The 284,594-nt window shown below is 48.6% G+C and overlaps 6 protein-coding genes across 10 annotated transcripts in view; all 6 read left to right on the forward strand.

The window, feature by feature from the left end:
* The window catches only part of LOC124519637 (zinc finger protein 300-like), a 9,948-nt gene extending 688 nt beyond the window's left edge, over window positions 1–9,260 (forward strand). Inside the window, exons 2-4 of the mRNA XM_047090022.1 lie at window positions 1,925–2,072; window positions 2,367–2,462; window positions 9,077–9,260. Coding sequence (XP_046945978.1) covers window positions 1,925–2,072; window positions 2,367–2,462; window positions 9,077–9,156 — 324 coding nt within the window. The 3' untranslated portion in view covers window positions 9,157–9,260. The remainder of the gene's footprint in view (window positions 1–1,924; window positions 2,073–2,366; window positions 2,463–9,076) is intronic.
* On the forward strand, window positions 5,143–6,809 carry LOC124519688 (zinc finger protein 883-like). The gene has a single exon (XM_047090119.1). It carries the CDS (start codon window positions 5,143–5,145, stop codon window positions 6,694–6,696), a length of 1,554 nt encoding a protein of 517 aa, XP_046946075.1. The 3' UTR covers window positions 6,697–6,809.
* A 37,610-nt stretch (window positions 9,261–46,870) lies between the features above and the next one.
* On the forward strand, window positions 46,871–65,851 carry TRIM16 (tripartite motif containing 16). The gene is made up of 6 exons (XM_047089861.1): window positions 46,871–47,425; window positions 53,595–53,690; window positions 58,412–58,645; window positions 61,561–61,726; window positions 62,197–62,292; window positions 64,878–65,851. The coding sequence occupies exons 1-6, from the start codon at window positions 46,907–46,909 to the stop codon at window positions 65,459–65,461; spliced, it is 1,695 nt and encodes a 564-aa protein (XP_046945817.1). The 5' UTR covers window positions 46,871–46,906; the 3' UTR covers window positions 65,462–65,851.
* An 11,790-nt stretch (window positions 65,852–77,641) lies between these two features.
* FBXW10B (F-box and WD repeat domain containing 10B) lies at window positions 77,642–111,358 on the forward strand. 3 transcript variants are annotated; one of them, XM_047089969.1, is made up of 15 exons: window positions 77,642–78,146; window positions 80,150–80,323; window positions 80,853–81,050; window positions 81,149–81,276; window positions 82,052–82,174; window positions 84,778–84,887; window positions 86,417–86,617; window positions 91,468–91,589; window positions 95,737–95,885; window positions 96,858–97,000; window positions 99,800–99,958; window positions 101,844–102,112; window positions 103,415–103,486; window positions 108,218–108,264; window positions 110,597–111,358. In XM_047089969.1, the coding sequence occupies exons 1-15, from the start codon at window positions 77,642–77,644 to the stop codon at window positions 111,356–111,358; spliced, it is 3,162 nt and encodes a 1,053-aa protein (XP_046945925.1). The 3 variants fall into 3 exon arrangements, with proteins under 3 accessions (XP_046945925.1, XP_046945927.1, XP_046945926.1); XM_047089971.1 differs by lacking the exon at window positions 99,800–99,958; XM_047089970.1 differs by lacking the exons at window positions 103,415–103,486; window positions 108,218–108,264 and having other exon boundaries at window positions 110,550–111,358.
* Window positions 111,359–114,561: 3,203 nt separating this feature from the next.
* TVP23C (trans-golgi network vesicle protein 23 homolog C) lies at window positions 114,562–170,441 on the forward strand. 3 transcript variants are annotated; one of them, XM_047089706.1, is made up of 7 exons: window positions 114,562–114,650; window positions 120,100–120,182; window positions 121,895–122,039; window positions 128,211–128,300; window positions 129,492–129,623; window positions 151,697–151,860; window positions 169,682–170,441. In XM_047089706.1, exons 1-7 carry the CDS (start codon window positions 114,639–114,641, stop codon window positions 169,716–169,718), a joined length of 663 nt encoding a protein of 220 aa, XP_046945662.1. In that variant the 5' UTR covers window positions 114,562–114,638; the 3' UTR covers window positions 169,719–170,441. The 3 variants fall into 3 exon arrangements, with proteins under 3 accessions (XP_046945662.1, XP_046945663.1, XP_046945664.1); XM_047089707.1 differs by lacking the exon at window positions 169,682–170,441 and adding an exon at window positions 165,701–166,515; XM_047089708.1 differs by lacking the exons at window positions 151,697–151,860; window positions 169,682–170,441 and adding exons at window positions 136,552–136,680; window positions 137,115–138,290.
* A 56,789-nt stretch (window positions 170,442–227,230) lies between these two features.
* On the forward strand, window positions 227,231–231,266 carry CDRT4 (CMT1A duplicated region transcript 4). Its single transcript, XM_047089928.1, has 3 exons — window positions 227,231–227,304; window positions 228,776–229,277; window positions 230,616–231,266. Exons 1-2 carry the CDS (start codon window positions 227,262–227,264, stop codon window positions 229,231–229,233), a joined length of 501 nt encoding a protein of 166 aa, XP_046945884.1. The 5' UTR covers window positions 227,231–227,261; the 3' UTR covers window positions 229,234–229,277; window positions 230,616–231,266.
* Window positions 231,267–284,594: the final 53,328 nt, after the last annotated feature.

Consider the following 284,594-nt stretch of genomic DNA (forward strand, 5'->3'; position numbering starts at 1 on the left):
GAGACGTACTGCTTCCTCTGAGACAGGAAGAAAGGAAGTCCATTGAAATCATGGGTATAAAAACTTAAAGAACTTAAGAAGCTTCTGATCTGTTTGCCATGTACTAATAATCACACCCAAAGTTCTTTCCTAGATTTAATTCTCAAGCTTGGTATACTTCTGTTTCTTACTTACTGTGTCTCTTTTTAAAAAAAAAAATTTTTTTTAATGTTTTTATTTATTTTTGAGAGACAGAGGGTGAGCAGGGGGGAGAGAGAGAGAGAGAGAGAGAGAAATAGAGAAATAGAGAGAGAGAGGGGGAGACACAGAATCCAAAGCAGGCTCCAGACTCTGAGCTGTCATCACAGAGCCCGACACGGGGCTTGAAGTCATGGGCCGGGAGATCATGACCTCATGACCTCATGACCTGAGCCGAAGTCAGACCCTTAACCAGCTGAGCCACCCAAGGGCCCCTACTGTGTCTCTTTCTTAATGAAGATAACCTTAAGGCTTGCTGAACAATAGGCTTGAATGGGAACACCCTATCCTTAACTCAATCTTTTTTATTGGGTTAAGTTACTTTGTTTAGCTGAGAAGTTTTAATGGGCCTTTGTTGCTCAAAGCCTTTCTGAGATTTACTTCCTCTTGTATGAGGTGTAGAAACTGTTTGCTTTTCCAACCATGTGAAGCCCCCAATTTGGGGACTCCATTTTATTTTAGCTTGAAAGTCGGTAAATTCCTTTCAGAGCGCAAGTCTTTGTTTTCTTTGCCAAGTATATCCAGAAGCCTCCTGCACAAGCTAGCATTCTGGCTCTTTGCTACTTCTTCCCCCAGAGCTACAGGCTCAGTGAACTTTTGGTGTTGCTTTCATGGCTCTTAATTACTTTGCCAGTGTGCATCAAGAGTCTACATCATTCCAGCCTTAAATACCCATTTCTTTGAAACTCGCTGCCTTAATGTCAGCCAATGCCCCGGTATATTTGAGGTGTTTGTTATGATACCTTCCGCTTCAAGGTGCTAGTTTCTGAATTAATTAGGATTGGCTAACTTGTAAGTGGTGTCACCAATAGACCCCAAATGTATAAGGGCTGCGGTAAGATAGAAGTTTCTTTCTTGTTCTTGTTTCTTTCATCAGTTTCTTTCATCAACCATGACTGGGTCAGTGGGTTGATAGTGTGGCCATTCGGGGCCATGAGCTGTCTGAAGCTCTGATATCTCTACCACATGGCTCCCAAATTCACTTTTGGGTTCATCACCATACTAGCCAGCCAGAAGGGGAGAACAGCATGGAGGAATGTATGAGTCAGGCCTGCGTGTGGTGCGTTCTCTTGGCTTGAACTCAGTCACGTGGCCCCATCTAACTGCAAAGGAGATTGGGAACGTTTGTCTACGTAGAAAGGTGAGGAGGGGAAGTGTAGTTAGCAGTTTCTGCCACTCTCCTCAGACATTTAGGTTATTTAGAACTATTGTGCTGTCGTAAGTTAAAAATAAGAATCTGTTTATAACCCTTTTGTCATGTCTCTGACCATTTTATTGTAATAGATTTCTTTTTTTTTTTTTTAATGTTTATTTATTTTTGAGAGACAGAGACAGAATGCGAGTGGGTTAGGGGCAGAGAGAGAGGAAGACACAGAATCTGAGGCAAGCTCCAAGCTGTCAGCACAGGCTCTGAGCTGTCAGCACAGAGCCTGATGTGGGGCTCGAACCCACAAGCTGTGAGATCATGCCCTGAGCCGAAGTCGGATGCCCAACCGACTGAGCCACCCAGGCGCCCCTATAATTGATTTCTGGTTATACGATTGGCATGTCAAAAGGGTATATACATTTTTAAGACTCCTTAACCAACAAATCAGTATGCTTTTGGCACTATGAACATGGTTGGATCCATTTCCTCTCCATTTCCGTCAATCTCCCCTAATTCTGCCTTATTCATCCATCCCTTCAGAACCACTTGCCGGTGTTTCAAGACTTTGTGTCATTCAAGGATGTGGCTGTGAACTTCACTGAGGAAGAATGGAGAGAACTAGACCCTGTGCAGAGAGTCTTGTACAGGGATGTAATGCTGGAGAACTACAGGAACCTGGTCTCCTTGGGTAAGGTTGGGTCCTCACCTCAGGTAGGCCTTTTGGGATGCCCTTGCTTTCTAAAGATTCCCTTGCTCCTGTTAGGGGAATATCACAAAGGAGGCTTTGGTTAACTTTTCCCTCCAGTTTCCAGAGCAGATCCTTAAACTGTTTCTCACCCCACTTTGGTTGAAAATATTTAATTGCTTTTGGCAATGAGTTATTTTGTTTTCTGCTCTTAAAAATGCAAGAGTAGGGTTGAAAATGGGGTGGTCCTCGGTCTTTGAAACCAATCATCACATTCCGTTTCTTCTCCTTGAGTAGGATTTCCATTTTCTAAACCTGATATCATCTCCCAGTTGGAACAAGCAGTAAATCCATGGATGCAGGAGGGAGAGGTACTAAGAGGCAGCTGCACACGTAAGTGGAAACAAGGCAGACAGCAGCATTTGAAATATGAGTTAGGGGTTCTTCCCCAAATTCTCCGGCCTATAGAAAATGTTGAGGTCTCCTCAAGTCTCATCTTCATTTGGACATGATCAGAGTCTTGTTAGCCTAACTCTACTTCTTCCCAGACTCAAAGAATGATGTACTTCCTCCTTAAAGTTATAGCCCTGACACTCGATGCAGAGATCACTGTTGTGCCTCACTCCAGGCATTGTATGAGGTCATTCCCTTTTCCTGTCTAGTTGCTGGAGTCTCTCCTTCATTTACTTTGTTTTCATTGCACCTGGTTTTTGTCCTCCCTAAAAAGTATGAAGGGTATGAAGGAGCTTGAATGTAAGTTTAAGGAATGTGATCTTACATCCAATTTTAAGGTTGTAAAATTGATAGAATTTGCTGAGTATATGTGGGAGGTGAGGCAGAAACAGACAAAGGTGATGTCCAGGTTTCTGGCTTGGTGATGTAGGTGGATGGAAGTTCTTTTCCCTGAGATGGAAAACGCATGAGAAATGGCAAGTTTGGGGATGGGCGTGGAAGATAAGTTCTGTTTATTCTGAGTTGTTTGAAGAGTCGATGGTAGGTCTACACCAGTAGTTCTGAAAGACTGGCAGTTTTGCCCCCAGGTGACATGTCTGAAGACTGGGAGGGTGCTATGGGCATCTAGTGAGTAGAGGCCAAAGATGCTTCTAAATATCAAATAATGCACAAGACAACCTCTCACACAAAGACTTGTCTTGCCAAAATGCCGGTAGTGCTGCAGTTGAGAAACTCTGGCCTAAATAGGGGTGTCTGGAAAGTAGATAAATATAAGAAAGAGATGTCAAATGGATTTTGGTGAAGGAAAGAGATCATAACTGGTTGTACAGATTTGAGAATCATCTGAGAATAATAGATGGTAATTGAAGTCGCGGGAGTGGATGAAATACGAAAATAGAGAAATAGAGCATGAAAAGTGAAAGAGAACCTAGAAGCCCAATGAACATACACATTTAAGTATCTGCTATCTGTCTATGTATATATCTATATCACTTGCGTAATTTTTCAAAAATAAACACAGGAGGAAAATGGTATCAAAATAATAAAATGGTAATAATTTTTAATAATGGGTGATGGCAGTAAAGATATACCATACAAATTTTATCAATGTAAATGAAGGAAAGAAAATCTAAAAAGGATACTAAGACAGGGTGGCCAGAGTAGGAGGAAACCAGGTCAGATTTTGTCACTGAAGCCAACAGAAAAGAACATTTCAAGGAGAGGAGGTGCTCATAGCGTTATGCGATCAAGAGAAGAAGACCTGAAGAGTATCCATTGGACTTAATAGGTCTTTCCTTCTTTTCGGCTATTCCGATAGTGGATTAGTCGCCCTGCTACTGTTCTTGTCCCCTGCTTAACTTCCATTGCTTTCTTTTAAGTTTCATTTTCCTACATTATATAAGCCACATACAAGATTACTTTGAAAATGGTCCAGCTTGCAAAACATGTATGCTCTGTTTGACCCTTAGTAAGGTAGAACAAGTACTTACAAGATCCCCAACTACGAAGCCCCAATTTTACAATTAAAATGTATGTCATGTGTAGTTTATAAGGAAGCTGAACTAGTACCAGTAGTAAGCCTAATCCCTGATCCTCCTAAAATTTCTGCGTTCTCCTGAGCTTTGACCCTCTTTGTCTTTGATTGTGTGTGTGTGTGTGTGTGTGTGTGTGTGTGTGTGTGTGTATTTTTGGAGGCCCAGAGAGAAGGAAAAAAGTGAAAGCTAAAGGAGATCTCTGCAAATGGTAACATTCATGGTAGCAAAGGACAATATGGGAAATGATCTTACTGAACCTGATAGCAAGCTCAGACATCATCAAAGAGGGTGGAACTAGACCAGTGGGAACAGAAGATGTAGCACTGAAGAATGACCCTAGCTGTAGTGAACTCCAGATGAGGGGCCTGGGGACTGCTGGTGGTGACAGTAGCAAAAGCAAGGGAAGATTCTAGCAGTTCAGAGGCTAGGGGCAGGTATCATTCCTACACTGATCACCTCACAGTTGAAATCTCCATAACACATTATTTTACAGAGTCATCATTCTTGAAATTATTTGATTAATACCTATCTTCCCCAATAGACTACAAATCTCAAAAGAGATTTGTACTGTGTTCATCACTGAGTCCTAGCCCATAATAGGTATTCAATAAATTATTTTATTTATCTATTTATTTATACATAAAATTCATAATTTTATAAATTTAAAAAAATGTTTAGTTTTGAGAGAGAGAGAGAGAGAGAGAGAGAGAGAGACAGCGTGAGTGGGGGCAGGGCAGAGAGAGAGGGAGACATAGAATCTGGATCAGGCTCCAGGCTCTGAACTGTCAGCACAGAGCCCGACACGGGGCTTGGCTTGAATTCACCAACCTTGAGATCACGGCCTGAGCTGAAGTCGGACGCTTAACCGACTGAGCCACCCAAGTGCCCACCGTAAATTATTTTCTGACTACTAGACTTATATTCGTGACCAATAGTATTTATGCAATTATTACCTCATTCCTGCTGTAGCCATTTCCTTCTTCTAGTACAGGGAACATTTTTACTTTTCCCCTGCAGATTTGGAGACCGGAAAATTAAGCCCAAAGAATGTATTTTCTGAAGAAGAATCATACCAGGGGATAAGTATGGAGAAAAACACAGAGGCTGATGCAAGTTTGAAAGAAGCCTGGGGATATACAGGGTTCAAAGAGGATGCTCAAGATAGACTTTGGAAAGAAGCAACGGTTATCTTCAAGAAAAGAACTTCTGTAGCTGAGAGTAACCCCAAATGTATTGAATCTGGCAGATGTGTTAGTCCAAAGTCAGACTTTGTTACACAATCAAGACATCCTAAAGAAGAGAGACCATATATATGTGACGCTCAGGGAAAGATCTTTAAACAGAATTCAAAATTAGCAAGACATCAGAAAGATAGCACAAATGAGAAAGCTCTTCAGTGTAATGAATGTAGTAAACTACTCAGTGATCGCTCAGTATATGTGCAACATTGTATAGCTCATAGTGGAGAAAAAAATTTGGAATGTAATCAGTATGGGAAGACCTTTGGCCATGGCATACACCACACTGAACATGAGAAAACCAATATTGGAGAGAAGTCTTATGAAGATAGGAAAGGCTATATCTGGGACTCGTACCTTACCAAACATCGTCAGAGTGTTCATGGTGGGAAGGAATATAATGCGCATGAAAGAGCCTTAATTCAGAATGCACCTTTTATTCAGCATCAGAGAACCCAATACGGAGAGAAACCTTATGGATGTAGTGAATGTAGAAAAGCTTTTGGTAATTATTCAGCCCTTACAGTACATCAGAGAATTCATACTGGAGAGAAACCATATGAATGCAATGAATGTGGGAGAGCCTTTAATCATAGTGCCTCTCTTATTCAACATCAGAGAATCCATACTGGAGAGAAGCCCCATGAATGTAATGAATGTGGGAAGGCTTTTATTAAGATAACGCACTTTATTCAACATCAGCGAATTCATACTGGAGAGAAACCTTTTGAATGTAACGAATGTGGTAAAGCCTTCAGTCACAATTCATCCCGTATTGAACATCAGTTTATTCATACTGGAGAGAAGCCCTATGAATGCAGTAAATGTGGGAAAGCCTTTAGCCACAACTCGTCCCTTATCGTCCATCAGTTTATTCACACTGGAGAGAAACCCTACGAATGTAGTGAATGTGGCAAGGTCTTTAGTCAGAGCTCACACCTCTATCAACATCAGAGAACTCACACTGGAGAGAAACCTTACACCTGTAATGTCTGTGGGAAAGCCTTTAGTGATCGATCGGCCCTTATTCGCCATCAGAGAACTCATACTGGAGAAAAACCCTACACGTGTAGGGAATGTGGTAAAGCTTTCAGTCAGAGCTCAACTCTCATAAAACATACAAAAATCCACACAGGAGAGAAACCTTACACCTGTAAAGATTGTGGGAAAGCGTTCAGCCAGAGTTCGTCTCTTACTCAGCATCAGAAGATTCATACTGGAGACAAACCGTTTGATTGTCCTGAGTGTGGGAAAGCCTTCAGCAGAAGTGCCCATCTTACTCAACATCAGAGGATTCACACTGGAGAGAAACCCTGTGAGTGTAATGAATGTGGGAGAGCTTTCAGGTGTAGTTCAGCCCTCATTAGGCATCAAAGACTTCATAGTGGGGAATCACTCTGAACGTGTCATCCAGACTCTTCACTTTGTTAAATACCAAAGAATCATACTCTCATGGGTTATTATAATTGTGATCCTTTTTTTTTTTTTCCAAATGCTGAAAATGCTCCCATTTCCTCCTGCAAAGAATTAGCTGCCGGAATACCACAAATCCACAGGAAGAAACGCTGATCTGAAACCTGGAGTACCCCAAGAGACTCCAACCATCAGACTTTCTGTGTGTGCGTGTATGTGTGTATTTTCATCTGTACCTGAAAATGACTAATGTCACCAGGAAGTGATTTTTTTTTTTCCCCTGGCCCCAGGGATAGGCTGTTCCAACATGCAAAGGAGTTCTAGTTCAGAATTGAGCCCATTGCTCCTCCTTGTACTGACCGGAATACTGCCGTGTCCAAGTTCAATCGACTCATGGTGGATCGTATATTCAGTGACCTTTCTATGAATCTTTGCCTTACTATACAATTATTCCTACCCCTAGTAATACTGTCCTCCCTAAAAGGGCTCCTTTGAACTCTCCCTTCTCACTGACTTTCCTATCCTTCTACTTAAAGTGCTTATATAGTGTTAGCTACAGCTTCAAGTTCAACAGGGCTTGAGTTTCAGAGCTGAAAAGCACAACTGAAGATAGAGAAAAAAAAAGGATTTTTTTCTTCCGAAAATTGTAAGACAAAATACTCTGACGGAATGGTGACATCTGGAAATAATCATTGAAATACATGAATTTTTTAGTACCTTTCAGAAATTCCAGGTGAGGGAAAAGAGTCCTCCATAACAGTATCTGTTATTAGAAACCGGGCCCTTAAAATAATGTTCAATAACCCCTTAGGTAGCAAGGTCCTTTCAAAAGCTTTTCTTTGGAGCCAGTGGTTTGAATTGTGGAGAAACATTTGCCCTACCTCCAGAGGCCTCATCATAGATAATCTGGTTTAGAACAAGTTTATATTGTTAAAACAAATTTATGTGGTTAAAACTACTCATGGTTGACTTACTTGTGTTGAATAAAGGGAAAATGAATATACATGTTATATCTCAAAACTCCTCCAAGAAGCTTGGATAGATTTCACTATTGTGATGAGCTCATTGTATGTTGACTCCAGGTTTGATTTGAGGATCGCGGGACCAGATCTTTGTTGATTAAAGCAGGACTTTCTGCCTTTTCTGAGGAGGCATTACTATTTTTTAGGGTTGTTGTTTTTTTAATCAAGAGGCAGTTGTGGGGCGCTTGGGTGGCTCAGTCGGTTAAGTGTCCGGCTTCGGCTCAGGTCACGATCTCACGGTTTGTGAGTTCAAGCCCCATGTTGGGCTCTGTGCCGACAACTCAGAGCCTGGAGCCTGCTTCAGATTCTGTGTCTCCTCTCTCTCTGCCCCTCCCATGTTCACACTCCGTCTCTCTCTCTCAAAGATAAACATTAAAAAAATAAAAAAAGAGGCAGTTGTTACATTATCACTCTTTAATTTGCAAGTTAGTCTTCTTTAAGACCCAACTTAAAGTGTCACCTTGTCCCTGACCACCACAGTTGAAAATAATCTGCTCTTCTGAAAACCTGTGCCACTCATTATATCCCTCATATATGCCTATAAAATCTATTTTTAGTTCGATCTTCGTATTGGGCTTTCTCTCTGGCTTTAACACAGTTCTCCCTAGGAGGAAAGTAACTATCATGTTAGGTCTTTTGTTGTTGACTTTAAGCAAAATACCTGCACACTTTTTTTTTTTTTAAATTTTTAAGTTTAGAGCATGAGCGCACAAGAACAGGGCAGAGGGACAGAATCTTAAGCAGGCTTCATGCTCTTCACGCTCGGCACGGAGCCCGACACAGGGCTTGATCCCACAGCCCTGGCATCGTGACCTGAGCCAAAGTCAGGAGTAGGGTGCTCAACCAACTGAGCCACCCAGGTGTCCCCACATGGTTTTAAAAATTTATATATTGGGGCGCCTGGGTGGCTCACTCAGTTAAGCGTCCAACTCTTGATTTTGGCTCAGGTCATGATCTCACGGTTTGAGAGTTCGAGCCCCATGTCGGGCTCTGTGCTGACCGCTCGGAGCCTGGAGCCTGCTTCAGATTCTGTGTCTCCCTCTCTCTCTATCCCTCCCCCACTCACGTTCTGTCTCTCTCAAAAAGAAAAAAAACATTAAAAAAAAATCCATTCTTTTCCTTTTACAAGCATAAGGTAAGGTAGAAGTCAATGACCAAACTGCCATTTGTTTTTTGTTTGTATTTAGGTCTCCCCAAACCCCTTTCAGAAGATTTCCCTGGCAGTAATAGCTAATACTTGTGAAGATTTTTTATACTCCGGGCACTCTTCAGGCACCTCTATGCATCAACTCATTCATTTCTCCCAACAGTGCTCTTAGATAGGTACTCTTATCCCTGTTTTCTAGATGAGACAACCACGGCTCAGAAAAGGAAATTCACCGGCCTACTCAGAAGCGGCGTGGAGCTGAGACTTAAACTCAGGTAGTCTGGCTCAAGACTCTTAACCCTTTTGCGATGCTGCCTCTTTGCACGTGTGGGATGTATGTGTGGCCCTGAGATCAGTTGAGGAAGGCTGCTGGGCATGCCAGTCACCGGGGCATGTGGTAACTTAATGGAACTACTTGCTAGGTAAGGATGCGGATGCATAAGTGACTGGATGGGACTACAGATGTCAGAACTTGCTTTTCTCCATGTTACACAACCTGGTAGCCTTAGGGAAGACAAGCTGCCAAGAGTAGAGGGCTTCTATATTGGCTTAGAGGCTAAGCTCTGAGTGAGAGTGCGCTTCACATTAAATACCATCCAGGGACGCCTGGGTGGCTCAGTCGGTTGAGCGTCCGACTTGGGCTCAGGTCGTGATCTCACAGTTCGTGAGTTCGAGCCCTGCGTCGGGCTCTGTGCTGACAGCTCAGAGCCTGGAGCCTCCCTCGGATTCTGTGTCTCCCTCTCTCTCTGCCCTCCCCCACTCATGCTCTGTCTCTCTCTGTCTCAGAAATAAATAAACATTAAAAAAAAAAAAAAGATACCATCCGAAGGGAGCCTCATTGGATGGGACAGTCTTGTCTGGGATTTGTTCCTATCCAGACTCCAAAGGAGAGTGTTCTGGACCAAGGTGCCCTCTCTAATACAATCCAGGTTATGATGCCTACTTAGGCAACTGCTGTAAGTGTAATAAGGTATTAAATAGCATACTGGAAAATCAGAGAGTGGTTTTCCTTGGATAGAACAGCCCAAATTTACTTAACTAGCCCTTTTTAGAGAGGCCAACGTTTTTGACAGCTCCTACATGGTCCTTACGACTCATGACTGTGACAAGGTCAGGGGCCTCTTAAGGGTAGAGGCAGGGGGCTGGGTGGCTTAGTTGGTTAAGCACTGGGCTCTTGATCTCAGCTCAGGTCTTGATCTCAGGATTGTGAGTTCAAGCCCTGCATTTCAAAAAAAAAAAAAAAAGTACTGATTGTTCTTTCTGAAGAGAGCCTTCTGAATCGTGCCCCCAGCCCTCCTTTGTACTTGATGATTGACCTAGCAATAACCACACATGAGAAGGGATTCAGAGGCATCTCTGTGGCGTAAATTCAAGAGGCCAGAGATGAGTTCCAAGAAATTAGGAAAAGAACGCAGAAATCCTTGAGATTTGTTTTCCTTTTATTTCTTATCATTTTAAGAGTATGGCCTGTGCTTCCTGTGATGCTTCGAAATTATTCCTAATCCAGTGTTGTGTGGATTTATGTCATTATCCCCTGCCCATGAGGAGGGGAAAGGTCTCCAACAGAGGAGGAAAAGGCTTGAAAATCACAGATGAGTTAGGGGAGTCCTTTCCTCCAAAGCTGATCCAAGTTGCAGGCAGTGTCTTTTAATGCTTTAGTTCCCCTCCCTCTCACGAAAGGCTCTTTGCTTTCTATGTTTCTATGTTGGCTATAAAGGTTGTCCAACTTCTCTGCTATTTGGGGAGGAGATTTCTTTTTTGTATCCCTTTAGCCCGCTTTCCTTGTGGACCCGGAAAAAGAGTTGCCAGTGATTATTGTTCACTTTTAAAATGTGTCCTCAGGTTTTCTTTCTTGGGAATGCTCACACGCACTTAGTTCACTGGCGTCTTGTTCCTGTTTCTGGACGAACCCAACCTTTCTCACTGTAATCTCTCGTTCACGAACCAGGTAGAGGCGTGAAACCCTTTTCCCCTTAGACAGCCCTACCTGTTTAGGTGATAAAGACAGAAATTAATCACCTTTCTCCTGCCTTTCCTGTTTTGGTGTAGCTGCTCTTTGACATTGACTTGACCGCACGGTGGGGGGGGGGGGCAGGTACTGAGGGACATTTGGGAGTTGTCATCGAGACCAAACGGGGACTAGGAGGGTAGGAGGGGGGCGGGGAGGAAACACTACACCTGCTGATTGGCTAGGAAGCCACACAGTTGCTTCCCGGGTAAATGTCCCCCCATTGCAGAGACGGAGGGAAGGGGCATGGTTCCCCTTCCTCCAAGGGAGGACCCTGTAACAGGCCATTGGGGTGGGAGCACTTGACCGTGGCCACTTTGGGTCCAGCACCCTTTGAAGAACAACCTCCCGGGCAGGAGGGATCCTTACAACACAGGGGAAGGGAACAACACCCCAGAGGGAGCCTGGGTTGTGTCCCACCCCCTGGCAGCGTAGCTCCTTCCTGCTACACACCTTGATAGCTTGGGGTAGGGGTGTTTGGGGACTGGGCTGAACCTATCCCTCTGCAAACCCAGGTATCTGCCTCCTGCCTCAGTTTCCCTCCTCCCAGTGATTAGCCAGGTTGGATCGCCAGGCCCTGTTAGGAGCCTGGCCCACTTCAAAGTGAGTAGTTGGCATAACATGCCATATTTTAGCCATTGTGTGGGCTGCAGGCCTTCAGAGACTGCAGGGATCACCGTGGGCTGGCCCTAGCCAAAAAGACCCTTTCTAGGCCACAGAAATCAACCTAAGATGATGAGCATTGAGGCTACCAATGTTTTGTCTCTTGAAGGCAATCAGCCCCCAAGACAAACAGCCCCTGCACCCCACAATCATGCTGGGTTTGCACAATAACCCAAAGATCTGTCTACCAAGAATGCCAGCTTGGCCTTAAGCCCACGGTGGGCCTCACTCAGGGATGGGTGGGGTCTGGTCTGTAACTTTACAAAACTTTACAGACTAGTTTGTATTGAGTAATGCTTTAAAAAATAACCCTCATTTTTTCCTTCTTTCCTTTTTTTTTTTCTTAAAGTTTATTTTTGAGAGAGAAAGAGTGTGAGTGGGGAAGGACAGAGAGAGAGAGGGAGAGAGAATCCTAGGCAGGTTCTACACGGTGGACAGTGCGTAGCCTGACGTGGGGCTCGAACTCACGAACCCTGAGATCATGACCTGAGCCGAGATCAAGAGTCAGTCATTTAACCAACTGAGCCACCCAGGGGCCCCCCCATTTTTTTCCTTCTTATTTTTTTCCTGGGTGTGTGTGTGGTGAGGAGAAAGATAAGTCAGTATGAGGACCCATGAATAACTTAGTGGTTTGGGTTTAAACACACACACACGTGCACACACACACACAGTATTAACATGGACTTCCCCCAAGTTGACTTGGACAAGTGTTTGGAGGTAAATAGTTAATTGGGAGGTGATCCTAACAAGTATGGTGAGGGACTGGGGAAGTGAAACAGGTAGAAAAGTCTATAAAGGGCAGTTAATGAGATGACCATTGAGGCTCAGTGCCTCTGGGGACCCCCTGAGAGATTGTGTAGAACGCATCTCAGACTTGTCCCAACGAGGGTCCAGGAAGCTGGATATATATTCACCAACTTCCATTCCTCATTGGTTGAGGTTTGCTTTGGGAGTGTTAACTGCCCAGTTCTTCTGTACATCTTTGCGATATAATGGATTGCATCTTTTCATTTTACATGTTTATTTTGAGAGAGAGAAAGAAAGAGCCTGTGTGACACAAGTGGGGGAGGGGCAGGGAGAAGGAGAGAGAGAATCCCAAGTAGGCTCCACTCTGTCAGCACAGAGCATGTCTCGGGGCTCGATCCCATGAACCGTGAGATCATGACCTGAGCTGAAATCAAGAGTTGGATGCTTAACTGACTGAGCTACCCAGGTGCCCCTAACTGATTGTATCTTTAAGGTAACGTCCCAGAAATGGAATTTGTTGGTCAAATTGTACCCATATTTTGAACACCTGTTGTCAGGTTGCCCACCCAGAAGTCACCTGTTTACCTTCCCCCACAGCTGGTGTTGCACCCTTAGCCAATGGGGGAAGAAAATGGAAGGACTGGTTGTGACAAGGGTATCTCAGTGGATAGGCCAGGCAACCATGAGGGTAGGATCTAGGCCAAGGGGAAGAGTGTTTTCATCTCTTCTTGTTCACAGAGGGCAGAAATGGCAAGTTAGGATAATTTCAGTGACCATGTTCTTTCACCTTATTTAGACCCTGGGGGACAAACTTCCTGATTATTTTTTTAGGAACATAATAAACCAAGCGTGCTTCCATTTTAGAGGATTTGAAGCTAGGGAAACTTTAAAAAACTTTGGGTGGCTCCGTCAGTTGAGCGTCTGACTTCGGCTCAGGTCATGATCTCATGGTTCGTGGGTTCGAGCCCCCATGTCAGGCTCTGTGCTGACAGCTTGGAGCCTGGAACCTGCTTCGGATTCTGTGTCTCCCTCTCTCTCTGCCCCTCCCCCACTTAAAAACATTTGTGTTTTTAAATAAACATATGTTTTTATTTATTTTTGAGAGAGAGAGAGACAGAGCATGAGCAGGGGAGGGGCAGAGAGAGAGGGAGACACAGAATCTGAAGCAAGCTCCAGGCTCCGAGCTGTCAGCACAGAGCCCGACGCGGGGCTCAAACTCATGGAGGCACCCCTGTTGATTTGTATTTTTTTAAGTGTATTTATTTATTTTGAGAGAGAGAGAGAGAGAGAGAGCGAGTGGGGAAGGGACAAAGAGAGAGGGAGAGAGAGAACTAGGCTCTGTGCTATTAGCACACAGCCCAAGGCAGGGCTCACATGAACCAGTGAGATCATGACCTGAGCCGAAATCAAGAATCGGGCACTTACCCGACTGAGCCACCTGGGCACCCATTTGTTTTGTTTTTTAGACTCCACATATATAAGCTGGGGGATCTTGATTTTACATGTTCTTCATTGCAAAGATGTGGCCTCTCTCACTGAGAGGCACATGTGGCACTCTGTATACCCATTGGTGTGCTGGTAAATTTTCGATGAGTAGCTCTCAGGAGGGATAGTGGGGAGAGACCGATTTGTAGTATTTGCCATTTTCTGGGGTGCAAATAGTCCCCTCATGCCTGATTTCAAGTTACCAATAGCACTGAGTTGGGAAGAAATGGGCATGATTGGCTCTTGGGAGTGGTGCCGATGGCTCTAACACAACACTGGGGGGGGGGTTTCTATTTTATCAGAAAAAGAGATGGGGTGCCTGGGTGGCTCAGTCGGTTGAGCATCCAACTTTGGCCCCAGTCATGATCTCATGGTTTGTGAGCTCAAGCCCCGCATCGGGCTCTGTGCTGACAGCTCAGAGCCTGGAGCCTGCTTCAAATCCTGTGTCTCCCTCGCGCTCTGCCCCTCCCCTGCTCACACTCCATCTCTTTCTGTCTCTCAAAAATAAATGTTAAAAAAAAATAGTTATTAGTCACATTCTGTCAGTTCCATCTACTTAACCACGAGGAAAAAAAGGGCAGCATTTCGTAGGCGTTTCAGATACTTTGAAATTTTCCTGAGTGTCTCCATAACCCATACTCTCAAACAGCTTCTATTTTCTAACTCCAGCTGATCCTGTTAGCAGGACCACTGTTAAAGAATCCAAGTGACAGTCGCACCATAATCTATATGAATCGTGCCCCCCTGGAGTCCCATAGAGGAGAAAATAGTAGTGGAAAGGTTCTGGGGAATGTCTCTTTGGGCTCCATGTTTGAAAAAGACTGTGAACACCTGAAACTAACATAACACTGTATGTTAACTCTACTGGCATTTTCAATAAAAGTACATTAAATGAAAAAAAGAAGAAGACCGTGAAGATAATAGGAACTGGTTAGAAATGTATAGGAACACTTCAGGAAAGATGCAGAGAAGTCGTTTGTTCAAGAGAGGTTTCAGGCAATTAACAGTTGTCCTCATGAAAGCCCCAAATTGCACAAATGCTAGGAATGTAATGTGTTTTTGTTTTTTTTTTTTTTTTAGCACTGTAATTTTAACGTTGGGTTTAAAATCCAGTACTGCTGCTTAGCTCCCAAATATAAGGTAATGCTCGGTCATTATATATTCTTTATATAGCGCATAACGTACGAGCCATGATATATGTGCATAGCTCTCAGCCATTTTATATATGTAGGTCTAGATATAGATATAGACAGATATCTTACTCTACACCAAAACTCATGCTAGGGGTGCCGGGGTGGCCCAGTGGATTGAGTGTCAGACTCTTGATCTTGGCTCAGGTCACGGTCTCACCGTTAGTGAGCTCACGGTTTGTGAGCTCAAGTCCCCCCGTGGGCTCTGCACTAACAGGGCGGAGCCTGCTTGGAATTCTCTCTCTCTCTCCCTCCCTCCCTCCCTCTCTGGCCCCCAGCGCCGTCCCCCTCCCCCATAAATAAACTTAAAAAAAACTTTTGCTAGAGAGAAGCCATATAGTGTAGTAAGTATGGAAGAGCCCCCAGTAATCACTGAAACCTAATTGATATAAAATAATCCACACGGCAAAGAAACCCTGCGAATATCTTAAAAGTGGAGGACCCTTGGCTGTGACACACCTGTTACTCTTCACTCCATCACTCACACCAGAGAGAAGGATGTGAACTCAGCAAAGGTGCCAAAGCCTCTGGTCTTAGCTTCATTCACTCTTCGTGGGAGAATTCACACCGAAAAGAAACTTTAAAAAGGCCGTGAATTTGCAGGGACCCGTCGTCGCTAGGCTTTTACTCTACATCTGCAGATTCACCCCAGGGAAATCCTAAAAATACAGCAAAGCCTTCTGTGTTCGGTTCACCTTAATCTGCATCAGACAATGCACGTGTGATGTTAATAAAACAGAACATGTAAATATAATGAAAGGGGGAATATTTGGGACAATGTCTACCCATGGATTATTGATATCTGATAACGCACACTGGCACAAACAACAAAGTCTAGAAATACAATCAATGTATTGTGAAGCTATGGCTTGGAATTCTGTGCTTAGCATTGTGGATTTTATAGGACACCAAATCCTGGAACTTAAGTAAGTATACAAAAGACTCCAGTAACACCAGCCTAATTGTATACAGGAAAATCCTTACTGGAGAAAATACTTATATTTCAGTAGGAATAGCAAAGCGTATAGTGGCTCATTTCCAGTCCTCTCTAAGCATGGATTTTAGAACTGAAAGGGAACTTCAGATATCTAGTATAGATCTTGTGTTTTATAAACAAGGAGATAGAGGTCTGGAGAGATTAAATAATATGCTCAGGCCATGTTTGCTTTATGTTTTTGTTTCTGTGTGTGTGTTTTTTTTGGGGGGGGTGTTAGTCAATAGCAGAGCTGAATTAAAAAAAATTATAATGTTTGTTTTTGAGAGAGAGGGAGAGAGACAGAGAGTAAGTGGGGCAGAGGGACAGAGGGAGAGAGAGGGAGACACAGAATTTGAAGCAGGCTCCAGGCTCTGAGCTGTCAGCCCAGAGCCCGACGCGGGGCTGGAACTCACGGACCGCGAGATCGTGACCTGAGCGAAGTCAGATGCTCAACTGACTGAGCCACCCAGGCAGCCCATCTACAGACGTTTTTCCCCCCAAATACTTCTTGGTGACATATAGACCATAAGGGAGTAATGCCATGGGTCCAGTGGACAGAGAGATGATTCCAGAGGGGGGATATCAGTGGGCTGAGTGAGGGACAGGAGGTGACCGGCTTACTGACTGACTGGTGGCACTTACTGACTGGAGCACTGGGCTGGGGCTGCTGTGATTTCCTGCCATAGGTCTGTGAGTGGAGTACGGGACGTGTGCACCAGGCTTTGCCTGAGGCACTTGGGGATTCGCTGGATGAGAATCGCTTTTCCTGCTACTGAACTGAAACCTCAGAATATCACAAAGCTGTGCAAAGAATTCTGTGTGAGAGCAACCACAGGTAAGAGATCACTGATCCCAACTGACGTTAGGAAGTATCTCAGAGGGGCACCCGGGTGGGTCAGGTGATTGAGCGGCTGACTGTTGGTTCCAGTTCAGGTCATGATCTCACGGTTCGTGAGCTCAAGCCCCGTGTCGGGCTCTGCGCTGACAGCTCAGAGCTTGCTTGGGATTCTCTGCCTCCCTCTTTCTCTGCCCCTACCCTGCTCTCTCATTCTCTCTCTCTCAAAAGTAAATCAATAAACTTAAAAAAAAACCAAAGTATCTCAGAAAGACATTTTGTCTACTGTGATTTTGTGAGTGAATGAATGAGCACATTTTGTATATTCATGAGATTTCCATTCTAGATCAGGAGTTCTCAACCAGGGTGGTTTTTTGCCCTATCTCCTGGGAGGGACAATTACTAGTCTGGAGACCTTTTCAGTTGTCACAACTTGGAGACAGGATGTCACTGGCATCTAGAACATAGAGGCAAGGGATGCTACTGAACATCCTACAATGCACGGGACAGACCTCCCCCCCCCCCCCCCCATTTATCTGGCTCCAAATGACAATTGTGCGGAGGTTGAAAAACCCTCAGCTAGGCAATTTACCATGGCTGTAGGTGACCACCAGGTGGCAGTCATGCCTGCTGCTGAGACGTTAAAGGACCTCAGCAGTAGTAGTAGACTGGAATAGTCCATCTAATCTTACACACACAAATCGTTTTATTATTTATTTATTTATGTATTTATTTTTAAGTGTATTTATTTATTTTGAGAAAGAGAAAATGCACGTGCGAGCACGAGCTGGGGGAGGGGCAGAGAGAGAGAGAGAGAGAGAGAAGAGGAGAGAGAGAGAATCCCAAGCAGGCTCCACACTGTCAGCGCAGAGCCCCATGTGGGGCTCAAACCCACGAACCACGAGATCATGACCTGATCATGTTAGAGTCAGACACCTAACCGACTGGGTCACCCAGGCGCCCCCACACAAATTGTTTTTAAATTACAAAACTGAAATGTTTTGGGGGGTGCCTGGGTGGCTCAGTCGGTTAAGTGTCTGACTTTGGCTCAGGTCATGATCCCGCAGTTCATGAGTTCGAGCCCCGAGTCGGGCTCAGTGCTGACAACTCGGAGCCTGGAGCCTGCTTTGGATTCGTGTCTCCCTCTCTCTCTGCCCCTCCCCTGCTCACTCTGTTTCTCTTTCTCTCAAAAACAAAATAACATTTAAAAAAAATTTAAGGGGCGCCTGGGTGGCGCAGTCGGTTAAGCATCCGACTTCAGCCAGGTCACGATCTCGCGGTCCGTGAGTTTGAGCCCCGCATCGGGCTCTGGGCTGATGGCTCAGAGCCTGGAGCCTGTTTCTGATTCTGTGTCTCCCTCTCTCTCTGCCCCTCCCCTGTTCATGCTCTGTCTCTCTCTGTCCCAAAAATAAATAAACGTTGAAAAAAAAAAAAAAATTTAAAAAGAAACCCAAAAGTGAAATATTTTTTGCAACAGACTCAAACAATACAGAAGAATATAAAATAAAAAGTAAGCGTTCTTCTGTTCCCCCTTCAATTCCCACTCTTTATTTATTTTTAAATGTTTATTTATTTGAGAGAGCGAGAAAGAGCACAGGCAGGTGAGAGGGAGAGAGGGAATTCCAAGCAGGCTCTACACTGTCAGCGTAGAGCCTGAATCAGGACTTGAACTCGTCAACCGTGAGATCACGACCTGAGCTGAAATCAAGAGTCGGGTGCTTAACCGCCTGAGCTACCCAGGCGCCCCAATTCCTATCCTTTAGAATTAAGTTTGATGTGTACCTGACTGACCAGATTCTTGTGTATATGTGTATGCACACACACATATAGCTAGTATTTTACTGTTTCTTTTGTTTTCTAATTCACTTTTAATTCTCAACATTATCCTGTGGACATAAGCAATTTAAGTCTACTTCATTTTTTAAATGGATGCTTAGTGTTCTGATATATGCATGCACTATATTTATATATACTCTTACTGGTAAGCATTTGGGTTCTTTCCAATTTTTTTGCTGATCCAAGCAGTTTTGTGGTCCTGCTGTTATTTCTGTAGGATAGATTCCTGGAAACATGAGAGCTGGGATTTAGAATACATACATTTAGAATCTTGATGAGTTGGCAATACTGATCTGTACTCTCACAGTGTACCTATTTCCCCGTCCTCTTTCCTACATTACACTATCAATATTTTATTATTTTAATGTATATTTTATATTATACTTCATTCTTAGGCATTCATCATTTTATATGCTTATCTTTATTTTCACATTTATCAGCCCATGAATTGCCCATTCATTTCCTTTCCTCGTTGTTTTTCAAGACACATGGTGTTTGTTTTTGTTTGTTTGTTTTTAAATGTTTATTTTTGAGTGAGGAGGGGAGGGGTAGAGAGACAGAGGGAGACAGAGGATCCACAGCAGGCCCTGAGCTGTCGGCACAGAGCCCGAAGTGGGGCTCAAACTCATGAACCATGAGACAATGACCTGAGCCGAAGTGGGATGCTTCACCAGCTGATCCACCCAGGCGCCCCATCCTTTTCTCATTTTTAAAAAAAGTTGTTTATTTTTGTGAGAGAGTGAGAGTGAGTGGAGGAGGGGCAGAGAGAGAGAGAGAGAGGGAGAGAGAAAACCCCAAGCAGGCTCTGTGCCGTCAGTGCCGAGCCTGACGCGGGGCTCGAACCCATGAACCGCAAGATCATGACCTGAACCCAAATCAAGAGTCAGATGCTTAGCCAACGGAGCCACTCAAGTGCCCCTCCCTTTCTCATTTTTATACAAGTTTTCTTTTTTATCAGTTTGATGTTGCTCTTTGTACATTTTGCTTATTAATGCTTTATCTGAAATGTTTTCAAATTTTATTTAAAAAAATTTTTTTTTTCAACGTTTATTTATTTTTGGGACAGAGAGAGACAGAGCATGAACGGGCGAGGGGCAGAGAGAGAGGGAGACACAGAATCGGAAGCAGGCTCCAGGCTCTGAGCCATCAGCCCAGAGCCCGACGCGGGGCTCAAACTCCCGGACCGCGAGATCGTGACCTGGCTGAAGTCGGACGCTTAACCGACTGCGCCACCCAGGCGCCCCTAAAATTTTATTTTAAAGAGAGAGCATGAGCAGGAGAGGGGGCCAGAGGCAGAGAGGGAGAATCTTGAGCAGGCTCCATGCTCCACGTGGATGCGGTCCCATGACCCTGGGATCATGACCTGAGCTGAAATCAAGAGTCAGACACTTCACTGACTGAGCCACCCAGGTGCCCCTAGATATTCTAGAATTGATATTCTAGATATTCTAGATATCTATTGATATTCTAGATATTCTAGAATTCTATTCTAGAATTGAAAAGAAAAATAATGGGAACAAAAAATGTAGTGGAAAGGCTTAGCAGCAGATTAGAGATGATAAAAGAGCCAATAAACTTAAAGACAGATCAGTTTGAGAAACCACAGAAAAGGGATTAAAGAAAATTGAGCAGAGCCTCAGCGACATGGGGGACAATGTCAAACAATCTAATATGCATGTACTTCAAGGCCCAGGAGGAGGGAGAAGTGAGTGAAATGTGGGCAGAAAAAAAGCATTTGAAGAAACAGTGACTGAAAACTCCCCAAATTTGCTGAAAAACACCAACTTATGGACCTAAGAAGCTCAGTAAAGCCAGTAAGACAGATCTCTGTCTCCCTCCCTCCCTGTCGATCTAACTTCAGCACATCATAAACCTCTGAAAACTGAAGATAAAAAGACCTTTGTAGTAGCCAGAGGAAAATACATATTCAGGGACTAGGAAAAGAAGGACCCATTCCCTTCTCATCAGAGTTTATGGAGGCCAGAGGAAAACAGCAAAATATTTTTAAAGTTCGGAAAAGCAATGGCCACCCTCGAATTCTGTATCTATCAAAAAATATTCTTTGAGGGGTGCTTGGCTGGTTCGGTCGATGGAGCGCGTGATTCTTGATCTCAGGGTCGTGAGTTTGGGCCCCGTGCTTGGTATAGAACCTACTTAAAAAACAAAATGTTTGTGGAAGTGAGGAAAAAATAAAGGCATTTTCAGATAAAAGCTGAGAGAATTTGTTGCTAAACGAACTGCACAATGAAAAATAATAAATGTCCTTCAGGTTTGAGAGATATGATAATGAGGTAGAAACTCAGAACGGCAGGAAAAAATGAAGAGCGCCAGAAACGATAAAAAAAGTAGGTAAATACAAAAGGCTATGTTTTCTCTCTTTAAAATATTTTCTTTTTTTTTTTTCCTTTTTATTTATTTATTTATTTATTTATTTATTTAAAAAAAATTTTTTTTTCAACGTTTATTCATTTTTGGGACAGAGAGAGACAGGGCATGAACGGGGGAGGGGCAGAGAGAGAGGGAGACACAGAATCGGAAGCAGGCTCCAGGCTCTGAGCCATCAGCCCAGAGCCTGACGCGGGGCTCGAACTCCCGGACCGCGAGATCGTGACCTGGCTGAAGTCGGACGCTTAACCGACTGCGCCACCCAGGCGCCCCTAAAATATTTTCTTAATGTTTATTTATTTTTGAAAGAGTGTGCATGTGCGTGTGTGCGAGCGTGGGAGGGGCACAGAGAGAGAGACACAGAATCCGAAGCAGGCTCCAGGCTCGGAGCTGTCAGCACAGAGCCTGACGTGGGGCTCAAACTCGCGAAACGTGAGATCATGACCTGAGCTGAGGTCGGACGCTCAACTGACTGAGCCACCCAGACACCCAAACCTGACCTATTAATAATTTTTTTTTAACGTTTATTTATTTTTGAGACAGAGAGAGACAGAGCATGAACGGGGGAGGGGCAGAGAGAGAGGGAGACACAGAATCGGAAGCAGGCTCCAGGCTCTGAGCCATCAGCCCAGAGCCCGACGCGGGGCTCGAACTCACGGACCGTGAGATCATGACCTGAGCTGAAGTCGGATGCTTAACCGACTGAGCCACCCAGGCGCCCCCTGATCTATTAATAAGGACACATATTGTTAGTGTTAGAAAAATCACTCAAAATATAATAACAAGAATTGCGACTAAGATGCCAATAGAGGAAATAAGATTGAGCACTGAAAATATTGAGATAACTCAAAGAAAGGCAGAAAAGTAGAAACAAAGGAAGAAAAAGTAGAAGGGAAGAGGGAAAACAAATACCAAGAAGATAGAGTTAGACAACCATATCAATAATCACAATAAGTGTAAACGGACTAAACATTTCAGTTAAAAAGGAGACCGTTCAATAAATGGTGTTGTGGTGAAAACTGACAAACAGCATCCCAGCCAGGTAGTCAAGAGTGACATCAACAGTGATGCGTCCTGTTGATTGTTCATGCTCTTGAGAGGATGCAGTGAGAATGGCACTTTACCTCTAAAGTCTTCCTCCAAAACCTCCCCATAACCCCAGTGTAATCAGGAGAAGAGCATGAGACAAATCTCAATTAAGAGGTACTATACAAAGTACACCTGGGTGACTCAGTCGGTTAAGCATCCGACTCTTTTTTTTTTTTTTTTTTTTTTTTCAACGTTTATTTATTTTCAGGACAGAGAGAGACAGAGCATGAACAGGGGAGGGGCAGAGAGAGAGGGAGACACAGAATCGGAAACAGGCTCCAGGCTCTGAGCCATCAGCCCAGAGCCCGACGCGGGGCTCGAACTCACGGACCGCGAGATCGTGACCTGGCTGAAGTCGGACGCTTAACCGACTGCGCCACCCAGGCGCCCCAAGCATCCGACTCTTGATCTCCATCCACTCAGGTCATGATCTCACAGTTCGTGGGATCAAGCCCCAAGTCAGGCTCTGCACTGACAGCATGGAAGCCTGCTTGGGATTCTCTCTCTCTCTCTCTCTCTCTCTCTCTCTCTCTCTCTGCCCTCCCCTGTTCTCTCTCTCTCTCTCTCTCAAAATAAATAAATAAACTTAAAACAGTTTTTAATTTTTTTTTAACGTTTATTTATTTTTGAGACAGAGAGAGACAGAGCATGAACAGGGGAGGAGCAGAGAGAGAGGGAGACACAGAATCTGAAACAGGCTCCAGGCTCTGAGCTGTCAGCACAGAGCCCGACGCGGGGCTTGAACTCACGGACCGTGAGATCATGACCTGAGCCGAAGTCGGACGCTTAACCGACCAAGCCACCCAGGCGCCCCTTAAAACAGTTTTTAATGTTTACTCATATTAGAGAGAGAGAGAAAGAGAGAGACAGAGTGTGAGTGGGGGAGGGGCAGAGAGAGAGAGGGAGACACAGAATTAGAAGCAGTTTCCCGGCTCTGAGCTGGTATCACAGAGCCCGATGTGGGGCTCAAACTCACGAACCATGAGATCATGACGTGAGCCCAAGTTGGGTGCTTAACCGACTGAGCCACCCAGGCGCCCCTATTTATTTATTTTTAGATCTCTTTGTGCGTGAGAGCCCTGTGACTGCTAGTGCAACTCGGTAATATTGCCTTTATTTATGCTAAGCCCCCCGTAGTTTCACCCACTATTGCTTCTGCATCACCAGGGCCAATGTCAACACAGTGGAAAATGTGAATAATATCCTAGTAATAACATGAAAATAATTTTGACCTCACACACTCCCTGAAAGGGTCTCCCTGGGCCCCAGGAGTGCAGACCACACGTTTGGAACCACTGGGTTCCTGGCAGGCATCCAGAGTTTCTGGAAGATGAAGGCAAGTCCTTACACATATTTTATGCTTATTATACTTATCCCATTAATGAAATCCACTAGCTTTCTTCCTCCCCCCCCATTCGCACTCCACTCCTTCTCACGCATTGCCAAAGGCAGAGGTCATTAAACTGGATTAAAAAATAATACTTATATGATGCCTACAAGAGGCTCATTTTATCTTATTTTAAAGATTTTATTTATTTTTAAAATTTATGTCATTTTATTTTAGAGAGAGAGAGTGTGTATGAGCCGGGGAGAGGAGCAGAGGGAGAAAGAAAGAGAATTTTCGGCAGGCTCCATGCTCAACACGGAGGCTGATGTGGGCCTTGATCCCATGACACTGAGACCACGACCCCAGCTGAAATCAAGAGAGGGACGCTCAACCAACTGAGCCACCCAGGCACCCCATCAGTGACGGTGATTTTTAAGAAAGCTTTCCCTGGATGCAATATGGAGAGTGGACTGGAGGGAAGAACTAACAGATGTAGGAATCCTAGTTTGGAGCTGTGGCCATAATGCAGGTAAGATACAGTCATGGCAGGGAAAACATGAAGGGTAAAGGTTCTGGAGATATCTGGGATGTAAAATGGTAATGGAATGGGTATGGGGGATGAGGGAAAGGGAAGAGTTAGGGATTCCCCCCCCACCCCACGTTTCTGTTTGCACATCTGGCCGGGAGCTGGTGGCCATCTCACAGAAAAGAACCGTGAAGAGGGCCAGCTTTGTTGTGGTGGGATCCGGAAAGTTTAATTTTGGATGCATTAGGTTCGAGGCGCCCGTGAGAAAGCCAGGTTCTCCTATGTCATATGGAATCTCACATTTCAGGTCTGGGCTGGAGACATCAACCTGTGAGTCATTTGCACCAGCGGAAACTGAAGTCTTAGGAATGAGTGAATCACGTAGGGAGAAAGAGAGAGAGAGGTGGGGAAGAGGAGGAGGTCTCGGGTTAAGGCCTCAGAGAACCTCTCAGTTTAACAGCCAGGTTACCAGAGGAGCAGGGAAGGCAGGCTGAAAAGTAACATCCGCGGGGGCCACCCGGAGAACGTGGCGTCTGTCACCTGCATGTTGCCCATTCGTTTATCTAGGTTTCTGATACTTTACCTTGTTCTAAAATCTGGAAGCTTACACTCACCCCGTGAGTTATACAAAGCCAACTACTCCTAGTTTTATAAGTGGAAAAACCCTGGGGCCGATAAAGCAAATGGTATCTGTAAGTGGCTAATAAACGGGGCTGAGCTGGCATAAAAACCCAAGTCTTCTGACGTCGGAACCCCGGGCGGCACCACTCGTGAACACACCGTCACTGAACTGCCGGAGGGGGCGTGTCAACACACGGATTTGTTTTTGACAGGTGCCGTCCTCCGCTCATGTAAATGATCGGTTGATATTTTGAACGTTGGGAGATACGAGAAGGCGTGAAAAGGTAACCACTTGCAATAATTTCCACGTGCAGCCCTCTTCCACCTGTGTCCGTGCTCATGCCCTTGAAGCTCTTCTTTTTGATATAATTAGGCTCCTGGCGTACCGTCCCTCTTATAATCTTCCTTTAGAAACATAATGCACCGCGACCCTTTCCTCATGCCATTACGCAATGAGAAACTGGTTTCGAAGGAATTGCTCGGCAGAATCTTAGGAAAGCAAACAGAACGATTTGCCAGAAGCAAACACGTCATGGTGGGTAGATGACTTAAAATACTACTGTCCTGCCTGCCTATCCCTCTTCATATGCTGGTTTCTGAAGCCAAAACACACGTTCCCTTTCGCAGAGTGAATAGTGGTACAGAACCTAAAGTCCCCATGACTCAGGTTTATAATTGTCATTGCTCTCCTGTAACCCTAGAGGGCATGCTCTGTATGCCTCAACCCCACGTGACCTTACCCAGGTCCGTGGTTCTACCCCACAGGTATGTTTCTAGCCTATGGGGACAGAATGAACACACTTTCCCCAGATCGCTAAGACGGACGCACACCATATTTCCGAGATGAAGCTTACAGATGCCCCTGTTCTCAAGCGAGGGTAACAAAGCCAACAGGTCAGTGTGAATGTCAGGTTGGGAACCAGGCAGCGTAGGGTTTTAAACCTGATAGAGATCTAGAAGCCACATACACGAGTCCAGAGCGGTAGGGGAAATGCATTCTTGAGAGGTTGGTGGAAGTGATGTTCGTTCATCTCTCTCTCTCTTTTTTTTAAATGTTTATTTATTATTGAGAGACAGAGACAGAGCATGAGCAGGGGAGGGGCAGAGAGAGAGGGAGACACAGCATCGGAAGCAGGCTCCAGGCTCTGAGTGGTCAGCACAGAGCCCGACACGGGGCTCGAACTCACAGACCACGAGATCAGGACCTGAGCCGAAGTTGGACGCTTGACTGAGCCCCCCAGGCGCCCCTTTCGTTCGTCTCTTATGTTAAGAAGGCTATGTCTCGTCTTCCTTTTTCCAACGACCCCCTAACCCTATCTGCCTACAAAGTGCCCCCTTGAGATATTCTCCTCTTCATTCTTAAAAGGTGGAGGTCAGTCTTCTGTAGCTACTTCCTGCTGTCAGGGGTTAGAGCAGTGAAGATCCCTTGCTCCCACAAGTGTAAATTTTGGGGTTAGACGGTTTGGGCTGCAGTTTTTCATATCCCTGCTGGATCGTGTGATTTATATGGGACTGTTGCATCCCAGAAGAGGCAAATTTTACTAGCAGGTTAACGTATCGACTGAATACATTGGTCCCCGAGCGACAGAAGAAGGTTAGGATTACAGCTGTTACTGTTGGCCACAAAAAGATTATCCTCGATACTTAACGCAGTTTCGCAGTGCACAACCGAGCATCTGAGCAAAGATGTGTTTGTCTGACAATTACTGCCTCTTGAACAGGAACTTCAGGTCCGTCAGCAGCTCACACGGATAAGCTTCAGGAACATCTTGACTTGGCTCTGCGGGCTTCCTGAGACTGTTGAATCCAGGGAGCCACATCTTGTAGCTCAAGAGAAGAGTAGGTGGTTAACAGCACCAAGTGGGGTCCTGTCCAGACAGGGCTGAGCTGATCCCGAGCTGACCCTCATTGCCAGGTGTTCAAGTACACCCAGTCGCTTGCCTCATTAAGGATGGAGTTTAATTTCCTTTGATAAAGGGAGGCTCCTATTTGCATAATTGTTGAGGGCCGCCACAGCAGTCCCTGGTTGAATTATGTGGTTTATTGCTTGTTTAGTCTCAGTATTTGGGCAAATGAAGGTTCCCTCAGCTGCTTGGAAAAGGCCATCCGCATCTCCAGATGTGCGTGGTGCAGGCCTTCCCTTTGAGGCTGCCCTAACTCCAGTTAAAGCTTTGGGGAGCAGCCTTGACCAGTTCTCCTGAGTTCTTTGAAAGCTTTAGCTAAACTTTTCTTTAAAGTTCTGTTACATCTTCCAACCTTTCCAGGATGATCGTGGCCTCCGGGCAGCATGTAGCTTCCATTGTATCCCTAGAGCCTGGGCCTGTTACCCAGCGGTTATTTTATTTTATTTTATTTTATTTTATTTTATTTTATTTTATTTTATTTTATTTTATTTTATTTTATTATTTTTATAAATTTTTTTTAACATTTATTTATTTTTGAGACAGAGAGAGACAGAGCATGAACAGGGGAGGGGCAGAGAGAGAGGGAGACACAGAATCGGAAGCAGGCTCCAGGCTCTGAGTCATCAGCCCAGAGCCGGACGCGGGGCTCGAACTCACGGACCGCGAGATCGTGACCTGAGCTGAAGTCGGACGCTCAACCGACTGAGCCACCCAGGCGCCCCTCCCAGCGGTTATTTTAAAAACAAATGCTGGTCCATTATCACTTTGCATTGTTCAGGGAAGACCAAACCTAGGAATCACCTGCTCAAGTGACCCCTTGACTCCCTCCTTTGCTTTTTTCAGTTCTGCGAGGAAAAGCTTCCATCCGCCCGGTAAAAGGATCTGTGAAGCCAGGAGTTATTCATATCCTCCGCCAGGATGGGCGTCATTGTAAAATCTACCTGCCAGTCTTTCCCAGGTAAAGTTCCCCTTTGTGTAGCTTTGGCTAGAGGTGGGACAGGGGGAGTTCGTTTGCACATCTTTTTTTTTTTTTTTAAGTTTATTTGTTTTTGACAGAGAGAGAGCAAGAGAGTGAGAGTGAGAGAGAGAGAGAGCGTGAGCTAGGGAGGGGCAGAGAGAGAGGGAGACACAGAATCTGAAGCAAGCTCCAGGCTCTGAGCCGTCAGCACAGAGCCCGAGGCAGGGCTCGAACTCATGAACCCTCAGATCGTGACCTGAGCCAAAGTCGGACGCTTAACCGACTGAGCCACCCCAGTTTGCACATCATTTTAAACAGTACATACATTTTTGTGCAGCTTCCATTATGAGGTCTCAGACTAGTGATCTTTCTGTGTGGCCTACAGAGCGAGAAGCATGAGGATTCTCCAGAAGGTTATGTTAGCAAAAACTCAGCTCTTTTAATATTGAGAAGATTTGGTTTTCTTAAATAATCAAAGACCTGATAAAGACAAAACATAGAAACTTTGTTTATCCTGGGCAGATAAAGAAAAAAAAGTCTTTGTTTATAATTAAAAAAAAATTTTTTTTTGAGGGGCGCCTGGGTGGCTCATTCGGTTGAGTGTCTGACTTCTGCTCAGGTCATGATCTCATAGCTTGTGAGTTCAAGCCCAGCATTGGGCTCTGCGCTGACAGGTTGGAGCCTGGAGCCTGCTTCGGATTCTGTGTCTCCCTCTCTCCCTCTGCCCCTCCCCCACTCACGCTCTGTCTGTCTCTCTCTCTCAAAAAAAAAAAAAAAATTAAAAAAAATTTTGTTTTAAATTTAAAAAAATTTTTTGAGAGAGAAAGAGAGGGAGAATGTGAGTGGGGAAGAGGGGGAGAGGGAGAGAGAGAGAGAGAGGGAGGGAGGGAGAGAGAGAGAATCTTAAGCAGGCTCCACACTCAGTGAGGAGCCCAACGTGGGGCTTGATCCCACAACCCTGGGATCATGACCTGAGCCAAAATCAGGAGTCAGACACCCAACCGACTGAGCCGCCCAGGCATCCTACAATTTTTTAATCAAGAATAGACAAATATGAGCACTGGGTGTTGTATGGAAACCAATTTGTCAATAAATTTCATATATATAAAAAAAAATAATAAAAAATAAAAGTTAAGAGAGTAAAAAAAAAAAAAAGAATAGACCAATAATCTAAGAAAACTTTGTCATTTTAACAGAAGGAAAAACCAAATTCTAATCTTATAGTGTTGTACTTTTGAAATTAAAACTCATTTATTTATTCCCATCTTAGTTCTGACCATTTACAAAATTCCTTTCCAAACATTCCTTTTGCACACACTTTCTACAGCGTTCTTTGCCATTCAGATTTTGTCCTAAATTTTCACTCGTTAAACAACCAGTCTCAAAACAACAACCAAAAAAAAAAAAAAAAAACCAACCAAAAAAAAAAAAAAAAAAAGGCAACCAGTCTCATTTTAGGACAAAATTATTTTCTTTTCCCTCCACAAAAATGTATTCCTATTTCTCATATCTTTCTTACCAAAAACATAGATCTAACTTTCCTTGCATACCGAGCTGTTTTCCTTATTATTATTTTCGGTAGTCTTGATTACATTTATTAGCATTCTTAATGCCTAGAAACCTTAATTTCTGGTAAAAACTAAGTAGTAAGCAATTGTGAGCTGTTACACCAGAATTCTTAGGATCAGCAAATTTATAAACACCTTTAATAATTTTTAGAAACATGCCTTTTTAAAGTAAATTCCTTGGCATGGCACAAACCATGTTTACTGATAGGTATCTTTAGTTTCTCTGCAATAGGAAGACAAAAGGAGATGAATCTATGTTTATTTATTTATATTTTTGAGAGAGAGAGAACATGTGCTCCAGCAGGAGAGGGGCAGAGAGGTGGGGGGGGGGGCGCAGAATCTTGGGCTCTACATCCACTGGGGAGCCAGACTCGGGACTCGATCCCCCGACCACGAGATCACGACCTGAGCAGAAATCAAGAGTCTGAAGCTTAACCAACTGAGCCACCCAGGCATCCTGATAAATCTAATTTAGTAATTAATGTTACAGTATTTGGAAAGGATCTAGATCTGCAATGAATTTAGCTTAACTCATTATTTACTTAAGCCCTTTAAGGTAAGTTACTAAGAAGATTTGGGAAGTTAAAAAATTTACCTAAACTTTTCATTTATTTAACCTGTTTTTAACAATTACCCATGAAAACTTCATGAAACAGACAAAATCTACCATCAGTTTAAGTCATTTTTGGTGACAAATTGCAACAGATACAACATGAATTTAACTAATAAATTTGGGTGGAATGATTATGTTCGATGTTGGGAACTCCAAAAGACATACCTATTTGAATTAAGCCAACAAACGTAAACTTTAATTTACCAGAGATTATCCCAGATCGTGTGAGCCTGAAAAACATTTGGATTAGTTTCCATCTCTCTGAGTTTTAGAATACTCAATTCTCGTAAGCAGTTGTCTTCAAACCAACTAATTACAGAACTGTTTGACAATTTTTAGCCATACCATCTGGAGGGAGAAAAATACCACATTTACACAGACAGAAACAAAAACCTTATAGTAACCTTGACAAGTAACTTATGGAAACTGTGGGCTAGGTTTTGAACAAGCGTGCTTTTCTAGCCATTTATAGGGCTTTTATATGGCCATTTATAAAGCTTTTTTTTTTTTAAAGTAATCTCTACACCAACATGGGACTTGATCTCACAACCCCAAGATCAAGAGTTGCAGGTTTTTCTGACTGAGCCAGCCAGGCACCCCTCTAGCCATTTATATTATATTATATTATATTATATTATATTATATTATATTATATTATATTATATTATATTATATTTTAAGGTTTATTTATTTCTGTATTTATTTATTATGTATTTATTTAAAATTGTTTAAAACATTTATTTATTATATTATTGAGATAGAGAGAGACAGAGCATGAGTGGGGGAGGGGCAGAGAGAGAGGGAGACACAGAATCCGAAGCAGGCTCCAGGCTCCGAGCTGTCAGCACAGAGCCCGATGCAGGGCTCGAACTCACAAACCGGGAGATAATGACCTGAGCCAAAGTCAGACGCTCAACCGACTGAGCCACCCAGGCGCCCCAATTTTTAAATTTATTTTGAGATAGAGAGAGAGAGAGAGAGAGAGAGAGAGAGCGAGCGAGCAGGAGAGTGTAGAGAGAGAGAGGGAGAGAGAGAATTCCAAGGGCTCCAATTCAGTGTGGAGCCCCAGGCGGGGCTTGAACTCATGAACTGCGAGGTTGTGACCTGAGCCGAAATCAAGAGTCAAGCACTTAACCACCTGAGCCACCCAGGTGCCCCTAGCTATTTATATTTTCAAAAAGCCTCTCCCCTTACCCCCCACCTCCACCTTTTTTCCTTCAGTTTTGGGAACGGGGAATGATCTGGGTAAAAGTTCCCAGAGAGGTTGAAGGACTTTGAATTATTAATGGGGCCATATTTCTAGTTTTTGCAAAGATGTACGATATAAGGACAGAGGCTTTTCACTCCTTCGAGGAGCTGGGTTGCAGTTTCAGTGACATTGAAATTGACCTACCCATCTCATTGCATTTTCTTTAATTCACTTCTTGCCCTCTGAGTGCATAGTTCTGATTTGGACTTAGGGAATAAGGTCTTAAGAAAAATTCCTATCGGTCTCTGAATATCACCTTCAAATCTGGCGAATTTCTGGCCACAGATAATCATTGCCTTATCATGTTGAGGGAGAAGGATTTTGATTTTAATGCCCCATTCCCTGGTGTCTCACTTAAAGGGCAAGATAAAGGCAGAGCAGTAAGAAGTGTTTGTTTCTTCAGGAGTTGATATTTTGGAGGCTCAATGTTGTCACTATTTCAGAAAGTTTCTTATTAGTTTCTTACACGGATGGTACCCTGTCAGTGTTTTTTTAGAAGCTTCTAAACGCCGAGCAGAATACGCATTCCACCCGGATTGTTTAGTTAACAGCCATTTTCCGGAGTTGGGTGTCCAAATAGGCTTAGTAGGTGTTCCAAAGGATCCTCACTTAGGCCATTTGAGCATTAAAATCGTAGTTAATAGAATCCTAAAAATTTTCTTATCCCAGTAACCTGAATGGGCTGCAAGCTTCCAGTGACGTAATGTCATCCGCCTTCTACCAGGTTTTCTAGGCTCAACCCTACAGAGCACTCGGTCCCCCAGAGCATTTACCAAGGGGACCTTTCTTCTTTTTTTGTTTTTTATTAAAAAAAAAAAAAATTTTTTTTAACATTTATTCATTTTTGAGACAGAGAGAGACAGAGCATGAATGGGGGAAGGTCAGAGAGAGAGAGAGGGAGACACAGAATGTGAAACAGGCTCCAGGCTCTGAGCTGTCAGCACAGAGCCCGACGCGGGGCTCGAACTCACAGACCGCGAGATCATGACCTGAGCCGAAGTCGGACGCCCAACCGACTGAGCCACCCAGGCGCCCCCTTTCTTTCTTTTTTTTTTTTTTTTTTTAAATCTTTCCCCTGAACTTGGATCTCTGTTAAGGGCTTGTCTCCACCTGCCAAGGGGTCTCTCATAAAGGTTGGTGGAGCCACAGATTCGACTGTTCTTAGCCCACTGAAAATTTCCTTCTCTAGAGAGTTGGTAAGTAAATCTCTTACAACTGAGAATTTAAAAGTGCACACTCCGTTGTTCGGGTCTACCAGACGGGGGCCTCTCCATCTCCAGAATCTGAGATTTATCTCACTGAGGCCTTCAGGATCAGGTATCCCCCAATCAGCGTCCAGGACTCGAGGGTACAAAGGAGTGTTGGGATCTCTCAGACTCCCCCTCCAGAACAGACCAGATCTCTGCCCAGACCTCAAGCCCTTCCTTTTCTCCCCGCTGGAGATAGGGGCGGAGCCAGAGAGCCGATTTGTGGGATTTGTGGGGTCCCTGTCACCGCTCTGAAGGGACTCTGATCACAGTGTCCAGAGTGGCCGCTGAACCCATTGCACGGACTGGTACATCGAGTGCCAATCGGGACGGATTCTCTTAGTGCCCTTCCTCCGGGACCCCCAGCGACATAGACCAGGTGGCCGGGTGACCGGCTCTCGTTGCCCACCGCGTCACCTGTTTGGAGCCAGCACAGCTCAAGGGGATTAGGTGAGAGGTCCCACCTAGGTTGCCAGATTTTGTCACCCGAAACAGGGTTCGCCTCTTGGTGGGAGTGGAGCCAAAAGACACAATCAAGCCAAAGAGAAGGAGAAGGAAGGGTTTTACTTGCACCAAGTAAGGAGAGCGCTGGAGCGATTTCCCAAAGCAGCGTCTCCTGGAACAACAAAATCGGGGAGTCTTAAGCTAAGGGTGTGTGGATATTCATGGCGAGGCATGAATAGATGGTGGCAATCTAGAACTGGGGCAAAAATCGCCCTGAGTTGACAGAGTCCAGGTCCTGGTAGACTGAAGTCGTGGGGCCAGCAAGGGCCGGGGACATCAGTTCTCTGGCTCCAGTCAGTCTGGTGGTTGAGTGCTCAGGGGGCATTTAAATCCTGCAAAAATGACTCAAGAATGTGCTTCAGGGCAGTCTTTTGAAACAGCACTGGGGGCCGGTCTTACCACCGACTTACTGTCTCTGATACTAGTTAGGTATGTCCTGACCTGGTAGTTGATGAGGGAGCAAAAAGCCAGCTGAGGGCAAAGCGCAAACTAACACCCAGCAACCCAGCAATCCCCCTGCCCCCTCCCCAACTGAGGGGGATATGTGTGACATTCCTCAGGCACTCCCGGATGCCCCAAAACAAAGGCAGGGGACAAACAAATGGTCAGCTGATAGAGATCACAGTCACCCAGGACATGAATCTCCATCAGTTTGCAACTGTCTTTTTATTTTTATTTATTTTTGAGAGAGAGAGAGAGAGAGACAGTGTGTGAATGGGGGGGGGGCGGGGGAAGGGCTGGGGAGGGAGACACAGAATCCGAAGCAGGCTCCAGGCTCTGAGCTGTCAGCACAGAGCCCGATGTGGGGCTCGAACCCACAAACTGGGAGATCATGACCTGACCTGAGCCGAAGTCAGACACTTAAGCGACTGAGCCACCCAGGCGCCCCCAGTTTGCCACTGTTTTAATGATTTACAAGAAAAAAAGCCATCTTAGCAATAACCAGACCTTCAGAAACCTACAGACTCAATTTCCTGGAGCCCTAACATCACCCTCCCCTCCACAGTATAGAAAATTTTACATAATCAGCCAGTCCTCTCACTTAACAATGCAGCCCTTTCTGCTCATATAGGTCCTGTCCCTGTGCTATAATAAAAACGCCTTTTTGCACCAAAAAACGGCTCAAGAATTCATTCTTGGCCATTGGCTCCCGCACCCAGCTTCAAACTGCATCGGCAGTGGCTGTTTGTTTTTACATTTCTCTATTCCCTTAAAATCATTAATTACTGAGGTCTGTTTTTCTGAAATTTTAACATATCCCAGGAAGGTCTGGAGGAAAGGTGTTCCAGCAAGTAGTCAAGCATGGATCACAAAATGCCTGGGGGCCTAAAATGTTAAGAAAGCTATGTCTTGTCTTTTTCCGGGGACCCCTAACCCTCTCTGCCTACAGAACGTCATCCTTGGCCTGTTTCTTGTGTCACAGCTTAACAAAACTCCTTTGAGGGAGCCTTAGCTCATCAAATGCCTGGTGTGTATAAATCTACTTGCATTTATAGGATGTCTTTTTCAATTTTTTCACAAAATTGGGGTGCCTGGGCAGCTCAATCGGTTAAGCGTCCGCCTTCGGCTCAGGTCAGGGGCTCATGGTTTGTGGTTCAAGCCCCACATCAGGCTCTGTGCTGACAGCTCAGGCTTCTGTGTCTCCCTCTCCCTCTGCCGCCCCTCCCCCCGCTCTCTCTCTCTCAAAAATAAACATTAAAAATGTTTTCAAAAATGTAAATGAGTAGGAGCAGATACTGCATCCCCATTTGACAGATGAGAACACTAAGGCTCAGAGAGGTCAAAATACTTACCAGGGTCACACAGCTGGTAGGTGCTAGGCCAGAGGGATAGACAGTTAACCACCTGACACTTCTGACTCTATCTGGATTCCTCCCATAACAAAAACACTCAAGTCCCCTGTTTAATAAGCTTGTTTCCTTCCTACTAAAACACAAGACAGTCTTTATTTTACTCTCACAGAGGTAATAGATCCGATGTCTTCTTTTGAGCACTCTTGTTTTATTTAGTCGCTGAGTCTGCATCCTGCTTTGGAGGAAGGCTGCCCCCTCAATTCCAGGAAAGCCAAATGCACAGATGTTAGGCTCCCTCTGCCCAGTCAGCTTACAGAAATACAGAGCATTCTGCAACCATCTGGTTTGCAACAATGAGGTGGAAATTGAAACCGTTTGAGCAAAGGAGGGTCCCCAGGGGGAGTGGAATTAAGACGAAAGCTTCAGTGGCTCCTGAAACCTAGCATCTTCCCCCAGGGAGAGGACTTCCCCAGGCAGTGAGTTTATTATTTATAGAGAAACCAAATCATTGTCCTCGGATGGCCACAAAGAATCCTTGGAGGAAGGGGCAAGTTTTGGCTTTGGAAAGAAAAAAAAAATTTTTTTTTCCTTCCTTTGTTCAGGGAACGTAGGTCAATAGTCTTTACTTCTTATTAAAAAAAAAAAATAGGGGTGCTTGGGTGGCTGATTTTGGCTCAGGTCATGATCTCACAGTTCGTGGGTTTGCCCTGCACCGGGCTCTATGCTGAGAGTGCAGAACCTGCTTGGCATTCTCTCTCTCCCTCTCTGCCCCTACCTCGCTCATGCTCTCTTTCTCATAAATGAATGAATGAATGAATGGAACTGATTGTAAGATTGCTGGGGGAGAGCTAACAAAAGGCACATTCTCAAAGAGATTGTAGACGTGTTCAGTTAGCATCACAGGCTCCGGAGTCAGCCTGGTAGGTTCAAATCCCGGCTCGTTCAGAAGCCAGCGTAGCGGCTGGAGGCAGGTGATTCAAGCCCAATTGGCTTAAATTTATTAGTTTAATTTCCTCATCTACGAAATAGGAATAGGAATAGCACCTCTCCCTGGAGGTGGCTGTGAAGATTAGCTCGCATAAGATACGTAAAGCCCTTAGCACTGATATTGATAGGAGTATTAACAATAGTGTACAGACTTTGAGCCTCATCCAAGCCCACATGCAGAGATGCATCAGCCAGCTTAGGGCCGTACATTTTCTGGATTGCTTTGAATGTCCTATTTGTGCTGCCCAGGCCCCCTCGTGGTCCTCTTTACCACTCTCTGCTTGAGCTGATGAAGGAAGGTTCTGGAACTTCTGGCAGCTCTGGCTTCTTGCAGGAACCCCATTTCTCCCATGCTTCCTCTCTCCTTGGGAAACCCCTTCTTCCCTGTCTGTGTGGTGCCTGGCAGTGCTTGCCCATGGGACCAGGCCTGGTTCTCTTTGTAGACAACTATAGGGACCAAGGGCCAGCTGCCCCCAGAAGTGCCACTTTGATATATTGGTTATTTTAAGTAAAAGTTACTTAAGAGACAGCCTATTCAAGAAGGACCCTCCCCCTGAAAGCAGAATAAATCTCCTGTGTGAAAGGCACCCTCCCTGTATCAGGAAGTCAGAGATACCCTTATCACCAGAGGTGAGAACTTTAGAGCGAGAAACTCTGTATAAACAACCCTTGTTATTTTTTACTCATTTCCTCCCCCAGCCCAAATTCTGCTTAGAATTTCTCACTAATCGAGGCTCCCAAATTAAGTTTTCTTTGTCCTGTCAATTCCTCACAGATTTACTGTCTCTGTCTAAAAAAAAAAAAAAAAAAAAAAAAGTATAAAAACTTCCTGCCTTGGTCATTTCTTTAGATCTCAGTTTCACTAGACCCAGACTGTGCACTGGGTCTCCCTGTGCACATGATAAAACCTTGATTCCCCTGCCCCCCCTCCCCCCCCCATTAATCTGTCTCATGCAAATTTAATTCTTGGTCCAGCCAGGAGACCTTGAGGGTAGTGGGAGAATGTTTCCTTCCCTTCATGACACATGGGCTCCCACTGCATCCCAGACTCACTCTCCACAGCCCAGATGCCCATTTTTGTTCTCCTTGTCCCTTGGCAAGTCTGTGTCCACCTCTGGGCTGACTGGCAGCTCCCTGGGAGTTGCTGGGTTTGGGTGATTTTTAAGCCCTGCTTTGATCAGAACCAGCGCTTCTAGTCCCATACATGCCCACAGGCACACAGACTGTGGTCAATGCTTTGACTCCTTTTCCTTTTTTTTTTTTAAATGTTTATTTAGTTTTGAGAGAGAGAGAGACAGAGCTCAAGCTGGGGAGGGTCAGAGAGAGAGAGGGAGACACAGAATCCGAAGCAGGCTCCAGGCTCTGAGCTGTCAGCACAGAGCCCGACACGGGGCTCGAACTCACGGACCGCGAGATCGTGACCTGAGCCGAAGTCGGACGCTCAACTGACTGAGCCACCCAGTGCCCCTATTTTCCACTCACTCGGCTCTCTGGGGGGTCAGGGTGCTGAGGCTCCCCCATGTTGCCATCCGTACATCTTTTTTATTTATCTGACATCAGACACTTGTGTTCTCTGGGTCTGAGTTTTCTTATTCATAAATGTTGGGAAGGAGGAGTGTGGAGAGGATGATTTTCTACGGTTCCTTCCATCTCTGAAGGTCTGCACCTCACTAGTAAATCAAAGAGGCCCCCCCACCCCCCATCCCAGCCCTGCACACTGCTTGGCTCCTCCCCGTCCAGAAGCCCGACTGCCCTGGCCATTAGCTTTACTGAGCTGCTGTTTCGGCTCCCATTTTGACTGGGCCTGGACGGGCTATCTAACTTCCAGAAAGCCAGCAGTCACCAAAACAACAGTCAGTCGGCTTAGGGTCTCTGGGGAAGCCAAACTGGGAACCCATCTTCCATCTCCAGGGCAAGGGAGAACATTCGTTACTTTAAAAGACTGATTTCAGGGGCGCCTGGGTGGCGCAGTCGGTTAAGCGTCCGACTTCGGCCAGGTCATGATCTCGCGGTCCGTGAGTTCGAGCCCCGCGTCGGGCTCTGGGCTGATGGCTCAGAGCCTGGAGCCTGTTTCCGATTCTGTGTCTCCCTCTCCCTCTGCCCCTCCCCTGTTCATGCTCTGTCTCTCTCTGTCCCAAAAATTAAAAAAAAAAAAAAAAAAAAAGACTGATTTCATGGGACACCTGGGTGGCTTAGTCGGTTGAGCATCCGGCTCTTGATTTCTGCCCCGGGCTGGGGTCTCACAGTTTGTGAGTTCAAGCCCCATGTCAGGCTCTGTGCCGACAGTGCAGAGCCTGCTTGGGAATCTCTCTCTCTCTTCCTCTCTCTCTGTGCCACCTCCCCACCCCCCCCATTCTCGCTCTGAAAATAAATAAATTAAAAAAAAAAAGATTTATTTCTCTTGTTACAGGCAGGTTATTTTGCCACTGTAGGCCTAACCCATAAAGATCATGAGAATTTAACTTGCGTGATTGCTTTGGGCTTTATTATACCGCGGTTCTTGGAGTTGTTACGGAGGTTGATACCGAGATTCAACAGAGCATAGTCAGATGAATGCGCTAACTGTATACCACAGAAGGGTCTGAAATCTATTAAGAACCGGGGAGTATGGTCAAATTCCTCAGCTCTCCATTTCCAGCCCACTGGAGACTCCTCATGATGAGGTCCAGCTGTGGCCCCTGGTGGCCCCAGGGTTTGAGAAGAGGTGGTCAAGGTGCACCCTGGCCACACCTCTTTGGCAAACAAGAAGGAGCCTGGGGACAACCCAGTACTAGCCCTTCTGTGGCTTAGGGAAGAAACAACCTTGATGTACTTGCTTTGCTGTATAGGGGCCGAGGGCAGGCCTCCCCAAGATGGGCCACTTTGGCACGGAGATTACCTTGAGTTAAAAAGCAGTTGGGGCTCCCGGGTGGCTCAGTTGGTTAAGTGTCCAACTTCGGCTCAGGTCATGATCTTGTTGCATCCACACGACTCCTGAAACAGAATGCTAGGGGCACCAGTGACAGTCACAACGAAGTTTATTGCAATGAGAGTCAAGGCCGACCGATCGGGACCAACACTTTTGATCAGAGTGCGGCCTCGAACAGCCGGGGTACAGAGTTTTTATAGCCGATCACATCGTTTTATCATCACCTGGGAACAGAACAAAGAAATAGTTCCCAGATGAGTTAGAAACAGTTCCCGGATGGGGTGATTATTTTAGACTTTCTGCCCTTAAGTTGCAACCAGTGGATCTCCTTGACCCTGCCTCTGATGCTTTGAACTTTTGTTTCCTTAGCTGGTGAAGCCTAATTTACAAGAGTATGAAGTGTAATTTACAAGAGTAAAGGAAGGCTGTTATCTCTTAACCTTCAGTGTCGAAACAAAGCTGTTATCTCTCAAGCTACAGGTTAGCCCTACACTACAGTTTAACCCTTACAATCTCGTGGTTTGTGAGTTTGAGCCCCGCCTTGGGCTCTGTGCTGACAGCTTGGAGCCTGGAGCCTGCTTCAGATTCTGTGTCTCCCTCTCTCTCTCTCTCTGCTCCCTCCCCCACTTGTGTTCTCTCTCTCTCTCTCTCTCTCTCTCTCTCAAAGGTAAATAAACATTTAAAAGAATGCAGTAAAAAACCCTAGCAGATTCAGGAGAAGCTTTTTACCTCCCCCACAACTGCCTAAGAGAATTCAGCCTAAAAGCTCCAGGAAAGCAGAGAGCTGCATAATGATATGAATGGGGAGGCATGGTGCACGGTGGACAAGAGGGACCTGGCAAGACCTGTTTGATCAAAGTCCTCTACGTGCCATCGTTTCTGAGTGGCCCAGCAAACACTTATTTACCAAACATTAACTAACTCTTTGGCATCTTCCTCTGAATTGCATTTTCTTTTCCCTTTAAGCCCCAGACTCCTCCCTACCCCGTTTTCCTTAGTTCAGAATGACATACACACCTCACTTTGCCTGACTGTCTTTGCAATTTCCAAGTCTGCCTGGATGCCCCGTGTGTACAAAAGCTAATTTGATCTCCTGTTTATCGGCCTCGTGTTACTTTGATTTTTAGTCTGGCTAGAGGGACTTGAAGGGCAGAGGAAATTCTGCGTTGCCGACAGTTGGAGGCTGTCTGTAGGTAAAGGGGAGTTGAAGCTGATTTGGGCTGTTTTTTTCCAGCCAAAGCAGGAGGACTTCAGGCATTCGCTGGGCGCTGGGCAAGACAGACCCTATCTGAGTGTGCAACCCTGTCTTCTGAACCAACATGGATGTCCCTGTGACTTAGAGAAGGCTTGTGCAACACCCTGGGGCAGCCCTTCCTTCCCGAGGGGACCACAAAGAGATAGAAGGCTAGGGGGTCGGGGTAAGGACTGCTTATAACCATCATGTGCCAAAACTAAGTGCCATGATCGTTCCGGTCCTTAAGCTCTGTTCTACCTTTCAGTTTGTTCTCTTGTTTTGCCAGCAAGAACCAACCACCAAACAAAATCCAAGAGGCCATCTTCTGATTTTAGGAGAAAAGGAGGGCTGGGGATCAGTTTGCTGATAACGATCCCAGGCCAGAAAGTCCATGGGACTCCCATCCCCAGGTGAACCAGGAACATTCTGAGCTGGTTTCTGGAAGAATGATCTATCCTCTGGTCCCGTGGTTCCCAGACATTGGGATCTTTGGCAGAAAAATGGCAGAGTGAATTTGGAGGGTTGTCTTAGACGTAACTCTTCCAGATACCTCCACCCATGCTGTTATCACCAGAGTTTCATAAAAGATGAGGGGTTTCGTTCCAGAAAAGGGCACAGGACACAAGCTCAATAAAGTGTAATCCCTTACAATCAATCACATTCAGATTTATGATGATTTCATTATATTATTTGTATTTTCTCAGTCTGATGGATTGATTTTTCTTAATTTGTACAGGCTCATGGACAGATATTATCTACATTTGTGAATCACAGCTCTGTGTGGCTCAGCAGAGACGCAAATGAAAAAAATCTGGTGAGATTTTTGTTTTTTCTTTTAAAAGTTTATTTATTTTGAGAGAGAGAAAGAGCAGGGGAGAGGCAGAGAGAGAGGGAGGGAGAGAGAATCCCAAGGAGGCTACGCACTGTCCGGGCAGAGCCTGACATGGGGCTCGAACTCGTGAGTCATGAGATCATGACCTGAGCTGAAATCAAGAGTCGGATGCTCAACTGACTGAGCCATCCAGGTGCCTCTGGTGAGATTTTTTTTGTTTTTTGTTTTTTAAATATTTTATTTATTTTTAAGACAGAGAGAGACAGAACATGAGTGGGGATGGGGCAGAGAGAGAGGGAGACACAGAACCCGAAGCAGGCTCCAGGCTCCAAGCTGTCAGCACAGAGCCCGATGCGGGGCTTGAACTCAGGAACTGTGAGATCATGACCTGAGCCGAAACTGGACACTCAACCGACTGAGCCACCCGGGCACCCCGAGATTTTTGAAGAGACAAATGGGAAGCTGTTTGCTTAGGAGAAAAGCTTGAGGAGTTTCTTTAGCCAGAAACTGCCATGTAGAGTCCTTGGGTTAAGAAAGCTCTTCTTGAACTGTTCCAGATTCCCCAAGGTGATGACCTTAAACTAGCAAAGTGGAGGGAATCAGTTGGCATTTATTGTTTACATACCTTTTAGAGAGTTTGCCAGTTTGTGGGATTATTTGTCACAAAGTCAACTGGAGAAGAAAGATTAATAATGACCTGCCTACCTACAAACTGGCTAGAAAATGGCTTGTTAGAATTCAAATCCTCAAAATTCTAGGTAGGGAAACCTCCCTTAATTCTGGAAAGGAATACCAAACCACCACTTGGCTCTCACATTCCTGGAGGCAGGTCTGACTCAGAAAAGGATACCTAGGCGACATCATGTTAGTTTTGTAAAGAAGAGAGAGACACTCTACTATATACAAGGGCAAAAGTTCGGGGTGGATGTGAGTGGTGTCCAGTTAACCCTGGACCGAGCCTCGCCGCCACAGGACCATCCCTCTGCCTGAATTGATCTCAGTGAATTGCGTAGAATCATCTGCTGGTGGAAACCAACCAGCAGCCGTCACAATGCCCCGCAGGACTTGGAGGTCAGAGCTGACCTGACCAGAGTCAGGGGTGGGAAGAGAATGGCACCCAGAACTTCGGGGTCACTTCTTGCTGCTGGAGGGGTCAAGCAAGACTCTCTCTCAGTGACCGTGGAAGGCAGATGGCTTCGGTTAGAGCCCCGGCTCCTCACAAGAGCCTGGAACAGGAAACGGACAAGGGTCAGAAAGAGTCCACCTTCTAGTTAGAAGGGACCTTAGGCAGATCAGAGGAGCCTGTAGGGGCAGGCGAGCCATACAGGGTCCCTCATTCATTCATTCATTCATTCATGCACGCGTTCGGCAGACCTATAGCACAAATGATACATAGTCATTCACTCATTCACTCAAGTGACAGGTGCTGGATAAACAGTGGGGGGCGGGGTAAAAAGGCCAGTGGTCTGGCAAGACTTTGCTGGGGGCGGGGCATGAAGTTGAGACCCGTGGGTCTGAGTTGTTAAGGGCACGTAAGTTCAGGAGAAAAAAAAAATTCTTTTTATGGAAAATACTAGAGTATGTTTGCAAATTAACGGCAGCTATCCAGTGGAGAGGGCCAGAATAAGGGTGCAGGAAGGAGTGTAACGGAAGGGCAGAGTCCCTGCTAAGGCGAGTGGAAGAGGGGAGAGTCCATCGCACTTGAGGAAGGACTTAGACTTTTATAGACCTAGACACCACGCTGCCACTACAGAGGGAGGAAGGGAGGGGAGAGGCGACAGGAGCAGTGGCTTCTATTGCACTTTGCACGGAAAGCATGAGCCCAGATCCTCTGCACAAAGGGGAGGTAGGAAGAAGGAAGAGGGTTGAGAAGTGAGGGAGGGAAGAGACAGCATACCTAAAAGAACACAGCAGGATGGCTATGCAATGGGGGGGGGGGAGGGGGCGTGGGGCTGGAGGGTAACTAATGATCCATGGATCCATCCATCTTGAATTTACCAGGTGCCTCTCTGTGCAGTTGGGGATTTGACTCCAATGACCCTCACCTTGAAATGCAGGCTCAGGGAAGGTGGAAAGGGGGCCTATTTGGCATTCTGGGGGTTGCCAGGAGGCTGACATGGAGGGTGGAAAGGGGACCGTGCTTGTGCCGAGCCATGGAATCTAAAAGAAGCTGAGAGGAACATGAAGACACGAGGCAGGGGATGACAAAGAGGACCTGGTGAGGGGCAGTGCGTTATTGGCCTGCTGGACCCGAGGCGCCTTCTTCCGAGGGGCGTTGCTTTTTTTTCTTTTTAATGTTGATTTATTTTTGAGCGAGAAATAGCTTGAGCGGGGGAGGGGCAGAGAGCGAGTGGGGGACAGAGGATCCAAAGCAGGCCCGGGGCTGACAGCACACAGCCCGATACAGGGCTCAAACTCACGAACTGTGAGATCCCCACCGAGCTGAAATTGGACGCTCAACCAACTGAGCCACCCAGGCGACCTCATGGGGCATTTAAGCGAGGTTGCTTACAGGTATAGTCAGAGCGTAAACTTTCCCATTCCTGATTTTGGAGACAGAGGTTTCTGGTGAATGCAAAACGCGTAGGTGAGGAAGGAAGGGAATTCTAACACGGGCTACACCAGGGATGGGCCCTAGGGACCTTATGCCGAGGGACACAAGCTGGACCCAGAAGGAGGAAGACCGTATGAGTCCACCTATGTGGGGGCACCTGGAATCATCAGATCCACAGAGGCAGAACGCCAAAGGCTGGCTGCGGGGGGCTGGGGTGGGGGCAGAGGGTTGAGGAGTTAGGCTTGAATGGGGACAGGTTCAGTTGGGGAAGAGGGAAGGAGTCTGCAGACAGATGGCGGTGAGGGCGGTACAAAATGTGGACGTACTTAACGTCACCAAAACGGTTAAGGAGGGCACGTTTGATGTCGTGTGTATTTTACCACAGTAAAAAAAAAAAAAAAAAAAAAAAATCCACATGTGACCATAGAGTGGGCGGCCGACGAAAAGGTCCTCAGCAATGAGGTGGCCACAGAAACATGCAGGGGTGCAGGCTCTGAGAAGGGCGGCAGGGCAGGGTTGGAGACGGAGGCTGTGGTCCAGGAGCTGCAGGGTCCCATGAACAAGGGGCATGGCGGAGAGGTGGGTAGAGACTGGTGGCTGAGTGTGGGGGTGGGGTGGGGCAGTAGACAGGAGGGCTGGGGGGGACAGCCGTCTGCATGTTGTGATTGGGGAGCATGGACGATGCCCACCCGGCCCTGGCTCGTGAAGGGGAGAGAAGGAACACAGCCAGTTGAGAGGTGGCAGGAGACTTTGGGACAAGCCCAATGCAAGTTAGGTCAAGTGGGCAGAGGGAACTGTCTGAGAAAGACTGAGGATATTGGGGTGCCCCCAGGCTGCAGCAGGAGGAGAGGGGTGGTTATGGGGGACACTTGGTTCAACAGGGAATTGCGGGTTTCAGAGATCCGCGGGACGTCAGCCACAATCTTCTGGTGCCCAAGTGTTGAGCCAGGGTATTGGAGGCCTAGTGAAACGCGTCACCTCCCCAGGAAGAAGGCTCAGAGCTCAGGGCCACCACTGTCATCTGGAAGGTTCTGCGCCAAGGCTGGGGGGTGCAGGCGATTTAGAAGCCATGGAGAATCCTGTGGTCCCCAGAGGGCTAGACGCAGGCCCCCAGGGGACCTCCACTCTCCCAGTAAGCTCGGACGTGAACTCAGAGGCAACACAGTTCCCCCAGAGAGCCCAACCAGGCCTCTGTTTGCTAGACTTGACGGAGGCTGACATGCTCATTTTATGCATGGGGAAGCTCACGTTTTGTGGGGACAAAATATATTCTCAGGCCAGGCTGGGACTGAAATTCAGATTTCCTGTCCTCCAGGCCGCCATGGACCCTCTGCTACCTTAGGCTCCAGTGGGGAGGCAGAGAAGGGCTGAGTATGCCCACAACTGCCCTTTAGGGTTGGCGGTAGAGAATGGGGCAGGCAGGGAAACTTCGTAAAAGGAGAGAGGGTGGAGGGCGCCTGGGTGGCTCAGTGGGTCGAGCGTCCAACTTCGGCTCAGGTCATGATCTCACGGTTCGTGGGTTCCAGCCCCGCGTCGGGCTCTGTGCTGACAGCTGGGAGCCTGGAGCCTGTTTCGGATTCTATATCTCCCTCTGTGTCCCTCCTCTGCTCGTGCTCTCCGTCTCTGTTTCAAAAGAAAGAAAGGGAAGGAAGGAAGGAAGGAAGGAAGGAAGGAAGGAAGGAAGGAAGGAAGGAAGGAGAGAGGGTGGGAAGGAGAAGGCAAAGGAAAGAAGGGGAGGCAGGGGAGAGGCTAGGTGGGGACCAGGCTGGCTGTCTCAGTGCCCTCTGATCAGCCCTGGAGGCTGTGGAACGGGTCAGGCAAGCCACTTTCCCTCCTCCTCCCGAGAAAGATCAAAGGCTCTAAGCTTGTGGGTGGACCAGTTCCGCTGCAGTGGAACTGTCTTTCTACAAAAAGGATAGGAAGGAAGGCAGCCTTGTCCGTTAATACTGGAGAAAGTTCTGAGAACAGTGTGAACCCGCAGAAGCCAGTTCCTTTCCCTCCTGGCTGAGGGCGTCTAAAAACCAACCATGCAGTTAAATACAGGGAAACCTCTTCTTGGGGGGCGGTGGGGGGGGCTCTTCAACAGTGGATGACAGTATTCAGGACAGGGACACTTTGGAAACTTTATATTGCTAGAAAGGGCTGCTTGTAGGCAATCATGATGTGAATATTCGATGCATGTGGAAAATATAACAGGGCTGCAGCTGAGAAGGATTTTTACAGTCTCCGTTCTGTCCAACTCTGAGCAGCCTCTGGATTTCTCGAATGTTTGGGATGGCTGCCCATGTGGCAGATACGAAGAATAATGTGTATCCCCACCCAGTGGCGATGCCTGGGAGCGCCTTTCTTTTAAGGAGTTGGATGCTTCCTGGCTCATCCTCTGGCCATGGGTTATGGGCTGAATTGTGTCTTTCTCTCCCAAATTTATATGTTGCATTCCTGACTCCCAGTACCTCATAAGATGATGACTGTATCTGGAGACAGGGTCTTTAAAGTGGTAACGAAGCGGTGTCTGGGTGGCTCAGTTGCTTGAGTGTCTGACTTCAGCTCAGGTCATGACTTCCTGGTTTGTGAGTTCGAGCCCTGCATCGGGCTCTCTGCTGTCAGTGTGGAGGCCGCTTCAGATCCTCCGTCCCCCTCTCTGTCTCTGCCTCTCCCCTGCTCACACATGCTCATGCTCTCTCTCTCTCTCAAAAATAAACACATTTAAAAAAAAATCAAGTGGTAATGAAGAGTCTGTCACTAGGGTGGGCCCTAATTCAATATGACTGGTGTCCTTATAAGAAGAGGAGATTAGGACACAGAGACCCACCCAGAGGGAAGGCCATATGAAAACGTAGGGAGAAGACGGCCATCTGTAAGCCAAGGAGAGAGACCTCAGAAGAGACCAACCCAGCTGACACCTTGATCTTCGACTTTAGCCAAAAGAACCATGAAACAATTCATTTCTGTTGTTTATATCAAACCAGTCTGTGGTACCCTGTTATGGCAGTGTGGGGAAACTCACACGCTGTGTCCAGCAACACTTTATTGAGTGGGCAAAGGGGCTGTTTCTTGGGACATACCTCTTTCTAGGAACCATGGGGTGGGAGGCATGGCCTGGGAGAGCTGTCTGAATGGAGCTTTATGTAGAAGGAGACACATTCTTCCCTGACTCTCTGATCCCCTCTGAACACACTTTTGCGAGAAGGTGATGTGGCCAAGGTCAGGGTCAGAGGCGTATATCCTCCTTTTCCTAGATGCCTCATGTCTGGTTCTATGAGATGGGAAGGGGCTGCCATATCGTTAACATCCTTGTAAGGACTTCTAAAAATGTATTTTAGATCCCTTTAAAAAATGCCAACAGGGGTGCCTGGGCGGCTCAGGTATCTGACTCTTGACTTCAGCTCAGGTCACAGTGTCATGGGTCACGAGATCGAGCCCCACATGGGGCTCTCCGCTGATAGCCCAGAACCGGCTTGGGTTTCTCTCTCTCCCTCCCTGCCCCTAGCCCGCTTGCCCATGCGCTCTCTCAAAATAAATAAACTAAAAAAACAAAACAAAACAAAATGCAAACAAAAAATTTAACCTGTCAAGCCACGTAAAGCGACGCAGGCTTTTTACGGCAGAGCTCAGGAATCTCTAATTCTTTCCGGAGCAGCCGCAGACACACGTAGTCTTCGGCTGAGCCCATGGGGTTCCAATGATTCATGCAAGGATAGAAGTTTTGGGGCTGGACCCGAGGAGGGGCCGGAGCCCATGGGGAGATGTTCTGAGTGGCCACGGGCAGCCCGAATAACCTAGCCGCCTCGCCTCGTCATCACGGCCCTGGCTGCTGGCCAAGCCCCGGGCAGAGTAATGATTAACTGGGCTTCCTCCGGGAGGGCGGAAACAGTTCAACCTCTGTGACAGCTGCAGTCAGTTAGGCGTGGTTTTCTCGTCTGACTCGGGCTGTGCAGATCCCGGCCCGAGGGGCAGAGGAAGGACAGCCTCGCCGCCAGAGTCTTCCAGATGGCCGAGCTGGACCTCATGGCTCCAGGGCCACTGCCCGGGATCAGCGCTCACCCTCTGGCCACTGTCAGCCCAGACTCTGGGTCGGCCAGCCCGGCCGAAGAAGAGGACACGGGCTCCCTGGGGAGCCCCCAGGGGGAGCCAGAGGCACAGGACGGCGGCTCTGAAGGGCAGGGGGCTCCAGATAGCGCCGCTGCTGGGGAGGAAGAGGAGGAGGAGGAGGTCCTATGTGACTTCTGTCTCGGCACCTGCAGGGTGAAGGCGGTCAAGTCCTGCCTGACCTGCATGGTGAACTACTGTGAGGAGCACCTACGGCCTCACCAGGAGAACAGCAAACTGCACAGCCACCAGCTGACCGAGCCCGTGAAGGACCGGGACCTGCGCACCTGCCCTGCCCACCGCAGCCCGCTGGTCGCCTTCTGCCGCCCCGATGGGCAGTGCGTCTGCCAGGAGTGCGGCCAGGACGAGCACAGGGGCCACGCCTTGGTCTCCTTGGATGCCGCCCGCAGGGACAAGGAGGCGAGTGCTGGGGTCCATCCAGGAGAGGGAGGTGGGGAGATGGTGTCCCGGGGAGAGGCTGGACCCCCCCACCCCCACCCCGCATTGCAGCTCCTGGGGCTGCCGACTTCACTATGGCTGTCGGTCCAGCGTAAATACCTATTGCACTTGCCCTTGGGCACTTGGAACAGGTCACTCTGGTCCTGTCTCCCTCCCGCCGTCCCCATGCTGGGTGTGTGTGTGTGTGCGTGTGCGTGTGTGTGTCCACGCTTGCTAGCTTGCTGCCATTTCTCAGCTTTCTGCAGTGGATCTGCGTTTGGGTGCAGCGTGCTGGCGTTGGAGAGCTTTGGGCAGTGACGTCTCCTTCTGGCTGGATCTGTGTGGCAAGTAATGAAATGCACACCTTGGCAGAAGTTCAAGAGAAAAAAAAAAAGTCAAACCTTTCGCCTAATTTCTCTTTTCCCCTTTACCCCACCCAGGAGACCAGTAGAAAGTGCCCCTCTAGAGACCCCCGGTGTGAAGTCTGATCTGAGAGCTTAAAAAAATGCCAAGGTAGCATAGAATTGGACACTTACCTTCAGGTCCGATGTCAAGGACGGCTTAACTGAGGGAAAATGGAAGTTCCTCATCAGATAGGGGCGCCAGGAGAGGCTGAGAGACACCACGCACAGAGCCTGTAATTTTATTCCCATCAGATAGAGAGACTGTTTCTAGAACAACTGGCTTTTCTTTGCCCTAAAGCTGATAGCCTGGAGAAGTTCTTGAGAATGGGTTTAGTTACTGTGTATTCTTTGTTTCTCATACTTTGACTCTCCATGAGCGCTTTTTAATTTTTTTTCCTTCAGTAGGGAAGTGCAGTTGACTTTTCTCCCACATTCCTTATGTTCATACTGCTGACAGCTCCCTGTTTACACTACACAGGGCGGGAGACCCACCGCAACTCCTCCTCAGTCCAATGTTCCTGGGCAGCAAAGGGAAGGGCTTTCTGGGAAGAACGCTTTACTTGCCAGGGTCCCTCCTCCGTGTCCTTTCTCAGGCACAGATTTTCTCCAGGGTTAGTGGGAATTGTTCTGGAAAGCTCTGTAGCCCAGGGGACAATGAGTCACCATCTCCAGCTCAGGAAGGCACTTGTCAAGTACCTCCAGTGTTTCCAGGGTTAGGGAATGTCAAGTCAGGAAAGCAGGTCACTGCCACTCATGACCAGGATGAATGAGGCTCTTTCGTAATCCTGGAGAGGCTCTCTATCAACAGGTCAAAGGAAAAAGCTGTACATAGTTGAGCCAAGTGGGCTTCAGTAAGCATTGCCGTGTGCTAAATACTCTGTAGATTTTCTCCTCCAATGCTCAGATCACTCTATGGGGTGTCATTTCTTTTTATCGCCTCCACGTTTTCCCAAACTCATACAGGCAACTGAGTCATGGGATGAGGCATGGAAGCTTTTGGGAAGCCACCCTACTCGGGGAACGTGAGTGAAGGACCCTAACCAAGATCACAATATTGTAACTTTCTGTTTGGTACCGAAATCCTGCCACACATATAGTAGAGATATTAGTACAAAGTGTCCTGCTGTTCTCTGTGGGTATAAATGTCTGGATATTGTTATACTTACCTGGAAAAAGTGATGGGTGTACATGTTGAAAACCAGTCTCCACCAAAGGTTGCAATAGACCATATCAGGAAAAGGTCTCCCTCCCATCCTGGATCCCCTCGCTTCCTTCCTCAGTTAAACACTACTATCTCAACTTTCTTCTGTTTCCTTTCAGAAATATTCTGTGTCTGTACTGGCAAGGGATACAATATGGATATTTAAAAAAATTTTTTTAAGTTTATTTAGAGAGAGGTAGAGATAGATAGAGAGACTGAGAGTAGGAGAGGCAGAGAGAGAGAGAGAGAATTCCAGGCAGCCTCCATACCATGTGTGGGGTTAAAACTCATGAACTGTGAGATCATGACCTGAGCCTAAAGCAAGAGTTGGACACTTAACCAACTGAGCCACCCAGGTGCCCCGCAATCTGGCTCTTAAACAATGAAAACTGGTGCACCACAGGGAGGGTAATTGTAGTTCCGAGCAGGGAACAGTTGCGTAAAGCGTGTTTGGAACCCCGGATTCAGACATCCTAGGGGAGAGCTGTGTAAGGTGAAGTAAAAACTTGGTAAAGGAGCTCTAGAGTCATTTTTTTGGTGCCGAAAAGCCGTCACGGTTACAGGTACAATGCGACAGCCCCACCCCCCAGACTTGTGGTGAAGGCCCCAGTTCAAAACCTCCGCCTTGCCGGTCTGCACGACAGAGCTCTTGTCCTTTCCATCCTGTGCCCTTGTTTTCAGCTCAGAGAGCAAGCCTACGTCCTAAGTGCAGCCAGACTCTTGTTGGCTCTACCAAATCTTAGGGGCCAAAAGCTTTCTCGAAAGGAGCCCAAGAGACCAGCCCAGAAGACCCAGTGGCTTGATGAGGCTGTAACCGCCACCGGGACTATTTTGAAAGTTGTACTAGACATCATTAAGGTTCCAGAAGCTTGGTATGCCCTTCAGCTAGCGCCGGCCTGATGGAGTCCTTTGCAGCGAAGGTCACTTTGGGTAGTGCTGAGGGCTAATTACTGAAGCAGGCACATTGTTTCAGGAAAGTGCAAACGGCAGGGTCAGCCACGAGGACACAAAAGCTGCTGAGATCCTGCATCAGAGTGACAGAGCCACTGATTTCTCCGTTAACCAAGGGAGCCCCTGCTGAGGCTCCTCGGGTCTCCGGCTACGCCAGTGGGGGCAAAACCTCAGGATTCGGGGAGTTGGGTGTTCTTTGCTATATGTTCCGTCCTGCTGGGTTTCCAGAGCCCGGCTCTTCCTGATGCGGGCCCCCTCGACACTTCTCTCCGCCCCGGGCCGGCTTCCTGAGGCCTCTCAGTGCAGTTGGCCTTGCGCACCGGCTGCTGATTTCCCGTGCCTTCTCTGAATCGCGGGCATGCTGCCACGAGAACGAAACCGGGTGCGTGCGTGCGTGCATGCGTGCGTTCATGCGTGTGTGCATGCCTGGTGAACGCTTCCTGACCCAGGAAGTGCACGTGCTTCTTTCCTGTTCTCCCTCAATTTTATCAAACCATCATTGACTGCTTCCTATGGGCTAAGTGTGAGACCACACTGTCTGTCCTCGGGGAGCTTGGACTCTAATGAGGAAGCCAAGGAATGTTCCACGGCTCCCTGGAGTGCCAGAGGGCTGAGGCAGCAGAACAGCTACATGTTCCAAGGACGGAGTTGTCACCAGGAGTGAGGCCAGGGCAGGGTTCTCAGAGAGGGGGACGACCTGTCTTGGATCATGTGTCCACTAGTGACAGGCCATTACATTCAGCCTCAGCATTGGTTCCAGAAAGTTCAGGACTGGACGTGGCCCACGGACAGTCTCCAGGTAGAGCAGGAGCCAAGTTTCCGTGAGCCACACGAACCAGCATTGTCCTCGGCCCATTCTCTGGTAGCCAAAAGGCAGATGATTGGAGGCCACTCAGGAAAATAATTTCTTCTGGAAGTTCTGAGAAATGTTTTGGACTCAGTATTATTACGTAACTTGTTTTTCCTTAGACATTCTACCAGGGTGTATATCTCAGGGAGGATGTTCTGTTTGGCTGGACTGGCATGTAGTAGGTTCTGACCAATCTACTGAGGAATGAAGTCAGCCCAGGTAGAACTCTTGTGCTACCAAGTGCAAACTCTCCAGAACGACCAACCAACGTTGTGTGGATGGAAATACAAAGGAACCGACACCACCTGGAATTTTCTTCTCCCTTCGCCTTCCCTCCGCTATTCCTGCCTCCACCTCTAACCTGAAGTCTGACCCCTGAGCTCTGAGTGCTACCTTCCGCAAGAACAATTCTGTTAACCTATTCCTGTGGCCCTGAACCAGAGGAGAAGCTAAATGATCTGATGGGGGGGGGACGCCGGGGTGGCTCAGTCAGTTAAACATCCAACTTCAGCTCAGGTCATGATCTCACGGTCCGTGAGTTCAAGCCCTGCGTCGGGCTCTGTGCCAACAGCTCGGAGCCTGGAGCCTGCTTCGGATTCTGTGTCTCCCTCTCTCTCTGCCCCTCCCCTGCTCGCGCTCCGTCTCTGTCTCTCTCTCTCTCTCAAAAAGAAAATAAAAACAAAATAAATAAAAAAAAATGCACTGACATGGAGAGATCACATAACCAGCAATGGCGGGTCTCAACACTCCAAATACTGTGCCTCTTGTACATTTGTCATTACCTTGCTGATGTAGACAGTGCCGTCCCGTCTAGGACTGTCTTCAGTCATTGGCGCCACTGTCTGGCTTTTGTACAGGGTCCACCCTGCCCCCCCCGGAAGTGTGTACAGATGACATCTTGGGAAACCCTAAAGCCAGAGCCTGGGGCACCCTGTCATTTTCTAGGAACAAGATTAACTGGAGATACAGGTCTCCCCAAGCGGCCCCACCTTTTGTGGTAATCCCAGTGCCTTCCCCTGGGGTGACTCACTCAGAGAGGTCTCCACTAGGTAGTCAGGAGTCCTTTTCTCCTTTTATGGCAGTCTGCAGGCAACGGAGAAGGCCCGTTCCCCGGCTCCTCTCTGGGAGCGTCCCTGTGCTCCGCATCAGGCTGGGGCTGCCCGTGTCGTCCGCTGCCAGGCTGTGTTTCCGCTCTGTCTCCTACCACCTTTAAACAAGCACATCACGTTTCTCCCCTTCCCTGGGACAGGTCACTGTATAAGCCTTTTATTTATTTACTTCTTTTAATGTTTATTTGTTTTTGAGAGAGAGAGAGAGAGCACAAGTAGGGGAGGGGCAGAGAGAGAGAGAGAATCTATAGCAGGCTCCAGGCTCTGAGCTGTCAGCACAGAGCCGGATGCGGGGCTCGAACCCGTGAACCGTGAGATCATGACCTGAGCCGAAGTCAGACGCTTAACCGACTGAACCACCCAGGTGCCCCTGTGTAAGCCATTTAGATAGACCAGGATTCCATGACTGCTCCCAAAAGGCCAGACCCTCCCTCCGCCTCCAAATAGGTCTGGGGTGGGGAGGTCGTGAGGCTCCCTCAGTTCCAAGTCAGCATCCCAGGTCCTGAGCAAAAGGAAACAAAACAAAGCAAAGGAGTTACCTGCCCCCTGCAGAGGGGGACAAAGCCTCCTTCCTGCCTCCCTATACCCTCACAAGGGGGCCTGGAATCCGCCCCCAAGTTTCTGTAGGAAAAAGCAGAGAGCATTTATGCCCTCTGAGTTCCCTTAGGGCCAAATGACACACAGCTTCAAACGCAGACAGAACCTGTTGAAAGCAGTTAAAACTATTCTTTTTGTGCTGATTCATGGCCTTGTGGTCGGGCCTTTGAAGGTTGCAAAGGTTTCGACTTTATGTGTTGGCACACTTCTTGGCAGAAAAGTGCTCGGGGAGTCTCCGGAAGGAACAGTGAAGCAGGTGGTGGGGATCGGAGTGGGCAAACCCAAGGTTCTTGGGCAGGCACTTGGCTTGGGCAGGAGGGCTCGCTCTGCCTGCCTCCAGGCGCGATGAGCGCGTGATGGGACACAGCCATGGTGGCACCACCCAGGACAAGAAGGGGCTACCACGAAAGCCTCACTGATGTTGGTGGAGCACGAGCAGCGTGCCAGCTACAAGGGCAAGTTCACAGTCATGCCTGCTGTGTCATTCGATCCTCACAAAACCCCCATGAGTGAGGTGCCTCAGTTATCCCCATTTCACAGGTGAGGCAGTGGAAGTCAAGAGGCACTAAGTAGATTTTCCACTGCCAAGTAGAAAACCTGGGGTCCCTACCCTTGGCTCCAGCTCGTACTCCGTGTACGGTTATTCTGGGGGCAGGGGGGCTGGGCTCCACTGCACTGATAGACTGTGTGACCTTGAGTAGGTGTCTTCACGGTATCATCTGTGAGATGGAGGTAATGGTGTTTACCTGCTGTGGGTGTGCTCGGGACGACAGGAGGTGATCCACCTAAATGCTTGAAGTGACGGCCAGTTGCCGCACAGCAGACATGCTCACCGCCTTTTTAGGGGATGTGTGCCGAGTTCGGCCCCAGCAGGTGCTGGCCCACAGCTTACCCTTCCTGTGGATTTCGGGCCCTCCGGGCTGGCTTCTGAGGCAGCTCCCAAGGTCAGAGTCTCCTTTCCATGGGACAAGAGTGAATAGTACATCGCTCCGGGGGACATTCTGGGTGCACTCCATAACTTGTTCTTCCTTCTCCTCAGGCTGAACTTCGGGACACCCAGTTAGAGCTGGAACGGAAACTCAGGTTGAATGAAAACGCCATCGCCAGGCTCCAAGCCAACCACAAATCCGTTTTGGTAAGGCTGGCCCATCTGGGGTTGTGGGACATGGGGTCACAGGCCCAGCCTCCCTGTCCATGGGCACCTTGGCGTTTCTCGGCAGATGGAGATTATAGGTATGGATATGATTGGCTATGCCACAGGATAGCCTCACCTTGCTGTCAGCTTTTGCTATGAAATTAGTTTAAGGTTCAAGACTGGCAAGTGATTGACTTTTTAATAATACAGAGTAGAGCAAGTCTAATCCTATAATAACAACAGTCCTGTTTTTACATTCGCATATGCTTTTCTGACCAGGAGAAAGGGGTGTGCGTAGGAGCAGAGGGGGTAGAACTCCAGGAATCAGGCAGAGTCTGGGTTTCTTTCATCATGGAAGAGTGTTTTGCATGTGAATGTCACCAGTCCTGTGTCCTGGCAGCCAGAAAAAAGAGTGGAGAACTGCTTGATTAGTGGATGGTGACTTGATAAGGCCAATGGTGTGCCCAGAGACTTAGTTTTAGTCTGTCTCATATATGGCCATTTTCCATATAAAGTATAAGTAGAGCCAAACAGTTCCACAAATATTTCTCAGTAGTGGAAAGCCAATAACCATCACTCAGAAGAGAATCCCAAACGCCTAAGCTATGGTAGTGAGTCAGCAGCAGCATCTTTGCATACTATGAATGATTCAATCCATCTTTCCTTCCTTCCTTCCTTCCTTCCATCCATCCATCCTTGTATCCATGCATCCATGCATCCATCCATCCATCCATCCATCCATCTATCCATCCATCTTTCCATCCATCCATCCATCCATCCATCCATCCATCCATCCATCTTCCCATCCATCCATCCATCCATCCATCCATCCATCCATCCATTTCAACTTAATTTTCTCCTTCTTAATGTTTACAAATAACTAGCTGTGAACGATCAATACCTCTTTCGCATCCACATCAACTTATGAAAAGAAGAAAGATAGTTGTTCCCTTAAAGTCTTATACACCTTCAGAATTGTTGATTTCCAGGCTCAGGATAATCTAGAGAACCACATGGAGCATCTTGCCTTTTCTCTAGCCCTTTATTTTTCAGACAGTTTGATCCCTACTCAGCTCTTCTCATAATTGTGTGGTAACTTGGGGAGGTAGTTATCACAATGGCCACCAAGTACAAGGGACATGAACACACAGACAGATGACAAGACTTTCCTGGTGCCCCCAGATGGATGGAACAGGAGGACCTGGCATTATTTCTCCCTGGACCTAAGAAACTCGGGACATGTACAGGCTTGTGCACCGTCCTCAACCTCTTTAAACCGTTAACTTTGGTATTTTGGTAGGTTTGTGGCCCCTCCTCTCTTTAGTCTTCATTTGTCATCATTTGGGCAGTAAGTGATATGCTTTGCACATTCCATTTACATGCAAGGAAGAAGTATTTCTCCATGAAACAGTTTAGGAATGAGAGGTCACATAGGACAGCAGCAGAGTCAGTCTGCCAACATCAATTGAGGCCTCTCCTCCACCGCCCTTTCTCAGGAAGGCCTTGGTGGAGGAGAGGGGATTGGGACCCTGAAGTCTGTCTTTAGACTTCTATGAGAAACTTGTGGTGGTTCTACTACTACTTCTCCTTCTCCTTCCCCTCTTCTTCCTCCTTCTTCTTCTCCTCCTTCTTCTTCTCCTCCTTCTTCTTTCTTCTTCTTCTCCTCCTCTTTCTCCTTCTCCTCCTCTTTCTTCTTCTTCTTCTTCCTCTCCTTCTTCTTCTTCTTCTTCTTCTTCTTCTTCTTCTTCTTCTTCTTTTTCCTCTCCTTCTCCTCCTCCTCCTCCTCCTCCTCCTCCTCCTCCTCCTCCTCCTCCTCTGTCTTCTTCCTATTATTATTAGAGAGAGAAAAAGAAAGAGTTTGGATGGGGGAGAGGGGCAGGGAGAGAGAGAGAGAGAGAATGATAGAATCCCAAGTAGGCTCCATGCTCAGTGTGAAGCCTGATGCGAGACTCGATCCCATGACCCCAGGATCATAACCCGAGCCGAAATCAAGAGTCAGATGCTTAACCAACTGAACCAGCCAGGCACCCCCGATCAGGGAATTTTGAAGAACAAGATTTAGTACTCGGAGGTCATGGAGGACACAGTTTGCTGCCTGAAGGTGACATGGTGACACCATGAGGTGGCCGGCAGAGAGAGAGGAGGGGAGAAACTGCAGACCTGGGGTCTGCCTTTATTGGGGTCAAGGGTGGTGTCTAGGGTGTCTTGGGCGGTTCACTCCTTACTGGCTTATTTAAAGCATGAGAACAGGAATTTGGGCTCGGGAAGAAGTGAGGTCACTCAAGGGGCAGTTATTTCGGTTCTGCCAGGGATTTCTGAAAGGGGGAGCTTCCTGAGTGAGGGTGGCCTGATTCCTTATCTGGTTGTTTTGCTTGAAGCCATGCCACACAGCTGGCAATGTTTATTCCAGGCGGATGTCTTTTGAAATGGATGCTTCAGGGGCGCCCGGGTGGTTCAGTCGGTTAAGCTGCCAACTCTTGATTTCGGCTCAGGTCGTGATCTCACGGCTCATGAGTTTGAGCCCTGCACTGGGCTCTGTGCTGTCACTGTGGAGCCTGCTTGAGATTCTCTGTCTCCCCCTCTCTCTGTCCCTCCCCTGCTCACTCTCTCTCCCTTAAAAATAAATAAATGAACATATAAAAATAAATGGACGCTTCAGGGATGACAAACTTAATGTCAGGCACGTACGTGACAGCTGCTGTTCTCCACGGGCTCTTTCCGGTCTGTGCTTGAGTTTGGAGAAGACCTTCCCATCTGCCTTCTTACTTAGCCCCGATTACCAGCTCATTTGTTTCCAGTTCCATTCAGCTGCTCCAACTGTGGAGGAAGCCAATAGATGATGGGGCAGTTGGCATAAAAATGACAATGTAGAGAGAGGCTCTACCCAGCTCCCCACCCCTAGTTAATTTAAGATGGCCCTTGCTTCCTTTCCCCTCCTCCTTCCTCCCTTCACCATCAGATCAAAGATTCAGCCGCCACTAGGCATTCCTGTGGGCCGCGTACCTGAGTCTTGGCCAAGCAGGGTCTCTATCCAAGCAGAGGTCCTGTTACCTGGTGTCATCATTTCTCCCCATCTCCCTCCAAACCTAAGGCTTCCACATGCCCTGGACCAAGGGCGTCATCCTTTTGGAGTCCTTTCCTTACCAGTCCCCCCTTATTCTCCTCCTCCCCTCCCCCCATCTTCCCTGCCAGGGGACTGAGTGCTGAGGCACCGTTTTGGCTCCCCGTGGATGCCCAGGGAGCATCCTTACTCTCGCTCTCAGGAGGAGAAACAGAAACGAGCACCTGGAGCGGTTGCTCAGATTGCTCTCAGATGGGATCAGCGTGGGTGGGGACAATGGGGGAGACTGAGGCAGGCAGAGAACGAGCTCTGGGCTGTGGAGTGAGGTCAAGGGAATAGGAGCAAAGGAAAGTGTGTCCAAGACCCCTAGATGAAGTTTAGTAAGGTGATCATGTTTGTGCAATGAGATGAAATGGGACAGCATCGGAGGGGGCTGTCAGCACCGGTGCCGAGGAACGATTTACACTTGGATTGAGGTTAGAAACACGATATTGACTGAAGGCATTTTGTAAAGGCTGTTCCTCCTCTGGAAGGATAGAGGGCACGTGCAGACACACACAAATACCGTCGTGCAAACCCTTCCTGTTCATCACAGGGGCTTTGGTCTGTATTTTATTCGGACGTGACATTCCGTTCTACACACGTATGCTCATCCTGCTGTGCTCAGGTGCCTAACCCCCTAAACATTTTGTGCTTGGAGGAGACACCACAAGCTTAGATGGATGTGCTCTTGGTTCTGACGGGCTCAGTGGGCGGTTTAACCCGACGTAATGAAATCCTGAGAAAGCGAATTCATGCTACTGACTTGTACAAAGAAGCCAACCTAGGAGTTTACCACCAGAAATGTAATTCTCAAGTATGCATGCATTGCCCTGGTAGGAAAATCAGTTTCAGAAACTTGAACAGTAACCCCAGACTGTCAGAGCTGGGGGCTTGGGGGGGTGGGGGCGGGTCTCAGAGATCATCAAATGTAAGGGAGATGATGGTGCGTAAGTACCTGCACCCTGAAAAGTAAATCTTTTTTTTTTTTCCAGGAACCTAGGATTCATATGAGAATAAAAGGCTGCCTTTTTAATTTTTTTTATTTTTTATTAACAAAATTATTTTAATGTTTATTTATGTTTGAGAGGGAGAGAGACAGAATGCGAGCGGGGAAGGGGCAGAGAGAGGGAGACACAGAATCTGAAGCAGGCTCCAGGCCCTGAGCTGTCAGCACAGAGCCCGACACGGGGCTTGAACCCACGAACCGCGAAATCACGACTTGACCTGAAGTCAGATACTTAACCGACTGAGACACCCAGGGGCCCCAAGGCTGCTTAAAAAAAATTTTTTTTTAAATGTTTATTCATTTTTGAGATAGAGAAAGAGAGCACGAGCAGGGAAGGGGCAGAGAGAGAGACACAGAATCTGAAGCAGGCTCCAGGCTCTGAGCGGTCAGCACAGAGCCTGACGCGGGGCTGGAACTCACCAACCGCGAGATCACGACCTGAGCCAAAGTCAGACGCTTAACCGACTGAGCCACCCAGGCGCCCCAAAGGCCGCCTTTTGTTATAGAAAATTGCTCCCCAGGTTGCGGGTTGCTCGGCTTTACGGGTCTGTGTGTGGAGCTTCGATAAAGTCGAAGCCTTGCTAACATCTTCACCGCCCCCTCCCTCACCAGGTGTCAGTGTCGGAGGTGAAGGCGGTGGCCGAGGAGCAGTTTGGGGAGCTGCTTGCTGCCGTGAGGAAGGCCCAGACTGACGTGATGCTCTTCTTGGAGGAGAAGGAGCAAGCCGCACTGAGCCAGGCCAGCGGCATCCGGACGCATCTGGAGCACAGGAGCGCACAGATGGAGAGGAGGAGGCAGGAGCTGGAGAGCATTGCCTCCATCAGTAACACCGTCCTCTTCCTGGAGGTGCGGGCGGGGGCGGGGCCCGAGGCACCCATCCCTGGTGCCAGGGAGCACCCTCGCTCTGCTGGGTCTGTGCCAGATGTGGGGAATGCGGGACTAGAACTGCTCTTTTTAAAACTTACTTCTTTATTTTGAGAGGGAGAGAGGAGAGAGAGCAGGAGGGGCAGAGAGGGGGAGAGAGAGAATCCCAAGCAGGTTCCGTGCCGGAGGCGCGGAGCCTGACGCGGGGCTGGAGCTCCCGAAGCGCGAGATCGTGACCTGAGCCTAAAACAAGGGTCTGGTGCTCGACCGACCGAGACAGCCGGGAGCCCCTAGAACCGCTCTTCGATAAATGGGGTGCACGGGGCGCCGTGGGACCGGAGAGAAGTAGGTGTTAGCAGAGAACAGGAATACAGGAGCGGAAAGGAAGACTCCCCAGAGTGGGAGACTGGAACTGGGTCATGGAAGAGAAGTCATGTCCAAAGAGACAGAACGGCCTGTGCTCAGGCAGGGAGGTTTGAGAAAGCACCACCGGGGCGCCTGGGTGGCTCAGTCGGTTGAGCGACCGACTTGGGCTCAGGTCATGATCTCACGGTTCGTGGGTTCAGGCCCCGCGTCGGGCTCTGTGCCGACAGCTCGGAGCCTGAAGCCTGCCTCTGATTCTGTGTCTCCCTCGCTCTCTGCCCCTCCCCCGCTCATGCTCTGTCTCTCTCTCTCTCTCTCTGTCTCAGAAATAAATAAACATTAAAAAAAATTAAAAAAATAAAAAAGCACCACTGATGTGGGGAATTAGGTGCTTTCACAAGGAGGGGCCTGGGCTGCTGGGCACATAGTGATGGAAACGAGGCTCACGGGGCCAGGCAGGCATCTGACTGCAAGAGAACTTTGTTCTTCAACGTGAAGTCACCAACACCACCAGTGGAGAATTTCAGATGAGAGAGGAGTGAGCTGGTATCAGTACGCCCGGCAGGGGTGAGGCTGGGGACCTCTTGCCTTTCAGAGAGGGGCTGCGTGTGCTGGTTGATTGAGGAAAGCTGGGCAGGCAGAGGAGACGAGACTTTCATCACGGGGCCACGCAGTATTCGCTAAGCCACATGCCATTAGGCCCAGACCTGAGGACATGTCATCTTGCAGGGGCTGGGTGTAAATTCCATCCTCCCAGATCTGTCACTAGATAGCCTGGCGTTTATAACCAAGTCAGTTAACTTTTCTGGGTCTCAAATTCCTCATTTACCAGATAATCAGCTCAGAGTCAATAACTTTCGAGGCTCCTTCTAGTCTAATATCCCTAAAAATAGCTGAAAAAAATTGTTTTGATTTATTTTTCTTCAGTAAATGCTATGGCCAATGTGGGGCTCGAACTCACCACCCCGAGATCAAGAGTCAAATGCTCTACCCACAGAGCCAGCCAGGGGCCCCCAAATAATTTTTCTTTAAAATTTTTTAATGTTTATTTATTTTTGAGAGAGAGAGAGAGAAAGAGCATAAGAAAGGGAGGGACAGAGAGAGAGACAGAATCCGAAGCAGGTTCCAGGCTCTGAGCTATCCGCACAGAGCCGGATGCGGGGCTTGAACTCACGGACCGCGAGATCATAACCTGAGCCGAAGTCGGATGCTCAACTGACTGAGCCACCCAGGTGCCCCACTGATTGCACTTTTGAAAAAAATTCCCCTCTAGTTACAAATATAAATATTTGTTGTGGAAAAAAAAAAACTCTTGGAAAATATGAAAGGAAACAATCACCCAGGCTCCCACCACCCAAAGACAACCATAGTTAACCCTTTAATGAGAAAGAAAAGCAGGTAGAGAAAGACAAAAATACTAACAGAATGTCTTTGTCAGTTCCTTTGCTTTCCAATATCAAAACAAAGAAAATAGGAATGAATGTTTGGCTTCTCACGTCACGAGTTTCCCCAGAGAGGACATAATTTTTCTTTTTTCTTTCCTCCTTGTAGGACTTTAACTTAAAAACTTTAAGATGCATGAAATATATTTGCGTGTAAGTTATTTATGTAGAAAGGCAACTTCTTCTTCTCCAAATTGTGACCCGTTTGAAACGACAGCAAGTGTTGAATAACCCATTTTTGCCCCCACTGATTTAAAATACCACTTTTCTCATGTATGGTGCTAAACTCCACCTACAGTGTTAAAATGTGTAACTTGTAAAAAAAAAATTTTTTTTTTAAGTTATTTATTTTGAGAGAGAGAGAGAGCACAAGCAGGGGAGGGGCAGAGAGAGGGAGAGACAGAATCCCAAGCAGGCTCCAGGCTGTCAGCACAGAGCCCGATGCGGGGCTCAAACTCATGAACTGTGAGATCACGACCTGAGCTGAAGTCAGATGCTTAACTGACTGAGCCCCCCAGGCGCCCCTATTCTTTTTTTTAAAGGTTTTATTAAAACAAAATTTTTTTTAACGTTTATTTATTTTTGAGACAGAGAGAGACAGAACATGAATGGGGGGAGGGTCAGAGAGAGAGGGAGACACAGAATCAGAAGCAGGCTCCAGGCTCTGAGCTGTCAGCACAGAGCCCGACGCGGGGCTCGAACTCCCAGACCGCGAGATCACGACCTGAGCCGAAGTCGGACGCTTAACCGACTGAGCCACCCAGGTGCCCCTAAAGGGTTTATTTTTAAGTAACCTCCACACCCCGCATAGGGCTCTAAACCTACAACCCCGAGACCAAGAGTCTTATGCTCCACCAAGAGAGCCAGCCAGGCGCCCCGGTGTCTCTTGATTTTTAAAAGCCCACGTCCCCGGTTTAAAAAAGAAACACCTTCTGTGTTGTGAGGTCCTGAGCTAGATATGTTACATAGACTTGCTCTCTGAAGGGCACCTTACCATCAACCCATTTTACAGATGCAGCCAGTGGTGTAATGAGAGCAGTGTCAGAAATGCAGAGATCAAGGCACGTTCTGCCATGTTTTCTTCACCTGCAGGAGTACTGCAAGTTTAAGAACACTGAGGACGGTGCCTTCCCGAGTGTTTACATAGGACTCAAGGATAAGCTCTCGGGCATCCGCAAGGTCATCACAGACTCCACTGTTCACTTAATCCAGTTGCTACAGAACTACAAGGTCCAGCTCCAGGATTTCTGCAAGGAAGGTGAGAAGCTGTCCGGGCCGTGGGCTGTGGTATGAGTGTTTCTCAGAGTGGTTGGTGGGGAAGGTGAGGGACAGCCAGGGGAGAGCGGGGGAAATCAGGGGGAATGTCTCATTTTCAAAGCCGTCCTTTGGCCAGGCCACATCGCTAATGGACGCTTACTTTGATGATTTTATTTTGCGATTGAGGCCCAGAGACGTCGAGTTAGTTACATCGTGCAGTTGGCTTGCGTTTCTGAGGTTGTGAATGCCTGTACTTTTAAGTGGAATCCAAGCCAGTCTGGGATCTTTCCCCAGCGTATTATGCTTCACCCATGAGAGAAATGTGGCCTATTGGGCAGAGCTCTCTCTGACAGGACTGGAGTCCAGTCCTTCCCCCAGGGAGCCCGGGGAAGAGTGGCTGGGAAGTCCTGCTTCTTAGGTTCTCCTGACCACCTGGACAGGTGTGCATTCATAACCCTCTGATTTTTCTAGAGGAATATGATATCAGAACTCAAGTGTCTGCCGTGGTCCAGCGCAAGTACTGGACCTCAAAACCTGAGCCCAGCACCCGGCACCAGTTCCTCCAGTGTAAGTTGTGAACAGCTTCCTCTTCCCCGCTCGTCGACGTCAGCGTAATGCTCTGGTGAAGCACGGACCCCATCTGTCTCTTTTGTTCTTCTAAAAATTTTTAAAGAATTTTTTAATGTTTATTTTTAAGAGAGAGAGCGAGAGCACGCACACAAGGGGGGGAGGGGCAGAGAGCGAGGGAGACACAGCTTCCGAAGCAGGCGCCGGGCTCCGAGCTGTCGGCACAGAGCCCGACGCGGGGCTCAAACCCACGAACCATGAGGTCGTGACCTGAGCCGAAGTCAGACGCTTAGCCGACGGAGCCCCCCAGGCGCCCCAAGAGCACCATCTCTCATTAAGTTTCAGGTTCTCGCAACCCCAGGTGTATCCCTAAATGGGACATATAAACAATTTAATGAAAAAGTTATTTTTTTTACTTTTCACAATTTGAGGCAATTTCAAATTTACAAAAACGTTGCAAAAATAGGTCAAAGAATTCCTGTCGACCTTTCATCCAGCTTCTCCAAACGTTAACGCTTTGTATAATTACAGCGCGTTGACCGAAACCAGGAAGCGGACATTGGCACACTGCTTGCTATAAGCTCATCTACAGAATTTATTCAAGTGTTTCACCAAGTGCTCCAACCAGTGTCCTTTTTCTGGCCCATAGTCTGATCCAGGATCACAAATGTTTCCATGCCTCCTTAGTCTCTCCCAGTCTGGGTCCAGTCCCTTAGTTTTTCTTTGTCTTTCATGACCTTGGCACTTTTGAAGATCCTGGTTAGTTACGAAATGACTCCCTTAAAAAAAAAAAAAGTTTATTTATTTATTTTTGAGAGAGAGATAGAGAACCAGAGCTAGTGCAAGCAGGGGGAGAGGCAGAAAAAGGGAGAGAGAGAGAGAGAGAGAGAGAGAGAGAGAGAGAGAGAGAGAATCCCAAGCAGGGTCCAAGCTGTCAGCGCAGAGCCCGACGTGGGGCTCCATCCCCCAAAACCATGAGATCATGATCTGAGTGGAAATCAGGAGTCAGGTGCTTAACCGACTGAACCACCCAGGCGTCCCTGGAATTTAAATAGACTTGAATATGCTAATTCACTTGGAAAATATAGGAGCCCAAGATAGAGTCCCATGTGACATGTGGAGTTTATAGACTAGAAGGAAGACAGGCACGAAACAAACACACAAATAAATGGATTATATACATTTTGTTGAGCACCATGAAGTTTAAACGGCCAGAGTGCTCCGAGAGAAAGTGATGGGGAGTCATCTGCCCCAGATTATGGTCACAGAGGGCCTCTTTGAGGACATGCACCGTTAGCTACCATTTGAAAGGATCGGTAGGAATGACCTAGGCTCAGGGTCGGCGATGATCATGTCGCGGATGGACATGGTCTGTGCTAAAGGGCTCGGTGTTGCGTGCTTCTGAGGTCAGGGTGGCTGGAGTGTGGCAGTCAAGGGGCAGAGGGCGGGAGGTGCGGCTGGAGACACGGGCCAGGGCCAGTCATGCGTGGCTGTGCAGGCGGGGGTGAGGAGGGTCACTGCTTTATTCTGTGGGCAGAGGGCCCCATCAAAGGTCTTTAAGCTGGGGTGACATGATTTACCTTAGCCTGTACCCTGAAACATACCCTGTGGCTCTGTTGTGGAGAAGGGCCGGAAGGGGGTCACGGCCGAGGGGCCAGCAAAGAGCCCGTTCTGGACTAGATCGGGGGTGAAGCAGCGGGCTGGACAGAAGTGGGATCTACAGGGCTTGATGCTGCCTGTGGGTGGGGGCGGGTGGAGAGGAGGGAGGAGCCAGGTGGGGGGTGAGGATGGGGGCAGAGACATTTCAAAAATAACTTGAGCGTGACTTGAGCAACTGGGTGTCTGGAGGTGCCATTATTATCTTTATTCTCCGGGGTTGGCGAGAGGATGTCTTTGAGGGAATGTCTGAGCAATCACCAGGCTAAATATTGGTCAATTAAAAAAAAAAAAAATGAAAAGGGGCACCTGGGTGGCTCAGTGGGTTAAGCATCTGACGCTTGATTTTGGCCCAGGTCATGATCTCACGGTTCGTGGGCTCGAACCCCACGTCAGGCTCTGCGCTGACAGCGCGGGGCCTGGTTGGGCTTCTGTCTCCCTCACTCTCTGCCCCTCCCCTGCTCGCTCTCTCTCTCTCAAAATAAATAAATGCACATCTAAAAATAAATAAACAAATACATACATAACGAAAGAATCGCGTGTGGGTGGGTGAGTGCGTATTTCCACCAGCCCTGGCCCACACCGAGAAGAGTGTCTGGCCTTCGATACATATTTGTTGGATGAATGAATGAATGAATGAATGGGCGAGACAGTGAATGAATCCGTGGATTTTGTGTCTTGATTCAGCTCAGCAAATAATACAGCAAATGCCCGGCGATTTGAACTTCAGAAAGGAAGGAAGTGGAGTGATTTGAGTTCTTTCTGTTTTGGTTTTCGCCCACCTCTTTCCTGGGGTGGGGGGGGCTGGACAGTCGCCCCAGTAAACAGAGAGGCAGAGAGAGGTGTTTTCTCTTGCTTGGGAGGCTGGCTGGGTTTGAAGTGTTCCGTCCGAATCCACCGTCAGTTCCTGCCCTTCTGTACCTCCTCAGATGCATGTGACATCTCGTTTGACCCGGACACGGCACACAGGTATCTCCGGCTGCAGGAGGACAATCGCAAGGTCACCAACACCACGCCCTGGGAGCATCCCTACCCGGACCTCCCCAGCAGGTTTGTGCACTGGCGGCAGGTGCTGTCGCAGCAGAGCCTGTACCTGCACAGGTACTATTTTGAGGTAGAGACCTCCGGGGCGGGCACCTATGTTGGCCTCACCTGCAGAGGCATCGACCGGAAGGGGGATGAGCGCAACGGTTGCATCTCCGGGAACGACTTCTCCTGGAGCCTCCACTGGAATGGGAAGGAGTTCACAGCCTGGCACAGTGACTCGGAGACCCCGCTCAAAGCCAGACCTTTCCGGAGGCTGGGGATCTACGTCGACTTTCCGGGAGGGATCCTGTCCTTCTACGGCGTGGAGTCTGACGCCATGACTCTGGTTCACAAGTTTGAGTGCAAGTTTTCGGAGCCGGTCTACCCTGCCTTCTGGCTTTCCAAGAAGGAAAACGCCATCCGGATCCTGGATCTGGGAGAGGAGCCCGAGAAGCCAATGCCAACTTCAGTGCAGGCTGCTCCCTAGACTCCAGCCTCCGTCCCTCGGACTCTTACCGACCACAAAAGACGGGACAGCGGCTTGCGTCTTAAGGGTGGCCCCGGGATGGAAATCTCCACCAGAGGAGAAAGGTCTCTGGCTTCTCCCTCCTGCTCCCTGCTGTGCTGTTCTCTCTGTTTGCAGTGATCCCTAAGCACCTGCCTCCTCTTTCTCACCTTCTAGTGATATTCTCCTGTCTGCTCAGGTGCCCAGATTCAGTAGCCGGGAACCTTCAGAGTGATCCCAAAAGATTGCAGAGTAATCAGAATAGATCGCAAGCTCTGTGTTGCACGTCTGGGTGCCGTGAGGCCGTTATGAACTCACTTAACCTTCACAGCAGCTCATATCCTCCTCTTTTGCAGATGGGGAAACCGTGGTTCGGGCGGGGGTGGGGGGGTGGTGGTCAGTTAACTTGCTCAAAGTCATTGTGATCACATGGTGAGCAAGTGGCAGAGCCGGGACTCGAACCTGGGCAGGTCGGTGCTGAGATTTTAACCAGTCCCCCACGCTGCCCTCCTCATTAGATCATGGGTATCGTGGGTAAGGGAATAAGCCACATGATGAACTCCAGGCATGGATACCGAGTGTCTCGAACCTTCAGTGTCTTAGCATCCACTCCGTCTGGCTGGGCCACTCAGCTGCATAGTGGCAGTGACCTCACTACCTCACACAGCAGCTCATCGTAGTTTTGGATAGTGAACATTAGAAGAAATGTCTTAAAAAAAATTTTTTTTAACGTTTATTTATTTTTGAGACAGAGAGAGACAGAGCATGAACGGGGGAGGGTCAGAGAGAGAGGGAGACACAGAATCGGAAGCAGGCTCCAGGCTCCGAGCCATCAGCCCAGAGCCCGACACGGGCCTCGAACTCACGGATGGCGAGTTTGTGACCTGAGCTGAAGTCGGACACTTAACCGACTGAGCCACCCAGGCGCCCCTAAAAAATTTTTTTTAAATGTTTATTTATTTTTGAGAGAGAGAGATAGAGTGCGAGTGGGGGAGGGGCAGAGAGAGAGAGGAGACACAGAATCCGAAGCAGCTCCAGGCTCCGAGCCATCAGCACAGAGCCCGATGCGGGGCGGGGCTGGAACTCATGAACTTCGAGATCACAACCTGAGCCCAAGTCAGACGCTTAACCGACTGAGCCACCCAGGTGCTCCCAGAAGAAATGTTTTAATGGAGTCCAAGTCCTAGTCCCTGTGACCTCCGAGGAGGGGTCTCCCCTTGACTATGTGGACTCGTCTGATTTCTCATTCAGAGGACAGACCTTCAACTGTATGAAGGCAGTTCTCACGCACGTCCTCCAAGGAAGTTTGTTTTCACCCTACGTTTCCCACTTTTCCTTCATAACTTCTGGGTCTTTTCCTGTGACCTGTGTCAAGGCAAGTTATCGTCCTCTTTGACAGTCTGATGGTCCCTTGACTTGTTTCCAGAGACCCCGCCCTATGTTTGTATCCAAGGATCTATACAGTGGAGGATTAGAATTTTCGAGAATTTTCAAAATTTTGTAAAATTGGAATTTATTTTCATTTTTTATTTGAATTTAAAATATTGTGGCATCATTGCTGCTTCCAGAGATACCTTTGATTCACGATTCTGCGTGCCATAGGCTGGCACTCCTTCCGAGCCTAGTGTCAGCCATGGAATTGGTGAACTTTTTCTTCTGAAGTCTTAATCTTGTGGATCCATATTGATTAGGGTAAGGCTAAAATACGGAATCTCGCAGCCCCTGGTCAATACCTTTTGGGTGTAGTTATTCAATAAGTTATGTTTTGGGAGAACTGTATACAGCTGTAGCCAACTTTTAAAGCCCACTTTTAGTCCTTTGTCCACCAGACACCCGGAAGGACTTTCCCAGTGGCAAAAATCAAGACATGTCCGCATTTCCTTGCTCACCTGCTTCACAATGCTCTCGAAAGAGAAAACGAGATCAGCCTGGCCAGTTTTTACTGAACCACTGAGGTTTGTTGGTATTGGCTGCTTTATTTTCTAAATGCTCACCGACTCCTTCATTAAACCACTTTAGGATTCTGCCGTGAGTTCACATCCAAGTTGGATGAGTGTGTTGTTTCCAGAATCTACCTTATTTTTCTCTTTAGAAATTAAGACACTTTTACGTGTCCCCGTCCTCTACACTTTTCTAAATGTCTTGAAGGTTACCGCCTGGCTTTTGGTCACATCGGTAAACTGGGTCAGGGTCATGAGATGTAATTTGTTTAAGTCAGAATGCTTGAGCTCTTTTTTTTTTTTTTTAATTTTTTTTTCAACGTTTATTTATTTTTGGGACAGAGAGAGACAGAGCATGAACGGGGGAGGGGCAGAGAGAGAGGGAGACACAGAATCGGAAACAGGTTCCAGGCTCTGAGCCATCAGCCCAGAGCCTGACGTGGGGCTCGAACTCACGGACCGTGAGATCGTGACCTGGCTGAAGTCGGACGCTTAACCGACTGCGCCACCCAGGCGCCCCTGCTTGAGCTCTTATAAAGGAACCCTTTGTGACTCGAACTTCATTTCCCAGCCAGCTCTCTTTGTCCGTTCAGTTTCAGTGTCAACACCTCCCTTCTTGATATGAAAGATCAAAACAGGGGCATCTGGGTGGCTCCCGTCAGTTGAGCGTCTGACTCTTGATTTTGGCTCAGGTCATGATCTCAGGGTTGTGAGATCAAGCCCTGCTTCTGGCTCCTCGCTGGGTGTGGAAACTGCTTAAGTGTTCTCTCTTTCCTTCTCCTTCTGCCCTTCCTCTGCTCCCCCCCCCCAAAAAAAGATCAAAGCAAAACTGAGTGTTAGAAATACCTACTTTCTTTCTGTCATTGCCTCAAATGATGGGTATATCTTCTTTCTTACTCTTGGTCCCCAAACTGAAATTGCCTAAAACAAACAAATTAAAAAAACAAAAACAAAAACGGGGCCTATTTTATATTCCGTCATTTCCCCAAAGCCGTGTGAGCGTGGGGCACTCTTCCGTATTTACCTACATTTATTTCCTCTTCCATTGTGTAGACGCACTTGGAAACACAATCTGAACTCATCAGGAGCTCCTTTTGGTGCGTGATTGTTTTGTTCCATTACTAAACCATTTTTGTGAGCGTAGGGTCAGAATGCAATTTTAGCCTCTACGTAATTTATTCTTGTCTCAACTTTTTGAGGTTCAAGTGCCCATGGCATTCTTTTCCAGGAACGTTATGGAATCTGAGTCAATTCCCACATCCTCCCAAGATCCATGATGAAATGATAAGATACAAATTTGGGCCCATTCGTGGAACCCTTCTTTCTTTAACATGTTCAGCATGTTTTTGGAATGACCGTCCTCAAATCAAATTGATTCAACATATATGTTGAAATATATGTTATGTATTTATAACATGCAAGCTGCTGGGCTGGGCACTAAGATACAGCGACCCAGAAGATAACCAGCTGTACCCTTGGATCACGGAAGTTGATTTAACATTGAAGTGAACGGCCCCTGGTTAAGCCTCCAACTCTTGGTTTCAGCTCAGGTCATGATCTCACGGTTTTGTGAGTTCGAGCCCCACGTCAGGCTCTGCACTGACAGCGCTGTCTCCCTCTCTGTCTCCCTCTCTCTCTGCCCCCTCCCTACTCGCCCTGCCTCTGTCTCTCACAAAATAAAGAAATAAACTTAAAAAAAATTGAAGTGAAAAGTGAATCTGAAGAGCTGAACAGTAATCCACGATTCAAGACAATAAGAGACGAGGCAGTATTTCCTCCCTCATTTCCTTGCCTGATGTACTGCTTCTAATGTGATGTTTTCTCAGGCCATCTTGAGTTTTGAATTGTGTTGTTGACTGACCATGTATCGGATTGCTCCCCGTCTCTACAACCAACTGTCCCCATTTCGGGGGTCACCACTCCAGCCCCATTAGCCAAAGACAGAAGTGGAAGAAATAGTAGCCTGCACATTTCCGGCTTCTCCTAGGTCCATCCGATTTGAGCAGGACTCCCCTCCCTCCACACCCACGATGCGTCACGGTGGTGGTGGGGCAGGAGGGTCACCATATCGTGTGTAGCTGATATCCACATGCAGGGGACACCGTGTATGGCTCAGGTAGAATGACCGGCCGGCCAGTCTGTGCTGGGACATGCTTAGTCTTTATCTTTATTTCTGGTTTGTCTGTGGTCTTGCTGAGAAAATCCATGGTCTCCCTGAAGGGAGGCCACCAGGTTCTGGAAAAGAAGAGGGCAGACAGGTAATCCAACAAGGACTCAGGGTCAGCATAGCAGTGATCAGGCATTTGAGGTTAAAAATCTTTTCCCCTAAGTTAATTAATGTTGTGACTCTGTTTCCTTGGGGAAAAAAGTGTTTATAAAAAAATAATTTTCAAAAGACCCTACTAAAGCCGCTACAGTCAGACTGCAGTGAACCCCTTAACCTATCTCAGGTGCTCTGAGTTATAGCAACTCCGTGTTCTCGGCCTCTTTAAATTATAATGCGCTTGCCAGAAGTTTCCATAAAAAGCCTTGTCATCCTTTCTCCCATTCCAGCCATACCTTCAAGGCCCTCCTGTCTGTGTTTTGCCTCATCTTTCATTCAATCAGTTTCAAGCTTGATTTTGAAGTTAAATTTTATTTTTCCCATAGCATGCTCCAGTATTTAGGCAGTGATATTTAAAAAAATTTTTTTTTTAATGTTTATTATTTTTGAGAGAGAGACAGAGAGCAAGCAGGGAGGGGCAGAGAGAGGGAGACACAGAATCTGAAGCAGGCTCCAGGCTCTGGGCTGTCAGCACAGAGCCTGGCATGGGGCTTGAACTCACGGACCGTGAGATCACGACCTGAGCCATTATCGAGAGCCAGACACCTAACTGACTGAGCCACCCAGACTCCCCTCAAGTACTATCTTTGAATACCATTTCTTATTTAATCTTTGCAGCCCTGTGAGATAGATAATATTTCCCCTATTTTATGGAATGAAGAGGAAAACACAGGTGGCTCAGAGAGGTCATGTAACTTGGTCAAGGACACACAGTAATAACTTTGGAAAGAATTGAGGATTTGTGTTTACTTTTACCCTTTTAAAAATTTTATTTATTTATTGTTATTTTTTAATGTTTATTCATTTCTGAGACAGTGAGAGACAGAGCATGAGCAGGGCAGGGTCAGAGAGAGAGGGGGACACAAAATCCAAAGCAGGCTCCAGGCTCTGAGCTGTCAGCACAGACCCCCACACGGGGCTCGAACTCACAGACTGCGAGAGCAAGAGTCACGTGTTCCACTGACTGAGCCAGGCAGGAGACCCTGTGTTTACTTTTAAAACAAAGTTATGTTCACAGATTTTGAATTCTTTTTTTTTTTTTTAATTTTTTTATTTTACATTTATTTATTTTTGAGAGACAGACAGAACACAAGTTGGGGAGGGGCAGAGAGAGAAGGAGACAGAATCCAAAGCAGGCCCCAGGCTCTGAGCTGTCAGCACAGAGCCCGACGCGGGGCTCGAACTCACGAACGGTGAGATCATGACCTGAGCCGAAGTCCGACGCTTAACCGACTGAGCCACCCAGGCGCCCCACAGATTTTGAATTATTAAAGTATGGTTTCCCCACCAGCAGCATCGGTGCCATCCAGGAACTTACTGGAAATGCAAATTCTCAGGCTCCCAGCCTGGATTTAGAAATCAGAAACTCTGGGGGCCGGGCCTAGCAATCTGCTTTAATAAGACCTGTAGGGGATTCTGAAGCATATGTATGTTTGAGGACCACTGGTTTGCATCCATCTCTTCTCCCTCACCTGCCCTGCTCTCCAAATACCAATAGCGAGTGCCTACTCATTTTAGTACAAGCAGGAAGACATTTTTGGCCGCCCCAGGCAAACCCTGTCTCCTTGGGAATTCAGCTATTTCGGCTAAGTTTAGAACTTTCTGTGCTGTCTGGGTTCTCCCCCTTCGGGATAATAAAACATGTCTAGTCAATGTCCTTGTTTTCCACCTGCTTTTTTTTTTTTAATTTTTTTTTCAACGTTTATTTATTTTTGGGACAGAGAGAGACAGAGCATGAACGGGCGAGGGGCAGAGAGAGAGGGAGACACAGAATCGGAAACAGGCTCCAGGCTCTGAGCCATCAGCCCAGAGCCCGACGCGGGGCTCGAACTCACGGACCGCGAGATCGTGACCCGGCTGAAGTCGGACGCTTAACCGACTGCGCCACCTAGGCGCCCCATCCACCTGCTTTTTTTCAAAGTCAAAGGGCAAACGGGCAACCTGGAAATTCACTGACTTCTCAGGAACAAAGACTTTTCTCTTTTAACTTTGTAACATCACATGATGGGGGGGGGTGATGATAAAAGGTGGCAGCTTTCCCACTTTCTCTGATCATAACAATACTTGTATAGCTCTTCATACATCATAAAGTGCCCTTCAAGTAATACATTCATTTGACCCTGACACTCACCTGTGAGCTAGGTAGAAGTATGATCATTTAATAGAAGGGGAGCAGGTCATGTGAATTGCCCAGGGGCATGTAGCGCAGCCTGGGATGTGGGCTTTCATCCCACACCCTTCTACTCGGTACTGGTACCGAGTCCTTTCCTGGCTTCCCGCTGGCTGAGCTCCACAGGTGGCTGTGGGGGACAGGAACCAGCAGAGACTCAGGTGCAATGTTAGGGCAGCAGAACTGGCCCCTTCTGGGGTTCTTCAAACCGCGAGAGAGGGTGGGAAAAGGAAGCAGAGTTTGGGGGTGCCGTGGGGAAAAGGGTTGAATCCGAATCTTTTTAAAAAAAATGTTTATTTGTTTATTTTTGAAAGAGAGACAGCTCGCAAGCAGGGGAGGGGCAGAGAGAGAAGGAAAGAGAGAGGCTCCGTGCTGTCAGCACAGACCCCAACACGGGGCTCGAATCCCTTGAACCTGAGATCACGACCCGAGCCCAAACCAAGAGTCAGATGCTCAACCGACTGAGCCACCCAGGCGCCCCGGGTTTACTCAGAATCTTGAACGAAACAGAGAAACACAGGGCAGAAAGGACAGCCGGGGGACTGGCATGAATCCTCCAGGCTGCTGGTAGCCTGGATACTTGAGAAACCTCCAGGTTTACTTCTCAGCTCCAAAGCCTTTCTTCGAGAAATGTTTTCCTCTCCTGGGTCTTACCTCCCATGAGACCTATTTGCCTGCTTCTTTGGCTACCACTGGTGCCAATTCCCCACCATCGGCTTCTCCCATCCGGCCACCTTGTCCTGCCCTCCACCACGGCCACTTTCTCAACTCTGACACCAGATCCCAAATGGCTTAACCTCCCTGCGTGAGCCAGGTAAGATGCTATGTGTGCGAGAGTGCGTGCGTGTGTGTGTGTATGTGTGTGTGTGTGTGTGTGTAGTGATGGTGAGTGGAAAGGAGAGGCCGCAGAAGCAACCTCCATGCCCGCCTACTTGTAGGAATGTCATCCTCACAGTACAACACCCTGCAGGATAGCGATCGTGTGTCTCCTACAGATAAGAAAATGGGGGCTCAGAGAAGCTTGTTCAAGGCCACGACAGCTAGTGAAAAGCAACAATGGGTTTCCAGCCAGTCTCTCTGACTCCCAGGTCTCTGCCCCTCCAGTGGGCCACAGCTGACCCTCAGCAGGGAATAAAGACTGAATTGGGTGGATAAAACCACTTCCTTGAGTAGGTAGACCAGCCAAACAGATTAAAATCCTAATTTATTTGAAAAAAAAAAAATCCTAATTTATTTGGACCTTCAAAAACAAGCTACCTTGGGGCCCCTGGGTGGCTCAGTCGGTTAAGCTTCCAACTTCAGCGTAGGTCACGGTCTCGTATTTCGTGAGTTCGAGCCCCCACACTGGGCACTGTGCTGTTAGCACAGAGCCCGGTTCGGATCCTCTGTCTCCCTCTCTCTCTCTCTGCCCCTCCCCTGCTCATTCTCTCTCTCAAAATTAAATAAATAAAACTTAGAAAAAAACCAAAACAAGCCACTTTCAGTTTGTAGCAGTTCTGGGGGTAGTGAGTCTCCCGCTCGTATACCCAAGCACTCTATGTCTGGGGTACTCGTTCTTCCTGGCCTCCCTGATAGCTTAGAGGCTAATCCTGCTTTCACCTTTTCTCCCGATATCGATTCAGATAGAAGAGGCTGGGATGTTTGATCGGATCTCCTTCCCAGCCCGATTCCTGTCCCTAACCCCGACTCGAATGCCAGACTGCCATTGCCACCAACCCAGGCAATGACACCCAATGGCTTCCTCTACCTGAGCAGACGTAGGCACCAGAAATGCTCAGTTACTGCAAGCATTTTGGCTTAATCTAGGGAAATAACAGTTATAACAACAAGAGCAGTGCTAACTGGTCTCCCGCATCTGGATCCAATCGAATTACTTGCCTTCATCTCTGCCATCCTCATCAGTAAGGTGGGGAAACGGAGGCTCAGCGAGGCCAGGCAGCTTACCCAAGATTACACAGCTCCTACGTACCAGAATCAGTGTTTGAAATCTAGAACTGTCTGCAGCAGAATTGTCTCCGTGCGCCTTGGAAGCTCTTTTCTGGGCTGCCCAACGTTCGCAAGGACGTTTTGGCTGCAGTGGTGAGCTGGGTGGTAATCGACACGGAATAGTCTATTACAGTAATTTTTTCCAACTCAGCATTATATCTTTATTTTTCTGGAAAATTTTCAAACCCATGAAAACTAAAAGACCTGAACAATGAACGCTCGTATACTCCTCACCCACACTCACAGATTATTAGCATTTTGTTACATTTGTTCTTTCTCTGCGTGTAGATCTACACATACACAGTGTGTGTGTGTGTGTGTGTGTGTGTGTGTGTGTGTGTGTTGTGTGGGTATTTTTTTGGTGGAAACTTTTGTGACACTTTGCAGATACTCAGCCTGAATACGTCAGCACTTAATAGTGATTCCCAAACGTTTTTCTAATGGATTCTAGGATCCCCGGAGCAGCTGCTAATCAAACTTTGTGGCTTGTAAAGCTGATGGAAGACAGTGTCTGTCATATTTAACTTCAGGTTTCAAGGTTTTGTCTTCATCCGAAGAGCCCCATTGCTGTCCGTAATTGCCTTGCTAACAAGTGAACTTTGGAACTTATACATTTATGCTAACGTAACTTCGCTTTTGTCTACGTTACACATAGAGCTTTTCGGAAGATATGATTTGCAGACGGGATTTTGTTGCTCAGAATGTTCGAAAAGCCCGATGAGCCCCTGGTCTCTTTCTGGGTCATAACTGACTGCAGAAGCCTTCTGTTTTGGGTACCTTAGGGCGACGTGCACTCAGAGGGGTTGGGTCCAACGACCCACATCATCACTCCTGAATGGATCATAAGCAACAGCAAGGGGTAAAGGTCTCAGGAAATACGGTTGCCATTTTCATGTCCTTATTCTTTTAAAAACTATGCACACACGCACTCATTTAAAAACATTTTAATGTTTATTTATTTTTGAGAGAGAGTGTGTGCAAACGGGGGAGGGGCAGAGGGAGGGGGACAGAGGATCCTAAGTGGGCTCTGTTGCCCACAGCAACAAGCCCAATGTGGGGCTCAAACTCACAACCATGACCTGAGCTGAAGTCAGATGCTCAACCGATTGAGCCACCCAGGTGCCCCCACAGTCGTTATTTTTTTTTACATGCATCTCAACGATGAAGTTTTGGGGGCGATGGTGGGGTGGTCTGGAGCCAATGGCCGAGAAAGTATTCTTGAAGACGTCTTTGGTGCAAAAAGGTGATTTTACTAAAGCACGGGGACAGGACCCGTGGGCAGGAAGAGCTGCATGGGGTCGTGACGGGCAACTCGTTATATACCCTCAGGTTGGGAGGGGTCAGGGATAGAGTAAGTCTCTAAGGAATTTTGGAAGCAAGGTTTCCAGCAGCTTGAGGGGCTAGCTCTTGCTAGGGAAATGACATTTATTACTGTTTAATAAAACCTCAGTCATGAGACCCTTCAGATGTATATCGGGGGGCCATAAGCTTGGAGTATGATGGCCAGCATGTATCTTGGGGGAGCTGAGATAAAGGAAGTAGACTTACAGGATCCTCAAGGTTGGGGTAAGTTAAGCTAAGATTCCCTTTTGCCCCTAGCAAAGCTTCATCATCCAGGAAGCTGAGCTCCTAGAGGCAGGTCACTCTGTTTCAAGGACTTCTCAATGGACTGTAGGCAGCAAGGAAATTTAATTTTTCATTTGCCTTAGTTGCCCACGTTGCCGTGGCAAGCACTTGAGCCCCTTTGTTCTTGGGTGGTCAGGTTTGTCGAGGAATATCACACACATTCCACCTGGAGGGGGTGGGGGTGGGGGTGCCAGCCTGTATTTTGCCCTCAGCTTGCCCCACGCCCCCTCATCATCAATGTATGCACATACACACGTATAAACATAGTAGCTGGCATTGTTTGCTTGGCTGCCCAGAACAGTGGTCCCAATGACGACTATGATGATGACAGCAGTAGATCAATAGTTAGCATTTACTGAGGGTGACATATGTAACAGGCGATCATCTAAGTGCTTTGCCTATAGTATCTCATTTAATCCTCAAAAAACCATTCTGGGTGGTAAGAACTATCATCCTGTTTGTTTTACAGATGAGGAAACTGAGGCTCAGGGGATTAAGCAATGTGCATGCGTATCCAGAGCTAGTAAGCAGCTGGGCTGGGGTCCAAACCCAGGAGTCTGAGCCCAGACCCCTCACTCTTCACCACTCAGCTGTTCTGTTGGCTGGGATGCAAGGGGGAGGTACTCAAATTGGAGGGCTGAAAGCTAGCAGCGGAAGGAGGGGAGGGAAGAGACAAAAGTGGGGAAGGAATGAGTTTTGTTTTGCAGAACCGACAGTCTCTGCCAAGGAGCTGCTCAGCCAGCTGTTTCTTGCCTGATAGTCCCTTGCTAGGTATTTTACCTGATAGCCCTTACATGAGCCAGTCTGAGCCCGTTTGGAGCTAAGGATCTGCACAAAAGTCCCCCTCTGTCCCCCCCAAGTTGTCCTGAAGTTACCTTTAGCTCGTTCTACTACCCAGATCTCCTGCGGGTGGAATTTTCTGCCATTGTTTGAACATGATGTATGCGCTGGCATGTGGACACGCTAGGCATAAGCAATTGAACCGAAACGCCTAAGTAATGGAATATGTATAAATCCTTAATGCATATGCAAGCTCCTTGCCCCGCCCCCTAACACACAATAAAAGCTTCCCTTCCTAACCCCAGGGAGACACAGTCCTCTGAGAGCTATCTCCCTGTCTCCTTACTTGTAACAACTCATCAAAAGTTCTCGGCTTTCAAACACCTCTTGGGTTGTGTTCAATTTCATGCAACCCAAGCCGGGACCCCCTTGAGTTCAGTCATAGTGCTGCCTCCCAGACACGTGTGTGTGCATGTGATTGAGGTTAACTGAAACTTTTCTGCTAAGGAGTGCTTCTCTGCCCAGGTTTCTGGTTAGCATTCTGAAGCAGTCAAACAAGTTTCTTTTAAACATTTGTGTTTTCCGTTCGATGCTGAGTTTAGGAAATGAAGGCAGGGATGCCTGGGTGGCTCAGTCGGTTGAGCATCTGACTCGATTTTGGCTCAGGTCATGATCCCAGGGTCATGGGTTCAAGCCTCATGTCAGGCTCTGTGCTGAGTGTGGGGCACGCTTGAGATTCTCTCTCTCTCTCTCTCTCTGTGCCCCTCTCCCCACCCCCTCTCTAAAATTAAAAGAAAAGAAAAGAAAAGAAAAGAAAATGAATATAAACATATTCGGGATCATTGGGATAGCCAGCTTATAACCAAACAGCTGTAAACGTTAAGTTTACATCCAATTTCACATCCACGAATATTTGTAAGTCGTTACTAATAATATCCATTGGAGCTCAACACCAGGCTCCACAGTATATATTTTCTCCTTTAAGAAGGACCCATATGTTGCTTAAATTCGACCAACACAGATTCTTGTGGTTCTAGAAATGAGATGACCGGCTCTTTCAGAATATACAGCAACTGCCTCCACCTAAGCAGTGCCCGGTTTAGGAGATTTACGGTAAAGCCATGTTTCCTAGGAGGTCAGTACAAAAAGCCAGGCTTCTACGGCAGTTTCCGGGAGACATAAGCTTTCCATCCGACGCAGCGTTTTACCTTTTTCTCTGGGAAATGTTTATACTAGAAAAGGCTCAACTGGGATATTCATCAGCTGCTTCCTGCTCCTGTGGTGTTTGGTGGGGCTGATAACGGACGAGGATAAAATGCGCTGGGCATCTCAGGATCATGGAAAACCTGGAACTGAGGCTCAGGAATGCCCCCCATTTTCGCTGTGAGAAGGGAAACAGCGCTGTCCCCGTGTGCCAGAAGTGTGAAACATGTGTCCTCACCTGGAAGATCTTCTCTACCAAACAGTGGTTCCGGAGGATCGGTGAGACACCCCAAAGGAGGTTTCTGGTCAGCATCCTGGAGCAGTTGGATAGCTTGTATTTGTTACACTATTTCCAGAACATCCTTCAGGCCACGCAGGGGAAGGATTTCACCTACAGCCGGTCCCGGATCAACCTCAGCAAGAAGGAGGGGAAAATCGGCAGGTCTTCCTTGAACCAGATGTTGGATAAAACAGTCGAACAGAAGATGAGGGAGATTTTGTACTGGTTCGGGAACAGCACCCACTGGACGAAGGCAAATTACACGCTCTTGCTGTTCCAGATGTGTGACCCCAAGTTACTGCTCGCTGCTGCCAATGTCATCAGAGTCCTGTTCCTGAGAGAGCAGAGCAATGTCGCAGGTAAACAAGGCCACAGGGGGAGAGCAGAGGGCCCCCAAAGGTAAGGAAGCCAGACGTCAGGAGCCTGTAAAGGAACCAGACGTGTGGCCAGGCTTAGGTAGACAAGCTTCAGGTTTTCCAGAACGCAGGATAGAGCTCCTTGTCCTGACATGCGGTCCTGTTTGCCAAAGGAGAAATTGCAGGATGTGACTTCCTTCTAGAAAAGCATGAAATGCAAATGCTTTTTATGGAAGTACAGAACCTTTTTTTTAATGTTTTATTTATTTTTGAGAGAGAGAGAGAGAGAGAGAGCACGTGCACAGGAGGGACAGAGAGAGGGAGACACAGAATCCGAAGCAGACTCCAGGCTCCGAGCTGTCAGCACAGAGCCCGACGCGGGGCTCGAACTCACGGACCGTGAGATCATGACCTGAGCTGAAGTCGGACGCCCAACCGACTGACCACCCAGGCGCCCCAGGAAGTACAGAACTTTTAACTGTCTGGCATTTGGAAGGGATTTAGGCCCAGTTATGGCTGGCCCGTGCCTCTAATACTCATTGCTGGTGTGGCTCCTGCATTAGTGGGTTTGGGATTAGATGGGGTTTGGGAGGGATGTAAGGGGGAAGCTTCTGAACTGTTCTGCCCTTCAGTCTGCACTGCACAGAAACCAGGCCAAGAGGTCAAAATGTAGGGCTCGTTCCCATTCATTCCGCCATATTGCTTGTGCCTGCATAAAATCCAACCTGAAGTGGTGTCTATTCAAGCCTGCAGGTAGCAAGAGGGTCAAATAAGGGTAGGGCAGGCGTTCTCAAACCTTACCTTGCATCTGAATCCCTGGGAAGGCTTTTGAAAACACAGAGGACTGGCACCCTCTCCCAGAGGTCCCGACTCCGCAGGTCTGCGGCGGCCGTGAGATCCTGCATGTCTAACTTCTTAGCTGCTGCCGCTGGTGGTGGTCTGGGGTCCTCACCTTGAGAGCCATTGGTCTAGGGTGTTGGTGAGAAGGTCTTGGAAATGTTTGGCCAGCTGGATCAGGAAAGCAAAAGAAGCCAGAAAAGAGGCAAGGGATTAGACAGGGGTCCATCACCGGTTCCGCGGGGGGCTGGGGGTTGGTTCAGAAGACCCAGGAGGAGGGATCAGATGATCAGAGGGAGGAGTGTCAGAGGGAGGAGCCTCAGCGGCTCGGCGGCTCAGTGTTTGAGCCCACGAAGGTGGGGAATTCCTAAATGTCCATGAGACCTGTTCTGTGGTCATATTTGTAGACGATTCACATCCAAAAGAGTTTCAAAGCTAGACGACCCAGGGGACAGTTAGATTCCCATACATGGCACTGGGTTTCTTTGGCGTGTTAGGGAAGTAACACTCAGGGAATCTGAGTGACACAGCCTAGGCGACAAGTAAAGGGACTCGAAAACCAGGCCTCCCTGACTGAACATGTCCCATCTCGAGGTGCTCCTGCCAGGAGCCAGCAGACTCCAGAAGGCCTGGCTTGTACACACACACACGCACACACACGCGTATACACACGTATGCACACGCATGCACACGTGGGGCTCGAACCCGTGAAACTGTGAGATCACGACCTCAGCCGAAACCCAGAGTCAGACGCTTAACCGACTGAGCCACCTAGGTGACCCAGAAATTAAATTTTCTTAAAAAAATTTTTTTTAATGTTTATTTATTTTTGAGAAAGAGAGAGAGAGAGAGTGGGCAGAGGCAGAGAGAGAGGGAGACACAATCCAAAGCAGGCTCCAGGCTCTGAGCTGTCAGTACAGAGCCCGATGCGGGGCTTAAACTCATGAACTGCAAGCGTGCATTGTGGGTCGGCAAAATCCAACAAGGAGCTTCCTGCAATATTTGCATAGCGACTCGGGGGCTCCCCCGGATAAAACTGGACATAACCGGCTTGGTCCATTTTGTGTGGATTGAAAAGAGGGCAGTAGAAAGAAAACTGTTTTCCTCCACCTCCTTTCCTCCACACACCCCATTAAGGAGCACCCTTGTCTTGGCCTTTTGGTTTTCAGGGCTCAGTCAGTCCGCCAGTGATGTGTTTGCCTTCCCCGAGAAAGACCACCACCAGTCTGAGACCTCGCAGGTCTGCCGGGCAGCCGGAACCAAGAACACATCCTTCCCTTTGTCCAGATCTCCAGGGAAAGAAGGGTTGCTTGAAAATATGGGGGGCGGACCATCTGACACTGGTAAGTCAGCCCGTAGCAGGAAAGCCAATAGGTATGAGACTGGGAAGTCCCCCGTTTATTTATTTTTGAGAAAGAGAGGGAGAGAGAGAGAGAGGGCAGGGGCAGAGAGAGAGGGAGACACAGAATCGGAAGCAGGCTCCAGGCTCTGAGCTGTCAGCACGGAGTCCGACGTGGGGCTCGAACCCACAAACCGCGAGATCATGACCCGAGTCGAAGTCCGACTGAGCCACCCAGACGCCCCTCTTGGGGTAATTTAAAGGAAGTGCCGGACACAATGCCATTTCACCTGAATCGGGCAGGGTTTGATACACTATAGGCATCTCCTTGAACTGGGAAGGCTTGCAAAGCCCTTGTGTGTTTGGTTTGGGAGGTCTTGTTTCCGTTTTGGCGGAAGAAATGACAAAAATCCAGTAGTCTAAGGGTAGACCATGATGAGCTCTATGTCTGGGGAGCGGGTTTGGGGAGGGCTTCTCTTGGCCTGAATTAGAGACAACCCCACCCTGCACCGTTCTCTGGCTTTCCTCCAAAGGACAATGGAAGAGTTCTCTCCAGTGTATTTCTGAGATGAACCGGCTGTTTTCCAGAAAAGCAGGCAGGTCCAAGGCAGAGAGCGCCCCCTCCGATCTGTTGGTTGACTTGGATGTGGTCCGAGACCTGTCTTCTGGGGCCAGAAAATATCGAGACTTCATCCGTCACCTGCCCATCCACCTCTCCAAGTACATTCTAAGTATGCTGGGGCAAATTGGGGGATTTCTCAAGACACTCTTCATCATGGCTCTGATGGGAGGTTCCCAGGTCCGTCATCTTTTTTTTTTTTTCCCCCAGGTCTGCTGGATAAAAACAGCCTGAACAGGTGTGCCTTTGTGAGCCAGCACTGGGCTGCGCTGGCCCAACAGGTCAAGAAGGATCTTTCCATGCATACTTTCATTCAGAACCAGATCGCTTTCTTGCAGGTACTTCCTGGCCGCGAGGGGTTGATCTGGAAACCAGCCTCATTTCCACGTTGAGGTTGGCCTGACAGTGCACCTTTCCGATCTCTCCGGCGGACCCTTAGCTGGCCTCCTGCTCGCCGTTAGGCTTTAGCCGTAACTTCCTGTTTGTCCAGACCCGTTAATCACCACCCGCATTGTCTGTGCATCTAGCAGGGACGACATGTGTAGAAACCTCTCAGGAAGAGAGAGGCGGAGTCTTTCTGAAACGTCACAGAGCAGGGCATTTTGTCCCCGTCCCCCCCCCCCCCCCCAGAGATCTATCTTGTGGCATGTGCAATAAGAAAGCCATGAGTATGTTTCTGGAACAGTCTCATATGATGCACAGATGTTTCAGAGACCAGTAAGTATGTGTTTAAGTTAAAATGCAAGTCTCCCGGGTAGTATCTGTCTTCGGAATTTTTTATCTCTGTTTCCTGCCCGAAGCCTTACCCCGAATCGTGGACTCTTGGTAGCTTGAGTGTTTCCCAGCAGGGATCTGTAGCAGAAGACGAGAAGAGTCAGGCATTGGGAGGCAGGCCATACCTCTGGGAAGCTGAGACCCGCTCGCCATTTCTTGCTGGCCTGGCTCTGGCTGTTTGGTATTTAGGATCCACTTTAAGCCGATCTGCACGTGCTACCGGCCTCACCGGCCAGGCCTCCGCCAGAGTTTACCCATCTTTCAGATCTCGCCAAGCACCCCTCTTGGAGAGGCAGGACCAAGAATAGTAGCCATTTTCCGTTATCTTTTTTCCCTCAGGGGTCCTACGCAGGGGGAATCGAACCTAATTACGCCAACCAGCTTCTTATCCCGGTTCCTAAGATGACCGATGATGGGAAACGCATGCGTGCGAAAAATCAGAAATGGAAACTGAGAATGAAGGTGGGTTGCGGTGGCATCTGGGGTCCAGACTCGGCCCTCCTGTGAGGGGTACAGGAAATGGGACCATACATGATCTATGGCACGTGGATATAGGAGATGGGAGGTGACATTCCCTAAGGGAGACCGGAGTTGTGTGCTGTGTGTCCTTAAGCAAGCGACTTCCTCTCCGTCAGCCTTAAATTCCTCAGCTGTTAAATGTGCGGATGGATTTGCTTGTCCTCTCAGGGTTCTTCGTTTACTTCCAACCCCACGGCCAGACCATAGCTTCTCCTAAGGAAACCGTGTAGTATGAATTTCAAAAGAAGTTAGAAATCTGAATTATCATGGGACAGCTCTTGTTTTTCTTAAAGGCGTGGGCCAAAGAAGACACATCTGTGGACTTAATTTGACCCGCATTTTTTTTTTTTAATTTTTGAGTTGGCCCATTCACTCATTTTATACATTTTTTTTTTTTTTTACATTTATTTATGTTTTGAGAGACATAGAGAGACAGAGCACAAGTTGAGGAGGGGCAGAGAGAGAAGGAGACACACAATCCGAAGCAGGCTCCGGGCTCCAAGCTGTCAGCACAGAGCCCGACATGGGGCTCAAACTCACGAACCGTGAGATCATGACCTGAGCCAAGTTGGACGCTTAACTGACTGAGCCACCCAGGCGCCCCTGTTTTAGGAATGTTATAATTTAAGAAAAGAGAGAGAAACAGGTAAAGCACTGTGGTCAACAGAAGAAAGCATGTGAAGTAGCAAGACAAGGCAGTGAAGTGTCTCCAAGGGAAAGGTAGAGGGGAGTGCCTCCGAGGGATGGTGATTTCCATGGGTACTGAGCTTGAACGGGGTGCCAAGAATGGTGTGCCCAGGGCTTTGTACACGTCATTCACTTGATCTTCACAGTAGATCGCGTGGATATCATTGCTCCCAACTTATGGATGTGGAAACGAAGGCTGTGATGTTAGAAAAGTCACCTAAGTTCTCATAGCTGGTTGGTGGTAGGGCTAGGATTTGAACTGGGTCTTTTTCCTCCAATGACCCACCATGCAGCTCTGAAAACTTCGTTGATGAACGAGAGCCAAGGAATTCCAGCCCAGGTCATGAGAAGTCACGGACGTCTTGATTAGTTCAAGGCAGGATATCAGAGCTGCTTGGACACTGGAGGGGAGGCAGGTTGACAGATTCTGGGGAGAGACTTCTAGGTGGACGTCGTTATTTGGTTAAAGATCAAGAGGGAGATTGAGTTGGGAAAAGTGGGCATCCCAAGGAGGAGTCTACAGGTATGGAGAAGAAGGCTAAGTAGGAAGAGAGATGTTCCCAGGGGGGACTCCCAGATGCGAACATGATGTGGTGGTCTTTTTTGCTTTCATGATAAACTCACCCTGTTTTTTGGGTTTCCTGCTGGCATGGTTGTCATTGCCTTCTAGAAATGGCTGGAAAGAGGAGTGAGAGTCCAGTTGAGTCATCTGTGCCAGAACTTAGCATGTCTGGCATGCCACAGTGGTCCAGAAAGTGTATGTTGGAGGGAGGGAGGCACAGAGAAGAAGGAAGGAAGGAAGGAAGGAAGGAAGGAAGGAAGGAAGGAGGGAGGGAAGGAAGGAAGGAAGGAGGGAGGGAAGGAAGGAAGGAGGGAAGGAGGGAAGGAAGGAAGGAAGGAAGGAAGGAAGGAGGGAAGGAGGGAGGGAAGGAAGGAAGGAAGGAAGGAAGGAAGGAAGGAGGGAAGGAGGGAAGGAAGGAAGGAAGGAGGGAGGGAAGGAGGGAGGGAAGGAAGGAAGGAAGGAAGGAAGGAAGGAAGGAAGGAAGGATAAGGAAGGAAGGAAGGAGGGAAGGAAGGAAGGAAGGAGGGAAGGAAGGAAGGAAGGAAGGAAGGAAAGAAGGAGGGAGGGAAGGAGGGAGGGAGGGAAGGAAGGAAGGAAGGAGGGAAGGAGGGAAGGAAGGAAGGAAGGAAGGAAGGAAGGAAGGAAGGAAGGAACTATTAGAAAGGGAAGGGAAATACCCTTGTTGAGACTTGATACAATTGATTTCCTCTCTCTGAGGCTCAGATATATCTCACCTGTAAAATGACGAGAATGCTTTGTGGGGCAAATGATGTACTTTACGAGGCAGCTGTAAGGAGAAATGAAGGTTGCATATACGTGCAGACTTTGAGGCACAAATGCACGGAGAGTGTAGCTGTGATTTTGCCTACAGCTTGAGTTCCCATGAGTACGCTTTGTAGAGTCAGGTATACGTAATATAAACATGAAGCCCGGACTTCTGCAAAACAGTCGAAGGGCACCTGTGACTCGATTTTGTGAACGTACCCTCCGTGAGCTCATTTTTGGAAAAGTTGAGCTGTCGGCGATATCGAGAGTTCACGGAAGGAACCAGAACACACAGAAGATACAAAGTGATGCAGGATGAGTCAGGACCCTTGACTCACCATTTTCTAACTCGTGGATGACTCTAGTGCCTGCTCATTGACCTCTCCCTACCAGCACGTAGTGGCAGCCACAGCCCAAAGAGGCAGAGTCCTTGGGCCCTTATGTCCTGGCCAGGGAAGACCTCAGGGGGTGCATATTTGGGGCCCTGGGTAAAGTTGCCACTGTGCTTTGACTCCAAGTGTTCCCTTGTTAGAATGACTACAACCTGTGGACCGCATACCAGAACCAGGAAACTCAGCAGGTCCAGATGGAGGAGAGAAATGTCTTCTGTGGGACTTATAATATCCGCATTCTCTCTGACACGTAGGTACTGGGGTCAGAATCCGGGTCTTCAGGGACCCTTGAATTAGCCTCCTTAGGATTCCCATGACCCGGTTCACTTGGAAAAGGCAATCCTTCCTGACCTCAAGCTCCAGCTCCCAACTAAAATGAGATCCCCTTCGGAAACCAGGTGCTGGGTTTTTGGACCATTCTCGGCAGTGGGTGGAGGGCACTTTCCCATTATAGTTTTGGGTACACCAGTCGACCATCCTTCGCACAAGTCATGTGCGTGAAATTACCGTGGTTTTTTTTTTTTTTAATATTTTTGTTGTTTTATTCTAGTTTTTAGAAGGAAGGTGTGCTTATTGGGAAAAAGAAACCCACCAAATGCCAGCAAATGTATCGAGAAAAGCCAACACCTCCTACAATCTTGTCATCTAGAGATAACCACCATTAATATTCATGTTTAGTCTAGAATTTTGTTCTTGCGTGTACTATACCTACAAGTTTTAAATAAAAATGGGGTTATGCTATACGTGTTTCTGTAATCCACTCCAGCAAAGTACCATGGGTATCTTTCCATGTTAAACATGAAAATGGCGCTTATGATAACCGCACGGTGTGATGTCACCTGTCTATGCTGTAAGAAGACATTTTAATGATCGGCTCTCTGCCATAGTTTAGGCCTAGGACTTTGCTCTTTTTTTCGTAAGGTTTCATAAAGGCCATCTCTCTCTATTTTCTTTCTGGCTGTGAATCTGACTAACAAATTACATCTTGACCAGTCAGTAGGGCGAAGACCAAGAAGATAGGGGAAAGGCAAAGTTGAGTTTTTTTTTTTTTTCGACGTTTATTTATTTTTGGGACAGAGAGAGACAGAGCATGAACGGGCGAGGGGCAGAGAGAGAGGGAGACACAGAATCGGAAACAGGCTCCAGGCTCTGAGCCATCAGCCCAGAGCCCGACGCGGGGCTCGAACTCACGGACCGTGAGATCGTGACCTGGCTGAAGTCGGACGCTTAACCGACTGCGCCACCCAGGCGCCCCAAAAAGTTGAGTTTTTATGGATCGCGTGGTGATAAGTGTGCCCCTTAGAAGAGATGATGGCTGATTGAGCTCTAGGTATAACAAGTAGAATGAGGACAAAAATATCACAAATTCTCATCTTCAGGCATGACCACCTCCCTTTTGCTGAAATAATCCCACTTCACTCCGTGGGCCTGGAGTAATTATAGTGAGTGTCCCCTTTCACGATAAAATGTCTCAATTCAGACAATACATGGTTGGGTCACCTCGCTCATATTTTATCCATTGGCTGGTAATCTTATGATTGGAAAATTAATTTTTTTTATATTAAAATTTTTAAAAAAAATTTTGCCTGAAAGGATTTTTTGGTATGGTATAAGGTAGGGGTCCCTTGTGCTACATCCCTTGTTGGAAGGCCCCGAACTTTCCATTATACCGTTGTTGTAGGTGACAGCTGTCGTACTAAGTGAGTTGCTGGAAGGGACACTAACTTTTCTTTCATGGATCATCCTTTCCACCCCCACCCCACCCCTCCGGCAACTCAGGTGGGACCGAAACAGAATCATTCACTATTCTGGGGGACACTTGGTAGCAGTGTCATCCAATCGGAAGATCCAGCTTCTCGATGTCATACAAGTAAAGGAGGTACCCATCGCGTTCCGAGGCCACGCCGGGAGTGTCCGCGCCCTCTTCTTGTGTGAGAAGAAGAACTTTCTACTGAGCGGAAGTTATGACCTGAGTATTAGGTGAGTGGTCCAAGGGAGTTGTGGTGCCCACCCCACCCAACGCCTAAAGTCAGCTTGTGGAGGAAGCAGGCGTGCCTTTTCCTTTTTGTGTTTAGCGAAAAGATACCCTAAATGATACCGACTTCTCGAATAACCCGAAACATTTTTTCTTTTTTTGGCAAGGTAAAAACCAATTAATTTGTATATCATTTAAACTTTAACAAGATGAGATAGATTTATAACAATGATCAGATCTATTTTCTTTTTGAAAAAATGGTCATTTATTTATTTTGAGAGGGAGAGGAGGGGGGCAGAGAGAGAGAATTCGAAGCAGGCTCTGCAGTTTCAGTGTGGAGCCTGATGCGGGGCTAGATTCCCCCAAACCATGAGATCACGACCTGAGCCGAAATCAAGAGTCGGATGCCTGACTGACTGAGCCACCCGGGTGCCCCAGAAATCCTTAACTTTAAGGTAGTCGACTTTGCAGATTTGACTCGTTTAATAAGAAATCCCTCCCTGAGATCTTTGTGTCTTCAATCCACTTGAACCTCATTTTTGTTATCATATGAGGTAGAGATCCAATTCCATTTTTTCCCTTCTCCTCTTTGCATTTATATCTAATTACTTAAGTACCATTTATGGGAAAAAACTCTTCTTTCTCCCATTGGTCTGTCCTGCTGCTTTGTCATAAGATAAGTGTCCATAGATTTCAATTTCTTGGTCTTTATTCTGCTTCTTTTGCCTGTGTGGCTGTTGTTGGTCAAAACCACACTATCTTAATTACTTTGGTCTTTAAAGTCTTTTTTTTTTTAATTTTTAACGTTTTATTTATTTGTGAGTGACAGAGAGAGACAGAATGAGTGTGGGGGAGGAGCAGAGAGAGAGGGAGACACAGAATCTGAAGCAGGCTCCAGGCTCTGAGCTGTCAGCACAGAGTCCGATGTGGGGCTCGAACCCACGAACCAAAAGATCATGACCTGAGCCGAAGTCGGACGCCCAACCGACTGAGCCACCCGGGTGCCCCTGTTCATGTCGTATTGTTATTATTGGTCTGTACAAGGCTCCATTCCTGTTTTATTCATCTATTTATTAATTCTATTTTCTCTATTCTTCACTCCCGTTTCCTTCCCCCATGGGCTACCTTCTCATCTTTGTCAGTGTGGATCTTTTTATTTATGTGAGTCCTTTGAAAATGTGTATTGGGGCGCCTGAGTGGCTCAGTCGGTTAAGCGTCCGACTTCGGCTCAGGTCATGATCTCGCGGTTCGTGGGTTCGAGCCCCTCGTCGGGCTCTGTGCTGACAGCTCAGAGCCTGGAGGCTGCTTCTGATTCTGTGTCTCCTTTTCTCTCTGCCCCTTCCCCACTCGTGCTCTGTCTCTGTCTCTCAAAATGAATAAACATTAAAAAAAAAAAAGAAAATGTATATGGATATATTTTATACACATGTTTATAATTTTCATCCATGGTTTCTTTGATTTATCTATCTATCTATCTATCTATCTATCTGTCATCCATGGTATTATTTTAAGCTTATCTTGGCTTTTCACTTTTGTACCCCATCCTATGTTCCAAAGATTTATCCATTACTGTCTAGTTAGTTATGTAGTACTCCAATATACATTTCACCTACTTGCTTCCCCAGTGATGGAAACTAGCTGGCCTCCAAGTAAAGCTGCATGGAACATCTTTGTCCCCTCGTGGACTTTGTGAGATTTCTTAGGTATATATATGCCCAGCAATGGACTTGCTGAGATATAGGGTAGGAGCTACCTAATTTGACCAAGTACTAGATTGAATTCAGAGTGACTTTATGGGTCTACATTCTCCCTAGGAGGGATCCTGTAACTGTATTTCCCTACCAACATTGGGCATCAGCCACCTTTCAAATTTTTGCCAGATGGGTATGTGTAAAATCATTTCCATTTGCATGACTTTGGCTACTAATAAGTTTGCCTCTTCTTTTATAAATTGCCTGATTATATCTTTTGTCCATTTTTCTATTGGGGCTCCTCTAATTTGCTTCTTGATTTGCAGTTCTATGTGCTTTCTTCTAACTTTTAAAAAAATATTTATTTATTTTTGAGAGAGAGAGAGAGATAGAGAGAGAGACAGAGCATGAGCGGGGGAGGGGCAGAGAGAGAGGGAGACACAGAATCCGTAGCAGGCTCCAGGCTCTGAGCTGTCAGCACAGAGCCCGATGCAGGGCTCGAACTCACAAACTGTGAGATCATGACCTGAGCTGAAGTCGGACGCTCAACCGACTGAGCCACCCAGGCGCCCCTGTGTTTTCTTCTATATATTAGTCCCTTGTCAGTTTAAAAATTGCAAATACCATCTTCTATTTCTTCATCAACCCATTAACTTTGCTTATAGTGTTCTTTGTTGAATAAAAATTCTGATATTGCTGTAATACGACGTATCAGTTTATCCATTGTTTTGACTTGTGTCGGTGAGTCATTCTAGTCCTAGGTCACAAAGACGTTTTAAAATATTTTGTCCTATTAACTTTATTTTTTAAATTTATTTTCCAAAGTTTATTTATTTATTTTAAGTAATCTCTACACTTAAGGTAGGGCTTGACCTCATGACCCTGAGATCAAGAGTCGTATGTTCTTCCGACTGAGCCAGCGAGGCGCCCCTTGTCCCATTAACTTTATAGTTTGACTTTTTGCATTCAGTTCTTTGAACTATTTGCAGCCCAACTTTGTATGTGATGTTGGGTAGAGTTTCCATTATATTTATTTATTTTGAAAGAAAGTGAGCAGTTTCCCCCACAGTGGTTATTTAGTCAGGAACCTGCCATTTTCTCCACTGACCTGTGGGGCCATCTTTATCATATGGTGATTTCCCCACATATAGATGAGAATGTCTCTGTGAGCTCTCTCGTAGACTCTTGGTTTGTTTTTCTGTTCTTGCATCAAAAACATCTTCTAAAAAAGACAATTCCTATAGAGTAGTTTTAGGTTTACAGCAAAGTTTGAGAGCAAAGTACTGAGATTTCCCATTACCTTGTGCTCCCCACATGCACAGCCTCCCCGGCCAGAGCGGGACATTTGTTACAACTGGCGAACCTCCACTGACACATCATAAGTCACCCCAAATCTGTAGTTTACTTTAAGGTTCACTCTTGGTGGTGTACATTTTATGAATTTGGGCAAATGCATAAAGACATGTATCCATTGGGGCGCCTGGGTGGCGCAGTCGGTTAAGCGTCCGACTTCAGCCAGGTCACGATCTCGCGGTCCGTGGGTTCGAGCCCCGCGTCAGGCTCTGGGCTGATGGCTCAGAGCCTGGAGCCTGTTTCCAATTCTGTGTCTCCCTCTCTCTCTGCTCCTCCCCCGTTCATGCTCTGTCTCTCTCTGTCCCAAAAATAAATAAACTTTGAAAAAAAAAATTAAAAAAAAAAAAAGACATGTATCCATCATCATGGTATCATATAGAATTATTTCCATTGCCCTGAAAATTCTTGGTGCTCTGCCTAGTCATTCTTCTCCTTTCCCCCCCACACCTGTGACTGATGGTAAGGCCACAGGACCTTTGGGAGTATTATATATATATTTTTTGTTGTTTTTATTTATTTTTGAGACAGGGAGAGACAGAGCATGAATGGGGGAGGGTCAGAGAGAGGGAGACACAGAATCTGAAACAGGCTCCAGGTTCTGAGCTGTCAGCACAGAGCCCGACGCGGGGCTCGAACTCATGGATCGCGAGATCATGACCTGAGCCGAAGTCGGCCGCTTAACCGACTGAGCCACCCAGGCGCCCCCCCTTTGGGAGTATTAGAAGAAAAAGCTTAGCACATTCGAAGGAAAACAAAAGAAACACGTATTAATCGTTTATTATGTACCAAGTCTCATAAGAACTCTATGAGGCAACTACCATTATTAGCCTCAATTTGCAGATGAGGAAGCTGAGATACAGGGTGGTTCATTAGCTCCTCTAAGATCATACAGCTAGTAAGTAGATGATGGACTGGATTGGACTTCAGGCAGCCTCACTCCAGAATCTACTACCTTAACATTACATTTTTGCCCTGTCATAAAAGCAATCCGGGTGAAATGCGAGTCTGTATCACCGACAGTTGAGAGACCTCAGGCAAATTTGCTTATTAAAGAACAGTGTGACTCATACCTCTGTTCCCGTAGATCTCTAAGATATGCTTTAGAAGTACCCATAAGATGTTTTGGATCCAAATAGCTGAAGTAGATTGTTCTGTTGTTCCTGTTTGAAGACCACCTCTGCTGTTGAATGGGTGCCATGGGTTTTAAGCCTGGTGGTCATTCCAGAAACCTCTTCCAACGTAATACCAACCAACATTTATTACGCATTTCCTACACGTTGATCGCTGTTCCAGTGTTACACGAATCAATGCAGGATTTCTCAACTTGCGGCTGGAAAGTACCTTCTGTGGAGGCTGTCCTGTGCACTGGAGGACATTTAGCCGTACCCTTGGACCATAGCACCGGATACATTAGCAGCTCTCTCCCTACTTGTGACAGCCAAAAATGTCTCCAGACATTGTCAAATATCCTCTAGGGGTGGAAATCACGCCTGGGTGACCATCATCCATTTTGTATATTTAATTCTTTACCAAAAACCCTAAGAGGGAACTATCATTATTATCATTTCCATTTCACCAATGAGGAAATGACACTTACACGGAAATTAGGTAACTTTCCCAAAGTTACACCTAACGGGTGCTGCCGCTGGAAATCAAATCCAGGCCTCTGACTCTGAGCTTAACCCTGAAACTTTGCTGCCTTCCAGCAAACTGTTGATCTAAGGGAACTTGTGTGCCATTATGATCCCTTGGGCCCTCAGAAAAATCTCAAAATCATTTCTTGTTTTTTGTTTTTGGCCTGATTCCTGCAGATACTGGGATCTGAAAAGTGGGGCTTGTATACGAATCTTCAATGGCCACCAGGGGACAGTCACTTGCATGGATTTATATATGAACAAACTTGTATCTGGAGCAAGAGATTGCCAGGTGAAAGGTGAGACAGAAATGCCTTACACTTTCTAAGAAGTTTCCCCAAATCCATGGGTTGTCAAAATACTTGTTTAGCTCATTTCTGTAGGAAGACATTCTTTTACTCATCCATCCATCCATCCATCCATTTACTTCACAGCTATTTGCGGAATACCTACAATGTGCTAGACGCTGTGCTAAGTGCTAAAAAAAATGAATATGACCCTGTTCAATATGGCTTTTTATTTCCTCAAGAGACTTATAATCTCATAATGGAGACAGATACATAAATATACAATGGAGGATATCATAAATATGTGAATAGTAACTGCCACCATTTATTGAGTACCAAGTTCGTGACTGACGTCGGTGCTTTACATATATTATCGTATTCAACCCTCACAAGAAGCCTGTGGCTTGGATGCAGACGAGGAATCCAAAACTTGGAGAAAAAAACAGCTTGCCCCAGATCAGAGCCACTGAGTGGTGGAGTGGGGATGTGAACCCAGGGCTGTCTGACTCTAGATCACGCGCTCCTAACCAACACGCGGAGTTCTAAGGGACCACAGAAATAAGAGTGAGGCAAAGCACCACAGACAGGGTGCTGTTTGAGTGTGGTCTTGATGATGCGTCGTTCTACAAGCGGTGGAAGAATGAATGCCATTCTAAGCAGAAGGGACAGCATAGGCAAATTTGCAGAAGGTTGAAGAAAATGGTGTGTTTGGGGAATTTCCCCTTGCTGGGTACGGCTGCAGTAGAGCGTGTGGTGTCGGACAGAAGGCTGGTTACTTTGTTTGGGGCCAGATTATCAAGGGCCTTCTGCATCCGGGTAGGAAGTTGACCTTCATCCTATAGAATGCAGGAGGCTATAAATGCACTCTGAGCTGTGGACTGACATGATCAGATGTGTTTCTGAGAAAGATGACTGTAGTCATAGTATGGAAGAAGGTTGGAGGGAGGGGACTGTGTGGAGATGGGGACAAGTGAAGACAGTACCCAGTCTGGAGAACTGCGGTGGTATCTTCAGAATAGCCAAGAACAGGCAAGTGTGAAGAAAGTCAGGTGGCTATGAGTTTACATGAGGTGACAGGAGGGCAGATAATGAGGCCGGACTTTTAAACTCAGGTCACTGGGTATTTGGAAGTGCCATTAACGGCAATAAGGACCACAGGGGAAGAGTAGGGTGGGGTGAGGAACGAAGGGGGAGAAGCTGGCTTCAGTTTTGGACCTCTTGAGTGTGGTAGGCAGAATAACGGCCAACCGAACACGTTCACCTCCTAATCCCCGGAAACTGTGACCGTGTCACCTTGCACGGCAAAAGGGACTTTGCCGATGTGATTAAGCTGAGGACCCGAAAAAGGAGAGACAGCCCTGGGTTATCAGATGGGTAATCACACGGGTCCTTAAAAACAGAAACTGTCTTGTCCGTGATCAAAAGGAGATGTGACAATGAGGAGTGCTCAGAAACATGCGACGTTGCTGGCTCTGAAGATGGAGAAAGGGGGTCATGAGCCAAGGGATATGGGTGGCCCCGGGAAGGTGGGACAGGCAAGGATACGGATCCCTCCAGCCCCAGAATCTCCATAAGGGAACACAGCTCTGCGGACACCTTGATTTTTTAGCCTTGTGAGGTCACATCAGGCTTCCGTCAGATAGTACATTTGTGTTGCGTTCAGCCGCTAACCTTGTGGGAATCTGTTACAGCAGCAATAGAAAGCTAATACACTGGGTACGGGAGTCCCAAGGACACCCAGGTGAGGACTACAGGAGGCAGATGCAGGTGTGAGTTGCCACGTGAGTTGACTGCACCATAGGTCTGGGGCTCCAACTGCATTGGTTTGGTGGTTATCAATTGGAATGAACGGTGGAGACGCCAGGCGTGGAGATTTCCCCTGCAAAGCACGAGGAAAGAACGAAAAGCGAAGGGAGGCGAGGGACCCAGGAAGTCACAGCCGTGTTAGGTGGGGGCAAAAGGGGCAGGAAAGCGAAAGCGGAGTGATGTTCCATATGCCGGCACTCAGACCTGCTTAAGAAACTTTACTCCCCACCTCTTTGCCCTCCTTGACCTGACCGGAAGTTCTCGTTGCCACGACTGCGTTGAGGAGTAGAGCAGACGGCATGAAAGGAGGAGAGTTTGGAGATGGAAGGGCAGACAAGGCCTCCAGATTTGAGAGAGTCTCGGGGGGCCCCCGGCAGGGCTACAACTAGGACAAGGGGAGCTAGGCTCTCACCTCGGGTGTAAAACTTAAGGGGGCACCCCAAACTCCTGGTGATCAAAGATACCACATTTTCACACAATATCTAAAAGGCAAAAATTAATTCACAAAATACATGATGGAAAAAAAATATCCCAAGATCTCTCTCTTCCCCCTAATCCTAGTCTCAGCCTCCTGGCCTACCTGTTCCCCCTGGGTTTCCCCCAATGAATCTTTTCCCAACGATTCCCAATGAATCTTTTAATTCATCCTTCAGCCTTCTCCCCCCACCCCCCTTTTTTTTTTAAGATTTTATTTTTAAGCAATCTCTACCCCCGACGTGGGGCTCAAACTCACAACCCCGAGGTCAAGAGTCACACCCTGTATTGACTGAGCCAGCCGGGAGCCCATCAACTTTGTGCTTTCTAATTGGATAAGAGGCCAATGTATATGGAAAAAACAAGTGAAGAAAAGCGTACTTACAGAAGTTAGGGTTGATCTAGCGTTTGTGGTTACGAGCATGGGTTCTGGGGCCAGGCTTTAAGGGTCCGAATCCCAGCTCTATCTGCTTGCCATCTGCGTGATCTTGAGCAGGTTACTGAACCCCTCTATGCCTCAGTTTCCTCATCTGTGTAGTGGGGAATAAAGACAGTAGCTGTCTCACGAAGACGAGTTAATATACACCAAGCACTTCCAATGGGGCCTGGCTCGTCGTTAGTGCTCTACGGAGGTATCGGCCGCGGTCATTACTTGGTCTTAGGTTGTACACTCTGTTGCCTGAGAGGTACTTTGGGGCTGATGGGGCCAACTTTAACGGTCTCATTCCCGAATCTGTGGTGCCTGCTTCCAGTTTCTTCCTTTAAGGTCTATTCTCCCACCTGCTCATCTATTTTCACACCTTCCCAACACTCGCAGGATGGTGGGTGGTAGAAACGTGAAGCCTGCCCCCAGCTGTGGCCGTCTCTCAAGTAGTAAAATCCAGAAGTCAGATTCAGAAATCGGTTTTTTAAAAGGAATAAACAAACATTAAAATGGTTTCAATGTTGATTTATTTTTGAGGGGTGGGGGAGGGGCAGAGAGAGAGAGACAGACAGACAGACAGACAGAATCCGAAGCAGGCTCCAGGCTCTGAGATGTCAGCGCAGAGCCCGACGCGGGGCTCGAACTCACGAGCTGTGAGATTGTGACCTCAGCCGAAGTCAGGTGCCTAACCGACGGAGCCCCCAGGCACCCCCAGAAATATGGCTAAATGTATATAAGGATAGACAACTTGCTTTTCCTTTGGACATAGAAGGGGTGAGTCAGGAGAATGGTATCTGGAAGGAATAATGCCATGAAACACGTGCCGTGATTTTCCTGAAATCCACTCAATAGCAAGTATTTTTCAGGCTCAAGAAGGAGGCTTATTAGTGAAATAAGTCATACAGAGAAAGACAGATACCATATGTTTTCACGCTTATGTGGATCCTGAGAAACTTAACAGAAGACCATGGAGGAGGGGAAGGGGAACAAAAAAGTTAACAGAGGGGGAAGGAGGCAAACCATGAGAGACTCTTAAAAACTGAGAATAAACGGAGGGTTGATCGGGGGTGGGGGGGGGCGATGGGCACTGAGGAGGACACCTGTCGGGATGGGCACGGGGGTGGTATGGAAACCAATGTGACAATAAATTTCATATTAAAACCAACAAATAAATAAATAAAAAAAAGAAGGAGGCTTATTAGAGATGAGCTGTCTAGCGCTTGGACCCCAAGGCTGAGTTGTCGGGTTAGAGCCAAGGTCTCTGCGTTGCTGGCTCTCTCAGGGACCCACGGTCAGGGAGTTCTGTGCTGCAGGCTCCTGGAGCTGTTGGTGAGCCTGTAGGGGTGCTGGGCCAGGCGGAGGCCTTCTAGGGTCTCCCTTGATGGGCGTGGCTTCTGTGCTGGGCTGTAGAACTCCACCATAACCTGCCTTCGTGCCCCTCCCCACCCCTTTCAGAGTGGGATGTCGAGACAGGGAAGTGCCTGAAGACGCTTAAACACAAAGACCCCATCTGGGCCGCCAGGATCAATGACAACTACATCGTGAGCAGCTGTGAGCGGGGGATAGTCAAAGTGTGGCACGCTGTCACGGCCCAGCTGGTAAAGGTGAGAGAGCAGTGGGCTGGTGGGGGCGGGGAGGGGGGAGGGGGTACCGATGGTCATGGATGGGAGGAGACTCACGGTCTCCCCCATAGAGCTCTTCAGACCATCCTGAAGCTACCATGTTAGAGTCACCCAAAGGGTGGTCCTGAAGAATTTTAGGGGAAACTCCCCTCCCACTGCCCCCCCCCACCCCAAAAGAGGGCCATTCTGAGACTGTGGAGGGTCAGGGATCATGTGACTTACGTTGGCATGCAAGTGGTGGTAGCAGGCTACGTTCTGACTCAGTATGATATACGGGCTCAGGGTCTTTTGACAGTGGCTTTTCCTTTTCCAGAACATTCTACCCTGACTCTTGCATGGGGTGAGGACATGAGCAAAGTCACAGTAGTTTTTCTCCTTACTCTCTGGTGAAAAGAGAATAGTGGCTGCTCTTGAAAGCGACTGAATGCTCACACGCACCCAAAGTGTTGCTAGAGTTGAAACCTCCTGGCTCTAGTGGGCGGTGGTGAGATACATTTGTGCCGGGAACACAGGAGCACAGCGAGAAGCTGCTGGGCCGGCTGGTGCATTTTCTTCCCGCCAGTATTGTTGTCACCATGGTCTAACCGGCAGTAGCAGGCACGGGGAGGCCCCAAGTGTCCTGCGGTCCTGGCAGGGACCTGGGGTTGGAACACACCTGACCCTTCACCTTGTGGCAGAAGACGATGGTGAATTCTGGCCCTCTCTCGGACTCCAGGAAGATGAGGCCTGCCCCAGCCACAGAGCCGTCAGGAGCAAGGCTCTCCTTAATCATTCCTTCACTGGGGAGAGAGCTCTGGAGAGAGGGAGGCATGGACACCACTGGCTTTTTCAGAACAAAAGCAAAAAATGGCGGAGTGTGTTGGGATTCATCCAAAGAAGCCTCCAGCTTTGGCCTTGGAGGACTCACAGTCTGAGTTGCAGATGGGCTGAAAACAGAGGCATCTTCTCTTGCAGACTCTCATTGGCCACGAGGGAGCCGTGAAGTGTCTGTGCTTTGACCCGTGGCATCTCGTCTCAGGAGGTGCAGATGGCCTGGTCATGGCCTGGAGCATGGTGGGAAAGTACGAGCGGTGCCTCATGGCCTTCAAGCATCCGAAGTAGGTGCCAGGAAAGCCCTGGTTGATGGATGTGGGAATCTCTCCTTTTCCCTCACAGCCTAGATTTTGTAATAACGGTACTAGATGTGGGTTTCGAGAAGTTATTGAAATGTTAGGCTCATGACACATGTGACACATTTATATCCGTTATCAGACGACATTAGGCGCGTTCAGGGTGGAATGGCCACACGCTAACATCTGTTTATGAATATTGGCAGAGCCATCCCAAATAATGCCAATGCCAGTAAACTGAAAATTCTTGGAGTTGGTCTTTACCCCAGGCCTCTACTTAAAATCATCCAAGTGCCAAGGATTTAAAAATAACCAAGGGGTTAAAGAAGGAGCTTTCTTACAAGTCTGCTGGCTACATTCTATTCCAGGACGGCAAACGTCTCATTTTACAATTCCAATCCCAGTTTAGTGGTGGCGGCTGCTTGGAGCCAGTGGAGAAGTAGTCTGAGGTCACGTTTGAGGTTGTTTGGAAAGGATCTTGTGGTCAGTTAACGCTTCTGCCACGGCCACGGGTTTTTATAGGCTGTGCGACGTCACTCTTGTACCGCGTGAACAATGCTTCTTCCCCTGCGTGCATTATAAAAAACTCTAGGGAAACAAGATGCTACCCTAGTTGACTCAGAGAGTGAATGGATCTTCTAGGGGACCTATCAACGAGAGTTATTTGGTAAAATATGGCCCTAGATTTCCTCGTGTCTTCGTAGGAACCTCTTGAGCCGGCACGCTGGCCTTGTGGGAGGTGGAAGGGGATTTGAGTTACATGTGTGTGTTTACTCTTTGTGGTGTGTGACCGCGTTATTGGTGAGTGGGTGCTGGGAAGGGCTTCTGTTCAGTGATTTATCTGGGGTTATCAGTAAGCCTCTTAGCATGTTGTATGGATTATCAAAACTTACGAAAGGAAAGAGTCAAGCTTTAGGATGTCGCCTGAAAATTGTAATTATATGTTTTTATTTTATTTATTTATTAAATGTTTATTTATTTATTTTGAGAGAGAGCGCGCGAGCACAAGAAGGGGAGGAGCAGAGAGAGAGGGAGACACAGAATCCGAACCAGGCTCCAGGCTCTGAGCTGTCAGCACAGAGTCCAATGCGGGGCTCCGACCCATGAACCGCGAGATCATGACCTGAGCCCAGGTCAGAAGCTTAACCGACTAAGCCACCCAAGTGCCTCTTATTTTCACTTTTAGATGGGGCGACCAGTTGATCGACTGATCTATCCATCACAGGAGCCACATTGACCTCTTTGCTGTCCTTTGAACGTGCTAAGCATGCTGTAGCTTTCAAGGTCTTTGTTGTTTCTGTTTTGCTAGTGGTTGGGGCCTTGAAATGTCTTAATCTGACCCGCGGATCTGACCAGGGCTAAGGCCAAATGGTATGGGGTGAATGTCATTCTGTTAACACATTATATCAATAATCATACTCCAAAACCTGAGCTGACACTCACCTTTTCATCAGATATTTATTGAGGACCTTCTACGAGCTGGGCCTTGTGTTAGGTGCTGGGCATGCAAAGATGAGTAAGAGACGGGTTGTGGGACTTTAACAGTGTACCTGAGGTTTGTGTATGTGTGTGCGAGGGGAGGGGAGATGATGGAGATAAAGGGTGGTTTTGTGGAGAAGGTAGCACATGAGCAAGGCCATAGACGGACCTGGATGGGTACAGATGGCAGGGATCCAAGGACTTCCTTGACACATAAGATCTAACAAATTGGTGGCATCAGATTCCACTTAAAGAAAATTTTTAAGTTTATTTATTTTGAGCGAGAGCGCACGAACTTGAGCAGGGGAGGGGTAAAGAGAAGGGGAGAGAAATAATCCCAAGCAGGCTCCGAGTTGTTGGCACGGAGCCGGGTGCGGGGCTTGGACCCTCGAACCACGAGATCAGGACCTGAGCCAAAGTCGGATGCTTAACCGATTGAGCCACCCCGGCGCTCCCGAATTCAACTTTTTAGTATCATTAACAGGAATGGGGTAATTACATTTTGTAGCTGAATACTCCACACGTCTGGAGGCCCGCTTGGCTGCAGCCGTTGTGGGAAGGTTTTGTGGGAAGCATCTACGTCACCTGGCCCTCTCTCTTCTGCTGGTCACCACCAAAGGGAGCTCACACATTTCGTCCCTGGGTAAAACTTTCCTTCGGGACGTTTCACTGGAAGAATGCAAGCCGCTCATTTAAGATCCCAAAGGAACTGCTTAAACACTGGGTTTTTGCTTCCTATAAAGATGATCATTTCCCCATGTGTGGATTTCTTTCTTCACTGATGCTAGGGACGCCTGGCTGGCTCCATTGGTGGAGCGTGACTCCCGATCTCGGGGTTGTCGGTTCGAGCCCCACGTTGGGTGTAGAGATCACTGAAAAATATCTAGTGATACTATCTGAAAAGGCATCAAAACAGTAAGTTCTCAGCATGACTTTTTCAGAAGTCATTAGCTAGGAACCAAAATGTAAGAGAAAAGCGTGATCACCTCTGGATCAGACCCCCCTCCTCCCCGCCCCGGCCAAAAAACCCCAAACAAATAAAAAACAAAACAAAAATGCAAAAGCACAAAACCTGTGACAGAAGCCTCTGTGTTTCGCCACCTTGTGGCACTGCGACCGGACTGCAGGAAAAATAACCGCGGGATGGGAGGAGAGAGGACAGCCACGTCTTGAAGGTGAATGGCTGGCAAACCGGTACGGCAGTCATGACCGCTGCCTCCCCACCGTACACAAAATACCCCACGCTACCAACACACCCAAACCTTCCAGCAACACACGGGTACAGCCTGCCGCTCTGTTCTCTTCCAGGGAGGTGCTTCATGTGGCTCTTCTCTTCCTCCGGGTCATCAGCGCCTGTGCCGACGGCAAGATCCGCATTTACAGTTTCCTAAATGGGAACTGTCTGAAGGTGATGAAAGTCAATGGCAGAGGTGACCCCGTGCTGTCCTTCTTTATTGAGGGCAACAGGTGGGTGGTAGGTGTGGAGGTCAGAGCCGTGAGCAATTCTGTTTGGATAATTTTCTGCTCCCCTGGGACACCAGCCTTGGCTTTCCTGGCAGGAGGAGAGAGTGGGCAGTGCTCTCCTCCAATTTTGGCGGTAGAGGGTAATATTTTGGCGGTAGAAGCGTAATATTTTGGCGGTAGAAGGGTAATATTTTGGCGGTAGAAGGGTAATATTTTGGCTATACAGAGGTAATATTTTGGGTAATATTTTGGCGGTAGAAAGGTAATGGTCTTGCGGGGGACTAATCGGACTTTGCACAAAGCTTAGCAGTCGGGGTTCACATTGCTCTTAATTTGTTCCGGATGTCTGGGCAAGTCAGGCCGTGAGTACAGTAAGGCACTGTCGTGAACGTGTAGACCCTGCTTGGCTCCCTGGCCCTGCCTTCTCTGACCATCTGTCTCTGATGCCCACTTCTTCTTTTTTTTTTAATGTTTATTTATTTTTGAGAGAGAGAGAGAGACAGAGCGTAAGCAGGGAAGGCGCAGAGAGGGAGACACAGAATCCGAAGCAGGCTCCAGGCTCCGCGCTGTCAGCATAGAGCCCGACGCGGGGCTCGAACTCACGAGCCGTGAGATCACGACCTGAGCCGAAGTCGGGAGCTTAACCGGCTGAGCCACCCAGGGGCCCCTTCTGATGCCCACTTCTAATGCAAGGAGACTTATGGGAGGGTGGGGGATGGCTATAGCGACGGGTCCAGTGTCCATTGGGGAAGAACTGAGCCGGTGGGTTTACAGAAACCAGAACAATGACTAATTATATATAGTATTACACTTGCTATATGCTAGGTTCGGGGTGATATTATGTGAAAATACCCAAATAGAATTGTCTTTTACACAGATCACTTGAGACATCAGTTAATCTCCCTGAACCATATTGCCTTCCTTTTTTTTTTTTTTTTTTTGGTAAAGAACAAAAACCTGATGTTTTATTAATTTATTATTATTTTTAATTTTTTTTACATTTATTTATTTACTTGGAGAGCGAGAGAGTGGGGAAGGGGCAGAGACAGAATCCTGAGTAGGCTCCGTGCTGTCAGCCCGACACGGGGCTTGATCCCATGAACCACGGGATCGTGACGAGAGCTGAAGTCGGACGCTTAACCGACTGAGCTACCCGGGTGCCCCACAGCTGTTCTGTTTAAATTTAGGGCATGGTCACAGACTTGGGGGTAATGGAGGGACAGAGGGAGCAAAGTCCTCTGTTACAGTTTTCCTCATCCCCATCACAGCAATAGAAACATGGTATTTGGATACTGTGCTTGAGAAAAAGAGTGAACTTCAAGACGGTGGGGTGCAGAGTAGCTAAGTTTTCTGCGTTGGGCACCCTAGGAACTTGGTACTCACTCCGTGAATGGAAATTCACTTAAAAATATTTTAACTTGAGGGCCGCCTGGGTGGTTCAGTCGGTTAAACGCCAGAATTCGTCTCAGGTCATGATCTAGCGATTTGTGAGTTCGAGCCCCACATCGGGCTCTGTGCTGCCTTGGGTCCTCTGTCCCTCCCTCTCTCTCTGCCCCTCTCCCACTGGTTCCCTCTCTCTCTCTCTCCCTCTTTCAGAATAAATAAACTTAAAAAAATATTTTAACTTGGAAAGTGAAGTAATCAGAACATATGGCCGCGCTTACACTTAATTTTAAAGGAAACGACCCTCACCGCCCCGCCGGCTACCTTTCATCACTCCAGATCCTCCAGTAGCCGACACCATCCTGCTTGTACAGTCTCTCCCCCCGGCGCTGTTCCCTTGGCCTCGGCATCGGACACGACCGTGATTGAAATGCCTTATTTGGAGGCCCGGGCAGTGGTGGCCTTCACGCTCCTTTTGTGGGCGATCTTGTTGCTTTTCTTCCAGGATGGTGATCAACACGGAGAGCAATATTCTCATGTTCCAGTTTGAGAATGTAAAGTGGCAGTACTCCCTGGACAAGGCCAAACAAAAGAAGAAGGAGAAAGAAGAGGACAGGGAAGAAAACAGCCTTGCCGAAGTTCTCTCCAGGTCTAGCACTCAGGTTTCCAGCCTGAAGGACTCGTTATCCAGTCAACAAACCGTGACCCAGGAGTCCCTGTTAAGTAAACCATGCAGGTCCCGAGTTTTCCGGAGGGCAACCAGGTTACCTACAGGTAAGAGAACTGAATCCCAGGCCACCTCAGTGTACCCGATAGAGTGGATGAGAAGGTGGCAGGGTGAGTTTCTTTGTAGGGAAAGAACGAGCATACAAGTTGGGGAGGGGCAGAGAGGGAGGGGGACACAGAATCCGAAGCAGGCTCCAGGCTCCGAGCTGTCAGCACAGAGCCCGACGTGGGGCTCGAACCCACGAACCGTGAGATCATGACCTGAGCCCAAGTTGGATGCTTAACTGACTGAGCCACCCAGGTGCCGCAATGATTTATTTTATTTAAGTTCATTTATTTATTTTGAGAGAGAGGAGAGAGAGAGAGCGAGAATGGAGGAGAAGCAGAGAGAGAGAGAGAGGGAAAGACAGGATCCCAAGCAGGCTCCACACTGTCAGCACAGAGCCCCATGCAGGGCTCAAACTAAGGAACCGTGAGATCATGACCTGAGCTGAAATGAGGAGTCGGATGCTTAATCCACTGAGCCACCCAGGAGCCCACCAACGATTTCTTGATAATGTAAATCTTCACCTTTAAGGAAGGTGGGAGCCCATTCTTTTTGATTCACCAACTGGTTAGCCAACTCAAGAGAATCTCCTGATTTTCAAGGCCTAGGTTTACAAACGTATTAGAATCTTTGTACAGTAGATAACTAATATCTACTATATACTTGCCATGAATACAAAAAAGCAACCAACATCTGTGCCCATCCAAACATACATTCCATAATTATTTCCTTAAAACGGAGGCAAGATATTATTGTACCACAGAAAAATGAGCTATGCAGAATGTATCACCTCGAGAGCCTGATTGATAACATGCGTACCCAGAAAATATTAGTTATAAAGCAGATACGTGTGTGTGTGTGTGTGTGTGTGTGAGAGAGAGAGTGCTGTTGGGAATGCTATTTATAAGACACACAGAGAATAAATTAGGAGTGAGCTACAGTAGCCAGACTCCTTCCTTTTACCTGTCCCCGATTTTGGCATGGGTAACTGGATCCCCAGATCTAAAGAGAACATCAAGAGATCACGTCCAGGCACACACTACAAATGATCAGCTCTCTCTTGAGGAGACCAAGAGGTTTAGGTGATGCTTAAAGCTTGGGAATCAGTAGGAAAAGTGGGTGAGAGGAAGGGCAGGAGGGGATGTAGATCTTAGGCTCCGGATGACTTACCCAGTGTGACACAACAACAAACAAGGTGATAGTCTGGGTGAAAAATCATTCGATGACCAGCTATGCGCCCCCCCCCCCATGTAGACCTAATCGAATTATATAATTACTATGACTTCCTCCTCAATCTTTAGTAGGAGTGTTAACAGAGGCACCTCAAAGTCAAGGAAAGTCAAAATCACCCCGAAGATACAGCAAGAAGAGGGCGAGTCCTGTTTGTAAGGAAACAAGGGGCATAGATGGTGGGCAAGAGAGTTTGGAAGCAAAAATCCTTGCAGGGGATATGACAAACGGTGATACTTTATTCTGGATCAGGGGCAGGATCCTCTCTCTCTCTCTCGCTCGCTCACTTTTCCCCATCTAGTTTTTCAGCAAGCCCATGACCTTGCTTATCTTTGAGAATTCAGAAGGGATAAAATGTCTGGCTTTTCTTAAGGGTGATTGGTTTTCCTTCATTGTTCCCTTACGCACAGCGTGAGAACTTCTGTAAGAGCTGCCTTTCCAGTTTTGGTCTCACAGCCTGCCTCCTCCCTGCCACTGAGACTTCTCACTTCTGGGACTATTGTGTCATCAGGAATAGAATGTCCCTTTGTTGTTTTGGAGAGACTGTGGTAAAGATTTAAAATGCCTTTCAAATATTTTTGGTTAATAGGATAGCACTTGAGTCAAACTCCCTGCAGAGACTAGCTTCAAGGTGAAGTTTCAGGAGGGCTCTACTAACAAGGGCTCTACTATATTCTTGAACATACGTATGTTTATGTACCTGTACAGGTATACCTGCAAGGGTAAAGTCTTAGCAGTGGCGTTGCCAGGACAAAGGATAACGGCCCTTAACAGTTAGAAAGGTATCGGGGCACCTGGATGGCTCAGTAGGTTAAGCGCCGCACTTCGGCTCAGGTCATGATCTCACAGTTCGTGAGTTCAAGTCCCATATCGGGCTCTCTGCTGTCAGCACAGAGCCTGCTTCAGATCCTCTGTCTCCCTCTCTCTGCCCCTCCCCTGCTCTCACACACTCTCTCTCTTAAAAATAAATAAACATAAAAAAATTGGAAAGATATTGATATCGCACCCCTATGTTTATTGCAGCATTATTTACGATAGCCAAATTATGGAAGCAACCCAAGTGTCCATCAGTAGAGGAATGGATAAAGAAGATGTGGGTTGTGTGTGTGTGTGTGTATATTTACTTGCATATATACATACACTATATACAAATATATACATATATATACCCCACATATGTACATTATATATATTGGTGCATACACACACACACACACACACACACACACACACTGAAATATTACTCAGCCATAAAAAGAATGAAATCTTGCCATTTGCAACAACACGGATAGATCTAGAGGGTATAATGGTAAGCGAAATAAGTTAGTCAGGGAAAGACAAGTACCGTATGATTTCACTCATATGTGGAATATAAGAAATCAAAGGAACAAAGAAAAAAAGATACCAAACAACAGACCCTTAACTATGGAGAACAAACAGATGGTTGCCAGAGGGGAGGTGAGTGGGGGGATGGGTGAAATAGGTAAAGGGAATTAAGAGTATGCTTATCTTTTTTTATTTAAAAAAATTTTTTTTTTCAACGTTTATTTATTTTTGGGACAGAGAGAGACAGAGCATGAACGGGGAAGGGGCAGAGAGAGAGGGAGACACAGAATTGGAAACAGGCTCCAGGCTCTGAGCCATCGAGCCCAGAGCCCGACGCGGGGCTCGAACTCACGGACCGCGAGATCGTGACCTGGCTGAAGTCGGTCGTTTAACCGACTGCGCCACCCAGGCGCCCCAAGAGTACGCTTATCTTGATGAGCACTGAGTAATGTACAGAATGGTCAAATCACTACATTGTACACCCGAGGCTAATATAATGCTGCATGTTGACTATACTGGAATTAAAATAAAAAAAAAATAATACAAAAAGAGGGGAACACTAACATAGCTGATTGGATTTGGAAATAAATTAGAAAGATATTGCCATAGTTATCCTTAAAAATGATATACCAATTTACAGTCCCACCAACAATGCATGAGAGCTCCCACCACACCCAGGCATGTCCAAACTGGGTGTTAGCCATCATTTTGTACTTGCTTATATGGTAAGTAAAAATAGTTTCTGCATTTCTTTGAGGTGGATCACTAACAAGCTAAATGTCCACCAGCGGGAAGTGATGAAGTAGATATGGAAAAATTCACACTATGGAATACTTGCTAACAGCTAAAAATTGTATCATGAGGACCTACATGTATTGACTTGGAAAGAGATCCATGATATATTATTATATGAAAAAAGACACCCTGGTGAACAATGAGTTATCACAATTCCTTTTTTAAAAAATTTGGGGGGTGCCTGGGTGGCTCAGTTGGTTGAGCGTCCGACTTTGGCTCAGGTCATGATCTCACGGTCTGTGGGTTCAAGCCCCACATTGGGCTCTGTGCTGACGGCTTGGAGCCTGGAGCCCGCTTTGGATTCTGTGTCCCCCTCCCCACCCCGTTCCTCCCCTGCTCGCACTCTGTCTCTCTCTCAAAAATAAAGATTAAAAAAAAATGTGAGTTTGTTGACACACAATGTTACATTAGTTTCAGGTAAATGACATACTGATTTGACAAGTTAACACATTATGCTATGTCCCCGTTACATTGCTATTACAATATCATTGACTGTATTCCTTATGCTGTGCCTTTTATTCCCATGACTTAACTCATTTAGTAACTGGAAGCCTGTATCTCCCTTTCCCCTTCACCCATTTTGCTCATTCTTCCCCCACCCCCTTCCCTCTGGCAACCATCTCTGTATTTATAGGTCTGATTCTACTTTTATTCGTTTATTGTTGTTGTTGTTGTTGTTGTTTTTTAAGATTCCACTTTTGAGTGAAATCTGGTGGTATTCGTCTTTCTTGGTTTGACTTGTTGCACTTAGCATCATACCCTCCAGGTACTCTCTGTGTTGTCTCAAATGGCACGGTCTCATTCTTTTCATGGCTGCTTAAACATCTTCATAATCCATGCATCTATTGTTGGACATCTACATTGCTTCCATATCTTGGCTATTGTAAATAATGCTATAATAAACGTAAGGATGCATATATTGAATTAGTGTCTTTGTTTTCTTTGGGTAAATATCCTATAGTGGAAATACTCCATACTGTTTTCCACCATGGCCCCACTGATTTGCATTCCTACGAACTGTGCACGAGAATTCCTTTCTCTCCACATTCTTGCCAATGCTTATATCTTGTATTTTTTATTTTAGTCATTCTGACAGGTGCAAAATGGTATCTCATTGTGGTTTTGATTTGCATTTCTCTGCAAATTATTAGAGATGTTGAGCATCTTTTCATGCATCTGTTGACCATCCGTGTGTCTTCTTTGGCAAAATGTCTATTCAGGTCCTCTGCCCATTTTTTAAATTGGGTTGTTTTTTTGGTGATGAGTTGTGTAAGTTCTTTACATATTTTGGATATTAACCCCTGGTCGGATAGATCATTTGCAAATATCTTCCACCCTTCAGTAGGTTACCTTTTTGTTTTCTTGGTGGTTTCCTTTGCTGTGTGCAAAAGCCTTTTATTTTGATGTAGTCCTGATGTTCTCCCCCCCGCTTTTTTTTTTTTTTTTTTTTTTGCTTTTGTTCCCCTTGCCTTAGGAGACCTAGGAGATATATCTAGAAAAATCTTGCTACAACTGATGTCAGACAGATTACTGCCTGTGTTCTAGGATTTTTATGGCTTCGGGTCTCACATGTAGGTCTTTAATCCATTTTGAGTTTATTTTTGTGTGTAGTGTTAAAGGGTGGTCCAGTTTCATTCTTTTGGTTGCAGCTGCCCAGTTTTCCCAGCACCATTCATTGAAGAGACTGTTTTTCCCCATTGTATATTCTTGCTTTCTGTGTCATAGATTGACCATGTAATTACGGGTTTATTTCTGGGCTCTGTGTTCTGTTCCATTGGTCTATGTCTCTCTTTCTTTTTTTTGAATGCCAGCACCATACTGTTTTGATTACTACAGCCTTCTAGTGTATATTAAAATCTGAATTCTGATACCTCCAGCTTTGTTTTTCTTTCTTAAGATGGCTTTGGCTATTTGAGGTCTTTTGTGGCTTCATACGTATTTCGGTGTTTTTTCTTCTAGTTTTGTGAAAAATGCTGTTGGTATATTGTTCAGGGATTACACTGAATCTGTAGATGTCTTTGGGAAATATGGATATTTTAACAATATTAATTTTTCCAGTCCATAAGCATGGAATACCTGTTTTCTGTCATCAATGTCTTATAGTCAATCCAATGTCAATTGAATGTCAATTGAATGTCAATTCAATGTCAATGCCAATTTCTTTCATCAATGTCTTATAGTTCAGAGTATAAGTCTCACCTCTTTGATTAAGTTTATTTCTAGGTATTTTATTATTCTTGGTGCAATTGAAAATGGGAGTGTTTTTAAAATTTTTCTTTCTGCTGCTTCATTATTAGTGTATATAAATGCTACGAATTTCTGCTACTAATTTTGCATCCTGCAACTTTCCGGAATGCACTCACTACTTCCAGTAGTGTTTTGGTAGTCTTAAGGATTTGCTATGTATAGTATCATGTCATCCGGAAATAGTGACAGTTTAACTTCTTTACCAACGTGGACACTTCTTATTTCTTTTTCTTATCCGATTGCTATGGCTAGGACTTCCAGTACTACGTTGATTAAACGTGGTGAGAGTGGACATCCTTGTCTTATTCCTGATCTTAGGGTAAAAGCTTTCAGTTTTCACCATGGAGTATAATGTTGGTTGTGGATTTTCACGTCTGGCCTTTATTACGTTGAGGTATGTTCTCTCTACCCCCACTTTCTTTTTTTTTTTTTTTTTAATTTTTTTTTTCAACGTTTATTTATTTTTGGGACAGAGAGAGACAGAGCATGAACGGGGGAGGGGCAGAGAGAGAGGGAGACACAGAATCGGAAACAGGCTCCAGGCTCCGAGCCGTCAGCCCAGAGCCTGACGCGGGGCTCGAACTCACGGACCGTGAGATCGTGACCTGGCTGAAGTCGGACGCTCAACCGACTGCGCCACCCAGGCGCCCCTACCCCCACTTTCTTGACACAATTCCTTTTTTAAATGTTTTTATTTTTTATTTTTGAGAGAGAGAGAGCGAGAGACAGAGCATGAGTGGGGGAGGGACAGAAAGAGTGAGACACAGAATCTGAAGAAGGCTCCAGGCTCTGAGCTGTCAGCGCAGAGCCCGACGTGGGGCTCAAACCCACAAATTGTGGGATCGTGACCTGAGACGAAGTCAGATGCTTAACTAACTGAGCCACCCATGTGCCCCAAAACAATTCCTTTTTCTAAAGGAGAAAAACTGTGTGTTTTCATATACACACATACACACACACACAGAGTGGTTGATTCTGGGATTAAAAAGGATAGTGGGGAAGATTTTAACATCTTAATTTTATTTAGTTTTATATGCTTTAGTAAAAATATTTAATATTTTACTATTTACTATTTTAACATCAATTTAACAATATTTAATCATCAACTCAATATTATAATTATTAAATACTATTTAATGTAATAATTTAACATTTAATAATTTAATAAAATATTATTTATTTAACAAAGTGGACAGGGAGATATTTGAAGCTTCATCCCATCTTAGTATGCCCATACACAAACATCTTGGGATAAAACCTATTTTGTCAAGGAAAATTATATGTTCAGCACACTGTTGCACTTTATTTGCTAGTTATGCATTGGTATAGTTTGGGGTACAGATTGTTTTTAATGTTTATTTATTTTTGACAGAGAGAGAGAGAGGGAGAGAGAGAGAGAGACAGTGCAAGTGGGGGAGGGGCAGAGAGAGAGGGAGACACAGAATCTGAAACAGGCTCCAGGCTCCGAGCTGTCAGCACAGAGCCCGACATGGGGCTCGAACCCATGAACCGCGAGATCATGACCTGAGCCAAAGTTGGACGCTTAACTGACTGAGCCACCCAGGCGCCCCACGTACAGACTTTTAATTGTCAGGTCAGACTAGACAATGACTTTCATGACTCAGTTATTCCTTTTGTAAAATGGGGATAATGCTTTCAGTGTATCTGTGAGGTACTGGAGGGAGTGAAAAGCCCAAGTGAAAGAGAGATAATAGATTTACTCACATGTGAAGACATCCTTGTTACTTCTAGGTATTAGGCACCTTGGAAGTCTTGACCATCATGCAACATGTCAGAATGAATCTCTTATCCCTGTCAAGTGACTTTTAGAACTGCTATTGTTAAAAAACATTTTAGGAACTCTTGTTCAGGAAATGCCTTTTTTGGTCACATTGTGATATATTTAGGCTGTATATTTTGATGCAGTTTTGAGTTTGGAAAATGTCCAAAGATCATTTGGAATCAAATTTGATAAATAATTAATAAGATAGAGGTCAAACTTTGTGATGCAGTTTTTGTTTAAAAATAGAGATCGGGGGGGCGCCTGGGTGGCTTGGTCGGTTAAGCGTCCGACTTTGGCTCAGGTGATGATCTCACGGTCCGTGAGTTCGAGCCTGCGTCGGGCTCTGTGCTGACAGCTCAGAGCCTGGAGCCTGTTTCAGATTCTGTGTCTCCCTCTCTCTCTGCCCCTCCCCTGTTCATGCTCTGTCTCTCTCTGTCTCAAAAATAAATAAACGTTAAAAAAAAATTAAAAAAATAAATAAATAAAAATAGAGATCGGTGGGGCACCTGGTGGCTCAGTCGGTTAAGCGTCCAACTCTTGGTTTCAGCTCAGGTCATGATCTCACGGTTCATGGGACTGAACCCCATGTCTGGCTCTGTGCTGACAGTGCTGAGCCTGCTTGGGATTCTCTCTCTACCTCTCTCTTTGCCCCTCCCTCGCTTGTGCTCTCTCTCAAGATAAATAAACATTTAACAAAATAGAGATATGATACTATAAATTTATAAGGCCTATTTTGTGTGAATCATAAATGAGGTAGAAAGCATCTTCCCACAGGGAAGTCACAAAATGTGTGGAACATTGGGATCACATATGTTCCCTCCAAAATATGCATATCTAGAGCTTAATACACACTTGTACACAAATACCAGTATATTTCGTAAAAACTTGTCGTGTTGAATATGTCATAATTTCTAGCGTTATAGAGGATTTTTGCCCACATGACGGCATACCCATTGGACAACAAAGACCTCAGATGGGTTTAACTTTCATGCATAACGAATTACTATTTTTCATGGAACACTCTGACTTGCTTTTGTTTTCTTTTTTTGAAAAACCAGATGATGAGAAAATTCAAAAAGAAAGACACCCCGTAGACATGATTAAGTGCTCGAAGAAAAAGTCCTGGCAAATCCCTATGTCACCTGACCAGTTCCTACTGACCGTTAATGCCCTGCAGCAGGCCCATAATTCGGGGGCACTTGCCTATCCCCGTAGGCCGCAAACCCAAGTCATCGATGCCCAGGGACCTTCAATTCCACACCCAAGGAAGGTCTTGAGTTTCAAAGGAAAATCAATCCAACACGCAGTTGACAGGTTGAGGCGCAGCGAGCCTCCCGTAGATGTGAAACAAACCAACATTCCCCTGGAGATCCAGAAACCGCAGCCCAACCTGAAGAACTCTTTGCACAGTCCCCGAGTCCAGTCCACCATACCCCAGCCCGTGATACGCCACCCCCGACTCACCGGCAGCTGCAAGGGTGAAGACCAAGTGACCAGCTCCACCGATGGGACCGTGCGCGCCTTCAGCCCGTTAACCAGCACGCAGGTCATTCAACCGAACCGCATGCTGGCTCCGCCAGCGGGCATGACAACCAAATCTGTCAGGAGAGAACGACCTCACTTCTGTACGACCCTTGATCCCTTTAGAGCGAACACTCAGTTCATGTTGTTGACTGTAAGGGAGGAGAAAGAGTACAGGGAGGCCAAGAGGAAGGAGGATCAGGCCAAGAAGCCCACTAAAGTGCTCGATCCAGAAAAAGCCAGCAAATCTGCATGGATCAGGAAGATCCAAGGCCTGCCTCTAGATAATTTCCTGAAGCAAGGGAAAATAGCGGCTCCTGAACTTGGACAAAACATGTTTATCTGAACCAGCCTTGGGGCATGGACATCTTACAGTAAACAGAAAACCAAGCGGATGTTGGAGTTTGGCTACTTGTTTTCTTTGTTTGTTTGTTTGTTTTGGACTGGCCCTTGGCAATGTGGGGAGTCCGAATTATCTTCCTAGAAGCCAAAGAATTGATATAATCAAAGTAAGAAAAGAGGGGGAGCTGGGAGCTGGGAGCGATTGGCATCTGTGTTCCCACTGAAAACCACCGAAACTTCCGAAAGCCCAACTTCACTGGTGGGAGATGGGAAAGTGATCATTGGAAATTGAATACCACTCATCATTACCAGTTTAGGGCTACCATTCTGATCGCACATGAATGATGGGATTGTGTTAGAATAATGCATTGGAATTCTCGGGTATTTTTGCACGGAAGCCTGATGAAGTTCAATGAGCTCAGTTAAGCATCTAAAAGGAGATACCCTCAATGGGGTTGACCTACTGCATTGGAGAACGTTGTGCGTTCTTTTCCTTCTCAGGGCTCTTATGGAAGAGAATTAGGCATAGACATCTTTTCTTCGAAGAGGGACACTAATATCAAGTGTGTGGATGTTTCTACTTAGACCTTCCAAGATGGTGTCAGGGACCAGGCAGGTAAAAGAGGGCGGCACACTACTGGAGCGATTGGAGAGCTCAAGCCTCCTGCTCCGTGGCTCAGCATGACCATAGGATGGTGTGAGATAGTAGAAAATATATATTGGTCTCTGCCCCCAGTTCCTGGCACAGAGCTCCTGAAACCCTTGTAAATTCCTAAGTGATACGAACACCAGGAACATCTCTTCTTTTTAACGAGGCGACTCAGAGTGGGCTCCTGGATGGGTCCTTGATGGGGGCTGGTCGGTCACCAGAAAGCTTGGGAATTTTAGCCCCACCCCACATCCTCTCCAGAGAGGAGAGAGCTCCAGAGAGGAGTTAATGATCCATCATGCCTACGGTGATGAAACCTCCGTAAAAATCTCAACAGTATGGGGTTCAGAGTGCTTCCAGATTGGTGCACACATCCATGCACTGGGAGGGTGATGCACCCCAACTCCATGGACCCTCCCAGGCCTTGCCTATATGTGTCTCTTTGTCCGGTTGTTCATCTGTATCTTTTAATAAGCTGGCACATGTAAGTGTTTCCTCGAGTTCTGTGAACTCCTCTAGCAAATTACTTGAACTCAAGAGGGGGGGTCATCGGAACCTCAAATCTATAGCCACTTGGTCAGGAGCGCAGTGATAAACTGGGTTTCCAACTGGCGTGTGAAGAATGAGCGTATGTGAGAGACAGAAAGAGGGAGGGAGAGCTGGCACGCAAGAGAGTCTTCTGGGACCGAGCCCATAACCTGTGGGATCTGGCTCTATCTCTTTAAAATGTCAGAATTGAATTGAATTGTAGGACACCCAGCTGCTGTCACTGAGAACTGCTTGGTGTGGGGCAGGAACTCCCACACATCTGGTGACCAGAAGTGAAGTGTTTTATGTGAGGAGTAAAAGAGACAGCAGAGAAGTACAGTAGGGAAGAAGTGGGCTTTTCCCTGCACAGCAGAGAGACTGAACTGAGCCTTTCCTATACAGGTGGTAATGAATTCAAGTAGAACGCAAACCAAAAACAACACAAAACTCCACAACCCACACACTGGATGGGGCGCCAAACACATGGCATGGGCAGGCTAGAGGCACAGGCCACCTCTTCAGGGCCTTCGCTTTTCACCTCCAAGTGCGGGACCGTAATTCTTTGCCAAGGTTTCTCCTTTAAGAATTTATTTTTTTCATTATTAGGATATTAAGTTTATTTATTTATTAAGAAAGTTTTGGTGGGGGCGCCCTGGGTGGCTCAGTCCATTAAGCATCTGACTTCGGCTAGGGTCATGATCTTGCGGCTGGTGAGTTCGAGTCCCCCATCGGGATCTGAGCTGACAGCGTGCAGCCTGGAGCCTGCTTGGGATTCTGTGTCTCCCCCTCTCTCTGCCTCTAACCTACTCGCATTCTGTCTCTGATTAAAAACATTTTTAAAAAAAAATCTTCAGGGGCGCCTGGGTGGCGCAGTTGGTTAAGCGTCCGACTTCAGCCAGGTCACGATCTCGCGGTCCGTGAGTTCGAGCCCCGCGTCAGGCTCTGGGCTGACGGCTCGGAGCCTGGAGCCTGTTTCCGATTCTGTGTCTCCCTCTCTCTCTGCCCCTCCCCCGTTCATGCTCTGTCTCTCTCTGTCCCAAAAATAAATAAAAAAAAAAAAGTTGAAAAAAAAATTAAAAAAAAAATCTTCATTTATCTTTGAGAAAGAGAGACAGAGTGTGAGTGGGGGAGGAAGAGAGAGAGAGGGAGACACAGAATCCGAAGAAGGCTCCAGGTTCTGAGCTGTGAGCACAGAGCCTGACTCCGGGCTGGCATCACGAACTAGTTCATAACCTGAACGGAAGTCGGACACTTAACCCAGGCGCCCCTAGGATATTAAGTTTAAAGTAGCACCGGCAAATAGCCATGTAAAAATTGTGATTTCAACGTAAAGGATCCCCTGGATGAAGGAAATGTGCTAATACACATTATTCTATGAGTGTTCCAGTAGCACGCTGATGTAGGTCAGGCAGATAGGATATTCTTATAATCACACTGTTGCAGTCACAGTTTCAAAGATGATGTAAAAGTCTCTGAATTTCAGATCCTTCATGGAGCAAAATGACATCACCGGAGATTAAACTTAAAACAGTATTAAGAATTACACTTACTATGTACTAAGCACACTTAACCCTGTTCGGATACCATCATCATCCTCACTTTACAAAACTGAGGAAAGACGTATATAAGGTTATTGGATAGCTAGTACCCGGAGAAGCCGGGACTCAAACACACGCTCTCACCCGCTTTGTTCCTTATTGTTTGCAGGCGTCGATTTTCCTCCCACAATAAAACTCGAGTCCCCCGCCCTGTTCCTTCTAAATAGCGTCCCAGACATTTGCCGCGCCCCCGACGCCCCGCCCACACGCTCGCCTCTCCCTCCATGCCCCGCCCCCGACGCACCGTCCCCCGCACTCGCCCCGCCCCCCGGATCTCTCGCCCCGCCTCGCGTCCCGCCCCGAGGCCGCCCCGCCCCCGGGCGCCTCGCCCACACGCTCGTCCCGCCCCGGAAGCCACGCCTCCTCAGTTCCTCCTCCCGCAAAGCACCTGGAAGCGGAAGCGGGGACGGGCTGAGCTTGTGCTTTGCTCCTCCCCTCCTATGGGGACCTGGTCGCGTCAGTGGCCGCGCTGACGTGGCTCCCGGAAGTGGGCCTGGCGCAGGGCGGTCATGTTGCAGCAGGTGAGGGGCCGCGGGCGCGTCTTGAGGGTGGGTGTGGCTGGGCGCCGGGCTTGCTGGGTCCCGGGGGGGCGCGAGTCTGGCGTCCCGGGGCCGTTGTGCCCGCGCCCCCGCTGGCTGACCGAGCCCCGGGGTTGGGGAGCCGGAGGGAGCGTAGCTGGGGCCCCGAGGCCTCGGTGGGAGGTGGGGGTGCCCCGGCTGAGCCTCGGAGGGACGGCTGCGGGGTGTGCAGAAGCGCATCGCCAGCAGAGGTGGGGCGCCGGATCGCACGGGTGCCGGTGCCGTGTTGAGGAAACGCCCTCGGTGTGAAGTTGCGGGTGGTCTGGCTTTCCCCAACCATTCGGGGACTTTCGGGGGTGCAGTGCGATCCTGCAGGAGTAGGAGACACCGCCAGGCCCTTGCGGTCAAGTGCTTGTTGCCGAAGTAACACTAATGGTGATTGTTGATCACTTCGATGGTCACGGCTGTGCCCTTAGAGTTAATTACAGTTTGCAGGTCTAGACCAGAGATGAGGAAGAAGAATCATCTCTTGCTAGGTTAAACAAAACAAAACAAAACAAAACAAAACAAAACAAAACAAAACAAAACTTTTTGCCGTTTATCGTGCACTTTCACTTGAGTATCCATAGCCTTTTTTTTTTTTTTTTTCCATTGAGGGATTACTACGGCCCAGGCACCGTTCTAGGCCCTAGGATAGGGCTGTGAACGGCACACATTTCTTACCCTGAAATGTGTGAGTTGTAGGGTGCTGGGGGTGGGGGCTTGTCGATGGGTTGGGGTGGGGAGACCTAACTAGTTACATATGAGGATGTTTCCAGGTAATGCCAGCAAAGACAAAGTGACGTATGTGGCAAGTATCTGGGAATAGGGCAGCCTTAGAATTTATGGTCAGTAAAGACCACTCTAAGGAGGTTGCTTGAGTAGACAAGATCCAATGATGGTTTGATTCTGCTTTCTGAACCTGCATCCAGGCTGAAGGAAGCTGGAGAAAAACACACAGCCATACGGACCGTTCCCAAGTCCAGTTTGTGACCATGAACCTCAAGCGGGCCCTTAAGGCTGCCAGGCACTCGTCCCCACGTTCCCACAGGCTCCTCCCTCTCCCACCCTCCTGGGCCACTACTGAGGTTCCTTTTTCCTCAGACCTTCAGCCTTCCTTCCCTCCCTCTGCATCCACCGAGAAAGTAGAAGCCATCAGAAGAGAATTTCACACCACCAGCCATGTGCTTCTTTGCCCAGGATCTCCCATATACTCTACCTTTCTTTTCCTGTTCGTTCTCCATCCTTAGGCCATCCTGCCTACTCGTGCGCTGGTTTCCGTGCCTCTGGCCTGCTGGAAGGTGGTGCTCCAGCAACTCTCTCTTTGCTTTTCTCCATCATCACTGTTTTCTTTCCGTTTTTAAAAGCTTGTTTTTAAAAAAAAAAAAAAAAAATTATTTATTTATTTTGAGAGCGAGCGTGGGTGCAAGCTGGGGAAAGGGCAGAGAGGGAGAGAGAATCCCAAGCAGGCTCTGTGCGGTCGGCGCAGAGCCCTGAAGGGGGGCTTGATCCTGTGAACCTTGAGATCGTGACCTGGGCCGAAATCAAGAGTCGGAGGCCCAACCGGCTGAGCCACCCAGGCGCCACCAAAGCTTAAGTTGACATATAAACATGCTTTAATTTCTCCTGCCTTAAAAAATAAAAACTTCACTCTAAACGCCCTTTGAGGTATCACCCCATTCTTAGTTCCTTAAGATTTATGGGGCGCCTGGGTGGCTCGGTCGGTTAAGCGTCCGGCTTCGGCTCAGGTCATGATCTCACGGTCTGTGAGTTCGAGCCCCGCATCGGGCTCTGTGCTGACAGCTCAGAGCCTGAAGCCTGTTTCAGGTTCTGTGTCTTCCTCTCTCTCTGCCCCTCCCCTGTTCACGCTCTGTCTCTGTCTCAAAAATAAACGTTAAAAAATTAAAAAAAAAAAAGATTTATTTATACTTGTCTCTTACTTTTTCTGTTGTCTCTTGTGTCCATTCTAGTCTGGTTTTCTCCCTCTTCCGTCTGCCATCCTGAAACTGCTCTTAGTGAGGTCACTGATGACCGGTTAGAAATACAGTGGTCTTGGGGCCACTAAGTGGGTTAAGAATCCGACTTCGGCTCTGGTCATGACCTCATGGCTCGTGAGTTGGAGCCGCACATCGGGCTCTGTGCAAACAGCTCAGAGCCCGGAGCCTGCTTTGGGTTCTGTGTCGCCCTCTCTCTCTGCTCCTACCCCATTTGCACTCTCTCAAAAAAGAAACATTAAAAAAAAAAAAGAAAGAAATACAGTAGTCTCTGTGGTTTTCATCCTCCTTGTGAGCAGCATTTGATACGGTTGATCTGACCCTCCTCCTGGAAGCACTTTCTTCCCCTGCCTTCCCGGACACCACCCCCCTGGTTCAGCTCCTAGGCCTTAGCACATCCTCTCCAGCCCCCACTGCTTACTCCTTCTCATCTTTCTGACCCCTAAATATTGGGAGTGCCCAAGCGTCTGTCTTTGGTGCTTTCGTTTTTAGCTGCTCAGGACAAAAACTTTGGAATCTTCCTTAACCCCTTTTCTCTTACGCCCACGTTCAGCCCGTCAGCAAATCCTGTCATTTCCACTCTAAGACGTATTTGGAATCTAGATGTTTTTCGCCACCTCCACTGCCTCCTCCGGAGACCAAGCCATTGCTTCTTGGCACAAAGCTTCACAGCTTTGTGCCTTTGTCTTTCCCCTCCTTCTCCCAGCTTCTCCATGCAGTGACCAGAATTTTCATTTAACACCTAAATCAGAACATTCTAGAAGATGCTAGTGGTTCCCCTTCTCAGTTTTTTAAAAAAGTCTTAGTATCAGCATCTTCAGGTTAAAGGTCCAAAACCAAACTCTTTTTCTTTTTTAAATTTTTTAATGTTTATTTATTTATTTGGGGAGAGACAGAATGTAAGCAGGCAAGAGGCGGAGAGAGAGGGAGACACAGAATCGGAAGCAGGCTCCCGGCTCCGAGTTGTCAGCACAGAACCCGATGTGGGGCTCGAACTCACTGACCGGGAGATCATGACCTGAGCCGAGCTTCGAAGCTGAACCGACTGAGCCACCCAGGCGCCCCAAACTTAATGTCTTAATAGAAATTTATCTTATAGTTCCAGGTCAGAAGTCAAAAACAAGTCAAGGGCTAAGGAGGCACCAGGATACTCTTCCCCTCTCAAACTCCTTAATTCAAAAATCTGTTTGCTAAAAATTTACGTATTTACAGATTCCAAGCATTAGCACCAGGAAGTCTGGCAGGACTGAGAGGAGGCATTATCAGTCCACCACAGTTCAAGAAGGGGGTGCGGCCCGAGATAAGGTCTTCGAGGTGGGCGGGGCCAGGTGGTGATGGTTCTGATGGGTAGTCCATTTTTATGAAGTCAAAGCCCTCTGGGTGTTAAGTAGGGAGATGATACGTATGAGAGGTCACCCCATCTGCTGGATATAGATTGGATTGTTGGGATCAAGGAGAAGTGTCCGCTTTTCAGACCCTAGCATCATATTGTGGATCTCAGTCTTGGCTGTACATTATTGTCATCTGAGGGGCTTTAAAAAAATCCAGATGCCCAGACCACACCCCAGACCACCTTGGGGTGGGGATCAGGTATCAGGGTTTCTTTTTCTTTTTCTTTTTCTTTTTCTCTTTCTCTTTCTCTTTCTCTTTCTCTTTCTCTTTCTCTTTTTCTCTTCTCTTCTCTTTTCTCTTTTCTCTTCTTTTCTCTTCTCTTCTTTTCCCTTTCCCCTTCCTTCCTTCCTTCCCTCCTTCCTTCCTTCCTTCCTTCCATCTTTCTGTCTACCTTTCTTTGTGTCTTTCTGTCTTGTACCCAAGGCAGTTTCAACCTGTGAGCCAAGGTTGAGAACCACTGGTCTCAGATCTGAGTCTATTTTCCTCTTAAAACCTTAGCTCTCATTCTGCTTCTCTCACTGTTCTCTTACTCCGTGGACCCCTACATAGACCTTGTGTGTTTCTACTCTCTGCCTTTGAAAATATACCTAGTCAAGGGACTGGAGTGAGCAGGAGGCCTTGCTCTGTCGGCACCCAGCACATAAGCTCTCCTCTGGAGCCCTTTGGTAGGAAAGATTCGCTTCCTCCTCTGTGCTCCCGTTTGCACTCCTGTTTCTCCTGGCTCAGATCACAGTCTGCAGTTGCCTCCTTTGTTCATCCGCTCCCGCCTTCAAGAAATATTGTGCCGCCTGGCCGGGTGCTATGTGGTACACCGGGACTTACTACAACGCAGTGACAGTCCTTGCCCCCAGGAGCTTAGTGTCTAGATGGAGGTGGTCCTTGGAGAGCTGTAGTAAGATTGTCGGGCAGGCGGGGATTGGAAATGGGAAGCCTGGGGATTTCAGGGCAAGTTTCTCAGCTCTTTCGGTATTGTAGCTGAAATTTCCCAGGTGGATTTGGTGTTGCCTGAGGACTTGCTGTGTAGGGGATGGAGAAGGGAAGAGCATTCTGGGTGGAGAAAAGATGTGAAAGGCAGGCAGATGGGAGCCCCTGGTGTTTTCTGAGAACACGTAGCGTAGCAGTAGAACTGTATCAAGGGAGCGTCGGAAGGGAAGGAGGGGATCGGGTGGAGGAGGTGAGTTTTACCTTCTACCCGGAGGAGCACCGCTGAGAACGATTTGCGAGGGGAAGGACCCAGTGTGACTGTCCTGTGAGGAAGATTGCCCTGTGGGTGATGAGGGGCTGGAGTCCGGCAGGGAGGAGGTGAAGGCAGGTGGGTGGTGGGTGGCTGGCGCCAGGCAAGGGGTGAGAGCAGGTTCGTCGTGGTTGCGGCTGAGGCTGGGCTGAGGCCGCATCGGTCGAGGTGTGAGCCACCCTGAGGGTCCGAGGCCGAGAGAGGGAGAAAGGCTGTGCGTCGAGGGCGGAAGACAGAAGGGGAGGTCCCGGCTCAGGGTTTTTGAAACCTCTTTCCAGCAACAGATGACCCCTGAAGAAGTTCATATGCTGACCGGAGAGGTCCCAGAGGAAGACCTAAGATACAAGAGAGTGTAAATAAAGGGGAAATTGATGGAGGAGGCAGGAAAGGAAGAGATTCCGAGCCCCATGGCTGGTTTCACGTTGGATAAACAGAGACTAGTGAGAAGGGGTCGGGGAAACAGGGGTGCAGGCAGATGATTTCGTGAAGGAGCCAAAAGCATGGAGTTTGTCCCCGGGGGTCCCTGCTGGTGACGGAGCCCCTGAGCGCAGCCGCAGCCGTGGGAAGTTTACAGGAGCGTTGTTGGCCCCCCATGGTTTGTCCCAGGGCTCAGCAGCGGGGTAGCGATGGCTCGTTGCCAGCCGACGGGGGTGCCCTTTCGCCAGGTTGTGAATTCCCGATGTCCGGGACCGTGTCTGTCTTTGCTTTCCATTTTGGCGTGGTGCCTTCTATGTAGGAGACACGCAAGTACTGAGTTTCCTCTTGCTTCACGGATATTTAATTTTCCTGCTAGGACAGTAATGATGACACCGAGGATGTCTCCCTGTTTGATGCGGAAGAGGAGACCACTAACAGACCAAAAAAATCCAAAATCAGGTAAGAGGGTGAGTCGTCGGAGTTGGGTTCTGTGTGTCGACGGGTGCCGGCCGGTGGCATTCAAGGCAGAGCGGTTGTCACGAACTTGTGCGCAGCGGCCACCTGGCAGTTTGAGCTCTGGTCTGGGGCACAGACGACAGTTCAGATTTGCTGTGGGAGTTTACTCAGTGCCGCGTCTTCACGTCTGCGAAGCCGATTTTGTGAACCCTCGTGTGTTTACTTCCACCACTTGTTTACCAAGAGTGCATCGTTCCTTTAGACCCTGTGCGTGTTGCATTCGGATTGATTGTGCAGATTTCAGAATCGGATCTTTTGTCGATAACACGAACACGTCAAGCCAAACAGACTTCGATTCCAAATTCAGGTCCCTGTCAAGAGATTGGCTTACTGCGGTTGACTCCCACCTGACCTTTGAGAAGATGATGCTGAGTGAGAGACGGCAGTCACAAAAGACCACTTGTATGCTTTCATTTATACGAAATGCCCAGAATAGGCAAATCTGTAGAGACGATAGTACGTTAGCGGTTGTCTGTGGCTGGAGAGAGGGGTGGGGTTGGGGCGGATGAGGAGGGACTGCCCGTGGGTCCTGAGTTTGTTTTGGGGTAATGAGAAAGTTCCAAAGGTGAGCGCGTGGTTCTGTGAATATACCAAAAAACTGTTGGGGCCTACATTTTAAATAGACGAATTGTGGGGTATGTGGATTATACCTCAATAAAGCGTTAAAACCAAAAGTCTGCCTGAGAGCTACTTTGCCTTAAAGCCAGAAGTGATTTCTGAAGGCCTAGGAGTTCTGTTGTATTTTTATTCATTTTAATTTCTAACTAATTTCTGTGCCCAGCATGGGGCTCGAACTCGGGACCCCGAAGTCAAGAGTCGCGTGGTCTACTGACTCTGCCAGCCAGGCACCCTGGAATTAGTTTTTTATGTGACAGTAATTTCTTTTTTAATAAAAAAAAATTTTTTTTTAATGTTTATTTCTGAGAGAGAGAGAGAGAGCGCGCGCGCGCGCGCGCGCGTGCGCGTGAGGGAGGGGCAGAGAGAAAGGGAGACACAGAATCCGAAGCAGGCTCCAGGCTCCGAGCTGTCAGCACAGAACCCAGTGTGGGGCTCGAACTCATGAACCGTGAGATCATGACCTGAGCCGAAGTTGGATGCTCAACCGACTGAGCCACCGAGGCGCCCCATCTTCTTAAATTTTTTTTAACGTTTTGAGAGACAGAGAAAGAGCATGATCAGGGGAGGGGCAGAGAGAGAGAGGGAGACACAGAATCCGAAGCAGGCTCCAGGCTCCGAGCTGTCAGCATAGAGCCCGGCGCAGGGCTCGAACCCACGAACCGTGAGATCATGACCCGAGCCAAAGTCGGACGCTCAACCGCCTGAGCCACCCAGGCGCCCCGCCCCATATGACAAAATAGTTTTTAATCCCGAGAGTATAGTTTCCTGAATTCTCCAAGCTTGGCAGAGTGGCTCAAATATTTTGTGAAAGTTCAAGTCCTACTTGCATACGGTATTTTCTGTGGCAGCAGGGCCCGGTCAGATAATGGGACTTAATGTAAAAATAGAGGAGGCCATTTGCTTTTTCCTCAGAGTCGTCTCTTGTTTTGACCAAACCCCGGCTGGCGGCTGCTGTGGCGGAAGGCGTCGTGCATCTGTGTCCGCAGCCCCTGTGCTGAAGCATAATTGCCTTTCTTTCACTGTGTTTTGATTTTCAGACACCCGGTGGCGTCATTTTTCCATTTGTTCTTTCGAGTCAGTGCCATCGTCGTCTATCTGCTCTGTGAGTTGTTCAGCAGCAGCTTTATTGCCTGTATGGTGACAATTATCTTGTTGTTGTCATGTGACTTTTGGGCGGTCAAGGTAGGTCTGATTGTTTTCTCATTTTAACGTTGTATTTGATGTGATGAGACTGAACGATGTATGAACCGTGGGGGGAGAATGACCCTTAGCATCTTGGATTTGTTTTCATTTATATCTTTCTGTCACCGCAGGCGTCCCGTGTGTTAAGGTCTATCATCAGATCACATGCAGGTTATTACACTACTACTGATTTATCTGTGCCTTATGGCGGCCTCCATCAGCCTTAAAATTAAACAAAGAAGCAAAATGTGATCGCAGCCACAGGTCCTGTATACTGTTTCTAATTCATATCACTTGTTTTGCTTCAGGGCGTGCTGTGTACGATATCTAGATAAGAGCCCAGGAGAGAGCATGCACACATTCTTGAGGAGCGTGCCCGCCATTCACAAAGGCCCCCATGCGTGTCCCAGGGCGGTGTTTCTCCACCAGGACCAGTTTCGTTCCCCAGAGGACGACTGTCCATGTCCGAAGACAGTTTTGGTTGTCACAGCTGGGGTTGGGGAGGTGTTCTGCTGACAGCCAGTGGGTAGAGGCCTTGGATGCTGCCAACGTCCTAAGGTGCACAGGATAGCCCCCTACAACGAAAAATTTTCTGACCCCAGATGTCAGTAGTGCAGAGGTTGAGAAACCCTGCTAGAAGGGATAAGAGGGAGTAAGAAATGGTTTTAAACTCAAAGGCAACTGTAAGTAGAGGGATGGGCGGATAGACAGATAGACACCTAGATAGATGGACGCGTGATAAGGTAACTGTAGTAAAATATTAAATACAGACTCTAGCGGTAGGCATTTGGGTGCTCACTATAAAATGTGACTTTGCTGTGTGTTTGGAAATTTTCAGAGTCAAATGGTGGGGGAAAAAAATCAAAGGTTTAAAAAAAAAAAAAAAAAAAGCTAATTTTGGAATTTCCGAGACGTGTGTATTGATTCGGAGGCCAGTAAGGTGTTACAAGTCTATTCCCAGCCACCAACCCGACCATTTTTTTAGACCTTTCAGTTCTCCCACCAGAAATGGCTGGCTCGGTGGTCACCAGTTTCCATAGGCCACAAAATGCTGAGAATGGGGATTATAAAGGTCTCTCTTTTTCTTTTTAAAGTTTCTTTATTAATTTTGAGAGAGACAGAAGGAGTGCGCTCCAGGTGGGGAGGGGCAGAGAGAGAGGGAGAGAGAGGATCTCTGAGCTGAAATCGAGTCAGAGGCTGAACCAACTGAGCTACCCAGGCGTCCCCATAAAGGTCTCTTTTATTTAGGCTTTTTTATTTTTTATTTATTTTTTTTTTATTACTGTCTTTGGCTTGTATTTCTTTGAATTTCTTCTGTTGCTTTACGCTCTGCACTGTTTACTGTATCCTGGTCACAATTTTGTTTTGAGGCATGTTTCTTTTTGTTGTTCATGTAATGTCTGTTTAGCCTGATAGAACAACAGCCTTCGGTCAGTTCTTCCTGGTCATTTCCAAATTCTTATAATTAAATCCTTCTGGGTTTAGGGTTTTAAAAACCCAGTGCCAAAAAGTGTATTTTCTGATAAAGATTTTGTTTTTCTTCTTCTTTTTTTTTTTTTTAAAGCAAGGACTTAAAAAATGTCACTCTTTTATCTGTGGCAGAATTACTTTCACAGATGTCCAAACCACTGAGATATATAGCAAATTAATTTTAACAGTAAATGTAATTTGATTAAACTTTTTAAAAAAAAAATATTTTTTTAATGTTTATTTATTTTTGAGACAGAGAGACAGAGCATGAACGGGGGAGGGTCAGAGAGAGAGGGAGACACAGAATCGGAAACAGGCTCCAGGCTCTGAGCAGTCAGCACAGAGCCTGACGCGGGGCTCGAACTCACGGACCGCGAGATCGTGACCTGAGCCGAAGTCGGACGCTTAACCGACTGAGCCACCCAGGCGCCCCTAAACTCTTTTTTTTTTAATGTTTATTTATTTTTGAGAGAGAGACAGAGAGTGCGAGTGGGGAGGTGTGGAGGGAGAGGGAGACACAGAGTCCCAAACAGGCTCCAGGCTCTGAGCCGTCAGCACAGAGCCCGACGCGGGGCTCGAACTCACAGACCGCGAGATCATGACCTGAGCCGAAGTCGGACGCTCAACTGACTGAGCCCCCCAAGGAGCCCCTCTTTTTGAAGATGACAGTTTGAAGATTGGGTCAAACATCAAGGGCCCAGCCGAAAGATCTAACTAAAATGGCAACAGTAGAAGAAGTAAAAGGCAGAGATAATATCCGACCAATTTAAACAAGAAGAAACCTGGCATTATAATCTTATCAGACAAAATAGAGAGTAAGACAGCACTCAAGGGAATAAGAAAGGGCCTCTTATGAATGACAGTGAGGACCAGTCACGGAATGGCGTCCCTTCAAACCGGGTGCAGGGAAGAACTATTAGAAGCATTAGGGGAAGATGCGCAAAACGTCGTGACAGGAGTCAAACAAAGTGCTTGCCGTCTCTGGCGGATCACAGCGACACAAAATAAATAAGGTCTGAAAGATCGAAATGAAATGGCAGTTCAGCTTACTAGCGATACCGTGGAACTTTGTACATACAGAGGACCTCTTCCTGTTCAGTCCCTGTGGAACGTTTACAGAAGTTGGTTAAGCGTCACAGTGAAGAAAACCCAGATGAATGCCCCAGAGCAGCTCTATTTTCTAGCCCGGTACAATAAAGCTAAGAATTCATTAAAGAGAATGGTTTTCCAAATTAGAATTACAAGTAAAAGCCAACCTGCTGAGATACCTTGGCTTTAAACAGGAAATAAAGACTGTAAATACAGATTATTTATACCCTAATGACAATGATCACATACACTGAAGCTTTCAGAACGTGTCTAATGCTGAACTCGGAGGAAAAACATAGGCAGAAGGCTTTTATCGTTAGAGGGCCAGAAGCTTCCAAAACAATAAGTCAGAGAGAAATCAGGAAAATAATCTAATGGTCAAAGCAGAAAAGAACAGGATAATGGGAAAAGAGTTTGAAAATATTCCAAGAGGCGTTGTTTGAAAATCGCCAATAAAAGAGGCCCCCGACTGTCCTCTGTCTTCAGGGGCAGCTCTCCTCTTTCCTTAGTCTTTCAGTGTTAGCATTTCTACAATGTGAATTTTGGTCTGAAGGCTCTTCTTTTCTTTTTTAAATATTTAAAAAAGTTTTTTTTAATTTATTTTGAGAGAGAAAGTGAGTGAGCACGAGCGGGGGAGGGGCAGAGAGAGAGAGAGAGGAGAGAGAGAATCTCAAGCAGGCTCTGCACCGTCAGTGCAGAGCCCGACGTGGGGCTCAGTGTCGCGAACCGTGAGATCACAACCTGAGCCAAGATCAAGAGCCAGACGCTTAACTGCGACACCCAAGACAGCCCTCAAATCACTGGGTTTTTTTTTGTTTTTTTTTTAATGTTTACTTATTTTTGAGAGAGAGAGTGCGCAAGCGGGGAAGGGGCAGAGATAGAGGAGGGCAGAGGATCTGAAGTGGTCTCCGTGCTGACAGCAGAGAGCCTGACGCAGGGCTCCAACTCAAGAACCGTGAGATCATGACCTGAGCTGAAACCCAAGAGGTGGTCACTCAACCAACAGCCTCCCAGGCGCCTCGCAAATCACTGCTTTTTAACTTGAGCGAACCAGATGCATATGAGTTGCCTTATTCCTACTCCATTTCCAGTCAATCACCCCAAGTCCCATAAATTGATTGATTTTACTTTTTTCCCAAGGGCTCTGTGCTCCTGATCTTTCTGGAATGTTGCTCTCATTCCCGAATCACCTTAACACCCGGATTCCTAACCTTTTTGTGCCATGGACCCCTTTCACAGTCTCATGAAGTTGTGAGCTCATTTATTTATTTATATTTATTTATTTATTCATTTAAGTAATCTCTACACCCAGTGTGGGGCTCGAACTCACAACCCTGAAATCAAGAGTCACACGCTCCGTGGAGTGAGCCAACCAGGCGCCCCTGTGAACGCTTTTCAGTATGTGAGGGAAAATACATAAGATTTCAAAGGAAGTCACGTACATTGAAATATAATGGAAACGTCAAAAAGGCAAGTTTCTGATTTTACAATACATGCTTCTTTTGGAATGTCTAGTTACTTTCAAAGCAGTGGCGAGCATAAAAGCTATACTGTGGTGTCTGCAGGTTTTTATTGGTCCAAGTCACGGGTACTGCTGCTTCTACCGTGGTTTGTTGTCTGCACTCATAATTTAAAGATAAACTAAACTTCAGAAGTTAGTGAACATAAAGATACAACTTTTTCCTCCCCCAAGTTTCACAGAACCCCTGAATCTGTTAGTGGGCACCCCTGATTAAACATCTTCTGCATTGGGGTGCCTGGGCGGCTCAGTCGGTGAGCATCTGACTCTTGGTCTCTGCTCACGTCATGATCTGGTTGTGTGGGTTCAAGTCCCCGGTTCGGCTGTGCGCTGACAGTGCGGAGCCTGCTTGGGAGTCTCTCTCTCCCTCCCTCCCTCCCTCCCTCCCTCCCTCTCTCTCTCTCTCTCTCTCTCCCTCCCTCTCTCTCTCTCTGCCCCTCCCCCCTCCCCCCCCCCACTTGCTGCCTCTGTCCGTCTCTCACAGTCAATAAATAAACCTTAAAAAATATTCTCCTGCATTAGGGATTCCTACTTATCCTTTAAATTTTATTCCCAATGTTGATTCCTCAAGGGAGGCCATTTCTGACTCCCAGACTAGATCAGATTTCTGTTTGACTGTTACGGCAACCTACACTCCTCCCCCACCGCCTCTCCCTTGCCCTTCCCTTCCCACGGGTGGTGGTGGTGGCACATTCGTGTGCTGGTTGACTGCCTCTCTTCCCCATGACACTTGCAGCTGGGATAGTACCTCATAGTAGGGGCTCAGTAAACATCAGTGGCGTAAATAAACCTTGAGAAAGCTATCAAAGTCATTGGTCGTAATTTGTTACATTAGTAAGAGGAAAAGAGCTTGGTACGTTTGAGGTGCTGAATGAGGATTAGTGCCTATAACCTCTGTCTTAACTTAGTCGATGTGGGCTGCTATAAGAATACCATAGACTGGGTGGCTTATAAACAGTAGGGACTTCTTTTTCCGATTCTAGGGGCTGGAAGTCCGAGATCAGGTTGTCAGGATGGTCAGCTTGTGGTGAGGGCCTTCTTCTGGGTTCTGGACTGCCACTTTCTCATTTTATCTTCACATGGCAGAGCAGAGAGAGGAAGTAAACTCTCCTGACTCTTAAGAGGGTACTGATCCCATTCGCGAACGCTCCATCCTATGACCTCATCGCATCCTGATGGCCCACAAAGGCCCGACCTCCTAATACCATCACATGGGGGTGGGGTAAGAGTTTCAACGTATGGGTTTGGCGGGGGCGGGGCACAAACCTTCAGTCCAGAACCACCATTTTTAGAGACGCACAGTTATATGGAGCTGCAGTCAGGATATGTAGGGAAAAGGTAGTCTCAGTAACTAAAGAGCACGGGGCTTAGGAACACATTAGGGAATTAGACAGAGGGCACAAGTTCATGACAAAAAAGAGAAGGGTAATTTTTTTTTTTTTTAATGCTTATTTTTGAGAGCCAAAGCATGAGCAGGGGAGGGGCAGAGAGAGAGGGAGACCTAGAATCCAAAGCAGGTTCCAGGCTCTGAGCTGTCAGCACAGAATCCGACGGGCTCAAACTCACAAACTGCGGGATTATGACCTGAGCCAAAGTCGGACCCTTAAATGAGCCACCCAGGCACCCTAAGAATGTCTTTATTCTTTTTTTTTTAATGTTTATTTATTTTTGACAGAGACAGACAGAGCATGAGTGGGGGAGGGGCAGAGAGAGAGGAGACACAGAATCCAAAGCAGGTTCCAGGCTCTGAGCTGTCAGCACAGAGCCTGATGCGGGGCTCGAACTCACCAACCATGAGGCCATGACCTGAGCCGAAGTCGGACGCTTAACCGACTGAGCCACCCAGGCGCCCCGAGAAGGGTCATGTTTATGGACACGCCCACCCTGTCACCTCCACCCCTGCGGGTCCTGCCATTGCATTTCCTGTATTGTTTTGTTCAGGCCTGGTATGTGGTGGTCTTTGTTAACTGGATATTGTGGAGGTAAAGCCCACGATTTTTTTGGTTGGTGATGTGTCAACGCCAGGATGTGGTCTCGTAGGCCTTTAAATGACACTTTTTAAAAACGCTTGTGTCTGTATTCTTCTTTCTCAGAATGTCACAGGTAGACTCATGGTTGGTCTGCGTTGGTGGAATCACATAGACGAAGATGGAAAAAGCCATTGGGTGTTTGAGTCCAGGAAGGTAAACTGCCCTTTTTATTTTTCAAAGTGTCATTCAGTAAGTTACATGTAGATCACACTTGCATGTTGAAGGCCAAAGCGTTCAGGACTGGAAGTGCTACCCCACATTGCTCGGCACGTCAGCACTAAACCAGACGGCCTCCCGAAACTTAGCTGCGTTTTTCTGTCTAGTTGAGATTGGAAGAAAGGCATGTATGGGAAAGAAGCCTCTGAGACAGGAGGTTGGGTCAGAGTTTGTGCTGTGTGCTAAGCCGCCCATCACGGGCTGCTGATAAAGCATCTCTGAGGACCCACCACGTTGTGTTGCTTCGCCTGGTACCTCCGGGGATTTCTTCCTGTTAGGAGAGAACTGCTTCCAATAGCTTGTTCTGTCCTTGTCCCCATGGTCCACTGCCCCGTGTGCGCAGGAACAAGAAAAAGAAGGATTACAAGTGGATAGAAAATCTGAATTGATCAGAGCCGTCTCTCCTTTAAGCCTCTGCCTTCAGGAGCCCCAGGGGACGCTGATCTGTTTTGGGTTAGCCTGCTCATCTGGGGTGAACATTCAGATTCCCCTGGAAATCGGCTTGAGAGGCAGAGGACAGAATTCTTGGAGACGCTACTAATTACATTGTTGGCCTGATGCTCGGAAGGACCTCGACAAGGACCACTTGCAAGGAAGCAGTGTTGTGCTTAGTGAGCCCGTACTCCTTATATCAAAAATCCACCGTGGAGGCAAGTCGAACAAGAAAGTTAAACTTTCTGGGGATTGCTGAAACACTGTGGTCATCGTCCAGAATCCCTTGATTCCATTTCTTTCTCTGGACCCCTGACCAGGATGACTAGCCTTGATTTCCTTGATCCTTACCTCCTAAGGTGTGATTCCAAACTTCCTTATGAATAAACAGTGTTAGGTGCAGTGAGAATTGAACAGAAGTCCATCACGAGCAACGTTTTCTGTGTTGGGTCATGACAGGCTGTCCACTCGGCCCTGAAGGTACCAAATTCTTGAGTTAAAGCATATTTAAGCCAGTTCTTAAGATTAAATCGTGGTGGGTCCACTAACTGTCCTTTGGGGGGTTCTAACTTGGGACTTGGGTCATTTGTATTAATTTATTTGACTTTTAGGTTATGGTGTTTGTCATTAAAAATGTTAAGCTTTTTACTGGTAAATACCACAGTATTGGTTATTAAACTCATGTTCTTTTTTTAGGATTCTGCTCAAGAGAGTAAAACTGTTTCCGAGGCCGAATCGAGAATCTTTTGGTTAGGACTTATTGCCTGTCCGGTGCTGTGGGTGATATTTGCCTTCAGTGCGCTGTTCTCCTTCAGAGTGAAGTGGCTGGTGAGTGTCAGTGTAGACGTACCGATTGATTCATCAGGATGTCTGACGGACGATCACAGTATGCGGCCATCGGTGTTAACATTGGGGACCTCACTCTCTTGAATAGACTGCTTCATCGCCAATTTCCCAAGTCCGGTGTCCCAACTCTGCCTTTCTCTGAGAACCGGAGAGCAGGATCCTCTCAAAGTTCCCATTTCACCAATTCCCCAAGTGCCTAGCAGGATTTTGACTTCACCCACCTGGTACAGAGGTTACCATACATTTATCACATTGTTATCTTGTTGGATGGGGATGTTCAATAAACTCCAGACAAACACGTTTAGCGTAGTTTGGAACTAACACAGTGATCCTCTCTGAAAATAACAGTCGGTCATTTGTTCCGGTCGTCCATTGCTTATATCGTAAATCTTCCCAGAATGTAACGTCTTAAAACAAGAGGCATCTTGGGATCTCACAGTTTCTGGTTCAGGAAGTTGGAGAGAGCTTGTCTGGGAGGTTGTGGGCTGGGCTCCATGCAGTTGCAGTCAGTGGCTGGGGCGGCTGGAGGCCGGTAAGGCATCTCCTTTCTGTGAGGTCTGGTGGCTTCTCCACGTTGTGCTCCCGAAGGGCCAGCCGGGGTTTCCTCTCGGCATGGTGGCTTCGTGACAGTGAGACTGCTTCCTTGGAGGGTCACAGCTCCAACTGGGAGCGTTCTGCTCAGAAGCTGAATTGCCTTCTACAACTGTGTTAGTTTGCTGCAGCTGTCCCGATGGAGTGCTGCATCCTGGGAGGCTTAAACAACAGAACTTTATTTTCTCACAGTCCTGGAGGCTAGAAGACCCAGACCAAGATGTTGGCAGGGTTGATTTCTTCTTTCCGAGGCCTCCCTCCCTGACTTGTGGATGGCCGTCTTTTCCTGCTTTCTTCCACGTGGTCTTTCCTCTGCGTGTCTGTGTCTTAATCTCCTCTTTTTACAAGGACGCCGGTCATACCGGACGAGGGTATCCCCCCCTCCCCACCCCCCAGTGACTTCATTTTACCTTAATCAGCTCTTTAAAAACCATGTCTCCAAATGCAGTGACATTCCGAGGTACTGGGTTAGGACTTCGACATTAGAATTTGGGGGAGACACAGTTCAGGCAATGGCAGCAATCAAGGCCCAGACGTCATCACTTTTGCCACTTCTCCACTGCAGTGGAATGGGAATTAAGCTTGATAGCTTGATGAGGGGGATCAAGAGGTTCTAGAAAAGCATATGGGATATTGTTGTATCATCTTTGGAAAATATCACCTATCACTTGATCTAAACTGTGAGTCTTGTTTTCATAGGTGAGTTTATCTCAGTATTTTTTTAATGATTTTTTTAAGTTTATTTATTTATTTTGAGAGAGAGAGAGAGAGGGAGAGAGAGAGGGGGACAGAAAGAGTCCCAAGCAGGCTCTGCACTGTCAGCACAGGCCCGATGCAGGGCTTGAACCCACCAACCGTGAGATCATGACCTGAGCTGAAATCAAGAGTCAGATGCTTAACCGACTGAGCCACCCAGGCGCCCCTCACTTAACATTTATCGATATCAGGTATAGTTTGGCCTTAATTATGTTTTTTCCTCACATTTTTAATATTTTCTTGTGTCTGTTTTGCTACATAGGCTCTTTTTTCTTTGCATATGCACATACATACTTGTCTTTTTGGGATTTGGAAGGTTTATGGTGTGTTTTTGGCGTTTCTAGTAGTTCTCTGTTACTTTAGACCTTTGTTTCATCTGCTCTTTCATGGATTAGGAAACCTGTACCGGTTCCCTGCTATGAAGGACGGTGCAGTTAACAGCCCTGCTTCCTCCCCCTCCTCCCTGCTTCCGCCTTTGGATTTCTGCGGCTTATAGACTTAACTTTAGTTGTTTTTTTTTTTAATTTTTTTTTCAACGTTTTTATTTATTTTTGGGACAGAGAGAGACAGAGCATGAATGGGGGAGGGGCAGAGAGAGAGGGAGACACAGAATCAGAAACAGGCTCCAGGCTCTGAGCCATCAGCCCAGAGCCTGATGCGGGGCTCAAACTCACAGACCGCGAGATCGTGACCTGGCTGAAGTCGGACGCTTAACCGACTGTGCCACCCAGGCGCCCCAACTTTAGTTGTTTTAAGTATCATCCTTAAGCCCGTGTCTTGACCTCGAGAGTCTGTTGGAAAGGAAATGAGATAAACCCTCCTCTGTGCCTCCTGTGGTTTCTTCCCTTCCTGTATTGCCTGAGTTTTGTTTGCTGGGGTATTCATTTTGTTGTCAAGGTTCCTGACAGTCACCCTTGGAAACCTTTCTTACCGGTTGTTCAGTCTTTGATCTGTTTTTAAATACATTGATTCAGTTCTTTTAACTGCAGTTTTTCCTTTTACCCCCTGGTTGGCTAAATTTCATGGCTGGGTATTTTTTTTTTTCCCCAAAAAACTTGCAGGTGTTACTTTCCTTTTGCCGTGTCGTGTTTGAGGATGTGAGCCCGTTGACTTCATTCTTGATCGATGACTTGGCTGGGTTAATATCCTTAGGTCCCAGGTTCTTTCTCTTAGCCTTTAGAAGACGTTACATTATCATCTTTCCTCTCCTCTCCTCTCCTCTCCTCTCCTCTCCTCTCCTCTCCTCTCCTCTCCTCTCTTTTCTTTTTTTTCTTTTTCTTTTTCTTTTTCTTTTTCTTTTTCTTTTTCTTTTTCTTTTTCTTTTCTTTTCTCTTCTCTTCTCTTCTCTTCTCTTCTCTTCTCTTCTCTTCTCTTCTCTTCTCTTCTTTTCTCTTCTCTTCTTTTCTTTTCTTTTCTCTTCTTTTCTTTTCTTCCTTTCCTTTTGAAGGGTGGGAGGGGAGAGAGAGCGAGAGAGAGAGAGAGAGAGAAGCAGGACTCACTTGAAGCAGGGCTTGTGCTCATCCGAAGGGGGACTCGTGCCCACCCGATGTAGGACTCAAACTCATGAGCTGTAAGATCATAACCTGAGCGGAAGTCAGATGCTTCACAGCTGACCACCCAGGCAGCCCTACATTATCATTTTCTTATATTGAATATTGCAGAGAAATCTGAGGTCAGGTTTACTTAACCTCCATGTAAGTGAGTGAATCATTTTTCTCCCTGGATGAAGAATTTTTTTTTTTTTATTCTCAAAGTTTTACAATATATCCAGAGGGTCTTTGTGTTTATCTTTCTGCATTGAGTTTTCTGGAAACTGTATGCTCCTCTGATATGTAGGCACAGGTTTTACTTTGAATCAGAACGGTTGTCTTCTGTCAAGTCTTTAAATTTATTTACGTTCCATTTTTTGGCTTCTCTGATTCTGGGGGACCAGTTACCTCTATGTAGGGTCATTTTTATCTGTTCTCCTCTACTGTCTTTCCATTTTTCTTTTCTTTTTTTTAAATATTTATTTATTTTTGAGAGAGAGAGAGGACAGAGGATGTGACGTGGGCTCCACACTGTCAGCAGTGAGCCCGATGCGGAGCTCGAACTCACCAACCGCGACATCATGACTTGAACCAAGATAAAGAGGGGCGCCTGGGTGGCGCAGTCGGTTAAGCGTCCGACTTCAGCCAGGTCACGATCTCGCGGTCTGTGAGTTCGAGCCCCGCGTCAGGCTCTGGGCTGATGGCTCAGAGCCTGGAGCCTGTTTCCGATTCTGTGTCTCCCTCTCTCTCTGCCCCTCCCCCGTTCATGCTCTGTCTCTCTCTGTCCCAAAAATAAATAAACGTTGAAAAAAAAATTTAAAAAAAAAAAAAAAAAAAAAAAAAAGATAAAGAGTCAGCTGCTTAACTCACGGAGCCACCCAGGTGCCCCCAGAATCGTTTCTTCACCTGTGTTTTTTACGTAGTCTATTCCTTTCTTGCTTTCTTCTTTTTCCTTCTCTTCTCCTCTCCTCTCCTCTCCTCTCCTCTCCTCTCCTCTCCTCTCCTCCCTTTTCTTTTCTTTTCTTTTCTTTTCTTTTCTTTTCTTTTCTTTTCTTTTCTTTTCTTTTCTTTTCTTTTCTTTTCTTTTCTTTTCTTTTCTTTTCTTTTCTTTTCTTTTCTTTTCTTTTCTTTTCTTTCTTTACAGTTTTACATGGATGCCTTTCCCTTCCCCACCCTACCACCGTTTTGCTCACGCTTACAGAGGCAGCTCTGTCCAGACCTTGTCTTGACCTTGGCTTAGTGTAGCTGAGTTCTCCTTGACCGCCCCCCGGTGGTGTCAGATTTCTGGGCTCCGCTTTGAGCTACAGCGTGAACAGTCTTTGGCGGGGCCTGAGAGTAGGTGTGAGGACGACGCGGCCCGGCCTCTGGCTGCCTTGTTGGCTTGCTCGGGCTTCGCCTTCTCTTAGGTCGTACGGTTCCTTTCCCTGGGTGGGCGTGTGCTCCCTGCTGGTGCTACCCTCTTGCTTTAGATGGTTTGTGGGGCCCTGGGGCCTTCGCATCCCTCTGGGAGAGTCAGCCCGGTCTGTGTCTAACACCGTTTCCACTTCCCTAAAACAGGTGAGAGAGGTTCTGTGGAAGGTGGTTTGGGATCCTAGGTTACGACCACCCGGGTTCTCCGGGAACCTCTTCCTACCCCTGCCCCCCCCGGGAACATGGACTTGATGGTTGCTGGTCCTTCTGTGCATTCTCTTCTCCTCCTCGTCACCGGAGAGGCAGCTCGTGGCGGGCCGCTGGGATTTCTTGCCTGTGTTGTGTGCTGGTTCCATGGGAGTCGTGACTGTTTCTGCCTTTTATCGCCGGGGCTATCTGTCTGTGTCCTCTGGACTTCTGCCTCCAGGCTGTTGGGGTGGCGATCATCAGGGAAATTTCCCTTGGAGCTTCTTTGGGGATTTTGAGAATTGGGTGGGACAAAACCAAGCTGGCTCTCTCTCTGACCACAAGCCCTTTTTCTCCAACGTTTATTAGTACCAGCTTGTTTGCCTTTTATTTTAAATCCTACATTTTTAAACAAATGTATTTTTTTAAAGTTTATTTTGAGAGAGAGAGAGAGTGAGCGAGCACGAGCATGAGCGGGGGAGGGGCAAAGAGAGAGGGGGAGAGAGATTCCCAAGCAAGCTCCGTGTTGTCAGTGCAATTCAGTCCCGTGAACCGTGAGATCATGACCCCAGGTGAAGTCGAGAGTCCGACTCTCAACTGACCGAGCCACCCAGGTGCCCCAAACCCATGTATTTCATAAACCTGTTATCTATTAGGGGTAGAGAGATCTTGAAGTCTGGCTTCATGATGTCATCTTAAGCCAGACATCCGCTTGTTTTAACTTATTTAAAAAAGAAGTTTTTTTTTTTTTTAATGTTTATTTATTTTCGAGAGGGAGAAAGAGAGTGTGAGCAGGGGAGGGGCAGAGAGAGAGGGAGACACAGAGTCCAAAGCAGGCTCCGGGCTCTGAGCTGTCAGCACAGAGCCCGATGCGGGGCTCGAACTCATGAACCGTGAGATCATGACCTGAGCCGAAGTCGCCTGAGCTACCCAGGCCCCCATTTCAGAAACATGAGTCGAAAGAGATCTATTTAAATGAAAATATCGTTCTGTGTTTACTCAGGTAACCAGCAACCTTGTCTAATTCTAATGTGTTTATTTCCCTGAGACACAAGTTTAAAACAGCAAGTACAACTCTACTTCTGTTAGGAATATGAACCTATTCCTTAATTAAACATTCAAATCCTTTAACCTCCTGAAAATCAGCTGTACAGCCTGTTAAGGGTTAAAGGGAGTGAGTCTGGATTGGAGAGAGATACTCTGTTTAGCTGTGTTGTTTTTTACAGATGTAGCGTTTCCCGGGTAATCCTTTTAATAGCAGATGGGTTGATGAGTTGTTTATTCCAGAGCAGGGGTTGGCAAGCCACGGACTGTAAGCCAAATCCAGCCCAACACCTGTTTTTATAAATTTTTATGGGAACATAGCCTTGCCTATTTGTTTACATGTCGCCTGTGGCTGCTTTGGGGCCAAAATGGCACAGTTGAGTGCCACAGAGATCACATGGCCTGCAAAGCCTAAAATATTTTGTTATCTGGCCTTTGTAGAAACACTTGGCCAACCCCTGTTCTAGAGTGGTTAACCATGGGTCCTCCCCACATTGTCCTAATTAACTTTTCTTCCATTATATTTAAAGAATAGGCTTGAGTTTCTTACTCTCTCTTTTAGTGATCTTAGTGGAGTCACCTATAGGTTCCTGGATGTGGCCCCAGGAAGAAACAACTCAGCCAAAGCACATCTCCTCCTAGTGCGCCCCCCCCCCCCCAACGTCCCGCTTGTCACAGGAGGCAAACATCTGTGGATTGTTGCCTCAGGGCGCTGCTTTGCTCTCCCAGAAGCCAGTTGTCACACACACCTTAGTGGAGAGCCAAGATTCCCCTCTGCATGCTCTCGGTTTATTGAACTTGACCTATCTCATGGCCATTTTTTCATAATTCTTTCTTTTTAAGTTTATTTATGTTGAGAGAGGGAGAGGGTGAGCTGGGGAGAGGCAGAAAGAGAGGGAGAGAGCCCGACATGGGGCTCGATCCCACGAACCGTGAAATCATGACCTGAGCTGAAACCAAGAGTCAGACGCTCAACTGACTGAGCCACCCAGGTGCCCCTCATTCCTTTGTAATTCTTAAAGGAATAACTAACATTTGAGTCTCTTCTGACTCTCATTTATTTATTTATATCTTTATTCACAGACCCATAGAAAGTACTAGAGAGAATGGTCCCTCCACCGCATCCCCAGGGACTGGCCTGGCGCCTGGTATTTAGAATATGTGTTTAAGAATTATTTGTCTGGGGGGGGGTGGTGATGACGAAGTGCTTTGTGCACAGCTCGTATTGGATAAGCCTGTTCTGCCAAGTGAAGGAGTCTCATTGGCATAAGCCTCATCCGCGAGCTTCCTTTTTCCTTCTTTTTCCCGCGACAGTCCGCCTTGTGTCACGTATGGCACAGAGAAAGTTCGGTCAGTTTGAGTCCAGTAGCCGCTGATTATTTTTCCCTTCCCAGGCGGTGGTTATCATGGGTGTGGTGCTACAAGGTGCCAACCTGTATGGCTACATCAGGTGCAAAGTGGGCAGCAGGAAGAATTTAACCAACATGGCCACATCGTATCTCGGAAAGCAGCTGTTAAGACAGGCAAGTGTTTTCTGGATGTGAGGGTGATCTGGATGCGGTCAATGACTCATGCAATCCTTTCTAATTCTTGTAGTGTTTCATTTTTATGGAATACCTAACAAACATGTGTGCAAGCCGGGGAGGGGCAGAGAGAGAGGGAGAGAGAAAGAGAATTTGAAACAGGTTCCGAGCTCTGACCTGTCAGCACAGAGCCCGACTCGGGGCTCGAACTCACCGACCGTGAGATCATGACCTGAGCCGAAGTCAGAAGCTTAACCCACTGAGCCACCCAGGTGCCCCATGTGTATAATTTTTTCACATGATTGGGCCACGGACGGCTTACCGTGTAGCAACTGGCTTCACTTCCAAGGGTGGGCTGTTTTCCTAGTGCTTTGAAGTCTGGTGTTTTAAGTAAAATAGTTCTCGATATTAAGGGGTTCTTTTCCCTCTTGCAGAACACTGGAGATGATCAGACTTCCTGAAGAGGGGGGAGAAAGCTCATGTATTCGGTTACGCGGGGGAATGGCTGGAGAGATTCTGGACTCTGAACCTTTTGGAACTGAGTACATGTTGCAAGGAGGAACGTTGGGTTTGTTTTTCCAGTTTATTAATCTCTTGCTTTAAAAAATTGGAAAAGTCATTTTCACGTTAAGTTTTTTACTGTCTCTCTAACGTCTGGGGCTCGAAAGTATGGTGTGGCCAGAGACACTGTCCAAACTGGTTCCCGGTTTACGTAGGTGATGTCCATATGTCTCAAGTTAATGAAAGTGTCTTTACGTGCATATGAATGGAGACCTTTGCGTTTTTGACCCACAGAATATGGAAGATGTTCCCCGTCTCTCAGAACTCTAGATGTGTACATACTTGTCTTGTAGATCGTCGTCAGAAGAAAGTTTTGCTTCCGTGGTGAGAGTGAGCACTTTGGCTTATTTAGAAGTTAGAAATAATTGTTAACTTTACAACTTAATACATACTTTGTGATGGGACTTCTTAGGCACTCACACGCAGGTAAAAACCAAATTCGGGCCAGTGGTTAACTAGTTCGTCAAGTTCGTTTCCTTTCATTTGTAACAAGTCGTGTAGTTAGGGCCCAATTAATGTAAATGGAATTTTCCTAGTTTATGTTTAGGGGCTCCCCTAGAGATTGCTGCTGTTCTATTTATTTTTCGGAAGGGTTAGTCAGATTTCACTTTGCCACTTTCCGTAGGCTCTTTGTTGGTCCTTGGCCTAATGAAATCTCTCTTTTATCACTAAAAGAGTATTATTCTTATGTCATAGTGAGAATAATCATTTAAATACTTGGCATAATAAATGCCCACAAGACATTTTATCTTATGAATCTATTTTTTTTTCTTGCTATAATGGGGGTATTGTAAATCATGCGTTTGTATTAATGGTATTTCTTAAGGCAATATATGTAACAGTCTCCAAGCTGTTGTAGGAGTCTATAAATTCTGTTGCAGGTTCTGTAAACTTTGTTGGAGTCTTTCAACCAACAGATTATTTTGTGAATGTATTTATACCTTGTTGAAATTTTTCAAAAGATGTTTAATTGAATAAGTCTTTGTTGGAGTGATAGCTTGAAGGTGCATAACTCTATATTTGTATAAAACTCTACTGTTTACAAAGCACTTGGACACGTTTGACCTCATTTCATCCTCGCGACGAACCATTTATGTGCGATACCAATTTATAGCCGATAAAATGGAATTTTCGATTGAGTGACATATCCAAGGAAACAGATTACTGGAAGGCTCACCAGGGTACATTATGGTTTTTACAGGAACTATTTGTCTCTAAATGTCTTCTGCTTTCTTAGGAATCATTAACTTATTTTATTAAAAATATTTTTTTTAATGTTTATTTTTGAGAGAGAGAGAGAGACAGACAGACAGCACGAGTGGGGGAGGGGCAGAGCGAGAGGGAGACAAAATCCGAAGCAGGCTCCAGGCTCGCAGCTGTCAGCACAGAGCCTGACGTGGGGCTCGAACTCACGAACTGTGAGATCATGACCTGAGCCGAAGTCGGACACTGAACCGACTGAGCCATCCAGGTGCTCACTCAGGAATTTATTAAGTGCTTATAAATTTATTAAGTGTTGTTTGCCATTGTGCATATAGTCGTCTGGTGAGGAAAGTTGATGCTGCATAGACATGGGTTTATTTCATCTGAAGGCTCTAACCTACATCTTTAGAGCTGGGAGCCCCAACAGGGGCCACGTTGCTATGATTCTTGAGGTAGCCGTGTTAATTATTTGGACCCGTAATCCCAAGCCAAATACGAATTGAACCTTGGAATCTCCATGTGGCGGAATCTACCACTTGTTTCCCAGTGTCCATTTTTCCCTTACACAGGTTTGCCACCTATTAGCAGGGACATGGCAACGGAGTTCTCCTCGGATTGTCTAGCTGCATCTTGGCGTGGCTACGTGACCATGTTCTGGCCAATGGATGCACTTCCGGGAAGTGTTCTTAAAAGGAGGGGCCTACCCATCCCATCCCCTGTTGTCCTTCCTGCTAGCCGAAACGTGGGCGCAATGGACGGAGCTTAAGCAGCCATCTTGGGCTGTGGGGCGGAAGCCTCTTTTCATGAATAACGGAAATAAGGTGGAGAGAGATTGAGTTCTCCCTGACGTCTATAGCAGCCCTGAACGGCCTGTCTGAATTTGCAGGCGAGAAACAAACCCTCCCCTTGTTTAAGTGTTACTATTTTGGCTTTTCTGTTGCTATAGCATCACTGAATTCTTATCAGTACGGAGTATTTTTAACATCCCCCGTAATTGTGTCTGTAAGTGTAGCATTTGAGGTGTAATAATTCAGTAAACACATCTTTGTCCCTTTCTCTGTGTGGTAATTAAGCCAGTGCTGCAAGTGCTAACGAGTGCCGCTGTTGCGGATGCTGTTGCTGCATAAAAATTTAGTGGTGGTGAGAAACAGTCCTTTTGCTGTGCGTACACATGCACGCCGTGGGGCAGGAATTTGGATGTAGCCTGTTGGGGTCACCTTTGCTCGGCTCTGCGGTGCCTGGGGCTCAGCTGCGCAGATTTGAAGGCCGGCCCCGGGGCAGGAAACTTTGGCGGTGCCTTCAGCCACGAGTCTGGAGGGCGACCATCAGCTGGGACCTCTGCTAGGTTGTTGGAGCACTGACGTCTTTGTGCAGTGAGGTCCCTGCGCAGGCTCATTAGGGCTTCTTCGAGACCAGGCAGGCGGACTCTTAAGAGGGAGCCTCCCTCGAGAGCGGCAGCGGCCCGTGGTGTTCTTAATGGCGAGGCTGAGAATCCGCGGAACGTCACTCGTGCCGTCCTCTGTAGGTTGAAGCAGTCGCCCCGGGTCCCCTTGAGTTCAAGGGAAGGGTGACGTGGACCCAAGCTTGACGAGAGGGTTGTCAAGATTACATTCTAACCACGATTACGCGGTCGGGGGAGAGAGACGGTGCGGCCGTCTCGGAAAGGAAAATGGGCCACCCCTACTTGAGTCATTTCATCGAGGCTGACAGTTTGCTCGGGACAGACTGAGGGTAGCGAGCGTCGTTTTCCTCTTTCCTCTTCCCTGGGCCAGCCTTGCGTACAGGTGAGGTGTCTGCGTGGGGCCATTAAGATGAAAGCAGCCTTGCATTTTACAGCCCCCGGGGTTCCCGTTCTTGGAGCCCACCTCTGAAATCCACAGGCAGGGGTGTGGGGGTGATAGCACATTAATTTCCAAGGGGTGAGAGCACATTAACTTCCACCAGCGCGTAGCCACTGTGATCCTTGTCGATTTGTGTAACTTTTAGAGCCCATCACAGTCCCGGGGTATGTACGGTCCCATCCGATTCGCCCCAGAACCTCAAAGGCCGGAAAGACCCATCCGTCGCCTCGTGTTTCAAATGCATAACGAAGCCTGAGCTGCATGAAGTGGCTCGCTTGAAGGTTGCACGCGGTAGACCTCGTAACGCTCACCAGACACTCCGTCTGCTCCACCCTTCCCAGCCCCCCTTAATTAAACGGAGCCCACGTGACTAGTTACGGCCATGAAGTGTGAGTGGCAGTGGCCACTGTCGTTTCTGGGCGAGGAAGGCGAGACGTGAGAATCTCTGATCGTTCTTCCCCTTTGGTGGCAACCCGTGGCATTCAAGATGGCGGAACCTCCGCCAGCCTGGGTCACAGGGCGACTCGTGGAGCAGAGTCCTCTTGCCTGTGACTGTGAGACGTGCAGCCCAAGTGGGAAATAAACTTCTGGTGGTTTTTTTTTTTTTTTTTAATGTTTGTTTAATTTTGAGAGAGAGTGCCAGCAGGGGAGGGGCAGAGAGAGGGGGACAGACGATCCGAAGCGAGCTCTTTGCTGACAGCACAGAGCCCGATGATGTAGGGCTCGAACTCACAGTCCGTGAGATCATGGCCTGAGCCGAAGTCAAAAGCTCAACCGACCGAGCCACCCAGGTGCCCCTAACCTTTTGGGGTGTTAAAGCCTGGTTAAGTTGATTACCTGGTTAATTTTAGCATGACTTCATAGTCCACTCTGACTTCTATATAAGTCACACTTACGGAACTTTAAGTCCTACTGCAGTAATCTTTCCGTTGCCCAATGCTGTTTCCTTTTGCAAGAAGAGAGATTGGACTCCTTGTCCCTTAGTGCAGGTGGGACCAGACAAGCAAAGTCAACCAGGTAAAAACTGCCAACTAGGAGAGTCCACACACCATCCAAAGGGACCAGAAGCTTCTCACTTTCAGCCATTTGTTGCCACTCAGGAATGTGGTCCCTCTGTTGCTAAGTTTCTGAATTTTTCAGAGAAATGAAAAGTCTAGGTGTTTATGTGAAATCTGATCTTTTAATGCTTATCATTTTTTTTTAATGTTTATTTTTGAGAGAGACAGAGTATGAGGTGGGAGAGGGGCAGAGAGAGAGAGACAGACAGACAGACAGACAGAATCTGAAACAGGCTCCAGGCTCTGAGTTTTCAGCTCAGAGCCTGACGCGGTGCTCGAATCCACGAACCGTGAGTAAGATCATGACCTGAGCGGACACCAAGAGTGGGGCACTTAACCCACTGAGCCACCCAGACGCCCCTGATCTTTTAATGCTCAAAAATTAAATTTAAAAGGAAGAAAGAAGACACCTGTGACACCACACTGACTATATTCGCAGGTCTAATTCGGCTGTGCCAATTTTTGCCACAGTGCAGTGATTTTCAAACTTAGTCTGTTGCTGTTTTTGTTTTTTGTTTTTTTAAGTTTTATTTATTTGAGTGATCTCTACATCCAACATGGGGCTCGAACCCACGACCTCGAGATCAAGAGTCAGATGCTGTACTGACTGAGCCAGTCGTTGTTGTTGGTTTTGAACAGCACATTCTAAAATTGTATGCTGTTTACTTTTCAATTAAAAATATCATCAAAATAATACCTGGTTCTCATGAGAAGCAGGAAGCATTCCTTAAAACCTTTATATTGTTCTAAATAAGAGAGGAGGAAGCATATGATTTCCTGAAGAAGTTATAATTGCGTGCCAAGAAAGAAGTCATCTGTAACTTTTCACTAATTAACTAGTTACAATTAACTAATTAAAAAAAAAAAGCACTTGAATCAAAAAATCAAGTATTACAGAAGCTGTAAGGAAAAGCATCAGTCTTACCCAGTCTCAACTCTCCTCCCCAGAAGCAAGTATCTTCAGCTGCTTCTGTCTTTATTATATTTTGGGGGATGTACTGCCATACTTTGAAATCATATTCTTACAGTGTTTCTTGGCTTTTCAACTTTGACTTCCTGCTCTGAAAAATGAAGATTTGGGGCCCCTGGCGGGGCTCAGTTGATTGAACGTCCAACTCTTGGTCTCTGCGCGGGTCTTGATCTCGGGGTCATGGGTTCGGGTCCCGCACTGGGCTCTGTGCTGGGTGTGAAGCCTATTTAAAAAAAAAAAAAAAAAAAGAGGTCTGTGTGTTTTTCCACAAAGGAAGTCTGGAAGTGGGCAGTTACTGGTGTTGACGAGGCTAGTCATCAGTGCCCCGGAGAGCCAGTTTTTGTCCCCATGCTCATTGCCTCAGGGTCGCAAGATGACTGTCACAGCTGAAGATGACTCATCTAGTCTTGAGAAAGAAGACTACAGGCTCCAGTAGCCTCTGTGCCCTTTTATCAGAAAAGCAAAAGCTTTTCCGGAAGTTCCAGGGAAGCCTCGTGACAACTCATTAGGCAAAATGGTGTCCGTCGGGTGGGGTATCCGGGAGTCTGGAAAAGCAGGTACTTAGGTAGGCACGTTGCTGCCTTGAAGAAAAGCGAGATTTTGTTAGTAGGGGAAAAGGGGCAAAGGGACATTAGGTGGCAACTGGCGGTGCTGACTGCGTATTTCTCATGCGAAGCTTTACGTAGAGGACACCAGCTGTTGGTGGCCAATGCGAGGGGCACCATTTCTGCAGTAAAGAAATAGCCTTTGGGGGCGCCTGGGTGGCTCAGTCGGTTGAGCGTCCGACTTCGGCTCAGGTCGTGCGTGATCTCACAGTCCGTGAGTTCCAGTTGCATCAGGCTCTGTGCTGATGGCTCAGAGCCTGGAGCCTGTTTCACATGCTGTGTCTCCCTCTCTCTCTGCCCCTCCCCCGCTCATGCTCTGTCTCTCTCTCTCTCTCTCTCTCTCTCTCTCTGTCAAAAATAAATAAACATAAAAAAAAAATAAAAAAAAAGAGCCTTTGATCTGGACAGCTTTTTAAGCCAACTTTTGACGCAAAGCCATTAAGTACGACTTGGTAAGATAGTTCCGTGAGGGTGTGGTCTGACGTACTCTTCATTATGTACCCTTAATTCAGTGCGATTTGGCGGTTGGATTTAGAATACTCAGAGCTGTGGTTCTCATTGAGGGTGGTGCCACCCCTAAGGGAGGGTGGGGAGGGGTCGGTTAACATAACGATTGGTCACTTTGCCGGGTGATATGTTAAATTAGTTTAAAATTTTATTTGAGGGGCGCCTGGGTGGCGCAGTCGGTTAAGCGTCCGACTTCAGCCAGGTCACGATCTCGCGGTCCGTGAGTTCGAGCCCCGCGTCGGGCTCTGGGCTGATGGCTCAGAGCCTGGAGCCTGTTTCCAATTCTGTGTCTCCCTCTCTCTCTGCCCCTCCCCCGTTCATGCTCTGTCTCTCTCTGTCCCAAAAATAAATAAACGTTGAAAAAAAAAATAAATAAAATTTTATTTGAGAGACAGAGCGAGTGGGGGGGGGAGGGGTAGAGAGCGGGAGAGAGAATCCCAAGCAGGCTCTGCACTGGCAGCCCAGAGCCCGATGCAGAGCGCGGACTTATGAACCGTGAGGTCATGACCTGAGTCGCAACTCTTAACCCGCTGAGCCACCCAGGTGCCCCTGCTGGGTGGCGTCAGGACTTCGGCTCGGGTCATGGTCTCGTGGTCTGTGAGTTTGAGCCCCACATTGGAGGAGCACAAGCCCTGCTTTGGGTGAGCCCCGCATCTCTCTCTCTCTTTCTCTCTCCCTCTCTCTCTGCCCCTTGCTCACTTGTGCCCTCTCTCTCTCTGAAAAAAAAAAAAAGATAATGGTGATGATTGCACAACATTGCGAATATAATAAATTAAGAAAAAAAAGTTTAAAAAAAAGTACTGTGCAAACCACAAAAGACAGAACACCTCCCCTCCCCCTCCTGGCTTACACGACTAAGCTGCTTTGCCATCGCCTTTAGGTCACTTTTCCTCCTGCCTCCCAGATTAGAATGAAGATGCCCATTTGTGGAACTGCTTGGGGCTCTGAAAGCACCCAATCGAGAGTAAACCTCCGATTCATGGAACCCTTCTTGAAATGGCCTACCACGAGCCCAGATCCATAAGTCCTTCCTAAGCACCTTCCTACGACCCTGGGATCATGACCTGAGCTGAAATCAAGGGCCGGACTCTCAACCAACTGAGCTACCCGGGCGCCTCTGAACTCGTGTTCTAACCTGCGGTGGATGCAATAGTCTGGAAACCAGGGCTGACATTCTACTATGAAATTTGAGAAGCCAGACAGTTTTCTCATTTGGATGGTATCTCCTAGGCAGAATGTCTGCTGTTTTAAGTGAATCCAGTTATATGCACATTGCATTAATTAAAGAGAAATCTTAGGTATTCCATTCCCTATTAAAAGAAATCCGGGAGGAGCGTTTTCAAACAAATGGTCAAGTAGGGATGTCTGAACTTCGGATCTTCCACAAAAGCAAGGGGAACAGTGGCAGAAATTGTCAAAATCAACCTTTGCAAACTCCACAAATTAACCAAAGTATTGCAACAATTTGAGGAGCATGTACTCAAAACAAAAAACACAAATGGGTGACTCTCTGTAAGAACAGTGAGCTTTGTAGTATTTCAACCTGTCCCCATCCCATCCCCCTTCCCCGCCCCCCCCCCCCCCCCAGCTCTGTGGTAGCCTTGAAAACCAGCAACCTTGAACCACAGTAGCTGTGAAAGCCAGTGGCCTGGCAACCGCTGGAATAGTTTCAAATTCCCCTATGTAGGTTTGGAGTCATCCAAGACAATTGTCACTATTTCACCTGTCTGGCAGCCCTCTAGAAAAGTCCCAGTCATGGGGCTTATCTTTCTTTAACATGACCCAGTGAGAAAACTATCCCTAGGCTGTTTGTGGGACCTAGTACACATGAGCCCCTCAACAAAAGGGGGGAGCTGTTGTTTCAGCGAATTATTAGCTGTAGCGAGTTATTAATGGTAGAGATTTCAGTTCCTACACTGACTTTAGCCATTACACAGTGACAAATCATGTAGACTTTACAGAATAGTTAAGGAAAGTCACTAAAGAAGCCCTGAGGTCACAAAAAATCCTTGAAGGGGAGGGAGCAACACATCTGAGTTCCAGAGTTGCCACCTTATATGATCTAAATTGTCCGGTTTGCAACAAATTATGAGATATGCAAAGAAATGAGAAAATACGGCTCATGCACAAGAAAAAGAAGAATTCATGGAAACCGTCCTTGACGCCCAGACTTTAAATCAGTTGTCTTAAATGTGTTCAAAGAGTTTTAAAAGAAATAGAATAATTATTTTTGAAAAAAATGAGACTATCAGTAAAAAGATAAAAACTGTAAAAAGGAGCCAAATGGGAATTTTGGAACCGAGAAGTACCATAATGGACGTGAAGAATTCACCAGAGGAATTCATCAGATTTGAGCGATTGGGTGCCATACTCAGAAAACTTGAAAATAGGACAACTGTAATGATCCAGTTTGAGGAGCAGAAAGAAAAAAAGAATGAAGAGTGAAGACAGCCTTGGGACACTATCAAGCATGCGAACACATGTTATGGGGGGCCTAGAAGAAAGGGGGAGAAAGAATCTTTAGAGAATTAATGCCTGAAAACTTCCCATATTTGATGAAGGACTTGGGGGAAGAATGCGCCCATTAATCTGCCCACCCAAGAAGCACAACAAATTCTAAATATGAATTCAAAGAGAGCCACATCTATACCTGTCATAGTCAAACTGTCAAAAGCCAGTGACAGAGAGAATGTTGAAAGCCGCAAGAGAATACAACCTGTCACATGTAGAGGGTACTCAAAAAGATTAAAAGTTTGCTTCTCATCAGAAACCATGAGACCAGAAAGCTGTAAGGTGACATATTTAAAATAGACTTTAAGACCAAAAAAAAAAAAAAAAAAAAATTTGCTGCAGGAGACAAAGAAGGACATTACATATTTTTTTTTAAAAAAAAATTTTTTTTTTCAACGTTTATTTATTTTTGGGACAGAGAGAGACAGAGCATGAACGGGGGAGGGGCAGAGAGAGAGGGAGACACAGAATGGGAAACAGGCTCCAGGCTCTGAGCCATCAGCCCAGAGCCCGACGCGGGGCTCAAACTCACGGACCGCGAGATCGTGACCTGGCTGAAGTCGGACGCTTAACCGACTGCGCCACCCAGGCGCCCCAGGACATTACATATTGATGAAAGGGTCAGTCCCTAAGGAAGACATCATAATTAACATATGCATTTGACAATAATGCTCCAAAATGCACGAAGCAAAAGCTGAGAGAATCGAAGGGAGAAACAGACATTTCAACAAGTATTATTACTAATGATTCACTGTCAGTAATTTTTAATGATTAAGAGACGATGCACATAAAATATCGAGCCGTAGTCCCAGGTGCACAGCATGGCACTTAGTAACTGTTACCTAGAAGAATGGAGTTGCTTTGCCAGTGAAAGGTGGTGTGGTCAGGAAATCTAACCATAGCAGTTGGAGATTTCAATATCTCACTTAAAAAAAATTTTTTTTAAACGTTTAATTTTGAGAGAGAGAGAGACAAGCAGGGGAGGGGCAGAGAGAGAGAGAGAGAGAGAGAGGGAGACACAGAATCCGAAGCAGGTTCCAGGCTCTGAGCTGTCAGCACCGAGCCCGACACGGGGCTCGAACCCATAAACCGCGAGATCATGACCTGAGCTGAAGTCGGATGCTCAACTGACTAAGGCACCCAGGCGCCCCAATATCTCACTTTTAATAACAGAGGAATGAGACAAAACAAGGAAATAGAAGCTCCAATGGCACTGTGAGCCAGCTACATCTAACATCTATAAAGAGTTCCTCTCAAGGACAGTGTCGTGCACATTTTACTCAAGTGCACGTGGGACATGGCTAAGGATAGACCGTAATGTTAGGCCATAAAACAATCCTCAATAAATCCAAAGGGATTAAAACCATACAAAGCATGTTCTCTGCCCGCAACGGAGTTATATTAGAAATCAACAGCAGAAGGAACTTTGGGAAATTCACACGTGTGGAAATAGAACAACACACTGTGAAATAACCAGTGGGTCAGAGAAGACCTTACAAAGAAAATTAGAAAATACTTTGGGATTTAGGAAAATGAAAATGCAGCATGCTAAATGTATGAGATGCAGCCATAACAGTGGTTAGAGGGAAGTTTATAACTATAAACCCCTATATTAAACAGCAGAGACGCTCATTCATGGCTGCTGGGAATGCAAAATGCTACAGTGACTTTGGAAGACAGTTGGCCAATTTCTTACAAAACTGAACACGCTCTTCCCCTACGATCCGGCAAGGGTGCACCTTGGTATTTGTCTAAATGAAGTGAAACTCCCGTCCGCACAAAAATCTGGACATGAATCCTTAACAGCAGCTTTGTTGATAATTGACTCAAATTGGAAGTAACAAGGATGTCTTTCGGTACGTGAATGGATAAATTGTGGTCCATCCAGACAATGGAATGTTACTCATCGCCAAAGAAGAAGTGAACTGTCAAGCCCTAAAAAGATACAGAGGAAACAAATGTATGTTACTAAATGAAAGAAGCCCGTCCGAAAAGATTACACGGTATGATTCCAACTACATGACATTCTGGAAAAGGCAAAACTATGGAGACAGTAAAAAGATCAGTGGTTGCTAAGGGTTGGGGTAGGGAGGAAGCATGGACAGGCAGAGCACAGAGGATTTTCAGGGCATAGAAAATCGTCTGTATGGTACCATGATGATGGGTACGTGGTGTTATTACATTTGTCCAGAGTCAGAATGTACAACGTTAAAAGTGAACCCTAAGGTAAACTATGGACTTTGGATGATTGTGTTGTGCCAACCTAGGTTCATCGATTGTAACAAAGATACCACTCTCGTAGGGGCTATTGATCATGAAGAAGGTTGTGCGTTTGTAGGGCAGGGAGTGTAAGAAAAGTCTTTGTTTATTTTCCTTTCAGTTTTACTGTGAATCTAAAACCAGGGGGGAAAAGTCTTAAGAAAAAAGGAGAGATCTCAAATTGATAGTCTAATTTTTCACCTTAGGAAACTAGAAAAAGAAGAGCAAAGTGAATCCAAACAAGGAAAGAAATACGAAAGATGAGAGAGGAAAGAGAAGAAACAGAAAATAGAAGAACAATAGAGAAAATCAACAGAGCCCAAAATTGGTTCTTTGAAAGGATCAAGAAAATTGACAAACTTTTAGCTCAACTGACTAGGAAAAAAAAGATGAAAATTACTGAAACCAGGAATAAAAGAGGGGGCATCACTGAACACCTGTGTGGCTCAGTCGGTTGAGTGTCCGACTTCATCTCAGGTCATGATCTCGGGGCTTGTGGGTTCGAGCCCCATGTCGGGCTCTGTGCTGACATCTCAGAGCCTGGAGCCTGCTTCGGATTCTGTGTCTCCCTCTCTCTCTGACCCTCCCCCATTCATGCTCTATCTCTCTCTGTCTCAAAAATAAATAAACACTAAAAAAAATTTTTTTTTCTTCTAAAGAGGGGACATCACTACTGAGAAGAAGCAATCCATAACCAAATAATACTCTTGTAAAGTAATGGTTGTCCTAATAGAACATAGAGCATTTTATACCTACCTGTGGGGGTAACATTGTTTCATATATAAGCTTTCAAGCGTTGTGCTTTCTCCAAAAAGTGCTTTCCATGACTTGTTTCGTCCTCACAACGTTCTTGGAGTTGTGCAGGAGTTGTTTGTGGGAAAATGAAATCACAAAGAATTTGTGTTTGGCTCATACACACCTGGGTCGTGGATCCAGTTCTACGTCCTGGTTTTGACTTTGAACAAGCCACTTACCCCATTTTTATAGATGAGGCGCTATGCTGAGAGTCATAGGTAAGACCACCGAGCCTTTGAGTTAGCAAGGGGGCAGATTCGTAAGGATTGAGTGAGATCATCCATGTAAAATATTCAGCATGGCCCCAAGTACAGGTTATGAACTTGATAATGGTAACTTATTCATTAAGGAAAACAGAGTTCTTAGCTAGGTAGAGCAGTCAGGAACTCTAACCCCTAGTTGAGTGGCTTCTCTTTAATTTAGATTCCCACCCAACATACGGCACCAAAAATTCAAATGTAGCAAAACAGTCAGTTGCAGAAAAGAATGCTGACTCTCTTATTTTTCATTTTGTTTAGAACAAGGGAGGGGGTCATAGGATTATATGAGCTGGTAACATGCTATAGTATTCATTTCTGATTTGCTTTGTATTCAAAAGACATCCTGTTATTTATTTTTTCAGATGGTTGTTGAAATCCAACAATAACCACCCGTGGATCGGTCTTCATAATTGTAAACATTTCTTCTAGAAAGTTGCTTTTCAAATCTGCCCGCCTCTTTTCTCTCTTTGCTTGCAACTTGAACATCGCCCACTAGGTGGCAGTACGCCAACGTAAAATGTAAATAAAACCGTCCCATCATAGCACCAATGGGAAATGATGATTCTGGAAAATTACCCTGCGAGTAGTGAGTTAGGACTAAATCCATGATTCCTGTTGTGCGGTTAATTAAAATCAGATGAATTTATAGATGAACGGATAGATGCTGGACGAACGAATGCAATAAATGTACCAGACACAGAGATAGGTACTGTGGACACAAAGAAATGTAAGAATTATCTGTGATAATGTCTGCTTTCCTCGTATCGCCAACCCCCTCCCCCCCCCTCACTGAACTCTGAGGATTAGAAGGTCAGTAGTTTTCCCGGGGTCATACAAGTAGAGACAGACGAAGCCAGGATTTGTCGATGGTGGTTGTGGGGGGTGGGGGGGGGGCGGGGGCAGATGATGAGTTTGAATTTAAGGTATGTTGGATTTGAAGCCAGTGGTCACAGCCAGGTACCGGCTTGCCATGGAAATCTGGAATTCTGTCTCAGGGTTGGGCTCAAGGTCGAATAAATTTAAGAGGCATCTCTGCAGAACTTGCTTGAAGCTATGACTGAGTATGCGTTGTCTTCGGCCAAGTGCCTGAATCGTAGGTCCCAGGGAGCACGGTGATGGGGCAAAGGGTAGGGGTTCCCATGCTGGAGGAAGGCAGACCTGAGTTTAAACCCTGCCCTCATATTCCCAACCGCGTGTTCTCGGGCAAGATCCTTCACCTCTTTGACCCCCTGCGGTAACCCAACAAGGGGGTACCGCTGTCTACATTTTACACGTGAGGAACCCAAGGTTCAGATCTGGAGCGCCTGACTTAGGCTTACGTGGCTACGTACCGCCGAAGTTGCTTCCTCAGTCATAGCACTCGGGACACTGCCTAGTAATCCCGTGTGTGTGTGTGTGTGTGTGTGTGTGTGTGTGTGTGTGTGTGAGTCTCCCTGTATCAGTCCGGGTTCTCCAGAGAAACAGAACTAGCAGGAGAGAGAAATGTATCCGTCTATCTCTGTCCATCTGTCTATATCCGTATGTCAACACAGTAGGGTATATTGCATGAAATAAGTCTCTGTAGACCTATATGTGTATCTGGTTCGCGCACACGCATACACAAACAGGAGGTGCTTTCAAGGAACCGGCTGCTCAGACAGCCCCGGGAGCTGGCAACCCAACACCTGTAGGGCATTCGCCGGCCGGCGCTCTCCGTTTTTGCTCTCGGTTTTGGCTTTTAACGGCCTCTCCCTAATTGGACGCGGCCCACCCGCCTTACGAAGGGGAAGCTCTTTTTTTTTTTTTTTTAATTTTTTTTTTTAACATTTATTTATTTTTGAGACAGAGAGAGACAGAGCATGAACGGGGGAGGGTCAGAGAGAGGGAGACACAGAACCTGAAACAGCTCCAGGCTCTGAGCTGTCAGCACAGAGCCCGACGCGGGGCTCGAACTCACGGACCGCGAGATCATGACCTGAGCCGAAGTCGGCCGCTTAACCGACTGAGCCACCCAGGCGCCCCAGGGGAAGCTCTTTTACTTAAAAGTCAACAGGTTGGGGGCACCTGGGTGGCTTGGTCGGTTAAGCGTCCGACTTCGGCTCAGGTCACGATCTCACGGTCCGTGAGTTCGAGCCCCGCGTCGGGCTCTGTGTGGACAGCTCAGAGCCTGGAGCCTGTTTCGGATTCTGTGTCTCCCTCTGTCTCTGACCCTCCTCCGTTCATGCTCTGTCTCTCTCTGTCTCAAAAATAAATAAACGTTAGAAAAAAAAAATTAAAAAAAAAAAGTCAACAGGTTGCCGATGGCCATCGCACCCACAGAACACCTTCACGGCCACGCCGAGATCTGTGTTCGGTGGGACAACTGGGCGCTGTAGCCTGGCCGCGTCGACACGTGAAACTACCCATCCCACTCCAGTTGGCTGCAAACTCTGGCAGCAGGGAGCCTACCTTTCTGGTTCCCTTTCAGGTTCCCGGGGCCCGGCCCCACGCCGGACACGTCACAGCACCCGATAAACGTCTACGGAGGGCGTCCTCACTGCCTACCCGCCGAGGAGAAAGTGAGCACATGTGTCCCGTTTTCCGTTGCACGCCGGGGCTAGGTCGCAGACGTCCTGGGTTCGCGGATCACGCGTAAGTTTCTTCGGGGCCCAACCCCGGGTCGAGCAGCGGGAGGTGACGATAAAGCAGCTGACGGTCATGGCCGGTTGGGGCCGTGAGTAGGGCTGCCGCCACGAAAAGCTGAGTGTGTGTGGGGGTCCTTGTAGGGCGCTGCGCCTATGCGGTCCGAGTTTTGGTTTTCAGCAGGCCATCTCTCTTCAGCCCCTGGCGTTGACTTCGCCACTTTGTCTCTGGGAGGGAAGGCGCAAAGGTTTTCAGAACGTGCTGAGGTTCGGCAGGAGTGACTACCTAGGGATCTACTCGTGCCTGTGGCCACCGAGAGACCAGTCCTGTGTGTTTTTCTTTTAATGCTTATTTATTTTTGAGAGAGAGAGAGAGAGAGAGAGAGAGAGAGAGAGAGCAAGCACAAGTGGGGAGGGGCAGAGAGAGAGGGGAGACCCAGAATCAGAAGCAGGCTCCGGGCTCCGAGCTGGCCGCACAGAGCCCGACACGGGGCTCGAACCCACGGACCGGGAGATCATGACCTGAGCCGAAGTCGGACGCTTCACCGACTGAGCCACTCAAGCACGTCTTGTGTGCATCCATTTAAGCCTTGGCAGCCCCTTCTGGAAAAACAAAACAAAACAGACAGGATAGCAGATGCCGCCCAGGTGACAGAAGAAGCGTCTACCAAAAATTAGGCCCAAAACGCGCTCCCTTGGGGAGCTTTCTTGGGCAGGTGTTCCCTACCTCCCTTCCACACCAAAGAGGGTGGTGTCACCTCTGCCTTGAGAATCTTAACCCACCTCGGAACAGTTGTTTATCTTTTCCTCTCTCCCCCTTTCTGGGATCCCACTAAGCTGCTTCCTAGAATCCTGACTTTTACCCCCTTCCTTAGACTTACTGACAGAAATGAGCTGGTGACAGCCGACCGCTCGGCTAGATACCCTCGTACCTGGGACAGCAGCCGTTCAAAGACATGTACAGATTCCAGAGACTTAATAAAACAGGAGTGGGGCAGATAGGATACTTGCTATGGGCTGAAATTCACCCCCAGTGCTATAACAATGTAGGGATCGTCTATGGCAAGTTCGAATATTGAAGCCCTAACCTTCAATTTCATATGTTTGAAGCCCTAACCGCCCCCCCCCCCCCCCCCACTGATGTGACTGTATTTGGAGACGGGTTTTTGGAGGTACTTAAGGTTAAATACAGTCATAAGGGTGGGGTTCTAATTCAATAGGATTGTTGGCCTTGTAAGAGCAGGCAGGAGACCTCTTTCTCCATGTGCGCTCACCAAGGAGAGGCCACGTGAGGACACAAGGAGACGGTGGCCACCTGCCAGCCAAGGACAGAGCTGTCGTCAGACGTTGAATTGGCTGGCACTTTGATTTTGAACTTCCAGTCTACCTGGCCTACGGCATTTTGTTATAGCAGCCCAGGCAGGCTAGTACGACACTGATCCCAATGAATTGTCATCTTTTAAACTTGTCTGTTGAGGGTGTAAAACGAGTCAGAGCCCAGGGCACCACGGTGGCTTAGTCAGTTAAGCGTCCGACACCGGCTCGGGTCATGATCTCACGGTCCGTGAGTTCGAGCCCTGCGTCGGGCCTGTGCTGACAGCGCAGAGCCTGGAACCTGCTTCAGATTCTGTGTCTCCCTCTCTCTCTGCCCCTCCCCTACTTGCGCTCTGTTTCTCTCTCTCTCTCTCAAAAATGAACATTAAATTTTTTTTTTTTTTAATAAGTCAGCGTTCAAGGAAAGGAAGTACTGATTTTCTTGAAGTCTTTTCTAACTTCAGGAAGAAAAGAGAGAAAGGGCATCCTAAGTCAAAATAATTGTTTGTGTGGACGTGTGGAGGGAAGTATGTAGGTCCACACACACCCCACTCTGGGCTACAGTCATGGGAAACATCTGGTTGTTCTCCCGATGTTCCAGGCTTTCTTCACATCTGGGTTTTGTGGTGTGGATACGACATTTTATTTAAAAAAAAAAAAATTTTTTTTTTTAACGTTTTATTTATTTTTGAGACAGGGAGAGACAGAGCATGAACAGGGGAGGGTCAGAGAGAGGGAGACACAGAATTTGAAATAGGCTCCAGGCTCCAAGCTGTCAGCACAGAGCCCGACGCGGAGCTCGAACTCACGGACCGCGAGATCATGACCTGAGCCGAAGTCGGCCACTTAACCGACTGAGCCACCCAGGCGCCCCGGATACAGCGTTTTAAATATTCTGGGTATTTATCCTAGGTCTGCCATGTGTTGAAAACATCTTCTTCCAGTCTATCACTTCACTTTTAACTTTGTAGTGTGTTTTTTGACTTAATGCAATTTTAATGTAATCAAACTTACCAACCCTATTTTTTTTTTTAAATGTTTATTATTGAGAGAGAGACACACACACAGAGCACGAGCAGGGGAGGGGCAGAGAGAGAGGGAGACACAGAATCTGAAACAGGCTCCAGGCTCTGAGCTGTCAGCACAGAGCCAGACGCGGGGCTCGAACTCATGAGCTGTGAGATCATGACCCGAGCCGAAGTCAGACGCTTCACTGACTGAGCCCCCCAGACGATCCCCCCCAACCTTTCTTTTTATAAACTTGACTTCTTAGTACTCATTACTGAGAAGTAGTAACGAAAACACCCTCTCCTTAAGCAGTATGTAATGATAACTCTATATTTTGTTATAAAATGGGAAAATGTTGCTTTTCATATTTCACTTTTCAAATAATCCACAATGTATCTTGCTGCATAGTGTGAGGTAGGGATCTCATTTTATCTTTCCCCAGGTAGACAGCCAATTGTCTCAGCACCAGTGAATAATTCAGATTTTTCTCACTGATTTGTAATGCCACATCTGTCAAATACCAAGTTTAACATATGCAAAGGTCTATTTTTGTTACATTTTTAGAAGGATGTTTCGTGTATTCTGGATACGGAGTTTTTTGCCATTGATATATGTTGCAAATGTTTTGTCCCATTTTTAAAAAAGTTTTTTAGTGTTCATTATTTTTTATTTTATTTTATTTTTTTTTTAATTTTTTTTAATGTTTATTTATTTTTGAGACAGAGAGAGACAGAGCATGAATGGGGGAGGGGCAGAGAGAGAGAGGGAGACACAGAATCGGAAGCAGGCTCCAGGCTCTGAGCCATCAGCCCAGAGCCTGATGCGGGGCTCGAACTCACGAACCGTGAGATTGTGACCTGAGCTGAAGTCGGACGCTCAACCGACTGAGCCACCCAGGCGCCCCAGTGTTCATTATTTTTTAGAGAGAGAGAGAGACAGAGTGCAGTCAGGGGAGGGGCAGAGAGAGAGGGAGCCACAGAATCCGAAGCAGGCTCCAGGCTCTGAGCTGCATAGAGCCTAACGCGGGGCTCGAACTCACAGACCACAAGATCACGACCCGAGCTGAAGTCGGACGCTTAACCGACTGAGCCACCCAGGTGCCCGATAAGTTAAAAAAAATTGTTTTTGAGAGAGAGAGCATGTGTATGCGAGCAGGGAAGGGGCAGAGAGAAAGGGAGAGAGAGAATCCGAAGCAAGCTCCAGGCTATCAGCTCAGTGCGGGGCTTGATCTCATGACCGTGAGATCATAACCTGAGCTGAAATCAAGAGTAGGATGCTTAAATGACCGAGCCACCTGGGCGCCCGTTTTTCTCTTTCAGTGTTGAGTTATATTAAATAATTTTCTAATGTCAAACTGACCTTAAACTCATGGAATAAAATAGTGTGTTCATGATCCCTCACCATTTTTAAATATAGCTGGATTGGGTTTGCCTTTATATTTTATTTTCTTTTTATCCCATGATTGTAAATACTCCTATTTTCTTGTTTCCAAATGTCAGAGTTCTCGGTCAGACTTGAAAACACTTTAAAACAAATCCTTGGCAACCTCCAAATATATTCCTGGTGACCCTGATCTCCCTCAGGCCATAGTGTTGGGACCAGACGGGTATATAGAAAGTCACCTCTGCTTCTGTATTTTAGGTGATTTTTTTAAATCTGTGTTTATGAGTGAGATTGATCTGAAGTTGTACCCTCCCTCTCTCTCTCTCTCTCTCTCTCTCTTTCTTTCTTTCTTTTTGAAATTTTACTTTTTCAAACCGTCCTATTGCACTTTGTTATCAAGGGTGTGATTGCCTTGTAAAGTGAGTTGGCAGGCATTTCCCTCTTTCCCTATATCACAGACTTCTTTGTGTAACTTTGGAAACAATTGCCTTCTTTAGCGGTTGGGTATTATTGGCTAGAGTGGCTGTTGAACCTGCTGTTTTTTTTTTTTTTTTTTTTTTTTTTTTTTTTTTTTTTTTGTGGGAAGGCATCAAGGTTACATTAGCCTTATATAAACGAGTTCCGGACTGTATCTTTTTCTTTCCTCTGGAACCATCTGTGCACAATATGGGTTATCTGTTCCTTGTATGTTTGATAGAATCTGCGTGGTGGTAGTGTGTGTGTGCATGCTCACGCGTGTGTGTTTTAAGTTCCTGATTCAATTACTTTTATTGTTGTTAGTCTTTTCTTCTTGAGTCTGTTTGGTTCTTTGTATTTTTATAAGGTATGGTTCTTTAAAAAAATTTTTTTTAATGTTTATTTATTTTTGAGAGAGAGAGAGGAGGGAGGGACAGAGGGAGAGGGAGACACAGAATCCGAAGCAGGCTCCAGGCTCTGAGCTGTCAGCACAGAGCCCGATGCGGGGCTCAAACTCACGGACCGCAAGATCATGACCTGAGCCGAAGTCGGTCACTCAACCGACTGAGCCACCAAGGCGCCCCTGGTACTTTGTATTTTTAAAAGAGAATTCTCCCAATTTGCCCAGTTTTGAAACCTGGGACTGAAGAAGGATCAGGGTAAAGTTCTAGAAAGATCTTTGGTGTCAGGTAAAGTCACAGTGACTAGAAAGCACACATATTTTTCATCTAAACGTCAATATTATGGGTGTTTAGGAGGCTGAAACTTACAGGAAAGACATCAGCATCTTGCTTGGTCTTACCCTATAAGGACAAGCCGGCCTTGTCAGATCACTTTCAACTTCATTAGTCTTTTCAAGCCTGGTCTTCCTGTTTGCAAAATGATTATAGTTACACCTGCTGCACAGAGTTGTGAGGAACAAATGGTCATATGTTGCATGTACCTGGTAATGCATAGCTATGGATTCGGACCTAAGAGAACCTTTGGAGAACTTCGGGGCCAGGCATTCTTACACATCGCTTGCAGGACTCGAAACTGGAGGGTCTGGGGGCACCTGGGTGGCCCAGTTGGTTAAGCATCAGACTTCGGCTTAGATTATAATCTCGTTGTTTGTGGGTTTGAGCCCCGCGTCGGGTTCTGTGATGACAGCTCAGAGCCTGGAGCCTGCTTCCGATTTTGTGTCTCCCTCTCTCTCTGCCCCTCCGTCACTCACGCTCTGTCTCTGTCTCTCAAAAAACTAAATAAACGTTAAAAAAATTAAAAAAATAAAGAGACGGTTAAGTTAAAACGAGAGCATTGGGGTGGGCCCTCACCCAAGAGGCATGGGGTTTGATCTCCCCTATATGGAGATTAGGACGCAGACACGCGGAGGGAAGACGGCCGTGTACAAGCTGAGGAGGGAGGCCTCGAGAGATGCCAACTGTGCCCAGCATTTTGACCTTGGACTTCTAGTCCCCAGAACCGTGAGACAGTAAATTTCTGTTTTTAGAGAAAAAGCACCCGGTTCTGTGGCACTTTGTGACCGTGGCCTGGGCAGACTCACAAGCTGACCATGGTCATCTCACTTCTTGTACCATTAACAGACCCTCTGAGTTTCCTTCATAAGTATCTCCAAGACTTTTTCTCTGTTTTGCTGTGGCCCCCTTGGTGGCACCCTGCCGGAGGCGGCCCTCGGCCTCACGCTGTCTATAATCGGACTCGCTCGGTCCACAGTCTGGCCGTGTACACACCTGGAGAGACCCCAGAGCCAGGGAGGTGCACGTCGGAAGCTGGATTTGAGGCTAATTACCCGTCTCAGCGCTTTTGCCCGGTGTTCAGAGACTTGCTTTCTATGACCTGGCTTTTTGAGATTCTGGTTCTCCAAACAAAACCAAAATACTCCATTCCCACTCTTGTCGGAATCTAAATGACTCTGGTGACTTTTGGGCATAAAATTCACATCTGAGGGGACACAGGTGTCTTTGCTCACGTCTCTGCCTCCCAAGGAGGCAAGTTGCCCACAGAGCCTGGCCCAGAGCCTCGTTCACATGGAAACTTGTCATGCATCAGGACCCCGGGGGACGGACGGGAGATGCGGGATTCCTGGTTCCCAGGGAGACACGTAGAGAAGCAGGTCGGGAGAGGCTAAGCGCCGCGGGAGGGAACTTCAGCCTGATTGATCTGGAGGGTTAAGTCAGGCGTTTGTAAGCTCTGAGGTTGTCTGGGGTGCGAGGCATCGAGGGGACCCGGCTCTTCTCTCCCACCCATCCATCCCTGGCCGGTGGCCACACCCACCGTGGGGGATGCAAGCTCCCCTGCTCCCCACCACTTCCTGGCTTATGCTGGAAGCAAGAAGCCCAGTGAGGCCGGGGAGAGGAGGCCACAGGAAAGGGGTATCCGCAGGGGATCTGGGTTGGGGGCATGATCTGGGGGTACACACACCTGCCGTTTGGTCCGTCCGGGAGCCGAGCTCACCTGTGCTCTTGCGTTTTCCTCTGTGGCTTTTTGGTGCCCATGTATTTCCAGGAAGCAGCCTCTACAACAGAGAAGAGGTCTCACACACACAGAGTGAACCGTTTCCATCCCGACCGGTTTTCATGAGGTGTCTGATATATTTCACCTTTGACCCCCCCCCCCCCCTTGTTCACACCACAGGCCTCTCCGCTTCACCCTGGATTGCCCGCACTAGCCTCTCCCATACCCATATCGGCTCATCCTTCTCCCGGCAATCGGAATCTTCTGCTCCTTGAGTCTTTTCCCTCCTTCCTTCATGATTTCTGTCTTCTACACCCTCTGTAGCCTTTCTGTCCTTCTTTCTTTTTTTAATGTTTATTTTTGAGAGAAAGAGAGAGAGAGAGAGAGAGAGAGAGAGACAGAACGTGAGCAGGGGAGGGGCAGAGAGAGAGGGAGACACAGAATCCCAAGCAGGCTCCAGGCTCCGAACTGTCAGCGCAGAGCCTGATGTGGGGCTCGAACCCATGACCTGGGCCGAAGTCGGGCGCTTAACCGACTGAGCCACCCAGGTGTGCTCCCCTCCCGCCCCCGGGGAAGAGATTTCTAATTGAAATACAACTGAGTGAAAAATATGAATAAGTAAAGAAAAATGCATTGATGCTTTAACACTAACTACGAAGACTTTGTTGGAAGGTCACACGGCTACTCTGGGTACGGCTGGTTAACGAGAATGAGCTGAGCCTACACGTTCCCTCCGGAGGAACGGCTGAGACAGAGCTCACTGGGAAAGCCGACATACAGAGTGATGTGCACAGCATAACTGCATTTTTACGAGAGAATTTAAAAAATGCATAAAGCTCTTCCTTATATGTGCATATGTATTTGTAGGAGCACAGTAAAAGGTGAGCAAAGGCCCACACCAGACTGTCACTTTAATTAGATTAGAAGTGGGGGCTGGAGGGGCGCCTGGGTGGCTCAGTCGGTTTTTGTTTTTGTATCCCCCTGGATACAGTCTTCGGACCACATGACCCTTGGGGCCATGATGTTCAATGCCCCATCTGACGCTCGAACCTCCTCTATACTTATTTCCTGTCGTGAAAATCTAAATAAAGAAAATACAGAACCGTTTTAAAGAAGAAATGCCCGATTGTTTCCACACAGAACGTTTTTTAAAGCGTAGTTTAAAATTCAGTCCGCTCTTGGGATATTTATAGTCTCTTGAGAATGTTCCAGATCGCTGACTCAGTAAGCCCAGGCTGTTAAAAATGCGTGTTTTTAAACTCCACAATGTAACATTGTCTGAGCTCCTTGCCATTGGAGGCTGACCCTACAGCCTCAGTCTGCCTTGGTTTTCTAGGGGCTGAGCTCAGCCTCTCTGAGCATCGGACACCCCGCACCCCCAACTCAAATGCGATGATCGGGCAAGTTCCTCGCATAGCATGGAGGAAAGGAGGCCAGGAGCGGCACGTGAAAGAACACAAAGTTACTGTGTTCACGGCAGTGAGAGTGAAACGCTCCTGCACCAAGGGGAGTCAGCATCCTCTCTTTCCAGCAGGAGAAGTGCACCCAGGAGGAGAGGGCATGTGCCCGAAGTCTCTCCACGCCCTCCTTCAGTCCCCCAACCCCGGGGTAGCAGATGGCTCGGCTCTCCTGGGTTCCGAGTAGCTTCTAAACTGGGCACCTTCCTTTGGTCCAGTTCAGTTTGGTCATGGTGGTGGGACTGGTTTGCTCTGGGAGCTGGTAAATGGCAGGGTCAGCCAAGATTTCCAGATCTCAGCTGTGCTACATTAATGAAGATGTCTCAGTGATCTTCTGTGGGCCATTTAGTACACACACACACACACAAATACACACCTATGTACACACAAATACACACACACGTACACATCTATGCACACACATACACATATACACACATATAATATATATGCACACACAAATACATACATATAAACACATATAGACCTATATATATACACATCTATATACACATACATACACATACACCCATATATTCACACACATAGACACATATATACACGCATGCATACACACACACACACACACACACACACACACAGTTGGCCCTTGAACAACACAGGTTTGAACTGCGTGGGTCCACGTCTAGGCAGATTTTTTTGGGTGAATACAGCACAGTACTATAAGTGTATTTCCCCTTCTTTATGATTTTCTTGTAACATTTGCTTTTCTCAAGCTTCCTAGACTGTGAGAATACAGCCTATAATACATATACTAACTATGTGTTAATCGACTAGGTTACTGGTAAGACTTCTGGTCAGCAGTAGACCATTAGCAGTTAAGTTCTGGGAAGTCAGAAGTTAGATGTGGATTTTTGACTGCATGGGGGTCAGCACCTCTGACCTCTGCATTGTTCAAGGGGTCCACTCACTGTATCTGTATGGGTATCTAATATTTATCCAACAGTCAATATGCATACAGAGGGAATCCTCCCAATAATTCTAGATTATAGCAATGCAGATCACTTCCCACTCAGGCTGGGTACCACCAGCTGGGGCAAAATAATCTCCTTTCTTATGAACCCCTAAGCATTGCAGGGGGTGTGGGTGCAGGTGGGTGCATCTAGTTACTGGTATTGGCATATTCCGCCCAGGGAGGGGGGTCACCGCTTTGAGTCCCGAGAAGGAAAGTCCTTTTGGGATCCCAGGGAGGCAAAGTCTGGTCTCCAAAGAAGAACCTTAGATCTCATGAGTTCTAGCTCATGGAGGGGAGAATGCCAGGGCAAGTAAACAGTCCGACTTAGATGTTGGCAAAGATTTTTACCAACAAGACCCATCCCCTTGCTCAATATGTCTTCCCCAATCTCTCTAACCCCGGCTCCTTCGCATCATAATGATCCCCATCCTAAGAAAAAACAGAAGAGAAGGCTTTAGTAATTGGTTTGTCCTGGCTCTTCCAGGAGCTATTATTTAAGTGACTTGTTCTCAAAGAGGGGTCCCAAGAGCACCAGCATCACTGGGCCATTATCAGAAAGGCAGATGCTGGGTGGCTCAGGCTGTTACACATCTGACTCTTGATTTTGGCTCAGGTCACAATCTCACAGCTCGTGGAATCGAGCCCTTGAGTCTGGCTTTGCACCCACAGCGCGGAGCCTGCTTGGGATTCTCTCTCTCCCTCACTTTCTGCCCTTCTCCTGCTCTCTCCTCTTTCTTAAAATAAATACACTTAGGGGCGCCTGGGTGGCGCAGTCGGTTAAGCGTCCGACTTCAGCCAGGTCACGATCTCGCGGTCCGTGAGTTCGAGCCCCGCGTCGGGCTCTGGGCTGATGGCTCGGAGCCTGGAGCCTGTTTCCGATTCTGTGTCTCCCTCTCTCTCTGCCCCTCCCCTGTTCATGCTCTGTCTCTCTCTGTCCCAAAAATAAATAAAAAACGTTGAAAAAAAATTAAAAAAAAATAAATACACTTAAAAAAAAAGAAAAAGAAATGCAGATTCTAGCGTCCTGCCACAGTCCTAGTGAATCAGCAGCTCTGGGCTGGGGGCCTGGCCGTCTGTTTTATTTATTTATTTATATATGTTTGTATTTATTTTTGAGACAGAGAGACAGAGCATGAGCAGGGGAGGGGCAGAGAGGGGGAAACACAGAATGCGAAGCAGGCTCCAGGCTGTGAGCCGTCAGCACAGAGCCCGACGCGGGGCTCGAACTCACGGACCGTGAGATCATGACCTGAGCCGAAGTCGGACGCTCAACGGACTGAGCCACCCAGGCGCCCCCGGCAGTCTGTGTTTTAACGAGTAGCCCAGTGATCCTGATGTTCGCTGTAATTTGAGACCCGGTGCTCTAAATAACCACAGATGAAGCCATGATCTCCAATTCCTGGAGTCTCCCTCGTGCTTCTGTAATTTAAGTCTGACATTGAGCTTTAAAGATACCAGATTGCTTAGCTTTCACATGCTAGATATTGCAAGTGAGTTACTTTTCCAGAGTCACAAAATACCATTGAAAGGGGAAATGAGCAGGGCGCCTGGGTGGCACAGTCAGTTCAGCATCCGTCTTCGGCTCAGGTCACGATCTCACGGCTTGTGGGTTCGAGCCCCCACGTCGGGCGCTGTGCTGACGGCTCGGAGCCCGGAGCCTGCTTCGGAGTCTGTGTCTCCCTCTCTCTCTCTGTCCCTCCCCTGCTTGTGTGCTCTCTCTCTCTCTCTCTCTCAAAAATAAATAAACATTAAAAAAAAATTGCAAGGGGAAAATGGGACCAGTGAAGAAACGCGTCTCCTCCGGTTTGTTAACTGCAGAGACCCCAAAATGGTCCCGCCACCAGCGACTCTGATGGGACTTTGTATTTCTTACTAATTCTAGTTCTTCAAGATCTAAAATCACTTCCACCGGGATCCTGGAAACTTTTAAGCTTTGCCATGAGTGAGTTACTGCTCTGACAGTCTCTGAAGGCTTCCCGCGGGACAAATCTATGCCTTGAGAGTAGGGACTCCTTGTCTATTATGATGAGCCACTGGAGTGAAATAGAACCCTTGTTCTCGAGGGCAGCAAACTCTTCCAAGTCTGTGATGTCATTGTTTGCGCGTAACAACCTCTCACATCCGCCTCGCTCTGTGGTTTCCAAAGCTCTTTGACGGTCAACCTTGTGCTCTGTCTTCACAAAACCCCTCTCATAGACCCCCGTACCTGCGATGACCTTTTTTGTGAGCCTGTTTCCTTAGCTGTGAAACGCAGGAAGTGGCTTGGCTGAGGTCATGTGACCCCGTGGGTGGCCGCCCCTCTCATTATCCTTCTTAAAATAAAAAGGGCCAGTGACCCTGGTTTCCCACTGAAGGTCGATGTTAATGTTTTTATAACATAGAAAAGCACACAGGGGCGCCTGGGTGGCTCTGTTGGTTAAGCGTCCGACTTCGGCTCAGGTCATGAGCTCACGGTCCGTGGGTTCTAGCCCCGCGTCGGGCTCTGGGCTGACAGCTCGGAGCCTGGGGCCTGCTTCCGATTCCATGTCTCCCTCTCTGTCTTTCTGCCCCTCCCCTGCTCATGCTCTCTCTGTCTCTCCAAAATAAATAAACATTAAAAAAATTTTTTAAAGCAAAGCATACAAGTGTTGGCATGTAGTTAGTTAGCACTCTGTGTCAGATGTCACTCACTTGTCATCGTTCAGTACAGGGAATCGCAAAGGGATTATTAAGTGGCTTGCTGGTGACATCCAGGCCATCACAGAGCTGGAACTCTAGAAGGACGGGGCTCCTTTGCCCCGAACTTCGTCCCCAGACCACAGCGGGAGCAGGCAACACGCCCGACCTGACTTTGCTCCCTGCATCCTAGCCTTGGTCCTCCGCTCTCCCCTTCCTCTCTTCACTGCTTCCTCCCCTGGAATCCTGTTCTGGAACCTCCAACACGAAGCTGATATTTCCCCGTCACCTACCACTCGCGAACACCATCCAAGACACGGGACGATGCAGACGCAAATTGGGCACCGCGTGTCGCTAATTCTAAGCAGCACCTGAAAGACAACGTCAGCATCTCTGAAATCAGGGTAGCTGCCCCAAGTCACCAAAGTGCATGCCGGGCATGGGGCTGCCCCTCCCCCCAACCAGGCGCCCAGCTATGGAAGGCTCAGCCAGAACCGGGAGCCGGAGTCCTTTCCTTTCGGATGGCTGGTTGGTGCCAGGCCCTTTCCCCTCGGTGAGCCGCTGCAAATACCACCCAGGGCCCCAAGGAGAACTGCTCTGGGGGCTGCGGAAGTAGGAAAAGCCACCCGAGCCAGATCAGAGAATGACGTGGGACGGGAACTGCGGGCCAGGACGAGAGGTCCCCAAACCTTTGACATGGTGCACCTCCACATCTGAGCATGCGCCCCCAAAGCTGTGCACTCATTTATAAATGTAAACCGTTATCGGGGCGCCTGGGTGGCTCAGTCTGTTGATTTCAGCTCAGGTCATGATCTCACGGTTGGTGAGTTTGAGCCCCGTATTGGGCTCCGCGCTGACAGTGTGGAGCCTACTTGGAATTCTCTCTCTCTCTCTCTCTCTCTCTCTGCCCCTCTCCACCCCTCTCTCTCAAAATAAAGAAATACACTTAAAAAAAAAAAGTAAAGTTATTACTGTACTCCTATGTAAAATCTAAAACAGTTGCAAAAATAGACGTTAAAACATAAGATGAAAACAATTAGATGCCAAAGAGCATCTTTTTTTTCTTTTAAAGTTCATTTACTTATTTTGAGAGAGAGGGAAAGAGAGTATGAGCAGGGGAGGAGGAGAGAGAATCCCAAGCAGGCTCCACACTGAGCCCGACACAGGGCTCGATCTCACAAACCGGTGAGATCATGACCTGAGCAGAATTCAAGAGTCGGGCGTCTAACCAACTGAGAGCCACCTGGATGCCCCAGAGTTAAGGCATATTCTGACCACACCACAGAGACTCTTCTCGGAACCCCCTCCCGGGTGAGTGCACCCCACTTGCCAGGGCGCTGTCTAGACAGTGGAGAAACTAACTGAGGCTGGACAGTGAATTCACCCTTTCATTATAAAGAGGCAGGAGGAACTCAAGGGAGGGAATGGCCATAAAACATGTGACCGAGAAGTAGGTCCAGAAACACTGAAAGTATTTTGAAATGTTACAACAAGGCCTGTCCCATATCCACTTGTAAGCTGTCATTGGGTCGTTTTCCTGGTCCCGATGTGGGTACTTGACTCACTAAGGTGGTGGACCTTTGGGTGTGGTGAGAGGGGCAACAGGGAAGCCACAGGGAGGGAGCTGGGACTTGGAGGTCCCTGCGAAGAGCGGACGGAACGTGGGAGCCCAGTCTCCTAAGGAATGGGAGGGGACCTTGGCCAGAATCCCAAGCAGGCTCTGCACCATCAGCACGGACCCTGATGTGGGGCTTGAACTCCTGGACCATGAGATCATGACCTGAGCCGAGATCAAGAGTTGGTCCCTTAACTGACTGGCGCCCCTCATTTATTTATTTATTATTTTTTTAATGTTTATTTTGGAGAGAGAGCCAGTGCAAGCGGGGGTGGGGTAGAGGGGGCGGGGTACAGAAGCTCTGATGCAGGCTCTGTGCTAACAGCAGAGAGTCCAATGCGAGGCTCGAACCCACAAACCATGAGATCGTGACTCGAGCCAAAACCAAGAGGGGATGCTTAACCGATTGGGCCACCCAGGTGCCCCATTTACGATATGGTGGTCACTGTGCTAACAAGATACCTATTCGCTCCATGAATCCTGATACTCTCGACTTTAAGGGAGTGTTTCTGCTTTTCCCCCCACCTGACAGATAAACAAGTGGAGGCACAAAAGAGGAGATATGACTAGCTCGGGTCACACAGGGAAGAAGTGGCCGTGCTGGGATTTTTGGACCCAGGGAGGGTTGACGAAAAACCCCACCTAACCACTGCACTCACTGCCCAAGATTGACGGGAGCATCGGCACACATCCCACAGCCTCAAGCCCCGTTAGTAAACTCCACCCCCACCCAGAGCCTCATCAACGGGTCATGCGACTTGGACCAAAGGTCTCCAGGCATCTGGGGAAGAATTCACCATCTTGGAAAAGTCTCCTGCTGAGCTAGCCTTGAAAATCCTCACCATTGCTTTCCTCTAACCATCACGGGAGACCATTTATTTTCCGCTTGCTTCCTTCGCTTTTAAATCTCCCTCCTCCTCTACTTAGTAGATTTCACCAAGCCACAGGCTTACTAGGTAATTTGCATGGAGTCTCCTCGGCTTATTTTGTGTAACACAAGATGGAATACAAAAGCCTCCACCCTTCAAAGGATTTGAGGTTAGAGGGAACCCAGCTGGGATCCAGACTGGAAAAGGAAAGGAAAGGAAAGGAAGAAGGAAAGGGAAAAGGAAAGGGAACAGGAAAAAAGAAAAGAAAAGAAAAGAAATAGAACCTAACAAAGTAGCAGAATGAAACAGAGAGGGCTGTCCAAAGGCTCCCTAAATCTTTAGTTCCCTTCATTGTTTGTTCCTAAGGACAGGAGTGTTCCAATTTATGTAATCTTTTCCCTCAAGGACTTTACTTTTTCCTTAAGAAAAAAAATTTTTTAATGTTTATTTCTGAGACAGAGACACAGCAATGAGTGGGGGAGGGACAGAGAGAGAGGGAGATACAGAATCCGAAGCAGGCTCCGGGCTCTGAGCCATCAGCACAGAGCCTGAGGCAGGGCTCGAACTCACAGACTGTGTGAGATCGTGACCCGACCCGAAGTTCGTCGCTCAACCGACTGAGCCACCCGGGGCCCCTTCCCTCAAGGGCTTTTCATCAGATGAAGGGAGTTCTTCCTTCCACCCAAGACTTGTGAATTGCGCTGGTTACCGGAAACCTCCAGCCCCACCCGAAAATCCTCTTCCTCTTGGCCGAGCTTCAGGCTGCTGCCAGCAGGTGGCGCCAGCCTGCCTGTTTTCTCTCCGCGCCCTTTTGGGCGAGGGCGCGGGGTGGGGGTGGGGGTGGGGAGAGGCCCAAGGGCAGAACTGCTGAGCCCGCGCCAAGATTTCTTCTGGCATCTGGAATGCATTAACAACAGCCCACAAATCTGAATCGCATCTCCTTGGAAGAGAGTGAAGGAGAGAGAGAGAGAGAGAGCGAGCGAGTCTGAAATACTAAGGAGGGGAAGAGGGCAGAGGAGATAGAGAAGATGCCCCCTGAGCCCCCGGGAGCGTCATTACGGGGAAGGGTGTGCCTCTGCCCCTGGCTCAGCCAGTGCGAGGGGCCCTGGCGTGCCCCGCTGTGGGTGGACAGGGCCCACGGCCTGGAGGAAGGAAGCGGTGAGCCAGAGGGTTCCAAACAAAGGATCACAAGACAGGATCCCCAGAACTCTTGTTTTACTGGCGTCCCTGTCCCTCCTAGGCGGGGACAGAGAGGGAAGGGGTGGAGGCCTGCCCCTTCCTCCTCTGCACGCGATTTTGTCAATTTATAGAATGACATACCCGTTTGCTTCTGCGGGTGACTAATGGGTAAGGCCAAACGGGGCCGGTGCCAGAAAATATCAGTGCTTTATGATGACTCCCCTCGATTCCGTCTCTTTCTTTTTGTTCCCGGGCCTTCGTGAGGACTGATTTGACTGCTCCACTTCTCCGGGTGGGGGTGGGGAAGGAGGTCGGAGGGAGATGGGGGTTGGGGACGGGCCGGCCGGGCACCCTCCCCGGGCTGTGCCTCGGTGGTGAGGGCTCTTGGGTTTGGGGAATGAGGTCTGGTTCTCCTTCCTCCACCCGTGGCCAGAGATGCCTCCGTGGTTAAGGCGGAGAGGGGCCCGCCGGCGGACAGGTACAGCCCTGCCCCGTGAGGGTTTACACCTGTTCTCGGGTGTTCTCTGATCATTTCACACGCCCGGCTGCCTCCCTGCGGATGACGTCATTTCTTTTACTGCTCCCGAGGCTGCTGCGTGTGGCGGGAGAAAGGCCGAGCCACCGGGCCAGGCTAAGCTCACTTTTTGTCAGGCCCTCTTTTCTGCCCTACGTTCCCCGGGGGACTCCCTGAGCAGGGGTTATTGGTAGCCGGTCCTGAGGCTTCCAGCTGGAGGCCACAGCCTTGCAACAGGCCTACGACCTTCCCGAACTCTCTCCGCTGTGACACACTGGATGAAATAGAGACAATTGTCAGTAGGTCTCCAAGTCAGCTCAAGACTGGGGGAGTGGGCATTGTGGGTGTAGCCTTAAATAACCTCCAAGTGGGGGGCTCCTGGGTGGCTCAGTCAGTTGAGCATCCAACGCGTGGTTTCGGCTCAGGTCGTGATCTCACGGTTCCTGATCTCACGGTTCGTGAGTTCGAGCCCCGTTATCAGGCTCTGGGCTGACAGTGCGGAGGCTGCTTGGGATTCTCTCTCTCTCTCTCTCTCTCTCTCTCTCTCTCTCTCTCTGCCCACCCTCCCAAAATAAACAGATAAAGTTAAAAAAAATAAAATCTCCAAGTGGTCAGAATGAACTCCAAGAGGACCAGAGGACAGAAGAAAAGGATCCAGTGATCCAAGTGAATCCCAAGTTGAAATGGGTCAATGGGATGATGGGGCAGTGACGAGTAGGGACAGACGCCGGGAAAACAGTGACAGAAAGTCATTAGCTACAGCCCGCAACTTCCCACTGTCCTTAGAGGAAGCTTAAGCCTTAGTCTAGGATATTTAGAGGAAGTACGTATTTAAAAAAATTTTTTTTAACGTTTATTTATTTTTGAGACAGAGAGAGACAGAGCATGAACGGGGGAGGGTCAGAGAGAGGGAGACACAGAATCCGAAACAGGCTCCAGGCTCCGAGCTGTCAGCACAGAGCCCGACTCGGGGCTCGAACTCATGGACCGCGAGATCGTGACCTGAGCCGAAGTCGGCCGCTCAACTGACTGAGCCACCCAGGCGCCCCAGGAAGTACGTATTTTAGGCGAAACAGGTTATAAGCTCTAAAAGGGCAGAAATTGTGTCTTCTGCGTCGTTCACATCTCCCACGAGCCTTAACAATGAATAATTGCACTTATCCTTAAGAGTTTACAAGATATTTTCGGGGGCGCCTGGGTGGCCCGGTCGGTGAAGCGTCTGACTCTTGATTTTGGCTCAGGTCATGATCTTATGGTTCGTGGGTTTGAGCCCTGCGTCGGGCTCCGCCCTGCTGTGGATCCTGCTTGAGATTCTTTCTCTCCCCCTCTTCGTCCCTCCCCTGCTTGTGCTCTCTCTCTCTCTCTCTCCTTCTCTCTCTCAAAATAAATAAATAAGCATTAAAGATTTTTTTAAAAAGAGTCTACAAGATATTTCCACACATAGTAATTTTCCACAAATTCTCACTGGCGCAATGAATGAAATATAGAACGAAGAACAACTTTGCAAATGCAAAGAGGTCAAATAATTAAGAGTCTGCCGTAAGAACAATCAGACATCACGGGGCCTGGACTGTCAGAACTTGAACGACCGTGTCGTGTCACATCCCCTCTTCCTTTTCTTTCCCCTTAGCACACCTCTCCTTCGCTTGTGTAACCTTTCTTTCTACCCGGTGAGGCCGAGCGAGATGTAAGGAGCTGAAGGCTGGAGTCCGGCGATTCCAAGGTTCGAACCCCGGCCCAGCCAGATACTGGCTCTGTGATCTTGGCCAAGTCACTTAGTTCTTTGTGCTGTGGTTCTGTTGTCCATGCAGTGGGGGTGGGGAGAGGGCTCCCTCAGGACGGCTAGAGGGTTAAAAGGGATTCTGTGCGTGAGAGAGCCTCTCAAAGTGCCATAGGGTGGGCCGATGGTATTCCAACGTACTGTAGGACTTAACACTTTGTACCCATTCAGATCGTGCCCGATACCAATTGGCCAAAACGGATGGTAACCTGCTGGGTTGATACGTGGGACGATTACAAAAAATCAAAACAGAGGCCCACACGTCTCCTTTCCTGAAGCTGGCGCCATGGCCCAGGTTGGAGCCCTGGACAAGATGACAGCCTCAACCAGCAGAGGTTTTCCTCAGGAGGAGAGTTAACGGCATGAGAGCAACGATCCACTGTGACGTTCTCAGGCCCCGCGGCCATCGGTAGAGATCGGCCTCCCCTCTGTGGAGGCAGACCCTGGGCATGCCTGTCTCTCAGTGTACATCATGAGCCGACGTACCGTCCGCGGAACGTCCGTCTGTCTGTCCGCTTCGAAAGGACTCACCGGTCTTGAGGTGAAGATACCCACACAGAGCAACTCAGGAATCTTCTTGGGGGTTTGAAACGGCACGTTTCCCAGCTCATCTGACCACCGGGAAACGGAGGCACAGAGCCTCAAAGTGATTTGTCAGAAATCGGACAGCCAGTTATGGCCGAAGCAACGTTCAAAGGCTCCCTGGCTTGGACTCCCAAGCGAGGACGGCGGTGACAAGGCCCTGGGGCCACCAACCCGGGGCTTCCCTACCTGGGAAATGCAGGTCCCTTCCAGGCGGCAGCCAGGGCAGGGTGGAGTCTTTAGAAGGCAGCTGAAGGGCCAGACCATTGGAGGAGCCAGAGGTCCCCTCCTGTTGGTTGAGTGTGAAGGATCCTACCCACACGGCAGGAACTACCACCCCACACCCCACACCCCGGGGGACAAGACAGAGGAAAGGCTGAGTTTGCCCTGGGGAGGCAGTGAGCGTGAACTCTGGGAGCAGCTGGGGTTTGGGCAGCCCGTGACCCTCCCTGTGGGGCCATCTTCTTCCCAGTGGTCCTCCCGAGCTTCATCAAGGAGAGGCGCCAGAATGAAAGGGGCTCCTGCAGGTAATGGACAGTACCTGCCTGGGCGCTCTGAATCCTCGACTCCGTGCTTGCTTCCTCAGTGAGCCCCAACAGCCCGACTTTGCAGGCCCGCGCCCCCACGTTCTTCATTCTCTATCCCCCTGGTGCCCACCCTCTGGCCGCGGTCCCGCCCCGGGCTGCCTCCTGTCACTGCACCGCCCGCCCCCTGCCAACCCCAGCCTGCCCTCCCCTGCCCTCCCCTGCCCGCTCTTCACCTGCGGGGCTCGCAGAGAGCTGGGACTTAATCTCCCGTTCTCCCCCCACTGGCCGACGGCACGGGCTCTGGGGCCAGCGTCTGAGGTCAAGTCCCAGCCCTGCCGCTGCGTGATCTGGGGCAGGCTGCGGAACCTCTCTGAGCCGTGGTTTTCTCCTCGGAAAAAACGGAGACAATCATAGCATCGAGCTCTCTGAGCCGTGGGTTGGATTCAGTGAGCTAATACGTGCAGATTGCTCGGTGAGTGCTGGGCACAGGGTTCAGCGGTCAGTCTGTTAGCTATACCCCCACCTGGCTCTCCCCACAGGGTCCATCTTCACCTAGACCTCTAGACCAACGGCTTCCAAAGTGGGGAAGCATGGACCCCCCCCCCCCCCCCAGTCACTCCTTGGGGACAAGGAGGGAGTGGGGAGACTTGAGCTTCTGTTGTCAGACTTTGCTGTGTGTTCCCCCACCCCCACTGCGTCTTCCTCCCGGGCACGAGCTAGACTACATTTCCCAGCTCCCCTTGCAGTTAGCGGGGACCACGTGACTGCTTCAGGAGCCCCGGAATCAGGACAGCCCTGCCGCCATGATGCTGCCCCTCCCAGGTTCTTACCCCCAGCCCCTCCACCCCGCTGTGCCATCTACAAGGCTCCTCCTCTCTCCCCATCTGCTGGCGGAGTCAAGAGGACCCCAAGGCCCCCCCCCCCCCGGGGGGGGAATGTCACAGCACTCCAGGCTCAGCCTGCTTCAAGTTAACACATTCCTCACTTGCTGACTTAAGGCCCTTGATCTGTAACAGAACTAATTTATTTTCCTTGAGGTTTGCAGACCACCGGCCTTGGGGAATAAAGGACCAGGATGTTCCCAGGCCTCAGAGGCCAGCAAATCTGTTTGAAGCCCCTCCCTTAGCTTTCGGATGAACCCCGCAATCTTCTAGCAAAATATTTTTTTTCTTTTTTAAGGTTACACAAGGGACTACTGACGTCCCTTTGCGTATCTATAGACCTTGCCCTCCTTTGCAGAAAGAACGGTATTCTCGCACAACGCCTGGGTACCAAGGGACTAGAGACCTTCTTGCACAACCTACGGTCACCCTGTAGCTGGCATCATCGAGCCTGCACGTAATCAAGAAATGTCCCGCTGCACTCCCGTAGCTGAATAAACCCCTTAAAAAAAAAATCTCGGGTCCAGGCAGAAACCTCAGAGTCGGCCTTTGGACAAGGGTCCACCTTTTCCCCGGGCGGCCGGCCTCGTGAATAAAGCTCATACTGCTTTGCGGTCAAAACTCGGCTCTTGAGTATTGGCCCCTTGAACCACGGCAGCCGAACTTGGGTTTCGGTGTCAGGAAGAGCCACGCGATGGAAGGATCCCCCGAATCCTCGAATGAATGCCAGGAGTAGAGCCCCCTTGGCCAACCAACACTGGACTCTGACCTGAGCATGAAGTAGACTTACTGTGCCAAGCCGGTGAAATTTGGGGGGATATTGGTTACACAGTTATACTAAGCCAACTTCTGTTAAAATTTATTGTTTAAAATTATCAACTTAATGGGGCGCCTGGGTGGCTCAGTCGGTTGGACGTCCGACTTCGGCTCAGGTCACGATCTCACGGTCCGTGAGTTCGAGCCCCGCGTCGGGCTCTGGGCTGATGGCTCAGAGCCTGGAGCCTGCTTCAGATTCTGTGTCTCCCTCTCTCTCTGCCCCTCCCCCGTTCATGCTCTGTCTCTCTCTGTCCCAAAAATAAATAAACGTTAAAGAAAATAAATAAATAAAATTATCAACTTAAAACAATCTCTTTGTAAAAAATTTTTTTAAATGTGTATTTATTTTTGAGAGAGAGAGAGATAGAGTGTGAGCAGGAAAGGGGCAGAGAGAGAGAGAGAGAGAGAGAGAGAGAGGGAGACACAGAATCCGAAGCAGGCTCCAGGCTCCGAGCCGTCAGCACAGAGCCCGACGCGGGGCTTGAACTCACAAACTGTGAGATCATGACCTGAGCCGAAGTCAGACGTGTAACCGACTGGAGCTACCCAGGCACCCAACTAAAAAAAAAATTAAAACAAAACAAACAAAAAAAAAGCAACCAAACTCAACAATTGTTCTGTTTTTAAAAAGTGTCAGCCAAGAATGAAAGTGGCCTGCGCTGGGAATTACAAGGGCAGTTTTATTCCCAGTATCATTCCCAGTACCTAACGTGGTAACAGAGATTAGGGCATGTCGTCTCTGGGTCTCTGAGCTCTTATTTGCAGAATGAGGTCGCCAGACTGGATAATTTTGGAAGCACTTCTCAGCTCTCAGATTCGACGAGCACTGTGGTCGGCTGTTGTCTGTGGGTGTGTGCTTAACTTTGGAGGAAGCTTTAGAGGATGGCTTTGCAAATACCGTGATCTCCTCCTTTCGCCCCTTCCCCCTCGCCAAGAGAGAAGCAATTATTTCGGTGGCGGCCCGTGGGGGGCCCTGCGAACCGGCTGCTTCCTGGGGATTCGCATACGGACCCGCCGTTTCCAGGATCAGACTTTGCAACTTCTGGTTTTTTTCTACCTTGGACCCACGACTCTTTCCCAGTTCCCGGTTTCTGGAAAGGAAGTCCCAGCGTTTCTGAAGGCCCCGACGCCCCAAGAATTCGTTCCAAGAGAATGTTCTGAATTACAGATGTTTTTGCTCAGTGCTTTCCAGTCTTTCTGGGGCCAGAGTTTCCCTAGCACAGGCGTGGAGCATGTGATTGTGGTCCTTAAGAGGAGAGCCAAGGCGAGAACAGCTGTCCCCAGGTTTCAGTTGTTAATGGTCCCGCATCAGTGCCTCAAGGGCAAGTATTCCCTCTCTTGAACCTTGCCCGCCCCCCTCCCCCCGGCTATAGGAGAGAAATCCACACCTTGCTTTAAGTCTCTACATTTTCGCGGAGCTCGGGAGCGCAGGGCAACGGACATTTTCAATCTTTGCACTTGGCTTTGCAAGAAAAGGAGCTCTGTTTATCATAATCATTATATTAGTATTAGCGTCATTAGATTCTGGAATCCGAGGTTCAATTCCACCTGAGAGTAGAAAACACAACCTTGCTGATTCAGAGTATACTCAGTCCCATCAGGAATTTTCTGGTTGTTGGGTTTTTTATTTTTGTTTTTTATTTTCTTTGCTTAAATCCAAATCTAAGGTGTTCCCCCTTCCTTGGTCTTTCCAGAAGGGTATGTGAGTTCAGTCACCCAGTCTCTACCATGGGAAGGGGGGCGGCGGGGGGAGAGGCATCGGTCCTGGGGATGTCGCAATCTGCACCTGTACCCACTGATGTACCGTCTTTCCCCCTATCTGGTTCCAAATCACACAGTCCCTTGACTTGTGCCCTGGTGTCCCGGCCCTGGGACCTCAGGTCTGCTGGTCCTCAGTCCCCTGCCTGTTCCTTTGGAGACAGGTGGCTGCTTGCCTGACCTTGGGGGGGGGGGATGTGCAGGACTCGATGAGGAGCTCAGCTGCCACACCCCCCTCCCTCCAGTGCAGGAGTGACTGACTACTCTCTCCTGATGGCCACCTCCCCGCCGGAATGGATACACTCTCACTGAAGGGGAGACTAGAAACTCTCTTTGGTAGGGAGGAGAGAGATGAGGGAGAAGGGAAAGGTTAGGTTTCTTTAGAAGGCAGCTCTCTGCCCTCTTCCACAAGGTTGACAAAGCAGGTGGGGGGGGGTGGGTAAGAGAGCCCCAGAGGGGTTTGGAAATCCAGCAGGAGAGACAATGCCACCTGGGATCCTGGCAGGTAGCAGACCCCCTCTGAACCGCGTTCGCTCCGAGTGGGGATTTGCTTCCGCCTGGAAAATTCATTCTCAGCCAATCGGTGAGCCGACCACCCTCGTGAGCTCTTTGACATCCCGGCAATGGCCTTTCCCGACATGATTTTCATCAAGACGACAGGTTTTGAGCTCAAGCACGCCTTTCAAAAACCTCAAGAGACAGCTTGCCTCACGGAGTCCCTGCCACGTGCAGGGTGGCAAAGGAGAATCTCGACCTTGGGCTCATTGCGTCAGGAGACAGGCTTAAAAGATGAACTTTCAGGGGCCACAAGTTGACCATATTCACGGTTTTCGTGATTTATTTCAACACTGAGTCACGCCGGGAGGAGATCTGTTGGCCAAGCCTGCGCTCATCAAGCAGGGTGTAGGAAGGACGGCGGCACAAATATCTGATTCTCCATCAGACGGGCGCCAAGGTGCTTTGTGAACACGATGAATCAGAAAATTATCGTTCGCAACAGATCTCCTTCCAAATCGCGCATTTTCAAGAGAAGACAGAACAAAAAAGTCTTTAAGCTCTTTATTTTCCTCCTTTTCCTTCCCCTCCCGTCTCCATCCCTTCTCCCCACCCCTCCCCTCCCCTCCCTTCCCTTTCCCTCCTCTCCCTTCCCCTCCCTCCCCTCCCTCTCCTTCACCTCCCCTCCTCTCTCCCTGCCTCACCTCACCTCTCCTCTCTTTCTCTCTTCCTACCCATATAGCTCATTCATATTCTGCACCTTAGTGGTTTAGAGCAGAGCTTCTCAACTTCAGCCCTACTGACATTCCGGGCCAGATAATTCTTTGCTGTGGGGGACAGTCTTTGCTCTGTAAGGTCCCAACGGCATCCCTGCTATTCTACACACGGTTGCCAGTCACACTCCCACTCCTGCTCCCTTTCCAGCTATAACAACCCAACATGCTCACAGATCTTCCCAAGTGTCCCCTTTCAGGGGGGAGGGGGGCTGGGGGAGGGAACAAAATTGACCTCAGTTGAGAACCACTGTAGCAATTGCTCCTACGCATGGATATTATGGTGTCTATAATAATTAAAAGAAAAGCACGCAATTTTATGCTAAGCCCAACGTTGGTCATTATCTATAAAGTGTTTTATTTTCTCCTCCCCCCCCCAGGATCTTAGAAATAGTGTGAAATGTTTTTGCTGCTCAGATATCACTTAGAATGATGCCTGTATGTCCTGGCTTCTTCTTCACCTTTAGGGACAAAATCGGGTTTTTTTTGTTTTTTTTTTCTCGGAAAACGCGATTTTGCACTCGCCCTCCAAATTCGATTGATTTATCTGCGAGTGAGGTAATAGTTTCTTAACTGACAATCCACTAGAGACTGGGGTGGATCATTCATTGTTCCAGTGAAATTCAGTCTTAAGACACGAAGTGCCATAATTTCCGTTCATGTGTTTTCTATTTTCTGGCATTGTGTAGAAGATTAGTGAGTTTGCAGATTTCCTAGTCACAGTGCTCGTAAATTCTCGGTCCGTATTCCCGCGGAGGCCATGCTTATGGGTAGTGATTGTTACGTTATTCTACAAGGTGGTCTGTGTTTGTATCATGTTATACTAAGTATACTCTATGTCACTGCTAACATCACTACCTGTTTTTGAATGTTTTATTTATGTTTGAGAGAGAGAGAGACAGAGTGTGAATGGGGGAGGGGCAGAGAGAGAGGGAGACACAGAATCCGAAGCAGGCTCCAGGCTCCGAGCTGTGAGCACGGAGGAGCCTGACGCGGGGCTCGAACTCACGAGCTGTCACATCACGACCCGAGCCGAAGTCGGACGCTTAACAGACGGAGCCACCCAGGCGCCCCCAGGGGCTGGTCTTCTGATTCCTATGGATCTCTCCACTGCCCCCCCCCACCCCCCCAGCACAGGGCTCTGGTCTGAGCCGCACAAAGCTCTCGGCATAAAAGGGTGAGGTTGCACCTTGCTGCTGCTTCCGCTCTGGACGCCCGTGTGACCGGAGAATCACTTTCAGCAGAGGGTGAAGCCCGGAGTCGAAATGCAGACAGACAGGTCCACAATGCCCAAGCCCGGTGGGGTCTGAGCTGCACAAATCCTTCTTTTGACAAAGGCTAGTGCTCTCGGGGACAGGACAGCTCAGCAGTGGAAGCTGGCCCCCAGCATTGTCTCTGGCAGCCACCCAGGGGCGGGCTCTGGGCCCCGTGTCCTGCTCTCCGGTGCCTGGGAGGACGCGGGCTGTCCGCCCCAGTCAGCTGCTGTCTCTCTTCCAGCTGATTAACTTCTAAGCCAGGACCGGACTTGGCTTGGGTGGCGGGCGGGGGGGGTGGTCTGCTCCCTTCTGGAAAGGTCTCCAAGAACATTTGTCTCCACTCCCCTCTGCTGTCTGAACACACTTCCATGCCCAATTCTCTTGGGGGGGGATTTAGGGGTCCATTTGTGGGGCGTTCCGACATTGCTGTTCCTTGGAATGACCCCCCACGGGTGACGTGACCCCCACAGAGGGGACAGGGTCGCGACTGATGGTTTTCTGTCTTTACCACAGGTGGGTCTGAGGAACGGGCCTGTGAAAAATCGAGGTTAGGTTCATTCAAGAATGATTTTATGGGGCGCCTGGATGGCTCGGTCGGTGTCTGACCGGCTCAGGTCACGACCTCACGGTCGGTGGGTTTGAGCCCCGCGTCCGGCTCTGTGCTGACAGCTCAGAGCCCGGAGCCTGCTTCGGATTCTGTGTCTCCCGTCTCTCTCTGCCCCTCCCCTGCTCATGCTCTCTCTCTGTCTCTCAGTAATAAATAAACGTAAATAAATAAATAAATTGCTTTAAAAAAAAAAAAAAAGAATGATTTTACACTGGGACGCCTGGGTGGCTCAGTCAGCTAATCATCTGACTTCGGCTCGGGTCACGATCTCGTGGTTCTTGAGTTCAAGACCTGCGTCGGGCTCGCTGCGGTCAGCGCAGAGCCCGCTTTGGATCCGCCGTTCCCCTCCCTCTGTCCCTCCCGCTGGTTGTCTCAAAAAAAAAAAAAAGATTTTATATTGCCTCCAGTTTTGAAACATCTCACAGAAGGGTATAGAGTGTCGGTTAGGAGGATGGCTCAACTGTGGTTCTGGGAGAAGACGTCACTGGGACGTCTGGGTGGCCTTATTATGACTATTACTGTTTTGCACGCTTACGTGGCCAGGCGCTGTATATATCGTCTCCTTTATTCCTCATCGTCCTTTTCTCATTCCCATTTGACGGCCGAGGAGACTGAGACCCGAGGGGTTGAGTGGCTCGCCCATCAACGTGAGCTATCGGGTTAAGATACCAGGCACGACTCCTGGCTTTAGAAACTTCAGTTGAGACCCTGAAGTCGTGGTGTTGCGTGATCAAGGGTGGAAGGTCAAGGGTGGGATTGGTTGACTTCCGATGACTGAGTTGCTCGAACACATATTCCTTTGGGCCACAATCTCTGCCGTGGGGGCCACGTCCTAAGAAATGTGTGGAACGGAATCTTCTTCCCCAGGCTCACCCCGTCCCCCAGAAGGAACCAGCGGCTTTGTGTAATGAACCGTTGGGTGTGTTTCCCTCAGAAATCTCCTCGGATCCTTCACTTACACGAAGGAATACCTGAACGATAACAGCTTAAACTTCTTCCAGCTAATGATGGAATGGCAGACATCAGCCAGAAATCCTTTGCAGGAAGCATGAAGGTCCTCACGTGATCCCAGCTCCAAAAAGCCTGCTTTCCCCCAATCGTTCCGACGAAGTCCTCGCTTCCCATTAGGTGTATGAGGACACTGAGGTTTCGGGAGAGGCCTTGACCGTGACTGTTAGTAGTTTGTAGGCCCGGGCCAGAATTCAGGTCTCTGGATCCTCCGTTGGGAAATCACATGGAGGAGTGAGTAACTTGAAGCCTCTCCCACCCTGGAATGTTCAGATTCCTGGCACAGGGCGACACTAGGGGCTTGGAACATTCCAGAGGAAACAAACGCAAGATGAGCAGAGGGACAAAGACCCGTTAACGGTAGGCTCACAGTGCACGGGAGAGGGTGGCCGGAAAATTCCCAGGGGTGGTAGCCGCCCAGGTCAAAGGACGCCAACAGGAAATGCTGACTCCCGGGGCCCCCAGGCTGGGAGGAGGCCTTGGCCTTGTCTCCAGGCTGAGCTGCTGTGAGGTCTTCAAGCTTTGAGAGTCAGCCCAAGGTGACTCAGACTTCCTGAGAAGCCTCTTATCTCAGCCGGCACAGACCTCTGTGCCTTCCCTTGCTGGAGATGACACCCATTCGGGGCCATTCCCTCCCCCAGCCAGATCAATGGCCCTTCACCACTCTAGGGAGGGTCCTGCGAATGGCCCCATGACAAACGCTCGGGGATTGTCTCTCTAGGATTTCTGTTTGTTTCCACTTCCCTGTCCTCCTCCCTCTGCTCAGAGGCTCCCGAAAGTCCCGGAGGAATTGACTCATTCTCCCCATGAACGTTTTGCCTGCAGGAGAAACACAGCCATCGTTCTGGTGACCATTTTTTCCAAACTAAATCAGGACAAGATGCCGGGATGGAGAGAGGGTCCTGGTGGGATGTGAAGGCCCCATGTTTTAAGTTGGCCTTATGAACGGGTTCTCTGGGTAGGGTCTAATCACAGGGAGGCCATGTGGAGGGGGGGGGGGGCGTGCGTGAGGCACACTCAAGCTCTCTCCAACCTGATCGCCAATGTCCTGCCCAGCTAGATTACTGCACGTGTCCTCAAAGACCATCGAGGAAGGGCCACGGTTGAAAATCCTGTCTGCCTTTTCTTGTTGATGGCGGTGGAGACCATGGGGCTTTACCACACGAGACACCGCTATATGGTCACTAGACTGTTTCAAAGAAAGTTCTCGGGGCGCCTGGGTGGCTCCGTCAGTTAAGCGCCCGACCTCGGCTCAGGTCACGATCTCGCGGTTCGTGAGTTCGAGCCCCGCGTTGGGCTCTGTGCTGACAACTCAGAGCCTGGAGCCTGCTTGGGATTCTGTGTCTCCTTCTCTCTCCGCCCCTCCCCCACTTGTGCTCTCTCTCTCTCTCTCTCTCTCTCAAAAATAAATCAATGTGAAAAAAAAAAAAAGAAAGTTCTCAACAAATTTATACCCCGAGGGCTATTCCTTTTAAGTTGATCTTTAGTTTTAGAGCTGTTAAGGATCTCCGAGACCCTTCCATTTTGGTGTTGAGGAGACAGAGTCTCAGAAGAGTTAAGTGATTGACCCAAACCCTTACAATATTAGAGACGTTCAGACACAAATGGAAGATTCCTGGCTCCCGGCCCAGCGTTCTCCCCGGCAGATCAATCCTCCCCCCGGCCGAGCAGGTAGTGTTTAATGTTCTAAGCAGCTCCTTTGCTCGCTAATACTTTGGTAGAAGATGTCAAGGCTCAGTAGGACACCATTCTAGCCCGACCAGGTTGATTCCAGAACCCAGATCCTCCGACTGAAAAACAGCCCTTTTATTTATCATTATTTTTTTTTTTCAACGTTTATTTATTTTTGGGACAGAGAGAGACAGAGCATGAATGGGGGAGGGGCAGAGAGAGAGGGAGACACAGAACCGGAAACAGGCTCCAGGCTCTGAGCCATCAGCCCAGAGCCCGACGCGGGGCTCGAACTCACGGACCGCGAGATCGTGACCTGGCTGAAGTCGGACGCTTAACCGACTGCGCCACCCAGGCGCCCCTATTTTTTAAAATTTTGACGTTTATTCAATTTTGAGGAAGAGAGACAGAGCATGAGTAGGGGAGGGACAGAGAGAGAGGGAGACACAGAATCCAAAGCAGGCTGCAGACTCTATCAGCACAGAGCCTGATGTGGGGCTCAAACTCATGAACCGTGAGATCATGGCCTGACCTGAAGTCAGCCGCTTAACCAACTGAGCCACCCAGGTGCCCCCAAAACAGCCCTTTTAATATGAATGGACAAAAGGTACACGAAAAAGTGCATCACTTGTCCTCAGGGAGATGCGAAGCAAAACCACAACGAGAGATCTCGCCTCCCACGGGTAAGAGTGGCCAATATCAGGAAGAACAAAAGGCAAGTGTTGGCCAGGGTGTGGAGAAAGGGGAACCCTTGCGCACCATACGTGGAAATGTAAACTGGTGCAGCCACTACGGGAAAGAGTGTGGAGAGGGTCCTCAAAAAGTTAAAAATGGAACCCCCGGGGGCACCTGGGTGGCTCAGTCGGTCAAGCATCCGACTCTCGGTTTTGGTTCAACTCATGATCTCACCGGCGAGTTCGAGCCCCGCCTCAGGCTCCGAGGTTAACAGTGTGGAACCTGCTTGGGATGCTTTCTCTCTCCCTCCCTCTCTCCCGCTCATGCTCTCTCTCTCTCTCAAAATAAATAAATAAACTTAAAAAAAAATTGAACTACCGCACGATGCAGCAATTCCACTGCTGGGCATTTATCCGAAGGAAATGAAAACACTGACTCGAAAAGATTTCTGCACGTCTGAGTTCACTGAAGCATTATTACAATGGCCAAGATATGGAAACAACTTAAGTGTCCATCGGTGGATGAATGGATAAAGTTGTGGAGTATTATTCAGTCAGAAAAAAGGTAATCCTACCATCTGGGACAGATGAATGGACCTTGAGGGCATTATGCTAAATGAGATAAGTCAGAGAAAGGCAAAAACTGCATGATTTCACATGTGGAATCTAAGAAAAATGAACTCAGTGGGGACCTGGGTGGCTTAGTCGGTTACGTGTCCGACTTTGGCTCAGGTCATGATCTCGTGGTTCATGAGTTCAAGCCCTGCGTTGGGCTCTGTGCTGATGTCTCAGAGCCTGGAGCCTGCTTCAGTTTCTGTCTTCCTCTCTCTCTGCTCCTCCTCCCCTCAAGTTTTGTCTCCTCCCCCTCCCTCTCTCCTTCCCTTCCTCCGTCCCCCCCACCCCTCAAAAATAAACATTATGGGGCACTTGGGTGGCTCAGTCGGTTAAGCATCAGACTTCGGCTCAGGTCATGATCTCCTGGTCCATGAGTTTGAGCCCTGTGTCGGGCTCTGTGCTGGCAACTCAGAGCCTGGAGCCTGCTTCAGATTCCGTGTCTCCCTCTCTCTCTGCCCCTCCCCCACTCATGCTCTGTCTCTGTCTCCCAAAAAATGAATAAACGTTAAAAAAAAATGAATTCATAAATACAGAGAACAGATTGGCAGTTATCAGAGGTTGGGGGTAGGGATTGGGAGAAACAGATGAAGGGGATTAAGAAGTACAAAGTTCCAGTTATAAGATATTAAGTCCCGGGATGTCACCTACAGCATGGTGACCATAACGAACCATAGCGTCATGTACGTTTGCAAGTTGCCAAGAGAGTAGATCTTAAAAATTCTCAGCAGAAGAAAAAAAAAACATCGTGACGTTACCTGGGCTTATTGTGGCCATTTCACAACATATGCAAATATCGAATCGTTGTGTTTTACACCTGAAACGAATACAACATTATACATCAATTATGTCTCGGTAAAACTGGGCTGACTCCCCTCCCCTGGCCTTTTTAAGCAATTCCAAAGACAAGGAAAGAGAGATGAGCTAAGAAAACCATTTCTGGGACACTCACCCCTGGGGTGCTGGAGGCACCCAGAAGGGAGGGTGGAAAAGGTGGTCCCCTCCAACCTGCTTCCCGCTGATCCGCTCGCCATCTGGGAGGCCCAGCTGCCTCCAGAGACTCAGTTCCCGGAGCACAAACACTCCCAGAGCCTGGAGCCGTGCTGGGCCCTTGGAAAATCCAGGTGGGGGGCGGGGTGGGGGCGTGGGCATCGCCGCTGCCTTTCCAGGGGCTCACGGTCTGGTGCTGGAGACAGACGCTGAAACAGTTGCTTAGAGCTCAAGCGATGACTATAACACGAGTTTTCATCACATAAATAAAGGACTGTAGAAACACAGGGGCGTGAGACGTTAATCCAGAGCAGGCGATGGGGGAAAACTTGGTAGGTAGCTACGTTGCTGGACTGGGTTCTGAAGCAACAGTGGCGTCCCGGCAGCCAGGGAAGGGTTGAGGATTCCGTCAGCATCACCCGGGGAGAGCATGAGATGCTTCTGGGTCGCCACGAGTCCTGTTTGACTAGGGTGGTGTTCCTTAGACTTGTTCCGGGGAACTCTAATCCTCGCAGACGAGCCACCAGAAAAGGGCTCGTAGCTCATGTGCATCAGGGAGCGTTGCTGGCTCTATGGGCTTGTTAGATTTCCTCCAGGTCAGAAGGATATTGAAGGCTCTTCGCAAAACAAACAAGACACAACCTGTGTAACCATTTGCCTCTCCCCGCCTCCCCCTCCCGAAAACATTTACCCTCACCCCGGGGATCCAGAGCCCACACAGGACTCCTTCTGGCTCACAGGACGCAAGGAAGGGCGGGGAGCTTGGCTTTTAGAAAAGCCAGGATCTGCTGAGGACTTGAGGATTTCATCCCCGGGGCAGTGAGAGCAGTGGCAAGATTTTTTTTTTTTTTTCCTTATTAACTTTCTTTTATTCCTTTGTAAGTAATGCTTATCCATCGCAGAAAGCTTGCAGGGGGGAAGACACCCCAGGAAAGAAATCTGAAGGCACACATAAGGCGACACACTGAGACAGTCATTTCTTGACCGCAGATAGATACATTTATTGACTACCTTCAGGAGGCCAAGCTGCGTGCTAAGTCCCGTGTGTTCAGCAGCGAAGAAAACCCCACCGTCGTGGGAGCTCCCCTTCCAGCTGGGACACAATGGGGTAAGGATGTAGCGGGCTAGGTGGTCAGAAGGAAAATGAGGAACAAGGAAGCAAGACCATCGGTAAAGGGAGTGGAGAGTCCTGCCACCATAGGCAGGTGCGGGGTCCAAGGAAAGCCTCGCTGGCAAGCTGACGAGGTGACGTCCGATGAGGTCCTGCGTGGGGTGAGGGGTGAAGGAATGACGGCTACGAAGAGCTGGGGTTACGTATACGAGGAACAGCAAGACGGCTGGGGCCAGAGGGTCAGGGGAGGAGGGTAAGAGGTGAAGAGACCAGAAAGGAGGTTGTGCAAGCTGGGATCGGGGACCTTGAACCACGTGGCATCTGTATGAGGCAGGGTTTGTAAATAGCCATGTGGAACTGTAATTGACGTGCCATACAATTCACTCACTTAAATGTTACCATTCGATGGTGTTCAGCGTATTCAGGGTTATGGAACCATCGCCCCATGTAACTTCGGAACCCCCTTCTCTGCTGGCAATCACCCCCCATTCCTCCCTCTCTCCCTCCCTCCAACCCCTCGCAGCCATCCGTCCACTTAGATTTGTCTGTCCCTATGGATTTGTCTGTCCTGGCCATGTTATATACATGCAACACATAACCTGGGATCTTTTCTGAAGGGCTTTCTTTCACTTAGCACAATGTTTTCAAGGTTCGATCCATGTTGTAAGACGTACCCACGCTTCGGTCTTTTTTATTTCTGGGAAATATGCCGTCGTATGGGGATACACCGTATTTTGTTTACCCATTTGCCCATTGATGGTTATTTTGGTTGTTCACCATGGCAGCGTTTTTGAGCGGAGGAGTGGCAGGACCTGGCTTTAACGGGACCCCCACCCTCGTGACTGTGTGGAGGGTCGGCGGAAGGTGGGCAAGCGCGGAGGAGCCTGGGGGGCTGGTTGGGGGCTGTCGAGATGCAGATGATAATGGGTTTGGGCACAGGGTGTAGCAGTGGAGGTATAAGGGGTAATGGTCGGAGGATCTGCGTCTGGGTTCTCTTTTCCGCCTACACTCGCTTGGTGATCTCACTCATTGTCACAGCTTTGAGTATCTTCTATCTACTAAGACTCCCAACCGAATCTCCTGCCCAGACCCCTCCATTTGCCTACTTGACGTCGCTATTCATTAGCTCCCTAGGGGCATCTCCAACGCGACACCTCCCACACCGAACTGTGGGCCCTCCCCACCCCCACCCCGGACCTTATCTCTTACTGTTTTCTCCCTCACTTTCTCTGCTCCAGCTGTCTGGTCTCTGGGCTGTTTTTTGTTTTGTTTTTTTTTTTTTAATTTTTAAATATTTATTTTTTATTTTGGGGAAGGAGGGGCAGAGAGAGAGAGAGAGAGAGAGAGGGAGACACAGAATCCGAAGCAGGCTCCAGGCTCTGTGCTGACAGCGGGGCTTGAACCCACGAACCGTGAGATCATGACCTGAGCCGAAGTGGGGCGCTTAACCAACTAAGCCACGCAGGCGCCCCCTCCTGGCTGTTTTTTGAACTTTCCAAGAACGTCCCTACCTCAGGACCTTTGCACTGGCTGTTCTTTCTCCCTGGAATGCTCTTCCCCGATATCCACAAGGCTATTCCTTCCGGTCCTTCAATCTTTGTTTAAATGTCACTGACCAAAGCATGCCATGGCCTTCCATTTAACCATGAACTGGACACTTCACTCACCTTGCTTTACGTTGTCTTTGCTCCTAGGTCTTGAGAATCCTTTTAGCATCCAATATAATTTACATGTTATGTTTGGCTTTTATTCATTATTTCTTCCTCCTAAGATACAAGGTCCAGGAGGATCTTAGTCTGTTTTGTTCACAGCACCAAGAATAGTGCCTAACACGTTACAGTCAATCATGAAATTCAAAATGTATTGAATTGTGTTGATTCAAAATGAATCAGTCAGTGAACTTATCATGTGGCTATTTACATAAATGCCACCACACAACACATTAGACATTTAATTCACTTACTCAACGAATCCTGATGAAACACATGCTTAACCCCAGGAAGTATGGGGATTAAACCCTGAGATGTGACTTGCTCCAGAGAATGGAATATTATTCAGCAATAAGAAGAAATGAGCTATCAAGCCACGAAAAGACACGGAGGAAACTGACATGCACGTTACTAAGTGAACGAAGCTGGTCAGAAAAGACTACACGAAGTATGACTCCAACGATCTGATATTCTAGAAAAAGACAACACTGGAGGCAACAAAGAGATCAGTGGTTGGCAGGAGTTTGAGGAGCGAGAAGGAGGGTGAATAGTTGAAGCACAGGGTACCTTTAGGGCAGCAAAACTATTCTGCAGCATTGCAATGGTGGATACGTGACATTACACGTTTGTCAAAACCTCTCGAAATCGACAACCCAAAGAGTGAGCCGTATGGCCAACTATGGACCTTAGTTAATAATACTGTTCCCGTATTGATTCATCAGTTGTAACAAATGTAGCACACTAGTGCCGACTGGGAGAAGGAATGTACTGGAGCTCTTCGTACTTTCTTGTCCGCTCTTCTGTAAAACTAACACCACTGTCAAAAAAAATTAAATAAAGTCTAAGGATTAAAACACCAGCACAAACGCTCACCAGCTAACTTCTCCCTAAAACCCAGGAATCCGGGAGTTGACTTGATCCCTTCCCACACTCAATTCTGCGTGTCATTCATCAGCAAGATGTGCGGCCTTGACCTCCTGAACGGTTCTGAATTCACTCTTTTCATCTCCACCACCCTTCCTGTTCTTCACCATCACAAGGACCACTACGGCAGCCTCCTCGCGGTCTACCTGCCTCTGTCTTGACGTTTCCATTCTCTTTTGCATGGCGTCTATCATGACTTCAAAACACAAACCTGTGGGGCGCCTGGGTGGCTCAGTCGGTTGAGCATCCGACTTCGGCTCAGGTCATGATCTCACAGTCCGTGAGTTCGAGCCCCGCGTCGGGCTCTGTGCTGACAGCTTGGAGCCTGGAGCCTGCTTCGGGTTCTGTGTCTCCCTCTCTCTCTCTGCCCCTCCCCTGCTCATGCTCTGTCTCTCTTCCTCTCTCAAAAATAAATAAACATTAAAAAAAACCCTCCACAAATCTGAGAGTATCAGTTCCTGCTTAAAACCTTATGCCTTCCTATTCTTTTTAGGATGAAGACAAACCTTTTTTTTTTTTTTTTTTTTTTCCTTCCATATGGCTTCTCTTCAATATCTGTCCCTGCCAACTCTTCCGGGCCCATTTCCCGCTGCACCCCCTTGTGTATTTGAGGCATGTCCAGGGTCACTCTTTTTCACGACTAACCTTTGCACATTCTGTCCCTTCCCCTGGAATGACTCTTTCTCCGTTCTCTTCACTGGGTGGCTTCTACTCAGTCCCGTAAACTTCAGTTGAATTACTACGTCTTTAGAGAAGCCTTCTCTAACCCTGGATCACCTCTCCGCATTTATGCTTCAAGCACCTTGCACTTGGATGTTAATTTGTGATTGGGGCCAGTCTGCGGGCTGTACAAACCGCAAACCAGGAGAGGCCCCACGCTCCCCGAACGTAGAACGGAGCCCGCTTTTGCTGATTCTTGTTTCTCGTCCTTGACCACAGCGCTCAAAAAAATATCTGTCGATGGGTGGACAAATCAGCAAATAAAGCGTCACTGATGATTTTGAGGTGGTGGATATCCACTCAAGCTCTCATGCGTGGCCATCACCTTTGCCTCTGGTTTAAAGCCAACAAAGAGACTGTCCTTCGTGTCTGCGTCCAGGCAGCAGACCTGTTCGAATGACTCAGAATTTCAGAGGGAGCTGCAGGTGTTGAATCTGTTATTTAAAACAATTTTCTAAGGTTTATTTATTTTTGAGAGAGAGAGAGAGAGAGAGAGAGAAAGAGCACAAGTCGGAGAGGGACAGAGAGAGAGAGGGAGACCCAGAATCCAAAGCAGGTTCCGGGCTCCGAGCCATCAGCCCAGAGCCTGACGCGGGCCTCGAACTCACGGACCGCGAGATCGTGATCTGAGCCGAAGTCGGACGCTCAACCGACCGAGCCACCCAGGCGCCCCTCGAATCTGTCATTTTAGAATGCTGCTTTTTCAGAAAGCTCACCGACTCAGCTGTAAGTATTCACTCCGTCCGTGATCTCATTCAGGGAGGGAGCCTTTTGGATTTAAACACATTTGGCTGTTGAAGAATCCTGATTTCAAAATAGGGTGACTTCATGCTCGTCATTACAGCCCCCTTTAGAAAAAGCACAGTTCTCTTTGCACTGGGCCAGCCTGGTGAGAAGTTCCCTGAAGGAACAGAAAAACAGCCTTTAAGAGACATCCAGTGGTAGCTTCATAAAAGGACCATTGTAGTGGGTTGTTGTTTTTTTTTTTTCTACATGTCCATTTGTAATGAAATTTCCATGTGTCTGTTACAGAATGTCACAGCATCAGGCATTAGGTTTTCCAGTTTGGATGAAATTATTTATTACCCCCTTCCTGGGGTTCAGAGACCCACCCACCTCCGCAGATACCTTCCCATGCTTGGCATTTTGTACCCATGTCTCCTTTTTTGTGGGAGGGGTGGTGGGGAGCGGGGAGATTAGAACTCTGGTTTTCCCTGGGGGGAAAAAATCCTCATCGTACTTTCAGACCCTGGGGTAGTGGGTGGAGGCCAGCCCTACGCCCAAGATTTAAGTCACTGACACTGGCTTCTAGGTCTTTGGTTGGAATTCCTTAGAAAAGAAGCTCTCCTCCCAGAGGGCTTGACCCAGGAGAGTTGTAGGTCTGTCGTGTCTGAGAGTTACCATGTAGCGACAGCTTGCCTGGGAGTGGAGCCCAGGCTGAGGAGAGCCCAGCTTAGAGAAATCGAGAAAAATCGAGTTCTGATGACCCGGCGTTTTCTGCTTTAGCTGGTGTCTATCCGTGTTAGTTTCCCGGACCTGTTGCAACAAAGTATCGCAAACCGGGTGGCTTAAAAGTCGGGTCATTTGGGATTCAGGCCCACCCCGATGACCTCACTTTAACTTGATTACCTCTGTAAAAGACTCTGTTTGCAAACAAGGGTCACCCACGCAGGTGCTGGGGGTTAGGGCTTCCAACATTTTGTCTTTATTTGGGACGCAGTTCAGCCCAGAACACATCTCATGCGGTCTGAGATCTGTCCGTGCGTCATGTTTCAGTTCCGCGGAGCAAAGCCTGTATTTTGCGGGCCGCCATCCAAATAAAGGACAGGGATTTCCATTTCTTTTCATACAAGTTTTCTATGTCATCGGGAGGAAGGAGGCCAGAAACAAGACAACAGAACAGCAAACTGGATTTGAGGGAGAGAAGGCAGCATTGTATGTATCTTTTTGTTTGTTTTAATTTTATTTTATGTTTATGTTTGAGACAGGGAGTGACAGAGTGCCAGCAGGGGAGGGGCAGAGGGAGAGGGAGACACAGAGTCCGAAGCAGGCTCCAGGCTCCGAGCTGTCAGCACAGAGCCCGACAAGGGGCTCAAACTCACGAACTGTGAGATCAAGACCTGAGCCAAAGTCGGATGCTTAACCGACTGAGCCACCCAGGTGCCCCTGTATGTATCTTGATAAACATAAATATCCATATACACACATGTAAACACACATATATGTGTACTTATACGAATTCTATATAATTCTATCTTATCTATCTATCTATCTATCATCGATCATCGATCAATCAATCAATCATCCATCTGTCTTCTCTATGCTTATGGTACAGAATGTTTCAGGGTGCAAATGCTTTCTTTCTCATGTGTTAATCCCAGGATAAAAACAACATCTAACCTGACTACTATTCGTCCCCTCAAAAAGGGGATTCTTCTTATTTCCCTGAATGCCTTTTGGGGGGACCAATAGCAGTCTCCCCCTGAGAAAGTCTCCCCCTGAGGCCACCGGTCACCCCGCCCAGCAGCCGGAGGTCTGGCAGAAAGGCGCAGAAGCTGGAGTTGGAGGCTACCCCAGCCCGGGGCGGCTGATGTCGCAGATCGGGTCTCCTCTGTGGCAGGTGCACCAGGGGCTGAACCGACGCCCGATGTCGACATTTCTCTCTCAGGCTGGTTTCTTAGCAAGTCCCCGACACCATCGCAAGAAGCTCTTTGGTGTCAGGCGCTCTTCTAGGTGCTGAGGACCCGGAAGTAAGCAAGAGAAACAGAGACTTGGATGTTATGGAGCTTACGTTCCAGTGGGGTTAGTGGAGTCTTTGTGTCATTCTAGGGAAGTGGGTCCAGTACCATGAGCCCCCCGGCCCCGTCTTAGGGAGAATGCAACATAGAGAAAGGTCTTCCTTCCTTCCTTCCTTCCTTCCTTCCTTCCTTCCTTCCTTTCTCTTCCTTCCTTCCTTCCTTCCTTCCTTCCTTCCTTTTCTTCTTTCTTTCTTTCTTCCTTTCCTTTTCTTTCTTTCTTTCTTTCTTTCTTTCTTTCTTTCTTTCTTTCTTTCCTTTTCTTCCTTCCTTCCTTCCTTTCCCTTCCTTCCTCCTTCCTTCCTTCTTTTCTCTTTCTTTCTTTTTCTTCCTTTCTTCCTTCTTTCTTTTTCTCTTTCTTTCTTTCTTTCCTTTTCTTTCTTTCTTTCTCTTCCTTCCTTTCCTTTTCTTCTTTCCTTTTCTTTCTTTCTTTCTTTCTCTTCCTTCCTTTCCTTTTCTTCTTTCCTTTTCTTTCTTTCTTTCTTTCTTTCTTTTCCTTCCTTCCTTTTTTCTTTCTTCCTTCCTTCTTTCTTTCTCTTCTTTCTTTCTTTCTTTCTTTTCCTTCTTTAATTTTTTCTTTCTTTCTTCCTTCCTTTTTTCTTTCTTTCTCTTTCTTCCTTCTTTCTTTCTTTCTTTCTCTTCCTTCCTTTCTTCTTTCTTTCTTTCTTTCTTTCTTTCTTTCTTTCTTTCTTCTTTCTTTCTCCTCTCTATGTTTATTTTTGAGAGAGAGAGAGAGAGAGAACGAGCAGGGGAGGGGCAGAGAGAGAGGGAGACACAGAATCTAAAGCAGGCTCCAGGCTCTGAGCTGCCAGCGCAGAGCCCAATACATGTCTTGAACCCACAAGCCATGAGATCATGACCTGAGCCGAAGTGGGATGCTTACCCAACTGAGCCACCCAGGCGCCCTGACAAAGGTCTTGTTTTCATGTTACCCGTGGGGACTGTGCCCATGTGCCTAGCATCTCTCACCAGGCTTCCTTGGGATATATGTCACCTAGACCCTCTTCCAAAGGGACACAAAGTCCAGTAGTGAGTCTGATTTTTAGTTGTCATTTTTGGCTGCTGCGGTTCCCATACTGTCGATGGTTTAACATATCTCCAGTCCTTTGGCATCTCGAACCAGCAAATACCATGAGAGTCTCTATCCTTTTATGTACGGTAGCTTTTAGCTACCACTGTGAAAAAAATTTTTTTACTCATTAAATGTACCACATCAGATGCATCAAACACAGGGTGTTTTGAATTTTTTTTCTTTTTTGTTGAAAAGTCCTTCAAGCTTTCAGGAAAGTGGAAGTGATCTGTGCTCTGTCCCAGGAAATGAGAGTTTAGAGTGGCTTCTCACCGAGGGTTGAACAAATCTATGGACGACCAGGGAAACTTGACCGCTCTCTCTGGGATGGGGGAACCACGTAAGGCGGGGAAAGACTGTGGCCCCACGGGACACCTTGCTTTGAGTCTCAGTCTGACTGCTTCACAGCTGTGAACAATTTGGGGTCAGGTCCACTGGACTCAGCTTCCTCATCTAAGGACTTTGAAAAAAATATCCATTTCGTGGGCTTGTTTAGAAGTCACTCAGGAGGACTCTGGGGTCTCGAGTGGGTACCGGGGGGGGGGGGCGTCTGAGAACCATTGTCAGGCGAAAACCCAACTGAAATTGATTCACATGATCAGTGCTATGTTGGGGAGTTGGTTAAACCAATCAGAATTTAGGGACTCAAAGTCTGGCTCTGCCCCTCTCCAGCTGTGTGTCTGAGCGAATTGCTCACCCTCTCTGTTGAGTTTGCGTCTGTAAAATGTTTAGATCGGGGCCTGGCGCATAATACACTTTCAGTACATGTTAGCTAGTATTATTATTATTTTTTAAGTTTTATTTTTATTTATTCTGAGAGAGACATAGAGAGCCAGTGGGGGAGGGGCAGAGAGAGAGGGAGACAGAATCCCAAGCAGGCTCTACACTGACAGCACAGAGCCCGATGCAGGGCTCGAACCCACGGACCGTGAGCTGAAATCGAGTCGGACGCTTAACCGGCTGAGCCACCCAGCCGCCCCCAATTTTAGCTATTATTATCAATCCCCCCCATTTGGAAGTAGCTGATAACCCCAAGAGTGGCTTTCAGCTGGGGATCATACTGGAATCATGATATTTAATTCCTTTTTTTTTTTTTTCAACGTTTATTTATTTTTGGAACAGAGAGAGACAGAGCATGAACGGGGGAGGGGCAGAGAGAGAGGGAGACACAGAATCGGAAACAGGCTCCAGGCTCTGAGCCATCAGCCCAGAGCCCGATGCGGGGCTCGAACTCCCGGACCTCGAGATCGTGACCTGGCTGAAGTCGGACGCTTAACCGACTGCGCCACCCAGGCGCCCCGATATTTAATTTCTAGTATTTATTTATTTGAAACTTCAAATTGCATGAAGGATCTCCATTTTCATTTTCCAAAAGACGTATGGGATTAAAAAAAACGGTTGTCCTGCTACATAGTAAGACTGGGCTTGCCTAGTACTGTGTGCATTACTTAGCTCTTGCTTTGTATGGTGGTGAGTCTATTCTGTGTCAAATGTTTTATTTTGCATGTAGACGGAACTGTTCTCCGTGCCAAGCCTGGCTAATCCACTTATAAAGAAGAAGCTGATAGCAAAACTCGTACATTGGCATGGTCCTTGGACAGTTTATGAACATTTCCAAATCTATTCTTTAATTGAATGCTCCAAGTATCCTTGCAAAGTGAAGAGAATACGTGCTATTATGGTCTCTGTTTTATTTTATTTTTTAATTTTTTAAATTTAACATTTATTCATTTTTGAAAGGCAGAGAGAGACAGGGCACGATGGGGGAGGGGCAGAGAGAGAGGGAGACACAGAATCCGAAGCGGGCTCCAGGCTCCGAGCTGTCAGCACAGAGCCCGACGCGGGGCTCGAACCCACGGACCGCGAGATCATGACCTGAGCCGAAGTCGGCAACTCAGCCGACTGAGCCACCCAGGCACCCCACGATCTCTGTTTTATCATGAAGAAATTGTGCCCTTTGAGAAGGAAAGGGTCTTTCCTAAGGCTCCTAGGTTAGCAAAAAAAGCAGAACGCAATCCCTTCCCCACTGTGCCACAAGGTGCCCGGAACAGGAATACTTTCCGCCTGGGGTTTATGGGTGATCAGTGGCCACGAGAGCAACATGCTGGGAAGAGACCACAGCTATGTTGGGTCAGTAGGCAGAGACATGACTTATGGGATTATTATAGGCACACGGCATCCTGTCATCTAGGGCTGGAAAGGAAATGGAAATGGTATCACCTTTGTCTCGTAGAAAAACCACCAACTCCTGGCACTGGTCCCTCTTAAAGGAACTTGGCAACAAAGTAGCACGTTATCAGCGGTTATTTCCTGAATACTCTCTATGTGGGACTTGGATGTGTGCGCAGGGTCTGTTGTAGGTCAAGAGGGCCACAGGCCGCTTGAGGGTTCCTAGTTTTGTCAAACGCAGAAATGACAAGTTTCCAAACGTGCTGTGAAACACACTCTTGGTATATGAACCAGAAATTGCGTTCCTGGGTATTTATCCAAGTGAACGCGCGCCTCCGTCCGTACAAAAAGCTGCACACACGCGTTTATGGCGGCTTTATTTATAATCGCCAATGCTTGGAAGCAGCCAGTGTTGTTCTTTAGTAGATGAAGAGTTAAAGAAACTGCGGTACCTCCAGACAACGGAATGTTATTAGCATTCAACAGAAATGAGCTATTGGAGCACCCCGGAGGCTCAGTTGGTTGAACGTCCTGCCTGACTCTTGATTTTTGACTCAGGTCCACACCACCAGGAGCGAACCCTAAGATAAGCTCCGGGCTCCGGGTGATTCTGAGGTGCCCGTGTAGGTCCGCCAAGCGTTAACAGGTTGTACCAGCCTGCTGGGGGATGTTGATCACGGAGGAGGTGATGCATCTGTAGGGGCAGGCGGTACACGGGACATCTCGGGGCCACCCTCTCAGTTTTGCTTAGACTAGACATCACGGCAAGAAAAAGTCTTTGAAAACCAGTAATGCGCCTCAGTATACTAAGAGGGCCGTGCAATATACTTGCGCTCTTAGCATTCGTTCTGGGATTTCTAAAAAGTAGTCGTTCAATCGTGCACAGCGGGAGGTGTGGCCGGCCCTGTGCCAGCCCTTCCTGCCTTGGATACAGTGATAACTAAAACACGGCCGCTACCCTCTGGAAGCCGCTGACCCACTGGAGCAAACGAATGAGAAGGGCCGCCAATATCCCAGTGGGGTAGGTATGAACGGCCTGCTAGGGGAGGTCCGAAAGGAGTGGGGAGCTTTGCCTGGGGGGATCAGAGGAAGCCTCCCAGAGGCGAAGCTGGCATTGAAGGATGGGTAGAGCTTTGCAAAGTGGAGGCGAGAACATTCCGGATGCGGGCAGCAGCGTGAATGTTCCTGATGTAGCCAAGAACGGTGAGCGTCCTGGAGCGTCCCCCTGACACTCAGAGGGAAATCCTATGATATGTATCCATTTTAAATGGTTTTAGTTTCCGTGGGGCAAGATTTTGCCTACGTGCCTCCGACCCCTTACGAGACAGTTGAGTCCTTCCTTCCACTCGGTTCTGGGGACCGACGAACCGTAGATGGCCCCGGTTGATGGGTCGGTGAGGGTCCCCAGCGGACGCCAGCCGGACACAGGGTCCCTTCCTCTCAGTGCTTCAGGGCTCTTGGTTCAGAGAATCTCTATTTTCTCCTGTCTCGCTTCCTGTTCCCTGGGTAGCTCCGGACTTTCTTCTGGGACCGAGAACTTGTGTGAAGAGTTGCCAATGAAAAATGGAATTAGGCGAGCGGGTCTCTTGCGAAATAGATTACGTAAAGTGTTCCAAAGAGAAAAGAAATTCCTATGGGTTGGCTATTCTGGATAACTGTATTACAACATTGCTTCTTCACTTCAAAGCTGAACGGTGGCCGGTGAGACATGCCTGATGTTCCAGCTGGGTGACGCGATCCAAAGGGGGGAGTTTTGAGGTACATCTTAAGAGAAGTAACAGGCACCCCGAATGATTGGGGGCACCGGAACTGGTGAGAAAGTGCCAGGGGAGCTGGCGGAGGAAGAACTGTGTCTAGATAACTTGGTGTTTACCATTACGTCTTTGCTGTTTGACATTTTCTTATTTTATTTTATTTTATTTTATTTGATTTTTGAGAGACAGAGAGAGAGAGAGAGATGGTGCATGAACGGGGGAGGGGCAGAGATACAGGGAGACACAGAATCCGAAGCGGGCTCCAGGCTCCGAGCCGTCAGCACAGAGCCCGACGCGGGGCTCGAACCCACAAACCGTGAGATCATGACCTGAGCGGAAGTCGGACGCCCAAGCAACTGAGCCGCCCAGGGGCCCCAGAAGAGCATGTGATTCTTGATCTTGGGGTCATGAGTTCAAGCCCCGCGTGGCGTGTAGAGATGACTTAAAGAAAACGGTTTTATTGAGATATAACTCACATTCCGTATAAGTCACCAACTTAAATCGTACCATTCAGTGGTTTTTCATATATTAATAGAATTGTGAAAACGTCCCCACAGTCAACTTTTAGGGCACTGTCATCATCCCAGTGAGAAACCCCATAGACTTTGGCTGCTCCTTTCCAGATTGTTCCATCCCTCACTCCCCCCCCCCCCCCCGCCCCCATCATCCTTGGAAACTACCACTCTACTTTCTGTCTCTGGGGATTTGCCTATTCTGACATTTCAGATAAATAGGATCGTACAATATGGTGTCTTTCATGACTGAGTATTTCTGCTTAGCCTAATGTTTTCGAGCTTTAACCAGATAGTGTTTTTCTTTTTAAAAAAATTTTTTTAATGTTTATTTTTGGGAGACAGAGACAGAGCGTGAGCAGGGGAGGGGCGAGAGAGAGGGAGACACAGAATCTGAAGCAGGCTCCAGGCTCCGAGCTGTCAGCACAGAGCCCGACGTGGGGCTCGAACCCACGAACTGTGAGATCATGACCTGAGCCGAAGTCGACCCTTCACCGACGGAGCCACCCAGGCGCCCCCAAATTCAACACTTGCGAGCAGGCAGTCACCCTCCTTCGTGAATTAGGCTCATTTGGGACATTTATGTTCCCAGCCTGCTGCTTGTGGCCCTTGAGTTCTGTGCCCCGCTGTGGAAGATGGCCTTTGACCTGGAACTTGAAGTCTGGATCTGAATTAGCCAGACAGGGGGCAAAAGGGGGCAGGATGAGGGGGTGAGGATTTCTTATTTACTTACTCCCAGACAGTCCCACAACATGGATTAGTGTCACATACTTCCTTTTAAGAGTTAGTTTTTTGGGGCGCCTGGGTGTCTCAGACGGTTAATCGTCCGACTTCGGCTCAGGTCACGATCTCACGGTCCGTGAGTTCGAGCCCCACGTCGGGCTCTGTGCTGACAGCTCAGAGCCTGGAGCCTGCTTCGGATTCTGTGTCTCCCTCTCTCTCTGCCCCTCGCCCCCTCTCAAAAATAAATAAACATTAAAAAAATTTTTTTTTCAATTAAAAAAAAAAAAGAATTCGTTTTCCCACAACAACGAAGTCATGCAGGCACGTGGCAAAGCAAACCTGCAGAACCCAAAGCAAGGCTCCCATCTTGGTCTGTGGTCTTCCTTTCTCTCCTTGGCTGCCGTCGGAATTTTGGAATTCCGCAGCCCTCCAGAAGCTGATCACCCGTGCGGATTCAAACATTTACACGCGCGTGGATCCCCTCTCCTCCTTTTGGCTTTTCTTTGAAAAGGGCCACGCTTTGAAAACACTTTTAAAATAAAAAGTGAGGGAAAACGCACAAAAAATGAAAACACAGCCCAGAACCCTGTGGTTTTGTTTTGGTTTTCACTTTTATTACAGAAGTTTTTGCAGAGTACAAATGAACAGAGACGCAAGCACAATGAACCCTCGCATACCTCCCATCTGCGCCTACAGTGAACTCCCTTTTGCCCATTTTTTTTTCCATTCATAACCTGTTTTCTTTGATTTTGCTCGTTTTCCCTTGGGGTTGGAGTATGTTAAAGACCTTGCCGTTTTGCGTAAATATGTGTTGTGATCGTTGTGTATAGAGGTTTGCCTCGTTCGTGTAAACAGAGATGTAAAATGTCCATTACGTGGATATTCTATATATTAAAAAAAATTTTTTTTAGGTTATTATTTTGAGAAAGAGAGGGCGAATTTGAGCAGGGAGGGGTAGAGGGAGGGGGAGAGAGAGAATCCTAAGTAGGCTGTGCATTGTCAGCGTGGAGCCTGATGTGGGGCTTGAACTCACTAACCGTGAGGTCGTGACCTGGGCTGAAATCAAGCGTCTGACGCTTAACGGACTGAGCCACCCAGGCGCCCCTGCGTATCCCGTATTTTAATCCACCCCCCTTCCTCCTCTTATATCAGCATTGAGTTCGTTTCCAGACTCTTGACATTATAAACAATGTCACCAGATGTCATCAGTTTCAGGCCATGATGTCATCATTTGACCTTACCCATTCTCCTGCCTGGGAAGTAGCGTTGAGTGGCAGAGTTAATATTCCCCACCACTAGCCGGAGGGTCCGTACATGGTTCAGTGGAGAAGACATTTGCGTTACATTTTGCCTCCCCACTCCCTGGGTAGGAGTTTTATCAGCTAGGATTAGGTTCAACTGTGAGTGGCAGAAGATCGCAAGCAGTGGCTGAAGCCAGATAGAGGTTCATTATAGAAGTTCGTTTCTGTCTCACGTGAAAACCTTTACGTACTGGCTCCAGGGTGGGAGTGACCCTCCACGGTGTCAAGAACTCGAGCTCTTTTTACCTTGTTCTGCTGTGAGTGGTTTCCATTCCCAAAGTCATCGTATGGTACAAAGTGGCTGCCCTAGCTCCAGCTATCGTGCCTGTATTCCAGGCAGCGAGAAAGAGGAAAGAAAAGGAAAAAGCACACTTCTCCTTTAGGCGCCTTTCCTGAAAGTTGCACATATCACTTCCACTTACGTTTCACGAGGCAGAACTTAGTCGCCACGGCCATCTGGTTGCAAGGGTGGTGAGAAAGGCAATCTTTATTTGGGGTGAATGTGACCTCGGCTACAAATCAGATGTAGGCATTGCACTGCTAGTGTGTGAACAAGGTGTGGTGGGGGCTGCCAACGACGCCTGAAGGGAGATCAGGAAAGGCTTCCTAGAGGAGGTGATACAGGAATTTGCCTAAGACAGGCGAGGTTTGCTTTTTGTGAGATGAAACAGAATAAGCTGGGCATTAACGGGAAATTCGATTTAAAAACTTGAAGTTGTTCCCAAACCTTTCTCATTTTCTAAGAAATTCTGTATTGAGTCCATGGCAAGAGTTAACTACCCCAACTGAGGAATTATTTGTTGAGTGGATGAGTGAATGAGTGAGGAGAGAGAATTGTGAATGACTCCCAGCGCTCTGACCCTGGGGGGTTCCTGGGGCAGACCTTCTTTTCTGAAGGCAGCCACGATCATCCCTCTCACCTCACGGGCCCTTCCGCAATTTGTCCTCGTCGCTCCTCCGGAAGGTGGGATCTATCGCACGACCCCTGGGAATCTGGGCAAACGCTGTGGCTCCTTTGGCCCACAGAGCCGGGCACACGTGAAGCTGCGTTAATTCTAGAAGCCGCCCTTAACTGGCCTTGTGGTTTCCACCTCCTGCTTCTTGCGACGACCCGGCTGGTGAGGAGCCCGAGTCACATGGAGAGGCCTGGAGGAGGAGACCCCACGGAGAGAGAGACAGAGAGACAGAGAGAAAGAGAGAGAGGAAGGGAGAGACTAGGGCGGGTCAAGATGCCAGGCAAGTAATAAAGAAGTTAGTTCTCTTGGACCTTCCAGTCCCGCTGCCCTGGCTGATGCCACGCGGGTTGGAGAACCGTCCCGCTGAGTCCTCCTTGGATTGCAGACCCGCAAGTGCTCACGTGAAATAAATGTGCTTTGCAGCAGAGCAACGGATCCCTGGAAACCTGCCTCGAGAGGCTAGGCTATGGAGCATGTTGGGCCGTCCCTGGCAGAGCCCCACACGGAGGGCCAGTGGAGGGCATCTGGGGTGCGCTGACGGGGTGACCAAAGCCAGCCGTGGGCGAAAGTCTCGTGTGGCCTCCGTCAGCCATCAGCCATTCTGCACGGGGAGAGAGAGGGCTCCTTGGAGGCACTATCTCATGTTTTTAGAGGCACCCAGAACTAGCCTGTCAGATAAACAGCAAGGGAGCTCTCGAACACACCTAGGCTCCCATCAGAAGGACTCAGGAACCGGCTTGAAAAGGTCCAGACTGGCCAGAGAAGAGACAAGGTGAGCCTTCGTAAGGACAGGAGCCGGGACGGGCCTCGCCCCTCCTGGGAACTCCTCTCCCCGCCATGACACGGGCCTGCCTTGACTGCCCATGAGCCGAAGCCCCGCCCGGACCCTTCCTTCGTCTCTGTCGTTCTCCAAAAGGCTTGCTCTGTCTTTCTTGATCCTCCCTTCTCTCCAGACACCAGATCTGCACGTCTTTCCCACCCCGTGACTCCCACAGCAGTGGGGCCACGGCCCCAGCCTCCCCTCGGGCATCGTGGAGGCCACTCCAGGCAAGGATGGAGTGCGTTGGGCCTGGCAGTTCGGAGGGGCCGTAGGGCATGCGTGAGCAAGGAAGGAAATGAGGTCTAGGCCCGTTCCGTCCCGTCTCCTGGTGAGTCTGGGGAAGGCGGCGGGCGTCTTTGCGTGCAAAGGCCAGGAGCAGGGATGGGTTTGGAGTGCGGAGGATGGCCGGCTGACCTACCCCACGGTCTCGCAAGAACCTCCAAAGGAGAAGCTTTGACAGCTTTTGGCAACTTGAAGGGGTTGCGTTGCTGGTAGGCCCAGTGCCGCAGGTGACCTGGACTGGAGCCCGGATGGCAGCCAGGTCTATTTTCCTCCCACAGGACCTGCCTGGCCTTTGTCGGCTGGAGGGAGGTGCATTCCCCCCTCCCCTGTGGGCAGCAAATTCCCCACGAGTCAGCAGGAAGTGCCTCTGGGCTCACCCACCGGCTTCTATTGGCTTGTGAGATGGACGAGCCAAGTGAGTGTGCAAGGCCTCTGTGCCTCCCTGGGGCCCACCAGCCTGGAGACACCCGCGGGTGTCCCTCAGTGTACCTCACCAGCCCGGTCACTGGCCCTCCTTGTCACCTCCCGACATCCAGGTGCCGAGCATGGGCTCCTTCCCTTCATTCAGTGGAGAATAAATTAAGGCACCTGGGGTCGAGGCTTAAGGCTCTCGGTCCCCTGTACGGGCACCGTCCTCAAGTTTTCACGTGCTAACCGGCCCAACGTCCGAACTCTGTTGCACGGACCCAACAGGTACGTTCTAGTATTTTACTCCCCGCTTCACAAATGCAGAAACCGGGGCGCAGAGAAGTCAGGCGAGCGACCCAAGGACGCACGGTTCCTCGGTAAGATAGCCAAGTCCCGCCTGGCTCCCAGAAGCTGTCCCAGGTTGACACCCGCGATGACCGTGCCTTGTGTCCCAGCCGGCTCTGAATCTCCCCATCCTCTTGGGACCTCGGAGGATCTTTCAGATTTGGGGTCACGGGTGAGGCTAGAAGGTGCGCACCCAGCCCGCTGCAAACGTGGTCGGGTCGCCGGAGTGGCGGAAGAGGGGCCGATTCCAAGCAGCTGCCTGGTGACAACAGTTCTCTCCTCCTGTTCATCCAGAGAGCATTTCGTGTCACAAGAATGCTGTAAGGGGCTGGCTGGAGAGGGCTCCCCGCCCGCGTCAGGTACTGATCAGAAACTCCGGGCTGGGACCAATAATGCGCTGTGTCTTCATAAGCTCTAGATGATTGTTGGCAGTAAGGAAGCTGACCGTTGGTCTCATCCGTCCCTGCACCTGGCCACGTGTGGCACAGAATAAGTGCGTGTTACAATGAGTGACATCAATAGCTCATCTGCTGCTCTGCCATCAGAGGCCTCAAATGAGATCGTGGACATAGAGTGCCCGATTGAAGGCTCAGCACACAGTAGGCCTTCACTAAGGGGGCAGGAAGGATTGTCCCGGCACCAAGGTTGGAGGGCTGCGCGCTGGGAGCCGGTGGGGCTCGCCGAGGAGGGAGAGAACCGGGGCGGAAGATTCAAGGTTGGGCGGCATGGCGACTGCTGATGTCACAATGCCCCCATTTGCCTGGATGTGTCGGGCTCCTGGACCCCCCCGAGGGTGGCAGAGGGCATGGCCGGCAGCAGCGAGAAGATCACCGGGGAAGTGGAATCCAGGACCAGGGGGACATTTGCGGACCAGAAATAAGCACGGGGCAGAAGAACCACCGAGATACTGGCGGAGGCATGGGGAATCACCGAGACCTGTCAGGTACTGGTCCGGGTGGACCGGCAGGTGTCCCTGATGGGGAGAGTCCAGGGTCCCAGTGAGAGTGCACACACCCAGCTACCAGGAGGGCACGTCCTTCACAGGAGCCCCTCCCGTTTGTTTGCGGGTTCCCAGGGCATCAGGTGGTCGTTTCCTGGAGTGGCCTCAATGCTGGTCCCACGGCCTCCCGGGGACTGTGTCCAAGGTACTGATGTCCCAGCCCCACCGCTCAGACCCTGATTCACTTTGCAGAGGGCTCGGGCACGGGTCCATTTAAAAAAAATGGTCAGGTGATTCTACTGTGCTTTCAGGGTGACAATTCTACTTAAACAAGAAAACAAAACACACACACACACCCCCCTACACGATCCAGCTATGTCTTCTAATGAGCAGCGGGGGTCGCGTGTCGTGTCCCCCCAGAGATGCTCAGACTCTGGACAGAGCTCAGCTCCAAGAGAAAGTTAAGCTAGGACTGGTAAAGTCATGAAATTCACTATCAGGAATCTATAGGAACCGGGGCGCCTCCGGGGTGGCTCAGCCGGTTGAGCGTCCGACTTCGGCTCAGGTCACGATCGCGTGGTTCGCGAGTTTGTCCCGCGCCGGGCTCTGTGCTGACGGCCTGGAGTCTGCTTCGGATTCTGTGTCTCCCTCGCTCTCTGCCCCTCCTCCACTCACACTCTGTCTCTCTGTCTCTCACAAATAACTGTTAAAAAAAATTAAAAAAATAAAAACAAAAGCAACACTCAGTAAACCTTATGATCGGTGAAGGCAGCGTGGTGTAGACGGGGGTAGCGAGGAGAAAAGGCACCTTCTGCTGGGCCCAGCACCCAGGCAACCATCCCATCGTGGTGTTGCTGGAGGCCACAGCCCCAGAGGCCCCTCCGTGCCGGCCTCTCTGGTTCTACGCTTGATCCGGCTACACTGCGTCCGTCTGAGAAAAGCCGAAAGGCAAGAATATGAGAAGCCAGAGTTCTTGGGTTCAAATTCAGACCCTGCCGCTTGTCTGGGGGAGAGCTGCTGACTGTGTTCAGACAGCTGGTCCCTGCATGCTTGGGTCCCGGGGTCACAGCCTCCAGACCCCCTGGCGGGCACTTTTCTCCCTCCGTTTTAGCGGACGTTACTGCAGGGATGCCTCCCCCGTGCTTGACGCCTGGACTTGTGCAGGGCACAACGGTGGCTTCCTCCCCAGCTGAGCAATGTTCAGGCCCCGCAAAGCCCGGGTCTGCTCTGGGTGTGACAATTGTAGAAGGCTTGCTTTGGTCCCCAGGCTGAGCAGTGGACGGCCCTGGGCTTCCCTCCTCGCTCCCTCTGGTCAAAGCGAGAGCCCCTTGGTGCCGTATTGGAATCGGTCAGTGCGTGTCTGTGTCTCCATGTACGTGTGTCTGGGTGTCTGCGTGTCTGAATGTTTATGTGTGCGCACGTGCCTGTCTCTGTGTGCGTGGCCTGCCCACCCACGCCTCCCGGAGTCCCCGATCGCTGTGCCTTCTGCTTACGTGTCACCCCACGGGCTCCTTCCTGCCCAGAGGTGGTCATGGAGCTGTGAGGACAGACGCCAGGCTGCAGAAACTTGGTGGGGGGGGGGTGAGGAAGAGGGCAACAGTTAGTACAGGCCACTCCCTGGGGAACTGTGGCCGAGAAAAGTAGCAAAACAGAAGTCAGGGAAGCTCGGGGTCAAGGGAAGAATTTGTTAGAGACGGGGAGATGCGGGTTGTTTGGACACAGAAGGGGAGGAGCAGAGGAGAGGGGCAGTTGGGAAATGCTGGCGGGGAGGCAGGCAGTGGGGCTGCATGGGAGAGGCTGAGGAGGGTGGGGCCGGTCCCAGGACTTGTTTCCCAGCCCCGAGGCCATGCCCACCCCCAGCCTCTAGTGCTGTCACCGCCCCCGGAAGGAGCGCTCACCTGCAACGGGGCGGACGGAGGCCAGCTTTGCCAAGGCAGCAAGCACTCAGTGGGGTGGCGGTAGTGCTCGCGAACTCCCGCGGGTCCATACCCTCAGTTCAGCCCTGCCAAGTCCAGCCAAGTTCACGCCTGGGCTGGGAGCCCGTCTCGGTCTTTGTCGGGCTCAGGATCCTCGAGGACACAGATGTGTCAGGCCTCTCACACCTGAAGGCTTGCCTGGCTCCTGGGTCTGAACCTCTGCCTAGGCCCAGCCCCAGCTCCGTAGCCATCCAATCTCCCTCTCTGTGCCCATCCCCCTCCTTCACCGGCCCCATGCTCACCTCTATGGTCATCCCCATGCTCACCTCCGTGCTCATCCCCGTGCTTGTCCCCAGGCTCATCCCCAGGCTCGTCCCTATGCTCATCCCCAGGCTCACCCCCAATCTTGTCCCCATGCTCAGCCCCAGGCTCACCTCTGTGCTCATCCCCATGCTTGTCCCCAGGCTCATCCCCAGGCTCGTCCCCAGGCTCGTCCCCAGGCTCGTCCCCAGGCTCGTCCCCACCTCCGTCTCCAACTCTGTGCCCATCCGCATTCGTAACCCCAACCCCACGCTCATTCTCAACATCTTCCTGTCTGTACAATTCCCACTTTGCCAGAGGACAAAAGAGGTCAGTAACAAGCCCAAAGTTGTACCGCTGGCTAGCCACATCCAGCACTCAAACCTGACACCATTGGACACCAATGGTCAGGCTCTGAACTCCCACGCCACACTCCGACATGGCATCGGTCCCCGGGTCCCCGGCCTCTGGCCCTTGTATGACCTCTGACCGGATTGCCCGCTTGACCTCCTGACATCACTTTGCCGGCTCCTGACTTGGTCCCGATCGGTTCAAACTTCAGCCCGCCTGTGCGTCTCAGCTCAGTTGTACCAGCTACTGGCCCCTGGCCGGACCCTTAGCCCTGTTGCCTCCCCAGGACCTCATGGGGCTTCCCCACTCCCAGGTTTCCCCAGGCCACCACAACTCTGATGACAGGACGGACAGGCAGGTCGGAAGACAGGCTCAGAGGAGGGTGTCACGGAGGAGGTATTTTGGGTTGGAACGGGTCCGTTCACGTCCACGGCCTCCAGTAAATGGCATGGTGGGTTCTCCACTGCAGAGAGAGAAGATGGGGAGGAGAACCCACGGCTCCACAGAGGGTGGGGCTTGTGGAACGTGCCAGGGCATCAGCGAGGAAGGGATGATTTTGTTCCGGTTTCAGATGCTTGCTTTTGGCCGGAGGGAGACAGGGGCCAATTGGCTAATCATAGCCTGAAAGTCACGGGCTGATGGCCAGATCTCTTTTGATAGGTGTGGCCACCGGCACTCTGTTCTTCTGCTAATTTCACTGCTATTTCACTCACCTTCCCAAAGACCCAACCCTCCCCCACCCATGGCCCCTGGTTTTTCCAGTACACTTGGTCTTCTGTATCTTCTTGTGCCTCACCCCTCCGTCTGAGTCTCCTCACCGAGGCTAAAGAGAATCTTTCACGCAGGCGCACACCCCCCCCCCCCACTCACGTCCACCCCACCCCTCCTTTCGGCAGCTTTTGTTCCGTTTCTGCCCGCCCCACCCCCACTCCCTTCCCCCCCATCCTTAGATCTTAATTTTATTTCCTTATCCTTTATTATTATTATTTTTGAGAGACAAAAAGTGCAAGTCGGGGAAGGGCAGGGAGAATGTCAAGCAAGCTCCACACTGTCAGTGCGAGTCTGACGCGGGGCCCGAACCCACAAACCGTGAGATCATGACCCGAGTCAGACGCTTAACCGACTGAGCCACCCAGGCGCCCCTGATATTGTCTTTGTGACGAGCCTCTTCAAGTCTCTATTAATTTTCTATTTTTAAAAAGATTTTATTATTTTTTTTAATGTTTATTTTTGAGGGAGAGAGAGAGCGAGAGAGAGAGAGCATGAGTGGGGGAGAAGCAGAGAGAGAGGGGGGAACACAGAATCTGAACCAGGCTCCAGGCTCTGAGCTGTCAGCACAGAGCCTGACTTGGGGCTCAAACCCACAAACTGTGAGATCATGACCAGAGCCAAAGTGGGACGCTTAGCCAACTGAGTCATTCAGATGCCCCAATTTTCTTTCTTTCTTTCTTTCTTTTTCTTTCTTTCTTTCTTTCTTCTTTCTTTCTCCTCCTTCCTTCCTTCCTTCATTTCTTCTTTCTTTCTTTCTTTCTCCTTCCTTCCTTCCTTCCTTCATCTTTCTTTCTTTCTTTCTTTTCTTTCTTTCTCTCTTTTCTTTCTTTCTTTCTTTCTTTCTTTCTTTCTTTCTTCTTTCTTTCTTTCTCCTTCCTTCCTTCCTTCATCTTTCCTTCTTTCTTTCTTTCTCCTTCTTTCCTTCCTTCCTTCCTTCCTTCATCTTTCTTTCTTTCTTTCTTTCTTTCTTTCTTTCGTCTTTTTCTTATTGATTGCAGGGTTTAAAAATTTTTTTAAATACATTCTAGGGCACCTGGGTGCCTCAGTCGGTTCAGTGCCTGAGTCTCTTCTGATCTCAGGTCTTCATCTCAGGGTCATGAGTTCAGCCCCACATTGGGCTCTGTGCTGAGCATGGAGACTACCTAAATTAAAAAAAAAATTTTAAATGCATTCTGTATACACACTCTTTTTGATTATATGGAGTACCACAGTCCATTTGGACGGATGCTTGTCTTTTCATACTCTCAGTGGTATCTTCCAGTGAACAGAAATTTAACTTGAGGGGCGCCTGGATGGTTTAGTCAGTTAAGCGTCTGACTCTCGATCTCTGCTTCGGTTGTGATCTCACTGTTTGTGAGATCGAGCCTGGCGTTGGGCTCTGTGCTGACAGAGGGGAGCCTGCTTAAGATTCTCTCTCTTCCTCTCTGCCCCTCCCCTGCTTGCTCTCTCTCTCTCTCTCTCAAAATAAATAAACATTTAAAAAAAATGTTTAACAGTAGAAATCTTTTTCTACTCTGAGGGCATGGAGATATTTTCCTCTGTTATCTTCTAGAAGCTTTATTGTTTTACTCGCGACATTTAGAGGTACGACTCATCTGGACTTGATATTTTGGGTATTATGAGAAGGTAATTATTTTTCCATGTGGATCAAGTGATCTAGTGCCATTTAATGAAAATACCATCCTTCACCTACTGCTCTGCGGAGCCATAAAGTGGATTTTTTCTGAGCTATTTTTTTTTTTAATGTTTATTTCTGAGAGAGAGAGAGAGAGAGGTAGAGCATGAGCGGGGGAGGGGCAGAGAGAGGGAGACACAGAATCGGAAGCAGGCTCCAGGCTCCGAGCTGTCAGCACAGAGCCTGACGCGGGGCTCGGACTCACGGACCACGAGATCGTGACCTGAGCCCAAGTCGGACGCCCAACCGACTGAGCCAACCAGGCGCAACCCCCCCCCCCAAACTTTGATATCTTTGAAACAATTGTACAAAGTATCTTTTTAGACATTTTATGCTTATGGCTGATGTTTAGAAATGCAAATGATTTTGATATGCTGTGTTTACATCCAGCAACCTTGTAGGTTTCTTTGGGTTTCTACCTATGTAATCGGGTATGCTGGTTGAAAACTCTGGTTTTAGAATCTGATTTTGTTTTGACTTCTTTTTTTTTTTAACTAATCAATTTACGTAAAGTAGGCTCCATGCTCTCAATGTGGGACTTGAACTCACGACCCTGAGATCAAGAGTCGCTCGCTCTACCAACTGAGCCAGCCAGGCACCCCCTTGGTTTTCAATGCTAACCTCATCATTTACTAAACGTAGGACTTTGAGAGCATTGCTTCATTTTTCTGAGCCTTGTTTCTGTTTCTACAGAGTGGTGGTGTTCTCTCATAGGTTTATAGTGAGGAATAACGAAACAAAGCACACATCGTCTTGAGCCAGTGCTCACACACACTGGCACAATCCATTTGTGATTTGTTAATACATTCCTCGCCCTTGATTTCCCCTTTCCCGTTTAACTCCATAGCTCTCCAAATTCTGGCTTTTATCCTGTCGTTTGACAGAATTGTCCTCAAAGGTGTGTTCCTAGCGTCTACTTTCGTGGACTGCCCTATTTCAAATGCTGGTTTCAAGTCCCATCTGTTCTCCTGGCTGACTATTAATTCGGGATTTCCTACAACCCCTTCATCCGGTTCGACGCTTTGCCAGAATGACTCCTAGAACTCAGGAGAATGCTTTACTAGGTTTACCAGTTTATTTTAAAGGATACAAGTCAGGAACCGCCGCGTGAAAGAGATGGGGGTGGTTTCCACGTCTTTTCCAGGCACGTCACCTTTCCAGCATGTTGATGTGATGTGTTCACAAACCTGGAAGTCGCCTGAACCCCATCACTTAGGAATTTTTATAGACATTTCGTTAGGTAGCCATGATCGATTAGATCATTGGCCATTGGTGATTGAACTCAATTGCCAGCCCCTCTCCCTTCGTGGAGGTTGGGGGTGAAGCTGAAAGTTCGAACCCTCTACTTATCTGGTTGGTTCTTCTGGCCACCAAGCCGCCATCTTGAAGCTATCTAGGCTCCCCTACGTGCCATCTCATGAGTATACAAGAGGCAATAAATTCCAAAGGCTTCAGGAGCTTTGTGCCAGGAACGAGGGACAAAGATCATTTTTAAAAAAAAATTATACTACAGTCTTCTCGGCAGATACCTTCTTTTGGCTTCTTGAGACTACTCCCCCACTTTTCCTTCCTCTTGTCTGGGATCTCTGCCCAGTCTCCAAGTGGGCTTTTCTTTCCTCCCATGCCTTAAGTCCTGATTTCTTTCCATGGTTCAGTTCTCGTCCTTTTTCTCAACTTAACTTTTGACCTCGTCTTTTATCAAATTTGTCTATCTGTAACCATGGCCGTTTTTCTTGGATACCAGGTTCATATGGACAGTGGTTCACCAGGCATGACTGCCTGGCTTTTCTATAATGCCCCGAATGAAACGAAGCAGGTTTCCCCAAGCCTGCTCTCCCTCTCTATTAATTCCGTCCATCCCCTAACTCAGGGACCTGAGCATCATCTAGACCCATCTCACTCCTTCATCCCTACCCGTTAGCTGTGGCCATGTTCTGTCCCTCATGTTTGTTTTCACTGCCATTGACTTGGTTCACTTTCTCACAATTTTTCCCCCCAGTTGGCAACACCAGCTTCACCTGGAAACTCATTAGATTTGCACATTCTTGGGCTCCAGCCAAGATCTATTGAGCCAGAGACTCTGGTGCTGGTACCTGACAGTCTGTGTCTTACTGGGCTTTCTAGGTGATTCTGGTACCAGAGAAGTAGACCACTGGTCTTGCCCAGCTCTCTACGTGGCAGGCCTGGCCCCAGAATGACTACTCACTGAAATGAAGTCAGTGCTGCCCCTGGATGTTATCCTGACCTTCCCAGGCTGGGTGAGACATCACTCCCGTCTCATGACACCTTGTGTCTCCTTTGGTTGTGACCCACCTCGTCCTGTAGTGGAACTGCAGATCGTGGCCCCAGAAAGGTAGGGATTCAGCCATATTCACCGTTCTCAGTAAGCATTCATACAGTTTTGGGTCCTGAGATATATGTGGAAAAAGAGAGACAAGCACCTTTGTCCCATGGAACCGAAATTCTAAGAGGGCAGGCAGAAAAGAAATGGTAAACAAATTTAAGATAATTTCTGATGGTGGTAAGTGCTGTAATGAAAATGAGATAAGATAATGTGATGGAAGGGGGCAGAGGGCTAGTTTAGAGAGAAAGCTAAGGAACGCCTTTCTCGGAAGGCACCATTGAGCTAAGATCTAAATGATCAGAGGCCAGCTATGGGAAAATGTGGTAGGGAAAACCATCGTAGGTGGAGGGATAGCTGGAATTTGGTGAGTTTGAGGGCAGCGAGAAGAGCGATGTGATTGGAGGGGGAGAGAGGGAGAGAGAGAGAGAGAGAGGCAGAGGCAAACTCCTAACTTCATGGTCAGAGTTTGTTGGGGTTTCACTCCAAGGGCTGTGTGGAAACCCTCGGGGAGGGATGTGAGTACTGGTGTGTGTTTTGGGAAGACCACTCGGCCCACATCCAAATCCTGGGCCCTCCACAAAAGGGGTGGCTTTGGGCAAGTAACCGAACCTCTCTGTGTCTCAATTTTACCCTCTGGAAGAGGGGATAAAAGCAGCACTTAACTCATAGGTGTGTGGGGAAGGCTCAATGAGTTAATATAGAAAAGCATGGACAGAGCTCTATGAGTTATTATCATTATTACTAGTGGTTGTTCTCATTATAGCATGGAGGGAAAACAATGGGTTCAGGGTATTTCTACTGGCCGAGTTGACATGACTTGAGGATGAACTGGATCTTAAGGATGAAGGGGAGAAACGACTCCCTGGGTTTTGGCAAAAGGTTTAACACAACGGGGAGGGGCAGGTCTTGCTGTGTGTGTGTATGTGTGTGTGTTGAACAGGGTTCTGAGGCACCCCTAAAACATCCAAGAATAGATGCTCGGCAGGAGGTTGGATGCATGAGTCTGGAGTCTAGGGGAGAGCTCAGGGAAGCCTGGAGACACACGTGTACGAGTCACGGCGGAGTGATGGTGTCCCCACGGGAGCGCGTGCAGACGGGGAAGAGAAGGACACCCAGGACAGAGCGCTGGGCTCTCTCCTAATACAGGCAGAGCAGAGAGGCAGTATCTGGCAAGGAGCCGAAAAGAGCAGGTGGTGAGGTGGCGACACCGGAGGAGAGAAGGGGACGTCCCAAGAGTGGCCGGTGGGATCTGTGGCTACCAAGAAGTCAGACGAGCTCAGTCCTAAATACACAGTAGATAGCTGAGTTTGACAACGTGGAAGCGATTTGCTGGACGGATGAGAAAAACTGAACTTTTTTTTTTTAATGTAAAAATCAGCTCAATTGGGGGGCGCCTGCGTGGCTCAGTCGGTTGAGCATCGAGCTTCCGGTCATGACCTCACGGCTCGCGAGTTTGAGTCCCACCTCGGGCTGTCTGCTGGCATCGGGGAGCCCGCTTTGGAAACTCCGTCTTCCTCGCTGTGTGCCCGTTCCCTGCTCACTCTCTCTCTCTTTCTCAAAAGTAAATAAATAAGTAAATAAATAAACAAACAACAGCAACGAAAATCAACGCAATTAGAAAGTCTGGTTGCATCCTCTCCTGGACGGCCAACAAGGATTCGCTGAGCGGGGAGCCCCAAAGACAGCGGACCAAACAGCTGCCACGGAAAAGATCCCACCTGCTTCATTGCTCCTGAGCAGAGAAACGGCTCTTGCCTCTTCTTCACCATGAGGTTTTAGGACCCACCAGTGAAAGGGGACCAGGCTGAGGTGGAAAAAGCGTTTCCGAAGCTGGAATCAAACATTTCCAATGGCACCACGGTGGGGCACAGCTGTTTTGAATCCGGGAGCATGTTAACGTACCATTTCTAAGACTTTTCCGCATCAGACCCGTAACCTTTGACACGAGTCTTTTCCCTGTTATCCATTGAGGTGCGGACGGACCAGATCAGTGATTCTCAAACTTTCTCGCCCATCCGTGTTGGCCGCGGGCTCGCTAGAGGGCAGGTGGCCGAGTCCCGCCCCACAGTTTCTGATGTGGTTGGCCAGGGTGGGACCGCATTTCGTTAGGTAGCCATGATCGATTAGATCATTGGCCATTGGTGATTGAACTCAATTGCCAGCCCCTCTCCCTTTCGCGGAGGTTGGGGGTGGGGCTGAAAGTTCGAACCCTCTACTTATCTGGTGGTTGCTGACAAGCCCCCACGCGATGCCATCACCACGGGGGGCGCCGAGGTCCCTGGACCACCCTTGATAACCTCGGGTCCAGATTCCGTGCTCCCTGAAAGCAGCGATGGCATCCGTCTTGTCCACCTGGTTCAGTAGGAGGCACTCAATCCGTGTTAAGTGAGGGAATTAAACGCCCCTTCTGTGGATCCCTCCGGGCTTAGGAATGGGGCGGTCAGGGTCAAAGACAGGCTGTCCCCTGATTTGCTGTTGCCCCTAAGCTCCCCAGCAGCCTCAGAGTTTTGGGTGGCCAAGCAGCCATCAAGCCATGGTTGTCGGAAAACTTTTAACAACCTGGTTCGTGCCCTCGTCTCCGTGGGTGGAGTTTAGGCAGAATTTGAGGCAGAGGGACACGTGACACAAGTGACTTAACGCGTAACGTCTCTCTTGGATCCATTTGTGCGGCCCCTGGGTGAAGCCAGTCCTCCCTCTCCGCTCTCCAGGGCCAGGGGAGATGGGGTGGGGACCTGGCACAGGGCTTTGGAGGGATGGAATTAGTTAAGTCTCAGTCCAGGCGGGATGAACGCTGGTGGCCACATCCCACGGAGCTCACACGTCTTCTAGTTCGAGGCCCAGCACCCAGGCCGCGCGCACAGAGCCTTCTTTCTTCGTCGAGGAAGAGTGCCCCTTTCACAGCCTGCCACAGGCAAAGGAAATGGAAAATCCCGGAGCATCCCGAGCCCCGCTCAATTTCCAAGGGCACTTCGCCTCTCCCAAGTTCAGGGACAGGACAGGGCGTTTGCGTGTGGGCTGGGTCCTGTGGCGAAGCAGCAAGTTCTGTGGCTGGAGGGCTGCGGGCAGCACCGGCCGTGTCTGCCCGGGAGGGGAGAGGTCCCCGCGTGCCGACCGCCCAGCCTTGACCGTGTCGCAGTCAGAAAACAGCTCTGGAGCCCCTCCTGGCCCTCCTGGGCCACAGCCCCAAGCAGAGTAGCAGAAGCGATGGCTTTTCTGAGAAGCTGCTGATCTCAACCCTGCTGGCTGTACATTCCTGGATGATGAGGGAGGGATTCCAGTGTTTACTTTGAACAATGTTTTCCTGTGTCTGAACCGACTGGGTGTTAAATTCTTCCAGATTTCTGGCTCCGTGTTGCAAGTCCAACGGGACAGAAACAGGTTTACGGCAGTTGGCAGGGCAGCAGAAGCGGGGTCGGTCTGGGCACCTTCTGCGTCTAGAATTTCCACTCGGTGGATGGAAAAACTGTCTGTGGGCTCGGCGCCTGGGAGGGGGGTTTGCTGTGGTCCCAGCTCGGAGCCTTGCACATTTCCCACCCGAGAGGGCAAAATTAGCTTGTCTTTTTTTTTTTTTCTGAAACACAGCAAGGAGTGAGAACAAGCTGAGTTTTGAAGGTCAGGCCTTGCAGTGTTTTCTCCGTTAGTATAAACCCAGAAGTTGTGCTCATAAGGAATTCATTTGGTGGGATATTGGGAAACCAGAGTGAATTCCGGTTCCTGGGGCCTGCGGTGTGAGGAGGTTTCAGGGACACGCAGGAGGTCAGGGCTGGACGGGGGACGGGAGACCCGAATCCTTACTTTTACACAGGGGGAAACTGAGGCACAGAGACCCCCCCCCCCCCCACAGTGACATGAGGGTTAGGATGTTGAGTTGGAAAGAACTGTCCCCGACGGAGCTGGATGGATCTCTGCAGGGGTTGGGGGACTGTGGCAACTTGGAGCTATTGCTAATCCTTTTTGCCCAGGAGGATGACCACGTGGGGCCACGGGAGGAGGCATTCTTCATTACGTGTTCATAAATCAATGGCTTTAACGACAGAGAACTTCAGGAAACCAGGTTCAAAGATAAGGGCGCTCTTGACTTGCACCGCGCACACGAGCAGTGTCTCCATTCTCACGTTCTCAGATGTGCGCGATGCAGGGGGTGTCTCCCACGGGACCCCCCAAGGACTTGCTCTCTGCAGAGTTCTCGGGGAAGCTCCAGCCTCTGGGCAGGTGCCTGTCAGCCTATTTAATTGGAGAAGCCCAGGTCCCAGGAGGGCATGGGGCGGAGGGTGGCCTGGACACTCACATCATTTAAAAAAAAAAATTTTTTTTAATGTTTATATTTATTTTTGAGACAAGAAGGAGACAGAGCATGAGCAGGGGAGGGACAGAGAGAGAGAGAGAGAGAGAGAGAGAGAGAGACATCTGCTGTATCAAAATGGCCTCATCAAAATTGGCTTTTAGAGGATGGCCTTAATTCTGTGGTGTTTTGTAGCCATAAATTCTTTACCGTACGCGTTCCCTTCTTCCAGCAGAAATTGCTTCTAGTAGAGATGGGAGTGGGATTGCGGCGGCGAAATCACTCCCACTGCTGGAAGGATAGGACGTTCTCCCCGTCTCCGTCTCTGGGGTTTCCTTAACATGTCTGGTAAGGACCCTGTATCAGTTATCTCTTGCTGCGTAACAAAGTACCCCAAGACTCAGTTGCTTAAAACAAACGTCTGTTATCTCGCAGATTCTGTGGGTCAAGAATCCGAGTGTGGCGCGGCCGTGTGCCTCCGTGTCAAGGTCTCTTCATGAGGGTGCAGTCGTGGCTTAGGCTGGGGCTGTGGTCCCCTCTGGAGGCTTAACTAGGGGGCGGGGGAGGATCCACTTCCAAGCTCACCCACATGGCTGTTGGCAAAATTAAGTTTCTCACGGGCTGTTGAACTAAGGGCCTCGCTTCCTTGTTTGTTGCTGACCACAAGTCTTCTCCAGAGAGCGGCTCACAACATGGCGGCCGGCTTCCCTCGGAATGAATGACTGGGAGAATAAGAGGGAGAGGGAGCGTACTCAAGATGGAAGGCACAGTTTTTTGTAAACTAGTCTCCCAAGTGACGTCACACCATTTTACCGCGTTGGGAGGGAGTCGCGTTGGTAGCTTATACTCAAAGTGAGGATGTGAATACCAGGAGGTGGGATCATTGGGGGCCATCTTGGAGGCTGCCTACCGCAGGCCTTTGGGCCGGGCTGCTTTTGAGTCTGTTCAACCTGTGGGCCGTGACACCTCAGCAGTTCTGATACGCCAGTGGCTGTGAGGGGCAGAGGGAAAGGAACTCTGTGGTCCCCCCTACTTCTCCTCGGGGGTGGGTCCCTTCACTGGCATAGCCTTCTGAAGACCTCTCAGGGGCAAATGATTCTAAATTTCTAAACTAGGTACACTTACCCTCCACTCTCCCATCCCGTCCCACAGACAGAAATGAAGCTGGGGTTTCGAACCCGTTCTCCTGACTCCGGTTCTGTGCTCCGCCCCGTGTCCCTTTTAAAGTTGTTTGCAGCCCCGAGTCCCCAGATTCTTCCCAGTAGGAATCTGGCGAGACTTCTCGGCCCTGTTTTGCTCCTTACGTCACTCTAGATCAGGGCTGCAGTGACCTGAGAAGAGAAATAGAAGCTGGGCTGTCGGGGCCTGGAAAGTGGGGTAGGGTGGGTGAGACGTGGGCACGGCAGTAGGGCAGCAGTTGTGTGGGGGCCGAGGGGGTCCCCTGAGCCCAACCTCTGCCCTCTCACTGCGCCAATCTCTTCCCCGATCGTCAAGCTGTTGTCCCATTTTTGATGACACACGTTTGGCCCGTGTCTCCAGCCGGAAAGCCGGACCACCTTGTTTTGGTATTTGTGACAGCTGTCACAGTCCTGCGTTCGTGGTGATGATAACGATCCCCCCCCCCGCCCCCCGCCCCGCAGTGGGTTCTTACCACGTGCCTGGGCCCTGTGCCTGACGCTTTGCGGGAATTATCGCATGACCAGCATCCTCGGGGCCGTCCAAGGATAAGTTCTCGGTATTGCCTCTATTTTATAGGTGGGCGCACAGGGATCAGGAAGCGAGCCTATCTTATTTCTGGTCACACAGCCAAGGAGCAGCCGGCCTGTCCTGAGCTCGTGCTCGTCGTCCCACGCCTCGCTCTGCTGTAAACAGTCGTCCAACACGCAGCCTCGCCTTTTTTAAGAGCTTTGGCCGATTCTCTCATCAGTCGCCCTCTTAGATGTTGAAACACACAATGAGATCACAGGAACACAGCAATAACAGTCAGGAGAGACTTGGTTTTCCTGCAGGGATTGCACGAGGGTGCCTGTCGAGGGCCAGGCCTTCGCCGGGCAGAGGACGTCCACGCAATGCCCTCCATGAGGGGCCTGTTCCCGGAGTTTCAAAGCATTCGATGCCTCCCTCCCGCGTGCCACGGCCTCGTTGTTTCATTGGGCCTCTGACTCCACAAAAACTCCCTTTGTCAGAACTTCAAAATTTCCTGGCATGTTCCCCACACATATTTTCGATGTGGATGGCCGTGATGTTTCACTATGCATTTACTTGTGTCTATTTGTGCCTAGAAAGATTCGTTTGAAGCTAGCAGCTAAATATTTCTCCCCAATTTCTTTCTTCTTTAGGTTTATTTATTTTTGAGAGAGAGAGAGAGAGAGAGAGAGAGAGAGCGTGCTCACGCACAAGTGGGGGAAAGGCAGAGAGGGCGGGGGACCCAGGACCCGAAGCAGGCTCCAGGCTCTGTGCTGCGATGTGGGGCTCGAACCCACGAACGGTGAGATCATGACCTGACCTGAAGTCGGATGCTTCACCGACCGAGCCACCCAGGCGCCCCTATCTTTCTCCCCAATTTCAAGAGGCACCCCCCCCGCCCCACTGCCCCCCGCTTCCTCCTTGACCTCTGGGAGGTTGGCTATTTTCTCTTTCAGCTGGAGGGAACAGTATTCTATATATTCAGTTGTCTGCTTCCCCCCCAAACTATCCATGTTAGTTACACTATCTTATGTTTTACAAGTTGACCTCTCTCATTCCTTCCCCCCAACCCCTCCAGAAACCTAGTTAAATGAACTGCACCAGGGACTTGTAAGAGCTTCCAGATGGGAGAAGGGAGGACCAGAAGAGATCAGAACAAGGTAAGCAGGTGTGGCCTTAGGTCTTGACCGTGGTCTGTCCTCAAAGTAGGCGACATGAGGGCCAGGAGTTGCTTGGAAGTCAAAGATCTTCCTTTGGAGCTTTAAGAAACACAATTTAGGAAGGGAGAGAGAACGGTACCAGCTCGGTAGCATGCAGTGGGGATACGTGACCCTGACTGGTGAGGTGTGTGTGAGCCCACGCGCAGGGCTGGCCACCCGCCAAGGGAAGAGTCCCCGGAGCAGTCGTGGAAGGAGAGATAAAGGGACCTGTGCGGGGGAGGGGCGCGCATCTAATTTGTGATCATTGTGAGGGAGGAAAACGTCTCAAATCCAGCAACTCACATCCACTTCTGGGCACGAGAAGTGTCTCATTTAACCTTCATCAGAATCCTACAAGGGAGGCGAGTCATTCCCATTTTACAGATGGGAAAGACTTCAGGCTCAGAGAGAGAGGGGAAGTGATTTGCCCGCACTTAAAAGCAGTGAGCGAAGGTGCCAGGAATTGAACCCAGCTCTTGCCAGGAGCCGTTGTCCGTGTGTCGTATTTATTAGGGTGATGCCCCGCTTTCGCCGATGAATCTTGTTTTTTTTCCCCAAGGTTTTTATTTATTTTGACAGAGACAGAGGGGGTGCGAGCAGGGGGAGGGCAGAGAGAGAGGGAGAATCCCAAGCAGGCCCCGCGCTGTCAGCACAGAGATTGTTTGAGATTTTCGAACTGGGCAGTGTGGTACAGGGTGATGGCTTTCTCTGAGATGGAAAAGACCAGAGAGGAAGACTTCCGGGGGTAAGGTGGAGAGCTCTGTTTGAACCCTGAAAAGTTTGAGGTCTTATTAAGATATGCAAACGATGACAAAGATTGCGGCTGGATATGCAAGTTTGGTCTCTGGGGACTGGTCACAAGATTTGGCAAATAGATGAGCTTTGAGGCAACAGAACTCAGCGGTGCCATCTTGGGGACATGAAGGGATTAAAAAAAAAAAAAGAAGGGAGCCCAGAAATCATCTGTGTGGGGACTGAAAAGGAGCGATGGCACCACGGGTCTGAGTGGCGTTAAGTCTGTTTGGAAGCCAAGTTGGAAGATGTTTCAGGAACACGAGGGGGGTCAGCTATTACCCATGACCACTTTTGGAAGGTAATGAGGGAGAAGCTTGGGCTGCAGGGGGGAGGTGTTTTGTTGACAAGAGTCAAAAGGGAAGTGGGAGGGAAGGCAGCACGTATGTGTCACTCATGAGATGTTAAGAAACCACTGTTGACGATAAGGGTGACGGTACAAAGGGAGACCAGTGTTCCAGAAACTGAGGTTGTCAGTGGCTGAGGACAGAGGCTGGCAACAACCAGGTGGGAAGGGCGTATAGTCTGATAGGATGAGCTTCAAAGGAGAGGGAGGAACATGGTCTGAGAATGGCGGTGGGGATTAAGGCGGATGAACACCCACCTCCGGGTCCAGAAACCTGCGGGTCACGGGCGAGAAACAGCCCTCCATTGAGAGGAGAGAGGGTCTATCCTTTGGTGGTGATTTGACAAAGCATTCTTGGCAGGAAGTCCCAGGGATGTATAGGCGTGGGGGTTTCTCCAAATTTCGGAGAAATTGGTTTCTCCAAATTTCGGGTTCTGATCCTCAGCTTTTCGGATTTTGAACACAATTTTATCCATTTACTCAAGGCTCCAAATAAATCCCACACCTTTTGCTCCCTGGCAGTTCTCTTCCCGTAATGTGGCGGATGCCATTTGTAATCGGGTCATTTTTTTCCTTCTTCCAAGAGCACAGGGGAAGGGTAGGGTCTCTCCTTGGGAGGGTTAGGAAAGGCTTCTCTGAATGGTTGAGCTGTGCTCTGGGTTTTGGGGGACATGCGGCCCATTAGAAGTGGGAAGTGAGGAGAAGGACTCAGGACATGCCCATGAGAAGGACCCGTGCCCAGGGCTCGAGTGCGCAGGGGGACAGTCATGGTGACAGGAGCTCAGACTGGAAGGCGTTTCTGGGACTAGATTGTGAGGGGGAGGGGTGCATTTTATCTCTAGGAAATAGGTAGCAAATAGGTTTTGAACAGAAGCGTGACCTTCCCGAGACCGGGACCTTCTCGGTTTTTCTCTGATTAGAATGTCATGCCTGGCGTAGTGCTCGAACAAGCACTCAGTAAATATTTGTTGAATGGATGGATGGATATATTGATCAATGATGCTTCTTGGAGCCCCCGAACGGAGGATGAGCCGGAGGGAAAGAGAATAGAGGTAGCAGGACGTATTTGGAGAGCAGAGCCTGAATCTGGGGTGTGAGAGGGAAGGAGGAGGTGAGTTTCTACTTTGAGGGCACGCGATTTGACAGCTTCTTGATGGCTCAGGGACCTTATCAAGAGCATGTACGGTTTCTACTGGGAGTGATAATGCCCGGGATGGCCTCGTTACAGCCGGGGGCTGGAGTGGGGAGTTGGAACCGGTGACCCGTTCACTAAATGGCTCATGCCCATTGTGCTTTTCTAGAAAACCGGTTGGCTCTTTGAGGTTCTTTGGTTCCTTCAGCTGTCACCCAGAGTCCTGACAATTGGCTGGAATAGTCTGTCCCTCCTCGTTTGGAGGTTGGGTGACATTCGTTGAGAGGCTTTCGCTTGAGTCCTATGCCTTGAACTCTAGGCCCCATACCTTGAAAGTTTAGAGCACTTGTCATTGATCTCATTGCTATCTCCTTGCTAGCATATGTAGTCTTTTTTAATTTAAAAAAATGTTTATTTATTTTGAGAGAGGGAGAGAGCGAAAACACATGCCTGCGAGTGGGGGAGGAGCAGGGAGAGAAGGAGAGAGAGAATCCCCAGTAGGTTCCTTGCTGTCAGTGCAGAGCCCAATGCGGGGCTCGAACTCACAGACCGTGAGATCACGGCCTGAGCCGAAGTCGGTCGCTCAACCGACTGAGCCACCCAGGTGCCCCTAGTTCTCCACTTTAAAGGACAGTGTCATCACTTATAGTGGCTAAAATGGGAAACATCTTAAAATCCCCAGATGCAGGCGTGATTTTTTAAGATGTTTATTTATTTTTGAGAGAGAGTGAGGGTGTGAGAGGGGTGGGGCAGAGAGAGAGGGGGACACAGACTCTGAAGCTGTCTCCAGGCTCTGAGCGGTCAGCGCAGGGCCCAATGTGGGTCTCGAACCCACAAGCCATGAGAGACCACAAACCTGGGCTGAAGCTGGGTGCTCAACCGACTGAGCCACCCAGGCGCCCCAGATTCTGATGGATTGTTAGGCGGCCTCTAACATAACTATGAGGAATCTCTAAGAACATGAGAAAATACAATCAGATGTTTGGGCAAAAATGATGGGTTCAGAAGGATACGTACATTTTGCGGCCACAACCACATAAGCCAGGAAGGAGAGCACAAAGATAAATGTTGTGTGATGGTAATGGGATTATGAGATTCAAAAAATAACCCTTTCCAAACTTTCTATAATGCGGATACGCAATTTCTGTTACGAGACCACGTGGGAATAAATACAGCAAAATGCCACTGGCCGTCATCGACATGACTCATGCCTAGAATTGCTTTTCTAGGAAAGCTGATGATTTTTTTTCTGGTTCCTCCCCACAATCTGCTAGTGCAGGAGGGGGCTGGCCACGGTGCGGGAAGGAGTTTGGGACTCCGCTAATCGGATAGAGCTGTCTTGGCACGGCGGCGGAATTAACCTCCTTCACCCCACCGGCCACAGCTCCCCCCAGACGTTTGAGAGCTTTGCTTTCATCGTGGTCGGGAGTTCTCTGTGACCCAAGAGTTGGGTGCAATGCGTGATGGATGGATTTGTTTACCTTCTGGTGGGAACGGGGATAACGGTGTCCTCCCGACGACACGCGGGCGATAGGCTGACGGAATAACTGAATCCTACGGAAGGCAGCTACCTTCGTGCTTTGCTTTGAGGCCAAGCCTCAAATACAAGTCCCCTTCTTCAAGACAAACGCCGGCCTGGATTCCTAGTGCGCTGAGCATTTTAAAAGGGGGTGGCCTGGCCCATTGATTGAGGCCAGTCCTGGGAAATCCCTGCCTGTTTCCACTATGAGTTTGCTGGGTTCACAATGACCCCATTGTTCCGGGGAAGCAGGACTTCCTTCTTCTGATTGATTGAACATTGTGGGGCCACACATTGTCATAGTCCCGCTGCTCACGAGCCGGCGGTCTGGCAGAGAGGGGGTCTCCGAGCACAAAATGCTGAGAGCCTTCCTTATCCGGTTTCCTGAATGTGAAGTTATAAGACTGTTTCTCGCTGCCTGTTTTTCCACATCTTTCCTACCTGTCTAGCCTATCCATTTACAAGCGTCCCCCAAACGTCCACGGAAGGGAAAGGTTGAAAAGCTCTCTCCTCTGGTGTTGCCTGTTTGGTTTGTTCTGGAAGTTTCGTTTTGAAATTTGGAACTTGATCTCCAGACAATAGGATCCCACGTGCTTTGTGCCTAATGGGTCTTCATGTGACATCATCTTAAAAGGGAATTTTAATATTTATGGTTGGCTATTCCTTGGGTAAATATGAAATTCGAATCCGTAGTTCTTCCGGAATGACGTCACAAGGCCCAACGCCCAACGCTTCTTCCGGTAGTGAATTTGTAAAGCGGTCGTTTAGCCAGCTCAACACTGTAGTTCGTATGCAGAAGACGTACCGTTTGGAAACAGGCTTTAAGATTTGCATACTGGGGGCGCCTGGGTGGCTCAGTCGGTTAACCGCCCGACTCCGGCTGAGGACGTGATCTCACGGTCTGTGGGTTCGAGCCCCGCGTCGGGCTCTGTGCTGATGGCTCAGAGCTCATTCTGTGTCTCCCTCTCTATCGGCCCCTTCCGGGCTCACGCTGTCTCTCTCTGTCTCTCAAAAACAAACAAATGTAAAAAAAAAAAAAAAAAAAAAAAAAAAAAAAAAGATTTGACTACTGGAAGAAGAATGTGGGCCCTGATCACATCAGTCAACATTTGAAAACACTAGAGGCTGGCATTTGAATCATGCCCATGATTTCCCTTGTCTTTCAAGACTCACCATAAACCTCTTCTCTTCTTGAATCATGTTTCTTGACCTCCCTCCCCACCCGGCTGAGTTAGGAAGCTTGTGCTCTGTCTACTTCAAGGGGCCGTGAGTTCCCTGAACCAAGGCTGTGCCTCGTTCTGTTTTGTGTCTCCAGTACCCAGCACAATACTCGGTACACGGAGCTGCTCAGTAATCATCTGCAGAGCGGCTGCCATGCCTCGCGTTGGCCTATGTACAGGGAACTTCTCCGCTTTATTTTTCTTGACGATAAAGACAACGTGGATTATTCTTGTTTGATTTGTTATTGGCCTTGGCAGAAAACAAATCTGCCTTGTGAGCCTTTGACATTGAGAAGGGTAGATCCCAAAGCAAGAGGGGAATGTGGAGAATCCGCCAGATGTTTGGGGTGAGCACAGAACTAACTCACAGGCATTACAAGTCTCGTGTTTGGAACTCAATGTTGAAGGCATGCGTGAGTGAATGAATGGGTAGTCTATGGCCGTAGGTACTCGAACTTTGTTGCCACTCTGAGTCTCTCAAGGCACACACGTGACTGTAAGAGGAAATAGGTAGCGTACAGAAGCGTTTTCGAGAAGCAGTGTACCCCCCTCCCACCCACCATAAACGATGAATCAGGAATGCCAGGTCTGTGTTAGAAGATGGGCATTTCTTTTCTTTTCTTTTTTTTAATTTTTAAAAGATGTTTATTTATTTTTGAAGGAGAGAGAGAGAGAGAGAGAGAGAGTGTGTGAGCAGGGGAGGGGCAGAGAAAGAGAGGGAGAGAGAGAATCTGAAGCAGGCGCCAGGCTCGGGGGCTGTCAGCACAGAGCCCGACGCGGGGCTCGAACTCACGAACCGCGAGATCACGACCTGAGCCGAAGTCGGACATAGCTAACAACTATGCCATCCACTGTGTGCAACTTAATAGGGTATGGTAATAGGCTCATTTCCCCTCTCTTTAGAGCGGAGTGTGTGTGTTTGGGGAGGGGCAGGGATGGGGGGGAAGGTGGCCAGCATATCGTTGCATAAGGAGATGGGGAGACCAGCTTGCTTCTCCCCACCCTCGCTCTCCTCTGGCTGAACAGTTCTGGGATTCCCCACACTCCCGGCCTCAGTGTTCCTAAAGACACATCAAACCCGTATGTTGTAGGTGCCCCCCTCGAGCCCATCAGGGAGAGGTGAGGCTATGGCGAGAGTTTCTGTAGCGTCCACAGGGAGGCAGGGTAGAGAGGTGGAGAGAGTCATGATGAGGCAGGGCTCCTGGGAAGCTCGTTGGGTGTGCACTGTATTTCCCTGGCACACAGGGGGTCAGAGTATGCACTTGGCCTGTAAGGTGGGGGGAGGGGGTCTTCTATGTGTCTCCTGGGAGGGCCACTTGGGATGCACTGCACCGGGAACATTTCTGCTGATCTTAGAGGTAAACCTTCCAAGACGCTAACAGCCTAAGTGGCAGCTTCCTCTTCAGCCAGAAGAAACGAAGAGTGGCCACAAGGCAGACACGGAAACAGAGGGCAGGGGTGGATAGGCAAGGTTGAGGGGGATAACGCGCAGAGGTGAAACAAAACTCTGCACCCGTTTCCCGTTTGGGAAATTGTTCTCCTTCTGGGGCCGGACCAGACTCTGGGGTGTGGGAAGACAAGACGCCTGCAGACTGGAGCAGGGGAGAGAGGAAAGGGGCTGAACAAAGGAAAACAGGGCTAGTTCCCAACGGAGCGCAAGGCTCTCAACGTTGGCTTGTTCTGCTCCGTATGGACACTTTTGGGGGACCAAGCCTCTGAGGCCGATTTCAGAGGAAGTGAGTCATTGAAGACCCGGCTATCCCTTGAGCAAGTTCACCCTTCCATCCTCTTATGTTATCACTGTCTATGGTGCTCCGGGTTCCAAAAGAAGGCTGGGGAAGGACGTTGCTTTGGAATCCGCACCGATGTTCTCCTGGTAACTGGGTAGAGAACCACACCTGGTTCTCCTGGGTAGAGTTCCAGGACACGCTCTACCCAATGGATGGATGGATCCTTCCCTGGTCAAATGAGGTTAGGGGGTACTGCCTAACAATTCCCCCTTTTGGAGGGTGACAGAGCGAGGCAACATATTTAGAGGCTCTGAGAAGTGCTGTACTAAAGGCATTTGTTTAACAGCTCATTTTCCAAACTTCCCTGGCCGAGGGCAGGCTTGCTGTATTTATATTGCATAACAACATACATAGACCGTGTGAATGGTGTCCCCTGGATTAAATAATCTATGTGGGTTTACAGGGTGACCCTTGGCACGGACCTCCCCTGTCCCCTTTTTAAAAGAAAAAAAATTTTTTAATGTTTAGTTTTGAGAGAGAGAAAGACAGAGCGAGAGCAGGGGAGGGGCAGAGAGAGAGGGAGACACAGAATCCGAAGCAGGCTCCAGGCTCCGAGCTGTCAGCACAGAGCCTGACTCGGGGCTTGAACTCACAGACCGTGAGATCAGGACCCGAGCTGAAGTCGGACGCTCAACCGACTGAGCCACCCAGGCACCCCGTTTCCCCCCTCTTTTAAGTAAGTAACATCGGTTAACATCTTGAGAGATTCTTGCTTTCTGTGGGACACAGTTTAGGAAACACTGGATTACGATAACGTTTTGATCATCGTGAGTGTGCGAATGGCTTCGCCTCCACAGCATTAGCGGGCTAGAAAGTCTGAGCGGAGTTGGCTTGTATCAATGCGCGTATCTCTCAGTCCGGCCTGGAATCCACAAAATCCCTTTGGAAGATGGTTTCCTGACATAAGGATGCGGCTTGTGGCCGCAGACAGAGGGTGAGATTAGCTTTGCGTGAGATTACCACCCGCAGCCACGGTTTTCTTAGCTCAGTACTTTAAGGCTCTGGCTGTCCTTTGATCGAAGGAAATTCTCGTATTGGCAGGTGGTAATGGAAATGTACTAGGGTCCTTTTAAATGTTTAAAGGCCACTGACATTCGGTACTATATATATATGGATCTATATCTATTCAAGAGTGCATCAATGAAAATATGTCTTAAAACAACGAAAGGGCTGAATGATGCCCCTGATCTGTTTCCTAATAAGGCTAAGTTTCCTAAGTGGCTAATACCCTCTAAATCTTCAGTGTTTTTTTTGACTTGGTCTCTAAGAATGGTGGTTCCCAAACCTTGCATTAGAACCAAGCTTTCGAATTCTGATGGTCGTATTGCGTCTCATTCCGACTAAATCCCGATGCTGCCAGGCATAGGACTTTTTTTTTTTTTTAATGTTTATTTCTCTTTGAGAGAGAAAGACAGAGCCTGAGTGGGGAAGGGGCAGAGAGAGAGAGAGAGGGAGATACAGAATCTGAAACCGGCTCCAGGCTCTGAGCTGTCAGCAGAGAGAGCCTGACGCGGGGCTCGAACTCGGAAATGGCGAGATCGTGACCTGAGCTGAAGTTGGTCGCCCAACCGACTGAGCCACCCAGGTGCCTCCTGGCATATGAATTTGTAAAAGATCCCTGGTAATTCCAATGTGCAGCAAAGGTGGAGGACTGATGACTTGGAAACCCTTTAAGCTGCAGACGGCTTATTATAACATCCATACCTCCGTAAGAGAGATAGGACAGGAATTCACATTCATCTCCTAAGTTGAGATAACGGAGGTCCTAAGACCATGTCAAGGAACGTGACGAAGGTCACAGATTTGTGTCTGATTCCAGGCAAGTGTCTGGAGGCCCTTCAGGCAAGGCTGGCCGAGGCCAGCATATCAGGCAAGATTCTGGAAATGGTAGGACAAGAGATTGGGTTCGGGTGGGAGGAGATGGGCTTGAAAACCCAGTGGACTGAACACAGGCCTTTGTGCCTAGAGGAGAAACAAGAAAAGCACTTCAATGTTATGCCTCCTGCCCCTCCCATCAATGCTGTTTCTGTCTGCAGCCTGCTGGTTTGCATTTCGTTTATAGGGAGACAAAATGGAACCTTTGTGCCAGAGTCGAAGGAGATTGTAAAAGCCCACAGCTTGTCTTCAGACTTAATGTCAACTATGTGTATGTGTCTCTTTTATTTTCAGACAAACAAGTCCTCACCATGAGTTCTGAGGCCGTCTCAAACACTCCCTGCCTTGGGCTTGTAGCATCCTGGTTCTTGCATCAACACTAACAGTTCTGTAGACAAGGGGATAAGTCAAGAAATCTCTTTCCTTGGAGGGGAACAGGCATGGGCCGGGTGATCGCTGGGGCGACACCCTCTACATTACTGGGGACTTGGGATGGGTGACCCACAGTTCTGAGATCCATGGTGGGTCTCAGAAGGAGAGATGAGTTGCTCCAACGTTCTTTTTTTTTTGTCGTTTATTATTACACAAAGCCGTAGGTTAGCGGTCTATGGTGAACGAGTTGTTCCTTCTGTGACCTCAGAAAAACGATACTGTGACTTCTCCTAACAATGTGTCGTCATGGGGATGCCTGGGTGGCTCAGTCGTTTGAGTCCGACTCTTGATTTCGGCTCAGGTCGTGATCTCATGGTTGTGAGATCGAGCGCTGTGTCAGGCTCTGCACGGACAGCAGGGGCCCTGCTTGGGATTCTCTGTCTCTCTCTCTCTCTTCCCCTCCCCCCACCCCCTCAATAAATAAATAAATAAATAAATAAATAAATGCGTACAGATGCATATACAATTAAATGTCACTTATTCTTAGGTAGTTTTCACTTTTCTTGTTGCTATGGAGAATATAGTTTCATATTTTGAGCTTTGTATACGAAGGGAAGCGATTTTTAATTTCTGTAATAAACAATACTTTATTCTCGGGGTTTTTAAAAAGTTGTGTCACCTACAAACGATGATAACTGTCTTTTCTTACAGGTAGGCATGCTTCTAATTTCTTTTTCGGGCGTTAGGCTAACAGCTACCACTTTTATTTATTTATTACATTTTTTTAAAATTTGTTTTTGAGAGACAGAGAGAGACAGAACACAAGTCGGGGAGAGGCAGAGAGAGAGAGAGGGAGACGCAAAATCCGAAGCAGTCTCCAGGCTGTCCTCACAGAGCCCGACGCGGGGCTCGAACTCCCGAACCGCGAGATCATGACCTGAGCCAAAGTCGGACGCTTCACCGACTGAGCCACTCGGGCACCCCAACAGCTACGACTTCTAGAACAATGTTAAACAAAAGCGACAAATGGGACAACACAAGAATGCCCTGTACTGTGAAATGTGGTATTGGCTATTGGGCAGATTTTCAACAATCGTATCGAGAAAACATTGCTCTTGTAGTAAGAGTGTTTTTAAACATCAGTAGTGGCTATTGAAAGGACGTGGCTTTTAAAACACACTAATGGGGGCACCTGGGTGGCTCAGTGGGTTGAGCATCCGACTCTTGATTTTGGTCATGATCTCAGTTTGTGAGACTGAGCCCTGAGTCGGACTCTGCACTGACCGCAGGGCACCTGCTTGGGATTCTCTCCCTCCCTCTCTCTCTGCCCTTCCTCTGCCCTCTCCCTCTCTCTCAAAATAAGTAAGACAAACTTAAAGAATGTGTTGTCATGAAAGATCGCCACTAAGACAGAACAGTGGGGCCTCTGTAAAGCCTGGATCTGAGCCGATTTGACAGAAAGTAGCTTTTTTTTTTTTTTTAGAGTATGAATAAATGTCTAGAATGCGATCCTTTGTTAGGTGTGTAATAATAAAATGCTGACATTGGGAATAACTTACTTTAGAACTATAGTGGGATTTAAGGTTGCCCCCGTCAATAACGCATTTACTTGCATACCACAATGGTTCCTTGGCTAGGAGAATAAAGGGGGCGGAAAACCTGGAGATTTGCTTCTCTCAGGGGAGCGTTTCACACACAGCAGGGCAGCCCCTACAGATGTTGCAGCTGAAAGAAAGATATAGAACCATTAGTCCGTCTAAAGCAGCTTTTCTCAGTGTGTGGTCCTCAGACCAGCGCTGTCCCCTGGGATCTTCTTGGCAAATGCAAATTCTCAGGTCCCCAAAGCAGACCTAGTGAACCAGAATCATAGGGTGCCCCCCCACCCCCACCCCGACGCTGTGTTTTAACAAGCTCTCCCGGGAGTGTTAGCCTTCACTGAGGTTTGAGAAGCCCTGCTCTAGGCTGATGGTTCCCATAGTGTGGTCGCCTGACCGCTGGCACGAGCATCACCTGAAAACTTGTTCAAAAGCTTCTGAGACTTTTCCCACAGCAGAAATGCTCCATGGCGTTTCAGACGTTCAAGTTCAGATGTTCAAGGACCCCAGAGATGCACAGCCTTGAGTGTACCAAATAACGAATTCTTGGATAAAAATTCTCCGATGCGCGTGTTTCCAGTCTTAGCACTAACTAGAAGGGAACTACCAAGCTCTCCTGGACCTGTTTCCTGTCACTAGGTAGTTAACGATAAAACCTTACAAACCGTCAGCATCTCCCGCCCCGCCTCTGGGTTAGGACGCTGGTTGTCGAATCTGGAGCTCCGGCGGGGAGTGCTCAACACTGCGTTCTTTTCTTTTTAAAAAAAATTTTAACGTTTACTTTGGAGAGAGCGACAGACTGTGAGCGGAGGAGGGGCAGAGGGAGGGGGAGACACGGAATCCGAAGCAGGCTCCGGGCTCCGAGCTGTCAGCACAGAGCCCGACGCGGGGCTCGAACTCACGAATCGTGAGATCGTGGCCTGAGCCGAAGTCGGACGCTCCACCGACTGAGCCACCCAGGTGCCCCTCAACACTTGTGTCCCAACAAGCCCTTCATACAGAGGCAGCCGTCCTCCAGTTCGAGAACCACTAGACCACAGGTCCCATCAAGCTACCCACACGCGTGGCCCCATAGAGCATTGAGACTTCTCTATTTCAGCCTGTACTTGGGGCACCTGCGTCTTGACTCTGGACTGCAGCCCATGTCTGCCCCTCCCTCTCCTCCGTGCTAGCTGAGAAGCGTAGCCAGGAGGCGGAAATTCGGCCCAGTAACAGCACAATGGGACTCTGGTAACAAAGGTGACATCTACTGGGACTTCCTGAGCTGAGCTCCCCTGCCCTCTCCCCCACTCCACGGGAGACCTGTCCTCTTCTTGAAGTTTGCCCTGTGGTAACCCTGGCTAACAAGTGTGTTCTCCCGAAGGTATCTGGGCCTTGAATGTGAAGAAGAACTCTTTAATGATGGAGGTGATTGAAGCAAGAAAGGCGAAGAGAGACAAAGGTAGGGCTTGGGGCTTAGCAACGGGAACTCCTGCTGCAGGGCTGGTCGAAGCTTCCAGACCTGGGGAGGGAAGGCAAAGGGGTGGGGCTCCGGGTGGCGGCTCCTGTTATACGCGTAGAGAGAGTATAGCCGCGGAGGACTGTGGTTCATCATGACCTTCGCCTCTGCCAGATACAAGCAAACGCCTCGGCCTGCAAGCTCGTTGCATTCTTTAATAAAAATATTTTATTTTGAAGCAATCTCCGTACCCCCACACGGAGCGCAAACTCACGACCTCGAGCCCAAGGGTAGCATGCTCTATTGAATGAGCCAGCCAGGTGGCCCGAGACCTTTGCACAGAAATGAGCCGTCGAGTCTATACTTGGAAGCTTGGGTGTGCGTGTTTTGTTTTGTTTTGTTTTGTTTTTGGCGAAAGGTGATGTCGCACATCTTGCCTTCCTTGGGCCGAATAATACACAGTTCTTGCAGGGAAATGAAACCTTCCACAATCCATTCTTTATTGACAGAGCTGCTCCTAAACGAGCTCCAGCTCAGGAAACGTCCGCCAGGCAGCCTGGGAATAACTGTCCAATCTGCATTTTCTCTGGTTATCCCCACGGCTAGTGTTTGGGTTTTTTTTTTTTTTTTTTTTACCGAATTTAGGTTGGACACGGCGAGACCAACCTTTTAACTTCCTTGCCTTCCCCAACCCCCAAAGGAACGGGCTGTTTGGTGCACTAATGAACAGACTTTCTAGTAAAGCCTCCCTAACCCCAAATGCTCAAAACCTCTGGCCAGCGCTATAGTGAAAAGCTTGAGGATTTTTGATCCCCTTAGATTTGAGTTCAATGCCCCCCATTTGCTAGTTGTGCAAGCTAACCCGCTTCAGTAAAAGCTTTACGTAACCTATTTCTTGTAACCCGCAAGAAGGCTCTATGAGATCAAATCTTGCTCGGCCCACGATTTGACCCAGGAGGCAGCTACGGTTTAGAAGGGCTACCGGCTTGCTCGAGGTTCACGGTGATCTCGCAGGTAGAGAAGGAGTTTGGACTCAACCGGTCTAATTGCACAGCCCATGTGTCTCAGGGCTGAACTATCGCGCGAACCTGTTCCAAGCCCTTCAAACGTATCGTTTTGGCTAATCCTTACAATTGCCTTCCGGTAACCAATTTTGTCGGTGAAAAAAACGTTAGACGGTCAGAGCGCGCACAATTTGACGTTCTGCGAAGGTCTGAGGCTGAGCCTGCCAGCCTCCCAAGGTCCCTACCTTTTACCACCACGCTGTTCTTCAGCTGGTAGAGACTCTGGAATGTCACTCTGTCTCCCATCTTTGGATTCGCTCTTATCCCCGCTGAATATAAGGGGTGTAAGGGCCGTTAGGCATGATGGGGGAAACGTTCAAAACGTGGTTCCAAGACCCTCCGATTCGTTGAAGAACTGGACGGTGGTACCCGAGTGCCTCTAAATCACCCGTGTTTCTCTTTGCTGGTAGAACTCACAGAGAACATCGGGCTTCCCCTGAGTCTGCTTGAAAATCACAGCCCGTGGCCAGCCTATGTCACCTACACGTCCCCGATGGTGAAAAAACTCATCGAGAAAAGCAAAGCCAGGGACCTGGGTTCTATGCAAGCACTTGAAGAAAGCCAGCGGGCCTCAAGGCAGAGCCAACCTTCCGGCATCGCGCAGCTGAAAAGGAGAAAGTCATCTAAGTCCTCCGGAGACACGATGTCCAAGGACAGGAGGTCAGAGACCATGTTATCGGTATGGAGCACGTATTCGGTGACGAGCCTGGGGCCCGCCGTCATGCCCGAACCGATACGCTTTCATACGGAGTCCAGAGAAAACCCCACTGCAAACTATAACAAGATCATCTTCTCTCGAAAACCTATGATGAGGATCCTTCCATACAGCTCACTTCTAGCCAACAAGGAGACACATTCGAATATTTAGCAGGGAATCCCTGCAACCACCCACCGCCCTCCCTTCCCAAGACGGTACAGCAACGAAGCTCCATAATTCACCAATTTTACTACGTCGTCTGAATGTGAACTTGCCCCTGCTTGTGCAGAGGTTGGCCGGAGACAAACCGGATCAGAATGTGGGCTGTGGGTGGGGGGTGGGGGGTGGGGGAACCCTCTCCAGCGTCACCATCTGGTAGAGATGGGAAGTGCCATGTTCTAGTTCCTGCCGTAGATGCTTAGAACCTAACTGAGGGTGAATCAGTCCTGGTCTAGGCAGGAGACAGAAATCACCCCGGTGGTGATGCCAGCGATAATGTAATGTGAAGAATTACTAACCAGGTGGCTGAAAAAGGCAGGGGGAGGCCACACAGGTATTAGGGGCGGTAGCACCTGTAGGAAGCAGTTTTCACAAGGCTGCACAAGGGAAGATATTGGACTTGTTCAAGTTAGGCACTTGGAGAAGGGGTGTGCGGGCTGGATCTCAGATTTCTGAGATGCGGGGGACAGGGGTGCTCCTCAGCAAGTTCCCGGGGTCTCTGAGCTCGGAGAAAAGTTCCTGCGGGGCCGGTACCTCTGAATCTGAGGAGGAGAAGGTCTCTGGCTGAGGCGGGCTCCGTGGTTGCTGAGAAAACCAAAACGCCGGAGTCCAGTGCTTCTGGAAGGGATTGACCCTGCCTGAGTGAACAAGAAGCACTGTGAGTGGAAACAGGGACAGGAAGCCAATAGAGGTAAACAGGAAGAAGACCCGGAGAGAGCTTCTCCCTCCTTTTCCAGCTTCGTGCCCCCTCTCCCCAGTCCCCCCCGATGGGCAGAGCCTATCAGAGAAGAGAGCGGGCGTGCGGTCTGCAGAATCCCAACCCCAGCATCTCCCAGCAAAGTAGAAAAGGACAGACTCGAGGCCAAGAGAATGTTAGCTTCAAAACTAGCATGGCGGGGTTCTGAGTGATTCCGCCTTGCTGCACCTGGCCCCCCGAACTTGGCATTGGGATTGTTTTCCTCGGAGGGTTTACAAAGTGGCCGTGGGGACGTGAGTGTCCCCTGTTGAACCACGGAGGAGTTTTCTCTCCCGTATTTCTCCAAGGCTTGCCTTGTGGAGTCGAGCTGGCAGGGGAGAAATTCCTGGCCGGGCTTCAGCTGTCATTTGTCAGACCACACTTAAAATTTGTCCCCCCCCCCCCCCCCCGGGCTTTGAGCAGTTCCCAAGAGGCCCCAGAGCAACTGATGTTCAACTGAGTCTCGAAGCAGTCAGGCCTTGTCCTTAGATTCAAGGGGGATCTTGTCAAGAGAGGGAGACCTAGCTGATCTTACCTTTGGGGTTTGTCTATTGAGCAGGGCTCCACTGATCGCTTGTCTCTTCTTTGACCTCTACAGTCGTATCTGTGAAGCAATGAACACCCACCTCGCTTCCCTCCGCAGAGGCGTAGAGGACGTGATGTGCAAGTCGCTATGAGGGCCATTCGAAGAAGCTGGATTTGCCATCCACGTGGCCACTCTCTGCATACACGAATCGTGCAGAAACGTCGGCACTCACCTCTGGCTGCCGTGAGTAGTGTTGGGAGAGCTGCACAAATGAGCTCCGGACCGATTCCTGGGGTATCCGACCTTGGCCAGAACCAACTCTTGCACAAATATAGGTGGTTTCCAGCTGAATGACTGCATTTTGTATCCACGGGTCATTTATAGATGTGGAGGCAGGTGATACATTTCTCCAACGAGACTTACTCTTTCTTCTATCCTTTGACGGGAATTTATAGCCAGAACATATCCGGAGTGTCTTTGGGAGCATATTTACCTATCCTGGGAGCACCAGGGATGTCTCTCGGGTCCTCGTGAACGAAGCTAGTCCCACCAAATGTCTAACATGGAACGTGAGAGTTGATGGAGATTTGGGATTATTTCTTCCAATCCCTTTGAGGGCCGAGCGGTTACGGTTTGAGACAAAGCTTTCTAGGTCTTTAACACTTTTTACAAACATGTCTGTATGCTCTCTAAATTAAAATGGTTTTCTTTCTTTTTTAGACAGATAACATCGTTTAGATTAAGGTAATTCTCAGCCCGTTGTGACAACACAAGCACGAGCGGAAAGACAGTGACACCTTAGGTCGTCATGAAAATTGCTTGTGTCTGTGACTACAGCCCAGACACGCTGCCCCAACCCCCCAGCCCGAGGCAATTGTAAGAAAGAACAGGTCTAATTCTTTTTTGAAGCGGGTGGTCTGTGTTCGGGCCCAAGCCGGGGTTCACGGGCCCAGCCGCCGTGGGGGTTTGACCGGCTAGGACCACGTTTGGGACTGAGGAGGCTTCAGGGAAGAAGCCATGTTCGGACGAGACCAGCTGGACCCAGCAGTGAAGCCTTGGTCACTGGGGTAGGGGGAAGGGGATCCTGAATGATCTGTGGAGTCTGTTGTTTAGATTTGCTCTTTGGTCCAGACCTCCCTGCGCGCATGAGTCGCACCGTTAAAAGGCTCTTTTGCTAAAACCCGAGAAAGCCCCAGAATGTGCACGAAAAGGGGGAGGAGAGCTTCTGGATTTCACAGCACACCAGCACGCAGGGTCCTGGGTCTGGCAGGGGTCGGCGGATTGCTTGGTGGGAAAGCTTTGTGCGTAAAAACTTGAGAGAGAGAGAGAGAGCAGACGTGAAGCCCTTCTGGTGTTGGGGGCGGGGGGGGGCCATGGAAGGAAATGGGGATTCTTCCTAGTGTAACCTCATCAGTCTGTTCTAGCTGGAGGGGTCTGGGCCATCTCCAGTTCCTCCAAGCGTGTTGAACTTCCGTCGCCGGGAGGGAACTAGCTCTCTCTGATGTTTCCCAGACCACAGCCTCTTCCAGTTTATCTCCTCAGCATCTGGAATGTTCCGTTTGGCAGGGGAGCGGCTTCTCTCGGTCTCCCTGCTGTAGTAGGTTTAGGAAACACCCGACTGTGTATTTTGTTGGCCCTTCCGGGTTGCTCTGTCACCAAGGCCTCGTTCTGACACATACCGGGGAGCTGTTTTTGAACAAAAATCTTGGGCTCCCGCACACCGCGATGGTATGTATCCATTCGCAAGTTCTATCGTTGCCGTTTCAACGGTTTAACCTGGGCTGCTGGTCGTTTTCACTCTGGCGGGTCCGTAGGGGCCTCAAAGGGTCCCACGTTCTGCAGTGTCTCGGCCGGGGCCCCAGAGCACGTCTTGAAGATAGGCCTGCTTGCAGATGAGATGCCCTGAAGGAGGTGACTGCAGAAACCCGCTCTGCAGGTACATGCGAGCCAGATGTTTGGGGGTAGTTTGGGAGCTGTCTGCCTGGGATAGGAGGCCTGGAATTATGGACCTCAAGAATCAGGGACCTTAGTAGCAGTGCATGGGACTAACACAGCACGAACCGTTTTCTTTTCTCGACCCGAGGTCCTTATGCGGGAGACAGCGACTTTCACGGTGGTCCCCTTGGCCATTCTGTTAGGACAGGGAGAACAAAACGGGTACCCTGAGGTAGGGCTTTTGACCCGTGGGCTTTGCTAAGGGTCCTCGGAGGAAGCCGACAGGTTCCCCGGAGCAGGGAATCCGGCACGGGAATCCCCATCAGGGACTGACGGTGCGAGAGAACACCGCAAGCGGGCATCCCGGGCCTGTGACTTCGCCCCACCGGCGACAGAGGCGGTGAAAAGATCCCCAAAGTGCTTTTGGTGAGGTGTGTGTGTGTGCAAATGTTTGCATCTAGACCGTGTGGCTCTCTTCAGCCTTGGCTGAGTCATTCGTTCCTAGAAGCTCTTTGGTATCCCCACCCTTCTCGAGTGACCGCGCATTTTCAGAGCCCGCGCTTTATCGGGGCCAGATAAGAGAGGACCTCGGGGAGTGCACGGGGACGGGGGATCTGCTGTGATCCGATGCGCTCAGAGCCCGACTGAAGCTCAGGCCTGGGTTTGTGTTCATCCAGTAATCAGGAAACCTTTTCTCTGCCTCCTTCACCACCCCTCCCCCATCCCAACCTCTTACCGGGGACCCCGAGCCTCAGCCAGCTACCGAGGTCACACGACAGTGTCCCAAACCTGTCGGGTAATGGCTGGGCCAGGCCTGTTCCTGGACAGAGCGTGTATGTGAGTTTTCTCTGGGGCTTTGCTGATAGGCGGCATGCAGGAACACCTCAATTTTAGGTGGAACCCATGCTACCCCATGCTCTGTGCCTTGATCCTGACCATGACCCGATTTGCATACGGCACAGGGCAGAATAAACAGTGGCACGAAAAAGATATTGGAGGACTTGGGGTCGAGACCCCTATCTCTCCTTCCGGGCTCTGTATCCCAGGGGAAATAAAAATTGCTATTCCCCCCCTCCCCCACTGGCCCCCCCACCCAGGCCCCTCTAGGAAGAGCTTCCGGCTGGGGGGACCCAGCTCGTCTCACATCAACTCACTTCCTTCCTAGAGCCTGCTTGGGATTCTCTCTCTCCCTCTCTCTCTGCCCCTCCCGGCTCGTGGGCATGCTCTCTTTCTCTTGCAAAATAAATAAATAAACTTTAAAAATTATGTAAAAAGAGGGGCGCCTGGGTGGCTCAGTCGGTTAAGCGTCCGACTTCGGCTCGGGTCACGATCTCGCGGTCCGTGAGTTCGAGCCCCGCGTCGGGCTCTGTGCTGACAGCTCGGAGCCTGGAGCCTGTTTCGGATTCTGTGTCTCCCTCTCTCTGACCCTCCCCCGTTCATGCTCTGTCTCTCTCTGTCTCAAAAATAAATAAAACATTTTAAAAAATTAAAAAAAATTATGTAAAAAGATAAAGTTCTTTCTAGTCCCGATAGCATGGTTCACACTGAGGCTCCCGACGTGTTCTCTCCGGTGTCATGGAAAAGGGATTACGGCAAGAGGCAGGATTAATATCAGGACAGCTGCTCATAAAAAAAAAAAAAAAAAAAAAAGTGAGGTCATGGCAAATTTGGGGCCAAGCTGAAATTTTTTTAGTGGCCTGGTGAGTTTCTCGAACTTTGCAGATCTGCCTTTAGTTTACGCTTGGCCCCGGCTTTTGTGTTTGTTTTTGTCGCACCATGGAGCCGTCCTCTAGCTCGGGCGTGCTTTGGGTTGGGGCCTCTCCCTCGTGACCCCTTGCAGCAGCACGGGGCAGCGTCCACATTTGCACACTGCTCGTTCTACGACACCCCCTGCCTGCCCGCCTTTCTGTCCTGGAGGCCTGGGCTGGGCAGCTTCAAAGGAGACCTCGGGGCCCCCTTGCTGTCCCCACCAGACCTCGGGCAGGCCTCCGGCATTGGCCCCCGGCCCGCTGAGCCCGAATGCAACCTCCCCAGGTCTCCAGAGCAAAAAGATGAATTCTGCCTTTCTGTTTCTTGTCCCTGACAGACGGCCCTGCTTCCCACCAGCGTTTCCAGGCGTGCGTAGGCCCCTCTGTAGACTTGGGGCAAAGGGTGCATTTGGAACCGGGGAGAAAGCCGTGTGCGGTCTCACGGTTCCCCCTGCTCGACATTGGCCTTCCTCTATCTCCTTCCTCCATCTGTCGCACCCGCGGAGCGCCTCCCCCTCTCCCCCTCTCCCTCCCTCTTTCTTCCCTTCCTTTTGACCTCGTTATCTATTTAATAGTTTGTTGTCATTTCAAAGTCAGAGGAGGCTTGTTTGCAGTGGTTCGGACTCCCGGAGGTGTGAGTGCCCAAGATGACCTTGACCTTATAAACTTCAGGAGAGGCACATCCCTTTCACGTTCAGACACCGAGAGTCTGGGCCTCCAACCCGAGGATAGCAGGAGGTTCCCAGGTACTCTGAGGGCAGCCCGGAGGAATGCTTGCATATTCCACAAGAACTTCCTCATGGCCACCTGTCACCCTGGCCATCCGTCTCCCCCCAGAAGCACTGCTTCAAGGTCCTGGGTCCCTGCTGTCTTGCTTCTCCCCAGCCGAGCCTTCGGGGACCCCTGAAGCCTCCTGAGGCCCAGCCTGTAACTTCTCTGAAGACTCAGGATCCCAGAAGCACAACCACATAAATAATAATTGCTATGAGGAGCATCTACTTTGAGAGGCCTACAAGCCTTGACCCGATTTCTGTTCCCTGGTGAGGGCCCCCTCGACCTCCAGCACGGATCTCAGTGCCTCTCCATTGAGTCAGAATCCAGACCCAATTCGACCTTGTTCCTGGAGATACTGGAACCACCTACACCTTACTTTCTGCAGTCAATAGCTGCCTTCTGTTCTTTTCTTCTTCCTCTCCCCCTCCTCCTCCTCTTCCTCCTCCTTTTTGAGACAGAGTCAGAGAGGGGCAGAGAGAGAAGAGAGAGAATCCCAAGCAGGCTCCACACCGAATATGGAGCCTGACGTGGGGCTCGATCTTACAACGGTGAGATCATGACCTGAGCCGAAATCAAGAGTTGGACGCTTGGGGCGCCTGGGTGGCTCAGTCGGTTGAGCGTCCGACTTCAGCTCAGGTCATGATCTCACACTCCGCGAGTTCAAGCCCCGCGTCGGGCTCTGTGCTGACAGCTCAGAGCCTGGAGCCCGCTTCCGATTCTGTGTCTCCCCCTCTCTCTGCCCCTCCCCCTCCCCTGCTCATGCTCTGTCTCTCTCTGTCTCGAAAATAAATAAAAACATTAAAAAAAATAAAAAGAGTTGGACGCTTGACTGACTGAGCCACCCAGGCGCCCCGGCCCTCTGTTCTTCATCGCAAACAAAATTGCCACCAAGAATGCCAACTGCCTCATTCAGGAGATAGGGTTTAGTTTTCCTGGCCTGGAAAAGACAATCACAATATTCAACAGAAGAGGGAAGTGTTTGTGATAACTGTGACTTTGTCACCAGCAGGAATCACGGACATTTTCAGAGCACAGGATGGTTGTGGACACCTTGAAGTACTGTGTATGCTCACTGCTTTTTTGAAATGATGGTAGGCATGAGACTTGCTGCTATATCTTGTTATTTAATGCATTAATACAACCCACAGTCCACTTCAGAAAGATCTACTTTATTTTTATTTTATTTTTTTTAATGTTTTAATTTATTTTTGAAGGAGAGAGACACAGAGCATGAGTGGGGGAGGAGCGGAGAGAGAGGGAGACATAGAATTTGAAGCAGGCTCCGGGCTCCGAGCTGTCAGCGCAGAGCCCGATGCGGGGCTCGAACTCATGAACTGTGAGATCATGCCCTGAGCCGAAGTCGGACGCTTAACCGACTGAGCCACCCAGGCGCCCCCAGAAAGATCTATTTAAAAAAAACGCTTTGAGGGACACCTGCGTGGCTCAGTCGGTTAAGTATCCAACTCTTGATTTTGGCTCAGGTCATGATCTCACGGTTTCGTGAGTTCGAGCCCCACGTCGGGTTCTGTGCACTGACCACGGGGAGCCTGCTTGGGAGTCTCCCTCCTTGCTCTCTCTACCTCTCCCTGCTCATTCTCTTTCTCTCTCTCTCTGTCCACTCCACCAAGCAACCACTATTTATAGTTGGCATATCTCCTTGCAGACTCTTTCTTCGATGCAGATACAGTTTTATTTAGTATGTGGAGATACAAAATAATGCATATCAAAATACACACGGTTATTTTTTAATGGGATCGCTCTACATACTCTGCAACTTGCTTTTTTCACTCGACAACCGTCCCTGTTGAGGTACGTAAGTTGCCCCCATCCTTTGGGATCGCTTTGAGGTGCCAGATTTCCTTCACCCGTTCCTGATGGAGAAACAGGTTGATCCCAATTTTTCCCTCTTCTGACTATGGCTGCCATGGATCTCCAAGTCTTTCCTGAGGGGTCCTTCCCCTTGTCTTCTCATGACCACATCCTTGAATGTCCTGGCCACTTTTGAGGGGCTGCTCCTGAGGAAATTGAGGTGGGTCGGCTCTCACGAATGGGAGCCCCAGATTGAAGCTGCTTTTCCCGTAGGCTCTTGAGACATCTATGTGTCTGTTGGTGGGAGAATTCTGCCCTCCTGAGTGCTCAAACAGGATGACCAGAGATCCTGGTGCTCAAGTGATCGCAAAAGAGGATAATAATGAAGCAAGGCAGGGTTGGTGGCCACTTCGCCCTTCTTTTTATGACGTCTAAGTCCCTGCACAGCGTCTTATTCAGGGATCCTTGTACAGTTGCGCAGGCTGAGAACTGCACCACTTCACAATGATGCATGTAGGGATGCAGTTTCACATAGACTCTAATGAGAATGAAACTCCCTGAGTAGCGTGTGACACGACAACCCTGGCCTTATGGGTAGAAATGGCTGAATTAACGCTTCCTTTAAAAAAAATCATTGTTTTTACAAAGACGGGATCTTACAAAATACCTCTCTTGTTAATTGAAGGTTTTGTTTTTAAGTAATCTCTACACCTAATGTGGGGCTTGAACTTCCAACCCTGAGATCACGAGTTGTCCGCACTACCGACTGACTCAGCCAGGCACCCCACAAAATACATTTCCTTGGCTTTTCTCACATAACAGTGAGATGTTGCCTCATGGACGTCTTTGAAGCCGACAGGTAGAGATCTAACTCACTTTTCTCAATAGCTGGGTGACTTCCCACCGTAATCAATCCTTCCCGATTCGATTTGCTGGTTTGATTTCCGCAAAGTCTTGGGGCTCTGGATTTCCTTTCTCTCCAACCTGCCCTCAGATTTGGCTCAGTGTGGTAACACCTTACGTTTGTAGGAAACCCATGAATTCTCAAGCGTGTTCACGCACGTTACTTCATGCGTCAAGCACCCCGAGAGGGGGAGGACCCAGGTTAAGAGAGTGTCCTAGGCTCACGCGAGCACAGGAATTGCATCTAACTCCCAGGCCTCAGTTGTCCTCACCAGACAGCATGGCCTCTCCACCCAGGCATCCACGAACCCCGCCTGATTCACAGTACCTGCCCTGGGTCATCTCTGATTTGGTGGCTCACGGCTCCTCCAGTGAGGGCATGGGGCAACCATCCACCCGGGGACGCGTGTGCCCAGCAAACGGTCATGGAATTCCGCCCTGTAGAACCAGAGCTAACATCATCACTGCTGGTAAGCCCCCACAGGGCCACGACCTCAGCCAGCATGTTGGGTTTGGGCCGGTGGCTCGCCGTGGGGGACGCACGCGGTAGGAGCTCTGCTGTGAGTCTGGGGCCTGGCAGTGGGCCATGCGGGGTGGGGCTGCGAGGTTCCTGAGATGGCTCTTCACTGGCCTGCAGTCAAAGAAGTCCCTGAAAATCGGGAGAGACGTTCGAGAGTATAGGCCTCTTATGGTTTCAACCACCTGCTGAAAAGTTGTTTTAACGAACACACAAATCTACAACGACTCCCGGGCAAACGGCGTCACCTGGGGTTGTGCAATTACACCGCCACCGTGTGACCACACAGGGAGGCCCAGGAGGGAAGGGATGCCTGACTCAACACCTGAAGGGCAAGTAGGATTTAGCCTGGAAAGCTGTGTGTGTGTGTGCGTGTGTGTGTGTGTGTGTGTGTGCAGGGGATGAGGAGGCCTTTCACTTAACTAACCGCATTGGTGAAGACACTGAAGTAGAACAGTGTTTTTAGAAATACGTCCACAGGGGCGCTTGGGTGGCTCAGTCAGTTAAGCGTCCAACTCTTGACTTGGGCTCAGGTCACGATCTCGCGGTTCGTGGGTTCGAGCCCCGAGCTGGGCTCGGAGCTGACGGCGCAGAGCCTGCTTGGGATTCTCTGTCTCGCTCCCTCTCTGCCCCCTCCCTGCTCTCACTCTCTCTCAAAATAAATAAATAAGCATAAAAAAATAAAACATTCACAGATCCTTCGACGCCCTTCCCTTCAAGCCACGGAGCTTGATTTCTCTCCTCTTGAGTGGGGGACCGGACTTAGTGGCCTACTTTAACGAGTAGGATATGGCCGAAGGGAAGATTAGGTTATGAAAAGACCGTGACTTTGGTCTTGGGTGGCCCACTCTCTGCCTCAGATCCCTTGCTTGTGGGGGAAACAAACGCTCACGTGGTGTGACCAGCCCTGTGGAGAAGTCCGTGAAGACTTGTGCCAACAGCCGGGTGAGAGAGCTCGAAGGCGGATCCCCTGGCCCCCTCAAGGGACGGCGGCCTTGGCCAACCCCTCTGAAATCTCATGAGAGACTTTACGCTCGAACCACCTAGCCACGCTGCTCCCCAGGTCCTTCACCACTAGAAACGCTGTGACGTAATACGTGTCGGTTGCGTTAAGCTGCTACATTTTGGAGTAATGTTTTACAGACCCTTCGATCATTTAGTGGGAAGGAATTTAGCCCATTCGCGCCATTCAACGAAGGTCAGGGTGGCTGGGCAGAAGCGGTGTTTTTTTGCACCTCAGAGTTCTTACAAGGTGCCTTATGCATGTGCCAAAAATGCAGAGTCCCGGGACCCACGTGGAGAGAGCATGACTTAGTAGGTCTGGATGGGGCCCAGAGGTCTGCATTTTATTTGCTTGTTTGTTTATTTACCGAGAGGGAGACGGAGAGAGAGAATCTTAAGCAGGCTCCACCCCAGCTCGATCTCACCACCGTGAGAACACGGCTTGAGCGAAGATCGAGAGTTGGACCCTTAACTGATTGCACCGCCCAGGTGCCCCCAGAGATCTGCATTTTCAACAAGTTTCTCAGATAATTCCAATGCAGGTTCCCTGGCAAGCACTTTGAGAAGCAAAGGTCGGTAGGCTGAGGGACCCCAGTGGAGGCTGGGGGTGGGGGCAGGTAGAGGGTAACGGTGGGTCACCTTGGAAAAAAACAAAACCAAAAGGCAAACCTCTTTCCTAGGACGACGGACGGCCACAGTGGAGTTTGGGGCAAAGCAACAGCTAAATCCATAAGCAGAGGCTGAGACCTGTTTGGATTTCTTCTCTCGTTGACCTGGCTTATCAATAACTCAACGCTGAACCTTAAAGATAGGGTCGGTGAGGGAAAGCGGGGCTTAAGGCCTGCCTTTGAGGAACTCACAGGTAATTTTAAAAAGCCATCAGTGTGAAAGGTTGTGCCCTTATTGCAACAAAGCTGGGCCTGCTCAGAGCCTTTCAGAACTCCATTTCCGGTAATCCTTTCCCGAGTGGGGTCATGGGCTATGCCAACCGCCAGTTGCTTTAGAAGCGTAGAATGATCGAGTGAACGGATTCGCTTGAGATGATTTTATAGAGATCCTTTACTCTCATGCAATCGTTTCGAAGACAAAGAGACAGAGGGTCAGAGAGGCCCAGTGATTTGTTCAAGCATTCGAGTTCAATACGTCCGAAGCGGGCTCCAGGAGAGGTAGGACGTGGGTTTGGTGCAACTCCTTGAGCTCATCTCGTAGCCCACCCTGCCTCCTTCTGTTGTTTTCCATCTTTGTGTGCGAGGCATCGAATGGCAGCATCCATGGTGGAAGGAAGTTTGTGCCCCCTCGGATTCCCGCGTCCCACCCCAGGCCCCTGCAACCCTCCACCCGGGAGCTTTCTCCTGATGCTGTGGACTGCAACCCACCCAGGCAACCCCTCGATTATTGAGCCATCCGGGAATGAGGGGGTCCCTTCCTGGGGGATGTTCTTTGATCTTGCATTTCACACAGGGCAAAGGGGCTCTTAACGGAAAAAGCAATTTGGGCACCGTAAAACCGAGAAACCAAATATAATACAGATGCATTCTCTCTCACACCTCCCTGCCCGCCCCCCACTCTTCCCCTTCCTGGAGGCGACCCCCATTACCGCTTGGCGTGCATCTGTTTGGAAATTTTCTCAGTTGGTTCTTAAAACCCGGGGTCAGATCGTGTCACATCTCCTCTCGGTATAAAGCCGGAGTCCCTCAAGCAGGGTCCGCGGTGTCAGCGCAGAGCCCGATGTGGGGCTTGATCTCGCGACCCTGCGATCAAGACCAGAACCGAGATCCAGGGTTGGAGGCTTAACCCACTGGGCCACCCAGGTGCCCCCGCGGAGTATACTGTTGTGTGAAACTTCATACTGTGTGTCACCGGTATTTAGCCGGTTAAACCTCTGGGTGGACGTCTGGACGGAGTCCAGTCTCCAGCTATGGCAGACCAAGCTGCAGAGTGGCCCTGTGTCTCAGCTCACGTGAGCGAGGACATCTGCAAGACGGGATCCTGGAAGTGCAGCTGGCGTAAACGTGCGTCTTATTTGGACAGACATTCGGAACGGGTCACAGCTGTCTACGCTTCCCTCCACCGTCGATGAGAATGTTGACTTCGGCACATCTTAAGCAGCAGCGTGTATGAATTAGCAAAGTTTCGTGGGGCTCAGTGGGGGAAGCGACCGACTTCGGCTCGGGTCACGATCTCGCGGTCCGTGAGTTCGAGCCCCGCGTCGGGCTCTGTGCTGACAGCTCGGAGCCTGGAGGCTGCTTGGGATTCTGGGTCTCCCTCTCTCTCTCTCTACCCCTCCCCTGCTCACGCTCTGTCTCTCTCTGTCGCTCTGTCTCTCAATAACAAATAAAAACGTTAAAAAAAAAGAATTTCCATCTTTGTCGACCTAATTTGTAACAAAACATTTTTTTAACATTTTTACAGATCTTAACTCGCTTTCTCTTTTTTCTTTGTATTAAAAAAAATTTTTTTTTACATTTATTTATTTTTGAGAGACAGAGAGAGACAGAGCACAAGTGGGGGAGGGGCAGAGAGCGTGTGAGATGAGACACAAAATCCTAAGCAGGCTCCAGGCTCCGGGCTGTCAGCACAGAGCCCGACGGGGGGCTCGAACTCACGGACCTCGAGATCATGACCTGAGCCGAAGTCAGATGCTTAACTGACTGAGCCACCCAGGTGCCCCTCTTTGCATTTTTAGAATATGTCATTTCTATTTCCCTCTGTGTGTGTGTGTGTGTGAACATCTCGTTTCTATGTTTTGCTCATTAAAAAAAAATTGAGTTGTTGGCCTTTGACTTGTGGTTTATGAGTCCTGTTTTCATAGTACGCCCTTCATATATTGGTTCTTTATCCATAACCTGTCTTTCAAATGTTTTCCCCATCTTTCCATTTGTATTGTGACATCATTTTGGTGTTTTTGGGAGGGATGAAACTTTAAATATTTATACAGTCAACATCATCAATATTTTTATTTATGCCTTCTGAGTTTTGTTTTTTGTTTTTTGTTTTTTTAGAGAGAGAGAGAAAGTACAAGCAGGGGAAGGGGCAGAGGGAGAGAGAGAGAGAGAGAGAGAGAGAGAATCTCAAGCAGGCTCTGTGCCCAGCACAGAGCCCCATGCCCGGCTCAATGCCATGACCATGAGATCATGACCTGAGCTGAAATCCAGAGTTGGAGGCCCAATTGACGATCCACCCAGGTGTCCCTTCCCCCGGGTTTTTTCTTAATTAGAAAGGCTGTCTCCTCTTCCAAGGTTACATAAAAAACGATCTCCTGTTCTTTTCTGGTACTTCCCTAACTTTTCTCATTTTTAAACGCGTATCACAAGAACATTTAGCATATGGACATGAAAGAGAACTCAGGTGAACATCCCCCGCCCCCCGCCCCCGCCGCCACGGTGAGTCGGTTTTTCCAACAATATTACTGAATGATCCACTTTTCCCTCGGTGGCTGGATATTTGCCCTTTTTTTTTTTACACATTAAATTATTCTGTGTTTTCCAGTATCTTTCGGGACTCTCGATTTTGGTGCATTGATCTGTCTGCCTGTTTATGTGCCAGAATCAAATTGTTTTCATTGATGCAACTTTAAAATCTCTCTTACCAGCCGATAAGAGGAAGCCCAGAGGGCTTTGCTGTAATGTTTTTCTGTCACCGAGCCTTTTGGCAAGAACGAACGTGATTTTTAGGTAGTAAAATCGCCCTTTTTTTCTTAGATGACCAGACGGGAGCGTGGAATATAGACTCCTTTCTTGTGTTAACTGACAGGCCTGTCTTCCCTCCCAAAGGTTGAATTTCGTAACCAGGTGATTGCAGCCTAAAAGCCCTATTCCTTCCCTTCCCCTGAACTCATAACCCTGTCTGCAACCAAATCTGTTGAGTTGGGTGCCGTGGCTGACGTTATTTCTAGCAGGTGTGATAGGGAGGGTCCAAACTTGAATTTACCAAGTCCTGCAGCTGTCTGAAGGTCTGCCTTTTTCACTGGAAAGAAAAAAAAAAAATAGAAGAACGCAAATATCCCATCCTTGGCACTCTTGAAATATGACTGCTACAAACAATTCCATCCAATACTTAAAAAGGAAAAAAAAAAATGAACTAACCAAACCAAAAAAAAAAAAAAACCAAAAAAAAAAAAAAACCACCCAACCAACCCCAAAACAACAACAACAACAGCAACAACCCCAAAGCACGAAGCATGGGGTCAAGGCTGTGGGGCTAACGCCCAACGGAGCTACTGTAGACCCGGCTGGTTTTCCTCAGCTCCTTCCTGGCCTGCCCGAGGGCCGGCCCAAAGTCCCTGGACACTGACTTAGTGGGAGCTTGGTATGAAGTTCATGTTTCGAGTGGGTGAGCACTCAAAGCAGATATTTAGACATTTTTTTCCCCTCTGCTTTTTTTTCTCCTAGAATATTCCTGGCGTCCACAGGAACAGGCCCCCATTGTGCACCCCTACCCTGGGCCGCTTGGCACCGGGGGCGCTGTCTGCGGCCTCTTGAGAGACCGTCTTGGAGGGTGTGTGAGGACCCCCGGGGAGCAGACACAGGACAGCCCCGGACTCAACCCCAACCCGGCCCGACCCTGACCTGGGCTGAGCAGGCACGAGTCCACCTTCCGCTCCCCTCCCCCAGGCATCTAGAGCCGCAGAACCATCCAGACCTCATGAACAGGAGTAGAGGTGCCCAGAGCCTGGCGCTTGTGAGCCGAGCGCCGGGCAATCCTTCACCCCTTTCTTGAAGACCACGTTGATAAGTCTGAAAGGGACAAGGGCAGGCGAGGAGTGACCGAGCCTTCAGCCCTCCCTGGCACTTCAGTGTCGAGCTCAACTAACAGGTATTTTGCAGAACCTGCCCCGGGGGTGAGGCAAGAGGGACCGAAACACCCGTAAGTGGCCAGGCCTGTGGGACGCCCTCGAGGGCGCCGGTGCAGAAGCACCCCAGGGCTCCAGGGACCATCTAGGGGGCCCTACTGGGCCATCGGAAGCCACTCCTGCCTTGCTCTCTCGCTCGGTCTTGTCTTTTCAGTTAAGTGTTCTTCTCTGTTGAAAAAGGTCCCTCTTCTTCCTTCCCAGGATTCTCTGCCTTATCGTAGAATTAGCCAGCGTTCTCTAGAGAATCAGAACCAGTAGGACATATGGAGACACGCACAAGAGCACATTGATTATAGGAATTGGCTCGTGTGCTTATGGAGGCCAAGAGCTCCCATCATCTGCCCTCTGTGAGCTGAAAGACCATATAATTCAGCCTGAGCCTGCAGGCTCGAGAATGGGGAGTCCGACCCTGTAAGCCCTGGTGTGAGTCCCAAAGCCAGAGAACCAAGGGGACCGATGGCTCCAAGGGCAGGAGGTGGTGGTCGTCTCAGCTCGGGCAGAGGGAGAGAATTCACCCTTCCTTCACTGTTTTGTTCTCCTGGAACGTTGGATGAAACCCCCCTGCCCTGGTGAGGACGGGTCTTCCCGCACTCAGCCTACCCATTCGTACGGTGATCTCTTCTGGAGACACACTCGGAAATTACGTTTTACCAGCTCTCTGGGCCTCCTGCAGCCTAGTGGGATTGACACAGAGAAATGAACCATCACAGTCATCCCCAGGAGGGCCTGGTAAAAATCGGGGGTTGGTGGCAAGAAATGAATGCTTGGCATCGCTTTCCCCGGTAGACCAGCTGTCCGTACTCTCAGCTCTAACTACATGGGGCTCGAACTCACGGACCGCGAGATCACAACCTGAGCTGAAGTCGGATGCTTAACCGACTGAGCCACCCAGGCGCCCCCTCCCCCCCCCATAACTCCTTCAATGGAGGAAATATCTTCACCAGACTGGTAATACAATCGGATCAGGGAAGAGTTTCAATTCTGTGAGCTTCCACTGTGGACGCGGGAGAAAGCCTTACGTGGGGTGGGCGGGGGTGGGGGGGCTGCGATCAGGAGCACGTGATTTGGAGAACCTCCAGGGACAGGTTGGAGGGCCACGGATCTGTCATCACCGGGAAAGCTGAGTCCCAAGGGGCCTCGCGCCGCATTTTTTTCTGAATAGGCCCTGGAAAGCAAGGACGTTGTCCTGGAGATCACTTGAGGGGAGCTGTAAGAAGAGGGGGTCTTTAGGAGAGGGAGCTGGGCAGGGCGGGTTTGGCGCTGGGTGATGGGGTCATCTGCAGCGCCGGCCCTGTGTCCACCTTGCTGCAGGGACTCAGGGAAGTCACTTGGAATCTCTGTTCTTTTCCATAAAACACGGGGATGCGATCAGAAAAAGCTCCAGGGGCACCTGGGTGGCTCACGGTGGTGAGATCGTGGGGCCTGCTCCACGAAAAAAAAAAAGCCAAAAGGAAAATCTCCAGAAGCCATCTAGCCCGTCACGGCACACACAGGTGCTTTGTTCACAGATGCCTTGATTTTCAGGACAACATTTCTCCTTATTTGAGCGCAAAACCAAGATGCATGCTGTCAGGAAGGCAGCCGGCTCCGTGTTTGGATGGAATGGCTAACGCGCAGAGAGAGGAGAAACAGACTGTGTGCACATTTTGTTTACCAAGCCAGCAAATGTTTACCGAGGACTCGTGGTTGCGGACTCAGTGTCTCCAACACCCGCCCCCGCCCCCCCCCCCCCTTCCCGCTCCTTTGCGTGATTTGTTTTCATTTCCCTGTCCCCGGGGACCTGTGAGATCTGGGTGCGTTGAGGGAGAGCAGGGTTCAAACTGCATTCACGTCTCCGCTCACCAAACATTTGTTGAAACCTACTTCGCGCTTCGAAGGCTCTCAGGCGGTTGGAGCGAGATTCTTCTCTATTCGGGGCTTAGTGGGAGGAGGGTAGCCGAGAGGGCAGGTGGAAAATAGGCAGGATGGGATGGTGCGTGTGCTAGGAAGGCCCAGGCTGAAGGTGTCATGGGTGCTCAGAACAGAAGAGGTCAGCAGGGAAGGCAGGGGGACGCTGAAGATCCCTGGGCAGTGGCAGAAATAAAACCATGCGAGGGGCGCCTGGGTGGCTCAGTCGGTTGAGCGTCCGGCTTCGGCTCAGGTCACCATCTCACAGTTCATGGGTTCAAGCCCCGCGTGGGGCTCTGTGCTGACGGCTCGGGGCCTGGAGCCCGCTTTGGATTCTGTGTCTCCCTCTCTCTGCCCCTCCCCCGCGAGTGCTCGTCTCTCTCTTAAAAATAAATAAACGTTAAAAAAAAAAAGAGAGAAATAAAATGAGAGCTTAGGACTCTCCAAAGCAAGGTGAACAGCGCGTCTAAATAAAGCAGGATGCCCCCAAGGCTGAGCTGAGAGGCCAGCGGAGGCCCTGTCAAAGCTCTGGTTACCGCAGGCCCCACGGCGGGGGAGGGGTGCACACGGCGGGGTGGGGGGCACCGGGTGCCAGGCTGTGCTGGTTGCCCTGAGAGGCACCTGCCGTGCCCTGAGTCGCCGCGTGCGTTCAGAGCGACCGCCGGCAGCTGGCAGTTCCATTCCGACACTTGAGATGCAGCCCCAGGCCCCCGGGTCCCTGCGCTTGGGGCCCTGGGCATGCCGGACAGGCCAGACACACAGGGGACATTATTCCACAGCCCTCACGCTCTCCTAAAGCTGGAAGCAGGCTCTGCAAAGCGGGGCCTCTGCGCGGGTGCCCCGGTAGTCCTGACCCCTCCCCGGGTGGTAGTGAGCACGCTGTCTTGAGAGCAATCAAAAAAAACCACGCTTCCGGGCCCGTATCCCAGAGGGGCTTCTAGCATCAGACCCGCGCCGGGGTTAATGAACGTGACGCGGCTTCTGGTGCTGAAATTCTATCCTCCTGCGGAAGTGCATTTGTGCTGGCCGGAGGTATTTATAGACCAAGACGCCATAAAGCAAGTCCTGTGATGGAATGCACGTGAACTTGCCCCAGGAAGCTTCCCAGCACTTCCAGACCCGGCCCTGCTTCGCCTTGGAGCTCCTTGGGCTAGAGGATCGCACCAGGTGGCTAGCGCTTTCCACAGGACATTTGATCATCTGTGCGTGAAGCTCCCTCCCGCCAGCCCCACCCCGGAAGCCCCTCTCCTCCCGCCCCCACTCCGTGAGGCGAGGACTGCCCCCCTCTCCCCTTTGAACCCCAGCACTTAGCACAGGGCTTTCCGTGCAGGAGGCGCCCCGCTAAAGGTTGGGGAGCAGAAGAAAAGTAGGCAGGCGCCTGATGTGTCTGCCTGCATACAGCAGTGTATGAACTTTGTGCCCCAGGACCATGGACGTTAGGAAAATGGCCCCCATGACCTGGCAGGCTTCCTGGGGAAGCACAGGCTTTAGGGGCAGAAAGGGACAAGCAGCTTCTGGGGAGATGCCCAGTCCTTCGAGCTCAGACCTTCCTTTCCCGGAAGGCGGTGTCCCAAGGAAGCAGCCGGATCCAGGGGACTTCCGGGCCTTGGCTCTCGTGGCCCCTTTGGGGGACGAATGGCCGGTCCTCCCAGCTGGCTTAATTTTGAAATGCTGATTTGGTGCCCACAGGAGCCGTCACGAGCACCTACGACAAGCCGATTCGCCTCCAAGAGATTTCTTGTTTTGGACGGCTGCAGCATCTTCCCCGGACGCGGCGTTCCTCTCCGATTCTGCGTCCCCCCCTCTCTCTCTGCTCCTCCCCCGCTTGTGCTCTGTGTCTCAAAAATGAAGAAACGTTAAAAAAAAAAAAATTGAAAAAAAGAAAAAGACCGGTTTTGAATCTGAAGTTCATCCGGAGCAGGGAATAGAATAGCCAGGCAAGTTTGGCACGGCGAATATGAATAACACGCCTGAATGTATGCTAATTAGTGGGTTTGGTGATAGAGTTCATGTTACCAAGGCCGGTTAGCCCAAGGGATAAGATTTATGCAATAATAGATACAGGCATTGGCAATGTTAATGGTTGTCTAGGCTCTCTGAGAACTAAACATAATGTATAGGTATTGCATATATAATTTAACCCCAGTCACGCAGGAAAAATACAAAACGGACCTTTCTCTCTGTCTAGGCCTGAAGTTGGTGCAGTGGGGCGCCTGGGTGGCTCCGTCGGTTAAGCATCTGAGTCTCAATTTCGGTTCACGTCATGATCTCAGTTTCATGAGTTCAAGCTCCACGTCGGGCTCAGCGCTGACCCTGTGGAGACTGCTTGTGATTTCCTCTCTCTCTCTCTCTCTCTCTGCTTCTCCCCTGCTCACTCTCTCTGTCTCTCTCAAAATAAGTAATAAACTTAAAAAATAAAATAAAATGCTTCTGCAGAGAAACTCAGAAACTCAGCCAGAACTCAGAACACCCCCTCCTCAAACTGCACACACACACACACACACACACACACACACACACACAGAAACATCTTTAAACGGCCATCACATCCACTAACCATCCCCTCTCGTGCTTGTGTTTCCTTTAAAACTCATTTGGAGTTTTTGGTTTCGCGTGTAGTATGTGTTTAACTCTAGAAAAGAACAGGAAAAGGCAGCCAAAAGAAAAGAAAATTAAAGCTGTTAGATGTGGCCGTGAACAGTTTTGTATGTGTCCGTTCAGAGTTGTACTGAAATACACACACGGCTATCGATCTACTTCAGAGTTGTATTGAAATACACACACGGCTATCGATCTACTTATTGTCTATCTCTAAATATGTATTTACAAAAGTGGGGTTAAACACACACCATTTAGGTATTTACAAAAAACGGCATCGAGTAGGTACCATTTTGAAACTTCCTTCATCGTTTCCGTATCAATACACGTATCTGCACTCATCATCTTCAAGGGCTGCCTAGTCATGATGGAAAGTCTTTATTTTGAAATGTTTATTTTTGAGAGAGAGAGAGAGAGAGACAGAGCATGAGCGGGGAGGGGCAGAGAGAGAAAGCGAGGGGGGCACGGAATCCAAAGCAGGCTCCAGGCTCTGGGCTGTGAGCGCAAAGCCCGATGCGGGGCTCGAACCCGCAAACCACGAGATCATGACCTGAGCTGAAATCGATGCCTAACCCACTGAGCCCCCCAGGTGCCCTGAAAGTCTTCTCGACGAGGAGACGGGGAGATGGGAGAAGGTACTGGAACCAGGCGAATTGTCACATTCCGATACACAGGCACTCGTGAAATGATTGTTGATGGAGTAAAACATCAAAGAAAGACTTCTCAAAGAGAATAGTTAACTTATCTGGGGATGTATTGTAAGGGCTTTATTAGAGGGATTTTGGATCATGGGAGGCTTGTCCTTAACTGAGTCAAAACGTAATATTCTCCAGCCACTCTGCTAGCTCGGGGGCTTGGAGACTCATTTTTTTTTTTTTTGGACATAGGATATTCAGTAAATCTGGACAAACTTGAGGAGCCACCCACACTTTAGAGAACTTTTTAAACCAAACTTTCTGGGATTTATGCATCACCACACAAAAATTTCCCATGACTGAGATGACCGAGAGGGAATACAATACTGTGTTTCATAAACAGTTGAATCTCTTGGCTCAGGGAACAGGGGCCGAGGAGACATCATAAGTGGAGCAGAGTCTTAGAGATATCCGCGGGTTTTTGTCAAGGTCAGAGGCAGAACCACCGACGCTGCAGTCTGGGTGACGGTCCGTGGTGGAGGTCAAGAGCAGAGTCTAAATACATGCCCCGGTGGCTAAAAAGGATGGCCAAGATGTCGGGCATTCTTAATAAATATTCCAGGCAGCCCAGGGGCTTCTGGCCAGCCTGATGTGAATTTAAGGGGAAAGAAATAATTATTTTCTGGAATGACCCCATTACCAACATTGGACCCGTGTTATCTTGTGTCTCTGGTGATGGGATAAGAGAGACCCCCCTGACCTGGACAGCTCCCTCCTCCCGCTCACCGATGTCTGAGGGTGACTCACCTCAGGCACACTGGAGTCATCTCCTCTGGGTGGCCTATTTCTTGTCGGTACAGATAGGCCCCCTGTCCCGCTCTACTCAGTGGGCTCAGCTACACCTAAGGAAGAAACTTGGGGCTGCTTCAACTATACAGTTGGGGTGGCCCGTGAGGTCAAGCCCCCTTAGTTTGTGCAAGAAACACCTTGCAAGCTGAGTGAGGTGATCTTGAGAAATACATCCCCAGATGCCAAAGTGGATCCGATTTGCTTTTACCGGGAACGGTCCTTGCCTCCCCGGCCCCTTGGAGCTCTAGGCGTGGATACGACCACCCAGATTTCCAGTTCCCTGACACGTTCATTGATTAACGTTTTGGATCAAGGCTACCTCTGTGCTAATAGGTTGAGGTCCACCTTTGGGTGGCATAAGAGATCCATCCGAGTATGGGACGTGTTTGAGGTGAGCTCTGGGCACCGGAAGACCGAGCTGGCCCGCGTCTTGCCCAACACGTTTGCCAGGGACATGCCCTTCTTCTGCTTCTCTTATAGGTCAGTCACCCAGAAGCTAGACCCTGGCTTCCCTACTAACATACCCCATAGCTTACTGGTTCTACCTTCTTGAACAGGGTCACTTGGGAAAGAGAGTCATTGATCTTGAGGTCTAAGTCCCTGAGTTTTTAATTTTTAAAAATTGTGGCAAAGTGCGCACAACAAAATGTCCCATCTTAACCATTGTTTAAGTAAAAAAATTTTGAGTGTTTATTTATTTTTGAGGCAGAGAAGGAGAGAGAGCACGAGAGGGGAAGGAGCAGAGAGAGAGGGAGACTCGGCATCCGAAGCCGGCTCCAGGCTCGGAGCTGTCAGCACAGAGTCCGGCGTGGAGTTCGAACTCACGAACCGGGAGATCACGACCTGAGCCGAAGTCGGTCATGCTTAACCGACTGAGCCACCCAGGCGCCCCATAACCGTTTTTGAGAGCACAGTTCAGTGACGTTAAGCACATCCACACTATTGTGCGGCCGGCAACCTCCACCCGCCCGCAGAACAATTTTCCTCTTGCACAACTGGAACTCTGTCCCCATTCAACACTAGTCCCCTGCTCCTTCCTCCCGCAGAGCCCCCCCGGCCACACCTTCCCACCTTCTGTATCTATGAATTCAGTGACTCTAAGTACCTCATACAAGTGGAATCATACACTATTTGCCCTCTGGGGATGGGTTTCTTTCACTCAGCGTGATGTCTTCAAGGTTCATCCATGTGGCAGCACGTGTTAGAATCTCCTTCCTTTTTAATATTTCATTGTATGTATGTGCGTATTACACTTTGTTCGTCCACGCCTGTGTCTGCGGACATTTGGGCTGCTTCTGTTGGCTGCTGTGAAACACGGGCGTGCGAACAGGGCCTTGGTTTTTTAAATAAATTTTTAAAGTTTATTTTACTTATTTTGAGAGAGAGAGAGTGAGGGAGATAGAGACCACACACTGATAGTGCAGAGCCTGATGTGGGGCTCGAACTCACGGACCGCGAGATCATGACCTGAGCTGAAATGGAGTGGGTTACTTAACCGACTGAGCCACCCAGGTGCCCCAGCCTTGATTTATTTTATTTATTTTTTTAAAATGTTTATTTATTTATTTATTTTTGAGAGAGAGAGAGAACGAGTGTGAGCGGGGGAGGGGCAGAGAGAGAGAGGTAGACAGAGAACCCAGAGCAGGTTCCGAGCTGTCTGCCCAGAGCCCTACTCAGGCCTCGAACCCACGAACTGTGAGATCATGACCTGACCTGAAGTCAGATGCTTAACTGACTGAGCCACCCAGGTGTCCCGATTTTTCTTTTTTTTTAATTAAACATTTTTACCTGGGGGTGATTACAGATTCACGTGCACTCATAAGAAATAATACAGACGTGTGTGTGTGTGTGTGTGTTTAATTCTACGTAATTTTATCACGCGTATAGGTTCATACATACACCCACCCACCAAAATCAAGGTAAAGATCAATTCCGTCACTACGTCGTTACGAGGATGTCTTGTGTTGACGAGGTCCCAGTGATTGGTGCTAGATTTCATGCTCCGTTTCCAAAGGGTGAGAGGCAATCACATAAGTCGACTCTCGTCTGGAGACGTCCTACTGCAGATTCCTGGTGGATGCCACGGTGACAGCAACGGAGACCTGAGTCCCTCCATCACCACACCGCTAGTCAAATCCCATCCAGTGTCATCGGAATTAAATCCCAGGAAGAGGCCTTTCAGATGCAATGCCTCCATTAGACCCTTGCTGTCCAACAGCAATGCAACGTGGGCCGGGTGTGTAATTGTAAATTTAAGAAAAAAAACACCCGAGATTAATTGTGATAATACGTAGCTAATCCAACCTACGTAAAATGTAATACTTTCAACGTGGGATCGGCACAAACATTGTCGATGAGGGATTTTACATCCTGTCTTTGATCACTGGTGTGTGTTTTGCACTGAAAGCACGTCTCCGTTGGGACCAGCTACATTTCCAGGGCTCAACGGCCACGTATGCGTATTGGTCAGTGTGACCCTGCAGCCAGACTCCGAGGTCACCTGCTGTCCGAGGGGCTGGTTAATTCCATCAATCTGAGCATCTGCCTTGATGGCGTTTAGGTAAGCTGCGCCTTGGGCCAGCGGGTGGTGGAGAGCAGCCCGGCCTTGCTCTTAAGGGTTTTATTCCCTTGGGAATCTGTTCTCTCTCGTCAGCCCGGGTTGGTCCACCTGTTCAATGGCCCCAACATCGGAACTCGTCGACAGGGGCAGAGAGGCACTTGGGCCCTTTGGACGCTGACACTGTTGGACAAGGTGGAGGCAAAGCCAGTCGGCAGCAGCTTTTAAAGGAATTGAGACGGATTTCCGGACCGTCGGACACGCGTGGAACTCGGACGTTCGGTGCAGCTCCGGATAGAGCTCTAGAAGTTGGTATGGTCCTTGCACCCGAGGGGGCCAGGGACTGAGACATCAGTCATCTGGGCTGACCTGACATGGGCTCCAGGAGGAGGGGCCGAGCCTCTCTCTCTCTCTCTCTCTCCTCGGGCACTTCGGTCACAGCATTCTTTCCAGGAGCTGGCACCCCCACCCACTTTCAGCCACCTCAGGAGATAGCTGGAATGCCAGCAGCCCACAGGCGTCCTTCGTCAGCGAAAAGCACCCTGGGAATGGGTGGCTGGATGAAAAGTTCTCTGTGTGTTGTAGGCTGGGACAATGTCTGCCACAGCCCACGCTTTCATTATGGGGATATTTGTCTATATGCTCAATGCTCCTGAGAGAAGGGCAGACTTTCTGCAAAATGTATGGCTTAGTGGGCTTGCACACTGACTGCTTTTCTTGGAAAGGCTGCTATTCAGAGTCTGACCACCCCCCCCCCCCCCACCGCCTCTCCTCCCTGCCAAGCCCAAACAGGCGCACAACGAGCTTCGAGATCCTGGAACGAGAGGTGTCTTTGGTCCGTGCACAGTCTGTCTGTCTTGCATAGGCTGGATAAAATATTCTTTGGCTCGTAATGCATTTTGTTTTATTTTATTTTATTTTATTTTATTTTATTTTATTTTATTGTTTTATTTTATATTTTTTCTTTCCCTTTATTTCATTTCTATTTTAGTTACTTGACATACAGAGCCATACTGGCTTCAGGAGTAGAATTCAGTGATTGGTCACTTACCTACAACACCCAGTGCTCATCCCAAGAAGTGCCCTCCTTAATGCCCATCCCCCGTCTGGCGCCGCCCCCTCCCACCTGCCCCCCTCCATCAACCCTCCGTTTGTACTCTGTCATTAAGAGTCTCTTGTGGTTTGTTTCCCTCTCTTCTCTTCCCACCCCCGCTCCCATATCCTCATCTGTTTTATTTCTTAAATTCCACGTACGGGTGAAATCATACGGTACTTGTCTTTCTCCGATGGACTCACTCCGCTTAGCGTAACACACGCTCGCTCCATCCACGTCGTCGCGAATGGCACTGTTTCATTTTTTTGACAGCTGAGTAATATTCCGCTCTATATGCGTACCACATCTTCTTTATGCTGGATAAAACATTATTAAGGTTGACTTCACCTGTTTCTTTTAACTTTTTAAATGTGGCTACTTGAAAGTCTGAAGCTACGTCTGCGGCTTGCATTATATTTCCATGGGGCCGTGCTTCTCCAGTTTGTGCTGGGCGTCACGGTGTCCGACTTCCAGTATCTTCTACGGGCACTGACGAACCGGGGGAGACTGAGCAAATCCCTTCTCTGGGCCTCGGTGTCCTCATCCGCAAAATAGGAGCGTGGGACTAGATAATATCCAAGCTATCTACAACTTTCAGCTACCCAGACGACAGGGGTAAACTGGAAAGATGTGATGCTTGGCAAAGCCGGCCTGCATTCTTGCCGAAAGGAAGGGCTCCCGTCATTCTGATAGATGGTTCCAGAGCAGAATATTGGTGAATGGATGGAGCACGGTGAACAGCCTTTTATTTATTCATCGGACACCCCCGGCTGAATTCTCTAAGGACTGTTCTCTCTATGGAAACCCGAGCTCCCGAGTCTCATCACATCCCTACCCGGCAGGTGCGATGGGCCTACGAAATGCCATTTGCAGCCAGCTCGCAAATGCAGAACTTGCTTCTCAGCAATCAATTTCAGGGCAAGGGAGCAGAGGCATTAACCGTCTTTTCCAGGAATACTTCTGCACAAATCTTTTAAGAGCTGCGGGGAGTGTCTGCCTCTGGGCTCTCGCCTTGTTTATGCATGCAAACATTGACATAAATATTTCAGACAAACGAATAGAAGAGCCGCAGTCACTCGCGAGGCTCTCTCCTTCGCATCAAAGAAGCCCGCATCTGGTCTGCCTGTATTTTTGTCTTTCTCTCATCAGATCCCCTTTCCACCAGCCGGTCAGCCTCCCTTCCCTGCTTGTCGCTTGCTTTGCGGAACTTGAGCGGTTCTGTCCTCTCCTTGGGAACAAAGTCCGGCAAGGAATTCCAGCGTTCCCTTGCTCTTGCCCCCTTTGCCCTGCCCGGGTCCCCCCGGGGCTCTCCTAGGTGACTCCCCTGTCCTCTGATCAGTCCTTGGCTTGCTGAGTGCTCCCTGGCCCACTGTCTTTGTGTTCTCAGCTTACATGATGAGGGGCTCCTCCGCAATAATTAATAAAGCAATTGCTACCCTTTACGGTGGGCTTACTCGATGCACCTGCTCTATCGTACATCATCCTCTCCATGACCGTACCCAGTGGGGACTGTCGCCCCAGGGACGGGCGGATCAGGGGTGTCTGAACCCAGCCAGTCCATGCTGGAACCCACACCAATAACCCCTAGGCTGACTTCCTTCCTTGTCGGCATCGATTTCTCTCTTCTTGGCAATCTGGTTGCACACCCGCTTTCCTCTATGACGGCACTTCTATGGGTCTGCTCAGGTGGTCCTAACAAAGTACCACAGAGCCCGGGGGGCTGGAAGAACGGAAATTCATTGTCTCCCAGTTCTGGAGGCTGGGCTGTCCCGGAAAGGGCTGGTTTCTCGGAGGCTCTCTCGTTGTCTCGGAGACGGCCATCTTCTCCCTGTGTCTTCCCACATTCTTAGGTGCTGGGGGCGGTGGGGTTAGGACTTCAACGTGTGAATTTTGTGGGACACAACGCATCCCCTGGCAGCAAAGACCACAGTCAACGTCATACCATAGCGACTTAGGTGAGTGCCTTGTTGCTTCACGAGGCGAGCAGAGACTGCGTCCAATTCAGCCCTGTGTCCAGCTCAGCACTTTTAAGGGGACGCGCCCACTTCTGGGCAAGTCCAGACCTTAAAGCCGAGGTAGCCAAGTGGTCACCCTGTGTATGGGGAAGATGAGTGCCGTCTCTTTGCTCCTTCGTGTCATGAAACAGAGGAGCACAGCCAGTGGCTTTGCCTCAGCCAGAGGGGGATCTCAGGAAGCCTGAGGAGCTGGGGGGGTGGCGCTTTGGGTGAGGTCTAGGGTCAGCGGCTGAGCTCCAGGTGGGGGTGACAGCATGCGTCATGTCTCAGAAGCCAAGGGGGCACGATGCCTGGGTTATGCTTGTAAGTGCAGGACAGTATGTGGGGGCTGGAGAGTGACAGCTGAAGTCACCACGTTTGGATGGGGTTGGCTTTGGGATGCTACGGACATTGGCCCAAGGAGCTGGGTTTTCTTGGCTTTTGGTTGCACGTGAATTCCAGTTATGAGGAGCTTGAATAGCCAAGCTTTGACTGCTTGAACCTGACTCGTCATTCACATCAGATGCCACCTTTCGTGGAACTCATCCTTGATGCTGCCTCTGGGATCCCACGCGGCTCTCTACCCGAGAGAGCCTGGCATAACATTCACCGCAAGGAAGGAACCCATGTGCCCGGCTGCATCTGCCGCAGATGTTAAGCTCCTTCAGGATACGGCAACATCTACTAGCTGTCCTTGTACCTCCGGGGCCTAACCCAGGGTCTGCACGGAGAAGGGACTCCACACATACTTATCCATCGGCGAACAGGTCGCGTATTCCTGTGCGTGTGACCACAGCCACCCGCTTTCTGCTTGACCGGGTCCAAACTTCTAGGACCTCGTTACAGTTAGGGTGCTCCATTCTGGTGGTTGGAGATAAGGCTCAAACTCTCCAAGAACTCCGACAACGCAGGTAAGAAGGAAGAAATAACCCGGGCTGGCTCTTTTTTTTCTCTCTCCCTGGGGTACCTGGCCGGTCAGAACCTTGTGCAGGATGGGAGTGTGGGAAGGAGGGAACCCAGAACCGAGATGGAGTTGGGAAGTTCCTCTGTTGTTCCGAAATAGCTCCTGTACTAAGAGTGTGATCAGTCAGGGTAGGCCCAGGGGCACAGGGTGTTTTTTATTGTGCGTCTGCTGTAAACCTGGGACATCCTGTGCTTTCCCCTCTGGGAGATGAGAATATGTAGACTGAAGGCTGCGTCTGCCTCATTAACTTTCTGTCTCCGTCTCCCAGCAGCGGGGTTCAGACCCGGTGGGAAACCCGTGACACGCCAGAGGACGCAACTCAACGGATGCCATAGCTTCCTACTGGCAAGCGATGACGGAGGACGGTGCCCTCCCCCGGGCCTCAGCTAGCATGACCGCCCGGAACAAGACGCCAGAGGCAGCTCAGGGGTCTTCAGGGCACAGGGACAGCTCAGGGACCCGCAGGGCACAGGGACAGCTCACACGTAAAGCATTTCCACCTCCCGAAGTCAACAGAGGCAACTCAGGTCACGCGTTAAAACCCATTTCTGTGGCTGCCTACAGAGGCACATTCTGTAGTGGCCACTGTGGGGACCAGAGGTCTGTACCGTAGCTGGAGAGACCTTCAGGGTGGAGAGAACTGAGCGACACAAGGAAAAGAATCCCTAGAGACTCCTGGTGAAAGACGGCAGTTTGCTTGTCTGTTCATGACACCCCATCAACGTTACGGGAGAGGGCGGGGAAAGAAAAGCGGATACTCTAAAGGGTAAAGAAGGTGAGGGAGGGGTCAGTCGCAGCGCCATGTTGGAAGACAGTTGAGGGACAGGTAGTAAGTGATTTAGCAGCTCTTCGCTAACCCTGAGCCAGGAGGGATGAAAGGCAGTCCAACCTCTCCCACAGAAAACCCTCCAAAGGCTCAGAACGGACAGCCCCATGCACTTGGACAAGCGGAGTTCAGAGAGAGTAGCCTTTGAAAAGTTGTTGAGGAGGAAGTTAGAGGCGACCCCCCCCGCCCTCACCCCACCGTCACAATTTTCTGTGTCCCCTTTGCACAGCCAGGTGAGTACGTGGCCCCCATGCTGACGGAAAACCAGAAATGGCCCCCACCGCCCCCCCCTCACCCCCTGGAGATGGTTAAACAGAAGGTCTCTGGACCGGGGGACGCCGGGCGCAGTGAACCAATCCGCAAATGGCCATTTTGGAATGCTTCCTAAAGGTAGGGAACTGGGTCCTGGAGGAGGTGGTGGCCCTGAATTGATGAGGAGGACGGCAGTTTTCAGATGACTCATGAGAAAGCACAGAGGCAGGGAAGGGTCAGTTGTTGAGGAGAAGGGCTTGGCTGGAGTGAATGGGGAGGGGACAGGACTGAGAAAGGAGGTGCTGTGAGCTCTCAGGCACATGGTGATGCCCAATGGGGGGGGGGGCTCACGTTCGGGAGGAGAGGGTCGCAATCTAAAACATGAGATGATGGAAACCGGGATCTCAGGAAGACTTTGCTGCAACTGAATGTCTACCTTGAGGTCTGGAGAAGCTGGGAGTTCAGGAAAAAGCCTTTGACGGTAGCCAAGGGTTAGGAAGGTGTGGAGGGGAGGACAGGGGTAGGAAGGAAGTGGGAGAAACAAGCAGACTCTTCCCCCGGCCAATGCCGTCCGTTCCTTTGCTCCTCTATGACCCTGCCGCTCGTCATCAGTGCAAACATTTTTGGCAGGTAAGAACAACTGAATTTATGAGAACAAAGTCGCAGTCCAAGCCAGAAAAAGGAGAGAAAAAAATATATTCTCTCAAGAGATTTCGTGATCTGTTCTCAATCTCTGGCCACTCGCAGGGCCCTGGAGGGCCTGTTCCCGTAGAGACACCATCCAGGAAGGCAGTGAAATCATGCCCGGTAGTCACTCCTGAAGCCTCACCCCCCCGCCAAGGCCTCTCCACCCACCTTTTCCCCACCCTTCCTGCAGGGCCCAGATCTCCCCTTCCTCACGCTCACCCTGAGCACGAGGCACCTCGCAGATAGAAAATGCCCAGTGAAGTCCGTTGATTTTAATAATCATGACTAGACCTCGGTGGGTTGATGGCTCAGTCTCTGACTTACAAGGCAAGAGGGACACAGAGCGGCCTGACGTCATAGACCTGGTTCCATGAGCACAGTGGGTGGGCAAAGGATGCTCTTGACTAATTTTTTTGGTCATCCTCCTCTATTCGAATTCCAACACACGTCCAGTCTTGGAGCAAAGATGCTTCTTTTGCCCGGAGTCTAAAGGGTGAAACCAAATGTCCTGCCGTCTGATAACATTGGACGTCTCCTGTGCTTGGGTATATTGTTTGGTCTAAACATAGATCTGTCTTTTTTTTTTTTTTCTTCTACTCACTTGCGTGTGTGTGCGTGCGCAAAATATGCACAACATAAAATTTACGATTTTAGTCCTTTTTTTCTTAAAGTTTATTTTTGAGAGAGACAGAGCATGAGCGGGGGAGGGGCCGAGAGAGGGGGAGACCCAGAATCGGAAGGAGGCTCCAGGCTCCGAGCTGTCAGCACAGAGCCCGACACGGGGCTCGAACTCATGAACCGCGAGATCATGACGCGAAGTGAAGTCGAGTGCTCAACCGGTGAGCCACCCCGGCGCCCCTAGTCATTTTTTAAGTGTACAATTCAGTGGCGTGAACTCCACCCACCATGTTGTGCAACCTACTTCTCCTAGGACACTACGAATTCTTCGTGAAAAGCCTGTTTTCTCCTGCTCCTCTGATCCCGCTTGCAGTCTTGGAGTCGGTGGCACCTTAGAAATTGTGTTGTTCTAACCCCCAACCAGACGCAATCCTCTCTGCAGCCTTCGGATACTTCTGCTCAAACCTGCCCCGGATGGGAAGTCACTCCTCAGCGAGCTAGACCGTTTCCCTCATGGGGCACTCTTACGCCACCAAGCCCCACTGGCCTCTCTGTACGGTTGCCCACCAGCTCCTGCTCAGCCTGGACATTCCAGAAGGCTCTTATCTGGGCTGCAGGAGAGTTCGTCAAACATCCAAAAGGTCGTGCGGTAGCACAAACCCAGATCTCTGTAGCCAGACAGAGCTGAGTTCAAGTCTAAAATCTATTGGTAAACCAATTTGACAATAAATTTCATATTAGAAAAAAATATATATATATGTAAAAAATAAATACATAAAATCCATTGGTGTGCCCCGGGGCAAATCACTTCTTTGAGGCTCCGTTTCCTCTTCTGCAAAGTGGGGATCCTACCTTCACGTGGCTGTGAGGCTAAGAAATACTGCGTAAGAAACACCCCACGTCATTCACGGAACTCAAGAAGCTCTGGGAATTATTTTCGTTGAAAGACAGAAAAGGCTTCTCTGACAGCACACCGCTGGCACCCCTCCTCACTTTACTTCATGTGACAAGGTTTCTATTGATCTAGAACTGATCCCCTCCACGGTCATTAGAGGTACATTCCATTAAGAGTCTGTGGTATCTTATTTGCATTTCAAAACCAAGTTGGCACTTCAGCCTAATGAAATGGTCCAGAGAGTTGGCCAATTGGAGGCCATAATCATCCACCCATCCAGTGTATATAACACCGTGTATTTGCGCAGAAGTAGAGGCTTTGGGCGTTGTTTATACAACAGTCTGTGATTATTTATGTAACAGCTCATGATTATGTAACAGCTTACGAGCCTGAGACGGAATCCAGACAGACGTGTCTGTGCAAGGGGGATGTGTTGGGCCCTGATGAGTGTCTTTTCACAAGAGGCTCAGGGCCTCCTGGGAGGGTGACCATCCCCAGGCATGGGGAGTCAGGTGTGATAAAGCTCTTTGCACTCATTACACTCATTCTGGGTGAGTGTCGCTCAAATCCACCCCCAGGACAGCATGTAGACATACATCTGGGTCCAAGAAAAGAGAGGATCTTAAAGTAAAAATGGAACTATATTACTACCAAGAATGCTTATAGGCGGTGGGTTAGAATGACGAGATTGGCCAAGAGCCAGGGAACTGTGGATTATTGTGGTAAATGGTACCCCATCGGTACTCACTCTTGGCGAGGACAGGAGACATCGAAATGAATTCAACACAGAGTACTCCCTAATGGGTGGCCAGAGTTCAGCAAGGGATAAAATAATATCATAAATGGCCATTAGAGGGTGGGTAGTACCATGTGCTAGGAAGGAGGGTCAGATAAACTACTCTAGACGTTCAGGGAATGGAAAGATGGCTTGCAGACAAGGTGTGGGTGGGAGCAAAGTTTGGGCAGCGCAGGTAGCCCTGAGCAATGGAATTGCTGACATTGTGAGATCATGACCTGAGCCGAAGTCGGACGCTTAACCGACTCAGCCACCCAGGTGCCCCAATAACTCCCAATTTTTAATTGAGAATATGGCCCCTCGCAAGTAAAGGCATTTCCCAGATGCCCCTGCAGCTCGATGTGACCACATGACTGAGTTCAGAGAGATGTTAGTGAACTGTTATGTGGTAGTTTCCAGGAATAGTCCGTGAAAGACAGCTGGTATGCATACTTGGCCTTCTTTGTCTTTGTCCCTTCCTGCGCCCTGATTCATGGAATATGGATATGATGAACAGAACTCTTGGTTCTGCCTTGGACCATTTGGATGATGGAGCAATGAGCAGGAAAGAACCTGGTTCTCTTCTATACGAAGAGAAATAGAATCTGATCTGGTTTAAGCCTGTTGTTTCTGGTGTCTGTTGTTCTTTTCTTTAAAAAAATTTTTAAACATTTTTATTCATTTTTGAGAGACAGAGAGAGGAAGGGTGAGCAGGGGAGGGGCAGAGAGAGAGGGAGACACAGAATCTGAAGCAGGCCCCAGACTCCTAGCTGTCAGCACAGAGCCAAATGCGGGGTTTGAACCCACGAATTCTGAGATCATGACCTGAGCCGAAGTCAGATGCTTAACCAACTGGGCCACCCAGATGTCCCTGGTGTCTGTTGTTCTTAACAACAATGCTAACCGGATATAGATGGGCAGGATTTAGATACATGGGACTGGGGTTCAGAGAAAGAATATTCCAGGCAGAATGATGGCAAGAAGGCGATATGAGAGGTGTGCAAGGAAAAATGGGAAGAACCATGAGGGTCTGCTGGGCAGTTAAGGCCAGTGAAGGGGAAGAGGAAGAGGAAGAGGTATGATCAGAAAAAATAATCAAGGGGTCCAGGTAATGCAAGACTTCGAACAAGGGATGGGGAGTCTGAACTTTATTCTGTGTGCAATGGGGTGCCATTGAATATTTTTGGGTGAGGAAGTGTCCAGATAGGAACAGAGCTTTAAGCAAATGAATCAGAGTGAAGGCAGCGAAACCAACTTCAGGGCTCTTGTGATATCTGGGCAGGAGAAAGGGTGGGCTCAATCATGGCAGGGGCAGAAGGAATGGAGAGGAGAGCCAAGATCCTCAGATATTGTCCCCCCACCGAACGTTCTCCAGGAAATTCTTGCCGAGAGGAGTTTTATTTGGGAAGGGAGACTAAGAAAGCAGATGGAAGCTTGAGCACAGGAAGAAGAGGTGAAGGGGATGTCACATGGTAGAAGGTGGGGCACAGAATGGAGCGTTGGGGGCAACCGAGGACCAAAATAGGACGCTACTATCAGATGTCTTATGTATGATCAACCTTTGTATTGGGCGCCCATGAGGCATAGATACTTACTTGCTACTTCAAAAAATTTGAGACAGCACTAACCGTAATCCCTGACACTTCAGTAGGGAAAGGAAGTTTTCTGCTGCTTGTCGAGAAAGTAGCAGAGTAAGAAGATACGATTGGCTCCTCCCGGCAGAGCCTGTGGCGTCACCCTTGCAGAAAGATGAGAACAGAGGTCATCCCGCCCTGGGGCAAGTGAAGTTTACCCAACTCACAGGAGTCTGATGTGCTGACAGATAAGATTTATAATGGGAGACCTACATCTGGGAGTTCATATTTTCTCCCAAGGAACTTCTTCTCCAATGTCAAGGTAGCTTGGGATCTATCGGAAAAGAGTGGTTTGTGAATGTGAACTCAGGGCGATGGGGATTTGTCTTAGAGATTGCCTGGCCTAGGCTGTGGGCTACGTTGTTCCACGGGCTACGCTGGTGTAGGGCTTGGGGCACTTGCATTTATAAGGTGCACCCCCTTCCTGCCTCTTGCACAGTATAGGGATGGAGAAGCATATACACATATAAGCATATCTTTCTCTAGATTGTTTGGACCTCCCATCTTTGATGGCAGTGTTACTTGGCCAGGACATAGTTCTTAGCTCCCAGCATGAGTCACATCACTTCTCTGGGCTACACATTCCTCCTCTATAAAATAAAGGGCCTGACCAGGTCATGATGAGGGCAATTCCAGCCCCAAGGCTCTGGGTTGCTGTGAACACGATGTTGGGGGCATCAGGGTAAAGAGCATGATGCCCAGTCCTCAGTCCAAGGGAGTGCCCGAGGGAAATCAAAAGACTGATTCAGGAACCGGAGTCACAGAGTTAAGCCACTCCTAGCTGGAGCTCAAGGACACAGCAGCCGAGAGACATCCTTGGCAACAGTTGCTTTGACCGTTTTCTTGGAGTCATGACAGTGTTTTACCCACAGCGGCCCCATACACTCTAATTCACCTTGACTCTGGGTAATCGGACCGGTCTGGTGAATTTGGAGGGCCCCACTGATTCCTGATCAAGCTCCTTCACGGTTACCATGCTTTGGCTGGAACTTTCCAGAAATGCGTGGATAGAAGAGGCTGAAAGAAGCCTAAAACGTCGTATGCCTGGACACCTCGCCATATCTTCATGAAGCGAGATATGAATGTCCAAGTTGCATTAGTATGCAAATGTATCCTTCCCATTTTTGCTGCCTGGGCACCTAAGAGGGACTCCACTTGTCTCCACATTATCTTTTCTTCCCTAGGCAGAATGACTATCTCCTACCACCACTGGGGCGTGTGAGAGGAGACTGTGAAGAGAATGGTCTGGTGGAAGCATGTACCTGGCTCAGCTAACTCTCTTTGTTGCCCATCCCCCAAGCCACAATTCCCAAGACCCATGGTTTCCCACATGGCACATGTTCTCCCACCCTCAGCTTGTCTCTGGCCAATGGCGGTAGGCTAGCTAGTGGCTGGTCTCCTCCAGCTCACTGGTGTGATACATTTCTCATGCCTTCTTCTCCTGGGCTGGTGTTCAAGCCAGATATGGCCCCTTCTGGTATTCAAAGAGTGCTGGCCATCATGTGTCAGGCCCTCAGACAATAAAGAAGGCCCAGTTCCTCCGCTTCAGAGGTGCTCAGGTGATGAACCCAGAACATCATCTACTGTGCGTTCTCCCCCGAAAATGAGAGCTACTGGAAATGAGGGATTAGGATGACAGGGGCAACAAAAACAGAAGTCAAGGCAGGTAGAGATCAATATGAGCGAGGGTAAAATCTCGGCCTCGGCTGAGTGGTGCCTCTGCCCGGGGAGAACCCTCCCTCTACCCATAATCTCTTCTCCTAGATGAGTTAATATCAAAGAGAAGGAGAAATAATGGACTGTTTTCCATCTCGAATTTACCAGCCGGGCAGCCTGTCACAGAGTCAGAACGATCACCCCACGTTTAGTGGGCACCAAGTCGTATCGTCTCTAAGACCTTAACCTCTTTCAAATATGCTTTTCTCTAATCCCCGCCCACTCGCCCCTCTCACTCGAAGTGTTGCAATGGCGGTCCACTCTGGCCACATCCCTGCCAGACAGATCCGTTGAAAGTAGGACTGTTGGAAGGACGACTCCACTGCACGAATCCCTTCCATTTCTCTCCACTGCCTCCATGCGGTGGTCCAATGGGAAGACAATGCTTTCTGGGTCCTGCTTGGCCTGGCCCTTGACCATCCGTTCAGCCTCATGTCCAACCACCTGCCATGGCACAATCTGCCTCATTCGTCTCGGGTCCCAGGCTTTCTAGGATATTTCTCACTTGACTCATATTTGCACAAAATACTCGCCCTCTCCCCTATTCTCCTGCGCAAGCACTGCCCTTCCTTCAGGGTCTGCCCCATCCCTGTTGTCTCCCGAAGCCTCTCCCAACTATCTTGGAGAAACTTAGGTGGTCCTTCCTCAAGGCTACCGCCGTGCCCGGCACGTACCTTCCCCGGAACAACCGCCAAACTGTATCATCTGTTGACGCCCAGTGGAGAAACCCAACCTGTGATCAAATTCATATCATCACCATCCCAGCGCCTTGCATAGTGCTTTAGCATTTAGTGGGTGCCCGACAAATCTTTTTTTAAAGTTAGTTCGTAGAGACAAACAGGAGAGTAGTAAATCAAGAGGTGGAGAGGTTGGCCGTGCCGCAGGTAGAAGGGTAGATGGAAGGTTCCATGACCGGCTAGAAAGCTGAGAGAGAGAGAAATATACTAAAACAGTAGTGTTTGGGTGTTTTAAATAAATGTTGGCTTGGATGTGCAGGGAGTAGTGGTAAATTGAGGGCTTTTTTTTTTTTTCCTCCATTCCTGGAGTTTTGGGGTCTGAGAGGTCAGAAATGTAACACTGCACTTTTCCTAAACAAAGCCTCAGTTTGTCATCTGCCAGTGAGGGGGCAGATCCCGGGTGAGGGGGAGGAGGGCCAACAATGGCTTTTTTTACACCCATATTTCTGGCCCCCGGCTAATCTGGTTGGCCAGCAATGGAAACCCTGGGGCCAGACATCGTGAGTCATCTGTCGAGGAGAAAGAGTTACCCCAGGGGCAAATATTACAGGGCAGTCCAACTAACTGCAGACACTTTTTGAATTTTACCTCGGAAATTCGTGTTTTCAAAGATGTAAAAATACTCAACAGGTACTTGCTGTGTGCCGGGCAGGAGGGGAGGGCATCTGGAGACTGCTACAATTGGGTCTCGTGGAGGAATGTGGATACAGAAAGACCGTTCCAACAAAATGCAGTGGGCTCCCAAATGCATTGGGAACAAAGAGAGACCAACTGCGTTAGTTAAGGTCAGGAACGGATGTATACGACAGAAACGCTCAAAGTAAGAGTGGCTTACGTAAGGTAGAAGTTTATTCCTCTGGCACCTAAAAAATGAACTTAGTCTCTTGGCCATACTTGGCTGTAAAGGTGGCTGGAAATAGTCTTTTTTGGGGGGGAACAGTCAGCAACACTCCCAACTAAAAGTTGGGATTCTATCACAATGGAGGGAAGGGAAAATGGATGTTAATGCAATCAGCCAGTAGTTTTTGATGTACTAACCCCATTTGAGGCATCCTGGGGAGTCTCCATGTATTATAAAGTAGACTAATTACTTAAAATTCTACATACCTCTCCTGTGAGGGGAGGAGTGCATGAGCTGGACAGTGTCGAGACTTGAGATCTAGAAGGATGAGGGCTGTGGGAGAGTGATGGCGATGTGCGCTTAGGGATTTGCAAAGTGGTTTCGGTGCTTGAGTTCTGATGCATATCCCTTTCCCCTCTGAGATGGAAGGAAACACACGAGAACATGCCAGACACCCCCACTCCCAAAGGAGAGCTCCCCAAAACTGAACGGGTGCATGTAGCCTTGGCCAGGAGTCCTCATTGACTCCTGCCTTCTGGAATCTAGGGTGGTGATTGCAGAGCAGATAAGGCTGGACTGACTCATCTGGCCCGGGGTGCAGAGAATTGGGGATTGTGAGAGTCTGGGCATCCACCTTCCCCACCTTTTATGAAGTGATCCTCCTCCCTTGTCTGATCATGACCCAGTGACTGTCTCAGACTGTCACTGATTAGATGGTCAACCTTTACCCCCTTGGGAATGATCTAGTGCTAGGCTGGAGGTTTCAGTCACTCCTTAACCTCAGGCTGACACTGAAGTATGGGGACAAAGGGAAAATATTGTCCCCTGTTCCTAACATCTGAGTAAGAGGGTGGATGGCAGGAGATTGCCCTGAACTTGAGTTTCCTCCTTCCCAGATGATAGTAGCCTTCTATTCTCCCTACCTTGAGTTTGCTGGGATGATCTTACCATTATTTATCATGGGTTTTGGGGGTTCACATTTCTAAGAAAGAGAATCTGACGGGAAGATACAGGAATACAAAGAAAATTCACACGGTGAATATTTCACAAATAAAGAAGTACAAACAGCTGTAAAAATATAGAATCCCCAAGAATTAAGGCAGGAGATAGAAAGAATAGGGAAATGTGAGGTGCACTGGTACATCAGACACACTTAAAGAGAAGTTATATTGTTATCGTTTACCAGCATTATAGAGGTATAACTGATGTAAAATGGACACCTTTTATATAAGCAAACATATATACATATATATCCATGAAATAATTAATAAAATCAAGATAATGAATGTGAATGTATTTGTCATCTACCAAAATTTCCTTGTCCCTTTTTCGTCTCCTTCCTTCTAACTCCTCCCTGCCCTTATCCTGTCCCCAGTTCCCGCCCCCCCCCCGCCCTCCCCCGCCTTTGGTCACTATAGATTTGTTTGCATTATCTAGAATTTTCTACAAAGGGAACCATACAGTACAGTCTGTAGTCTTTTCGTGTGTGGTTGGCATAATTATTTTCAGGTTCATCCATGCTATTGCAGATGACAACAGTTTGTCCCCTTTTTTGAAAAAAAATTTTTGATGTTTATTTATTTTTGAAAGAGAGACAGAGCTTGAGTGGGGGAGGGGCAGAGAGAGGGAGACAGAATCCGAGGCCGGCTCCAGGCTCTGACCTGTCAGCACAGAGCTCGAAGTGGGGCTCGAACTCACGGTCTGTGGCATCATGACCTGAGCCGAAGCCAGACGCTTAACCGACTGAGCCACCCAGGCGCCCCATAGTTGGTCCCCTTTTATTTCTGAATAGTATTTCATTGTATCGATACTAGAATTTGTTTATCTATTCACTTGTTGATGAACATGTGGGTTGTTTTCAACTTGGGGCTTTTAGAAATAAAGATATTACAGAAATTTGGGTACAAGGTTTTATGTGGACAAGGCTTGGATTGGTCCGGGACCAAATACCTAGAAATGGAAGGGTTGGGTCTTAGGGTAAGGATATAGTTACGTTTTTAAAAGAAGTTAAACTTTCAATTTGGAGAAAATTGTAGATTCCTGTGCAGTTGTAAGAAGTAACTTCTTTACTCAATTTCCTCCAGCGGTGACATTTTGCAAAACAATGGTACAGTATCACAACCAGGATATTCGCAGTGCTATAATGCACTGATTTTGTTCAAATTTTCCCACTGGACTGATATGATATGTCGCTTTGGGGATTGACTTTTCTCACTCAGCAGAATTTCCTTGAGATTCATCTAAGTTGTGCGTTTCTTTTTATTGCTGCCTCGTACTCCACGGTATGGAAGTACTGCTGTTTGTTGAACCATTCACCTGCTGAGGGACACTTTGGGCCTTTCCGGTTTTGTCTATTATGAATTCAGCTGTTATGAAAATTTTGGTATAGGCTCTGGTACACATCCAAGTTCTCAGTTTTCAGGGATTAGTGCCCAGGGGTGCAATGACTGGGTTGTTTGGTAGCTGTGTGCCTAGAAACTGCCACGCTGTTTCCCAGAATGGCTGTACCTTTTTTCATTCCCCCCCAGCAATGTGTAAGTCACCCACATTCTCCGTATTCCAGTCAGCTTTTCGGGATTGATGTTATTTTTTTTTTCTTTTTGCTCTTCTGAGAGGTGTGTGGGGATTTCTCACTGTGGTTTTAAATTGCATTTCTCTGATGGCTGATGCCTTTGAACCTCTTACTGTTGTGGATTTGCTATTTGTGTATCCTCTCCAGCGAAAAAGTGTCTGTTCGTGTCTTTTGCCATTTTCTAATTAGATTGCTTTCTTAATCTTGAGTTTTAAAAGATTTAAAACATTTTTAAAATGTTTGTTTATTTTTGAGAGAGAGTGAGAGAGAGCAGGGGAGGGGCAGAGGGAGAGGGAGACACAGAATCCGAAGCAGGCTCCAGGCTCCGAGCTGTCAGTGCTGAGCCCGACGCGGGGCTCGAACTCACAGACCGTGAGATCTTGACCTCAGCCAAAGTCAGATGCTTAACCGACTGAGCCACCCAGGCATCCCAAGATGTTTTTTAAAATTATGTATTCTAGATAGCAGTCCTTTGTCAGATGTGGGATTTGCAAATATTTTCTCCCAGTCTCTGGCTTAGTTTTTCATCTTCTTAATGTATATTTAACTTTGTAAGTAAGAGCCAAACCAGTTTCCAAAATGGCGGGACCATTTAGCATTCCTACCAACAGAATACTAGAGTTCCAGTTACCCTATATCTTCACCAGTGCCTGGGATAGTCAGTCTCTTTCATTGCAGATATTGTGTTGAACACGTAGTGCGACATATCAGCAAGCACTGTTTTAATTTGCGTTGAACGCCTTTTCATGGGTTCCTTCGCTATCTGTGCATCTTCTTTGGTCAACTGTTTGCCTAAGTATTTTGCCCATTTTTATTGGGTTGTCTCCTGTTGGGTTGTTTGTTGTGAGAGTCCTTTAGATAGCTTGGTATAAATCGTTGATTGGATGCGTTTCACAAATATTTTCTCCTCCCCTGTGGCTAGGAGGGCTGTGTCTGGAGAAACATCTTTTCTCTAGAAGAACTAGATTTCATCTTTCTTCCTCAGGACAAAAAGCAAATATTTTTTTCATTTGGCTGGAATTAAGACTTGGGAGGTTAAAATGATTAGTGTGGCAAGTGGTGGAAGAAATTTCTTTTCATGTTACTGGACTATCAAAGAAAGGAAGCAAGGACAAGCCAAAGATGGGTGAATGTTTCTGAAATATTCCCTGATTTTAGTTAATTAGTTACTTAGTATTTCACCAATCAGTTATTTTTCATGCTTTTGGCTGTATTATCACTGAATAGCTGCTGTTATTTGGATTTGGCTTTATTGATGAGTGAGATCTAACATATTTTTAGTGGATGGACCATCTGTGGTTTTTTTCTCAGAAATGCCTATTCATCTCCATTCATATTTTTCTGTGGGATGGTTTGTGTTTTGCTGTTGTTGAAGTTGGTGCGTCTGACCTGGTTGTTAATTAATATTTGTATATATGTTTGCATATGACTTGCGAATATTTTTTCGGGGGCCAGTTTGATATTTTGTTGGTGTTTTTTTTCACATAGGAGTTAAACATTTTATTTTATTTTTTTAAAATACTTTTTAGGGGCGCCTGGGTGGCCCAGTCGGTTGAGCGTCCGACTTCAGCTCAGGTCATGATCTCGCAGCCCGTGAGTTCGAGCCCCGCGTCAGGCTCTGTGCTGATGGCTCAGAGCCTGGAGCCTGCTTCCGTTTCTGTGTCTCTCTCTCTCTCTGCCCCTCCCCCGTTCATGCTCTGTCTCAAAATAAATAAATGTTAAAAAAAATTTAAATATTTTTTAAATGTTTATTTTATTTTTGTGAGAGAGAGAGAGAGAGACAGAGCGTGGGCAGGGGAGATGCCGAGAGAGAGGGAGACACAGAATCCGAAACAGGCTCTAGGCTCTGAGCTCTCCGCACAGAGCCCGATGCAGGGCTCGAACTCACAGACCGAGAGATCGTGACCTGAGCTGAAGTCGGACGCTCAACCGACTGAGCCACCCAGGTGCCCCAAGAGTTAGACATTTCATAAGCAGGATTGTAAATGGCGAGAAATGGAGGTAAAGCTCCAGAGACTTGACAGGAATCACTCCTTTTCTTTGGTACTGGTGGCTCACTGGGATGAGAAGAGGCTCTGTTTTATAAGGAGAAGGATCAGGTGCCATCTGGGCTTGTTGAGAACAGATTTATGGCAAGAAAGTGGACCTGCTGTTTACAGAGCCCTGGGTTCTAATCCCCACGCTACTAACACCCAGCAACCTGACATTGGATAAGGCAGCCATTCCCCCGGGGCCTCCACTGTGACAGCGCTAAAAGAAAGGATTTGGTCCAGATGGTTTCTAGTGTCTCTTCCCGTTTCAATACTATTTGCAATTGGCCTGTGTCACCATCTCATTGACACGAATCTGCTGCTGGGTTTCTTCAGACAGAACCAAACATCCACCCCAGGCGGGTCAGCCCAGAAGCTGGGGATCTATCACTCCATTTGCAGCTTTCTCTCTGGTCAGCGCTCCTGTCGGTTCCGTTTAATGGCCTTGGCTCAAAATACACAGCTTGCGGGGAAGGGACAGGAAATTGCACAAAACCCTCAGATGATCCTGGGTGTCTGGGGTTGGCAGAAAGGCAGAAAACCCAGAGCTTGGCTCTGGGAGCCCGATGGGCTTGGCTTTGATCCTAGCTCTGTCCCTGACCAGCTGCAGGGCTTTGCATGGGCTTCTGAAGCTCGCTGGGTGTCTGTTTCCTTTTCTGCAGAATTTCATTGTCTGCCTTTCTCCTGGATTATTGTGACGATCGATACCAAACAAACATACACTCTTCCACCTGTTATAATAATGAAAACTCAGTGACGATGAGCACGCTATGCATTCATAGATGCTTTTGTTTTTACATTTTAGTTTTAGGTTGATTTATTTTGAGAGAGAGAGCAAGCGCATGAGCAGAGGAGAGGCGGAGACAGAGAAGGAGAGAGAGAGAGAGAATATCCCAGGCAGGCGCTGCACTGTCAGAGCAGAGCCCTATGTAGGGCTTGAACGCACAAACTGTGAGATTATGACCTGAGCTGAAATCAAGACCCAGACGCTTAGCCGACTGAGCCACCCAGGCGCCCCAAGCACTTGTTGATTAAAGGGATATACAATGTGGGAGAAGAAATGAACACTCCCGTTTATCGTTCGTGGGGTTTATTGTTTCAAATAGTATACTGTTTTTAGAGGCCAACCTCGCACTATTTATCAAGAGCTTTAAAATTGGCAAGTCCTTTGGGACACCTGGGTGGCTCAGTTGGTTGAGCGTCCGACTCTTGATTTCGGCTGAGGTCATGATCCCAGGGTCGTGGGATCGAGCCCCGTGTTGGGCTCCACGCCGCTTAAGATTCTCTCTCTCTCCCCCACTCTCTCTCTTTAAAAAAAAAAAAAAATTGCAAGTCTTTTAATCTGGCAATTCTAGTTGTAGGATTTTTTTTTTTTGTAAGAAAATTATCCAAGCAAAGACTATATAAAGATATTTGGTGCCACAGTGTTTATAACAGTGAAAAAAAAACCCGACAATACTCTAGATGCACAATAATGGGGGACTGGGTTCACCCCCGGTGGATACACGTAGCCATGCAAATGGTGTGCTAGAAGAACATTTGGTTTTGAAAACAGGCCCCCGTGCCTGTGATGAAGGCTGGCCAGATGCTTGCTAGTTCTGTGGACTTTGGCAAGTTTACCTGAAGTTCGTAAAACATTAATTTTTCCATGTGTAAAGTTGTTATAATGATGCCAATCCCACCGGGTCAGAAAAAAACTTGACAAATGCTTAGGACAGCGGCTGGTGGGCCGCCGGGCCCCCCGAAATGGCAAGAATGAACAATTCACATGAAAAGTTGGAAGATAGCAGGTGAAATAATGTAAGCTAAAAACCCGTAGGATCACATTTTTGTGAGAAATAGATGCATCTCTAGGTGGAATGCATAGAAAAAGTCTGGAAAGATACAGGCAAACCCGTTGATTGTGGTGTTTCAGAGGGGGTGCTGTGGACGGGTTTTAGGTTTCTTTTCGTTCATGTGCTTTATTCTATTTTCTGCTGTGTAATACGATCATTTCTGCAAAAGACACATTCGAATGTGTATATGTATGTGTATATACATATACGTATTACGTAATTTCTAGAGTATCTGGGAAAGAAGTTTTGTACTGTTTGGTACAATTTGATGCTTTAAAAAAAGAGATTACCTGATGGGCAGCTTTATTTAGTCTGATCAAGGTTTATCAGATAAGAGTCCACTCCATCCATTTTGGATGACCTTACATTATAGTCCCATCAAGGGACTTTGGATACTAACTCATTGGGTGTGGTTAAGAATGTAGCATCGGGGTCTCCACCTGTAGTGTTCCTTGGGAGGTCTATAATGGCAATAATAATAACTAACATTTATTGAGCACTTACTGTCTGCAGGCGTATGCTAAGCACTTCCCATGGGCTGTCCAGCCATAACAACCCTGTAATATGGAGCTCTTTTTACCTGTATTGTATGGGCTAGGCAGTGGAACTATGGATTATCTTTTAGTTTATTTTTATTTTAGAGAGGGAGGGAGAGAGTGTGAGTGGAGGAGAGGGGCAGAGGGAGAGAGAGCGAGAGAGAGAGAGAATCTCACTTAGTGTGGAGCCTGGCGTGGGCCTTGATCCCACAACCCTGGGATCATGACCCGAGCGGAAATCAAGAGTCGGATGCTCAACCAACTGAGCCACTCCGGCACCCTCGGAACCACGGATGATCTTAACATAAGTTAAAATATGTTTAGCATAGTATTTTCAACATAGGTTTAAAAAAAATGCCCACGCTTTCATGGCATTTCACCTTTCTAGGTGCTATGACCAGGAACTGCGATATTCAAATGTATTGCCTCCCAGCTAGAGAATTCTGACCAACGAGACACCTTGACGACACCCAAGGACCCTCATTAGTCAACGATATCTTGTGCAAGCTTCTTCACCAACAAAATGGCGATATTAACGGGGCTCATTGTGAGGGACCCATGAACTCGTGCACAAAAGGCACTTATCCTGGTACCCGGATGGAGTAGTATCTGCAGACGATTTGTTCCGGCACCCTTACCCACCGAGCTCTACCGGCAGAACCCCTCCCAGCAGGGATCCAAGGGAGCACCCCAAGAAACCAGGGTCCTTCCTTGCGCTCTTTGTGCTATCACTTTCTAGATGTTCTGATGATATCAAACAACGAAAACGCAAACTCTGGTTGCTTGCGGTCCTTTCACACTCCTCATTCTCAGCTGCTGTCTGCCCGTACATTTCAGAGTTACAATTTCTTCCCCCCTGCCCCGGGGATGCGTGACGGTATTATGAACTCTAGTCCCCTGGCACCGCACGCAGTGCCAGATTTTTTTCCTTGGCAAATTCAACCCGCAAAAGGAAGTGTCTTGCTCTCCCAGAAAACGGAATTGTGATGGGGATGAGCCCTCACCGGGCGGCAGTTCTCCAGCTACACGATCCCGTCCGTAAGGCAGGTGTGTTATTTAGGAGTTATCTAGAGATTACGCAGCCGTGTTCGACACAGTGAATCATACCTTCTGGCTCTGGGTCACACGGGCGTTGCCACATGCTGTGTAAACATTAGCCTCCGTCCAGTTTCCTAGTCTGCCAGTGGGAAGAAATATTAAGCTTCGTAACAAGAAAATTATATGTTAAAAGCCAGTGGAAATAAGTTATGGCCAAAGTGAAAGGGCGGTAGTCGCAGAAACGTCCAGGACTCACAAGTGTGTGGATTAATTATCCTAATGTGAATACTCCCAGTGTTTTCAGGGTTTCATTCAATTTTTTTCCTTGTCGCATGGAAACCTTGGTGGCATTGTTTCTACTTCTTTGAGGATGGGAGCCCAGGATGGGGGTCCTCCCTGTTGGGGGGGGGGGATGTAGTTTTTCCACTTCTCCCCAAAGAAGGTGGGTCAGGGGGGCAAAGGGTAAGAAAGACCAGCTAACGTTCACCGAGCACTTATCACACGTTAGACACTGTTCTGAGTCTGAGAACTTTAATACGTTTTAACTCGTGTGTGGTACACGCTTTTATTAGTCTGATGTCGCAGATGGCAAGGGTAAGGTATGAAGGGGAGTTTGCACACACGAGAGTCTGTGGCGGGGCCAGAATTTAAACATATGTGATCTGACTCTAAAACCTGGCTCTCAACCTGTATGATTTGTTCTGCCCCCTCAGTTGCACCCCTACCATTTTAAGCTATAATCTGCCCATCATGACTTGTGGATTTCCTGTCGGTGAATTCATCTACTCGCCAGCACTCATCGCTGTCCTGGTCCTTCTCAGACACGTGCATGCACAACAGGGGTGCCTGGTTGGCTCAGTCGGGTGTCCAGCTTTGGCTCAGGTCACGATCTCACGGTTTGTGGGTTCGAACCCCGCGTCGGGCTCCGTGCTGACAGCTCAGAGCCTGGAGCCTGCTTCACGTTCTGTGTCTCCCTCTCTCTCTCTCTGCCCCTCCCCCGCTCGTGCTCTGTCTCAAAATAAATAAATGTTAAAAAAACTAAAAAAAAAAAAAAGAAAAGAAAAAAGAAAACCCCACAAGGTGGCAGAAACACGTGAGGTGTCCGAAGCGAGCACAGGGTCACCTCCGCCTTCCTGCTCTGGATCGCCATGAGGCAAGCAAGCATCCTTTCCCTGGTATATTTAGTGCCATATTTTTCACATGTTTGCGTTTTTTAATTAAAAAAATTTTTTTTATTGGTGCTTTTGTTGCTGGAAGTGGCTTCCAGAGGGAGTGCTGAAATGCTCTTTGGTGTTCCCAAGTGCGAGAAGGCTGTGTGTGATGTGCCTTATGGAGAAAAATACGTGAGCAAGGAGGCCCTGCGGAGCACGAGTTACAGCGCTGTTGGCTGTGAATTCAGCGTTAGTGAATCAACAATAGATATCAAATAGACGGGCTTTAAACAGAAGCACGCATAAGACGGGGCTATCTATTGATTGGTTGATGAAAATATTGTGGTCAAAGACTCACGGGAACCCGGCCTCGTAGTTCCCGTACGAGCCACGGTTCAGTATTTACTGATTCGGCGTGCTTGGTGACTTTACGGACTACGACTGCTAGGAAAAATGAGAGCCAACTGTATTTACATTGGTGATTTCTACACCTATCAAAACAACTAAGCTTCCATAGTGTTAAAATGTGTCATTAGAGCGAAGTCTCTCCAGCAATGTGGGAAAATGATTGCTCCACTGGAACCGTCCTGCTCCCTTGAAGAGCTGAGTGCCGTGTGAGGCTACCGTAAGCCCTTGGGACATAGTGATCAGTGAAGGAGAGCGTTCTGAATCACTTCAGGTAGGTTGGGACAGACCAGCAAAGTGGCTCCCAGCGTAGGCATGAAACCCACACCCTGCTCCCACCCTTCCACTAATAACAAGTCCAAACTTCATAAAAATTAAATTATATGCCAAAGTCCAGCGGCAATGACTCACTGGAGGAGAAACGCTGAAAACATGTCCTGCACCAGGCACGAAGGTGAATCTGCCACCTACGTAGGGCCCAAGTGTGTCTTATGATGATTATTTTGCAAAAGACTTTCTCCTACTGCTTTAGGGTTGACCACTCAGAGTTGGTTCGCTTCAGTTGAGATTGCCGCCTATCATTCAAAGATTGGGATTCGCTGGTTTTTGTGGTGGCCGGCTGGCGACTGACCTTGGGACAAACCGGCGTTAATTTTCACAAAGAAATAAAGCTGCAGAACTGTGTCTTTTGAGGGCGAGGAGAAAAACTCAGACGTGAATGAGCTTCCTGTCCATATTTATGCAGATGAAGAAATCCGGGTCCTGTCTCCCACCCGGCCCCACCAGCTGGTGAAAGAGACAGCCTCAGGTCTAGACCCCATGACTTCCATTCAGAATTCTTATCATTACACGTTCTCCCTAGAGCGGACGGAACAAGTCCCATCTTCTTGGCAAAAAGGAAAGCTAGGGGGTCCTAGCTAGGGCGGACACTAAAGCATTAAGCTGTCTTCCAGCCATCTCTCCATTCTGCCCAGTGGTGGTCAGCGTTTAAGACACCTGAGCTCAGTTAATGCCTGAGTGGTCAAAAAGTGCACCATTCATCTGGCCAGCCACCTTCTCAACGCATACGATTAGTCCCAAATGAGGCTAAAAGTGTGTGCATCAGCGCAAGTCCTGCCAAGCCGGAAGGATCTTTCAAAGCATATCTCACTGATCCTGGATAGGTACTTACGCTATGGCCCTTGACATGATTACAGTAGGTCCATTTACTGATCACTAAGTGCCGGGTACTCTCCTAAGTACGCCACATTTCCCATCATTCAGTGCTACTGAAGGCCTATGATGGAGGCACGGTCAGCGTGCCCGATGTAAAGTTGAGGAGAGCAAAGCACAGAGCTGTGCTCTATGGGCGAATAAAGAGGGAAGAATTGGAGACAGGTTACCTACTGGTGTGCCATATTTCCCTCCAGCGGCATGGTCTTCTGTGTGGTAGATGTGGGAATCTACCCAGGGAATGCAGGCCAACAGATGTGGATTAAAATTTCAGCCCCTCCAATTAACCTTCATCCAGATTCTTAACCTCCTGGATCTTTGGTTTCCCCGCTTCTAACTCGGCAATAATAATACCTACCTAGTGAGCAAAACTGCACCATGAATGTCTCTAATTAGAAGGCTTACCTGGAGGGAAACCAAAATGGCCACTCATTTCTACGTGTGGATGGGGGTACTGGGGGCTGGCGCGGGATTGAGCGAAGCGGGGGGGTGGGGGAAAGGTGTCTTTGGATGGCTGGGTCTACACGCGCTTCACAAAATAACCCACCCAGCTTTCTAGAGATCGAGTGCTTACGAAGTCCTCCATCCTGGAGTCAACTCTTCTGAAAGTGGCACCCTTTCTTGAGAGGCTGTTTGCTTTCCTTTGATAGACCACGGTCCGCAAATTCCTGGAATAGTTTTGCCGTAAAAGCCAAGATCCGGGACATCTACGATCCACTCTCTGGACTGTGCCTGTGTTCACTCCCACTGGCTGGAATTTTTTCTGGGAGTTCGGACAAAGGCCATTTTGTGGCTACTCCCTCTGCCCCCTGCCCAGAACTGGCTCTCCTGGAATGTCCTAATTGCTGCTGAACAAAAGGACGCCTATGTCCCTCGCTACTCCATGGCTATGCATTGATTCTTTATGGTGTTGGCAGCAAAACAGCCAGTGTTTCTACTCTGTGGTCATTTTGCAGCGGCCGAACACAGCACCTTGGTCTCCTAGGGAAGTGCGTGCGAGGCTGTGGTATGCAAGAAACGACAGGCTCCCTTTACGTAGCAGCCTGTGGAGGAAAACACCTTCGGCTGGTCGCAAGAGTCTATTCCAATCTATTAGAACCATTCAAACATATGAAATCCACCAGCTGGGTGTGGGCCTCAGAAGAAACCAGAATGGTTTTTTAAAAGCACAAGGGAACCTGGGTGGCTCAGTCGGTTGAGTGTCCGACTCTCGATTTCGGCTCAGCTCGCGATCCCAGGGTCGTGGGATCGAGCCCCGCGTCTGGCTCCCCGTTGAGCGTGGAGTCTGCGTAAGATGCTCTCTCTCCTTCCCTCTGCCCCTCTCCCCCACTTGCGTGCTCTCATTCTCTCTCTCTTTCTCCAATAAGAAAGAAAATAAAAGGAAAAATTAAAACAAGAACAAAATGGAGGGCACGACGAAGGGGGTGGACAGAACTCCTATGGGAAAGTTTCTTGAAGCCAGAAATCCATTAAGAGCTCGAAAAGATAAGATTGCATTCCCGTAGACAATAAGGGCGAGGGTGGTTCTTGACTACGGAGGGCAACGCAGAACAGCAGGCAAGCCGCCCAGAGGACGTTGTGGTCAGAGGCTGAGATGCAGATATAGTGACGGGAGGGAGACCCATGCCCGGTCTTCAGCTAAAAACACAGGCGCAGCTAGGACTCCAGGGCTTTCTTTGGGGGCGGTAACGAGGGCTGCATTCGGAAGGCCAGGCAACTGCTTCCCCCAGCTCCTACTTCCAGAAGCAATGGTTTTTGCCTGCTGGCTCAGGTAGCGAAAGTGAGCTCTTGGCACTAAGGAGGGAAGGAAGCGCCCCCAGAGGCTACTGAACCCCAAGAAGGATGGAGACCCGTCCACAGCCAGAAAACCCCACCTTGCAATCGCTAAGAGCAAAGTGCAGTGAAAACACACCCCATCCACAGCCAGACAGGGAGGGAATTCTCAATACAAAAGGAAGCGTAAGAGTGACCATTCCAGGAGAACAGACACAAGAGAACCACCGCGCGTAACAGGGTGTGTTTGTGGGGGAAAATCATCCTCCAAGGAAATAATAAAAACAGAAAAATACTGTAAAATAAAGGTAGTTAATATCTTATAATGGGTTAATTGGATAATCACCATGAGATAAGAATAGCTGATGTGAAAAAAAGAACCAAGTAGAAATCCTATAAGCTGGGGTGCCTGGGTGGCCCAGTCGGTTGAGCGTCTGACTTCGGCTCAGGTCACGATCTCACGGTTTGTGAGTTCGAACCCCACGTCGGGCTCTGTGCTGACAGCTCGGAGCCTGGAGCCTGCTTCCGATTCTGTGTCTCCCTGTCTCTCTGCCCCTCCCCTGTTCATGCTCTGTCTCTCTCTCAAAAATAAATAAAGATTTAAAAAAAATTTTAAACTGAAACTCTGTCCTTGTTCAACGTCAACTTCCCCTTTCCCCTTCCCTCCAGCCCCTAGAAGCCACTATTCTATTTTCCATCTGTATGAAGTTGACTCCTTTGGGGACTTCTTACAAGTGGACTCATACAGTATTTGTCCTTTTGTGACTGGCTTTTTTTCCCCCTTAGATAATGTCTCCATGGTTCATCCATGTTGTAGCCCGTGTCAAAGTTTCCTTCTCAGGAAAGGCTGAATAATATTCCATTGTATGTATATAGCACATATGCCCTTCCACCGATGAACCCTTGGGTTGTGTCCACTTTTTGTCTACTGTGAATAACATGCCGTGTTCTGGATTTTTATACAAACAATCAGAAGAAAGAATAAGACAAAAGGTAAGAGATCTGGAGATCCAAAGCTCCAAACACCAAATTCTGAGAAGGTTTGAGAAGAAGTAGAAAACCCAAAGAAACCAATAAGCATAGAAAGATCGAAAAGGCTATGAAAAATCTAGCCTTTAAAAGGATACAAGGCCCAGGTACTTTTCTGGACAAATTCTCCCAAGAAATATAGTAACGCTCCCAGAACACAGAAAAATACATAGACCTTCCCAATGCGTGCGATGATCTGAACGTTGAAACTGGAAAAGAACAGAAGGAAAAAAAAAAAAGAGCTGATGAAAGAAAGGTGGCAGACTAAATATACGTGTACGTCTTTTCTCTCTCCCATCTTTCCATCCAAGACCACTCTGAAATAACATTATAGGAGGGAAAAAAATGTACATGTTCATAAGGCTAAAGAGGGAAGACAGAGAGTTAAACACAGTCCTGGCAGATGGAAAACAGATGGGAGGGAGGAGCTGACTTAGGAAAGACGAAACTTTTCGGGTGATATAAGCAGGGAATACTGAAGGAAAAAGAAAACTATTTAATTCCGTAAAGTCCCCTGAGGACCCTAGACTCAAAGGCATTAGGTACCTTGGAAAGTTGGAGGCAAGCTGGGGGCTGCAAATAGGCAAGAGGACCATCACCTTCCTTCAGAGCAGCTGGCCTACGTCGCCTCCCTTGCTCCACACAAAAAGCTGAGGGTTTATATTCTGGAAAGATAAGACAGAAGGAGCCCTGGTCTTGGACATTTAAGGCATGATGCTCTGCTCACACAGTGTCAGCAGCTGCACAAGGGTCGGGGTTTGGGGACTCTTCCCCAGAGAAAACAGGTGCACCCGGTGAAATCTGGAGGTGTCCAGGTATGGAGGCCACCGGCTCATGGGACTTGTTCACATAGAGCTCCCGGTCGCCATCTTGGCACCTTGCTCTGAAACATAAATGGACAGTCAAGGATCACCAGTGACACAAGTGCTCAAAGCCAACATAAGAAAAGAGGAAAGAGGGGCGCCTGGGTGGCTCGGTCAGTTGGGCATCCGACTCTTGATTTTGGCTCAGGTCGTGATCTCGCAGTTTGTGAGATCGAGCCCCGGGTCGGGCTCAGCACTGACAGCATGAAGCCCTCTTGGGATTCTCTCTCTCTCTCCACCCCCTCTGTCCCTCTCCCCTCAAAATAAATAATAAAAATAACCTTTGAAAAAAGAAGAAGAGGAAGGATATTATGCTGGGAAGAGAAGGCAACTGAAAATACTGCACAGTTAATGTTTCCAAAGAGGTGGGAGATGACCATTGCATCCACACAAGAACACCTTTGTCATAAAAAAAGAAAAGAAAAGAAAAGAAAAACGATCGCAACGAAAAGCTCTTAGAGATGAAAAGTATCACTAAAATAAATGTGGCAGGAAGCCTGGGGATAGGGTCGAGGAGGTCTTCCGACAGTGGAGAAACTGAACGGCAAAGTCATGGCAAGCAGGAGAGAAACGATAAGAACGTTAGAGGCTCTATTCAGGGGAAGCAAAATCCACCTTATACCGGTTCCGGAGGAAACAGAAAGGAGAAAATTGTCCAAGAAATAGTGTAGGAAGATTTTCTGGAACTGATGGACATGACAGCCTACATCGTGAGGGCCAGCCACGTGCCCAGCATTACGGCCGATCAGACAAGCGAACGCCGACTGCCTAAGAAATCTATCTTCGTAAAATTCCAGAACGGTAGGGATGAAGAAGAGGGAAGAAGAGGGAAAACGAAAGGATGAAGAATCACAATGGTATCACGCAAACCGGGAAGGCAGATGACAAAATCCTGAAGGAAAATTTTTTTTCAACCTGAACTTTATTACTGAGCCAACCTGTGAACGAAGAGTGAGGGGAGGATGACGCCATTTTCAGATAGACAAGGAACTGCACATTTTACTGACTGTGAACTTTCGCATAGGAAGCGATAAAGATTTATTCCACTGAAGTGAAAGAGAAAACTAGAAATGAAAAAAAAAAAAAGCCAAGGAGCCAGGAAAGAGAATATTTAATAGAGAGAGGGAGAGAGGGAAAAGAAAAGAAGGCACCTGGAAGTCTCAAGATGTCAGCTCTGTGAAGTGAAACTCACATGTGATCTGAGAAAAACATTCCACTGAGTAGGGAAATGTTCCCTGGGGTCAGGGTGCCTTAGTTTTTGGTCCAGATTCTGGCAACAGTGTGACTTTGGGCCACTCACTGAAACTCCCCGGGCTTCACCTGGGTTTCTTTGTTTGCAAAGAAATGAGACGAAACTGTATAAATTTTTAGGGTCCTTAGATTTCTAACATTCTTTGCAGAGCAAGAGGAAGAGGTCCGTGATTAACTTTTTCCAGAAGGAGAGTGCAGGTATATCCACTGTTCACTTCCTGTGGAACGAAGTGTTGGTACCAGAAAAAGATAGAAAGAAGAACAAAGCCGCTTGACGTTCCTTCCAGTTCTAAAAGCCGACTACTCCTTCGTTTGCGTGACCATCAGAGTTCAATTTGGGGTGGTCTGTGTGCGTGCAGCTATCGTGAAACTGAACTAAGCCAAGTAAAAATGCACTCAGTGTCATCTTTCTTGAGGTCTTGTGTTGGCCCGAGCCCCTTCTGATGGACCTAGTCGAGGCTGAGGCATCTCTACCAAACATACACACTACTTGTTAAATATTAGCCCATGTTTAGATCCAAGAACGTGTTCTTAAATCTTATGGTTATTTTTAACCAAACAAACATCTGAGCGGCAACACAGGTAACCCCTCCCCCCCCCCCACTTTGACCCAACATCCTCAAGCTCTGGGTCATGTGATATTTTATAACACACCCTAGTCCCCGTTGACTGGTGTCACCACTTGAAATCCCATGTAAGAAGGAGTCACAGAATAATCAACGCCGTCTTCTCTGGGTTCCAGACAAGGGGGTGATGGCGTGCTTTCTTCTGCCATGCCCGATGGCATGCCTAATGGAATCCACCAAGATTTAAGAGCCAAGCATCCCCAGACACTGAGGAAAAATCAAGTTTTTTTTTTCTGGGGCGTCAGGGTGGCTCAGTCAGTTGGGTGGCCGACTCTCGATTTCGACTCCGGTCCAATCTCATGGTTCGTGAGTTCGAGCCCCACATCAGGCTCCACGTTGACCATGCGGAGCCTGCTTGTGATTCTCTCTCTCTGCCCCTTCCATGCACTCTCTCAAAATAAACAAACACCACCCCCCCAAAAAAAACCCCATAAAATCAAGTTTCTTCTGAGGAAGCAAACAATGATAAGTGTCAGAGATGTAGATTTAAATTCTAGCACTGTGACACAGTGGACTAATTTAGTTCTCTAAAATCTTGTTTTTTTCTCCTCTGTAAAATGGGGTTAATAACACTACCCCTTTGTACAGGGGTTTTGAATTTCAGTGACATAATACATGTGAAGCACACTGTCCTACCTGGGACACATGGAGCGCTCAACATACACTTGCTATTTTGTAGCACTTGTCGTAAGCAAATTCAAGTTTCTTAAGGTACTCAGTAAAATTTTATAGACGTGGAAATCTTGGCAATCACTGTGCAAACAACGTAGTTCCTTCATCCATTGCCAAATCCGAGGCCGTGAAGATTTTCTACTGCGCTTTCTTCTAAGAGGCTATGGTTTCAGCTCTTTTAGGTCGTTGGACCCTTTTGGTTAATTTTTGTCATATGGCATGAGGGAGGTGTCCAACCTCATTCTTTTGCCGGTAGATACCCAGTTGCCCCAGGACAATTTGTGGAAGAGACTGTTCTTTTCCCATTGGATGGTCTTGGCACCCTTGTTGAAAATCAATTGACCGTAGATCTCCGGGATTATTTCCGGACTCTCAGTTCTATTTCATTGAGTGTGCCTACTCTTACGCCAATAGCACGCTGTCTTGATCGCTGTTGCTGTGCAGTAAGTTTTGAAATCGAGAAGTGTGAGTCTTGCAGCTTCCAACTGCATTTTCCATTTGTTTTGGCTCTTCAGGGCTCCTTAGAATTCCATATGAATTTGAGGACCAGCTTTTCCATTTCTGCAAAAAAGGACATTGGAATTTTGAAGGGGATTGCATGGACTCTGTGGATCACTTTGGGTAGTGCTGCCATCTTAACAATGACCAATCCATGAACATGGTTGCTTTCTCTTTATTTAGGTCTTGTTTAATTTCTTTCAGCAATGTGTTGCCGTTTTCAACTCGCAAGTATTTCACCTCCTTGGTTCAATTTATTCCCATGTGTTTTATATTTGGGGATGATACTATCAATGGAATTGTTTTCCTAATTAGCTTTTCAGATTGTTCATTGTTACTGTATAAAATCGCGACTGCCTTTTGTGCATTGATCTTGTATCCTGCAACTCTGCTGACTTCATTTGTTGCTCTAGAAGGTTTCCTTCGGAGTCTTGGGGATTTTCTCTATATAACGTCATGTCATTTGTGAACAGAGACACTTTTACTCTTTCCTTTCCCATCCGGATGCATTGTATCGCCTACTTGCTCTGGTTAGAGCTTCTAGTACAATGCTGAGTAGCAGGAGTGAAAATGGGCATCCTGTCTTGTTCTTGATATTAGGAAGAAAATGTGTGGTCTGTCACCACTGAGTGTGATACTAGCTATGGGTTTTACATAAATGCCCTTTATCGCATTGAGAAAATTACCTTCCAGTACCAGTTTTCTCAGTGTTTTTTTTTTTTTATCAGTACAGGGTGTTAGATTTTGTTAAATATTTTTATGCGCCAACCGAGAGGATCATGTGTTTCTTCCCCTTTGTTCCCTGAATGCAGCATATTACCTCGACTGCTTCTTATGTGGTGAATCACCCTTGAATTTCAGGAATGAATCGCTCTTGACCGTGCTGTACAATCCTTGGAATATACTGCTGGATTTGGTTTGCTGGCATTGCGTTGAGGAGTTTTGCATCTGTATTTCTAAGGGATATTGGTCTGTAGTTTTCTTTCCTTGTGCTGTGCACGTCCATTTTATGCTATGCGGGTTTGCGCACATGCACACACACATTTATGATTCACCAAAAATCCAAGCTGCTCCAAACACCCGAGACAACGTGTTTGCCCAAATAAGTTTATTATTATGCAATACGCCAGGAAGGATAACAACCAAGAAGATGTAGTTTTCCTTAGCATTGTCGTTTCTCGGCGGAGGTTCTCGAGAAAGATACAGGTCTCTGCAACTTACACCAAGTGGCCAACCCTCATCTACTGAACTATGTGCCATGTTGTCAAGTGCTTTGCACACTTCTGTGTACACACCCCTCGACGTGCCGTAAAACGTCGGATTCTGCAGTTCTGTCATAAAGGCAGGATCTCAGGTTCTGCATTCTTTTTTTTTTTTTTTAATTTTTTTTAACGTTTATTTATTTTTGGGACAGAGAGAGACAGAGCATGAACGGGGGAGGGGCAGAGAGAGAGGGAGACAC

This window comes from Lynx rufus, unplaced genomic scaffold, assembly GCF_022079265.1.
Source record: "Lynx rufus isolate CCGP_SWC_20201006 ecotype Redwood Valley unplaced genomic scaffold, mLynRuf1.p SCAF_28, whole genome shotgun sequence".
NCBI classification, from domain to species: domain Eukaryota; kingdom Metazoa; phylum Chordata; class Mammalia; order Carnivora; family Felidae; genus Lynx; species Lynx rufus.

Coding starts and splice junctions, on each gene's coding strand:
- LOC124519688 (XM_047090119.1), top strand. CDS start 5,143: ATGGAGAAAAACACAGAGGCTGATGCAAGTTTGAAAGAAGCCTGGGGA.
- TRIM16 (XM_047089861.1), top strand. CDS start 46,907: ATGGCCGAGCTGGACCTCATGGCTCCAGGGCCACTGCCCGGGATCAGC. Junction 58,646..61,560: donor ACACCGTCCTCTTCCTGGAG/GTGCGGGCGGGG, acceptor CTTCACCTGCAG/GAGTACTGCAAGTTTAAGAA. Junction 62,293..64,877: donor CCGGCACCAGTTCCTCCAGT/GTAAGTTGTGAA, acceptor GTACCTCCTCAG/ATGCATGTGACATCTCGTTT.
- FBXW10B (XM_047089969.1), top strand. CDS start 77,642: ATGGAAAACCTGGAACTGAGGCTCAGGAATGCCCCCCATTTTCGCTGT. Junction 81,277..82,051: donor ACCAGATCGCTTTCTTGCAG/GTACTTCCTGGC, acceptor TTTTTCCCTCAG/GGGTCCTACGCAGGGGGAAT. Junction 84,888..86,416: donor ATCCGCATTCTCTCTGACAC/GTAGGTACTGGG, acceptor CCGGCAACTCAG/GTGGGACCGAAACAGAATCA.
- TVP23C (XM_047089706.1), top strand. Junction 120,183..121,894: donor CCAAAAAAATCCAAAATCAG/GTAAGAGGGTGA, acceptor TTTGATTTTCAG/ACACCCGGTGGCGTCATTTT. Junction 129,624..151,696: donor CCTTCAGAGTGAAGTGGCTG/GTGAGTGTCAGT, acceptor GTTCCCTTTCAG/GTTCCCGGGGCCCGGCCCCA.
- CDRT4 (XM_047089928.1), top strand. CDS start 227,262: ATGATGGAGGTGATTGAAGCAAGAAAGGCGAAGAGAGACAAAG. Junction 227,305..228,775: donor AAAGGCGAAGAGAGACAAAG/GTAGGGCTTGGG, acceptor CTTTGCTGGTAG/AACTCACAGAGAACATCGGG.